The sequence below is a fragment of the Atractosteus spatula genome, chromosome 17 (genome assembly GCF_055471065.1).
Source record: "Atractosteus spatula isolate fAtrSpa1 chromosome 17, fAtrSpa1.hap1, whole genome shotgun sequence".
NCBI lineage: Eukaryota > Metazoa > Chordata > Actinopteri > Semionotiformes > Lepisosteidae > Atractosteus > Atractosteus spatula.
This window is the reverse complement of record NC_142722.1, coordinates 16,455,465-16,728,908: the sequence shown is the minus strand read 5'-3', so window position 1 is coordinate 16,728,908 and position 273,444 is coordinate 16,455,465. Positions and strand designations below refer to the sequence as shown.

The 273,444-nt window shown below is 41.8% G+C and overlaps 7 protein-coding genes across 44 annotated transcripts; 4 read left to right on the top strand and 3 right to left on the bottom strand.

Moving 5' to 3' along the window:
- Positions 1 to 2,038: 2,038 nt before the first annotated feature.
- On the top strand, positions 2,039 to 40,481 carry mapkapk5 (MAPK activated protein kinase 5). Of its 4 annotated transcripts, none has more exons than XM_088935748.1 (14): positions 2,039 to 2,856; positions 10,485 to 10,558; positions 19,652 to 19,727; positions 22,343 to 22,440; positions 23,731 to 23,839; positions 24,696 to 24,785; positions 28,233 to 28,328; positions 30,280 to 30,360; positions 31,488 to 31,675; positions 33,259 to 33,379; positions 33,554 to 33,684; positions 34,722 to 34,837; positions 35,830 to 35,934; positions 36,779 to 40,481. In XM_088935748.1, the coding sequence occupies exons 1-14, from the start codon at positions 2,821 to 2,823 to the stop codon at positions 36,871 to 36,873; spliced, it is 1,416 nt and encodes a 471-aa protein (XP_088791874.1). In that variant the 5' UTR covers positions 2,039 to 2,820; the 3' UTR covers positions 36,874 to 40,481. The 4 variants fall into 4 exon arrangements, with proteins under 4 accessions (XP_088791874.1, XP_088791877.1, XP_088791875.1 ...); XM_088935749.1 differs by lacking the exon at positions 2,039 to 2,856 and adding an exon at positions 10,310 to 10,356; XM_088935750.1 differs by lacking the exon at positions 2,039 to 2,856 and adding an exon at positions 22,211 to 22,254 and having other exon boundaries at positions 10,524 to 10,558.
- Positions 40,482 to 41,679: 1,198 nt separating this feature from the next.
- On the top strand, positions 41,680 to 61,896 carry brap (BRCA1 associated protein). The gene is made up of 12 exons (XM_088935791.1): positions 41,680 to 41,961; positions 46,052 to 46,213; positions 46,328 to 46,541; positions 48,150 to 48,339; positions 50,517 to 50,630; positions 51,164 to 51,312; positions 52,102 to 52,177; positions 53,194 to 53,332; positions 53,911 to 54,020; positions 54,326 to 54,415; positions 55,756 to 55,859; positions 57,743 to 61,896. Exons 1-12 carry the CDS (start codon positions 41,883 to 41,885, stop codon positions 58,095 to 58,097), a joined length of 1,782 nt encoding a protein of 593 aa, XP_088791917.1. The 5' UTR covers positions 41,680 to 41,882; the 3' UTR covers positions 58,098 to 61,896.
- A 1,897-nt stretch (positions 61,897 to 63,793) lies between these two features.
- On the top strand, positions 63,794 to 111,189 carry atxn2 (ataxin 2). 32 transcript variants are annotated; one of them, XM_088935685.1, is made up of 26 exons: positions 63,984 to 64,424; positions 74,094 to 74,130; positions 75,264 to 75,323; positions 76,834 to 76,905; positions 76,992 to 77,142; positions 77,823 to 77,837; positions 82,697 to 82,818; positions 83,685 to 83,776; positions 84,517 to 84,711; positions 86,527 to 86,699; positions 93,408 to 93,617; positions 95,986 to 96,156; positions 96,835 to 97,011; positions 97,677 to 97,784; positions 98,522 to 98,592; positions 98,802 to 99,127; positions 100,124 to 100,190; positions 101,666 to 101,809; positions 104,486 to 104,503; positions 105,144 to 105,213; positions 106,400 to 106,593; positions 106,806 to 106,938; positions 108,000 to 108,151; positions 108,897 to 109,112; positions 109,823 to 109,997; positions 110,583 to 111,189. In XM_088935685.1, exons 1-26 carry the CDS (start codon positions 64,318 to 64,320, stop codon positions 110,606 to 110,608), a joined length of 3,282 nt encoding a protein of 1,093 aa, XP_088791811.1. In that variant the 5' UTR covers positions 63,984 to 64,317; the 3' UTR covers positions 110,609 to 111,189. The 32 variants fall into 32 exon arrangements, with proteins under 32 accessions (XP_088791812.1, XP_088791811.1, XP_088791806.1 ...); XM_088935680.1 differs by having other exon boundaries at positions 108,876 to 109,112; XM_088935679.1 differs by having other exon boundaries at positions 96,808 to 97,011; positions 105,144 to 105,207.
- Positions 111,190 to 114,206: 3,017 nt separating this feature from the next.
- sh2b3 (SH2B adaptor protein 3) lies at positions 114,207 to 183,058 on the bottom strand. 2 transcript variants are annotated; one of them, XM_088936151.1, is made up of 8 exons: positions 182,925 to 183,058; positions 164,311 to 165,192; positions 128,288 to 128,389; positions 127,060 to 127,154; positions 122,027 to 122,118; positions 120,736 to 120,950; positions 119,540 to 119,711; positions 114,207 to 117,583 (listed from the first exon to the last, which is right to left on the bottom strand). In XM_088936151.1, the coding sequence occupies exons 2-8, from the start codon at positions 165,163 to 165,165 to the stop codon at positions 117,258 to 117,260; spliced, it is 1,857 nt and encodes a 618-aa protein (XP_088792277.1). In that variant the 5' UTR covers positions 165,166 to 165,192; positions 182,925 to 183,058; the 3' UTR covers positions 114,207 to 117,257. The 2 variants fall into 2 exon arrangements, with proteins under 2 accessions (XP_088792277.1, XP_088792276.1); XM_088936150.1 differs by lacking the exon at positions 182,925 to 183,058 and adding an exon at positions 173,308 to 173,318 and having other exon boundaries at positions 117,140 to 117,583.
- Positions 183,059 to 186,340: 3,282 nt separating this feature from the next.
- Positions 186,341 to 196,396, bottom strand: pheta1 (PH domain containing endocytic trafficking adaptor 1). Of its 3 annotated transcripts, none has more exons than XM_088936084.1 (3): positions 196,145 to 196,396; positions 193,412 to 193,527; positions 186,341 to 191,091 (listed from the first exon to the last, which is right to left on the bottom strand). In XM_088936084.1, the coding sequence occupies exon 3, from the start codon at positions 191,070 to 191,072 to the stop codon at positions 190,269 to 190,271; it is 804 nt and encodes a 267-aa protein (XP_088792210.1). In that variant the 5' UTR covers positions 191,073 to 191,091; positions 193,412 to 193,527; positions 196,145 to 196,396; the 3' UTR covers positions 186,341 to 190,268. The 3 variants fall into 3 exon arrangements, with proteins under 3 accessions (XP_088792210.1, XP_088792212.1, XP_088792211.1); XM_088936086.1 differs by lacking the exon at positions 196,145 to 196,396 and adding an exon at positions 196,053 to 196,138; XM_088936085.1 differs by lacking the exon at positions 196,145 to 196,396 and adding an exon at positions 195,747 to 196,041.
- A 1,356-nt stretch (positions 196,397 to 197,752) lies between these two features.
- inpp5jb (inositol polyphosphate-5-phosphatase Jb) lies at positions 197,753 to 234,895 on the bottom strand. Its single transcript, XM_088936091.1, has 14 exons — positions 234,570 to 234,895; positions 234,047 to 234,138; positions 223,798 to 224,324; positions 216,933 to 217,040; positions 216,438 to 216,546; positions 210,254 to 210,370; positions 208,568 to 208,740; positions 207,393 to 207,504; positions 206,496 to 206,605; positions 205,433 to 205,643; positions 204,146 to 204,283; positions 202,669 to 202,752; positions 202,097 to 202,201; positions 197,753 to 201,353 (listed from the first exon to the last, which is right to left on the bottom strand). Exons 3-14 carry the CDS (start codon positions 224,319 to 224,321, stop codon positions 200,898 to 200,900), a joined length of 2,247 nt encoding a protein of 748 aa, XP_088792217.1. The 5' UTR covers positions 224,322 to 224,324; positions 234,047 to 234,138; positions 234,570 to 234,895; the 3' UTR covers positions 197,753 to 200,897.
- Positions 234,896 to 238,426: 3,531 nt separating this feature from the next.
- On the top strand, positions 238,427 to 240,080 carry LOC148819215 (dual specificity protein phosphatase 18). Its single transcript, XM_088935707.1, has one exon. It carries the CDS (start codon positions 239,060 to 239,062, stop codon positions 239,636 to 239,638), a length of 579 nt encoding a protein of 192 aa, XP_088791833.1. The 5' UTR covers positions 238,427 to 239,059; the 3' UTR covers positions 239,639 to 240,080.
- The last annotated feature ends 33,364 nt before the right edge of the window (positions 240,081 to 273,444 follow it).

The following is a 273,444-nucleotide window of genomic DNA, read 5'->3' as shown; positions in this document are numbered from 1 at the left end:
TGCTCCATGGGGTTAAGGTCAGGAGAGAAGGCAGGCCAAGGCATCACCTGCACACCAGCATCCCTTAGGGCAGTTCTGACCACAGCCGCTGTGTGTGGCCTGGCATTGTCCTGCTGTAGGGTCAGGTCGTGTTGCCTCACATAGGGAATGATGACTTCCTGCACGATCTCATCCCTATAACGCACCCCGTTCAGCCTGCCCTCAATGAAGTGGAGCTGCGTCCGGCCTGTATGGTGAATACCAGCCCACACCATTACTCTGGTTCCACCCTGGGGGTCAGTTTCCTGGACACAGGCATCAGCATACCTCAGTCCTCTCCTCCTCCACATTCTGGCCCTACCGTCTGTGTGGAACAGGCTGAAGAGTGACTCATCCGTGAAGAGGACCTGATGCCACTGCTGACGAGTCCATTGCAGCCTCTGTCTGGCCCAAGCCAGGCGGGTGTGACGTATAGGAGGTGTGAGCAGAGGGCCTCTGACAGGTCGCCTTGCTCTAAGGCCAAAAGCATAAAGCCTGTTCCTCACTGTCCTGTCACTGATGCAGGCATTGTGTCTACTGATAGTTTCAGCAGCAGTACGGGTGGCAGATCTGAAACGATCTCTCAGGTGGACCAGTCTGATGTGTCGGTCCTGCTCTGGTGTGGTCACTCGAGGGCGACCGGATCTTGGAAGGTCATCTGTCCTGCCGGTCTGCTGAAACCTTCTCTGCAGTCGGGACACAGTGGAGCGGCTTACTCCATAGTGTCTGGCAACGCTGGCACATAACATGCCTGCCTGCAGCATGCCAATGGCCCTCTCCCTATCCTCTGGTGACATCCGAGGCATTATGGGATGCACAGAAAACTAAGTGTGGCCTTTTTCTTGCAGTGACCTAAGCGTTGAATTAAGGCCTTTTTAAAGGTGACCTGATCAGGCAGTGTTCCATCCGGACCTCATTGAGTAAAAGTGCACCGAACGAGCTTTCGTGTTATTGGCAAGTTGGAATGCCTCACTGCACAAACTGCACTGCTGGTCAGAGCTAGAACTATAGTATTCTCAGTCCAGAATGTTGCGTTTTTTTCCATCAGTATACAGTATATATTCGTGACTAATATTTTAATGGCTAGTCTTAAATAATATTATGAATAGGGGGAACAATTATTGTCTACAATTAAAGTTTTGTGTTACTTATAAACAAACACAATTCTCAATACTACTTACCTATTAACAAATGATTTGTTGACTATAATTGTGCTAGAAAACATCTGATGTCGCGATTTGAAGAGGCTCCAACGGCTCACGAATCTAGTTTCAGTTTGTGATTTGTAGCGGTTAAAATAAATTTTACCAGCTAAGTCACGCCTGAGTAGTGTTTGTTGAATCACACGCAAGTTTGCGTAAATGGTAAAGAATGGAAAAAAATATTTATCTGGGACCAGACCTAAAATTTTAAACCTCCTCAATGACTGAATGACTATCCAGCGGTATTGAAATTTGTAATTCGGCATTTAAATCGGAAACAGAAAAGACAGAAAACAGAAATAAAATCACAAAGTGAAAAATTACGTCTTTATGTTTGCAAATTTAAAATCGTGAATTTCAATACAAGCATTATTCCTATGCACCCAACACATTCTAGCTTTAAAGGTTCTTCGATTAAAAAACTGAGTCATATCGCTGCAATTACTAGCTATTTCTAGAGGCTCAAAACTTAATTTTAGCCATTTTCTCGCATTCTCTGAAACCACTGGACGTCTCGAACCAGCTTCCTTCTACAGCTATGACTTCATCATCATGTTCCTAGTGCAAGATGGACCCCAATGGCCCGGTTCATTACGCGTAAGTACGATAGGTGTCTGTGAGGTGCCTGATGAGTTTAAAAAAGAAAAAAACTTTGTTAGCCAAATTTAAACTGTGGATTAAAGAATTTAAAAGTCTTGTGTTTAAATGATAGGATTTTATAGATAGAGAAACGTATTTTTGAACATAAGGTGAGAGGTGTCTGTGGTGTATTGGAGCAGGCCGTAAGATGAGGCAGCCCCGCTCCGGTGCATTTCCATCCCCGGCATCTCCTGCGAATTGAAGCCTGTGGATGATCTGCGGCGGCTGGAGTTGGCGGACCCAAGAAAGTCTGGTTTTCGAGCTGTCACCCTTCTCAACGCCCCACCTTTAAGACCGGGAATGAGCCATCGGGTGCTTTAGCCAAGCCGCGGCCTGAAGTCCAGCTGCTGTCTTTCCCCCCCCCCCCTCTTTCGAAGCGAGGGCCGAGGTGTCTCTGCCTGCGCTCAATGGCGACATAATCCGGCCGATTTCTGCAAAAACTCTCTGCCTGCCCCTCCGTCGTCCTCCTCCTCCTCCCCCTCCCTTAGCCTGCCTGCTGTTCTCTATCCCGGGCGTCTCCTCCACCTGTCCCCGGCAGTCCACTCTCAACCACAATCTCCAGCCTCCACCCCAGCCCCCCCTCCGTTCCCTGACGCTGGTGATCTCATCTCCCGATCCCCGTCCCTCTCCGTGTCAGACTCCCACACGAGCCCCAGTCCTCTCCCTCTCCATGATCGTTACGGTGAAGCCAGGAGGAGGGCTCCCGTTCCTTTGTCTGACGATCCGTCTAGCCGGCTCCGCCAGCCCCCGGTCGCCTCCACAGACTCTGCGCTCCCTCGCCGGGAAGGGGTCGTTCGCCGAACAGCCGGAATTATGGACTGTCACCTTGAGTCTCGGGTAGAATATTAACAAAAACATTTGTTTTATTTTCGCTGCCCTTCCCCTCCCCCTCCCGCTTCTTTTCGTATCGTTTCGGTACAGTAACGAGCAGAAAGTACAAGGAGGGACCAGGCTGAGCACCATGTCGGAGGACAACAACGTGGACAAGTTTATTAAGGTAGGTCCCCCCCCCCAACTCCGGTGTAGGACCTTAAAGGAGAACCCCGAACCAAAACAGTCACACGGAGTGTCCGGTGCTCTGCGGCAAGATGCTTTGATATTGTCAGCTGTAGCGATAAGCAGGAACAGCTTTGTTGTCCACACTGTTGCTAACTCATTAAGAACGCCAGCCTGGAACTAGATATTAACGAAGCCCCATTGGGTGAGATCGCTCCCGTCTTTCACTTTTCGAGAAGCGCTTCTCCCGCAGCGTGTTGGGAGTAAACAGAGACGCACACTTTGCATCGCGTTTTGTCACGGCGCGCCGTGCACTTGTGGATACGGGCCCCTTCCCCCAGTTCTCATTACAGATGTGCATTCGCGAAACCGTCGCCAGGAGCGCCGAGCAACAAGTTTGAGATTTTCGGTCGGACTGTGGTTTCTGTTTCGCCCTTTTTCACTGCTGTACTTGGAAGGCTCAATCTATTGGAAGTGTGAGACAGTTTTGTCAAGAGTGCAGTATAGTTGCACCGCTTTAAGCAACGAATGCACGTGTATGTGGTTGAGTCGTCTTAGCAGTTCAGTATGAAACTTGAAATATTAATTGTACCCTCATGGTTTGTCAACAGGAAGACAGAAGCAATGCTTTCTGCACGTCTATACATTCACTGCCATGCCGAATCGCGATGTTGTTTAAGAAGTCATTTGGACGTTAGTAGTCTCTTAATGTCATTTATGTGTTATTTTGATACACAGATTGCCTTACACAGCTGTTATGTCAGTAAGACAACCAGGTTACTAACCTATCGCTTTCACAGTCAGTGTACATTAAGTTTTTGATATGTGTATACACACTGCTACTTCCCAACATATTTTGCATACTGTTGGAAAAACTCTGGTTTTGTATTTTTTTTATAGTTTTAGATCTCCCTTTCTGGAACTTTTTAAATGGTTTTGGCCATCAGCAAGTTGATCAATCTGATTCCGCAGAGTTAAATTAGTTCACTTGATGATCAGATTGCCCATTACGGTTTTTGTGTGTATCCTGTGGAAGCGAAAAAGGAAAAACTCCCCCCTTTTTGACACGTGATGGGACTGACTGTGTCTCCACTTGTTATATAGCTGTCCAAAGAAGTGCAGGCTATGATGCTCTTCATATTTATTGGGAGTGAAGTCAAAATTGCTATATTTGCTGTAAATGCAAGCAATTTCGTATGAATTAAAAGATGAATATGAGGCATATGTACAGAATGTCACCTTTTATTTCTGGGTATTTCTGTGCTTCTATCTTGTATTGTTTTGGATGAAGAGCACTTTTTGTGTGCAGTCCCCATCCAGGCGAGAGTAAGTTTTGGGACAGTGGGCTCCCAGGTGTTTCTGTTGCACTGATTGTGCCCAGTAAAGAGCTGTGAATGTGTTGTGCTGTCTGCCTCTGGAGTCATAAGGCCTAAACTAGCATGAAGACGAGAGAACTGGCTATGAAAGAAAAGCAAGCAATTTGAATGCTGAAAGAAAAGAAGAATTCAGTCAGAACTCACAGGAGCACGGAAACGGGGCAAAATCAGCAATTTAGCTGTCAGCAACAACCGGGTCGGCCGAGGAAAACAACTGCGGTTGATAGTTCGATAGATAGAAAACAACTGCGGTTTTCTTCACAGCTCTGAGAATTATTCTAAAACAGCTCTGGCAGAAATCGCCAACAACCTCCACGGTTCATGGCTGAATGTGTCCCCAGTCCGCAGAAGACTCCCACAGCTGAGTTACTGTGTAAAGGCCACACCGCGGGGTGCGAACGTCTTATCAGAACCTTAAGTTACGATCTGTTAGAAAGTGCTTAGAACAACGTGCTGTGGACAGCGGAGACAAAAACGAACCTCTACCCTAGTGATGGCAAGGTGACAGTGTGGAGAAAGAACCAAGCTGCAGGTGAACCACAGCACCAGCTCATCTGCGGAACATGGTGGAGGCAGTCAGGGCCTGGGACTGCATGGCCACCTCTGGAACTGACTCACTCTCCTTTATGGATGATGTGACTGATGATTGCAGCAGCACAATGACTTCAGAAGTGTACAGGAACGTCTTGTCTGCCCCCAGACTCATGGGCTGGCACTGCAGCATGCAGCAAGACAATGACCCAAAACACACTGCAGATGCAACCCAGGAGTTCATCAGGTGGAAACATGTGGGAAGTCTTATGACTGGCCCAGTCAGTCTCCTGATTTAACTCCAATTGAGCATGCCTTTCACTTGCTGAAAAGGAGACTGAAGTCAGAACCCCCCCAAAACCAACAACCACTGAAAATGGCCACAGCAAAGGCTTGTCAAAACATCTCGAAAGAACAAACCAGGAGTTTCAGTGGGTCACAGGCTTGACACAGTTATTGCGTAAAAGCGATTTGAAACCAAATACAAAGTTTTATACTGCTTTGATTTCCGTTGTTAATTTGTCCAAATACTTATGCTCACCTAAAATGGGGGGATAGAACACTAAAACTGGTATTAATCTAATAAATTAAAGTATATATGTAGAAATATCTAGAAATAAAAGGTGACATTCCGTACTCTTGCCTCTTATTGATCAGATATACTCAAATACAAAGTGCCTGAGTATTCAGATAGAATAACTTTGACTTCACCATCCCAATACTTATTGAGTGCATTGTTTTAATGATAGGATCTATTAATGTCCAGTGCGATGTAGAATTACATTACTGATTTTTATTAATAAGCAATGTGTTATTTTCTAAACATAACTGTCTTACAAAAAGTTAATTGTTTATGAATACAAGTATTAATTTGATCAGTTATTATTTGATCAGCTAGGACCTATGGATTTTTACCTTTGTCTTTCATGCACGGAGTTTTCGTATTTTGAAATTGACAAACTCCTGAGCAGTGAGCTTCCACCTCTTTCAGATCCGTACAGTTTCAGTCCTGTTTGGGTCAGGTGATGGCCTTGGTCTGTCAGGCACATAGACTCTTTTCCTCTTTAGTAACTCTGCCTTCAGAATGACTGTCAGTGGAGGTCCTCTCCGGAGCTTGGTGATCTAATGATTAAGGTTAAGATCTTTTTATCTGGAGGTTCCCGGTTCTGTCCCTGCTGCGCAACAAATGACTCGTAGCAAGTTACTGAAACTATGTGCTGTGTCCTTTGCATGTGTTGGTCAGTGGTTTTGCAGCTGCAGTTGTGATGCTTACAGTTTGGTATTTTCCCACTGTGGTCACCTCCCATCTCATGCGTGTCAGAAAGCTGTTCACTCCTGTAAAGTGTCAGAGCAGCCCCGTTCTGGAGACAGGGGGCGTAGGGCAGGAACTCACCCTGGATGGACGCGCACAAGCACATGGGGTCATCCAGAGATGCCAGTTATCCAAGGCATTGTGTCTTTGGAAGGGGGCGGGAAACGAGAGGACCCAAGGGACCCACATGAACATGCGTGATGACACACAGACTCCGTACAGAAGGCTGGAACAGGAACCCAGGACCAAAGAGCTGTGAGAAAGCAATTCTAGCACACAGCCATGACACCTGTTGGTCATCCTTAAAGACATGGGATGTTATCATCACGCACAAATGGGATGACTTCTTAATTTGCGGATACTGTAGAAGACATCTACATCTGCCTACATGGGTATTATTGCTATAAGGAAAAGTGTTCTTGAAATACCATCAAAGTAGTCTGACTGTAAAGTTCAGGCCCAACCACGAGCTCAACAGATTTATTTTTAACAGAACAGAATATTAAGGTCACAGTGAAGCCACAGTGCCGTTACATCCATATACAGGGCTTGTGATATCGCATACAGTCTACTGTAATTAAGAGTGTGCACTGGATGCGGAGGCAGTTTTACAGGGAAATCACTATTAAAAATCCTGATAAATACATAAGACATGCTAGCCTATATGTTCAAAACAGTGCAGTGGGTTGTTTCAGTGATATATTAATAATTCACTGTCTCTTAACCATTACTGGCTTACATTCACCTTTAGGGCAAACGTGTAACTGATTCATATTCTCTGAGCTCGCTCATGTGAAAGCATGGTAGTGTGGTATCCGCCAAGTCAGTACAAGGGTCTTGTTTATGTATGTTGTTGTCGGCACTCTGGCATTGTCAATTTAATGCTAAGTATCGCCATCACAAGGACTATTGTTTAGGTGCATTGTGGTTTGACTGTGGTACCATTAAATACAATTTTCTGCTGCTTGTGTTAGGGTAGCGACATGTGACAGCTTCAGCGCCGTTTTGATCGAGTTGTGGGAATTCCAATTTCCAGCCTTGCCTTCTGTAACATCAGCAGGACTGATGGGACAGGTCTGGAGTTAGGAGTGGGGGCACAGGCAGGGAAATGAGTCTGATATTAGGCAGAGCACACACACTTAAAATGCCAGCTGTATGTCTGGATTCCCTGAAGGTGGATTTCTGCCTGTTTGCCTGCATTTCAGTGGAAGATGATATATCATCTGACACCTGTCCTGTCACCAAAAAATGAAAAATTATCACAATTCTGGCGTGGTCTGGCTAGTCCGCTGTCAGCGTCCCCCGACAGAGGGTATGAGCCGATCCCTGTGGAGACATCCAGTACACCCAACTGAGGAATTCCAGCATGATCCGCAGGCCAGGATGGGGAGGTGATTTCCGCACCTTGAGAGAGACCCATCCTGCCTCTCGCAGCACGGGGGCCGACGCATCAACCTGTGAACCCCTCCTCGTGTTTCCATAGCTCCGCTTCTGCGTCCACAGCGCCCAGGTGTTCTGGCGATCCAGCGGGAGCTGTCGCCATCGCCACCGAGACGCCGAGCTTGGACGAGCGGGACGAGCCGCTTGACCGCCGCGCGAGGCGCCGGAACAGAAAAAAACAAATAGGCGGAGGGTCAAGTTGTGGGGTTTCACTCAGGTTTAGAAAATGAGCGAAAGTTAAAAAGACTAAAGAGAATAGTGTTTTAATCATCATCAACATCAGCATCTCTATTTAAAACACAACCCCTGTCACTCTCCAGTAGGAGATATAAATAGGCTGTGCCCTCATACCAGGATATCTAAGGGCACACTCTTGGATCCTTGTCATTCTGATTTAGGAGGGAGGACTCTGCACTTCCAGCAGCTCCTGATTCTTTTTTACAAGCTGCCACTTAAGATGATGACCCAGGGGCCAGTGGAGCCTCAGAGCAGCCAAAACCTCTCCCCCAGACTCTGCTGTGTTACCCTTTTCCCCGTTCTCACCTACTACATACCTGTTAAACAGTGCTGACAATCGCCCTGTAGACTGACTGTAGAGAGTCTGACCATGTGTCTTTCTGGCAGTTGTTTTCTGTATGTCGCGCGTCTTATCCACAGTAACTTGAAAAGCCTTGTGTTGTGCGATCAGGGGAGTACAGGAGAAACAGGATGTGTGACATGGTTGGTTTTAGCTGAATGAAAGCCTTCAACACACGAGTCGAACACCGCAAAGGACAAAAGGTTTCCTGGGTCGCCTCCAGCTGTTTGTCCAGCTGTTCATGTTCTGCATTTGACAATATGTTTTTGAAGACACAAGCCTATTTTTTTGTTAAAAACACATTTACTCATCCTTACCTCCCCATACTAAGTGCAGTTATGCTTAAGCTACAGCCTTCGGGGAATGATTTAACACAGTCGTAAACTGGAAGAAGCGAGCTGACAAGAAAACTAAACCAGAATGCCTCTCGTGTTCCTCAGCCAGGCTGAGAGTACAAAACGCAAAGTTGGCAATATTTTTGTGTCTCTCACTTTCTTGCCAAGTCATGTGTGTGTAAGTAAATCTCACTTAAGTCCTTAAATAGTTGTTTCTGCAGCAGTAAAAAACCTGACAGCTTTGTTGGCTTCAATTTTTTTTGTCAATTCTTCTTATTCTTTGGAAAAGTTGAGCTTTCTGTTATAATCGTTTGTTCATATATGACTTATTGCATTTCCTGAACTGTGCATCTTCCTCACAAGATCTTCAAGCACAGTGTTTGAAGAAGTTTAATAATTTAACCTGAGTAGTATAAAGTAAAGTACTTTGTAAAGTAGGCTGCCCTCTCACTTAACAACCTTTTATCTATTTAACAAGTCCTTGAGATCTTGTTATGGTCCAGAACTAGTTCAATCTTTGTCTTTCCAAGAAAAATATCTGATCACTTTATCCCTGGGCATGCTGACCTTTTTTTCACAAGAACACAGGATACACACCAGCACATATATCTGTGTATTTTATATTCTGTATGCTCGAGCATACAGAATATTTCTTTAGATGCTCGATATTATATGTATCGAGCATCTAAAGAAAGTTATCACGTATAACCACAACACATTCACAAAATCAACTTCTTGTGGCAGGAACACTGACATTCTCCTTTATCAGATGTGACACAGGTAAATTCATCTTTCTGATTAACATTTGTCATCAACTGGATGGTCAACTGTGGAAGTCACTGGGCTAGTTGCATGTGTATTCACATGCTTGTCTTGTGGGATTCTGTCCTATTCCTTTTGTAGAGCTTATGCTTGATCCACCCCTCTGAGCCCTTGTGCCACATGTGGTCCCAGCCTTTCCCTCACAGGCTGATGGGCTGTGGCTGTAATGTCTTGTCAGATGGGCAGCAACCGTGATTGGACTTAGTCTGGCTTCCGAAATATCAATGATGTAAATACAAATGAACTGTGCCTAATGAACTCTCTCACTAATGAGGTGAACTGGTGCTCACAGCGACAGTACAAGTTGGTCATGAATCAGTTAATCAAAATGACCAAGATATGTCTTTTGATTCTAACTAATTTCTTTGTACCGCTGTCAAAATAAAATGGCCTTCCATCTCTCCATCGTCAGAAGACCATTAACTCCTGGTGAGGGCTGTGGCGTGTGGGCTTAATTTACTGAAGTCTCTCTTTGCTGGGATTTTAAATACTAACTTTCTATAAGTGTGCATTTGATGTTGAGAGCCCTACATAGTAGGGCTTCTACTATTCTACTATTGTGCGGCTTCCAGTATGTATACAGGTTAGCTGGCCTATTCAGACCACTGTATTGGGAAAGCTGTACTGTGACGCAGTGAAATATGGGATCCTAGAATGAGTGTTATCCAAACAGACCAGAGACATTTAATAATGGTCGAGTGCTGCTGCTGTTTGTGCCTGTGATGGCTTGCATCCATCCTCTGGTGCGCACTGGTGACTTTAATGGACTTTCGTCAATCTTGTTCCCCCTTGGTCCACTGGTAGCCGTGCCAAATTCCATTGTGCAATTCAGCACAATCTGTGGTTATTTGAATAGGCCTAACTTTGCATGTTTACTCTGTGTATTATCCATCTTTCCTCGCGCCCCTGTGTCAGACTGCTACACTGCAGTATTTAACTGGTATTCAGGGTCAGCTGGATAGATCGGTGGCCAGTTTTAAAGGGCTTCATCCAGAGGACAGTGTCTGCCAGTGGGGAAAGAGGACTTTTATCCCAGCAGGGCGGACCTGTGAACTCCAGATACGAGGGAACAAAAGAGATGAAAGAACAAGCCTTAACTGTGGCAGAGGTGCGTCTCACCCACGTCTGAGAGAAAGAGGCTGTCATTAGAGCTTGCTTTGGGCTAATTAGTTAACTGACAGAACCATTCACATCATTTTGTCTTTTCTTATTTGAGTTATTGTATCTCTTTGACAGGATACTTCAATCTTAGAGGAATACAACATCAACTGGACCCAGAAACTGGGAGCTGGGATCAGCGGTCCTGTGAGGTAGGCTTTATTAACCCAGAGTTGGCAGCTGTTTGTCCGCCTGGCTTGTCCCCAGCGTGGTGGAAGGGCTTCCTCTCATGCAGGCCTCTGCCACGTGCTGAGTCCACACCGCGTGGACGTGTGGTGCATCTCGCTGGAATGACACTGTGAGCTCACTTGACCAGACCACGCCTTTCTGAGCAGGCTGGACAGCTGGATGCCTGTCCACCGAATCTGATTTAAGATATGTTGTTTGCATCATTTTCAAAGCCTTGAATGCAGTTTTGAGATTTTCAGAGCTTGGTGAAAAGCTTTTCGAGACTTCTTCGAACCAGACGAGGGCATGTGAAACCTGGCGCGACAGGCAGCTCGTGTTGGGACTGGTGGTGAGGAGGAGTGGTTAAAGCTCTGAACTTGTAGCCGGAGGACTGTGGGTTCAGATCCTGGCTGGAGCACTGCACTTAAGTAATACCCAATCACCATATTTAAGAGTCTTAAAGTTCTTGATTCCTCCTGTTTAATGCTCTGACTACAGACCTGACTGGCTGGACTAGTCTTCTGGGTCCTGTGAAAGTGGTGACCATTCAGCGTGTTAGCATAGACCTTTCTGAAAATGTCCTGTTCCCTGAACAGTTTGAACTGCACCCGATTAATTGATTTTGCACAACAGAAGTTTCAGACAGTCCTTTGACAATAAAAGGTTTTTTAGGCCAGAAAAACACAGCCGTCATAGTGTGGGGGAAATGCACAATATGAAGAAGTGTCTATTAATATGTGAATATCAGTGGAAATTGTGTAACATCATATTTTACACCTAATCTCCCATCATTCTATTTGTGTCCAAGATTTTAAGTTACTAGTATCAGTGAAAAGTCAGAAATCTTAGAAATGCAGTGAAAATCCTTCTTGTGCTAGTACAGATTGTTACCATTTGTAGTACCAGCAAAACAAAAGGCTTGGTAGTCTGAATAAATGCAATTCAGCATGGAAAACAAATGGGAAATTCTACTGTACCAGAGTCGTTTTCTAAGAGCACAATTCGGGCAGTGTTCATGAAACATTTAGCACTGCCATTCTACTTCATAAGCTTCGAAATGTCACATCTTTCAGAACCAAACGTTGAAATCTCTGAAGGGAGTTCACAAACCTTTTAGCTTATGGATTTTTGGTAAAATTAGTGACATAATTGCAAATTAAAATTTTAGCATAGCGAAAACTGTTCCATAAGACCTGAAACTCTAATTGATTGTACAGAATACAATATACGTTTTACTCACTACTTGCCTTTTAGTTTCCCTCCTGCTGTGAGGAGATGAATCTTAATTGAGAGGAGTGTTCTCTGCTGTCAGAACCCAGCCACAGCCTGCTCTCACCTGCCTGAGCAAATATCTGTTTCCAAGCTGTTAGAGCCTACCAGAATGATACAAATGCAAATAGTGTGCTCAGCACCATGTTTGATTCAACCGTTGTGTGAAGTTTTTATGACATTAAGAACACTACCATGTTTCAGTCTTTCTGTTAAGCAGATAGTAGATTTCAGCATGTCAGGCCTGTTGACAAGTGAGCTTGACAGTATTAGAAGAAATTGTCGTGAAGGGCACTCCTATGGCAATGAAGATTTCTTCCCTGTTTTTTCTGAAATTAACTTTCTGTAAACAGAACTTTGAAGGAGGTATAGCATGCATCTTTGAAAGCTTTTGAAGAATTTGCAACCCCTTTCCATCCCGTACTTCTACCTTCGTCTGAGGTTGTGGGGGGATGTTGTGATGTTGAGTTGCATGTTCCGGCACCTTTCAGTAAGATCTGGGGATTGTTCTGGTCGGGTCAGGGAAAGTGGTGGAAGTAGAGTTGTGCACCCTGGATCGTCAGAGAAACGGATTGAGAGAGGCTGGTCTCAGGTGCCTGAAACGATACCACCCAGCATCACATCGCCAAACAATTTTGCCACACTCTAGGTCCTGGAATCAGGCCAGAATATCTTCACTGTTGACCCAAAATCTGTAACGCCGGTCTGGACTACGGCTACAATTGGAGGTCAGAATCCCAGAAGAGACGTGGTGGTTACTGGGGACGCCATGTACTGTAACACTGGAACGGAGACATGCAGAAGGGACTGAGACGGCAGCTGTCTGCAGGCTGTGGAGCTAAGGTGACTGGCTAACTTGGGCATGCGATCACCCAGTTGTTGTCATCCATGTGTGCAGGTCTTACATTGGTGTAGACGGCACATGTAATATCCAGGTCAAGTTCAGACAACTTGGCAAGGACCTGAAGAACAGGACTAATTCAGTGGTTTTCTCAGGGATTCTTCCAGCTCCTGGCAAAGGTGAACAGTAACAAAGGTTCAGATGGAAAGTGGACAGTTGATGAGGATGTGGTGTGCAGAAGAAGGCTTTAGCTTTCTTGGCTGCTGGAAAGCTTTCCGTGATACAGGCCTGGGTGGATCACGTCTGAACAACATGGGCACACGACATAAAGAAACCCAGAAGCATTTAAACTAGAAGAGAAGGAGGTGGCGGGGGACTAAAGAACTTCCAAAGGGAAGTTACAGGAGGAGAAAAGACAAAGGGAATAAAAAATGAGGAACGGGTAATTAAAAGCTTATAAGTCAACGCTAGGAGTATTTGGAAAAGAATACTAGAATTAGAAACTCCCACGCTAGCAAGTAATTATGATATAATTGCAATTACAGAAACATGGTTAACTGAAAATGTCATGAGCAGATACACACTGTTCTGGAGAGACAGAAAGGCCGAAGAGGGGAAGCTGTGGTATTGTGTATTGTTGTGTTGTGTTGTACCCAGTTGAAGAGGATCGTTGTCTTCCTTCAAGGGAGCTTCAGTGAGCTGCTACCTACCGAAGGGGCCAGATGGGCCTCTTCTGACCTCTTCTCCGAATTAGCATCGTCCCCGTTCTTGTGTTCTTCCGGTTTCTTACACTCCTCACATCGGGGTACCCAACACTGGTGGGGGGGTGTTTATATGATTGAGGGACCGTGGTGTTTTGTCTAGCGAGCGTGCATGGTGCTCTGATGTCAATACTCCCACCACGTAGCTGTCTTACGGCAGGATAATTTTATGGCCTTGTAAAAAAAAACTGTGCATCAATAAAAATGACTATTTAGCTCAGGTGTGGGCTGTAAAGGGTCTACTAGTCGTGTTTTTCTACTGTGTCTCGTGTCCTCTTCCGCGCCCATTGCAAAGGTTCAGCAGCGTGGCTGAGTGCGAAGCCCACATCCTGATGCACTTTTACCATACTGTGAGGTGTCTGTAAGCGTTAAGCAGAACGTACCAATGCCTAAATCAGCTGTATGTAATGCATTTTCAATAATTATTTCATTCTTTATATCATCCCGATCGTGCCCCGATGGCTCACTGCAGCCCAAACAATTACGATCCCCCCTGCTGCACGTTGTCCCGAGCGGTCATCTGACCCCCTGTGGCCGCTGTGCTTGGGCGGCGGCTGAGGTAATGGAAGAGGGAAGAGGGAAACTGCAATAAGGTGCCAAAGCACATCTCGGATCCCCTTTGCAGCAGAACTCAAAAAGAAGGTCAAAGCTGGACAGCAGAACACATGCGTTTTGAAGTGAGAAGTACGAAGCATCCTACAACCTCCACAGTCCTTCATTCGGTTACATCACAAAACAGATAAGGTCTCGAATGCTGTGCGCCAATGGCATGAGTATTGTGTCTAATAGTGGAAATAATATTGTACATGTATTGAATATGTTGTCCAGTTATGCAGTTTTGTCGGTATCCACGCTATACTGTTGACAGAAACTGCAAAGCCGCGGAGGAGCTGGCGTTAATTCCGCAGCAGGCCTTGTGATGCAGAGCCAGTTCTGCACGGCTGCTCAGGGAATCAAAATCCCGATGTTAGGATCACGGAGTTCAGCACTCTTCTAAGGGAATGCCTCTACCTGATTGCACTGCTGGGGATTCCCTGCCTTCCACAGGGCTCTAGTGTGCAATGAGTCTGATGACCGGTGACATGAGAGGGACTGGGGAGTTTAAGATGGGTGTTTGAGTGATTTCCAGACCTTTGTTGCTGATAAACCTTGTTCAGAGATTAATCAAAGACATTAGTATTGACTTGAGAGTATCCCTTAAAAATAACTGACTGAATTCTCCAGGCAGAACTTCTAAATATCTCCTAAATCACCTCCTCGAAGTTCTGATTATGATCAGATGTTAAGAAGCTAATATGTGCATTTAAAGCCAGAAACCACAAGACGTGTGTGAGGTATTCTTATGCTATTCCCTTTAATTTGTTACAATTCTCCAGTTTTTTTTTTTAAGGAGTTGGCAAATTTAGAAGTGTCAAATAAGCCAACCACAGTCGTGTCCAAGAGTGTAATTCTTACCATGTCATTCGGCAGCCTGACATAGGAGAAACAGAAATGCAGAAGTGTCTTCTTTGGCATGTTGCAGCGCTGATCTCTCGTGTTCGTACTTGGAAGTTGGGCTAGGATTATTGGAGCACCAGAAGGCAGATCGGGTGTCTGCAGTGACACACAAATCCCACAGATATTTTGGCTTGGTCCAGTTTTTTTCACTGCTGTCATATACAGCAGTTCCCAGTGTACAGTACTCCCCAGATGGGCTTCTGATTTCGGTCTGGCATAAAACAGTTCTCCACAGGGTTGCACACGTATGTCTGGATCTCTGTATTCTAAATCGATTGATTAATAGACCAGAGCAGAAGGGGAATCTCCAGGAGCTAAGAAAACCTGTGATGAGGTTCCATCCTGAGGCCTGCTGCACATGTACTGTATATATATATGTAATAAAGAAACAGTGCACACGTTGGCAGATTTGTATAGTCTGTTGCAGCAGCTGGTCGGGAAAGGAAAACAGAAAACCCCCCAGAAAAGTGAGTGTGTGACCCGAGATGGACTGGCATTCCGCCTTGTACCCAATGCTTAGCAGGATAGGCAGAGAGGCTCTTACAAAACTGGGTCACAGTGCAAGGTGTAGTACTTTCTGAAGCCTGCTGTATCACAGAATCCCGGGCACATTCCAGGTTCAAACCTCTGACTTCAACATTCTGGAGCCCAACCTGTAAGGGATCCATGTCTGATTCTGCTGACAGTTCTATTCTTTTCTCCCTAGTCTTGTTCTTCTTCGAGTAGGGAGCTGTGTCAGCATGGGTAGGCTGCAGAGGAAGTAAAAGTTTATTCCCTGCTGAAAAGAGAAGAAAAGAAACACAACGTTTCGGATTGGAGCCTTCACAGCCTTGACACCTGAAGAAGGCTCCACAGCCGAAACGTTGTGTCTTCTCTTTTCGGCAGGGAAGAAGCCTTTACTTGTTCCTTTGTTCTTCTGCAGTTGTCATTCTATTTTCTTAATTTTTATGTCTTTTAATTTTTCCTTACTTTTCCCAGTCAGGAAATGTTCTTGTACACTTGGAGAGAGAGGGATTGAGACAGTAGTGCAAAAGAAAATCAAGTGTATGTGTCTGTAATGTCATCATAACCTTGTCCTCTGTGCACCTGTTCTGTCAGACAGGCTTTGCTTATTATAGAATAATGCGCGATCATCCACACATTGTCCTGAACGAAAAGTCTTAAGAATGAGAGCAGAGGCATCTAAATTCAGTTCCTGGAAAGAGGTTGTGTCCTCTGTCACCCCAGCTGAGATCTCAGTCGCTTTATCAGTCTAATAGTTACAATAATTGTATCTTAAATGTATTCTTAATGTCGGCCAGCAGTTTTTGGAACAGAAGTGACTCCTGTCCCCTTGTGGGGAGGAGCAGGGTTGGGCTACAAGATTGGAGGCTGAAGTCTACAGACCTGCGGCACCTCCTGTTAATTCATTTGCTTGGATGAAGCAAATATTTAGTTCCGTTAACTATTTTTCAAAGGCTAAAAAGGCTTGTGTTCTCCCGCTGTGACTAAATGTAAGTGATTTGAGGCTGCTTAAATTTTACTGTTAATCCCCACACAGCTATTCTTGAAATGGAGATGCTCCCCAGCTTCTGGTCAACAAAGGTATCAGACAGGTACAGGTACTTTGCTCTGTCAAAGTTGGTTTAGAAAGAGCAATTCACAAGAGATTGCTTTTTTATGTTAGATATGTAAAGTGATGAAAAGGTGTAATCTTATTTATATTGCACGATACAGGCTTTGCTAATGTTGCTTTATTAATCTGGAAGTGGAGGGTGTGTGTGCTTCTGGGGTCTTGCCACGCTCTGTAGTAACTCTGATACTCACCCTGAGTTTCATGTTCTCACTGTGTCCAATTTTTATTAGAATCCCATCGACTGGAGAATCCCGTGTTAGGCCAGTTCTTTGGCAAGCTTTAGGTCCTGGAAATTGTCAGCAGATACCCTGAATGACTGGGCATCATGTCCAGTCCTCCCCAGCTCTATCTCTCTTCATCCAGAGTTTAAGCCTCTGAAACTGAACTTTGATCACACCAGACTGTTCCTTCAGGAAGTACTTCATTAGGTCTAATCTGAGCTTTGGAACAGAGTGTATTTTGAATCCCAGGGGGTGGCTTATGTAAAGTAATAGCAATTGTATAACCAGTTAACATTTAATTTCAGGCTCTCTCTGTGGGCTTTTTGTTGTTCAAGGTTTGGCCTTTTTCTAACTACTTCACTACTAAACTGCTCTTTAGCCAGCAATGAAAGAGAAGACAAGGAACTTTCTCAGATATAGGTGTAACAAAAGCCTGTAATTCTGTCTTTTAAAAGATAAGGCAGAACACTGCTTGTCCAGAATTTATGGGCTGGCGGCAGGAATCTGGATCTTTGCACTCTCATGTTTACAAGTACATTATGTGGAAAGGGGGAATGATCCTAATGATACCTGAAGAAGGCTCCACAGTCGGAACGTTGTGTTTTCTTTCTTCTCTTTTCAGCAGGGAATAAACCTGTTACTTGTTCCATTATGTGGCAATACATGTGGCTGTCTATACATGAATGCAGCATGTTGACAGAATTATATAATCTTCTGTTTAATATAGTTTCACGTAAGTGGTGTTTGTTGAGTATCCTGGGAAATTTCAGACCATAAAAATTGGCGACAAAGATAAGGCAGCCATTTTGGCCATCTTTGTGTCTGGGATGCCAGTACGATGTTGTATGATGTTGTGTGATGGGAAACGCTCATCATTTCTTCAAAGTCTCCAATGGCTATGGCTATGGAGTTTTCTCCAGTGTGGACGCACAGTGCTCGACGTAGTGGTTTCCTGATTTTATTCCAGCCAGGCTGGGTCTCAGTTTCTTTGCAACATCAAAAACACAAAACCTGAATGATTAACAGAATGCTCGAGACAGGCAGATGTACTCTGCTTTTTAAACATTCGTAACAGTTAAGCCTTAATGAGTGGATGATGTCTTGTTACCCACGTTGTGATTTCACCTGGTGTTACATCAGCGTAGTTTTCAACCTGAGCCCTTTACAAATCCCCCTGCCTTTTAGCAATGTTACCAATAAACTTTCTGAGCTTTTTAATTCTTCTGTCACAGCGTCTTCTTCTGCTTTTCTCTGTTACTTATTTTTTAAGGAATAACTTTTTTCTGGTAATCCAAAAACTCCCAACTTCTATATTGTGCTACTACTCATGCTTGACCTTGATTCATCTCCCTGGGCCAATTAATCAAGATGATCAGTGATTAAAATTAAAATTCAATAATGGTGTCCTCCCCCGATTCACAAACATCCAGTACATTTGCTGTAATCCAGAAAAAAGTGCTGATTATGAGCAAGTGCAAGCAGAGAGAAAATGATGGATATGAACCTGATTCAAGTGTCATATTTTATTAGTGTGTCCAAGGTTTGTGTGTGTGGGGGTTTACTATGCCGTTAATCTCACTAGAGAAGTTCTAAAGTAAATGTGCTAAAAAGTTTCTAGGCTGCAGGTATTAGGGATGTGACAAGACCTACAAAACATATACGACTGTTCTTCACAAGCACCAGTGCTTCCTGCCTCTATGAAGGGTTTTTTAGAATGAGAAGCAGAACGGTCTTAATTGGCTCAGGTCAGGGCCTTGGCTGAGACGTATGTGCCTTATACTATTGTCAAAACCACTGTATGGATCCATTTGCAGGACATAAAGCTTAATTGAGGCCATTTGAGGTTTCTTTTCCTGCTAGGATTAAAGTGCTCGTTTTGAAGCAATAAAATTAGTCCTTTGTACCCCATTTTCTGTCGCTACTAAGCCATAAGATGCTCCACTTTCATGTCTAGCATGATATTGAACTTCAGCAAACTTACAGGTGTTACAGTGTGCAGCATTGGTACCTGTATGCCGGAGTGGATGGATAGCAAAACACAGGAGAGAAATGCCACAGCTGAACTGAGGTACTGTGTAAGGCATGTTGCAAATGCTTATGCAGATGAATTACAATCTTCTTGTAGGTTCTTGTGAAAAGTGAGCAATTCTGCTATGACTGGGTGTGGTTCAATTTACATGCTATAGGTGTCTGTGTGTGTATGTTATTAACATAAACAGCAATGTGGTCAAGTCCCAACATTTCAGTGGCTCATTTATTTCTGAGAATTCTCTGAATTTATCCCAAGTACATGAACTTTGTTCTATTGTATGCTGCTTCTTTCCTTTGAAGAAAGGACCTACCATGTTATTTTGCCCAGAATATTAAAAATGGCCTTAACTTAGTGTGTTTTTCCTGCAGAACGTAGTCTGATATGTGCAGTATGTGCAGGTGCTTCGAGACCTGATTGATTCTATAGTGACCTTTCAGATCTCTGACTGTCTCTGGCTGTCTGTGCTGTAAGCACCATCTTTAAAACAATACCAATCTCAAGGACTCAGGTCTGACATCTCACAAGAATGTCTCATGTCCTCTTAGCTGACGATGGACATGGGCGAAGCACCTCCTGTACCTGCGATGCCCATTTCACATTATTGGAGCAGCTCAGTGATTGTGAAGAAATGATTGTCCTTCTTGAAGACCTTTTCTGTTCTTTGGTTTAATTCAAGCCACAGACTCATGAGCGTTTTCCAGACATGAGCCCAGAGATGTCTGAAGGAGGCAGCTGAGCTCAGATCCTAGGGAGGGCCGGCACAGTCGGCGGTGGGGTTTGGTGCGAACGGACTGAAATGCTGGGGTGAGAGGTCACATGGAGCTGTCTTGTGTTTCCTCAGAGTCTGCGTGAAGAAGTCGACACAGGAGCGCTTCGCGCTGAAGATCCTCATTGACCGGCCGAAAGCGCGGAATGAGGTAACTTGGGCCCCGGAGCTCGGAATGCTGGCCTCCCATTACGGAGACTGTTCTGGGAGACGCGGATGACTGCTGAGGCAGCCCTGCGTGGTCATAGTGTCTGAGATGCTTTCTGCTCTTTTCGTACTGCTTTCAGATGATGGTGGACAGCACTGCCGAATTGTACCAAAGAACAGCAGGCCTTTAAGCGGTAGTTAAATGAAGACTGCTGCCGAGTCTATCAGTTCAAGTGCTAATTAAGGGTTTTATAGTGATTTGGGGGGCCAGCTCACATTCAGTGCAGTGGGGAAGGTAATGTTGAAGCTATTGTCCCTATAGGTGCTGGAGGAAAAGCACCTACAGATGCTTCCAGCACTAGGAGATTTGGAAAAATGTGTTTTCCCGCCAGCTTTACATGATTCCAGACATACTGGAGAATCGAGAAACAATGTCTTGAATGGTGGAACACTGAACCTACAAATGCTTCATGTAAAAGCTCATCTGAATTTTGCTCAGATGGCGGTAGAAACACTAGGTAATTTGTCAGTTAAAGACATTTGTCAGAACCTCACTGCTTGCTTTTTGGGGAACCAAACTGAACCCAAAATGTGCAAGTTCCCATGCAGTCCAAAATGGGTGTCTATCCATGTGTTGCGTTTACAATTTAAAGTTCTGTAGCTGAATGAAAGTCTTGGCAGCTGTGGCAAAACAAAAAAGTGATGATCCTCATGCTCACTGCACTGGCTTTCCTGTTCTTAACAAACATGTTTTAAGGGATCACAATGTCTCAGTGGTTTTTTTTTTGCTCCTTTTTTCCCTCTTTAATGAATTTGTTTTATCTGTGCCTGCTGTGCTTCTCCGCTGACATCGTTAAGTTTGTTAATTACACAGTAGGCTGCAGGAGCTATATAAGGGGATCGCTTTGTTTGTTTCATGCCAAATGAAGTTGTCGATTCAATCTCGGCTCCGCTTTGCCCTTCAGCACATCCAGTTGACATGCCCCAGTCTTGTATGGCAAGATTTTCTTTTTGAGTACCTGCGTGGCCCAGGTTGTTGATACAATATTCTTCTATGTTTCATGTGCTGGCTGTTGGCATTAGGAAATAGCCATTGTTCTGCGCAATATACATTCTGGGTTAATAGTACACAGAGGGTTCGTTTGCACAGCACTTTGAGGCTCTTTCACATTTTACAGAGAGGGTGCTCTTATATGTAAGCCGGCCACAGCTTTGGGATATTTCTGTTTGCTCATCATAACACAGTGTTTCAACATGTGTTGATTGCTCTTGATCACTGTAAATTGTGCAAGAGACATAGGCCCTGACATAGACATAGATGCGAGATTTGGTGGGTACATGTTTCTTGACAATTCTAAATTGCTAAACTATACAAATGCATTCAAATACAATATATTAATTCCAGAATTGTCTGTTTCTTACATTATTCCACAAACCCAGAAACTTAGTAGCCCATTTAGGTTATATGGTATTTCTGTCTCCTTCATAAAGCCACCGTTGTCACTGTCTGTTTCACACTCCCACAACCCGTAGAGTAAAGAAGTGCCTCTGTCCTCTGTTTGCAATGAGCTTCCACAGTGGGTTTTTACTTCTGACCTCTGGCTCATGTTTCACTGCTCTTTCAGTAGAGATCCACTGGGCAGACTTTGGCAGTGGTTTTGAGGATAAATGCTGAGGATCTTTGAGGATTGAGGACGTATTGAGGATGGAAACTGGCATTAACTTTGAGCTCAGTGTCAGTAAGGAAAGTTAGAAAATGTTTAAGAAAATGAATAAGGTTTTTATTCCATGTCTGTGATCAGAGATGTCCGTTATGTCACATATGGCACTTACCACACTTTATGGCAAAATCCATCAGTGGTTGCTCATATGATAAATGAATAAAAATATATTTAAATATATGAAACTTTGTATTTCACGATTGACTTCAAACATATTTTTGGTTATGTCCTTGTGTTCTGTTGACTGACCTTAATTTGAAAGAACCACTGATGTCAGTTTCTTCCCTTTAAATGTTTGGACACCTTAGTCAAATCTCCTCATAGTGATATTTTGCAGACATTAACAAGATTAAAGTCCTTGCTTCTATCCTCACAAACTCTCTTAGCCCTGAAATAACCTTATTTGTTCAAACGATCTGCCTTAAGGAGACCAAGGGTTTGAGTCCCAGAGTTTCTGCTTGGCCTGTGGTGCAGAACCTGCTGAGAGATGCACATTTTGGTGCTGAATTCAGAATAAGAAAAACATCAGATACATTAGAATATCAGATACACTAGAAACAGAGGTTAATATCTTGAAGGTATTGTAAAACCATCAGAAAGCACAGCAATCCATTGTGGGCGACATCAGATAGGGGACAAAAGCAGACAATAACACAGGCTTATTTAACAACAAACATTGTACATAGCAGCAGTCTGTATAAGTAGTAATTACCAATTTTGCTTTGTTTTTAACTTTCCGTTTGTGTATTGTTTGCCTTTCCACAAGATTTAGAAAATGAGATGGCCAGAAAATGGTTCCACTTGTGTGAAGTAGGTCTGCTGCAGCTCTCCTTGCGTTGTAACTCTCCACGATGCTGACGTCTGCAGGCCTGACGCTGCTCCTCCTCCTGCTTTGCAGGTTCGGCTTCACATGATGTGTGCCGGCCACCCCAACATTGTTCAGATCCTTGAGGTGTACGCCAACAGCGTCCAGTTCCCCCACGAGTCCAGTCCCAGGTAACGACTCCCTGCATGGGGAGAAAAGGCTCTGGCAGTAACGATTTGCACTCTGTCAGACCTGTTTGCTCTTGAAGTTTTATTGACCTTTTTTTTAAGTCCTGAGGATCAATTGCAATTATAACAGTAGAGGATCAAAATCAATAAATGTAAAGATTGCAGTGTACCCACATAATTGCAACTCTGCAGTGTGATTGACCTATTATGGTGCGTTTATGCCATAATGATGGAATATGAATCCTAAAGCTCTGAAAGCAGATTTCCTTGTATTGCCCTGAATGCTTTATTTCCCTGATACCTGCAGGCTGTGTAGCTCAAGCTCATGTCTTGAAAGAAGCAGGAAATGAATACTGACTGAATGCCTTTGGTAGTGTGCTCTGGCTGGGGCTGGACAGTGTCCCATTCTTTTCCCCCCAACTTATCCAACCCCAGGCACCCCAAAGCATCCCTTTTCTCTGTGCACGCAGCTTTATTTTCGTGTGGCAAGAATTCCCCGAAGGCAGAACGGTGGCACAGTGGTTAGTGTTTCTGCCTCACAGCGCTGGGGCCCTCCTGGGTTCAATCCCTGGGGTGCTATCTGTGTGGAGTTTGTATGTTCTCTGTGTGATCGCATGGGCTTCTTCCGGGTGCTCTCGTTTCCTCCCGCATTCCACAGACATGCTGGTGGGTTAATTGGCCCTGCTGTGAGAGTGTGTGAGAGTGTGTGAGAGTGTGTGAGAGTGTGTGAGAGTGTGTGAGAGTGTGTGAGAGAGAGTGTGTGTTTGAGTCTGTCTGCCCTGCGATGGGCTGGTGTGCCCTGTCTGGCGCCCCTTGCTTGCTGGGATAGACTCCGGCTCCCCTCTGACCCTGAATTGAATTGGATAAAGCGGGTGGTTGAATTCCCCAAATTGTAATTTAAATAAGTTTATCTGCTTATTATCATGTCCTTGCAGTGACCAGCCCCCAAGATAATGGATTTTCTGTTTCTCCAACATCATATATGCTTCCCTATGTCTTACATAATTTAATTCAATTAGCAATCATCCCCCTATATGTATAATTTAACAAACTATTTATAACACCTAAATAAATTTATAAACACCTTTGTTTGGGGTTTTGAGCCGTGAGCTTGTGTGTCTTCGCCCGTGCCAGCCCTCTGTGTGAGGGTAAGAGCTCAGGAGCTGGGGTCTGTAGGAGGAAGGGCTCTCTACCATGTGCCCAGCTGGCCAGCAGGGGCCGACCTTTACAAAAGACCTCTTCCGCACGTGCACGCCCCCCCGCAGCTGTCTCTCCCTGCTGGTGTCTGCTCAGGGCCCGGCTGCTGATCGTCATGGAGATGATGGAGGGAGGGGAGCTGTTCCACCGAATCAGCCAGCACAGGCACTTCACCGAGAAGATGGCCAGCCAAGTGACAGAACAGGTGGAGAGCACTGGCCCTCTATCAGTGTGGCTGCTCGTATGTGAGGGCTTGACACAGATACACACACATTTCTAAACTGTCTCCAATCGTTCTTTTTTCCAGCCGAATGGCACAGTTAAACATGTTTTATGTCATGATTGTTGTGCAAGCAGGAAGGGATATAGTCGGGAATTGAGATTTGACTGTGGCAGTCATGTGGCAGTACATTACAAGGAAATATCCTGCAGTCAAAAATACTACACAAGTGTTGTATATTGCATACCTGTTTACATTTAGATAGTGCATATAATTTCTAGTGTGCTTTTTGAAAATATTTCTAAGTTGATTGTATAATAGTTTACTATAGGACAGTTTTGACACTTGAAAAGCATTTTGTGTAATTAGAAGTTAGGAAAATAAATTAAGCTTTACAGTAGCATTATTTTTTTAAAAACAAGAATTAATAACTTTTCAGTTGTAGTAGTTTTGCTGACAGTAAAGGGATTGAACGGAGCTGTTTTGCTGCCTTAGCAGGGGAGTGTTTTAGTGTATCTTCACAGGGACACACTGTACAATCTTGCAGAGATGCACAAGCCTGTTACATGAGCTGGCATCGTTGATTCTTCGCAGATTTATTTTTATTCTGTTTGTCTTACACTTCGGCTGTACATTGCAGCTATTTGTGTAGCGATTTACAGGCTGCACAAAGTATAATAAGTGGGTTTGTGAGATGCTACTGTATTAAAGGAGCAATTTATTAAAGAACATCGAGTACATAACAAGTAGATTTTAAAAAATCTTGACCATAAATGTGATATGATATTAAGCAGGGTGAGATAAAAGTGATTTGCCTGTGCTTTTGTTTTGTGCCTATCAGATCAGCCAGGCTCTCCAGCACTGTCATTCAATGAACATCGCTCACAGAGATCTCAAGCCCGAAAACCTCCTATTTAAGGACAATTCGCTGGTGAGTGTAAACTCTGCACTAACATCCCAAACTTTACACCATGCAGACCTGCTTTTCTGAGGGCGCTGGAGGCTAATTGTTCTCTGAACACAGCCTGCAATTCCTGGCTCTAATGAGCATTTTTTGGTTTCTATACTTGTTGTAAAACACGCTGGTTGTCTTTTGTACATTTAATCCTCATGTTGCTTGGGGTCACTGATGGATAGAAGCTTTCGGGTCTTTCCACAGATTCTCAATAGGATTCAAGTCAAGTGACTGGGCCTCTCCTGGACATTCACTTTTTTATTCTCAAGCCACCTCAGCCTAGCTTTGTCCTTGTGCTTTGGATCACTGTCCCACTGAAACGCTGGTTTATCTCCGTTTTAGGTCGGAAGTAGGTTTTCCTCTTCGTTTTCCTCTTTTCTCAAGCTTTGCCAGTACTTTGCTCCATCTGTGTTCCCGTCTGTCTTGTCAGGCTTCCAGTCCCTGCTGATGAGAGGCAGCCCCATCCCGTAGTGCTGCCACCACCTTGCTGGACAGTAGGGATGGTGCTGACTGAGTAATGCGCTATAGTGGGTTGGTGTCAGACGTGATGTTTTGCATTTATGCCAGATAATTGGTATCCATGGTATAGGTCCCAATTTTGTATGGCCTAACCAGGAAACATTTGCCGTTTGCAGTATGACTTAAATGATTTCATGAATAGTCCGTGCGGGATTTGAGATGGTTTTGCCACTCTGCCACACAGTCCAGCTTTGTGGAGTGACTGTGAGAATAGACACGTTTTCCCATCTCAGCTATTGAAATCTATAACCCTTTGAAAGTCACTGCTGGCCTCACAGGTCATCTCTAACCAGTTTCCCCTTGATCTAGGCTTGGTGTCTTTCAGTTCTTAATGACCAACTTCCCCATGCTTAAAGAGGTACAGGCCAGTAATGTATCAGAAATGTTTTATACCCATCTCCTCATCTGTGCCTTTTAACAACTGTATGCTGGACTTTTTTTGAAGTCTTCATGGTTGAATCTTTGCTCGCAGCCTGCTGAGGGACCTTACAGAAAGGTGTGTTTTTTCCTGTGTCATGTAAACCACTATTATTGCACGTGGATAGCGGCCACTCAGATAATCATTAATGCAGATTAATTTAGGTTTGCTACAGTTTTTGTAATGTACTAAGCAGGTTGTGTATATAACAAATATTAATAGCTGTTTCAAAGTCTCATGTGTGCAAGCTTACCAGCAATACAATATGAAAACTGTGACAGGGTCAGAGTACTTTAGCAAGTCACTGTGTATCCCATCGGTAGGCTTGTGCAAGTTACTGCTGGATGAGGCAGCTATATCCTGACTTCCAAGAAAGTGTCCAGGCAGTTTTTTAGTATTCACCCCTTGTGACGGGTTGCCTGTCTTTGTGTACATGAGTCAGTGTCTGTTTATGAAGCCAAACTCTGTCACTTGCCAGGTAACACCCTGTTCATTAAGTCATGCTTATCACATCTTTACTACTTACCAGCCATTCATACAGCAGCAGGCCAGTGGCCTGAGGTGGAGGTGTAATTAGTTGGCCTCGAGTTGAAGAATAGGGGTGAATGACTCCTGACAGATTTATACATGCTTTTATTTTGACTCGGTTCCAAACAGGGACAGACTTTTTAATAGCCACAACTTAAAGAGTAGATTCGCTCCAGGCTGCTTTGGCTTATAAATTTCACATTATTGATCTGACTAGTTAATTTTCCTTTTATTTTGTATGTGCCAGTAATACTTACAAGTACCACCAATTATACTGCAGTGCATTGCTTCCACATATGCCTATATCCTGATGTTACTTAAAAGTCTCAATTTGTACTACAGTAATTTAAAAATCTGGTATCTACAGCTCTCCTTTAAGACAAACACAAGTACTATAGTTAGGGCAGTCATTTATGTTCATTCTGCATACATTACTTGGTGACATGAGAATGTCACTTGTATGAATAATGAAAGTGCATGCTTTCAAAAACAATTGAGATTTTGTGTTCGGAATGAAAATGTGTGATATCAGGACAAAGTCAAACACCAACTGAGGTCCAGTTTGGAGGCGAAATAGCAACAACTCAGACAGACCCTTTGTGAGATAGACTTAATACTGCTTTAACAGTATTTACATGTAGAGTTTTTGCTGTGTGGATCATCAAGTCAAGTAAATGCTGCTTGGGAAAGTCTGATATTGACACCCTGCGCTGTACAACTAGGTATCATCTGGGAAAGTGCCTGTTTCCAGCACAAGGACCTTTTCCTTTCATGTCTTGATATGCACATTGTGCCAGTTCCCAGCTTTCACTGTCTGTACTTGTGCTGACAATAACTCATGTCAGACGCTTTTGCTGCCTACAGGGCTTTTAAAATTTATAATTAACTGTATTTTTTCTTCCCATCCCACATCAGGAATGAAGAAAACATATTATTAGGAGACAAAAATAAACCTCAACTGTCAAAAGCTGTCTGCTGTATCAAAAGAGTGGATGCCTTAGGAAGATTTACTGCTGGATGGAAAAACAGATGAGAGACTAAAGACAAAACTGGCTGACTAGGGAGGGGGCAGTGTTATTAGGGCTTATGTTTGTGTGTTTCTAGATGCTTGTAAAAAATGAGATCGTTTGATGGAAAATATTAACTGTGGGCTAATGCCTAATTTCTCACTCCCCAATGTAAAGTAGTTGCATGGATTGGTCGGCGTTAGGAAATGGTAGAGCATGCCAATACTAAATATTGTAGACTAAATGTAAATATCTGCTAGGACATGACTGAAATAATGACATTGCATTCCAGCGGCCTCTCCGGAGAGCAGCGCAAGAGGCAGAAGGAATTTCAGTCATGTACCGAGTCATTCCTCCAGCTGAGGCTGTGAGGAGGGTAATGGGGTGTGGAATTGGACTGCATGGGCCGCTGGTTCCAGCAGGCTTCAGGGTGACGGAGATCTAGTGATGCTCTCGGCCAGGGGGAGGGATGGAAGCCAGTGTAATGCTCCCCAGAGCGCCCGTGGGGCGCCTGCAACCGAGAGGGTCTTTTCGTTTGACTGGCGGTCCCTAGTATTTTGGCCAGTGAGTGCACATACAGTGGCGTGTTGCTCTTTGCTTGAGTCAGAAACGTACTGTGGGGAAATATCGTCAAGATTTAAAAACAATGTGGGATCCCTGGAACGGCTCTGCCAGTCCAGGGTGATTACAGACTAACCTGACCTCTCTGAAATCCCTGTCTAACCATGTGCCTTAGAAAGTGTTTGTGTTGTCTGATCCTTTGTTTTAGAGCAATGAGCCAGTTCCTTATCCTTCACACAGAGGACGCTGGGTGTCTGAAACGAGCTGCTCTGCCGTGTTGTGGAAGCAGATGGACTGGTTTTCAAGCAGTGGCCGGACGGGATCCCCAGACCAGTAACCAGGAGAGGCTAGTGTGTCTGTTCTCATGTTCTGATTTTGTCCTGTTCACAGGATGCGCCTGTTAAGCTGTGCGATTTTGGATTTGCCAAAATAGACCAAGGTGACTTGATGACACCGCAGTTCACTCCATACTATGTAGCACCTCAGGTAAATCCAAAACTGCTAGAAGACCTTGTTAGAGCTCCACACCTGTTAGCAGCTGCAGTCTTGCATTAGTTAACACAGCTCCCCAATAAAGGTACTGAGGCTCCTTATTCAGCATGTCATTTAGCCCATTGAGGTATTCCCCAATTATTTCAAAATATCTTTGAATGAGTCTTTGTAATTAAGCAAGAAGAGTAGTTGTTCAAAAGTGATCGATAAGAAATAATCTTAATATGAGAAAGATATTTTGTGTGGAAGATTTGCTCTTAGGCTCCGTTGTGTTAATTCATCAAGAGTTTTTCATCCACAGGCAGTGTAGCCAAGACTTATCTTGCTGTTTAAGGGGCTTCGAGGGTCATTTGTCTTATGCTTCCATTTGAAAAATGTCTCATCCTTAAGTGTAAAAAACAACAAAGGGGCTCAGGCAGCTCAGCCAGTAACAGAGCTTGTTCAGAGCTATGGTTGGACCCCATGGAGCAAGTATCAGCTCTTGAAATGTGCTGTGAACGCAGGTGCACGCTGACCGAGCACAACTGGGAGTCACTGGTTGAGCTGTCCTGGGCCTGGCCTGGCCAGAGGTGCCACATGGGACACATGGGTCCTAGCCGTGACACACAGCAGATGGCTCATTTCGGAGAAGAGCACACACGTCACTTACCCCTCCCATGCTAGTGTGTGGCCAAGCTGATTCAAAAACCACCAATTATAACCCCCCCAAAAATGTGTTGTTTGCAAGGGGCTTGCAGATAAATCAGCGTGAAATTTACAGGCGTCCCACGTTTTCTGTGCTCCTGTTGAATTCTGTGTTCTCTGGTACCCTGGGGTTTCTGTTCAGTGAGCCTCGGCTTACCCGTTTCTCTTAGCTCCACGTTTACAGTGAATCGCATTCGCAACAAATCATTTCTGATGAAAAGTAGTTAACAGTTAAAAGAAAAATCGATTCCATTTTATAGTTCTGTATGTGGTGCAGCAGACCACATCATTAGGGACGGAAGGTAAACTGGTTTCAGGCATTTCCCTAAATCCAGGCAGAAACCATGTTAATACATATATTTTGCCTGCTAAAACCTTGTACAAGACCAGTTATTTGTTGCCATTGAATAGAGACAAATAATGTTGTCTCGGTTTCATGCAACAAAGGAATTGTTTGTAAATATTGGAATTCTAACGAAAGGATTGCCTAAAGGCCTGGAGGAGTTATGAGAGAATTGAACATAAGACACATTCAAGCATAACCGAAAAGCCCTGAACTTGTTAAAGTGCTGCATACTTTTCTGTGCGCTCCAGCACTCCCTGAGAAAGATAGCGACCTGATGCTGTCGAGTTTAAGCAGTTTATTTTCCCAGAAGGCAATTAACCTACCAGTAAGGCTTTGGACTTTGGGTGGAAAGCACAGCACCCGGAGGAAATCCATGAGAACACCAGAAGAACATGCAAACTCCACACAGACAATGCCCCAGGAATTGAGCCTCAGGCAGCTGTGCTCCAGCACTCCCTGAGAAACATAGCGACCTGATGCTGAACATTTATGGAATATTTCATAAGATCATTAAACCAGTTTAGTTTTCAAAACATGAATGCCATTACAGTTACCTCTAAAACAGCTGGGAACCTATGTCGATTGCAATTATGGAATTAATTACTTGAACCAGCTATGTAAATAAGAGCTCAGGTGAAACAAAAACCCAACGACAATGGGTCCTCAGGAACTGAGTTTGCAATTCCTGAAATAGAGTGCTAGAAATGCATTTAGAAAGCACAAAAAAGTGCAGTCTGACCAAAAAAGAACTCTTAGTCACTCCGCTTAGCTCAAAGGGGTTTTCACAAGGTTCAGTCATTTCTACACATTTTTAATGAGGTGAATTTGCCTGGGTAATGTTTCAGTCGATTCTTTCGCCTCTCTCCAGCAGATTGATATTGATTGTTACAAGAGTAACGCCACACGTTGTTTCAGGTACTGGAGGCCCAAAGGAGACATCAGAAAGAGAAGTCTGGAATAATACCTACCTCACCAACACCGTACACTTACAACAAGGTGAGCTCTCCCTGGCACTGCCCAGCCACACACTGGATCTGAAATTAGAGTATTCAGTTTGCTAATGTCGTTAAAGCACACCTTGCTGTTGCTGTTATAACGTAGTAGTCATAACAATAAATGTTATATTATATATAGCGCCTGTATAAGTAAAGAAAATGTTTGGTCAATACGTGCCTCTCCCAACATGTTCGATTGACCGAGCTCAGAAGAAAATAACTGCTTGTGACATTAATAGAAGACGTATTGAATGGGAATTAGATGTCGCACAAAAAGAACAGCTGTGAACATTCACAAAATGTTAAGACATGCTAATGGTCTGCTCCAGTGTATGTGGATGGGCTAAGATGCTCAGAATGGAAAAATTGGCCGTATTTATGCTTCATGGTCTGTGCTCTTATGTGCATCAGTGAAAGGTTCCTTCATGGCACAATTTGACTGGATGACTGGGCGCAGCCAGGTCCTCTCAGCAGTTAACTACAGTGCTGTCCCTCTTTCTCACACTGACTGCTCTAATAACGGTCTCGGTGTATTCGGCTTATTCTAGGAGGGCAATGAAACTAGCCGTGCATACGACACTCGAAAGCTGAAGAATATTTTGTATTTCTGTTTGTTTCTGCATCTGAACATTGTTATTAAAAAGTTTAGATTGTACCGAGTTGCAACCAGAAGTTAACAAAACTATCCAGTTTGCATTCAGTTATGCTACACTACATGACTTTTCCTAGGATTTTCAGTCATAGCCTTCATTTACGTGCTCGTAAAAAAATCACAGCGAGTTGTAGAGAGTCGCAGCCCGCGCCCGTTACCATCAGTTGTGTAGTGCGACACCCCCAGCGACTCAGTCATAGCGCTGTTAACAGCCCCTACGACTCCCTGCGAAAAAATCAAACAGGTTTGATAGCAAGACTGCGTGTTCTGTAGTATGACAAAGGCTTTAGATTCTGTATTCCTGTGCTTTTTTTTATTCTGCTTTGGTTCTTTTCTGTGCTGCTCTGTTTGACTTAACTTGATTTTTCCAGTTATCCCACCCAGAGGACAGTAGCGACATGTTGCGAGCACTTGTCTGCACTGTGTCAATATAAGTCTTCTTCCCTGTTTCCCATTCGTCTGGATTCCCTGGGAAGAGCTGTGACTTGTGGTCTCTGGGTGTGATCATCTACGTGATGCTGTGTGGGTACCCTCCCTTCTACTCCAAGCACCACAGCCGCACCATCCCCAAGGACATGCGCAAGAAGATCATGACTGGCAGCTTCGACTTCCCCGAGGAGGAGTGGAGCCAGATCTCCGAGATGGCCAAGGACATCGTCAGAAAGTGAGTTCGGCTGCCTTGCTGGAAATACATCCCAGGGCAGAATCCAGAGCAGGGGGCTGAGTCAGAGCAAAGCTGAGCTTAATCAGTCCAGATACTGGTGTTTTTTGGAGCCTGGCTTTCAATTTTTTAAAGACCTTTTCATTCTTCGCTTGCAGTTTGATGAAATTGAATGTCGTGTCGCATGTCCCTGTAGTGACATAACATGTTCATTCATGTTAAGCGGGCTCAACTCAAAACAAGAAATGTAAAAAAAAACTCTGCAATAATGTTTATTCTAAGCTTTGTACTATTAAATACATTTCACCTTGTCTGTCCCAGTACAACGACAGCATGAGGAACATAACATATTCATTCACATTAAACAGGATTGATTCAAAGTGGGCAAAGTAAACTAAATAAGGTAAACCTGGTAATACCTCAAAGCTTTATACTATTAAATATTTTGTCTTTCCGTGTACAAAATAAACTGTAGATAAACAAATCTTCATCAGTCGTAATGGGGTCACAAAATAATATCTTTATGTCCAAACCTCGTACCTAGAACACATATGAATCTAACGTAGCCTAATGAAATTAGGATTTTACATCAAATAAAACTGTAAAAAAAGTTCGATTTTACTAACGTGAATATTTTATTGTCCAGTGCAACTTCTTCCCACTTTGATAATTTTGTGGACAGCTGGAATGGGGCTAAATCTGACAGGAAATAGGCTCTCTCATCTCGCTGGGGGTTGGGGATCTATTTTAATGTTAAATTTGATTAAATAGCTGTATAGCCTTGAATGGTTTCAGTTCTGTGTGAATTGAATCACTGCCTCGTAGTTGCGCTCTTAGTTTTGAGTTACAAGCAGTGTAAAGAGTTCAGCACTCCAGGATAGTTGTCAGGCTTAAATAAGGACTTCAGTACAGACTTGCAAATTTAAAGACTGGTACTTTTGCGTGTCACATGCACATAAACCTCAAAAGTGTACAAGTCCAATTATAATACTTCTCGAACACGATTCTCTTCTGGCTTTGACTTCTCGTGTTACCCGTTTCAGCTAAATGAGCTGTGTTGTACACTGGGACGTGCCCAGACACACATTTTGAGAAGCAATTCAATCTGAGGGCTATGATGTAGGCAGTGTCTGGGCACTTCGTTTTTAGCACTGATATTGATTTTGCTAAGAGTTGGAGCCAGAGAGGACAGTGTGGCACCTTAACTGCAAAGCGATGTCTGAACTGGGGTCTGTGATCTACTGTTGTACTGTTAGGAGACATCTCATGAATCTGCTGCTGCTTCCTGACAGCAGTGCTTGTCTTTCAGTGGCAGGGTCGATCTAGGCTTCTGATGTGCTAGGTAAGTAGGTAAGAAAAGTGGGCATGATAGATTCAACTTGCTGGCAAGTAAGTGTCACTGAGTCGTGGCGTCAGGTTCGTGATATTGAAAGGGAGGTCCGCAGTGTGTGATGGATGCTCTGCTTCCGAGCTAGCATTCCCAGAAGCTGCCCCTTGTGTTTTGAGGCAAGGTCTCCAGTTCACAGTGTGATGGATGAACAGTGTGACGGTCCACAGTGTGATTGGTGTTGGCTGTGCCTCTCCAGGCTGCTGAAAGTGAAGCCAGAGGAGAGGCTGACAATCGAGGGGGTGCTGGCCCACCCCTGGCTCAACTGCACAGAGGCCCTGGACAACGTGTTGCCGTCTGCCCAGATGATGATGGACAAGGTGGGTCAAAATGTACATTAGAACTTGAACTAGCAGGCAGGCGTGTGGCAGGTAGTTCCATGAATACACTGCAGTAACCATGGCCTGCCACTAGAGGCCACTGACAACCTCAAAGACGTTCATATTACAGTTTGCTCTGTGTGGGGTGCTAACTGAGCTGTCCTCCCGTTGCAGGCAGTAGTTGCTGGTATACAGCAAGCTCACGCAGAACAGCTGGCTAACATGAGAATACAGGATCTCAATGTGAGTTTGAAGCCCCTCAACTCCGTCAATAACCCCATCCTGAGGAAACGAAAACTGCTGGGGTGAGTACTGCCCTCTCCTGGCCCGGTTCTGTAAAGACACTGCGCAGTTACTCCCCGGTTCTGAAACGACTCGTGTTCAAGTATCTGTATGAACGCATGGACATGTTTTTATACATGACAAAAAAAACTTGATAACGGATGAATGGAACACCTTCTCACAATTAATGAAAATGTCAGACGTATTTCGTGATTGTGTTGTATTTTCCGTTATTACAATATTCCGTTTGCATATACTGTATACAGTACAGTGATTAGAGGAACAAAGTGCCCTCCTTCTGTGTGCCAGTGCTCTAAATAACATGGCTTCCTTAAAGTAATGCTTGTTTGATATTCCTTCAGAAAATCATATTTGAAAATGAGAATACATAGTATTTTAGAAAATCAACAGCATTCTTCTACGATTTTTGCTTCATGGCTGAATTTCATGCTGTCCTAGCGGAAGTGGTTGTTATGTTAAAGATAGATAGATTTCCTGTGAGCGAAATTGCAGAATTAAGTCTTGTTTTAGAGGATGCGGGTTTTCAAATACAGTAAACCCTCGGTTTAATGGACTGACAATGGACAGGAGATGTCCCTTAAATCATAAATGACATTTATTCAGCCCAACAACACACTGTTATATAAGAATAATATATGTAGTTACTGGATCTTTGGACAGACATAATTAACCTTTAGTAGTTCAGGAGGGTAGCTGCGTCAGCATGCGTCTAATTAACCTCTAGCAGACTCTGTCCTTTTAATCCCAAGTCCACTGAAGGGGAGTCTGATACGGTGCGGGTTTACCGTACCCGTCTCGTGACATCAGCCCCCGTCCTCGGGCCGCAGAGCGGCAGCTTGCGGGGGGAGACGTGCAGGGGCGATGGGGAGCTCTGGTGCAGCGGGCAAGCCGGCGGGCCGGCTCTCTCGCGTCCAGGCGTGCGCGGAGCTGCTAGATGTCGTCCCTCTTTGACTTGAGCACCTTCTCCAGCGGGATGCGATTTTGAGAGACTGCGCTTTCTTCAGGGCCGTTTGGTCATGAGCCCACAATTGCCTTTCAGCACGAGGCCGAAAGACAGTTTCTTCATCCACGACCCGGAGAACGGAGGGGAGGACTCGAACGTGGCCCTGGAGAAGCTGCGGGACGTCATCGCCCAGTGCATTCTTCCACAGGCAGGTGAGGAGGGGCCCAGGGGCCCGGGGCCGGAGGCACGGCTCGCCCAATTCGCCCGCTACGCTTACCCCATCGCTGAGGCGGTCAGTCTGGTCCTCTGGGTTTCATTCACCCTCAGCTCTCAGTTACTTCAAACAGTAGAATCATTGCAAACAAGAGAAAGCCTTTCAGCCCATTTGGTCTGTTGAAGCCCACTGATTCAGAATCCTGCCATTTCTTTCAGGGTTCCTCAGAGCTAGGTTAAACAATATAGCTAAGGACGTTGTTCCAGACCTCTGAGACTCTGTATACAGACGCGTTTCCTGGATTCTGTCCCTAGTGCTCCATAAATATTTCACGTGGTCCATACTGTGTGTTGTTTTTGGCCTTGACTGTTTCCCCTTGGTAGACATGGTCTGTACTTTTATGGATTTTTGACTTCCTGAATCTAAGACCCACCTGGTCTTCTGGTCTGAGATGAGGTCTGCTCAAAAAATGAGTCTTGTTGTTTTCCCTGCTTCTGTCTGTAGAGCAATAATGAATAATGTTGTAGTATTCTGACCAAACACTCTATAGTGTCATAATTAATTTAGGAGTATGGATTATTATGAGAAGTTTTATGTTTTCACTTTGACATTATATAGTGTTATAGAGTGTTTTATGTCGATCAATGACAAGAAAATCCCAATTAAATACATTAAGATTCCATATTGTAACAATAAATTGCTAAAAGGTCCAACGGGAGTGAATACTTTTGATAGACTCTGTACCTCCTCTTTCTTTTAGGCTTAACACAGTGCTCTCCGAGTGAGCTGCAGTGAACAGTGAGTCTACAGTGTGAGCTGTAGTCTACAGTGCTAAACTATATCCAGCAGGAGCACTACTGACAAAGTCTGCCGATATTGTTCTGGATTGTTAGCAGGGCTGCCCTGAGCGGCACATCCAGTTTGGAACACGTTCCCTGTTACTTCTGAGAAGAGGTAGTTAGTGTCTTCGGTCTCTGGTGTTGCCTGCAGGAGAGAACGGGGATGAGAAGCTGAACGAGGTGATGCACGAAGCCTGGCGCTTCAACCGGGACTGTAAGCTCCTGAGAGACGGGCTGCAGGGCCTCAGCTGGAACGGTAATGTTCTGCTTCCGATGTTGTGCTCTTTCATTTCGAATCCTACCGCTTTGTGACAAATCAGACAAGATAAGATATGTATTATTGGCCATATACAACTTCTTGTAGTAGTACCAACTTGCTCTCCATGAGACACACAGACAGGGAGAGAAGCTGGGGGTCAGAGTGCAGGGTCAGCCATTTATACGGCGCCCCTGGAGTAGCTGGGGTTAAGGGGCTTGCTCAGGGGCCCAACGGAGTAGGATTCCTCTGCTGGCCGCGGGATACGAACCCGCAGCCTTCCAGCCACAGGCGCAGATCCTGAGCCACAGAGCCACCCCTCTGCCCTGCGTGCCACCGGGCGCACACGTCCCCTAGATCCTTGTCACCTACAGGGTACTTAAAGTGTTAGCTGGCCAATTCACACACCTGCATGATGGGCACTTATTCCCGTAGCTTTGGTGGGAAATAAAAAATTCTTCACTGATGTCTACTGTAAGGTCATCCCATCAGCACATGCAGTAATTTCCTGAAAGACAGTTGTAGTAAGTGCTCGCCCTGGGGATATATCCTAGTGAAATTCTGTCGGTCCACCAATACAGTAAGTAGGTGAAGTGCAAATGTGTAATTTGCTCATATGCATTTAAAATGTTCAATTTCAGCTCTGAATCTTTTCATGCTTTTGTCTGATGTTTTAAATTGGTTTAAGTGGTCGCAGAATAAAGGGTAAATGATTCTCCTACACTGTTGGGACTGACTCGGTGCTGGGGCTGTGTTTCACACAGCCTGGCCTCTGTGTGCACTGCGTGATCTGTATAGCAAGCCGGAGGGATGGGGCAAATCTGACTGTTCTTTTGTGTTTCAGGGAGGACTTTCTCAGACAAGGTGGATCGCTTGAAGCTGGCTGAAATAGTGAAACAGGTCATAGAGGAAAAAACAAATTTGCAGGACTCTCAATAGCAAGTGCTGTTATTTTTTATTTTCCCTTTATTTTGTTTTGTATAACTGTTCTTAAAATAACTTGTAAAGAGTAATTTTTATGTAAATGAAGTACAAGACTTGAGGAATTTTTTTCAGACTTGCTTGGAAATTACTGTACAGCTGCAGATAAAAACAAAGGACTTGTTGGTACTGTAATATTTTTTACAATTAACAAAAGAGTACGTAGCGTAACAAAGCCTATATTTTCATTTCGCAAAAAAAAAGAAAAAGACAAAAAATGAGTACCCAGTGGAAGGGAATTCATACATTTTAAAGCTGCTTGTCAGGACTGTCAGTAGTGGTGCTTATTATTTTATTTTTGGTTTTATGAATGCTCTTTATTTATTTAAAAAGTCCTTTACTTGCTACCATGAGCATCCACAGCCTGACACTTGGATCATAAAAAGTCCCACAGTTTGTAAACTGGCTTTCCTGCAGTTTCTTCCTTTTAGTCTGTGTGATTGTCTTTTTGATTTTTTAAATGTGTTTCATTTGCACCTCATCTTGCTTAAATTAAGCATTTTAAGTTAAGCATTTTCTACAGAGAACTGGATGACATTGAGGGCTTCTCCACTGACGTTTGCTACAGGAGTTTGAATCAGGCACAGGTTCTTGTGCCTCATTGCAACTTAAGTCATGAAAAAAAACTTGTGTGGTGCAGGGCACACAGACCCCAAGGGACTCCAAAATTATTGGTTGCACTAATGCTGCAGTTTTCAAAATGGTGTACCCATGCAAATTCTCTTTAATTCTGTTGTTGGGGTCATTCTGTGGCCTCTGAAGATGCTTGGGTAACAACCAGTTTGGCTCTCTGCATGCTTTAGGTTCCTCACTACTGTACCACTCTGGAAACATGCCATGTTTTGCCCTAGTCTTTTATAAGCGATACTTTAAACAGACAATTTAAACACTTTTTGTCTGTGGCAGAATTGCCATGAATCTTTGTTGTTTCTGTGATTTTTTTTCCTCTTTTCAATTGAGCCCATTCGATAAATGGACCTACTGTACAGTACGTATTTACTTTATAATGGCTATGTATGGACTTTGCCCTCGACCGCTCCCATTGCTGAGGCATTAGCAACACTGGGAGGAGTTGTTGCGTCTCCCATTGAAAAAACCGCATGTTCTCTGGCAAAGCTCCAGGAGCTGTGGTTGTGGCCAAAGCAGCCTTGGCCCAGCTGAAGCTCACCCACTTCTGCCAGTATGAGCTCATGACACAGCTCAACCAGGCTGTGTCTGCTTGAGAGGTCTCAGGCTCGCAAGGGGTATTTTAAAAAGATCTACTTAATGTTCCCAAAGCTTGCTCTACTCTGGGGATCACAGTTGGGAATCCTAGCTTTGGAGGCCTTCCCATGGTCTCATACAGTCAGACTATTCCCGCTGGAAGAGTCCCAGAGTCTGGGGATCAGAGCTGTTGGTGCCAGGCAGTGCCAATCGGCAAAACCATCAAGCTCAGCAGGACTGTCTGATTCCCACAGAGCCCAGGAACCATAACCAGGCAACCGTTTCACGCCACTGTTGGAAGACTGTTAAGAGAGTGCAAGAGCATGAACTAGGCAGCTCTGTTTGTTTTGTGATAGCGCCTCCTTCTGGGCATCTGTGTTGCATTGGATGGAGCTGCGACTGTCCTGCACCTGGGGCTGGGGCTGGGGCTCTGCAGCTTCCATGTGAGAACTGCGGTCATGAGAAGTACAGTATGTGTCCTAACAGGACACAGCTCTGTGGATGGAGCTCTTTGACTGTTGCTAGAGCACAGCAGGGTGTCAAACTGTAGGCAAGTTAGCATCTCTGAGCCAAGGCAGGAATTACAGGAATTTAATTTCATTCCAGTATCTTCTTGATTGATCTTGTATATTTAATTTTATTCTTATCTACAGTTTCTTAATCAATTCCAAGACATTGAAATTGGTGATGAAGACACCTTCTGATCCTGCATGGTTTTGTCCGATAGATATCACAATATATAGCACTTTGCTCCGCATATGGTGGAGGGGGATCAGTCTGAACAGGCATGCCAGGCCAGTGTGGTACTCAGTGGGTCTTTCGACATCATAATGTCCCCAGTCCTGTTTTCAGAATTGGAAACCCATAAGAAAGCTGCTAATTTATGTCCCATTTTGAGGTGGTTTAGTTTTCTGAACTAATTACTCCCCCTGTGGAGAAAAATACAGTAAGTGAAATATGGAGGGGAAGATTCCTGTCTGTATCTGTTCACAACATGTGTAAGAATAGGCGGGCTAATACTGTAGCATTTTCTTCTTCTAGTCCCTGATCTATTATGTTGACTGACATTGTGAAAAATACATTTTCTTTTAAGAGTATTTTAAAACCTGGATCTCTGCTTTGTTTTTACAGGGACAAATGCAATAGCCAGATTGCTTTTTTATTGTGTTCCTTCCAGGCATATATTAAATAAACAGGACCTTTCAGGTGTGTCTGAGGGGGGCAATGTGAAACTGCTCTTGGCCTTGCTAAGGAAAAAAATGTATTTTCCATTTCAGTATTAAAAAGATCAAATAAACAATGATTTTAGGAAACTTACACAGATATACCAGTCGATGAAAGGAGTTTTTAATACTATTAGTTGTGTTTCTTATTGCTGTACTACATTGATTTAGAACAAGCTTCCATTGAAGTCCATCCTGTTATTACTAATTTGCTCTGGTGTGGAATGAGTACATTACTGAGGCATTTTAACAGAATTAATAAGCAAAAACCGTGCTTTTTCAGTCTTTCCATGCCAGCATTGTTCTCAGATAAGTTAAAGTTTTTAGTGGCACAAAACACTTGAGATGATCTGCTTTCAGATGCATAAAACAAAGTAGGTGTGCAGGGGGGTCCAGCGCCGGTCCTGGAGGGTCAGTGTGTCTGCAGGGCTGCTTTCCAGCTCGACTCTTAGTGGCCTAAATCAGCCTGTTAAATGCTTATTTGGACCAATAAACCAACTGCTCCCAGCTCTTAGGTGCTGAGACCTGAAAAACCTGGAGACATGGGCCACTCCAGATTAGCCACCTCCAGCAAAACTGGGTCAACTAAAGCAGCCGTGGTGAAGTACCTCTCTCCAGAATGCAACAGCGTTGCCCTCTGTTCTGACCCCTCCTCCCCTGTCCCTTTGAAAACCCTCCCAGAAATGACCACAGCTTCCCACTGCCATGGGAACCCACTTGAAAATTCCCTGAAAATGTCCAGTGTTTTTCTTCTTACTCCTGGTTTTTCACAGGTCGTCTTTTAAGGGTGTAGCATTACAGCCGTGACTGGAATAAAGGAGTGTGAGCATCTCGCTTTCTCCTTTGGTGCCCGACATAAGGCTGTCCAGGGTCGCTGCAGTCCGTGCTGCCTCGGAGAAAAGAGGCATGTCACAGGGCCAGAGGCAAAACACAGAGGGAGCCCAGAGAGGCGTTCAGCACTTACAAAGTGGGAAAACTGTGGTTACAGTTCGGATGGAAGAAGCATGTTGGATGAATTCATTTCATGTTACTGTAATTGTTCTCTCGATTGCCACTTTTGTATTTAAGTTGCATTGCAACCATCTCCTCTGGTTGTCATGAATATGCTGATTATTTATATTAAAATGATTCTTTACAGCAGTCCTCTGTGTTGTGCAGACCTTTTGATTTCCTTTTGGATAATGTGGTTCGACAGGTGCAGCATGGAGAGAGACTTTGTGTTTGTGTTCAGTAGATCACAGTGAGATTTTACATGATTTTCTCTGCAGCCATTTGGAAGTTATCTGGATTCTTTGGATGTTGACGTCTGCGAACATTGGCCCTCTCGTATGAGTGTGTGTGCACTGTGATGGACTGGCGTCCTGTCCAGAGTGTATCCTGCCCTGCACCTCTTGCTCGCTGGGATAGGGCCCGGCTCTCCTGCGACCCTGAATTGGATAAAGCGGTTAGAAAAGGGATGGGATGGGATGGAAAGAAAAAAATGAAAATGCAACTTGAGAAGAAGATGCTTTCCTGGAAAGGTGCTGTTAAAAAAAATGGTGGTGTCTGATGGCTGCACTTTAAGTACATTTTATTTTTACATTTTCTATATGGTTGGCTAGTATTGAATCTGCATCTTCTGAGACTAGAATTTGCTTTGGTTCAAAGTATAACTCAGATGGTAGATAAAAGTGAATTCAGCGGTGGAGAAGCTCTGAAAATTCAAACAACTGTCTGTCAAATCAGAAGAAAGCTTAAGCATTCTGCAGAAACGTGTTTAAATAAATGTCTCATAAGGAGATCACAAATCCGTTCTAGGATTCATGTGGTAAAAGATCAAAGTCTTTTGTAGTGTATCCTTTACATTTTGGTTATAAAAACATTGTTCCAAGGATCTCTTGTAGCTGCATATTGAATCTGGGGAATCTGTTGGCCGGTTAGTTCCGATATGGTCTTTGACAAATTGACTTGGCGTGTGAATAAACCTGTCTAAAAAAAAAAGTTTTAATTTGTTATACCGCAATGACAATATAACTTTCATTTCTGAGAAACAGGGTTGTTGAAAGCATCTGATTAAAAAAAAAACTGCACAATCTCTTCAGAGGGTTTAGCAATAGTTGCTCTCACTAAAGAAAACCCACTGGGCTGACTGTCGTCGGTGCCTTTGTGGATTTTGTAATTAATTTAATACAAAAGCCTGAAATGCTGCGTTTGGGCCGATTGACCTGCAACTGCATTGAAACTGTTCTTTATCGGGGGATGTGTGCCATCTGTGAAACGCTTCAAGCGGCACAGGGGCACGTACCTCTCGGATTTTGAGCGCTGCGCCTTTAAGGGCGTGACGTACAGCAGCCGCGTTGACCCGGAAAGAGTTGGGACGAGGTGGGGGGTCGTGTGGGTTACGTCAGTGTTGTTTTGACGAGTGTTGGAAGAGTCTTGTGTCGCCGTACTTCGTCTGGGGAAGGGCTTTTCAGTCCTGTTTTGTGTCGGTTATTTATTATTTTTTATTTCCCTAATTGTTTTTTTTCCCGTCTGGGTTTGGAAGGTATTCACCTTTAACATATGAGTGTGTCGTTGGTGGTGATCCGTCTGGAGCTTGCGGACGACTCACGGCTGCCAGAAGGTTTCCAGTACTGCGCTGGTGAGCGTCTCGTCCGCGGAGCCTGCGCTCCCACCGACCCGTCGTGCGTGGCGTGGAAACGGGGCAGCGACACGCAGGGCAAGTCGCTGCCAGCCACTGGCACGTCTTCGTGAAACTCAGGGCAGTGCAAGTCACCGTGCCGTGCACTGTTCCTAAGCAACAGACGGCTCAGGATTTCAATTACAAATCGCCGGGACCAGATCATGTAATTTACTGCTGGCTGGTGTTTTCTAGACCGTGCACAGAGTCCTTCGGACACTGGAATATTGCAAATGAAAACTGCAGTTTGCAGTGACGAATGAGCTTTGGCTTGATGGATCCCGCACCAGCGAGCTGTAGGTGCCCGCACGGCAGGTTTAAGGTCGTCTAAAGCTTTTTAGTCATCTTGAAAGTGATGTTATGGTTTTATAGAGCCTCTCTGGGGAAGCTTCGCGGGTTTGGTGTCTATCTTTCTGCTTCTTGTTCATGAGCGGTGTGCTCATGAGTGACAATATACGTGGCTTTTAAGTTTCCCTGAGTTGCTTGTTCATCTGTCCTTCCGGATCTGAGAAAGAGAGAGTTAATGATTTGGTTCCAGGTTCCTGAATCTGGAATGTCAAGCGGTGGTTTGGCTGTCGACAGATCCCACTGATTCTGGAACACAAACAATACGTTTTACATGGCGAGCAGTAATTTATGTTGCCACTGTGCAGGTATTGAGCAGCTGTCATCGGGATATTCGTGTACTGTATGTCTGTAGCACAGATAGCAAACATTGAATTAGCTTTTCTTAGCTGGGTTTCTAACAGGAGGTCAGAAAAGCATCAGTTCTTGAAGACCTGGAACAATGTAGTCATGATCCATTAAGAAGGTGGCTTGTTAAATTAAGTAATTTAGAGGACATTAAGTTTTTGTTTGAGTTAAGTTAAACTAATTTGTTTAAATGAAGTTCCTTTAAACACGTTATTCATCAGCGTATTACACATATTCTTCAAAAGTAAAAGATTTCAGGACCTTTTATATGACTGAAATGATGGATGCAGTCCAGTTCTATGACCAAGTGGATGGTGGCTCTCCAGGACCATGGTTTGGGGTGACATAATGAAAGTTTTTTTAAACTACACAGTATTAAGTGTGTAGAGACATTTATGAGCTGTAACAGACTGCTGCGTGTAGAACTTGTCAGCTGAATGATCATGCTAAAACCACATACCACTGCGCATCTTAAAAGATTGGTTCTGCTGTTGCGTACCCCCATACAGTTAACACGTGGCAGCGTGTGATTGAGTGATTGGCATGTTTGGTGTTGTCCTGCCATTTTTGCTCCACCTGTGAATAATGATGCACTCCGAAAGTGCTCAGACCAGCGTTGTCTGAATTTCCATCCATCTGTTTTCTCACCACACCATCTAATTCGGTGCAGAGGGGAGCCGGAGTCTGTCCCAGCAAGCAACTGGCATAACGCAGGGCAGACAGATACACCCACACCAGGGCCAATTTTCCCAGAAGCCAAATAACCTACCAGTATGTCTTGGGACTGTGGGTGGAGACCTGCACAAAAACGGAAAGAACATACAAGCTCCACGCAAATAACGCTCCAGGTCCAGAAGTGAACCCATCTCACCAGCGCTGAGAGGCAGCAGTGCTAGTCACTGCATCACCTTGCCACCTTGTCTGAATGATTTTTCCTAGTGCTGTGTCTCGGGGTTGTGTTATCTTCTGATTTTCTTTCCATTTGAGCTTTCTCGTTCTTCATTGAAAAACCTGTTCAGAGCCTAGACGTTTTCTTGCTTCCAGCTTTTAAGTCATGGGGGACTTCATGGTGAAGTTGCACTTGTCAGCAAGAACATAAGGAAGAAAAGGAGGCCAACTGGTGCATCTCGTTCATTTGGGTGTCAGTAGCTTAATGATCCAAAAATGCCACTTAACTACTGCTTTAAGGATCCCACAGAAAACTGCAGAATAGTGTCGCTTGGGTGACACACAGGCAGCTGGGTGAACTTCTAGCTACCGACTGTCTCCATTGTCTCACTCTAAATACACCCATTAAATAACACATTTAGTGTCTTAGTCTGCACCTCATATTTTAAAAATAAAATAAAATCGGGAAAGCCCTGAAGCAAAGTAGGGCGCAGAGCTGTATTGAAGCTCCAGAGTTTGGAGCTGGGCTCTGGACTGCTCCATTAATGGTACGTGCTGAGAACACAGTAAGACAACTCCTTTGTCCCGTCAACATTGAACAGTGATCATGATAAACCACCTATCTCTGGCTAAAAACTGAAAGAAAAGCCTGAAAGAAAAAAAAACACAACAAGATGAGTGAATTTAACTCTATATGCAAAATTAAAAAAAAAAACTTTTCTTGAAGAATTTATTAAATAAAAAATATCTTTGCAATATTATATGTATCTTGACATTTAAACTTTTTCTTATCAGAGACTTGAAAGCATAGTACACAGGTTTTCACAGTGAGAATTCTAAATGTAAATTGTGTACTGAAAAATACAGAATCTTTTAACTGACAGTTTAAGTTTATAGTAGCCAAATAGTTAATCATTTTTTAAAGGCGTTTGTAATGGGGCCCAAACTGGAGTCAGAGCAGCTCTGGAGCTGGAGCTGGGGTTGCTGGTCAGCTCTGGGGTTCCTGACCTACAGAAGTCTTCATTAGTAAAAAGAAATACTTTAGTGTTTGTGTTATGGAGCGAGTTGGGCAGAGAAGTGATTTCTGCCTTACTATGCCTAAAATTCAATAAATAAAATGGTTAAATTACGCAGTCAACATATAATTGTCAAATCAATAGATGGCTAAAGCCCTGAACAAGTTAAATATTGGAATGTAATTTACGAGACTTTAAAATAAAGGGAATTTAACAGGCTTTCTGTGAGTTAAAGGACCCAGACAGCTGTGCAGTCTAGCTGTCTATGAGCACATGACTTCTGCATTTCCCACTTTCTGCTTTGGGCCACAACCCAGTGGCTGCTTGGTTCCTGTCTGTGACCCCTGTTCTGGTCCCTGTTCTCTTCTTTTCTGACCCCTGTCTTTTGTAGTGTAGCGACCAACACAAGATCAAGCTAATTGCTTGTCGGGTAAAGGTTCCAATCAAGAAACTGAGAGCAGAGCTGTATGGACGCCCTGGAGGTTTTAGTCTTAGGATTGGAATAGGGAGGTTCTGGTCCAGTTTGTTCGGCAGTACTCTTCCAGGACTCATGGAGGGTTATTATCAAGCTGCTATTTTATACATCTGACATGCTTTAAAAAGTCTACATTGTCCCTGTGGTCATGCTTTCTGGTGGAACCTTGGTCACGCTTTCTTGACATTTTCTCACTTTTTTTCTCAGAAGGACTGATGTCCAGTGGAAATGTGTACAATGTTGTACATCAGCAGCTCGTTGTGCACCTAATGTTATATTTAATAGTGAGGAAAGACATTTTTTGATTGTCGCCGGTGAGACAATGCTCTTTCGGATAACCGAGTAACTGTCTGACTGTAGAGCACAAAGATCAGCATGCTTGGAGTCTTTCAGTCCCAGGGTTAATATCGACAGCTGAGAGAGAAAATAACTATCATCTCTGTGCTAGAGAGCATCTGGAAGAATTGTAGTGATGTGCGAATGAATCACCTCTGGCACAAGAACGCCTAAATCTAATTCAAGTTGGCTCTGAGGGTTCAGATAATTCCCTGCACCACAAAGAGCTACTCGATCGTGATAGTTCACAATGCTTTCCTCATGCGGCAGCAAGTTCAGTTTGATAAGACTTCTCTTTTACTTTATTTGTTATTGAAAAAGCAATTCTGGCATCTTAAATGGAAGTAAGCTTTTGGTTGAATGTGGTCTGGAATCGTGTGAAATGTCTCAATCTCTCTTTTTGTATCTGGACCTTTTTTTAAGTCGCCATGTAACGGACCTCATCATTTCCAGAACGTGTGCACGCTTCTGTGAATTGTACCTATGACACAGCAGTGTTCATCCCTCACAAAGCACGTGGATCTGCTGCAAAAGAGCGTTATTGTGTGGTGCCCTGCTGAAAGGAAAGCTCCACCTGCTTGTTTGTCATCCCGTAGCTGCAGTATCATCATATTTAATTCATATTCCCCCTCTCTGCGCGCAGCTGGCGACATGTCGGATGATGAAATCAAAGAGGAGGCGCTGGGATCGGCCAAGGCCTGTCTGAGTGGGAAAAGCACCCTGGAGAAAACAGCAATTATACACCAGCATCTTGGGAGCAGGGTCATGTCGGACATGGTCATTGAAACCATCAGCCCCGGCCAAGGTAGGGATTTCCGGATCTCGGAATATCGGGTGAATGACTGGAAGGAGCACCTTTTTCCTCTCTCCGGGCAGGGACTTTTGTGATGCCCGTGTTTGTTTGTTTTTTAACCTTCAGATCAGAGTGATCCTGGGAGTGCACCGAGTTCCAGGGACGCGGAAGGCAACTCGCAGGAAAGTCCCGGCACTTCAGAAAAGAGTAAGACCGGGAAGGAGGCTGCGGGACAGGTCCCAGACTCCCCTTCCAAGCAGCTGCCCGACCAGATTTCCTTCTTCAGCGGGAATCCTTCTGTCGAGATTGTCCATGGTATCATGCATCTTTACAAAACCAAGTAAGTGGTTGGCTTTCAGTTCTGCTTTTGCAAAATCCCCTTTAACCAGTCTTGTCCTTACTATGCTAGTCGCATGTGCAAACATCACTAGTTCTGTCAGCAGTTTTAGCAGCGTCGTGATCTGGACGTGATAAGCAGCATTAGAAGATGAATGTTTTAAAGTCAGTTTTGAAGAGAAAGGAGCTGGCGTGTGAATTATATAACAATTAAGGAGAACTTTGTGCTCTAGGATATAGAACTGATTAAAGTCATTTTCAGGGGACCCTAAGCCTTTTGTCTTTGCACAACTCTTGATTTTTTCGCTTGATAAGTTTCTGTGAATCATCTGCTTCAGTGTAAAACCATCAAAGAACATATCCAGTGCACAAGCGAATAAGAGTGATTTCAGAAAGAGCCTTGGTTTAAGAGATATTTAAAGAGTCCCATTCAGTAGTTTTCTTTACCACATTTACCACTGTGGTGCTGACCTCAGATGTCCTCAGAATCAAATTATAATGAATAAAATACTGTCAGTATAATTTTAGAATCTGCTTTTTATATCTAAGTAACCTATTTTGTTTGTTTCATGGAGAAGCAGGCGTAGTTGATATGGGGGAGTTGAAAGAGCCCTTTGTCACTAATATCTAGAAAACCTCACTGAGCAAGAGTTTGGGCAGGATTTTTGGCAGATTTATCTATATTCATTACAACTTCTGGAAGAGATTTTGATATTCAGCTGTGCCATCTAGTGTGCAGAAACCTAATCTCCAAACTTCCCGGCCAGTATAGTCAGTGAAAGCCTTACTGGTATGCACTCTTCTGCTAAAAATAGAACATTCAAGCTGCACACTCTGAGTTTATTCATTATCATTTTGTGCCAGATTATAGTTATCTTTCATGCGTTCTAGTTAACACAAAAGACAAGTGAAAAAGTTCAAGTACCATTGACTACTAAAGAACCTTCCTTCAAGATTCTTCAACTTCAACTCTTCAAATATGATTTCCTACACTAACCCACAAATCCTATTGACTGTCAGTAAGTAAAATCTCAAGTCTTCTATGACTGTCACCCAGGAACCACAGCCTGCACCAGGATTATAAGTTTTATAAACATACAAGAACAAGGCTGAAGTTTGGATGAGCAGTCTTTTTATCTGTCACATTTATAGACAGGTCTATGATCATCTTCAGTCGCTGGCTGGTGTGTTAGTAACCAAATAATGGTTATGGCCGATGCAAACAGTGAGAACTTCCTATTATTTTGACCTTGAATAGACGTTTCTTATTATTTTGGTCAGCAAGTGTGTATTGCAAGATTAAATATCATTGATATCAGGTTAACAGGCAGGTTGAAAAACCTTTTGTTTTGTGATCTCCTGACATTTATTGGAGTTTATTAGCAGCGGAGACCAGGGTGGAGAAGCATCTGGGAACTGGGACCCCTAACTGGAAGAGTGTAGTTTCAGGTCCTGGGTGGAGCCGTGCTGTTTTTCCCCTGAAGAAGATGCTTCAGTATAATGTCCAGCTTTATCAAAGGGTATAGACTAAATCACTTTGGGTAAAAGTGTCAGCTCAGTAATTCAATTTCTCTGCATCCCTCGGGTTAATTTTGTGCTCTCTGGCTCGTAGTAAGATGACGTCCCTGACAGAACACGTTCGCCGCAGTGCCATGCTCTGTATTCTTGCTGTCCCTGCCGCCATGACGAGCCACGATCTCATGAAGTTCGTAGCTCCCTTCAACGAAGTCATGGAGCACATGAAGATCATCCGAGACTCCACGCCCAACCAGTACATGGTCCTGCTCAAGTTCAGTTCCCAGGTAGATGGTGGAGCACTGACATATCCTGCTATCCTGCTAAAAAATAAGAAAATCTGTTCTGAAAGGGTGGAATTGTATTTTTTTTGCCTGTGGATCAAACAGTTTTGATTATTTACATCTTGACTATTTTTTTATAATTTGGAATAGACAGTTATTTTATATGAGATACCCACCCAATTTGGATTCCTTGTGCTGAGATGTATAGATGTGATCGAAACAGTGCAGACAGGCTCCTCTGAGCTGAGCACATACAGGAGGGTCTATGCCCATTAGGAGAGGGGCACGTCCCTCGCTGGAGTCGCTGAAAGGCCGCAGGTCTCCCGAGGTGACACGGGGCGCTATTTCACTGGGAGACAAGAGATGACTAATCCCACCTCAAGCCCCAGCAGTCACATGTGCCTCCTGTGTTAAACATAGAGAACATAAGAAAAGCCTTTCTAAGTAAAAACGAAATGGGCGTGGGGCAATGTGCATTATTTTCCAGAATCCCTCTCCTTGCTCATTCGTTACAGCATTGCTGATTTTTTTTAACCATTGACACAATAGAAAGGCTTGATTGGTCTTGGTTTTCCTTGAACCATTTGAGGTGTAGGACTATTATACTATTAACACATTTCCATCGTAAGAGAAATAGTGTCTACGTCGTTCAGTTATGTACGGTATAAATATTGGAGATTTAAGAGAAAGTATTAACAATATAATGTTAGCTGTTAAAAGAAGTAGAGTACATAAAGGGTATGAGGGGCATCAGTGTGAAAGGTCTCCTTCCTGAGGAAGCCTGTTTATGCCCAGTCTTGGTCACAGATGGTGTATATATTGTACAAACACAGGCTGTGGGTCAGTTGTGCCTGTATGACTTTGAAAGCCTCACACAGTGCTGCTCCCTTTGTGGCAGTTACATAGTGTTTCTATAGGGTTTTCTGTCACATGATGTGCCTTTAAACACCTTTGGACAATTGTTTCCCAGTTAAGAGCAGTCCGTTTGTGCTAACTGAAGAGAAATGTGTGATTTTTCACAGAAATGCTCAGCTGCTGAGTGTTCTGCCTCATCAGTCCTTCAAGGGCACTACAAGATGTTGATCACTAATCACTCCATTTGTTTCACATTTGAATCCTGCAATTTTCCAGTTGATACACATTATCATTAGGCATTTATTTTCATCTTTTGCAACACCAGATATCTGTATAATATTCTTTTCAGCAGAATGAAATTTGACAGAGTATTGAATATAATATATAGTCTGAATATAGTATTAGAGTATTACAGGCTAACATATTTAGAATTATGGGTTATAAAGATAAAATCATCCTGTACCCAGAGGACAATGAATGAATGTGCCAAATTAGGGTCTAGTGAAGACATAATGATTGCTGATTGCATCTTGTATCAGTACTGGGGCACAAGGGCTTGGAAATCAAACATCAGTTTGATTAAAACCCCCCTTTTCTGTGTCACATCGCTGTGTTGCATTAAATTCTTCGTGCTGTATAAGAGAATATCCTTGTTTTAAAGCCATTACTGTCTCTTTACAGTCTTTACAGACAATTTCAATTTTTAATGTAGAAAACTAATGGACGACAAGGTGGCACAGTCGTTAGCATTGCTGCTTCTTAGCTCTGGGGCCTGGGTTCACTTCTGAACCTGGGGTGCGATCTGTGTGGAGTTTGCATGTTCTCTCTGTGTTCCCGTGGCTTTCCTCTGGGTGGTCCAGTTATCTCCCACAGTCCAGAGACATGCTGGGGGGTCAATAGGCTTCTGGGATAATTGGCCGTAGTGTGTGTGTCTGTGTCTGTGCGCCCGGCGATGAGCTGGCGTCCCGTCCAGGGTCTGTCTTCCCTTGTGCCCCATTGCTGAATAGGCTCTGGCTCCTATGTGACCCTGAATTGGTTAAAGCTGTTAGAAAATGGATGGATGGAAGAAACAAAACAAAAACTAAAGAGGATTGTCTTACATCTATTTGTATTTTTAAAATGAATTTAATGTTTAAGCCATGAAAATTATGCAGCACACGTTTCATGCAGACAGCTGAGACATTACCCAGCCTGTAAGTGAGCAGTCTGATACGCTGTCATAAATGATCTCTGCAGTGCTTCCTAATAATCTCTCTCTTCTTTGCCAGTGTGGCTATTTCCACTGCAGCACTAGTCAATTTTTAATTATGCTTTTCCTTTTACAGGCGGATGCAGACAGCTTTTACACGAACTGTAACGGGCGCCAGTTCAACTCCATTGAGGATGCGGTCTGCCAGCTGGTCTATGTGGAGAGGGCAGAAGTCATTAAATCTGAAGAGGTACCTACCTTGGCAGCACAGCAGCTGGCTTAACCCTGTTTGGGGCTGTGACATGACCCAGGTTTGATGCAGTGGCTGAGCCACGTCACAGCCCTGGGTGTTAAATTTTTATATGGGCCCTAATATGATCTCTTGTTTTTGGAATCGATATGCAGCACGTTTTGAAAGAAGAATGGAGAGTTCTATTGAAATGACTCCAAATGATAATGTCTTTGAAAATTTTATTATTGACAACAAATAATTATTCGTGGATAGAATTACAATAAGGAAATAGAGGTACAATATGTATACATGATATAGATCAGCACAGTAATTTTACATTTGTACAAATTCAAAATGTCCAGAATATAGTAATAATACAATTAAAAAATGCTATATACTGCTAACCCTGTAAAAGTAAATATGAATTCACATGAATTAGTCCCTCCTGCATGTTTGAATACAACCCAGTGAAGGGAGGACATCACCAGTGTCCAAGGCCCGTCCAAATATGACCGCAGGACCCCAGCAGAGCCTTTGTTCTCTTCCTCCAGGGAGCCAGCCTGCCCGTCATGGACCTGACGGAGCTCCCCAAGTGCACGGTGTGCCTGGAGCGCATGGACGAGTCCGTGAACGGTGTGCTGACCACCCTCTGCAACCACAGTTTCCACAGCCAGTGCCTGCAGCTCTGGGAGGACACTACGTGAGTGTGCCCCACCCCGCCCCGCCCAGAGCTCATCTCCTTGCCCACACTGCGTAGTCTGTTAAACACCTTGATCATCTGAGTGAGCTGTAGGTTTTGCTGGACCTTCATCTAAAATATTGTTAGTGGTGTCTTTGGGATCAATACTAAATCCTGAAAAAAGAAACATATTAGGGTTATCAGTTATGCATCTTGTTTTCATCCGAGTTTGCTGACTGTGAATATTTCTCCTCTGTTCAGTCCACCTATCATCAGATCACGGCTAGAGATTTAATAGATAAGTACCTTCCTTGAAACGCAAGTTCACCGTTCAGCATGATAACGACCCAAAGCACATGGCAAAAGCTACAGTGCAGTGGCCCGATCTAAATCCAATCGAAAATATATAGCATGACTTGAAGATTGCTGACCATCAGGGCTCCCCAAGGACCTTGACAGAACTTTAAACAGTTTTGTAAAGACAAATGATCTAATAATGACAAGTCTAGGTTTGTAAAGCTGGTAGAGACCTGTCCCAACAGACTCGTAGCTGTAATCACTGCCAAAGGTGCTTCCACCAAGTATTAACTCACAGGAGTGGAGACTCATCCAATTATGATATTTCAGTTTTGTGTTTTTAATATAGAATATTTTCACATTAGAAACATTTTTCCCTTTAAAAGTAAGACGTATGGTGTGTAGATAAGAGGAAACTTCCTCATTTAAATACATGAAATTGTGGAAGAAAGTTCAAGGGGGTGTGGACTTTCTATAATTTCTGTGTAATTAACATCACTGTTGTTTTCCCAGGTGCCCTGTGTGTAGGTACTGCCAGACTCCTGAGCCAGTGGAAGAGAACAAATGTTTCGAGTGTGGCGTTCAGGAGGTACAGTAAATAAAATTCACAAATTGCAAGATAAAAAGCATCAATAAAATAATATTTGACCAGTTGTTGCTGTTTTCTAGATGCACATTTAGGTTTTTAGGTAATTGCACTTGCTGTGTGGGATGAAAACATGTGATTCCCTACAGGAAGGCCCCTAAGTCTTTAGATCACACCCAGTGCAGTGAAGAGCTCACAGATTATTGAGAAAGATTATTGCAGTGATTTGTCTGAGTCTGTTTCTTTTTGACCTTCTTATAATCTCCTTATGTATTATTGATGTGCATGAGAGTTCCACTTAAAAATAATTTTAGAATCTTGGTGAACAAGGCCTCCATCATGAGTTCGGTTTGGACTGAAGGCCAGAGAACTCTGATTCGGATTTGGGCTCTGCTGTTCATGGATCATGAATCTTCAGGTGTTCAGTGAGGCGGAATTGTACTGAGCACTGCTGAGGTCGGCTGGCTCCTTTCTGTGCAGCAGCTGACTGACTGTTTCGGTCCTTCGCGCTGATGCCAAGCCCCGCTCTTTGTGCTGTGGGCTTGTGCACGTTTCCTTCATCTCTGCTGCGCTCCGGAGCACGGGCTGTTGGCGGTGCTCCAACATGATGGTCCGTCCTTTTTTTTTTTTTGTCATGGCGCCTTCCACAGCCCCTTGCCACAGAGCGCTTTGCAGATCTCCGCAGCACTTAACTGTAGAACGCCAGTTGACCCTGTGGACACGGCCGACAGGAATAACTCCTGTTGGTCCCAGGTCCAAAAGTAGCCCCCCGTTTCAGGCTGAAAGGTGATGGAAAAACAAATGAGGGAATTTTCATAAAGTTGTGGTTTTTGTTCGTTTGATATCTCGAATAAACATTGAAAGACTAACCGCAAAATAAAGATACAGTGAGTTCAGTGTGAAAGCACTTTCACACTCTTCCCAAGTGTGAGGGTTTACTTACCCGAATGGACTGAATACACCCCCTGTCATCTGGAGGGGACGCTAGTTGTGTTTGACTTTGTCGCGTCTCCCTCCAGAACCTGTGGATCTGTCTGATCTGCGGGCACATCGGCTGTGGGCGCTACGTCAGCAGACACGCCTACAAGCACTTTGAAGAGACGCAGCACACCTACGCCATGCAGCTGACCAATCACAGGGTGTGGGACTATGCTGGAGGTAAAAAGACCAGGAGCTTTCTACTACAGAACTCTTGCGTATTAAAATCACTCTAAGAGGCTCTTCGCGAGCAGCATTATATATTAAAACCTATCAAATTGAAATCAACAGCCTTGACATACAGTAGAAACATTCAAGGTTTGGCATGACTGTGGAAAAGGCAATTTTTTTGTATGAAAATAGAGTCTTATTACATATTTAAAAGGTAGCCCAGGTAGTGTTAATCCTTTTATGAAGCTTAGCAAATTATGCCGAGTGCTTATATAGGTAAATGGCTTATTCAGGTAACTAGTTAATTTACAGTTTATAATCGTGTTTTTTTCTTTGTTGAATGTGTTTTGTTACCTGTGACACATTTTAGAGATGCGCTTCATACCTCTCAGGGTTTTATGAAATGATCCTTTTCCTCTCTATTCAAGACCCAACAAAAATGTTCCTTTAACTTGTTTCTGACAATCCTTACAGTTCAGTCACTGTTCTGGACATTTTCTTTGCGCTTTTTACAGGGCAAAAAAAACAACAACAGGACCATCAGTAAAGTATTTTTTTCCCATTACTTCCATTATTTTGTTTTCTAGATAACTATGTTCACCGCCTTGTCGCCAGTAAGACAGATGGGAAGATTGTCCAGTATGAATGTGAGGGAGACATCTGCCAGGATGAAAAAATTGATGCTCTGCAGCTGGAGGTAATTTTTAAAAAGTTGTTTCAGTTGTTTCCTTGTTATGCCATATGTGGTGTGCCAAGATACTGATGCCTGGGGGGGGGCAGAGCCAAGCTGCTGGTACCGTTGACCATTAAGGGGGCTCAGACTTTCTCGATCTGCCTTATCTCACATGTGACTGCAGCAGAGATTCCCAAAACCTGTGGCCCTGGGGCTTTAAAAGTTATTTCAGATGACCTTTCCAGGAAAATAAGGGAATTCTCAGGTACCGTGAGGGAGCATGGGTGGATCGGATGAGTCAACCACAGCTGGTTTTGTTTTTTCTCTAGTATTCCTACTTGCTGACAAGTCAACTGGACTCTCAGAGAATTTATTGGGAAAATAAAATCGTTCACTTGGAGAAGGATACTGCAGAGGAGGTAAGAATCCCAGACATTTATTTTTTTTTAATTTCTGTTTCGTCGCGTTGCTGCTTATTGTGTAAATCTCTCATCTCCACTTCATCCCTTTCTTCTTGTTTCTTATGAATTAAGTACATTTATTTTTCAGACGGGGGTCTTGCTCATTTTTGTGCCCTTGTGTATTCGGTCTGTCAGTCTTCAAGCTTGTGCAGTTAAAGGCCAGTCTGACATTGAGTTTATATTTCGCAGCTGAACGTGAGATGCCGTGATACTGGACTGTCCTCTATCGACACTCCTCGGCTTCAAGAAGTGTTTCAGTGAATGTAGAATACTGAGAGTCCTGGAAATCATGCATGTGGCCAGCAGGTGGCATTTTTATCCCTGGAGGAAGTTGTTAATTATTGCTAGCCCTTATCTTTTCACCCTTTATGGCCCGAATTTTTGTTTTTGTGTAAACAAAGAAAGAAGTGCACATACATCGGAGGTCACTATTCAGTTCTGGCTCTTTGGAAGGTTAACTCTGGCCAGCGTCCGCCTTGATTCTGCAGTCGAATGTCACTGAAACTCTTCCCTTGCTCCTCTCCGAAACCCTAATTCCGAGTTCATAGACTTGTTTTCTACTGGCCATAAGGGTGACATTTCTCTGTTCTCTGTTCTCTGGTTTATACTTAATGACTTCTGACTGACTGCACACGTTTGTGGATACTTTGAGTCTGTATCAAAAAGAATCAGTGTTCTGACTATCCATGAAGAACCTACATGAAAGAGATTTTAGGATTGTTTCCATGATGTAATAATGGAATTAATATAAGATAACACATGCCTGATTCTGTTTCTAAGCATACATGTGCAGTTACATTTCAGGAAATTTCTCCGATGTAAACCTCAAGGATTTCTGAATAATACGTCACAAATAAAAGCAGTGATCAAAACTCTGCGTATATGAGATTTAGTGTAACAGCATAGGCAAGAGAAAAGTTTGTATTTGGCCATGTGTCTTTCACAGTCTGGGTTAATCAGGTTAGCTGATATAGCCGTAAAACAAGCTGGCTGGCAAATGTGTCAGATTGATGTATAAAACACCTCAACGATTATGAAGCCCTTGAGAGCAATGTCCAGTTCTTCCTGAATTAATGCTTTTCAGAATTATTCATACAGATGAAATAAGAATCCAGCACCAGAGTTTCATGAATAACACATTTCCATTAATGTTGTTTTCCTCCTGAGCCTGATTTTTTCATATGCTGCTTTTTATGACTGTGAATTTCCTGGTTGACATTCTTGTTTTTTTTTTACACAGTTTAGTTTGTGCAAGAGATGGGCAGTAATGTTGCATTTTCATCTGTTTGTATTTACAGATCAACAACATGAAGGCTAAATTTAAGGAAACTATTGAGAAGTGTGACAGTCTGGAACAGAAGCTGAGTGAGCTCACAAAAGAAAAACAGTCTTTGGAGAAGAAGTAAGATTCTGTAAAGCTTCAAAACCTCCTCTTTGTGATTAACATACATTGTGAACCATACGTACTATATATTGTAGGACATTATACGACAGTATAGGGGTGGACTTGTTTATATGCAAATGTGGCTATTTGTGAGGTTTCAGTGCAGAGACCATGTCGGTTGTATAGCCATTTCAATATTAAGCCTTGGTGCTGCCTGAATTTTCCAACCCTATCAGTAGTATATTCAGATCCATTTGATAATCGCCCATTTTAGTAGATGATGTAGGCTATATATATAACAGCACAAGATTTTTTGTTATCTCCGCCTCTTGTGATCCAGAACAGTTGACGAAGCTTACATTAATTAGCCTTTTTGGTGATCAACTTTTAGAAAGTCTTGAATCTTGAGTGTTCCCTGTAGCAAGGTAGCAAGAATAGTTATTTTATTTATATTATTCAATACTGCAGCTGTTGAGAGCCACATGGCCTGTGGTTTTCCACGTTCCCCGTTACGTAAAAAAAAAGGATAAGATGTGAACGCTCTGCTGTGGGGTAGATTGTAGGTAAAAAGGACTGTATTTTTTTTTGTGCAAAAATAAATGTTATTACAACTCTAAAGTATATATGAGGTGAATTACCAGCCATGGTTTCAATTGTCCATTAGTGGTGTAAAAACATTCTTCTCTGGCCTCCCAAGCCCTTCAGCATTTGCATTCACTATTTACTATAGTGACTCCTTCTACTATTTTTGATAGCCCATCGACTGGGGGGACCTGCTTGCCCCTTGCCTCCTGCCTGGGCCTGGAACTGAAAGTCCCATTGTTCACAGGAGCTGTTTCAGTCAGGATGGTTTGATTGTCCTTGGCCTTTGTGGAAGGCCCACAGTCCTTTCCATCTCTCCTTCTCACCTCCACCTGCAGATGTCTCTTCATCCCCCCCCCCCCAGGTCTGCAAGGACTCCCCCCCCCCCCAGCTCCCTGACTCCCTGCTCTGTGTTATGTAAAGTAAGGGAACTCCTCCTGTTCCAAAGTCCCTTTTTCATCACTTACTCCAGTAGCCAAAGCAGATACTGTGTCCTTTTGGCCCACTCCAGGCGGTGCCAACCCCATCACTGCTCTCTGATAGGTGTCAGCACTGTGTTCACTCCCAGAAAGGGGGGCTATGGGGTCCGGTCTCCCCCACACTGCCTTGGTGGAAGCTCGTCCCCAGAACACGTGCTCCTGTATCTCCTCCGCTGAGCACGAGTCCCAGGGGCAGTGTAGGCTTCTGCTTGGCGAATGTCTGTAGAGGACCTGTCTCATTGCAAATCTCTTAACCCGTTTATCTGAGGGTAAGATCATCTTGATGAGACTCTCGTGCACGCCCCCCCCCCCCCCCCCCCCATCCCCCACACACTAGATCTGACAGTGACAGAGAGGAGGGAGGGATGCGAAAGGATGAATCTTGGGAAGGGGGTGTTCCTAAGCCGTGTTTGTATCGATCAGGAATGGGCAGAGAGCTCTCCAGCTTAGGCGTGGAACTACTGCCGTCTCTTATGTCTCCTTTTTTACAGTGTTAAGGTTACCACTTTAACATCCCAGTCCTGCTGAGGTTTCATAATAGCGTCTCCTTTGCAGTGAGTGGGGGGGGATATGTCAAGCTCCACACAGGTGATGTGCTCAGGATCTTTTCCTGACTTACCGCTGGCTTCTCACCTCCTAGGCCCTCACCTGTCAGCCCAGAGACACCCTGTAACACCACGAATGAAGAATTTATGAGGTGTATAGCTTGTGAGTTTAGAAATATGCAGTGAATTTTTTCCATGTGTCCTTGTGGTTTGGGGGGAGGGGCTGCTTTAAAGATGGCGGCCTCGGACCTGGCGCCCTCTTCCTCACCGCGCGCTCCCGGCTGTGTGTTGGCAGGTGCGCGCAGCTCAGCGGCCGGCTGGCGAAGCTCGGGGGCGAGCTGCGGGAGGAGGCGGAGATGAACAAGTGCCTGCGGGCCAACCAGGTGCAGCTGCAGGCGCAGCTGCGAGAGGAGGAGCGGCGCGTGCGCGAGCTGGCCGAGCACAAGGACGGCCGCATCGCCGAGCTGCAGGAGCAGCTGCGCGACGTCATGTTCTACCTGGAGACCCAGCAGCAGATCAGCCAGATGCCGGCCGACGCGCGGCAGGAGATCCAGGAGGGGCAGATCAACATCGCGTCCGCGCCCGCCCCCAGCCCGGGCAGCACCGGCAGGCTGGCCGGCAGGAAAGGCCGGGGGAAGAGGGGCAAATAGAGGACAGAATGCGAGAGACTGCGAAACCAGAATCGTCGTGGGCAATCGGGGCTGTTTTGTCTCGTACAAGCGTGTTGAACTGGAAGCAGGACGCCAGCGGCAGAGTGATGCAGGGGCCACAGCCAGACCGTGGCTGGAAAGACCAGGAAGAGCTGTGGATAATCCGCTTTTTCCTAGAGCCTTTCTCCGAGGAGATGCTGACAAGCCGGATCAGATTGGTTTTCCACATTATTCTTTCCCTTCCCTGTGATCTCGGTGTAGCTTTATCTCTTTTTTTTTGTTCTTCCTGCAAAAGATGTTTCTGGAGCAGACACATCGTCCTTAACGTGTCCTTGTCGAAGTCTGTGTCAAAACAATAGCAATGTCCTAGTATCCATTTACATAATGACTTTGATGTCTGTTTTCTTTTTGATTGATTCAAAGCCAAGTCAAGCTTTACACTGATATTTATTTGCTATTAATGTGTAGAAAACATATTTCTAGATCTTTGGACATTAGAAAATCGTAACAAAGGAATCCATTTGACCCATCATACTTTCCTCTATTTGATCCAAATGCAATTTGATTGACTTGACAATTGCTGGAAAAGCCGTGATACTCTTCATGGATTGCTGTTTTGTCCCATATACCATTATAATGAAATCAATGTAGTTTTTATAATAACTGTCAACGTTATCCAGTGTTTTTTGACATTTTTTCTTTCAGCATCTGATACCAGGGCCCTGATCTGGCGACCTGATGGTTTTCTCTTTTAGGTGTAAATGTTTTTTCATCAGCACATGCAGGACACACACTGATTCTTCCTGGGCGCTAAACTAAAGCACACTCCACTGCTCCTGCACTGGAAAAGTTTTCTTCCTTTTCCAAACATCTCAGTTTAAGCTGCTTTCAGTTTTGAATAAAGTAGAATATCTGTGTTTAGTGATGGTATTTAAGTGCATTATTATTGCTAATGGTACCCAAACTCACCTGCAGGGGTTTCTAAACTACACTGCCCTCCCTCTTAGCAACACAGGTGTGTAGGCAGGAAACTGTAGACACATTGTTCAATATTGTCAACTGCTGTATATCTCTGTGGCTACTGGTGGTGAATGGTGCTGTAACAATTTTGAATTTTTTGACACAAAGACCTGGCTCAGGCCGAGGGGAGAATTTATTACTTTACATGAAAAAGAGCACCCACACTATATTCGCAGGACTGTCAGGACCACTCTGTATGAAGCACAGAACCTGGCTTAGCTGGTGCTTGCAGCACTGCAGTTCAAGGGTAATGAAGGGATACACTGCAAGCTATGCATTATAGATTAATAATCTTTTTGGTAATATAAAGTGAAAGCAGATACAGTATAATATGGACATGCCTCAGTGTCATTGATCGTCAGGCAAGTCATCAGAAAGTGCCACACCACACCAAGGGCAGGTTTCTGGGCAGCTACGTCTACTACACACGCCAGATGATTTGCGAGATCTCTGTTGGATTGTCACAGATCATGTAGAAAATGTATGCTTGGGAGTTAGTTTGGAACTTTTTGATGGCTCTTCTGCTGTCAGTGGCACCATTTTAATATACTCACCTCAGTGTTGTACATGTGCTATTGGTAATGTTAGATGACGTTTCATTTTTACCCCAAAATTATTCATCTGGAATGTGCAATTTGTATTATAGACCCACTCCTCCTGTTGTTTCTATCGTCCTTTCCAGTGCCATGTGTGTGTTTCGGCGCCACTGTAACATTGTGCTGCAGTTGTATCATACTTGTCGCAGCTGCAGATTGAAATATGGAATGGCTTGTTGGTGTTGTGTTTCTACCATCCCGAAGTGAGCACTTTGCAAAAGGGTTTTTACCCTTGGGCTAGCGAGACGGGATATTCCTCTTTTGGCCACAGATTGGGTTCCTCATCTCATACAAAGAGAAGCATGAGTAACGGAAGGCTCCTGCATTGTATTTACTTGACATCCTTGTCTAGGTACTGGGGTGGCCCGTGTTTGTTCAGAACCGCTCTCAAGTGGAGTGTAGGATCTGGTGCCAGACCCGTACGGCTGTCCGGCCGAACCCGGGTCACGCGTGGCAGCGCGAGGACGTTCGCCACAGGTCTTCATCAGAGCGCGAAGTCGTTGTCCCTTCTCCCCAGTCAAGGAATGACGGCCTACACCTGCAAAAAATAACACTCCCCGCCCAGCGTTGCGCTTCCTCTTGAAAATGTATTTTCCGAAATGACGGAATGTATAGCGTCAGGTGTTTTTTGGGCCGTACTCATTTCGGTTATATAGTTCAAACCTGTTGAAAGAGTACTGCTCTCTCTGCGCTGTCTTGTGAAAAGCACATTTGTCTTGATTTTCTTGACAGTGGGGATGGCCTCTCTGGGGCATTGCTGTGTTTTACATACTATATTCTGCAGGAGTCCACATTTATTTCCCAAATATGACTAGATCCTGTTTACCTACATCTCCTGCTTACCATGGCCACCTTCCTTGGGTCATCTGAGTCACTTTCTGGTCTAAAGAAATCGAAAGCCAAGAGTTATAAAGACCTTTTTTTTTCTTTCTAATATTCCCTTACATTTTCTCAGTTTTGTTTTTCAGGTTCCCTGCCATGGTGTTTATACAGGCTCCATTAGTTCAGACGGGGGTTTGCTCCCCCGGCACTGCAAAGCTGAGCCTCGGCTCAAAGCGGAGCAGAGCGACCAGCAGAGCACCCCTCCCCTGTCGCTGGGGTTGGGACGAGCCTGCTTCCCAGCGCCCCGTCAGGTCAGAGCTCCTCCACGCCTCTGCGCAGCACCAGCCCCCCTGCCGGGCGCTGGGGAGGAGGCAGGAGCGAGGAGCCCGTCTGGCCCTCCTCGCTCTCCCTGGGCTGGACTGGAGGTGGGGTTCGAGTGTAGAGGTAATTCGCCCTTTATAACAAGTACGTTTTAATTCTTATTCACGCCTGTACTCTCAGCATCCAGACAGGTAAAGAGAACAATACTGTTTTTATTTAAGCCAGTACTACAAAAAGAGAGTATCTTCCAGTATACAGTAAGATACAACATACAGTGTAGAAAACAATATACAATTTACAGTCTTGTATGCAGTGTAAAAAAATACAACATTCTACTGTAGGTGGTAATTGATAGCAGTCAATCTGCATTTAGCTGTTAGTTAGCCTGAGTACTGTGGGCCCAAGCCAGATTCTTGGAAATCTGCAACCCTAAGATACAAAGCAAACGTTCCCAATCCTGGTCCTGGAGGCCCACACACCTGGTTTCCATTCCAGCTGCATTTAATTACTTAATTGACAGCTTAATTGAATTAAAAAAGGTGCTTGATTGGAATGTTTGCGGTCCTCTCTAGACTCAAGAGTTTGGAATTTGATTTTAATTAGGAAATGCAGTAGTTAAAAGGCTACCTCCCGCAGGCTAACATCTGACAACAGTCACACAGTTCAGATTAATCCTGTGTGATGAAGTCCATTATAAATTCAATCTTGTAACTGACAACGAGGATGAAAGAACAACCCCCAGGACCAAGGTTGGGAACCGCTGGTGTTAAGAAGCTCCAAACTGTGTGGGTTTAAACTGAAAAATGACCGATATGTGTGTGTGTGTATATATACAAGGAGGAAGGGGGCAAAATCCGTTTGTACGTGTCACAGCGCACAGCGTTCCTAATTACTGAGGACGCTGACATGGTGCAGATTGTACTAAGGCATCAACCTGGTGCCCTTCACACGACGGGTGTAACAGAGCACACATTGTGAAGAGCTGTTCCCTGGTTTTTTTGGGAAGTGTGGAAATAAACTTTTCAAGAATGTGGTATGTAGTTTTAACCTGTCTGGCTATTTTTATTTTAAATGCAGTGTAGTGTGGCACATTACAGTCCCGGGACAAGTGGACAAAGGAATGTGTGGTTGTGTGATATGAAGACAGCTACAGTACACCCCCCTCTCTGATTTTACACCAATAAGAAAGGTATGGAAATGAGAGGAGGCTGTTCCACCCCCCCCGGCCTCAATACAAGCATCTCATCTGCAAGAAAAGGCTGAATGAGATCTTTGCAACGATTCATCCCATCAGCCCTTAAGCCCTTTGTATAAGTACCCTCTTCTACCCTCGCCTTTCCCGTTTGGTATATTTTAATTTCTTCTACTACCTGCTTGTGAGACCCCGCCCCCATCTGCATTAAATGTGTCTGCCAGGTGTCTGCCCAGTTACAAACTGTCTCTAAATTCTTTTGAAATGTTATTTGCTGCTTCTTCAAATGAGGGTTAAACTCTTCAACCGGCTGAACCAAACACTAGCCCACCTCCGGCTCTCACAGCTTCTGTATCCAGGCAACACTCGCCAAGAAAGCTGCGGGCCACTTGTCAGTCGACTCTTGTCAAAACGGCACGGTCAATAATCCACATGCTACGTGCTGATGTCTTGACGGGAGCCCGGACACTAGAATTTTGAATCCTTTGTACTCCTTGAGTGTCTCTAGCTGCCCTGTGCGGCTTCACTGAGGTCTTGACCTGGATAGAGGCTCCAGCCCGCCTGGAGGTCTGGGCAGAACGCGATCTTGTGACCCTCAGTCAGACTCGCTCTCCAGGATCCCGTCTACCAGCGGGAGACCTCTTCGGCCCCAACAGCCTGTGAAAGCTCCAGCCCTGCCCTCTCCCTCCTGTGGCCTGGCTGCGTTTCGCCTGGAGGTGAACACTAGGGTCTCAGCATGACCCAGAACCTCTAGGGGGCGCCCTACCCTCGGGTCCACTATTTCCAAACCAGACCTTCAGTGTGGCTTCAGGGAGCACTGGGGTGTGGGAGGTGCTGACCTTCGAACGAGACATTAAGCTCAGGTCCTGACCATCTGTATTCCCACTGCTTTATCCAATACAAGGTCATGGGGGAGCCGGAGTCTCTCCCAGAAAGCTGGGTACACCCTGGATGGGATGCCAGTCCATCGGTCCATCGCAGAGGTCCAGACCGCTTGGGCGTAACAAAATTCTCATTTTTGCCTCGAATTTTTCAAGAACTTTAAGGGTGTTGGTGCCAGTATCCTGAATTGAAGCACACTGGTCTCTCGTACACTCCGGTCTCCCTGCAGTCTCCCTTAATGGAACCGCTGATGCGGTTTCTCATTCCTCCCCCTGACCTGCTGCGATTCAGAGGAGAAGGAACTGGTTCCCGTTCTGTGTGGGAAGCGCTCCGGGATCCACAGGGATGAGAAGTACTATATGCAAGCAAGGAATTATAATTTAAAGTGACATGAATTAGAGATGACTACGCAAGTCAAGCTCTACCTTGCAATAAATATGCACATGCAGTCCCAGTCCTGGAGACGTTTTTCTAATTGGGGATGTTACTGACAGGTAACAAATGAAAACGGGTCATACGGTCAGTAAAGACCGAGAATATCCGGCTTTAGTCTGCACACGCAAAACAATAAAAATAAAATAAAACCGGGGGGAGAGGGATCAGCGGACGCTGCAAATTCGTGAAACGAAAAATGATATAAAGGGTTGCTAATTTCATGCAAAACGGTGAGAGAGCAGTGTCTTTAGTGAGCTGTCTGTGCAGCTACAGCAGGAACCTCCGCGCTGCAGCGCACACAGGCGCGCGGGGAGACCCTACCCGCGAGTCCCGCTGCCGAGCCTCGCGCCGGCTCACGTGGTGGTGGTGGGGGGGGGGGAGCGCACCACGGCCACAGGACCTCGGTAGTCCTCCGACTTCCTGTAAATAGTGCGCCGGGCTGCAACGCCGGCCCCGGCGTTTAAACCGACCCCCCGCTCAAAACCCCCTCTTCCCCCGATCGGGTTCACTGAAAACCCCAGGCAGGCTGCGCTAATCTGGCCCCCAGGAGAGCTGTTAGGCGGCTGGAAGGGGGATTTGGTGGATGTACGCAGCATTGCGCCCTGGATATATCCCTCCGCTGTTTTTTGTCTTCTCTCAGACTGTTTTGGTCCCTTCGCTGATAGCAACGGAGAGAGGCGCCGGAGAAGCCGAAAACCCTGTCTGTTGTCGCTAAAATACAACACAACGGGACAGGAATAACGCTTTCATTAGCCGAGGATCATCGACGTACTGTCTTTTAAAGAAGAAATAGTCTGTATTTTTTAATTGCGAAAATTAGTCGTCGTCGTCGGTAGTATCATCGTTATTTTAGTTGTTTTTTTGTTTTTGTTTTTTTAGGTTGTATCCTTTACCGGACATTAGCCGATACATCGTTAAGTACGTTGTTTTTTTTTTTTATGGGATCATCGTCATGTCCATGAAGCAGGCCGGAGGTAACCGAAAGCCCGGCGGCGGCCCCGCTGCGGCCTCTGGCGCCGGGGGAAGCGGGGGCACCGGCGGACGGCAGAGCCTGGGCAGGTCGGTGCTTTCAGGTCCCGGGGCGAAACCGCCTTCCCGGGCCTTGACACTTCGCTGGCCGTGTCCCGGGGAGCCGTACGAGCGTGGATTGCCTTGGGGGTTTTGAGGTCTGGGGGTGCGAAGACGTGAATGTCTGTTGAAATAAATATGAATGCTCGGGGCCTAGCGCACCTTCCCGGGCCTCCTGCACTAGCACGCAGTCTTCGGCTTTTTTTTTTTGTCGCCGGTCAGCGTTATTGAAATGCCTCCTCTGTGGCAGTCGTGCCCCCCACGCCGGCCGGCGATTTCGCTGCGCGCCTGTCGTGGTCGGGCCGGCCAGACCCTGCACGCCTTGCCTGCTCTTAACGGAGGCGTGTCTGCGGGCAGGACGTGAGCCCGTAGGCTGGACCGGCCCCTGCCCGCGGCGAGATAGCGGCCGGGCCGGCGTGTGCCCTGCTGTGTGGCGGGTTGCGAGAGGCTACGTGCCCGGGGCGGCTTCTGCAGAGCCACGGCGTCGATCGCAACGATGAGAACCGGCACGGCTGTGCGATCGGGGCGCTTCGCCTTGGCCGAGGCGTTAGGCGCTGTTGCGTTGCGCACACCGGCGTGGGAGCTTCACGTTTTAAGCGAGGGGCCCTCCTCCGCGCCCAGCCCTGTACCTCTGCGGCAGCCCGGTAGCTGTACAGGCCTCCCCCCCCCACCCCCCAGCAAAGAGCTGTTAACTCTGCCCCCAGTGTAGCCAGCGATTCCTTCGGGGGGGGGAGTCGCCGGACCCGGGCCGGGGCGCATACGTGCAGCCGGAGCGGCCTTGCAGAGCTGCCCACCCCCATTTTAAATCCACTCGTGGGCCACATCCCGGCTGCGATCCGGGCTTCCCCGCGGACGCCGCCGTGTGAACGGGGTGCAGTGCTTTCTAGCTGCTTTGCCCTGAATCTGCTGGAGGGGTGGGGGGGGAGACTGACCTGTGCTGCAGGTTTCGTGGAGGGGGGTAAGGGGTACCTTGAAGCGTCTTGCTGCATGGGCCTGCTCTGGCTCGTAACCTTTCATGCCGTTTTCCTCCTCGTTTTGTCTGTGCAGCGTTGCCTTCTCTACATGATGATACATTTTAACAAGTGTGTATCGCTGTGTGAGGGAGGTGGGGTGGATTTAACAAAATACACTCATGAATGGAGAGGCAGACCTTTTTTTCTAAAGGAAGATGGAGCGTTATTCCGGCCGATTTCAATGAAAGCTGTTTTTTTTTTAAAAAAAGGCTTTCAGCAGCGGCTTCTGTTGTGACCTTCTCTTGTGCGGAGGAATAATGTTGGGCTTGCGTTATTGCTCACAAGTGGCGTTTTGAATCGTGTCTGGAAAAATGACTAATGAAGCTCTCTGCAGTAAGGTCTGGTTTGAATTCCCTGTCAAGGAGTAGCCACGGTGATGTTTTTATACATTTTCATCAAGTAGTTTAGATCAGAAACTATTAACCCGTTCAGTCATCAAATACCTTTACTGAGCTTATAAAAGGGCCCAGTTGAAGCCCTGCGTTTGAGTGCTTTAAGATAAATGCTTTTAAAGGTGCAGTGTTAATATATTGTGTTAGTGGCCCGGTTTTGAGCTTTGCCTCCAGGAAAAAACCTAGGTCGCCGAGTTGGGGTATGTGGGTGTACTTGCTGGGGCTTATTGAGTGGACAAACTTGTGTTCATGGCTGAAATGGAGAGCCTTGGTTATCCTTACAGGTTCTTGGGAAGGCTGTAGAGAGTAGCTGACAGCTTTCACCTGGTTTGTGTGCTTAGGGAATCAGATTGATCAAGATAATGCCAGGTTTATGCACTATTTGTAGTGAACTTGATTTCGATTTTACTTTACTGGGTGGCATGCTTCTGGGCAAACGCCTAATGAAAAAAATCAAAGACGTCACAAATGACTGGTTTTCAGTGTGTCCTTGAGGCTAATGTAAATATACTGTGTTTAAAATAAGATTAAGCCCTGTACTTCTATGTTAACTTCTTTTACTGAACTTCAGAATAATGTTGGAGGGGTTATTTCAATGGTAATGTATCCACATACATCGCAGTTTTTATGTTTCTCACTTCTCACAATGATCACATTTCCAAAGGCACTTCAAGGTCATTTTTATTTATATTGGTGTTGGAATTTCTTCTCTAAGACGCTAAATTGGGATGTTTTAATTTAGCCAACCAGTCCGTTGGAGTGGGGAGAAGCTCAGTTTCTAAAGCTGGAGCTAACAGTAGGATTTTTAAAAATATGACTTTAAAGGAGCACTTTTAAGCATTTTCTTGGTGATGCATTGTTTTTGAAGCAGTTTAGTCACAAATGGAGTTCAATAGCCATGAAGTATAATGAATGGACCATAAATACGTTATCTATTCTCAGTGATGTAGTCTTGAAGATATTTTTGATTTATTAATATTTGTACAGTGGGGGTGACTGAGGACAAGTGGCTAGATTTTTATACTGGTTACTCCTTGTGGACAGATGTTTAAGGTAGTCTTACTCTGGTACACATTTTTATTGTCCAACTGGGTGCTTTTTGTTAGTTGTGACCTTTAAGTATGTGAAATTTGTTTTCTTTTTTTAAATCTGAAAGTTAATAGCCAGGTGAGATCTTGTCCATTGGTTTTCATGATGAACCCATTTATCTGTCCTGTAGTTTGAATATGAACCAGTCTTCCGAATTAATTTCTTTCATCTTGTGTTTAGTGCTGTGAGTTAATTGGGGGTACCTGATTCAAGTGTTCAGAACGTCAACCCAGCATGTTAGTGACACCAGGCTTTCTCCTAGCTGACAGGGAGAAAGGCAAAGGGTGGTTCTGTGTTAGAGGTATTCTGTTGTCAGTCTATGCCTTTATCCTTCAGTGAAAATCAAGATATGCACTGCGAAATTGAGTGGAATAAAAGCTAATTTCTACACTCGTCACGTTAGACCAATTTCATTGAAGTAGGTTTCTTCTTCACGTTCTTGTGGGCAGTGGCCTTAGTGACCCGAACCAGCCCTGTTTAAACTGGTAGTGCGAACATGCGTTTGGTCCAGGAGGAGTAATGCAGAAAAAAAGCATCATGCCTTCTGTCTGGCCTGTGCTTTTCTGAAAATTGCAACTCCTGTTTGACATGACTAATGTGCAGTATCTTAACAGCACTGATTTGCAGAATTGTTCTGTGGAGTAAGCAGACCATATGTGGAAGGAAGGATTATGCTTCTCAGTGGTGCAGTTTAAGCCACTGTCACAGACTACAAAAGACTAATCCACGTGGTTTGGAGATTTTGAGCTCCATGACAGGACCCAGGTATCTAGTATGCAGCTTATCTAAGAAAACATTTCGGGGATATAGGCCAGTATTTTTTTCATGTGGCCTGTTTGTTGAAAAACCTGTTAGTTCTAAATTGCAGAAGTGTGCAGGGGTTTGTAAATTTACTGGGACAATTTATTAACTGTAGCAGTAATCACGAGGTGGTTCGTTACGGCTATTAGAAAATCAATCGATCAGCGACGCGCGCGCGCGCACACACGGATTCGATAAACGAGATACATTTATTAATGCATAACTTGTGCATATAAAACATATAACAGTCTGCCTGGATACAGGTGGCAGATCTTACTGTGAGGGTTATCAAAGTGCAAGGTATATAATCACGAAGAGATGCTAAACACAAAGAGATGAACGCAGAATATGATTCAGTATACCGTTCAGCTATACTATCGTTTATCAGTCTACATTAGCTACTCAAAAGTAAATACATTACTCATATGAGTTGAATTGATATCAACTTCTGTTGAGGCAACGATTGAATTCTTGAGATTCAATGTAGAACATTGGGCTTACTTATCCAGATATGAATTCGTATTTCCCGGCACGGGCACCAAGACCAGCTGGCAGCTCCGTCCAAGAGCTGCGGCGTTCAGTAGGCATCATCCCGGTGTCCTCTGGCTCCTGGCCAACCAGTGGGGGTGCAGCTTGGAGTCAGACGAGTTGGAAGAGAAATGTCTGCTGTGGCGATACGTCTGACAGTATCTCTCTCTGTGACCTACTAGTAGAAAGTCTCCATGCACAGAGGGTGACCGCGGGTTCCAAGCAAGTCACTCTTTAGGGGAATGAAACTCGGTTTGCTTCCGGTGTAGTGCTGCTGCTGCTGAATAAAAAGTTAATCAGGCTGTCGACCAGAGTCCAAACATGAACGCTTCGCTTGAGTACATGTTGGCGTTGGCTAGCGATTTACGTAGGGCATTCCCCGGGCCATCACTTGGCTGAAACAAGGTTCCAGTCCCTATGCAGACAACACTGGCCGTCATGTGATTGTCTCTGAGGGTGTGCCGGTGGCTCTGTGACAGGTGCTCAAACAGATCCTCACTAATAGAGGACTTTTCAGAGCTAAGGGTGATGACTGCATCACCAACCTGTGATCTGCCATCTGGACCCCTCCCACCACTACGGGGTGGTGGTCCTGACCCCCCTGGGGTGCCAAGGTGCACAGCAGGGCTCCTTTTCATCACCGGGCAGGGAGATCTGCTCCTCTTCAGGGATGGAAAAGGGGTGTGCTTCACCTGGCGGGTCACCTGTGGCAGGGAGGTTGTGAGGGCGCTGGCCCGGGCAGGACTTTCCTGTATATTCGGGCAGCAAGAAAAGACATTTGTCTTGTCTGGAGGGACTAGAAGGAACCTCTGCATCAGCTACTGGGTTCTGTGGGCACTGTGTGAGCACTGTGTTTTCACCACTCGCGCGAGACAAATCTTTGCGTACTTTCTGGTTACGCTTGTGTAAGCTCTCAAGTTCATTTTCCTTTTCATGCAGGCTAGCCTCTGTTAGACTCCTCAGCAGCAGGTTCTTTGGCAGACAGGTCCTCCAATTTCGCTAAAAGCTCTTTGAGTCGGTATTCACTTTTTTCATTTTCCGCTTTCTTGTCCTTGATTATCTCTAATAAATCAACTCGCTCAGTCTTGAACCTTTCTGACCTTCCCTGAAGCTTTTAAAATTTTGATTCAAAATCTCGGACAAAGACAATTCAAGCTGTCTAGTGAGGTTTAAGGCGGAACTAGGTAGGACCTGAAATGCATTCACAGAAACTCCTGTATTAAGCTGATCTGCTACCAGGTCTACCTAAAGTTTCTCAACTTAATCAAAATTCAACTTCTCAGTACTGTCCCAGTAATCAGGATTGTAGTCGCTAGTGAGAGTACTTATAAGCGACTCCATTTCAGACTTTTTAGCAGCCATTGTCATTACTCGGGAAAAACTTTTGAGTATTACTTCCTACAACAATACAGTTTTCACCACAAAATACCACAGTATCGAATACAGCAAAACCAAACAGATGGATCACAAATCAGCACATGCTGCACTATTCGTTGAAGGAGAAGGTGATCTTTTTTCCTATCAGCTTCCAGCACACTCTGTGTTCTCGTGTACAGAAACCGGGTGCGAGCTGTGCGATTTCACTGAAACCACAGTGATTCCACTTGATTGATTCTCCTTTCACCTTCCTCACACGGGACACCAATAAATACACAAGGGTTTTGTGAATGTACTGTTAATTAATCAGTTGTCCCAGTAATACTTAATTCTGACTTATTAATAAGCATTGCTGCTACAAGTGCATTTATGTTCATTGGCTTTCGTGTTAAAATACCACCTTCCAGCAGAGATTTCAAAATGAACTTTTTCACAAATTTGCAGTGATCAGTTAAGTTGGGTATTTTTATTCTCATGTTAGTCTATAATATGCTAGAAATATCCAGCATGAGGCTCTCGTATATAAAGCCTGCAGTTCTGTCTGAGTCCTTGTGAATCAAAGAGCTGAGCAGTGGTATTATTAGTTGAATCTTTAAGTTATTCTGTAATCTATAAACTTATAGGAACAGGAGTCAATTCCCTTTCTCATGCATTCTTCTGAATGGGAATCTTAGTTCTCAAGGCACCTGGCAAAGTTGATTTACCTTTTTTATTTTAATTTCTTACTGTTATATAGTCCCATGGAATGTGTGGGCAAGTTTCTAGTTTATCGGTATTGTGTTACTGGTTGGCAGCTAAACATAGTGAAAATGTCTAGATTCACACTTCATCTGGTAATTTGAATTATTGTTGGAGAATCCCAGTAAAGCTTAAATAGAAGGAAAGTTGACCTTTCGGTTAATATTCTTTAAATTGGTCCGATTATGCCTAATTCGGGGTGAAAGGCTGTGGATATGAGGTAGTTTTTTGTACCAGGTTGGTAGTAAAAATGCTAGGAGTTTAGTGAATACCGGTATTAACAGTTTAATACCTGTAGAATGCTCCTTCATCTAAGTAGACCACACACTTTTTGTAAGCTTATTTTTTAATTTTTGTCATTTGTCATTTTTGATAGTGAATGACCTAAAGTTGTGCGCCTTGAACGGTAACTGCAGTTTCCTTTCATGTTGGTTTAGTAGTTTGTCTGCTTGACTGTTTTTAATTTTATGAGTTGTATTTAGTTTGAAATTGTTGAATTAGTAGCTTGCTAATATGCTAGTATTTGTGTTCACTCAGGTTTATCTTAAAATATTTAGAAAAGGGGCTGTGAACTGTATGCAGTATTCCATGAGAAAGCAATTGCCAAAATCCACAAACTCCTTTGATTCTTATTAGGTTTTAATTTAGGTTTAGATGTTGGCATGCTAGTCTAAATATTAGTAACACATTTGCTTGTGACAACTGGTAAAATGTACAGAGGTGGCCACTTAATACAAGGAAGTGAAATTAAGAATCGGTATTGGGTTCAAATTTGCTTTCAAGTAGTTTAGGCGTCATGATTGCAGATTCACCTACTACATGAGTGCTTACGTTCAGATAAATGTCTTGGTGGGCCTCCGGTGATTGAAGCCATTGAATTGCTACGCTATGGGGTTCACAAAATGATCAAAATTGTTTTTCTGTTGTTTCCAATGGATTTTCACTTTCTTGGGTTTACAGCAATTGACAGCACCTATGATTAAGATACCTTTTTCCTTTCCAGCTGCTCCTTCAAAGTTTTGGATTGTCTCCTTATAACTAAAAATCTAAAAATTCTGTACCCCTTTTTTTGAGTGTAGTACTTAAATCGAGTGACTGCTAAATTATACAGTATACTACTTGGACATTAATTATAACCCATTTGGGTTTTGGTTACAAAAAAGATCTACGTTTCTCTGCATTCAACAATGTACCAGCAATTATATTCCTAGTTTTAGTGGAGTGTAATCCTAAATATAATGATTCAGCTATTCAAAATCCTTAAAGGCATCGACAGTCGCTGCTGGTTTTGAAGTCCGTTGTGTTGAAACGTGCACAATTGGATGCTGGTGGAAATCAAAAGGAGGTAAACTCACAGCTGAGAGCAAGAGGCACTTGACCCAAAGGGCTGTGGGAGTCTGACACAAGCCACCCAATCATGTAGTTGAAATTGATAATCCTGGATGAGATCCTAGACAAGGTTAATAGGCCAAAATGTCTCCTTGTATTTTTAGCTTTTATGTATTGTGTAGTCTTCCCTGTTAAAATGATCAGCTCCAGTAAAGTCAGTACATCCCTAATGTTTTGAAGTCAGTCTTACACATCAAAATGGTTGGTGAGTGCCACAGTAGATAGATGCCCCTGGTGGTTTTTAAAGTACTACTGAGATATTGGTGGTTTGCTCAGAAAAAAGCTCTAAGCTCATATTAAATACTTTATTTAAAACTGTTTTTCTGATATGATGTCCTATCGTATGAGATCAATGTTAAAAATGCTGCAGATTCCTTTTATAGACCCGTTCCTTGCTGCCTTCTGTTGGGACTCGCAAAGCAGATGTAGTAGTATTGCAGTAGGCTTGTCAGAACTTCATGTGATTTAATTTTAAGATTGCTCATTGGCTGTGTCACTGTACCTGCTGACGGGGGACTAATTCTGTGGGCCTATTGGTATTAGTTTAATTACCACATTTCAGAGTTCACAAAATTCCACGCATGAAGTGTTGAAAATCGTGACAGTGGATCTTTGCTGACATTTTTATAATGGAATATGTGATCTACATTGAGGAACCTTTTGCTAAGGAAAGGGGAATATGGAATCAAAAAGAAAAATCCCGTTGCAGAAACAAGACTTACAGCCTGAGTGTAAGCGTCCGTGCCTTACTCTCTCCCACTGTGTGGTGCTCAGGCTCCCAGTGAAATTTCACGTGAAAGGGGAATTTACGGTTTATCCGCTGAACTTTAAGGCAGCAATGGTGTAACTTCAGCTTACTTTTAAGTACTTAAAATGAGATCTGCTGGTTTAGGCCTTCTTTCTCAGCTGAAGACTGAGCTCAACATCAGTGGAGGTGGAGCCTCACTGCTCAAATCCATTAGAAGCTCTAACTCAGCATTTCTGAAATCTACGTCCTGTCTTTTCACAGAAGCTTTTAAGATCATGAGTTCAGTGTACTTTGCTTTTTCACCCCACTCATTGCTTCCGTTGTGTGTTACCTTCAAGCATTTTGTTTAAAGTACAGTTTAATACTTCATTAAATATTTAATAGACAAATAGTGTAGGGTTGATACTTGTTTGAAATCCTAATTTCTACCCTAAACGATTTGGCTTCTGGAGAAGAGAATAAACATTCACCGTGGAAGAGTTTAATACATTGTCCTTCCACTTGTCTGTTCATAAAATATTCACCTCTTATGAGCTGCTTACATGGCAATGAGGGAATAAACTTTTAATACACCACCTGCATAAATTTCTGCATCTTGAAATTGGATGAATGCACTGCTGTTGGAACATTTCGAAACCAAGGACTGAGTGTGAAAATGGCTAAGCAAGCAGGCGCTCGGATCATGGAAAGGCAGCAGCTGGCACTGTTGATTACCAGCTCAGCTGTAAAAAAAACAAAACAAAACTTGCAGGAACGGGTCTGCCAGGCCTGGGAACCACTGCTCTATAAGTGAACAGAAATAGTCTGCTTTATATAGTCCTGTTAACATCTGTTAAGTATGCATAGAATGAAATAAAGTATTCCTATGTGGAGATAAACTAGGAGCATTTAGTTTATTTCAGTAGTTAAAGAATTCTAAGTGTCAAGGTAAAATTATGTTTTAATCGTCCTGCACATGTTAAAAATGTGTCTTTGATTATATAACTTCTAAAATCAAACCTTTTACATTTTCTTAATATGATATGAAGGGTTTGGAACAAATCGACAGTATTCTTAAAGATTTATGTACTGGGGTATTAGAGTAGCCTGCTGGGGTGTTAAAATTTGGTTTTGATTATCCCCAACATTACTGACTTTTAAAAAATTTGGTTTGATGAAGCAGTCCTTTTATATTGCATAGGTATTTTGATCTGCATAAACCCTTATGTATTTAGTATTTTACATGAATGAAAGTGTGCATTGGATATCTGCTTGATAGCAGGTATATCTGAGTGAGCAGTGTATTGTATTGTACTTCATGTATAGCTATGGGCATATGGAGCAAATTGCTGAGCCATGTTTCCTTGAGGTCCTTCAGGAAAAGGACTGCCTGAGTTCCTTGTGTTGATGAGGTTCTAGCAACCAAATGCACTAGAAGGGCTGCATGTCCTTCATTTGTTACCATTTTCTGTTCTAATGAAGAAAGTATTTTGGAAGGAGAAAAATAATGGGGAAAATATTTTCTACTGAGAAATTAACTGCCATGTCTTTCAGAAATGTCTTTTGTCCGTACTGAGTTCTAATGGTGCGGTATTTTTTATTTCAGGGGGCGTAACAGTGTAAAAGGTCCTTCTTCAGCTACAGTAAGTCTGAGGTTTTATTTGCTTTGCTTGCTATTAGTACAGGTCTTCTGTTTCTGTAGTTGTCTCAAAGCTCTTTTGATTATTTTTATAAAGTACGTGGAATTTCTGTTTTATAGGCCACCTAAATTTAATGCAAAGCTGTCATAAGTGTTAATTGTAATGTATAACGCGCGTTGTAACTGATTTTGTGATCTTGTGACAGTATCGGCTAGCTCCAGGGCAGTCGGGTCCACATTGTTTAATAGGACCTGTATGTCTGAAATAAGATGTAGAGGAGTGACACTATACAAATTAATTCTTACTCTTTTCCTCCACTTAATCAAAATGAGTTTTTAAGTGATGGACAATAGGAAGCAAAATGAGGATGTTGGGGCTAAAGGCTCTGCTGTTTCCATTTGTTGTCCAGGGTTAAACCTGTCTGGGTTAATCCCTGGTAGCTGGTGGTGGCATTCTAAGAAAAAATTAATTTCCACTTGTAAAAGTTACTGTTTTAAATTAAATCGATTAAGAAGGGATGCAAAAATAGTGAGATGTAGCACTTTTCCCTAAAAATGCTTCCAGAGAAATTCTGCTTTGAAAGATAATTGCCCAAAATGTAAAGCATATAGTTGAAATTCAGTCATTGTCACAATACATGATCTGAGAACAATGTTTAAACTTCCATGTTTCATTTGAAGTGATTTCAATGCTTTATTTTGAAATAGAGCACCATGTTGCAATACCATTTTGTGTTAGTCATGGTTATAGCTATAAGGTTAGTTATCCGTTCCTACAGTACCATACAGATTGTGTTCAGCAGTAAACACTGTGACCCACTTATAAGGCAGTCTGTGGCTCGGGTGTGAGCACCAATGTCAAAAAACAGATTCCAAAGGATTCCTAAAGCAAAGTATCCATTTTGCTAACACTAGAGATGTATTCACAACACTTGATCCATTAGCTATACATTTAAAGATTCTTTTGGGGGTTAATTCAGTTTTAGGAATATTCAGTTATGAGAGCAGTGTAATGATGTGAGTGTATAGTTTCAGGTTTATATAAGGAATATTGCATTGTGGCACTAAAAACTATACATTGGCCTTTTGCTTTCCACAGTACGGAGATGTTTGGTGTAAAGTGATTGTTTTTTGTAGGTTGCCTTTAATGGGGTTTATGCAAACATGAGGATGGTGCATGTCCTGACCTCCGTTGTAGTAAGTACATGCTGCATGTGTGGAGATGAAAATAAGTTTTTCAACTGTCTGTTTGGTCATGTGGATCTCATTCAGTCTTGTTTGGAACATGTTTAAGGTCTCCTTGTCCAGTGCATTATTGTTAGCCTTGCAAGTTTACAAAAATGATTTGGGAGGGATTAATATTTTTTTACTTTAAGAAGAAATGTAACTTAATTTCCAAATCAAATTCTGTTACTGTTAAATTCCTTTCCAAGCCTCTGTAGCAGCGAAAGACGATACAACAGCATACTGATAACTTTAAGTGTGCATCTTCAGTTTTTTTTCCTGACTTCACACTGACTCCTGAGTGCCGACAGTCGGCTGTCGTCGGGTACTCCACAAACCAAGCCAGGATTTGTTACTCTATTGACATTTTCAACTCGCTGCTAATGGTACAGTCCTAGGTTTTTAGAGATTAATACATAGAAGTATATCTGAAACCATTTTAGTCAGTGGAATAAAGAACTATTGTGAAAAGCACTTCCAGGTGAGATTCACAGGTAGCTCTGGCAGCAAAGGTGCTTACTCAAATGACAGGTTCAAGCATGGGTTATCTCAGCAGTAGATTGTGACTCTGATTCCCCATGTGGCGATATATGCTGGGCTTCAGTAGGACAGGATGTCTGTGACTTACTGCATATCTGTAAGTTTTAGGACTTGCAAAGTGCACAAGGTGTTGTGGAAATGTTAACTGCATCACCATTGCTCCTTAGCAATTTGTATTTCAAGTTGAGAGAGTATAGAAGCTGCCCATTCTAAACTAAGTATAAAAATATTAAATTATATACATTGCTCTAATGTTTGATGTTAATCAGACTTTATGAACTATAAAGGATCTTCCATTTATACTTTTCTCGTACACGACAGTTTTATCGTCTCTCTACAAGCAGACTCATGGCTTCTGGAGACCTTAATCAGTCATCTGCAGTTCAGCTCCCCAAATGTGCTTAATGTGTAAAAAACAATCTTCTCAATAGAAGCTACTCATTTTAACAAGCAATTGCTAGACTCTAGTGCTTTCTGAAGCAGACCTTGGTGCGCACCAAGTAATGGTGCAGAAGCATCTATTGCTGAAAGGAAGACTTAAGGGCTGAACTGCAACTTCAAAATATTTAATGGAATTAATTGAACAAACAATGGAAGTTCAGTATACTGTGTAACATTCAGGGTACTTAGCCGAGTTTAGAATTTAGGTATGATATTTGTGTAGAAATTTTTTTTCCTGATTCAAGCTATAGAAGAAACTGAAATCTTGCAGGTGTTATTTTTCCAAGTTCACCCTGTTATCTCCAAAAAGGTTTCATATGTTGTGGGAATAGCTTACTGTTGTGACAGAATGGAAGGATCTCTAAAATATTCACCCATCAAATGCCTTTAAATCTTGTGCATCAGAATTTAAACCTGGATGCTGTGTATGTATTTTGTAGTATTAAATTGCCGCTTGTGCATTGAACTTGATGAATATTCAGGTTATTTTTTTCTCTTTCAGGGAACCAAATGTGAATTAAAGGTCAAAAATGGAGTAGTGTTTGAAGGAGTTTTTAAGACGTATGGCCCTGAGGTAACCATGCCTATCGAGTTTCACTTTCTGCCTGTTTTTGCATGGGAGTGCCGGCTGCAGTAAGTAATCCTGGCCTTGTCTTTCAGTGTCACTTGGTGCTTGATGCTGCTCACCGAAAAAGCCCTGACAACAGTCTTGGTCCCAAGCGTGAAGACGTTGTTGACAGTATGATATTCAAGGCGTCGGATGTTGTTGTGGTGCAGTTTAAAGATGTAGACTTGAATTATGCAAGGAAAGGTAGGCATTACTGTGGTCTTTTAATTTGAATGTTCTGCCTTTTGATAAGTTATTCCTCTGGTAACTATCTCATTGCATAAATATTAGTATGGGTGTCCAGCTTTGTCTTGTATGAAGAGTGTATCCATGAAGATAACTCCACACAAAGGACATGGCAGAGGTTATTTGACCGGATTAGTCTTAATGGTGTATATACACTATATTCTTAAAAAAACCCTCTTGGTTTTACTGAGTTTTAGATTTTTGGTTCCAGATTTTATTAATTGAAGAATGCATTATCAGATGCCAATTGCTGATATTTCACTTATCTTCATGAATATAAAAAAGACAGACAAAAACTGCCTAGAAACTGTTTGTTTTTGTTTAAATTAGTCTCTTCCATCTATTGTGTTTTTAATCTGAAATTCATATTTCCAATTCTAGTAAATTAAGAGAGATTAAATTATCTATACGTATGAGTAAAGTGAAAATCATCGTTCCAGTCCTATGTGTAAGTGATTCTTCCACTAGTTGGACAAGCAGTGATGAGTGATTAACATCTTGATAGGAATAAAGCTGTAACCAGTGAATGGTTTAAAATGGGCAGATATTATTTTTAGAGTTATGAATATTTCATTTCAGATGTTCATTTACTTCGTACTGATGCTTTCTCAATTTCTTTTTCTCTGTAATCGATATAGTTTCTTCAGAAACAGGTAATACGTTTGTTTATGCTATTACACACTTTATTTTAAGCACTTATAGTCCCTTTTGTTTTAAGAAAGTTTTGATTTTTAACTTCAGTTTGCCTTCCTTGACTGCCTTGATCTCCATAAAACACTAAAATCATAACTAGTCTCACTAAAGTGAAAATTGTGCAGCTTGGGCATGTGATGAAATATGAGCTGTACTTGCACGGTTTCATTAATGTCAAGCAGAGATCTGCTTTTTCCCAATTGTCGTATTTTAGTATGTTTAAATTGAAATGGTATTTAATCATGAAATTAGTTGTCTGGAATCCTATAGCTTTAAACTTGTGATTTATTTAACCCATCATGGGAAGCGGGTTTCATTTTGAACTGGTATAACACATAAGAGATTCCTTTTTCCAGTGGGTTTGAATTGTTTTCACTTTAGTGATTTGAGGCCATGTTGTGAAAATGCTTAAGGTACACTCCCCATGCTTGGCATGTTAAGTAGGTATTCATGTTAGGAAGCTGTTCTCGTGACCTAAGTGTTTTTTGTTAATCTGCCTCTGTTCAATTTGTATTCCATTTCTGACGTTTTGTGAACAGATACAAACCTTCTGTACCTATTTGCCTGGGATATGCCAGCCATCCACCTTTCTTTTCTGGTTTTGTTTATGTATGTTAGTATAAGCATGCAGAGGAGGTGGACTAATGTGAGGTTTGATTCATTCATTAAGTGTGCGCAAGGTGAAATGAGGTGATTGAACAGAGAACCTGATCCATGTGTAAAAATGAAATCCCACCTTGGGTTTCACCCCCCACCCCCCACTTGGATTAATTCCAGCTGCAACCTGGGCGAATTCCCTGTTCTGTTTTCAAAGCTGTATTTGCATGCTTTTATGCAAAGGAACACAACTAAGCCTTTTTCTCTGAAGTACGTACGTTTGTCAAATTCTCTGCCTCTGACACTGAAGAGTGCCGGAAATCCAGACAAGAAGGTGTGAGACCCTAGTTAAGACAAATCTGAACTTCAGTCTAGACCAGAGTGATGTCTATTTCACTACAGTTATTACTTAGGGAACAGTTGAAAGGACATTTATAAATGTTTCTTCTCCATTTCCTCCTTGTTCCCAGTTTGCGGGAAATCAATCTTGCATCGATTTGAACTTCATGAAATTGTTGGTTTTCGTGGTGCCATGTACTTGTTTTACAGGTGGAACACAAGTCTGTAGCGGAAACAATCAAGAAATGTGAAATATGTTAGTTTTAATTTAAACAGGATTGCGTTTGCCAGGCAAGGTGGTAAATGTCACTTGTAAATTGCTTATTCAGGCATTACTACCTTTTATTCTGGTTTTAAATAATTCAAAAGGAAAACATACCAAAGTGACTCTTAATTGCTTTCCAGTGACGTTTTAAAATTTTTTATACCAAATGCTGACAGTTATTCATCACAAAAAGCCACCATTACATCTCATTGTACGTCTCTCCTTTCATTTTCACTGGGGGCGGTGCGGTGGCTCTGTGGCTCAGGATCTGCGCCTGTGGCTGGAAGGTTGCCGGTTCGTATCCTGCGGCCGGCAGAGGAATCCTACTCTGTTGGGCCCCTGAGCAAGGCCCTTAACCCCACCTGCTCCAGGGGCGCCGTATAAATGGCTGACCCTGCGCTCTGACCCCCAGCTTCTCTCCCTGTCTGTGTGTCTCATGGAGAGCAAGTTGGGGTTCCCTAATACAAGGAATTGTATTTGGCTAATAAAGTGATCTTGTATCTTATTTTGTACTGTTTTCCCAGAAATTATATATCCCCTAACTTTAAAATTGCCTTTACCATGTTTCATATTGGTCTGCTCTTTAAATGCTGTCAGTGGCATGCTCTTAAGCCTGACAAAATTCTTAGTGAAAGGATCTTAATTGTTGCAGTGATGAACCTGTTTCTGGTGGTTTTTGCATTGCCTTTAACACTGCATTCTTCAGCTGTACGTGAATAGTTTTGAGCACAGTTATAGAAGCAAACGTTTGTTCTTGTACACTTAATATATTTGAAATCTTTCATATTGGATGTGAATACAGTAAGGCAGTGCTTCCTGAGTTGATTGTGTATGCGCTACAGCTTTACGGACTAGCAGTGTGGAACATTGTAATGTACAATGCATCCCTTATTCTTGCTAGACATCCTGCTTTGTAGTTGTTAGTGAACATTTACAGGCACTTTTTATAGGACAGTTGCAGTTGATATATTTTTGTTAAAGACTGAAAATTAGTTTGTCAGTCCAAATGGCCAAGTTGCCTGTACCTTTTTTGTAAATTGTTTCTCCATTTAAAGTATTGTATATTGGGGGGGGGGGATTGTCCTTTAAAATAGTTCAGAAAATGCTGTTGCAAATTTCTCCTCTCATACAACAACTGTTAGCCAAAGGCCCTCTTTTTGATCAGCAGTAACCCTGGGTGTGGTTTGAGGGTGTGATTAAATCAGTTAGTCTTGATCAAGGTATTGCTTTGTTCTCTGGAGGTGTTGTCTAGCTAACAACATAGGGCTAGGGACAGTTCAGCATGAATGATTTTTTCAAAGCCTAATTTTCTGTTTTGTCTTAACTAAGTAACCCCATCACATGCAGCTTGCAAGTCACATGAGCTGATCATTATAATGTAATTATAAATCATTTGTACTGGTACAGTGCTGCTTTCTTGAACTGTAAGTAAATTGATTAGTGATACATAATGTAAGCAAGCATGACTCTTCACAAGCCAAATCAGAACAGCTCTGTCAGACCTAAATTTGCTGCCCTTCACATGACTAATTTCAAAAGGTTTATTCCTTGAGGGGAAGTTCTGTACAGAGCTTGAGTCCCTCTGATGCAAGGGCTGTACCTTTGTCATATTGGAACATAGCCAGTTTATTTTATGCTCATCACAACTGGAATGAAACCATGATCTGGTTAGTTTACAATTCTTGGAGTTTGTAAACGCTTGCAGTTACTTAAGGCTTACTGGTTAAAGATACTGAGCTGATTGCCTAGCAATGGTGATAACGATTTGATACTGCCTGAAGGTTCATTGTTCTCAGCTGAAAGCTTTGATTGCATAAATTGTATGAAGAGCATTGATCTAAATGCTTCTAATAAACTTCACTAGTCAGTTCATTTATGACAAAGGGACACATTTTAAGTGACTACAAAAACCTGACAAACTATCTACAGGTTCAATGTACAGTGGAAATGTACAGGCCTTTTGGAACAGAAGTATTTTGTGATAAAAGATAGTGGTTTTGTTTGCTTAATTAACACTTGATTTTTACTGATTCACAAGCAATTTGCAAGTGTTTATTCAAATTGTTAGAACTTTTATGCACCAGTAAGGTTATAACCAGTTTTTATTGATATAGGTCTGTCCACTGCTTCTTACTCTTCACATTTTCATTGTTAAGAGTATTGCCATTTGGAAGTCTTGTGCTGCATATCATACCCGTTTTAAAACTTAAATCAAGCCCCCCTGTTGATTTTAATTTTTCGCTCAAGAATGACTATACATTTTGCGGTACACTAACAACACTGTATTCTTTGACTTAAGAGCCAAAACTAATTTTTGTAGTTAGGATAGTTTTATTAACCTGAACTAGCAAGTATGGTGACAGTGCTAGTGCTATGTTTTTCTCTTCCTCTGAGGCAATATTGTTGCTGCTGCTTGCAGCAGATTTATTTGTCTGAAGCTCTTTTCAAAAACCGTGGGGATCATGGCAGTATTGTCCAAATGTTTTGCCACCTACCCCCCCTCCCCCATTCTACTTTTACTCTTAATGGTGAAAGGTGTTTTTCGGTTTCAGAGGTTTAATGTGTTGTCTAAAATATGAAATGCCTAAAGGCTGCAGTATGAGTGCTTATGAAACTCATACATTATAGTGTTTAATGTTTGAGTGCATGCTGTAGATTTGCTTGTGTTTTTTGGAATATACTACACATCAAAAGAAACTATCACATAAGTCCAAAAACTTATAAAGCTTTCAGGATTTGTTTTGTAGAAGGTTGTAAATTCATTATGCCCATTGACTGCAGTGTTAAAGTCACAGGTTAGTTGTGTGTGGCCACCATTTAAATCGGCAAAAGGTATAAAATTGTTTCTAGGTTCCAAATGCTTGCTTCTGGTAACCGGCTTGTCATGTCGCATTCCTGCAAGAAAGCTGTTACGTGAGCAGCATGGGTGCACTGTCCTGTCGGTCTGTAGGAAGGGCATCAAATGAGGTCTTGGGACTTGTTCAAGGTAGCATTGTTCATGTAGCCTGGTCTTGTTTGTAACTTTTCTTCAGTGGAGTCAGATTGACTCAAACACTAAATGCCTAGTTCTGTCAAGATTCAGGACTTTGGTCAGACCCTCACACTTGGCCTTCCCCATTGATCTTGGCAAGGTGTTGAACTTTGTGGTCTCCCAGTTTGTGACCTTTCATTTGAAGGATTATTTCATTGTCGTGTTTTGCCAATTTAGAAACTGGCTGTGATCACTCCAAACATCAAGCAGCTGTGCTGACTTCCCAGCCTACAAAATATCAGTGGAATCAAGGTGTTATTCTTTAGATAAGTGGGTTATTTTTATTAAACCAAGGTTAATATTCAACAGGATAAATCACCTCATCACCTTGGCTCAGTCAGCTTTCCCAAATAAAGTGATTTAGTGCCTATGCAGTAGTCAAGTCACTCAGGTGCATCACGTTCAGTCAAAAAATGATCAGTTTACAACAAACATTTGATATCCAAATCTGTATACTTTTTCAAAAACCATACCATGAAAAGTTTCTTTTGATGCTCAGTATATGTATTGGCATTTTCTCTTTGTGGAATTGAAATGTGATGCAAATTAACAGCTGACTTACGCTTTCTTGCTCTTTTTAATTACAGATAACTTCACAGACTCTGCTGTTAGTGCTAGAGTCAACGGGGAGCACAAAGAAAAGGACTTGGAGCCCTGGGACGGTGGAGAGAGTGGCAGTGAGAGCCTAGAAGCCCTGGAGACTGATGTGGTGGGTTTCTTCAAAATCCGGATGTTTGCGGTTTTGAGTTTCAAAATTAAATGCCTTAGAGGGTCATTGGTTGACCCTGGGTTATGACAATGCTGGCAGTGTTGTGGTGGGCGATGCCTGGCTAAGTGAGCTGTCTTGGAGGAAGGGGATTAGCCGAGTTCAGGGATGATGGCGATCTGTCTTTTGAAGTGCAGGATAAGTGTAGAGGAAGATACCAAGTCTTGTTTTGTACCAAGGTCACCACCATGCCCGAGGATCACTGAAACCCTCATCACCTGCTGTGCCTCACTCGAGCAGCAATGATTTCTATGTCCTGTTGAGCTTTTTTTGTGGCAGCACTTGGACCAAACGTGCGTCACTGCTCCGTGTACCTCGGTTGTTTCCACCTTAACACAGTGCAAACATTGAGGCCTCCAGTTTTTTCTACCTAGTCTTGCCTTTATCTTTAGATCACTGACCTTACTGTTACACACTTTGCACTAAATTCGTTTTTTCTACAAGTATATGAACAGAAACGTCCATACAAACGTAAGGTTTGAGAGTATTATCGGTTACGCAGTTAAGTCTCCTTGCAGTTTTTCATTAATTCCAGTATAGCCAGTCAGATTTTTTTATTGGTTGCTTAATAAACTGTAATATTATACAGATACATGTGTAATATTTTATACTGTATCTGTCAACACATTTGGCTGTCTACTGGTTCTGGTAAATTTGTCATAGTCTCAGAACCCGAAACAAGGAAATGCTTTTATAAATGCACTTTCTGAATGATCAAAAACCTTTTATTTAAAATCTACAATTGTTGTTTATTCATTGTCCCACGAGAATAAATCTATTCATTACTGCAATTATTTTTTGTTTTACAGTCCAATGGCTGGGATGCTAATGACATGTTCAGATTTAATGAAGAGAATTATGGTGTGAAATCCACTTATGATAGCAGTCTATCCTCTTACACGTAAGTACTCATTTTATCAGGATTTCATCTGTGGTTCACAAGTGGTCTTGGGTACACAGGTTGGTAATGCTGTTTCACACGCTCAGACTATTTGGACTTGTCAGCTGCTAAAGTCTCTTTAGCTCAATGATCCATAAATTGAAGGATTGCAGTCCCTCAGCAAAATAACGTTAGCATGGTTCCACTAGCATCAGGTCACGTCGTGCACGCACAGTGATAAGGGTTTGAAGTCTGAGGAAGCAGTAACTAATGCTTACTACTGGAGTAGCATGCCTTGGCTGTTATGACATTGCAGTCGCATTGGGCATTGTGCCCTTCGTTTTGTTTAGGATATTTTTCCTTCCAGCTTTCATGATTTTAACATCCTAAATTAAGTGTTAGCGTTTGCTAGTAGTATACCCATTATTAATGCAGTCAAGACTTGACTGCTGCATTGGCCTCTATACTTGAATCAAGTAGTAAACATCTAGCAGGTCAGGAAGCTGAAGTAGAAAGACTAATTAATTTCCGTTGCTTTAAAAACCAAATTTCATGATGCAGCATATGTTTGTGCATTTTATATAATTTACTGTTTTTATATCTTGGAGGAATTCGAAGCAAAAAACAGATCCTCAAAGAGTTGAAAATATTTAGCTTTGATTAAATTAAAATGCAATCAGGCCTTGATCTAATCACATTGCATCAATGGTAAGTGACTCCAGGTGTGAGTTTAAAGGAGGTCTGATTTCATTTGTTTCCAGAGTTCCTCTGGAAAGGGACAATTCGGAGGAGTTCCTGAAGCGAGAGGCCCGAGCTGCTCAGCTGGCCGAGGAGATCGAGTCCAGCTCCACCTATAAAGCCAGGGTTGCGCTGGAGAACGATGACCGCAGCGAGGAGGAGAAATTCACAGCTGTAGTGCGAACTGCGGAACGCGAAGGACACAGCATGAACTCCAGGTACGGGCCAAGGCCTCAGTATCCTCGCAAAACCTAATCGTTTGGAATGCGTGAGAAAAGGGTCCAATTTTTATTTTGCTGTCTTAAGTGCCTTGCCTTTTGGGCACATTTAAGAACAAATTTAATCCCAATTATTAACTATGTAGAGCTGACACTCCAAGAACATCCTTATTAAAGTGGTTTCAGCAGTACAGGATGTGAATAATTGTGGATAAGAAGCTTTATTACAGATCACTCATCTTGGTAAGATTGCCGTCAGTTTTCACGGTACAATTCTGCTGGCTGTTAATTGTAAAGAAGTTATCCTGGCCAAGTTTTGTTTGTTCCTGGTTATAAAGACAAACTTGGTTTTACCAGCTATACAAAGGTGTTAAAGCCTTTAAAGAAAATGATTAAAGCAATTAACACAGACTTCTCTTCCGGGCTTGGTAATCCAATTGCAGTTGCGCTGTCTCAACCCTAGTCTCCCTGTGAAGGGTAGCTCAACATCTCATTATTGCTGAAGGGTTTGTTGGATTATAGTACAAATCTTCCAACACTCCTCTTAAAAAAGATATTGAAGTCTGTAAGTGTGATCTGTTGTACAAAATGTAGAATCCTTTGAGAGGGTCAAAGGCATTTACAGTCTGAGTTCAGACTAAGTTTAAAATCTGAAGGATAAGTACAGTTAGACTTGCAAGCTTTATTGATTTGTTGGTTTTCTGCGTTTTCCTTCTTCCTCCTTGCCTCAGTTTTGGACTTGAACTTTTTAAGTTTTCTTACTGAGTGGTCATACTTTTAACTTTGTTTTTTACATAACTTAATGCAGGATTCTTATTGTAAACAAATGTAAATACTCCTGTTTGGGTTAGCTTTCACAGCTGTACTTTCATTTGTTTAACTCTGTTTTATGTTAAACCATTATTACTAAATTGGTTTAATACATAAAAATTGTATTGAAATAGTTGGAGCAGAGTTTCATTCTCTTCATTTCTTATTTTTAAAATAACTTAAGTCCCAGACTCGCCTGGAAATTACTCCTTGTTTTCCCAAACAGGTCACAGTTGTAGTACTGTAAGTCTGATCATGAAGTGAATTGTACTAACAAAGCGTCTGATTTAAAAAGCCTAGCCAAACTAACAAAGTTGTACTGGGGATTTATATAAAGCAGAATTGTTCTACACACCTCACTTAAGACCAGTTTTGAAGCAGGATTAAGGAATCCAACTTACCTAAGACTCACTCACTCACTCACTCACTCACTCACTCACTCACTCACTCACTCACTCACTCACTCACTCACTCACTCACTCACTCACTCACTCACTCACTCACTCACTCACTCACTCACTCACTCACTCACTCACTCACTCACTCACTCACTCACTCACTCACTCACTCCGTAAGTAAGATAGCTGAGAACGACCCAGACACTATCCTCCAGATTATTGGAATTAGGAGTATTATTGTAGCAATCAGTAGTAGCTACAAACTCAACTTGAAGTGATTGCTGTCAGCCTAAATAAACAGTGCTACATTGATCCAAGTCAGCTGAGAACAACCCAGACACTATCCTCCAGATTATTGTAATTGAAGGAAATGCTGATTGATTGCTGTTCTGGGTTAAACCATCTTTTTACTGTTGTTTTTTTTACTTGTAAACAATTCAGTCATATCACTGAGAACCTGAAGTATCAAGACACATACCTGCATCGACACTAACTGTCCAAACGTTGAGAGATAATTGCCAATCAAATGGCTTGCCAGCTCTGTGGAAAAATTAGGCACCAGAGTGAAATGAAATTTTCAAAACTGTTCTCGTCTCGTCTCCCCCAGAGAAAACAAATACATTCCACCAGGGCAGAGGAACAGGGACGGGATGTCGTGGGGGACAGGCAGGCAGAATTCTCCCAGATTGGTGCAGAGTGGCTCAGGCCCTCCTCCTCCCCGGCCTGGACCTCATGACTACAGTCCCAGCTCTGGAGCTGACCAAAGAGTGGTCAACGGAGGTAATGACCCAAGCTTCTGTGACTCCTAAGTCTTTTTTAGGAATGTCCTTGGTGTGGTTTATTTCACTGGCTGATAACTCTATCATGTCAAATGTACATTTCTATTTAATGCACTGTCCACAAAAATTAAGCCCTTGGGGTTTCAGTAAAAGGGTTAATAGAAGTAGGCAAGAAAATAGGAATGAGTACAGTTATAATGGTGTGTAGTCTTTTGAAGAGGTTCTTTAATTTCACATGCAATATTTTTCTTATTGCATTTTGTGCCTTCTGAGTGTCATTTGTCTGGTTAATGACGGTGTTAAGATCCCAGCCGAAGTGTAGAATTTTCTTCTGTTTTGGACCTGCTTTTTAAAACCAGGGTCTTTGGGGCCAGGTTTTCAGTGTGGAGGCTTTCGCTTTTCTGATGAGCTTTCAAAGAAATCCTAAAAGCTTTATAAAGTAAAAAATTTCAAGCTGTCAAGAGAGCATTTAGCAGAATCCGCTCAACAATAAACCTTGGTTTTAGGAGAGCAGGTCACATTTGCACCGAAGATAGTCAGCATTTTGGTATTACAGGCTGTGAAATGTTCTGCTTTTCCAGATGTACAGGATCTTGGCATTAAATAGCATTCAAAGTCTGAGCTCGGAAACCTACAATATGTCAAAATGCAGTGCAAGAAATGAGTGTATGGCTAGTTATTCAGAATATTAGTTCAATTGTTAATCAAATCTTAATCAAATCCAAGATTTGAAATTCATATCATTTGGCTCAGCTTTTCAGTAAGGTACAGCATGCCTACTCCTGTTACCAAGAAGTGCTTTTCTTGGCTTTGCTGTACAGGGGTTGTTCCCCCTCTCAGGATTTCACTCATTCCCAGCACAGTGCTTGTCTTCTCTAAGTCATTCATAGAACCCTTACTGCACTGTTTCCAGTATGTAGTGTTCAATTTGTTTTTTCCATCTTTATGTACCCATTCAGAGTCTTTGTGAATCCTTTTTAACATGCCGATTGTAGCCTACATCTTTTGTAGAAGCATGAAAGTATTTAATATCTAAAGGGTCCACAGCATTTTGCTTTCCAGTTTTCAGGGGAAAGAATCGTGTTACAATGTTTAGCATCTGAAGTTTAAACTTCTTAATTTCATAATCGAACCAAGTTGAGTGTGGCACTCATGTTCGGGGTGGTCTGTCTGCTGTTTTTGGAAGTGCAATGTAAATGCTTTTTAAACAATAAACTGTTCTTAAAGCTGAGAGAGGAGTGATGGCTTGCACATGGTACTACATCCTGTAACATGCAGACTTTTTTTTTTTAGTTTAGGTCTGATAAAACTTGTAAGAGGTGCACTTGTCTTAGTTACAAGAAACAAGTATACCTGGAGCACAGGAATGTTATGAACAAACCAGCAATGAAAAAAAATTTGGTGATAAGTTTGCAACACTCCCAGGGATCATAATCAATGTTCATCTTGCATTTCATTTAACATTTTTCCTGATTTAGTCTCTAAAACATTGATTCCTAGATTTACACTTAGACCTTTTACCATTTGTTCCAAGGTGCCTTTGAATGCATTGATTATTATAGCTGTCTTTACATGGTCTACGCGTATCCAAACCCTTAATGTTTACACTTTCTCTTCAGAATGTTCTTATCCAGTGTCTAAATAGTGGCAGTTTTTATACTGTGGGTTCACGGTTACAAGATGTTCTGAGAGAATGGAAATTCTAATTATTGGACAGCTGAGAGCATCTTGAGTTTGCAGTATTACATGGAGATGCATGTCCAAAACTATAAGAAATTGTGACATTTGTTTGAAGTAACATGATTTTCAGATACTGTGAAAGCTTGTTTGATATTAAATGTAATTTCCTAGTTGATCTGAGTGGTTCTCTCCATGTCCATGTGTAGTTTCTCTCCCTCCTTGGTTAAATGGGGTGCAGTTCAGGATTAATTCCTGTCGTGTGCCTTACAGAGCTTCTGGGATAGCTCTGGGTTGCTATGACACTTACTAGGAAGAGTGTTTTTGATGAACAGATGGGTGAATCTAATTTTTTAGTAGATTTTTATTTGCACTTGAACCTGTGGTGAAAGTCACTCAATGAGAGAATTGGTAAGGAGAATAAGTTTTTAAAACTTTTTGCACATTTCTTCATTAATATGGCTTACAGTGAGGGCAGTACAATGCATAAAAATGCATTTTAAGTCCTGGCTTACCACGGTAAATGTACAGGAACCTTATGCTGGATTTGATGATGGAAGAGTAAACCAGTGGAGAGGGAGAAACTGCGCAGTCCTGTGGATGAAGCAGTTTATAGTTTTGAATTAGCTGAAAAGGACTAAAGAAGAAGGTGCAGTAATACAGCCAGACAGGTCAAGGAACTGGATAGGAAACTAGTATGGAAATGTATGGACCATTCTCACTTTCTTAAAACTGTTTGAACGCATTTGTGACATTACCCATTAAACTAAGAGTTACTCTAAGGACTTGAGCAAAAAATATTTATCATAGTAGGTGGTTGAGAAATAGTCCTCTCCAAAATATATTGCACTGTTTTTACCATTTTGCCAGTTTTGCTGTTAAAGTACTGCACGTAGAAATTTCAATATTCACCAAAGCAAAATAAGCCATCTTAATTATTCAGTGTTTCACAAAAGCAAAATATTTCCCTTAATTTAAACAGAGAAAGCCTGTTGTACCAGGCTTGCATTGGTGTTCTGGAAATATCCTGAGCTTCAGGAGCATCCTATTAATACATAGAGCACCTCCTTGAAGCTAGACCTTTTCTGCACTGTGGCTTACCTGCTTGCTGTGAGCACTAAAGACATTTCTAACCTGGGAAGCTATTATAGTCATACACAGTCAAAGGTCTCCCACAATATCTGTCATGAAGTGACATTTTGCCAAGATCAGTGCAGAGGTCCTAGTGTGGTCTGGCTAGGAGTGAGCAGTAGCTACAAACTCAGCTTGAAGTGATTGCTGTCAGCCTGACTAAACAGTGCTACATTGATCCAAGTCCTGAGACTTTACTTGCTGTCCCTCCTCAAGGCACATCCTGATGAGGAACAGGCACATCCTACACGCACAGTGCACGAGTGTGACAGTTGTACCTTGAATGCCTGCTTCAGTCTCGGCACCACTGAACATCTCTGTGATGAGCTGGGGTGACGTGTGGTATCTAGGGCTCAGAGACGAGGTAAAAGGATATAAGAAGAATGAGGCAGAAGATAGATAGATACTTTATTGATCCCGTGAGGGAAATTGCAGAAGGCCCAAAGGCTACAGCTGCAACCTGGTGCAAAATATTTGTCACTGCTGAAGAACCGGTTTTACTTCCAGCAATGGCCACACGGTCGATTAGCCCATCTCTCATAATGCACTTCTGGACAGCCTTGTTGGTGACCATAGTAAATATATTTGTCTGTTCAATAAACTGTCAGTGCAACTGGTGCAAAAATGTCTCTGGAATTATTGGTGGTTAAGTGCAATTTTGATTATAGTACATATTATATATTTGTATTTTCATCACGGGCACTATTAGAATGGCCAGTCCATGTAGAATACCATTGTATTAAAACGTATTTCTTTACAATATAAAACTGAGAGCAGTTGGCAAGTTATTACATTTATGGAATGACCTTTCGTATTGTAATGTCTCTGTGGGTTCCTCAGTTTCAATCACATAACCTGTGAGAACAAAGAATGAGAGGAGTTTGTTGAGCCCACCTAGCTTGCTTGATAGCAGGGGTAACTAGTTGTAACAGGCATGGTAACTGTCATGGGACCTGCTCTTGGACTTCAGGAGAAATCTGGGTCTAATTGTTGTACTATTTCTAATATAAACATGCAAGAATTTACAGTAGTGTTTCTGCATGCCAAAAGGCAGCTCACATTACGGTATGCAGGCCTAGAGTACTTGAACATTGACTGAGAACAAATCTGGTGCATATTTCTAAGCCTTGTTGAGCTTTGCATTTTTTCTTTAAAAGCAAAAACCACCACATTTTTTCTCCTTTAGTTTTAAGTGCAGTTTTGTTCTCCGGTTTCTGAAACCTCTTCTGGTGCATAGTGCATCATTTTAATCTTAGAATACCTACTGGAACGTGGAAAAAATGACAGGGTTTGGAAAAATCCTTCAGTGCGGTATCGGCTATGTTTCACTATTGGAATATTTGTCCATTTGTGATGCATTCCTTCTGATGTTATTCTTGATGCTTCAAGATTAATTTTATTCCAGTATGTCTGAAGAGAAATTATCCAAGCTAGCTGCTAATTGTAGATTTCAATTAACCCTGCCTCAGTGGCAGCCTGCACTTTAAATATTGTGCATTATTATACTTGGAGTATTGTAGGAGTTTTGGGTGGTTGGTTTTAAAATCTTGAAACATTACCAAGACACAAACCATTAATCATTTTAAAAGGAGACTGTCATTTATTTTAAGTATTTGATTTTTTGGGGGGCTAGCATAAATTTAAGAGAAACCAGTACAAAATCCATGTGATTGCATTTGTCTTGGAGTTGCAAGACGTGGTTTAATAGAATGAGGCACACAAGACTGCATTATAATATGAAGAAACTGACAGACTTGACCACCCAAAACAATCAAAAACTAATACTAACTAAAGTTTGCATGTTTGTAGCACAGACAATATCTAGAACCATTTTTCAACTGAAATGGAAAAGGTCTGAATCTTGGTCTTTTCTTGCATTGTTGGACTAAAAATGTTGGGAACAATTCTTCATGGAAGGATTTATGCCAAGAAACTGTTCAAACTGTACAATTTAAATGAATGGAGTCTGCAAGAGATTAACTGGTGCCTGGTGGAATAAAGTTTTCTGGTATAAGGCAAGAGTATTTTGGATTTTAATAAAGCCTGTTCATTTGAAGAAGAATGTTGTAATGGACTATAGTCTTGGCTTTGGGGGCCATAAAATGTTTGTGGAAATCAAATTGAAAAGGGATGAATTTTTCAACATGACAAATTATAGAGCAAAAGAAGCTGGTAGACATTAGGCTGGTAGGAAATTTTGATATTTCCTCTATTTCGTTTGCTGAAGTTGCTCAATTCACCTGATTTGCAGTATAGTGTGGTTGTTGGTCTATATTGGCTGATGCCAACATGCATCTCCTAGGAGTTTGTCCTTTTCTCCCCCCAGCTACATCTTGCACTAAGACATCCAGCCGGCTGAACTAAATCTGTCTGAAATCAGATTGATTGTGCTAGTGTGCTTTTATTTGCTTTAAATCCCATCAAATATCATTGTGGCACCTCTCATCATTTCAAAGACACATCTCCCAAGACAACCCCACAGGCTATGGAAGGTCTGGGTCTACAGCATCTGGGCAGAGTTCACACCTGTCTGCAAAGTGCTGCTGTGACTTTGAAGCTGGCAGTTCCCATGAGCAGCCATGTTCAGGTCCCACTGGGGAACTCTTCACTGGTCACATCAAAACAGTGCAAGAGTGACGTGTTTCTAACAGCCTCAGGAAAATCAGTGAGGAAAGATGCAGCACCATGAACATTATAGATCTTCAAAATTTGTCATCTGGATGTCAAGAATCTTTTTTTTGGTGTATATAAGTATTTTGCAAAAAATTAATAACCTAGCGCTAAACAACACAAACATTTGCACTTCAATGGCATGAAAGACTTTTTTCTCAGAGGCTAGGTGGGTCAGTTTTTAAACTAAAGGGCTTGTTACCAGTACATCCCCAGTTGAAGCCTTGACTGGTCCCTGGCTTATTTGTATGACAGTTGCCAAACCTCTTTTTATCCTTAGGCTGAGAAGGGAAACGAAGGTCCTAAAGCAAGTGTGTCTGGTGCCTGTTAAGTCATTGTACTTCCTGTTAACCCAAGCAAGTGTACTTTACCCTGCGTGAAGAATGGAGTGTTTGCTTCCATTTTCTGACCACTAAAGTGGAATTCTCTGCACTTGACACTCTTTGAGAGATGGACTCCAGTTGTACTAATTTATCCAGTTTTATAAAAATAGCTGCAGTGGTGAGTTTTAAAACTTGAACACATTTGTGGTCATATGTTTGCATGGGATGCTGCCTGTGCAGCGTGCCTCCAGTAATGATTCATGGAAGCAAGGTATACATTAACAGCTTTACAGGAATATGCATTCTTTCTGTACAGTTAGCTTGAAATCAAATTGAAAACCAGCTATGAGAAAGGCACTGCTCATTAAAGTACAAAAAAGCTAAGCCTGGGCAGATGGCAATTTATTTTCTGTCCAATTTGACAGTTTTGTAAGTCCTTTCCATGAGAAGCAGTATAAATGAGATGTCTGTTTTGGGAAATACAGTTGACCTTTCCGGTCTTTTTATAGAAGTCAAAGAGAATGTAGTGTTTTCTTTTTTCATGTTACGAACATGCTTTTCTTTCCCGAAATAAGGATGTTGGCATAAGTCTGGTGCTGAATGCACTTACAGAGCAAGACCCCCTTTGAGCACGTGCAGCAATGATATCGGTGGACTTGTCTTGTGTAGGTTTTCAGAATGCATTCAGATAGGGGTCTGTTAGCATTCCAGGTGTAAAAAACTTCTGGAATTTCTTCTACTTTGCATTAGCTATGCTCCAGTTCTGTTTTTCTGTATTGTGTATACCTTGTGTTCAAAGTTTTTTTTTAAAATTGGTATGTATCTGTCATTTCTGTTTTTTTGTTACCTTCTTCCCATCCACATTATTTTAGTTTTTATACTTTCCTTCATTTCATTTGTCCTGTCAGGTGTCCCCTGGCCATCGCCTTGCCCATCTCCTTCCTCTCGCCCACCTTCTCGCTACCAGTCAGGCCCCACCTCTCTTCCGCCTCGGGCCTCCACTCCCACCAGGCCACCCTCCAGGCCCCCCTCCAGGCCCTTGCGCCCCCCGTCTCACCCCTCTGCTCATGGCTCTTCAGCTCCTGTCTCTACTATGCCTAAACGCATGTCTACAGAAGGTACAACACAGTCCATAGTCTTGTTTGTTTCCGTGCAGGCATGGTGTGGCTGCTCTTGTTTGGGGATGGTTCTTTCTTCAAAAAATAACTTTCGGTTATTCTCCACTTCTGTTCTGTGTCTTTTATGGAATGGTGACTCTTGAAAGTTTGTGTGGTACTTTACTAATCTTCCTCTTAGATTAACCCCTCAGCTCAAAGACTAAGCTCTGCTGTCTTGTGAAACTCACATGCCAAGTGAATGCCCAGGGTTTTTTTTAACAAGTTGCTGTCAATCACATTGCTACCAATTCTGGTGTTGTGCTGGTGGAAAAAGACTTCAGTGTGCGTAAACTTGTCCTGTGTGTACTGTGCATTTTTCTGTTTAATACTTTCAAGGCCTACTTCCCATAATGACATGTCCAGTGATTTCTTTAGTTACTTCTCTGCATTTTTGTGCAATTCGGTGCTTGTACTGATCCAATTTACTGTACTCTGAAAGAACAAGGGTGAGCCTTTGCATCCAATTTAAGTCCAGGAAAAGTTCTGCAACCCACACTGAGTGCATCATGAGTGAATTGTACATTTTGCATCTTAGATTTGTCCCTTTAGTTTTCATAACGTGAACATTTCTTACAATTTAAAAGTTTACAGCTTGTTTGTTTTTCAGAAGTGTTTCATTGCAAACAAGCTGATTTTCTTATTTTATATCTGTTGGAGGTCTAAAAGGTACTTTGTGGAAATGTGCTGTTTACAATGGTGATTTTTTTTGTATAATTGCAAAGGAAGCCCATAGTGAAGCTGTTTTGAACATGACATAGCTGCCTTGTGACGTGGACCTGAAAAGCTTTGTGACTTGTACAGCTGCTGATTAGATATAGGCATCATCTTCATGCTCCTGTGATTGAAAAGGGGCTGTATCAGCTAGCTGACTGCATTTCAAAGCCCTTGATCTGTGGGACTTCAAAAAAAGAAAATAGAATGTAATTGTATACTTAAACAAATTAACTTAAGGTAAATGCAGAGAATCTTTATAAAGAGAAAATATACAGCATGGGAAGAAGTTGATAGTACAGTTCTTTGTAGTCTTCATTACAGGAGTCTAGTTTTTTGGAAACTTTTAGCATTCTTTTTTTAAGGATCAGAATAGGTATAAACAGCAATAATTCTAATTATTTTTCTAATTCTAATTCTGGTGAATAAAAGACTTGTCTTGTATGCAGACATAAAAGGCAAATTGGGATTGCAGGTTCTGCACTGATTTTGAAATGACACCTGAACCCTTTGCTTTCAAAACGTTTTCTGTTTGTTGGAACTTCTATCTCCACCTCAGGATTAACTGATAAGGTATTACCTGCAAATACAAGGGATCATGACCGGAAGATTATTCAGATGGCCTTTTAAAAGCTAATCCAGACTGCATAGTTTGGAAGTGATTTTTTTCTACAGCAGCAACATTTTAGCACTAATTTTCTTGTGTAGGATGTTTAAAAAAACAACTTGGTTGCATGCTTTAGGCTTAAGATGCCAAGGTTCGGCTGTCCCACATCGGAAACCCAGATGCTTTTGCTATCCTCTTCCTTAGTGGCCTGCTGTGATGTCTTTGTAATTAAGTTGTTTTCGTTATTGAGGCTTCTCGTGCTCAGATTTTTAAATGGCTGAATGACAAATTTATGCGGCAGCCAAAACGACAAATCCCATTCAAAGTTGAATTGGCGTTTCAGGCAAATTCCAGTGAATCAGGAAGCAAAAGGTAATGGCTGAACTCTTAAGGGTGATCGCTGCGTTTAACAATGAATGGAGATTCTGCTTCAAAATTTAGAAGCAAGTATGAAAATAAAACAACCTATATATTGAGCTGCTGGATATGGGAAAAATCAATCTAATATGAAATAACAAATATTGAAGTGGCAGGTAAGTTGGTCTTAAGCCGTACTGATTGAGAAGTTGCAGCTAATGGAACATGATGACTGGAGTTTTGTATTAAAGATTGTTGTGATGTGAAGGTGTGAGTGTGCAGGTCCTGATATTTGGGAGTATTACTGTGAATAAGGAAGAAATGCATTGGCTAATTTTGTACACCTCCAAACATTCTACCTTCTCTTGTCATTACACTTTATTTCGTGTTTAACAGTACCGACTTGATTTCTTTTAGTACAGACATCAGATTTTTTTTATGTGCTTGCAGAACCTGAAGCTAACTAAGGGTCATTAAAGATATCAAAATGTCAGTGCAACACTTTTGATTCTCAGTTGGATTCGGAGACCGCTAACCTCTCCATATGTGAACAGCTGATTTTATGACATTCCTGAATCTGCGAGTTGTAAAGTTCTTTTTTTCCCCAAGCTTTGGAGGACTTACTAGCCCGAGTCCCTTATGTTTCTTGCTCAGGTCCTCCCAGGATGTCTCCGAAGACGCAGCGGACTCCACGGATACATCGAACTGCGACGGGACGCGCGAGTGGTCCCCCCAGCGTCGACTTCCTGCCCTCGGAAGCTTCTGCTCCCCCGCCAGCGCGCAGCAGCCACTCGAGTGGGAGCTGGTCTGAAGTGGTCAGTGGAGGTGAGCTGGCACCACGGGTCTATCTCGGTGTGTGACGCTGCGCGGGGGGGCAGCTCCCGGGCCAAATCGATAAATCCTCCTTACAGGTGCTGTGTGAAGGATAATGCAGAATATATGCAGTAATGCTATGTGCTCTAATGATTCATACCTCTTAGATTGAAATATTTCTTGTTTAGTTTATAAATCAATCTGAACAGAATTGCATAGAGCGAAGTGCTCCTTTTTCATTAAGATCAGAAACCACAGGGGTCACATTTATTTGCACCCCTGTATGTATTTCTGAAATTCACCTCTGACAGGGTTAATTCTGACTTTAGTGTGCTATGAGCTTTTGGTACATCAGAGGAAAAAGTCATGAACATTCCTCCAAGTAGAATTGCTTGATGTCCTTCAGACCTCAGGCACTTGGTCATGGACAATTTAATAGGTTAAAGGAGCAAACCATGGAGTCTGTGCATATCCTTTATTGTTAATTTTTTAACAAGTATGTAATCACTTGAAAAAAGTAGCATTGGCAACAACTCCTACATTGTGTTCCAGTCTTCTGTCTGAAAGAAAAATCTTGATAACGTTCCATCAGAGAAGTTCACTGACCCTTGTATGTTTTACCTGAAGCAAGATAAACAGCTTAAAGTCGTATGTAAATTCTAGGTCCAACTGCACGGTTGTCTCCCAAAGCACACAGACCCAGGTCTCCCAGACAGAACAGTATTGGAAGTGCTTCCAGTGGGTCATCTCTGCCATCTCCTCAAGCCGGTACTGTTCCCATGGAGCCTGTAGCCATGCCTGCTTCTGCAGTTTCCCCTGCAGCAGCCAGCCCTGCCTCCAACAGAGCTGTCACCCCATCTGCAGAGGGTAAGCTTCTTGTATACATGTTGTATTTGTCGCATCGAACACTGCTTTTTGATCAGAAAGATCCCATTTTGTCTTGTCTGAGCACCAAAACTTTTGCCACATTTGTATTGTCATCTAGGTGTTTTGTTGCAAAATCCATGTAGAATTGGAATGGAAAGTTTTATACAAGCACCCTTTGTGGGATGATTGGGGTATTGGTGACCAGTGGACATTTTCTCCCATTTTAGCCACTGAACTTTGAAAAGCTTTCAAGCTTGGCAAATAGTTTCCACCTTGTCTGGATAATCAGTCTGGAGGTACTGGGCATTGTCTTGGTGTGTTCCATTAATGTTCATAACGATTGACTTCACCAGGCTCAGAGAGATGTGTATAATAAAAATCCCCAAAACCCTTATACGTTTATCCCAGTTGGTTTGAAAGTTTTTGGTATTCTTGGTTGAATCTTTGTTCTTTAAAGACTTGAATGTCTACGCAGATACCCATTGCATCATTCATTTAGAATGACATGTTTCTTTAACATTAAAACGTTCTGGTGATCCCCAAAACGGCATTAACTTTTTTTCTGTGTCTTATAAGTTGAGATTTTCTTGCAATTTCTTGAATCATTGTACTGTTGTATATTTCTTGTTAAGTTATAAAAAAAATTATTAAATGTAACTCTTTAGCAAAAGAATCGAGAGTTCAAGAGACGAGACAGAATTCTCCTGCTGCGAACAAGGAAAATATCAAGCCAAGTGAAACTTCTCCAAGCATCGCTAGGCCAGTCAGTAAGGGTGAGTATTGTTCTACTCGGTGCATTTGAACTGCATGCTGACCTGATTTTGAAATTCTCACACAACACGCAAGATGTTGGGGGATTACAAACAAGGCATTTTAGTTATTTTAGGATTTAGTACACTTGGACAGAAAATTGAAATGATTACTGTAAACAAATAACACTATCAATATTGAAGTAGTAGGTTTTTCATAATGCTCTTTAACATTAAAGGCAAGAATTTAGAAAGAAAAAAGTACTTCATTTTAACAATGGAGAAGACGGAAGGAGGTCATTACTAAACTGTCATTTGTCACATTTGTCCTTGCAAATGTATCCCCTGTATTTATATTGTGTCCTGTATCCATAGATCTTGATGTGATCGTTAACACCATCTGAAGGTGCAGATCCCTTATTCACAGGAATTAGTGGAGATTTCTTTTAAACATGACAGATAAAGAAGACGAGAGGCATTTTTGTCTCATGCAGTTAATGCAAACAAAGGCTTGCTTGGCCCAAACTATGGCTGATTTCTGACCCCCCCCCACGAGGGTGGTCAGTGAAATTGTACTAAAATAGTGCATGCCACCTAGTTTATCTTCCATGCTTGGAACTAAGTTGCATCTAAAATTCATGACACTTTATATTTTAACGTTTAGCCAGTGTGATTCTTTACTTTCAAGGTACGTGCTACTTAATTTTGCGTGTTCCAGGTAAGGCTGTGTGTAACCTTGGCATTCGTCTCTTTACCCCTAGGTTCGCCTGCCATGGCTTCAGACCATCGAAAACAAATAGATAATTTAAAGAAATTCCACGTAGAGTTTAGGGTAAGTATCTGTGTGAAATGGCTTCTCCATCTTCTCCTCGGTACTATTCAATCGTTTACATAAAGGATTATAAACAGTTCTAGATTTTATTGTATGCTTTAGTTCTGCTTATGTATAGCTGAGCTTGTAACAGTGGGGGGCGAGGGGGGAATTGTATGTCGAGGGCATGAACTTTGCGCGGATGTTTGCATACTCTTCCCTTACTGCAGTTACAGGCAAGTTCCACCCCAGATCCGGTGTTTGATCAGATGATGAACAAGCCGCGGGACCCCAGTGACAAGCCGAAGGAGCTCCAGCTGGACAAGAGCACAGAGCTCGGCGGCAAGGAGTCGGCCAGCGAGGACGGCTCCGTGGCCAACGCCACGGGCGGCAGCAGCAAGCCCAGCAGCCCCAGCGCCTGCGCCTCCCCGTCCGCGGTGTGCAGCTCGGAGCAGAAGAGGGGCCCAGACGTGACCTCGCAGGGGGTCCAGACCTCGGGCCCGGGCAGCAAAGTCGACAAGGAGGACAAGGACGATAAGAAGGACACGACTCCAGAGTACGTCCTGTCTGACAGCCTGCTTTGCTGTGGGGAAAGAAGAGTTATGCTGTCCTGAGCCATACGTTATATTTAGTGAGAAGAATCAAAATTGGTTGCCCCACAATTTCAGAATCTCTTTAAGAATCTGAAAAATGGTAAAAATGCAAGGTTGTCATTTGGACCTTCTTGCTCATTCTGTTGTCATTCCATGAGTTCCATCCCAGTGAGGAGCTCGCTCAAATTCCATTAATGCTGCATCTAAGAAGTAAACTTAACAAGGGGGAAAGATGGTGTGCAATAACTATATTCAGGTAAAGGGCTAGTATTCCAGTCAACATCCCAGTTCTGTAGCACTACAAGGAAGTAGAAGTGGTCAGTACGGCAGCAGTTACTACCATGTAGTCTGATCTAATTAGATTTCAAAAGCTTAAAAAGCCTGGACCTGTTCTCTAGTGTGCTACTACTGCTCTGAAGGTAGGGTAAAAGTGTTCACCCAGTCCAAAGACATACTGGTAGCTTAATTGGTTCTGTATTTGTGTCTGCTTATCTGTGAGTGCCCTGTGATGTTTCCTGCCTTGTTTGCTGGGATAGGCTCTAGCTCCCCTGCAACCCTAAATTGTATGAGTTGGTTAAAAATGGTTGGCCGGAGGTGTTAATGATAGTCTTGGTTAAATTTTCATCGTGGCTTTCTGCGTTAATTCAGTTAGTGAAACAGTTTGTTGCTTCTCCCCCTGTGTAGTGGGGATGCTGTGACAGTAGCTGCATGTCAGCCAGGTGCTATGCTTCATGTGGAACACCATCCAGTATGTTAAGTGCTTGGAGACTCTTGGAGATGAACACCAGTATATCAGTAGTTACCCCTATATGACTTCTCTGATGCTTCTTGATTTATACACAACAGTTCCAAACAGGGTTTCTGTTATACAGCATTATAGGACTTCTTGTATAAAGCTTGTTTGGAGTTGTGATTCCCTTCTTAACCATATTAAATTATTCCTTTTTTTCCCTTTTCAGACAAGTCAGAAAATCAACTCTGAATCCCAACGCCAAGGAGTTTAATCCCAGATCGTTCTGTGCTCAAGTAAGTACTGTTAGTTTAAGTAGGTAGCTGCGTCAGCATGTGTAGGCTGCAAAGAAGGAACAAGTAAAGGTTTTTTTCTTGTTGAAAAAAGAAACCCATAAAACAAACACAAAAGAAGGCCTCACACCCAAAGAAAGCTCCACAGCTGAAACATTGTTTCTTTCTCTTTTCAGCATGGAATAAACCTTGTACTTGTTCCTTTGCATGGTATTTTTATTCCCATGACACCTGCTTGGAAAGGCAGAATAGATGCATGATATTGATTTAACATGTCTGTTCATCCATATAAATGTTTCCGTATGTTTCAGCAATATGCTGTCCACTTTGATGGGTATGTTGGAGAAGATGAGACCAATTTAAAATGTATGACTCAGAATGGTTGAGTTTTTTTTACGTGAACATTTGTTTTTAATCTTTTTGTGGAAAAACATGCATATGTCTCACACTAGTCTGGAGTTAGTATCTTTACTAATGGCCATGGTAACCAAAATGCTCTCCAGGGGGTAAAAAAGTGAGAAAGGTCGTCTCTACCTTTTTAAATCCACTGGAGGGTGTGTTTTACTCGCTGAAGATACAATTTGACGTTGGAACGCCCCAAGAATGGGCTGCAGCAAAGCCTGGAGTTAGAATATGGTGAGCTCAGTGAGTGGCAAATGTCATGCAGTTATTGTCTAAAGGGATATACAGACGAACAGGCTTCCACACTTTTAAAGTTTTTAAAAACGTGTTTAAAGTGAATGTTCAAATAGTCATTTGAAATCAATGATTTTTGTTCTAATCTGAGTAAATGTAACCATGTAATTACCAAAAATAATATTGCACCTACTCATATTAACCTTATGACTCTTAAGCACCCCCTGTTTTGTACAGCCAAATACTGTGTAGTGCACAGTGTTGACCCATTTTTAAAGCAAATGCTTTTACTGCCCTGTTTTCCATACTAAACAATTCCGTCACTATTGAACATTGTACACTCCAGTGTTGTCTTCCGAATATTTGTAGAACAAAATGCATTTTGCTTCAGTTTAATAACTCTCACACAACTGGGAACTGGTCAATGGGAATTAAATATACAGTACTTAAAAACTGTAAAACTGCTTCTGTATACACGTGTAGTCCGTGCTATAGGCCTTGAGTATTAGATTGAGGCCGCTGATAATTCTCTGACTTGGTTTCCAGTCTGATCTTTTTGGCGATGCCGAACAGATGTGCATAACGAACCATGTTTCCATTGGCCCGGTGTGGCACCTGGAGGTCCCACTATGCTTTGGATTTGCAGTCATCGAACGTATAGGACATATTTAGAAGGGATTACTAAACCCCATGCCATTGTTTCACTGCACACTAACTTAGACTATCTTTGCTTTTGAAAGCTTCTCCATCACTTTGCCTATGTTTTACAGACTTTCTAAATAAAAAGTACTGATTAAAATGAATATTTTTAATCCCAGATCTTGGATTTCAATTTGTTTCAGCCCAAACCAGCTACAACTCCGACTCCCCCGCGCCCTCAAGGCCAGCCTAGTCCTTCAATTGTGGTGCAGCAGCCCCCTACTGTGTACAGCCAAACTGTGTGCTTCCCTCAGATGTACCCCCTGCCAGTCAGCCCAGGAGTCCAGGTGAGTCTTTGAATGATGGAAGACTTCTTTGCACATGTGCACAATCCAGCTAGCATTGTCATTCAAGTGTTTGTGGTCCTCTCATTTTGCACCCCGCTGTTCCATCTTCTTGTCATGTTGATGTTTTAATGTGCACCCTGAGGCAGATCTGCATCTCATTCTTATCTGTTCTGTTTGCCTGCTGAACTGTGGCCCAGGCGTCATCATTTTACCATCTGAAATCCATAATTTGAAATTCTAACCCGTTTACTTTTATTCACTTTTTGCCTTTTACTGCACAGCCATTCTTTAACTGCATCGTCTCGGATGTCATTTTAATTTGGCTTTCCTTGTTCATTTATTAATAGAACTAAACACAGATATTATGGCCAGTTTAGAAGGGATCAGGAGTTGATTTCATTTTAGTAATGAAACTATGATGAACTTCAGAGTTCAAAGTGGAATACATTTTTTATTGAGCTAGGTACCATATGAATTTCAGACATTAAACTTCTACTGCAAAATCGTCCATTTGAACACGAAGACTGTATATTTATGGTGCTTTGTGGGATGTTAAATTCATTGTTCACTGTACCAATATGACTGTCTCAACTTTTTAGTCAGTTTGTAAGCAAGAATTTGTTACACAGCACATCTACAGTGTAGGGCTGTGGAGATTAAGTTAAATTAAGTATAATTAAGTAGAGTACTTGAGAGTGATTATGTAGACAGGGTCATTGTAGCCTGTTTATAAAATTTAAGACTTCTGCATTCATAGATGCAAGTATATTTCAGCACTCTGAATGCTGTCTGAGACCTCTTTAGTTCATTTATTATAGTATGTCAATTGCAGGTAAATAGAAATTAACCTTTTGCTTGTTTAAAACTGTACTAAATGTGCAGGTAGTGGACAAATAATGGACACCTTTAATGTAAAGTCCCTTAATACAGTGTTGCCCACACATGTGGACAGTATAGCTAGCGTGTGCTGTTATCTATAGCATCTGGAACCCCTGCAGGAAAGATGTGGTACCCTTCTTCCATGAGATTCCTTCAAGACTGTATGGGGCGTCCAGTACCATTAAGAGGTGGTTGTGGTTAACCTTGCCCATAAACCATGCCAGGAAGATGCACCCCACAACAATATTACGAAACTAACAGAACCTGACATTGCTGGAACCAAGCACTCGGAGCTTTAGAGTTCTTTACACATGCACTGTTTGTTGAGGATATGAGGGATTGATATGGCCATTATCTCTCCACGGCCCGGCTGTCCGCTCTGTGCTCTTTGCATCACCAGACATGCCAGTGTACGTTGCCAGGCGTGAGGAGCGGTTTGCTCCCGGCCTCCCAGTTGTGGTGTTCTTGCAGAATTCCCTGGTAGTCATGGTAGATCGTTGTTGATGAAACTGGCCTCTCGTGCCCCAGGTTGGAATCTGCAGTCAAGTGATCTGCGCTTGCTCTTTAAAGAAATGCACAGATATCCTGATCCTAGAGGTTACACTTCCACCTGCTATTGTCCGTTGCTGATGTCAGCATGAAATACGGAGGGAAAGACATCACCTTAGACACCATTGCTCTTGAAACATGAGCAAGTTGAGCTGAAGCGCCTTCTAAATGTCCAAATAATCATACCTGTTTCATAGTCACTGAGGTCTCCTCTTGTTATAATTTTAGGCATCCAGGCCTGTCCAGCATTTTTATACATCACTGTAAGCATGCAAATGTTATTTGCTTAATTAATGCATGGACCGCAACTGTGTGGAAGCCTTTGCTTTTAATATACTTGGTGTCTGATATACTTATTTTTCAGTTTTGTCCACTACTTGAACTAGGTGCTAAAACTAAATTTAGTTTAATCTCAAAATATCACTCCGTTATCACTGCCTGTTACTGTTAATATGAATATTAACATTTTGTAAGTTAAAGCATGGGTCAATGGCTGTTGGAACTTTGCAGCTCTGAAAGTATTCATAGTCTTAATACTAAATTGCATGTTAATTTTGCATCCCAGAAATACATAAGCCTATTAAGCTTTAGGCCAACTTTTTTAAATTTAAATCTAACATTGAACTGTGCAATGCTAGTACTTCAGCATGTCAGTTTATTTCTTTCATGACTAATACTGTTTTATGCACTCAAAACTTCGTATTAATCCATTGTATCATCCATGAATATTTTACAAAGATGAGAACACTTAGTACTTATTTTATTCTTTTTGGTGTTATCCATCTCTGTTTTGACCGCTGTGGAAAACTTTAAAAATGCACTGATATTTTTTAAGTATTAATGATGGCTAATTTGTTTGAAAGACAAGTGCCATATTAACATTTGAATTAAATATTAAGAATGATTGTTGAAAGCTTTTAAATATAACCTCTTCCTTTGTAGATCCATACTTGATGGCTTTAAATGTTTTTTCACAGCACCATAAATGTAATTTTAAAACCCACACAGAGCATTAGACCTTCACAGTGCACAATGCTAGTAGATGCCCAGGCTGTGCCTTTAAAATGAGAGGTTTCTAAATGGTCTAAATTCCATTAGTGCTCATATGTAAGTGCGGATTGATGGCATTTCTAGCAAGTTGCTGTAAGAAATGGTATGTGATCCAACATCAGTCACTGTTTCAACAACAGCACCAAAACTAAAATATGGTTCTCTTTCTTTTCTCCCTTTCCTCTCTCTTTCCATTAGAAAAGCATTATCTGGAAGGTATTGTGCAATTCTAAAATTTCTTTTTTATTGAAAGTCTAGTTAATTGCTTGCAGTATGTCCTATCAGATGTTGGTTTGCCTATTTCTTATTGCAATTTGTTAATGTGATTGTAATTTTCTATTTTGTACTATTTATGACTTCCATGTGAGGATTTACATGGCAAAATGCCTAAGATCACATCTAGCGGTGTATCACATCTTCACAGTGTGTGTGTACACCTGAGTTTAAGATTTTATATTTTACCTTAGACAAATGGTTCCAATATGCAGTTTCTTAGTTTCTCTCAAACTAGTTAAAATGCAGGAAGTCAGTAGTGTGTATAATTTTTTCCTGAGTTGACATGGGATTCTATATATTCTGCCTTGCATTCTTAGCTTTTACACTCTTCTGATTAAAAAATAAAATAAAAATGAGGCCTTTCTGAATCAGTTACTTCAGATCTCTATAGAAATAAGAACTTTTTGTATGCAAATTTTAATTTCCTTTGTTTTCAGCAGCACATGGTCAAGTAGAAAATCAAGACCTGTATAATGGAATGCTTAAATTTTGGGTTCTTTGTGATTGCTGCTCCTTGTATGTTAGGCAGTTTAGAACCTTTTTAAATTTTGATGCCTTTAATTTCTGCTTGTTCTTTTAGCCTCCGATGTATCACGTCCCAGTAGCACCCATGACAGTGAACCAGACAAAGTCCTACAGAGCAGGTAAAGGTGAGAATGCTGGACATTTGATTTGTGCTTGCATGTTGTGTATGTATTAGCTTATTTTTTTTCTGTATAATTATTCTTGGTGAATAAGACAACATCTGCAACCTGGCATAAAGCATGTCATGTACAGTTGTGAATCACTAGCATTGTGCTCACTATGCACAGAAGTTAATCAGCATAACGACTATTAAAACTAAGTGTACCTGCCTCAAAGTTATTAATATTATTACAGAAGAAAAAGCTCCAATACATCCATTGTAACCAGAACATTGAAGATTTTGATCTAACATTAATAGGACTATAGAAAAATATGACTTTTCTATTATTTGCAGACCTTTTTGAGTAATAAGTTCAATCACTTCTGCCCAAGAATGTAGAGTGGTCTAATTAAGTATGCTTGGTTGGAATGACTGGTTTTCCAGATGGTTTTAGTTTTCTATGCTGCATGATTAAGCAACATGTAACATTGAATCCTTATACTGTCTTACAACTGTGACAGTATACAGTTACTTAATGTAAGGATTCAATGTTGCAAGTATAAATCCATAAATAAAAATATGAACACATTTAGTTCCTACGTTTTTACCATTCCTGAGAGAACTGGCCAACAATATGAACTGGTGTACTAAAATGTCTGGATCAGAAAGCTGTGGGTTGATTGTCATGTCCTTACGCAGCTGAGCATGCATACATTTGTGGTGCATTAATAATCCCATTATGTACTCTTAAATTCCACAGGTATGACTTTTAGGTTCTGTGCCCTCTTAGCTTTGTGCACTTGTACTAGGTTAAAAAAAAAGCTAAAATATCTGACATTTTTTATCCCTAAGCTTGGCAACAGGCAATAATAAGGGAAGGTGTTACTGGAGCACTGTCACTTTTCTGCTTCTTCTCCCTGCTATGCTCTTGTGAGTTGTAATCCTCACTTGAAAGTACGTTTTATCACCACCTTCAACACAGCACTCAGCACGGTCTGGCACACTTGCAGCCTTGAGAAATGGCAGTATATTTGACTCAGAAAAGTGGTATATTGTCATGACTCAGCTGTCTTGATTATTTTTTGGCATTTTAGGTATTTTAGGCACTGTTTTACAGCTATAGAGTTGTTTTTTTGCTCTTTATCTTTAGAGAAGGTTCAGTCTTCTCCCACCATTGCTTCATGCTCTCTCTTTTTGTCCTCCTCCTCCAGTGCCCAACATGCCCCAACAGAGGCCAGATCAGCACCACCCTCAGGGCACTCCGACCATGATGCACCCTGCCACAGCAGCAGGCCCGCCTATCGTGGCCCCCAACCCTGCCTACTCCCCACAGTACTTCACCTGCAGTCCGCAGCAATTTGCCAATCAGCCCCTTGTGCAGCAAGTACCCCACTATCAGTCACAGGTATGGCCGCCGTTCAATAGGTATACCGAACCATCCATTTGAATGTGTTGATTGAACCTGAAAAACTGGGATCTTGTATTCTTTTGATAAAATGCCCCTTCCATAATGCTCATTTCTGAAAGAAGAATACCTGTCATTTTAACAGGAGTGATATTTTTTAAAATCTTAAGTAGGAAAACACGGATTAATTTCCTTTCCCCTGGTTCCTGCAGGCACAGCACGTCTTCAGCCCTGTGATGCAAAGCAGTGCCAGAATGATGGCACCTCCTACTCACGGCCAGCCCAGCCTGGTCTCCTCCTCCACAACACAGTACGGCACTGCTGAGCAGACGCACACTATGTATGGTAAGGACGTCTTAAAAAGTGAAAAAAAAATTGATGATGCAGTGGTTTGTTCCACTGAATCAGAAGAACCCTTTGGGGGTGACTTTGTACTGTTTTCCAACTAGAATCAGGTCTCATAATCTTCTGTTACGGGCTTAATAATTTGCATTTTTTTAACCTTTCGAGAGAGGAATATTTCTGAAACTTTTTTTTTGGGCAAAACATGTCAAGGAAAGTTTTTCTACCCAATCAGATACTTGATGCAGTGTTTTATTTATAAGTGGCAACAATGTGTAGATAAACTATTTTAATTCTAGGCTGTAAGGCAACCAAACGTAAACCTTTTCAGAGGGTCTAGAGGCTCTCTATGGTGCCTGTATAAGTTACATTTGTTGGTATATTGGTAATAGTATATACTTAAAAACCCATTTCATACAGATTGGTGTTTTTAAGTACTATGTAGTTACTGAGCAATTTAGCTACGCGCTGATATTTTGTTGGGAGTTTTTGTCACTTAATCACCATCATTTATTCAGCTTAGCAGTGGTGGGTGACTGGGATGCACTCCATCTGCTGGGGGGGCCAGGCTGTGTCTCGCAGAATTATTACAGTGACATAGGCGAGATTGCAGTAGAACGGGAGAGCGATTACAAATGACACTGGCTCACATGCCACACATCAGCTGAGAACTTGCGAACTGCTTTTCATTGCTTCTTGCCTTTAGCATAAATAGTAACAGGATCCACCGCTACAAGCTTCTCTGTATCTGCTGGAGTTGCTTGCATGTGCATCCTAGATATGTGCTTTTATCCAGGTGTGTTAGGAGTACTGGCTAAGACACTGGTCATAAAGGAGTGCTGAGGCATATCAGTGCTGATAGCAGCAGTGCTGAGTGTGGTATTGGTTTATTACAGTCACGTAGTTGATCATATCCTCACTGTGCAGTGGTGACAGATGAAATAGCATGCGATAGCGTATTTTGTGATGTCTTCATATGAAGGACCTCTGGCTTTGTGTTTAGGTGCCATACATCCTAAGTGATGAAGAGGATCCGTATTAATGTGTTTCCTGGTCTTTTCCAGTTTCCCCAGGTCCTATACCACAGCAGTACACCCACCCCAGTGCCACTTTACACCCGCACCCTCAGCACCCGCAGCCCTCTGCCACCCCCACTGGGCAACAGCAGCAGCAAGGCCAGCACACGGGTAGCCACCCTGCCCCCAGCCCTGTCCAGGTAAGGCTCTACTCTTACTCCACTCACACTCAAGTCAGGCTCTACACTCCACACCCTAAAGGAACTTGGCAGGTCGGGTAGTTTCCTGAGCCTTGTGCGAGAATGGGAGTCCATTTTCACATTGAAGACGTTTTTGCATGTGCACCATCTAAAGTATTTATCTCAGTAATGTTTCTGAAGTCCTGCACAGGTGCAGCCTTCAGTTGCCCCTATAATTGCTCATTTACAGCTTTATAATTTCACCTTTAAGCTCTCCTTATGTCTTTATGATGTTCATTTTGTGCTTTATTTATGGAACCTCACCACCGTCAACTTTATTAGGATTCAGATTTTGAAGAACATCATGGCCTAGGCCAGCCAAGAACACAGATTCACAAATTGATTACAGATCAATACTTAAAACTCCCAATTAGCAACTGGAAGGTCCAGGTTTAAGAAAGATAATTACTTTGTGCAATTACCAGTAACCCCGACCATTGTTAGAGTAGCTCTGTGAATGCAAACATTCTTAATCCTTAATTGAAAGCTAGGATAACGACATGTTGAACTTATGAATATACTTTTAAAAAAATGTAATTTATTTAAAAGTAAAAACATTACAACATGGATATTGTCTTTGCAAAAGAGGCTAAATAAGCCAAATAGTCTTGAGTACACTCTACCACTGCTGTTAAGATATTTGTTTTAACAACTTTATCTTTAAAATCTGGTAACACTGAAGAAGGTGATGCATGTTTTCAAACAGCATGCCCAGCACCAGGCAGCTCAGGCGCTGCACCTGGGGAACCCTCCTCAGCAGCCCATGTACTCCACTTTGACCCCCACGCCCCCCTCCATGACGCCTGGCCCCAACCCCCAGTCTCCGCAGACCAGCTTCCCCTCGGCCCAGCAGACGGTCTACATCCACCCTCAGCAGGTGCAGCATGGCTACAACCCCTCGCACATGGCACATGTACCTCAGGTAGGTCGGTGCTTGACACCTGGTGATGTGATCTTGCCTCCTCAGTCTCTGGATCTTCTAGGTGCTGATTTCAAAGCAGACCTTCTGTGATCATGCACGGTTACTTGAGGTCGCTGCTTCATTTAAGTCTTGATGGAATGTACGGATCATTCTTGAAAACCTGTATAATATTGAACTTGCTTCATACTTGGGCTTTTAGTAAAATGGCATAGGTCATGCTTAATTTTTTACTGTCCCATCATTTGACAGTCATTTCTAAGAGACGAGAAAAATGTCGCTCAAAATGCAAATTATTTGATTAATATATAGGTATAATGCACAATACAAACTTGGAGCTAATTGGCATGGTTCATTAAAATACATTAATCAGTTAAACCTCTACCTGTGTTGTTCTGGATGTCAAAGATATTTTGACATTAAACATACACTGATCATACTAGCAGCAACCCCCCAACAACATAAAAAGTTTGTTGTAATACTGCAGAAAATACAATCTTAAGTTCCTGAGCAAACAAGTATTCCTACAATCTTATTAAAGGTTCTTTTACAAAGAAATTCATGTCTATTCATGGTTAAAAATCATGAATAGATCTGAATGTCTTTCTAAAAGAATATACGTGTCATTATCTAGTTCCCGTGAATGTAGAAGCCATTGCCTGCACCAGTTCTGTGAAGATGCCTTGACGCTGTTCTGTCCTTGCTCCCTGCAGGCTCATGTGCAGTCTGGAATGGTGCCTCCCCACCATGCCACACCAACACACCCACCGATGATGCTGATGGCCACTCAGCCGCCTGGCGGCCCACAGCCTCCAATTCCTCAGAGCGCTCTGCCTCCCATTCCAGTCTCTTCAACCGCACACTTCTCTTACATGACACACCCTTCAGGTAAGGCTGGGCCTTTTCTCTGTTTTTTTTAATTTGTCGCCTAGACTAGTGCATGTACTTCTGTCTGCATCGACGTCTTTTTAGAAACCTTACTTCTACAAAACGTACGCCTTTAATGTAAGGTAGATGCTTCAGGTTGCAACTACTTGTGCATTGCAAAGCTCCCTGTAAACATCACTGGCGGTTCTTTTAGCAGTAATATTAAAAGATGGAAACAATGTCGTGTGACAAACAGACCCGATGATCCACGAGGCCTCCAGTCCTGCTCCTGCATAATTCTAATGCAGGACACTTTACAGGTTACCCAGTTTATCACCTGTTCATAAAGACAGTAGAGCTCACTGCTGTTCCTCCTAATGAGCTAATTTGTTGAATTAGTTCATTATTCAATGAGAAGTTTGGGATTTTAGGTGCTTATTTTTTAACTCGGTTAAGCAGAAGATACTCATTTATGAAGAATCTTTAGCAAATGATAACTCAAATTATCCCTAAATCATAAATCATGTTTCTCCAGGACCAAGACTGACCACCCCTATAAGTGAATTCAATGTTATGTATTAAATTGTTTTTTTCCTCCTCCTTTAGTTCAACCTCATCAACAGCAGTTGTAGGATAAAATGAAGACTGGATTCTTCCCTGCCCCTCCCCATCTTGACCAATCTGCTTTACCAACCTGAAGAAAGATGGCTGTTTTCTCTCATCATGCTAAACTTTTGCTTTCTTGTAAACTAATTAGGAATGCTAACAGGTCAACCTGAAGTGGACAGATTGTGAACTAAGAATTTTAACTTACTGGAAGCCCCCTACAGATATGTTATCATAATAAAACTCCTGCGGATGCCCCCCTGCCCAACTGAGATCAGCTTGCTGATAACTGGAACTTCATTTTCTGACCCTTGTAAGTTAGAAAACTTTCACGTGATGTATTAACATTACTGTTAATCACTGCTGCTACTGCTGCAATCAAGACTTGGGGAAACTTCTCATTCTAACCAAACTTGAAACAAGAAGACTTCCTTTAACACAATCTGGCATAAAGGTTGGATTATTTATGATCATAATTGCTTAGGTGACCCCTTCTCACCTGACAGTTCTATAACTTTTAAGTTAAAAACTTTTACTTTGTAGATAATATAAATAATTAAAAAAATAAATAAAAAAACAAAAAAATAAAAAAGTTTTAAAAACTGAATAGCTGTGTTGATCTTTTTTTTTAAAATTGGTACCTATGCATAGTATACTTTTGATTTATTATCCACAGAACATTACTGGTGACAGTACTGTAACACTTTCCACTTATGCCCGCCACTAGGCTGGCATCGACCTGACCCTCACCCTTCGTTTTGCAGGTGGTGAGTCCGCAAGACAGCCCCACAGTGTGGGCTGCCCGGCCACCAGGCGCTCACCGGCAAATGCCACCCCCAGGCCTGGCTCCAGGGGCAGGGTGCATTCCGTCTTAGTTATGATCTTACAGGTCACGGTTCTCTCCCGGAAACGAGTGGATTGCCCTCTCCAGGTGAGGGGGCGGTGGGGGAAGCAGTGAAGTTTAGGCATCACGAGTGATGGAAGAGGGGAGCGTGAGTTCAGCAAGCGGATCAGGGCAGCGTCGGCTGTTTTGCGGGCACTGTACAGGTCTGTGGTGGTGAAGCGGGAGCCGAGTTTGAAGACAAAGCTCTCGGTTTACCGGTTGATCTACGTCCCTGTCTTCACCTAGGGTCATGAGCTGTGGGTAATGGCCGAAAGAACGAGATCGAGGATTCAAGCGGCAGAAATGAGGTTTCTCCGCAGGGCTGCTGGGCTGTCCTCTCCGTGACAGGGCAAGGAGCTCGGCAATCCGGGAGAGCCTCGGAGCAGAGTCGCTGCTCCTCCGGACCGAGGGGAGCCGGTTGAGGTGGTTTGGGCATCTATTTGGGATGCGCTGGAGCTGTTCCGGGTTAGTCCCACTGGGTGGAGACCCTGTGGCAGACCCAGGACACGCTGGGGGGATTCTCTCTCTCGGCTGGCTTGGGAGAACCTGGGGACCCCCCCAGAGGAGCTGGAATCTGTTGCTGGGAATGGGGAAGTCTGGGCTGATCTACTCGGCTTGGTGCAACCGCGACCCTCACCAGGGAAAGCGGAGTGAAAATGGCTGGAGTATTTTAACAATCGCGCTTCCTCGGGAGCAGTGAATTACTAGGTAAGGCTGGGTCAACCTCACTGTACTGCTGTTGTGGACTGAAATTTATAGTGGAACAAAGAAAGGGATTTAATTATCTGCACATGAGACTTGGTTGTTGGAGGGTCTCGTGTCATCTGGTTTTTGTGATCCTTAATACACTCTTCTTGCACAAATACAGGATGATTCTTAAGGTTCATTATAGAAGATATTCACCTCAGGTACCTGTAAAACACTTCAGAGACAGATATAGGAGTCATAACGACAGCAGCTATGTGACCCGAGAGATCTGTCAGTCCAAAAACTGAAGACCATAATCTCTTGTAACAGCTACGCTGCACTATTTCTCTAGTAAATAAGCCTAAAGGTTCTATGGTAAGATTAGAGGGATTGAACTGTTTTGAATGATTACTTTGTTAATACATTTGAACAATAGTGGTGAGTGGATCACACCTCCCATGGTGATGCCTTGACACCTGCAAGAATCCCAGCTGTTCCAGGTGTGTGGGTTGAGAGAAGGGTTAATAAATAATGAACTGCTGAGATGGGAATGGAGGTATTGAGTACAGCCAGTCTTTGCTTTTAATATTTCACTAGCTTAGCCCATGTCAAGGAATTACTCTTTCAAAAGCCTTCCCTCCCTTTTAATTTAATGTCTGCTGCTTACCTCACTGCGTGTATCGCTACCTCCAGAGCCAGGTGTCTGTTGTACACCTGCAGCCAGGTTGCCATTGTAAGAGCTCAACAAGAAAGCCGTGTGTGAGCTGCCAGGCTTGCTGTTCGTGCACTAAGGAAGACGAGAGGAGCCTTAGCTGGCCCTCCAGGTGACGTGACCCTGCTATGCGTTTTATTGCGAAATCACACATTTGAATGGATACCCTGTACAGGCACTCAAATCACAGCACTGTACCAACATTGCTGGCCAAAGGCCAATACTGTACCTGTTACTGCTTACGGACAGGTTTTCAGAATTACTGACATCTACAAAAGCTTCCTTCTGTTTATTAATGTCTGTCTAGTCTACAGACTTGAACCATATGCTTGATGTTTATTTCTTATGAACCTGGTAAATTACATTCATAAGAAGATGTGGAAATGGTCTAAATATGTGGCTTTTTACAAGGATGAATTTTACAAGGAGTTCAAAAATTCTGAATTGTCCTTTATTAGGTAGTTGATCAGAATGGCCACTGGGTGGCGGTAGGGTGCAATTTATTAAGGAGCAAATCTGGATAGTGATGGTAATCCCATAAACAAACTACTCATTTTTGTTTAATTCCTGTTTACAAATAAAGCCTTTCCAAGTGGGGTGAAGCCTTCCTGTATGCTCTGCAGTATTAGTACAAAATAATTAAGATAATCTAATCATGTATCATAAATATTACACCTTTTGGTCCCATTTATAAATTCCAATTTTAAATGACAAAATGTGAAAAATCCAGATTGCAGTAGAAAATTAATGAATCCTCAGAATGCCTCTGGGAAATGTCACGTTGTGTATCTTAAATTTTCATACTTTTCTGCTGCATTGGACTCCACCATCCAAAGGACAATATGCAACTATTTCTACTGCTCTAAAAGGAGCTATTTGTGCCATTGAGGTTTAAAATAGCCTAAAATGGTTAGTTCATATACTTTATATACTAATAGATAATCTTGTCAGTTTTCCGCTAATGTTACACATTTTAATAATATGCCACTTGAGAACTCAAGAAAACTAATAAGGATGACAGACCATTCAGTCCATCAGAGTTCAGTCTTCCAACAAGCATTATCACTCCGTCAGACCTTGACTTGTCCTTGCACAGGCCAAATAACATTTTAACAGTATCGGGTGTTAATCAAGATGAGTTTAACAATTGTTTCTACGTATGGTTGTTAGTCCAATGAATAACATTTGGTGGGGATAGAGGGTATCAATACAGTGACTTCAGTGATTGTACGAATCTCAAAAAATTGAGAAGTAAATAAGTGTTAATGGAGGATTTATTTATCCTCACCAGTTATGGTTCACACACAAGTGTTCAAAGACAACTCAGCAGCCAGTTAAATCTGTTTTCATCTTGTAATACTTCTGATTTTATTGTTAGCTTCATAAAAAAGTTCAAATATACAGTTAATATAATTTAATTTACTGGGGTATTATATGCAGCAGGGTTTCTCTGAAAAACAGAAGGGCTACTTGGGAAACTAAGGCAAATATAACAATATAAACCCAAGTCAAGAAATTTTTACAGTGCTAGTTCTTAAGAAATATATATATAAATACATTTTGAACAGTATAAAGAGGATGTACATTCTTTGTATAGTTTTGTATGGAACGTAGTCTACAAAAGCATATAATAAAATATTTTTTCCTCATGAGAATTTATACATTTTATTTTGCTGCTCTTCCTCAAAATGTCAGCTCTTTCAATTCCAAAACTACTGTCCATTCCAAGCCAAAAAAAATAGAACCCACTTTATTAAAAAGCAAATTCTGCCGTCGAGCGTATCAGAGTGAGGTTTCTGATGTTTTGGAGCATTTTCACTGAACAAACACCTTGGCATACATATGTAAAAAAAATCAATTGTATAAAAGACATTCACTTCATTTAAGATGAACATTTTTCGTCTACATAATATGTATATATTAACGTTTAAAAATTTGGAACAGGCCCTTCTAAAAATTTTTAGAAAACTGAAATAATTCAATACAAAAGAACGAAACGGCGTTATTTTGAAGTTATTGACAACTGCAATTCAGTTTTCATTGTCACTGAAATTCTTCAACTGCGCTTTCATGGCCTCTATTCGAACATAAGCCTTAAAACTCAAGTGGAACATTGTACACGAGGTAGTATCAAGATTTAAATACAATTCCCAAACATTTGTTCTTAAAACTGATTCAGAATTTAAATGACTGCATCAGTCTTAAGTTAATTGAATATACTTCCAAACACGGTTGAATATTTTTAACGTATACCTAAAGCATAAACTCTAATGCTCTGCTTTCAAGTGACGATGCCATGAAACATGCTAATTAAGTTTAATCTTACCTTCGGAGTCATTTTAATCTTTCTAATAGAAGTAGGCCATGACATGCAGGCTTTTGGGAATGCTTAGGTATTGCACAAAAGTTCCACGATGCACAACTCTGAGGCTTGAGGACTGATTTTAGGCCAGAATTCTGCAGTACTGTCTATGCTCGATTTTCTTCTATTAACTGCAACGTAGAAATGGTGCAAGGATTTATACCGTTCTTTCCTTCATTCAATTCAGAGATGCATAGGGGTCATTAGCAGCTAAAGGATGAACAAAGTTTTTGTTTTTTTAAATGTGGGGGGGAAAAAATAGTTTTCACACAGCCACTGAACGCGAGACAGGCCAGCCCTAGAATCCTGAAAGTTGTGCTGGTTTGAATTAGGGCTTATGCTACTGGCCACTTTGGGGGGGGGTGGTTCTCAGGCAGAGAAAGCTACACTCACCGGCCAAAACATGCAGCCTTGTCTTTACGGCTGGCTGCAGGAGCATGAGTTTATTATTGTTGTTGTTATTATAAGAGCAGAGCAATCTCCAGCTTCCAGTCCTATGGAACACTGTATTCAGCAGAGGAAGGTGTAGCCGCACACGGCCATGTCACGACCTTGGGAAAGGTTCTTGCTTGTCTCGCCTCCTGCTCACGCTGTGCCCACTGCGCGCATGTGCCACACACAGACGGGTTGGGCTCCTTATATTTTTGCTGGCCTGGTGAGCAGCTAAGGCTCCAGGCCACGGCCGATGCAAAGACTCGGCTGTGATCAAACCGAGCGCCCCCCCCCCAGCTGTAATACCTGTCACCTGGCAAGAGCACCAACCTGCACTGTGCCACTTGCCCACTGGCTCGAAAGCCTGGGCCTACCTTCCTCCGCGTCAAAGGACACATCGGCTGCACGAGCCACGCAGGAGGTTTTAAGAAAAATATTTTGGTTAAAAAAAAATAGTAGAAGGCAGCTTTGGCACAAATGCCAAATATTCATATTCACAAAGGACTGACGAGCATCTGTGAATGTCTGTGATAAAAAGAGATGCGTAAAAATAGTGCAGAAATACTTACAAAAAGTTTTTAAAGTATCAAACGCTCTTGCTGTGAATGAAACTGTTCCTGGGCCCTGTCGGAGAGAGAAACAAAAGATCTCGTGGTTTTCCGCGACGTGTGAAGTTGTGTGCTCGCAAAAAAAAAAACAATCGTCTTTTTCGGGTAAAAGACGAGAAGCTTCACGCGCCACTTCTCACCTAGATGGTCTCAGGGTGGCGGAGGAGCTCGGCCTGCTCGTGCCTGGTGGGGAAACCCTGCTACACTACTGATGGTTTGTTGGAAAGACAGTTTTGCTGTCCACTATGAACACTATGAATTCTTTTTTTTAAACATAACTGAACTGTTAGTGTTAGTTTGAGTGAAATGTGGTATTAACAAGGATAGAAGAATAGATAAAGATCTATTGGAAAATAAAAGCAAATCTAAAAAAAACAGCTTTAATTATCTATGGTGTTAAAATGCTAATCATACTTAATGCTTTTCTGCTACAGTATGGGAGTGAGGTTTCCTTTCAGTCATGTGTAGCAAATGAGCAGAAAAGGCATGGCTGCCAGCTGCATGATCCTCCTGTAGAAGCGCTGGAGCAATGGAAAACGAATCTGGCAGTGACTGAGAGTACAGCTGTAGTAGGCCCTGGTACTTGCTCCTGTAAAGGCTTGGCTCACACCTGCAGGGAGCCCAAAACAAGCTTGGGTTTTGAGAAGTTTCATCGCGGGGAAACCGGCAATGAAAATCCACCTTTTGATTTTTTTAGAGAAATTCAGCTCTGACATGCCAAAAAAAAAAAACATTTTTCAGGGCCTTTCAACAGGCCTAACAAGAGCAAGACTTTCCCTGCAACAGTGAATGGTGCCAAACCTGAGAAAGTTCAGATACTCCCTGTGAGAACTTATACCATATTGGCATATTTCACTCCCAAAATATGTAGCAATGTCCCTTGGAAAAGAGCAATAAAAAAAATTAAATACATTCATTGAGACTCTGAAAGTCCGATACAGAGTCCTAGTCAGTGAAAAACACTGTCCACAGCCCAGGGGTTCGTGGAGCATCAGAGCAACATGTACTGGTTGTCAATGGCTCGCTTGTGCCCCCTGTTGGTGGGCTCTAGTTCATAGTCCGGGTCTCTCTGCAGGCTATGTCGCTGGGGCTGCGTTCCCACAGACTCGCTGCGCTGCAGGCTCTGGGACGCGACCTCCTCCGGGGGCGCCATGCGTTGGAACAGCTGGGGCGCGGGCGCGGGCACGGGCTGGTGCAGGCTGTCCAGCGTGTGCACCCGCGGGCACCTGGCCACGGTGACGTGGGCCAGGCTGGGCTCCGAGCTCCAGCGGTGGAGAGTGAAGGGCACCAAGACCATGGTGCTGGGGACACTGAGCCCTGTGAGGGAAGGGAAACACAACGGCGAGGTGAACGAGCAAGTGAAAACAAAGTCCTCTTTGTCTTGAGGTCCACCTTTGCTTTTTACTTTTCAGCTTCGCTCCATCATACACGTGTAGCAGACGAAAAAGGGGAACGCTAATCTGAAGTCACTTCGCAGGCTGCAGGCCACTGTGTGCGGTGACAGTCTACATCAGTGTCTGGATCCTGCAGGAGGGAAGCGTTACCCTTCTTCCACAAGGAAGTCAACTGACTCATGCCTGGCTGATGGAGCTGGAAAACTGTCTTCTTTACAGAACATCCCACAGGTCCTCCAGTGGGTTAAGATCTGGTGCCTGACGAGGCTCGTCAGACTACTGCGCGATTGTATGTGCTCTGTGGATAGAGGCCATGTCAGCTTAAAAGACATCCCTCCCAGCAGCAAAGAAATGCTTCAAAAGCTGATCACATGCTAACACTAAGTCATGATCAGCAATAATCTTGCCTACTAAAGGTATGAATGGAAGTCTTCAGGAAAATGTGCCTTAAACCATGACATAACAGCCAGAACTATTCACCTTAGGGTTCCAGCATTTAGCACAAGCTCAGCAAACACAGTACAGCAGACAGCTTTAAAGAGATGCAGACATGAAGAACATCTGGGAAATCAGGCTCGTAAGAAACTTCCTGTGCACGGTGCACCGTGGACAACTTTTATTCTGTTAATGCTACACGTTTGTTTACTGAAGTGGAACCAAACTCTGTGCTTCGGGAAGAGGAATAATCCTGTTCAGTTTTGAAAGCCCTTAATTACTGCAGGGGGTACAATGCTAACCAACCAGCAGGACTGGCTGATAAAGGATGTTATACATGTTAATAGGATCTTTTAGTACTGTGGTTCTCAAACAGTGGTACGCACCCCCAGATGGTACGCCAGATCACCCTGGAAATGTGTTATGTGCACTGATAAATCGGGATGGGTTTTCATATTTCCTATTTTAATAAAATTAGTTTGTGTCAAATTGGCAGCCTATGTACTACGAAACAGCGCACGCCAATACTTGAGTGGACACAAGCGATAGTATGTAAGTCTAGACCATTGTATAGGAATGTGCTTTACAAACCAAGTGACGAATTGTATTAAAAAGTTATCTTCAGCAAACAGGGAGGTAGGAGAATGTGCGTGATTTTTGGAACAATGCCAATCTTGAAACCACAGGAAAGCGTGATAGATAACGGAACAATATTTATGGACTGTTCTAGGTTAATTTAAGAAAATTACACTGAGCATCTCTGTTTCACTCCCATGCGCATTAAATAAAAACTTTTTAACTTGCGAGATGGACTCCTGCCTGTCTTTTAAGGGGAAAGAGGGAAAAATGCAAGCTTGTGGATTGCTAAAGCAGGTAAGCCCAACACTATCAGTGAAGAACTGTTTACTGTTGGCAAAAGAGCTGACACGTATTGTGTGGAGAAAAAGCTGCTAAACAGTTCGACCTTCCTCCCCTTTCGAATGATAGTCACTTGCAGAATTATTGATACGGCAGATGATGTCAAAAGTACGCTGATGGAGCATGTTAAGATGAGCAGATGTACACAAGACTAATTTGTAGGTACCAAGGGTATTGTATGTATATGGATTGAAAACTGATTATTAGAAAAGATGTGTAGCAATAAGAGGAAAAACTCTAACTGGGCTGATGGCGGAGATCATTAGTGGAGTTCCACAGGGCCTGTTTTAGGTCCATTTCTTCTCTGCGCTTCACACTTGTGATCTAGATTCTAGTCTAGTTAAAATGACTGAAACCAAAAATAGGAAACACCGAAGAAACAGAAAAGTATCACAAAGACTTACTCTGGACAAACACTGTACAATCGTCCTGGCTTCTTGAAGAACAGTGGGCCCTCCAGCTACTTTGCCCGAACCCGAGCCCTCTCTGCCTATACAAATCTGCTGCCCAGACAGAGAAGCCTTACCTTGTGAGGAGGAGCTGGCCACGACATAGCTGGACAGCTTGACGTCACAGGCGGCGCCGCACTCCAGGGGGATGGGATAGCGCTTGAAGTGATTGAGCATCTCCACCACTGAGGGGAAGCGCAGGTGCTGCACTCGACACTGCCCCCTGTCCGTCACGGACAGCCGGAGGTGCTGCCACAACACAAGGGCGCAGTTCTCAATAAAACACCCTTTCAAAACACCTACATGAATATACTTTTCTCATTGGCACATATCTTTTCCAAATGGGATGGCGTTCTTTGGCTAGCACATCATATACAGTACATTTTTGCATTTTCAGTTAAGCATATTAAGATTTTCCCCACCATCCCCATAATCATGCAACCCTTACATGATGTTTTTCCCTTCCAACCTGCCTGCTGCTCCTGATTTATCATATCCTTCACTTTTTCTTCGCTGTTACGTCATGTGTGGCTCCCTTACAAATTGCAGGCGCTGCTGCAGGGTTGCATAGGCTGAAGCTGCTGGTAATGCTAATCACTACAATAACTTCAATAAGCCCGACTGCAGGTGGGCTTTATCCTCATTTCTGAAGCAAAGCCCTCAGCGGTAGTTCTGCTGAATGATTTGGCAGTTTTCTCCAGGAGCCTTGTTGAGAACAGGACTTTCACATAAATTATGGTAAACTTTTGCACTTCTGGGACAAGTGCATTGGAAATACTTATAACAAACTTTACTACACACATTCTTAATAGTAATTAATTTGGTTAATACTTCTTTATACAAAGCAATTTACATCTTTACCCATGTGTCCTGCAGAGAATTCTACTGGAGCGATCTGAGTACCTTGTTCAAGGGTTCTGCTAATATTACCACCTGGGATGTAAACCTGCAACGTTTTAATTACACATCAAAAGCCCTGCTGCCTAAAAACTGTTCCACACAGCTGGTGACAACACTGGGATATTCCAAAATGCTGCCCGACACTCTGATAGAATCACTTGGTATGTTAGAAGATGGTGGATCCTGCCAGGCTGACTATGTCCAGCAATACATTTTCTTATCATGCAGCAAAGCACTGGCACGTTCCCTCTTGAATCAATCTTTGCAGCGTCTTTATTGTGTGTGCTCTTGGATGTGGCTCAGTATTAAGTGGGTCTCAGGTGGGCCCTGTAGCTAACCCCATCCGCGGCGGGCAGCTCTCGGTCAGGAATACCTTGGCCTTGCCCTGGAAGTTAAAGGTGAGGACGTAGTCTCCACGGCGTGTCTCGCTCTGCCTCACCAGGAACACCCCGTGGCCCCGCGTGCCCGCCATCTGCACCAGGTGAGCTGCCTTCACCCTGGAGATGGGCCCGTGGAACCAGGGGTACGAAGACAGGAAGTGATCCGTCTTCTGGTAGATCTGTTCTCCAACAGCAAAGTGCGTCGCCCCTGCAACACAGCCCGGAGGCCCGTCAGCTGTAATATCGATCAATCCATACTGTACCTCATATCACAGGTTGTGTATTCCGGTGAAGGGTGAAACAATTCATATTCTAAAGGAGCCTTTCTGAAATGCTGGGCCATCCATTATAATAAAAATTGTTAACTCCACCCATTCATCCATTCTCTGACCATCCAGTACAGGGTCATGGAGGGCCGGAGCCTACCCCAGCCTGGACCAGACACCAGCCCATCGCAGGGCAGACACACAGACACCAACACCTGGGCCAATTTTCCAGAAGCCAATTAACCTACCAGTACGTTTCTAGACTGCAGGACAATACTGAAGCTGGAGGAAACCCACACACTCCATGCCGACAGCACCACAAGCCCAGAATTGAGCCCATGGCAGCAGTTCTCATCACTGCGCCACCATGCTGCCCTGTTGTTAACTCTCCTCATTCAAATATTTTTTATAAGGTGCCTGTGTAAAGCACCACGTTTGCAGGTCACAGCTTAAAGAAAGTGCTTTTCCTCCTTTCTCTTGTGCTTTCCACTGTGATAATGCCTAGGGATTGTTCCAATCCAGTTAAGATAATGTGAGTCAGGATAAAGTTCAGTAAACACCGGCATCAGACAGGGCACTTTACGAAGAAAGTCAGTCAGAGTGCACAGGTCCCCCGGACAGAAGACACCATTTCTGAAGAATATACACCTTTTGCCATCGAAGTCATGTTTGGTGATCTGCCTAAGCTTTAGATTCCCGACTCTAAGAACAGGTGTGGTTTACTGAAATCCACCCTTGAATTAGAAACAGGGAATTCTAGGCGGGTGATGCTGTGAATGTGAAAGACTAACAAAAACCACACCGAGGGAAGCTGGGCTCAAAGTGAAACTCAGCAGTATGGTATGAACTCCACCAGGAAAACACAAACACCAGTTTTCTGCTACTGTTTCAGATCCATCTCCTTCTAATCCCTGTTTTCGTTACCAATGAGTAGCACGTACTGTTATTGCTACAGTGCCTAAAGCACGCTAAAACCTGATGTCTGATTCCCCCCCCCCCCCCAAGCAAGGAGACTCACCTTGGCCCATAGATTCTGAGCTCCCTCTCCTGGCACTAGGGAACAAGTCACTCAGAGGAGAAGTTAGCAGCTCCATGTCAGCACTGTCTGACCTGCCAGATTGATACAACATCACAGTTAAGGGCAAAACAGCAGCAAACCATGCTTAGATTCAAAGCCAATTGATGAGCAGATGTCCTTGTTGAGAGCAACTTGCTGCACAGGACTCTGCATTAGGTGTACACACAAGGAATAATACAAAGAAAATCCAGTAAAATGATTACAGCAAGGCTGAAATAAAACTAAAAGGGCAGCAGTGGGGAGTATTAATTCATTAAACTTAACTACTTTTAACAAGTTCTATTGGGTCTCAGTATGTGCTGACCAGCAGCACATACTGAGTGGCTAGAGGAGTTTAAGGCTGGACTTTTTCACAACGTTCAAGACAATGCATTTAACACATCACTGCCAAGCATCCAGTAAACGTATCGGATATTAGACTGAAAGATTTCATCCGAATTTCTCCATTTGCATGAAATATGCTCGTGACCTCTGTCAACCTCTAAGGCAGCACTGGAAGACTCAGCACATAATTAGAAAGACAATGCAGTGGAACGGGGCTTTGAGGCTGCTGTCTCAGCTGAGCCTTCACGTCCACTTTACCATGGGAGAAAAAAAACAAATAAGGGCCAAGGTTTGGAAAGGAGTCTAATTTTAAAGTTCAGAAATCTGAAGAACTTGAACTCTGACCAAACGGAAAAGCATGCCTATTGTTGGTCATATTACTTTCAGTAGTTGTGGAATTCTTCACCCCGGTCTAATCCATTAGAGAGACGCTCTGTGAGCAATGAGACATAGATAAGAACAGCTAGATGCTCTAGTCAGCTTAATTAGTTTGAGCCTTTTTGGTCTTTGAGCTACTTCTTTCATAGCTACAGAATTTCATTTTTTCCCTCTCATAATCTGTAAATTTGTGTTATTTTCGGTGCTCTTGGTGGCCGCGATGAGAAACACGTCTGGGCTCGCACAAGCCCCAGAAGAGCGAGGGTGCAGTGGTGAAGGAAGCCGAGCGAGACATAAAAAGCAGCTGGCCCGGCCAGGAAGCACGTCTGTAATTCTTGGAAATGTGAAATGTTATTGTTCCCGCCCCAAAGAAAACCGGAGAGTGGATGTAGAAACAAGGCCAAATCAGATCCTGATGAATTGCTGACAGTGTTCTCAGCATTTCAATAACAGGAAGAGCCTTCCTCTGAGGCTTTTAAAAAAAAAAGATTTGCGTGAAATAAACCCTTCTCTAGAAAGTCTTTGACACAGCCACAGGTCAGCGGGGCATTTGGCCAGCCTGTGATCTGTAGAAGTCTCATGAACTTTGTTAGAATTGCCAGGATCATTCACAGAATTCTTCTCCCACCAATTTAAAAAGAAGCCACTAGGAAAGATAAGTAATGTATGCAATTGCAGCAATTGTTTTATCTGCAGTTAGCACATCAATACCAAGCTTTCTCAAGAATTTTCTATAACTTCTAATAATCGTGTGTTGCAAATTGCTGAATTACATAGCCCAATGTCTAGCTTTGATAAAGCTGAAGTAATGCAGAGATACAAAATGTTCCATCAAAGCATGTTAGGCTACTTTCACGTCTTTCCAAACCCATTTGCAAAAGTTCATATCTGTAAATTAGCAGAAAGGCTAAATCACAAATTCGACTCTAAAGCGGGAGGTATTGGTGGGTCTCTTTGTATGCATCTGCTGAATAAACTGCAGCAGCCACTTCTGCGACACTGCAGGGCTGCAGTTTCCTGCTGGCCTGCGAGAAAGACTCCCCCGGCCTGGAATTCTGCAGGCTGAGGCAGCCCTGGGCATTGGCAGGGCCTGGCCGCGCTGTGTGGAAGGGCAGCCGGAAACAGGAAACAGGAAACAGGTGCGCAACAAGAGCTGTGCTGACTCTGCTCAGTCACCGATGCCATTATCAGAGAAATGCGCGAAACCAGCAAGTTCTCTGAGGTAGTACTTGCATCACTGAGATAAAGCATGGTTACAGCAATGAGTCATCCTAGAAAATTCAGACAATTCCAGATACAAGAAGTTTCGCTCATGATTATACACTTTAACTCTTTCATAAGCGTATGCCACAAGAAAGCATTCCTTATTTCAGAATGACCTAAGGACATCAGTGGACATCAATGATGTTGGACACTGTATAATCCCTGGACAAGCCATCTGTACTAAATGCTACCCTTCATTCGAAAGGACCAGTTTGAAATTCTTCCCCAGCAAGTGAAAAGGGCAGCCTGCCCTGTCGCAATGCAGTTCCGGTTCCGTGGGATTTGTCAGTCCATAATGGGATGCAGACATAAAGCTACCAACAACTAAACAAGCCAGAGGCGTCACAACACTTCCTGCTGTTTAGAATACTCCCAGCTTATTTCTAGCTCTGAAGGGATATCATTAACATCAGCCAGATAAAAGAACTCCCCCCATCAATAAGCTGGTCACAAAACGCATCGCTTCTTAGTTTTTTAATGCTTAGACATCAGTTAAATGTTTTTATTACCATTTCAATACGGTTTTGGTACTTTTCACTATAAAAGAGTTTATAATTTAGCTGAATGAATGGAATCTACTTAATCACAGGGAAGCTGTAATCACTCCTGCTATTGAAGTAGGCTGAAAGTACTGTACAGCTGCGAAAACTGTCAAACCTACACAGACATCCTCGAACCTAAGGACTGACGTCAAGTGCATTAACAACAGCTGATGGGCCCATTTAGCTGGTCTGGTTGTTAATAACTAACTCATCTGAGGATCTCATCCAGCGAGGTCTTATAAAAGACATTTTTCAACTCCATATGGATCTTCAATTAAAACAATGTTTTTATATTTTGTGTTAAACTATAGCAGGGGTTGAAGCATTCCAGATGTGGTTAGAGTGACTCTGCAGAGCCCCTTGGTCAAACAGCTGGACAGGTGTAACATCAGAATGGGGCAAGTTGAGAAGCTAGGGCCATCCAATTTAATTTATTTTGAAATCCTGAAAAATTCTTATTGCACTATAATTTTTTCTCTTAAGCAGTACTGGGGTGTAACTATTCAAGACATAAAGCAGTTCCAGCCTTTGCAATGAAAGCAGCACAGACTGAGGTCTCTGGTCAGCTCCCAGTGGACCGGAGACTGGCCAGCTGTGACAGCTCTGCGGCGCTGCACAGACTGAGAACAGGCAGAGAGATGCCTCTCACCCCGGACAGTGCGCACCAAACTCCCGACAGCTACCTGCCTGTGTGCGTGCCGACGTCTTCCGATCGCTGGTCATTTCCTTCAGCGGCTACGTCAATACAGTAGAATAACAGCAGACTGGAAGTGCGAACAGGAGTGAGCCAGAGGTGGCTTGAATTACTGACATCGTGGGCCGACGCATACTTTTTGGATGCTACGTTGCTGAGGGGTGTTTGAAATCGGCACCGTACTGGTCTCACGATAGTGCAGAGCGCTCAGCAAGCAGGGCTTGTCAACTGCAGTCTCTGTGCAGAGAAGTCACCACCTTTTAATTTCCGGCATTTAATCTTAATACCACCAATGCTTCTTGTGAAACCCAAGCCTTTCTCAGAGAAGAAGAGAGCGAGGTTCTCTTCCCATCAGACATCTGGTGCAGCTGAAACTCCCAGGGACCCCAGAGAGCCCTCCTCCACACTTCCTTCTGCCAACGTCAGCTTCCTAGCCTCACTACAGCAAGAGACCTTTCCCACTGCTCAGCATTCTGTACCCCCACCTTAACACTGACTCCCTTGGAAACGATTTGTAAAGAAGAAAGGATATATTGAAATACGCGTTCTGAAAGAGAAAAGTCCTATTAAGTGCCATCCTGAGGTACTGAGTTCATTACATTTCAAAACCTTCATTCTGGATATCTTTCGAGACACTAATACCCTCAGATATTTTGCTTTTCCAGGAAGCATGTGCAAATAAATCGGCCCCAGTTTCAATTCTGTGCTACAGCAGCCATATCGACCAGTGTTTTTAAATAGCAAACCCAGAACAGCGTCTTTGAAATCATTCCCACTGCTACAGAGGGTAAAAACTAAGGCGAAGAAGTACAAGTGAATTTCAGAAGAAAAAAGTACTTTTGATATTTGGCAAATCAGTCAAATACTTTCAGTCAAACAGCGATTTAAAACCCCAGATTATTTTTTACCAGCCTCCTGTCAGTTGAGGTGGAGCAGTGCCAACACAAGCAAACACCAGTACAGAACGCTGTTCATTGTTTTGACTACATTCAACTGGAGATAAGTAACAACAGGATAAGAGGTTTAAATGTAACGTCATAGATACAACATCACTCTATGCATCTTCAAACAACCTGTGACTGCCTGCAACAGTGCAAAATCTGCTGTTGTTTCTTGCTACAAGGGCAGGGGTGTTTGCCCTTGACTTGAGCCTCATGACCCACTTGCTGTTTTTGGTTGCAACCCAAGCACAACAGTGAAAAGCAGTGTCAACAGCAATATTTCGCCATGATACCTGGAATGTGAAATGGCCTTTGTATTCCATAATTAGCCTCAGAATATTCTGTAGGATTCTGTAACTACTAATGGAAGTGTGAAAAATAGGAAAAGAAACTCTGGAGCAAATGGCTTGAGATCTTCCTAAAGACAAGCGTGAGGCCCACAGGGCTGTTTGGTGGGGCCAGTCAGAATGTCCTCTGTGTATTGGAAAGTCTTACTGCAGCTCCAGGAATTGTGTTTTTTCAAAACAAAATGCTCATGGTGCTCCAGGTCAAAGGATAACAGCAGTGGTGGCGAAAAGTTGCATTTGTAGTTTGTATACAATGGCTGTGAAAACCACAGCAGGAAACAGTTTCTGAAGATTCAATAATAATAATAATAATAATAATAAATATAAAGTACCTTTCCAAACCAAATATTAAGGAGAGGACTGAAATGTGTCAACAAAAAGTACAAGTTTATGGGAGATAACTCCTAGTGGTCTAGTGGCTGATAACCCCTCTCACTTGGAGAACATAACGAATAAAAAACAGAAACAAGCATTCAAAGCTTACCCCGTGTTAATACATTCCTTTATTTCAGTAGTCCAGGAGCTCACTTGCTGATCATTATCAGTCTCAAATATTAAACTGCCTGGGAAGTGATTAACCTAAAAGAAGGAAGACCAGGAGATCAGAGGGTGAACAGCAGCTGCAGCTCTTGCAAAACTCTGCACAGCGCACAGCATGGACTGGCCACAGGCACGCAAGCTCTATAAGCCTCCTGTAAATCATCACTCGCTTTTGGGTTTTTGTTTTTGCGGATTTCTGTAAATTAATAAATTAAATAGGCAGAGGGAAAGGAAAACCTGAACAGCTATCTGCCCTCTGGATAGGAGCTGCCCAGCTGCTGCCTTGCCTGCAGGCCACACAGTGGGCTGAGGAGGACTGCTAGGAGCAGGCAGGGGACAGCAGCGTGGCTGATCGTGACGCAAACCGCACAGCCAGAGGAGACAGGGCAGAGACGAAGCTGGAAGGCAAGCACACACAACTAGGCTCATGACCAGGCAGTGGTGCAAAATAAAGCTCCTGCACAATGTACATTTGCAGATAGAAGTACAGTAAGTGGTACTGTCTATGTCCAGCAATGTTATTTTCTAATATATTAAGTCTAACACTTCTTCATTAGATTATGCTTATTTGCCAGAAACACCTCTTCTAAGTTTCTGATTCTAGTGATTTTGCATAGTTAAGACAGGATATGGATACAAAGGAACAAGTAATAGGTTTATTCCATGCTGAAAAAAAAGAAGAAAGAAAACAACGTTTTGTTTTTTCAAAGGTGACACCTGAAGAAGGCTCCACGGACGAAACATTGTGTGTTTTCTTTCCTCTTTTTTCAGCAGGGAATAAACCTATCACTTGTTCCTTTGCAGCCTACGCATGCTGACGCAGCTCCCCACCTGAACTACTAAAGGATATGGATACTTCTTTCTTAACACCGGTAGTTAAGGAAGGAAAATGAAGTGGAAGTCTATTTTCGGAATGGGAAGAGAAGGTGCTTCCTCACACACAATGGTTGTGGTTGTCTGGAGTGAGATACGTAGCCACTGTGCTGCTGCAGACACTCAGTGATCAAGCAATGTGGCTGCATGACACCATTGGATGAACAAGCCACCAGCAAGCAGACAAGAAACCAATGGCCTGCAGCCCATCCACATGTGAGGTGACACAAATGTGAATTAAATTCTCAGCATGCAAGCACAGGAGAGTCATAGGTCCGGAGGTGACGTTTTCTACTCACCTTTAAAACAAATGTGTTCATGTTGTCTGGCATCTCGAGGCGGTTGCAGCGGCGTATCTCAGTAATAGCAGAGCAGGGGGCCCTCAGCTTGGGACTGGAGCCCTGAAACACATACACAGACTTCCCCTGAGCAAGGAGGGCACTGCCAACTTTCTCTCGCAACATACAGTTTCTGTACCTCATTCCAAAGTATGGGTCTCCCATCTATAACAAACTCAAGTGTTCAAGGGTGTTCCAGACACAGGCAGAACACATGGAAAAAATAACAGAACGTCCCGGAAGAAAACAAGAATTAAAGTCGCACTGAAGGCTGGCGTTACTGCTAGTGGTTCTTTTGTGTTTGCTAGAGTGCCTGGAAGTATCATGCCCTTTCCTGATTGGCAATTACTTTTTGAAAAGCAAACGCATTGCAGGTGCAGCAAGATCACGTCTGAGAGCCCGTCATCTCGCACCCTGGAATTTCTCTGCACAAGAAAATCCAGAAAATGTCAGGACCAGGTGAGCATCTGTGGAATTTCCCTTTGCAAATACTGCCGATGCGAAGTAGCTGCATCCTTCTTCAGCGCACAGGAAGACATCCCAGTGGGTGATATTCCAACATCTCCTTGGTTCAATAAGAAAGGTGCTCTCCTCGTTTCCCTCACTGTCCTTTATTAACAAATCAGCCAGGGCTCCGTTATTTCAACCCCCTCCTCATCTAGTGCGTGTCAAAAAGAAATCCACATGCATCGCAGCATGCAGGAAATACAATTAATCATCAAGTAATATGTGCTGCCCAACCGAGTATTCTGGGAATACAAAACTGAAAAATGACAACGTGGAGAACTAGGGGAGAGCCAGGATCAGCATGTGAGCACTGCGCAGCGCTCTGAGCAAGATCAGCCATGCTGTGTGATGGGTTTCTCTCTCACAGACACTGGGGAGGCAGGGAATGGGAATGAATGGGTGACAACATGAGCTGAAGACCCTGAGACACAGTGAAGGGTCACTGAGATGGAGAATGACCCAAGAGAGGAGATATAAGCTTAAAAGGCCCATTTCTAGCTGTTCTGCAATAGAATAGGACTACAAAAATATTCCAGCGGTCAAACTGTATTTCCAATTTTATCACAAGAGCAATAAATAAATATTGCACATTTCCATACAGTATGTATTCTTCAAAACAAATCCCTTTCATTTTAATTCTTGTCCTCAATTATCAGCAAAAACCTTTATATAAAGATGCCACAGCTCTCCCCTAAAACTTGAGCCAAACAGTTTGGCACAGTTGGGATAGAGTTAAACTAAACAAAGCAAAAAAAATCTCTGCGTCACCAGTCATATCGAAATAATTTGAAAGAACGTGGTTGCAAGTTCCTGTTGATTATCAGACACCATTTTTTCTTGTCTGCCTGAAAAAATGATTTGCTTCTATGCGTTCAGAAACAAATAAATACTTGTATGCTTTAAGTTGACTGAAAGACCAATCTGTTTAAAACTGGAGTAGACAAGATGACCCTAACTGACAACTTCAATACTACCTGATAATTTGTAAATTAATAGCATACTAACTACAAATGTAATTCTTACACACATCCATCAGCTGCTCATCCTGTTGAGTAAATGATTTTCCAGTTGAACAATGAGTTTACACCAGCATGGAGTCAACATCTCAGAAGCACAGGGGAGGACCCAGAGCCGGGTGAGACACAGAGCTTAAACTGTTTTGGTTTTGTTTTACCTCAGTGAGATCAATATCATCTTGACAGATACAGTAGATCACTGATACTCTTTACAGGTTTAAGTAAATACTTCTGTGGTGTGACTTGCTTTTAGGTGTAAATCAACCTATTTCCTGACCGTGATAAGCCTGTGCTGACATCACAGCACCAGCATTCTGGGACAGCAGAATCGGAACACACAGCCAGACGCTTAGGTCTGTGACAAAGAAAACACTGAGCTCCTGCAGTCATGGTGTTCAACACAGATGGTGTGATGTCATCTGCAACTACCCTCCCGAAAACACGGGAGAGATCAGCACAGAAACCTGATCTTTGGAAAAGAAAGGCATTTCAAAATCTCATAATAACAAATCCTATTTTGACAAGTTTTCAACAGGGAAGTGGTTGGCTGTGCAAGAGATAAGCCAACACACCAACTAGTTCTATTTCTAGGAGAAACACTGATGATGACAGAAGCACTCTCGCTAGCCTATTGCTAAAATAAAAGAGAAATTAAGAGTATGTGTGTATGAACTGGCTAGTGGGTTACCAATGCTATCAAGGAACTTCACTCCTGTGAAGAACTCCTATAGAATTTAGCAACCAACACATCTAACAGCAATAGTACACCATTTCAGAGTGACAAACACAGCAATTCTCTGATTCATTTTCTTTTTTAAAAGAATCTTTTCAAAGATTGTTTCACAATAACATAATTAAGAAAATATACTAGACGGTGGAGAAAACGGACAGTAAGATACTACGCTCCTAGTCCAATCAGACAATGGTTACATGAATTCATGCTTCAAATGACCACAAGCTGGCATCTACAAAACCATAAAACCTCACTGAGGCAAAGGGCTCATGTCCGCTGCTTTGGGAACTGCAGGCCCAGTGCGTGACAGAGCTTTCACTGTGTTCCATTTCTGCTTTTCGTTATTTTGTGGACAAACGTACCACAGGCTTGGAGGGCAAACAGGAGATCAGGTTCCAAGACATGTAGGGCCTTATAGGTGTGAATGAGGATTTTGAAGCAATCTCGAAATCTGACAGGAAGCCAGTACAAAGTCTCTAGGACAGGAGTAATGTGATCACTTGCACACAATGTGGTCAGGATTGTGGCTGCAGAATTCTGGACATGCTGAAGTTTGCTCAGTACTGATTTAGATACCCCAGTAAGCGGGTGTTACGGTAGTCAATTCTAGAGAAGACAAATGTGTTGACCAGCTTTTCAAGTCAAAGACAACACAGGACGCAATTGTGAAGTATGTGACCCAGACCTCTCTGTATTTGGCTGTTTTTTTGCATTTTGGTGGGCTGGCCAGCACTATTGAAAAACAAGCTCTGAAAACACTAGCAGTAACAGATGTTATTTCACCATCAAATGCCTTAATCTCAATTCAGGCTTCATTGTCATGCGCAGACTGGCTGTTTGGTGCGATATAATAAAAATAATCTCTTGAATAGTTCAGGTAATCTTTAAGAAGCAGTGGCAATAGTAGTAATAATAAAAATAAAAATACTGAATTACTTACTGTCTTGATTTAAGCAATTTTTATTTCCTGTTTAGTAATAGGCAGAGGGATTTTCTCACTTCCTTAGTATTTGAATAACGCTGGTGATTTCACAACAGGACTCTGTCTTCACCGCAGGGTCAACCAACACAACGTGAAAGAACGCTCCATAATCACAATCACTGTAGTCAGCATTCTTTCCAGTGGATTAGACACAACTACTGTATCGTACCGGCGTATTCACAATTTAAAATTGAAACAACCTTAGCAAGCGATATCACAGAAATAGGAAACTAGGTGAAACCCATAGGCTGTCTGAAGAAAGACCTCCCACAATGAAGTAGCTTAAATGAAATGCTCTCTGTGCTTTTAAAGATAACTTTGTGTAGGGCAGACTGAGCTGAGGACCACGTATTGACAGCACTGCTGAATAACTGCTCTCACACGCCTGCTTGAGACAAAGAGCACTCAAAGAGCATCAGTTTCTCATCAAACGGTTTCACAAATCTTATTTTCTCTACTGTTAACCAGCTTTGTGTTCATCAATAGCACACAGTTCAATATTATTAGTATTCAAAATAGAAGATTTCTCTCCGTGGCTTTAAGACATTTCTGTGTAATCCTATTCTCCTCCAAAACACTGAAAAATGACACGAGTGGAAGAGAATGACAGGAGAGAGCAGAATAAACGGGGTAATAAAAAACAGGAACAGGACGGCGCTCCAAAGAGGGAAAAAAAAAATCCGATGCAGAAGCGCAGTCCGTTACAAAATCCGAGCCCTCTGTCCTGACACGCAATCTCACGCTTCGCCACCATGTTTCCCTTCCCCGCCGCGGCGCACGGAGATCACACTTCCCGGCCCGGGTTTCAGTCTGACGCTCCTCTCTTCAGCAGCTCTTGCGTGGAAGAGAGAGAGTCGACTCCACGCCGGCTGTAAATCACCCCTTTCCACCCGCGAGAGACACAGGCCTCTGAAGGGTCTTCAGTGTGTCTCTAGAGCTAAGGCAGGCTGTAAGCGCTGCCCAGCAATGCTGACGCACGGGCTCACCGTTATTTTCAGGACCGAAATTGTAGGAAACTGACCATCTTAACACAATCCTTTCGTTCAAACACGTTATAATTGGCTCCCCTTGTTTTGACTCGTATACAGACTGCAGTAAAAGCACCACTGACAGGCCGTGGGGAAAACAAAAGCAGGGTGAGAGCTGCTGTGAATATAGCTATTCGAAATGAAATTCTCTGAAGGCTAAGAACCAGCCCCCCTCTTCCTCATTTCCACACGTTGGTTCTTAGCCATCTGCACACACCACACTGACAAGGTAAAACACTGCTGGCGGACTGTTTTCACCCCTGGCCTTGAGCGATAGTGTTTCAACGGCATTTGACAAGAAGATTGGTTCGTGAGGACGTGTTGTTCTATAGCTTTAGCTCAAGTTAGAAGACTGGAGCGTGTGTTCTTCTAGACGAAAAAGAGCACTACAACTCCAACGTCAGGAACTGTCCGAGACTGACATCCTATTAGAACGGAGCGATGAACAGCAATCATCCTCCCGTACAGGAGCTGCACGTGTTTTTGTTGGGAAACCTTGAGTCGAGTCAGTAACTAAGAAAACTCATCAATCAAGTCCTGACTGAAGCTCTAGAAAATGTCGTGGGGGTCTGCCGATTCCCTCAGAGTCGCACACAGACTTGGAACAATTTCAAGCTCTCTCTTCCTATCCATTGTGTTTATAATAAACTAGATTCTTAAAACCTGATCACTTCCATTTTCTGGGGTTTCCGAATCAAGTGGTTGCAAACAGCAGTACTATCCAATCAGTCTGCCTATTAAAGTCATCCTTTCCGGACAAGACGATCCACTCACAGCTGGTTTTCTAAGATGGAAGACAGCAGAAATAAAACAGCTCTTTTATTAAACCCTCCTTTCCTGGGAGCCCAGGGGTCATGGGAAAGCCAGTCTGCAAGTTTCTCTTTTCCGGCATGACATGTTAAAATTGTTTAGGCAACTGTAAATACCCCACAATGTTCAGAATACAGGGGTGAAATGGAAACGTTATGTGAAGGAAGTATCCGTTGTGCCTGGATGCTCTTGGATCTCCTTTGCCACAGCTGGCAATTTCTAACCAAAGGGGAAATTCAGACTGACAGTAACAGAAAACACTACAAGAGAGGAGGGAGAACTATTGCTTCAAAGCTCATGAACTTTAAAAGGTTCCTCAGATGTTTAAAGGATACCTTGCAAAAACTGTTCTGTAGTGAGGTTTTCCTCAAAGTTCACACCCACCAGTGTCCCCCACAGTGAGTGGGATGGAAAGGTTATAGACGTGTTTGACAATTTATGATTCTGGATGAAGCGCTTAGGACATTCACAGGGGAATCTGCAATGACTGACCGACCTGAATTTCAATCTGAAACCCTCTATATGAACCAACCTCCTTGGTTAAAAGAGATTGGTCTAAATGGCAACCTAATCTTCAGCACAAATACTTGCTTACTTGAAAACATCCTGTAAGAATAATGTTAAATTCTGCACACAGCCCACAGCTGATGTTAATGTTTCAAAAGGTACAGTTTAACAAATCATTCTTTCGCATGACAAAAGCCAACCTAAGTGGAGCTATACTGCCTCATAAAAATGTCTGCAGTATTTCACTTTGCATTTTTGTCACGTTAGATACTGACCTATTTTTGTTTAAATGGAAAACCTCTTTACTATCATGTTAGTTAACTCAAACTGACAAAAAAACATCCCTTTGCCTCTATAAAATGTGGGTGTTGGGGTCTTTATTAAGGTATGAAATGCTGTTTATTCTTTAAGTGGTAGGAAATGTGATATGTGGTCTTGACAAATTGATTAGGAGGTATTTCTGCTTGGCAAAAGCAAGAGGAGACTGGGACCACTCAAGAAACCAGTAAAAAGGTGGGTGAGTGAGTTGAATGCTTTGCCATACAAACGGCAGTGGGAACTTAGTCATGGAGTGAACAAGGTCTTCAGCTCTGGGTCCACGTTAACTTAACATTTAACTTGGAAATATTTTAAACCAGGGCAGCACAGTTACGCAGTGTGTGTGTGTGTAAAGGATGGATGTTTAAGCACACCTTAAATAAAATTTCACTTTGCACTTCATAATATTGAAAATGTGCACAGGGTCGGCTGCCAATTTTGGGACTAGAAAATTCAAGCAGGGCTCTCAAAGGCTTTCAGACAAGCTGGCACAAACCTCATTCACTCAGCAGGGAGTTTTTCCAGCAGGTGACAAAAGGTTAAGGTGCTTGAATGCTTTCCATATTTCCATTGTGAAGTTACTGAACCTTTGCACTATACCAGATACACCATGACCGAAAAACCATCATGTTGTCATCATCATTTGCAGCGGTTAAAGATCGAGGTGATTTTGGTCTTGGCAAACAAAGCAACACTTAGTTAGTGAACCTTTTATTACGAATTATCTGCCTGAGGAGATTTGCTTCCTCTAGCCTATATCTTTTAATTTGATGTCAATTAAATTAGCAGTAGTCTACAACAGCCTATTTAATTACATCAAATCTCTCTCTCAGTCTAGAAAAGCCCTTGCTGAGAGAACAGCAAAACGAATGAACATCAAACTGCATAGGGGTGTGCTGGCAAGAACAAATGATCATTTACTAAACTAGCTTAAAGGGGAACTGTAATGCTATTTTATATTTTGGGGTTATAACGAATTGTCCACGAAGAGTGCATTTCAGACCATAATGAAACTACCAGCTACACGGTGCAAAGCACAGCCTCCAAATTACATCACCAAAGAAACAACATTTTAATGTGTTCATAGTGACATATTACCGTCATTATCAGTGATCCAGAATGAGGCAAAAAAACCTCACAGACGCAAAAGCCTGCCAACCAACTAAAATACACTCATAATATTTCACATAATATTTCATGTTGTTACGACACAATTTTCTCATTTGCTGACAGCGACTAGTGAGCAGGAAGGGCCTCTTTGCCGTCACGGTTTGCCCTTGACGACACCCGCGGTTTCTCACCTAAACTGTACTGCTCGGAGACCACACGGTACTTCTACAAACTTCACCGTTTTACACTTAATTAGACATTTGCAGGATTACGCGATAGCGCCAATTGATTTTTTTTGTTACTGAGATTTCACAACTGGTCTGAGAAATTGGGCCTGCAGTTTCCTTTTAAGCACCTCCACTAAGAACACAATACGGCCTGACCACCACGCAACTGTCACTTTTCTGACCGACACGGAGATGTTAATCCTACCCTGTGTGCCAGGTGACCCAGTACCAGGGACCTGCCACTAGAGACCGCCAAAGCGGCCCTAAGGCTGTGTCACATGCAGTTTCACCGGATGGTTGTTATGGAAGGAGGAATTCTCCCATGGAAGGCTGTGTACAAAGGGGGCTTGTTTGCTCACTGGGAGCAGGACAGAAATTGTTTTTAGAAGGTTGTGTCTGTTGTATGGTTAGACAGGGTACGAATTCCATTGAAGCCTAGCAGGTTTACAGTATTTTTAAACATACTGTTTTTAAAATGAAGCTTCCCTGGCATTTTAGAACATTTTTAGTATTTAACATTTGAACGTCCTTGCCGCCACACTACTTTAAGCGGAGATCTCCCACACACGCTGGGGTCTGGAGCTTTCATTTTTTAAACCAAGTCCGATAACTGACACTGCTAGAAGAGTTCTCAACAAACTCCTTCGCCACGAGGACTGCCTTTCCCAGGAAAGACTCCCCGGGGGGGCTGGGGGGGGGGGAGTCTGGTTTTCCTGCTCAGCTTACGCATGTTAACAAGTTCCTTGCTCCGTCACCATCCTCCTCTGAAAACAAGCTGGGCAGTGAAGCTGGGAAACATTCCCCAAGGATGTCCTTCCACATTCGGAATCCCTCCGAGGAAAACAAGATGCTTTTCCCGTTACCTGCACACCGTCGGAGACTGCGCATCCAGGGACCTGTCTGGTGGAAGCAGGAAGGCTGTGAAACCGATTCGGCAAGATCCCCAGTGCAAGCTCCGCTCCTGTCAGGCTCGGCACACAACCGTAGACTGTGTTACGATTTACAGCTCGTCTAGGGCGGCAGCATCTGCACTTTCTTTCCCTCACAACATGAGGATTTGCCTCTGCTCAGGGAAAAGCAGTTGCATGTCTTTCCGCATTTGCAGAATGAATGGCAGAGATTTTGTCAACTTTTGAGAAAGTACATTTGGAGCAAAATGTTTTTTTTAGAAGCTGACTCAATTTGTTTAAAATACAGCCGATGTCGAAGGTGAAGAATTTGGATTGTATATTTCCTACAAGTATTTCTTCTACATTTTGTATTGTAGGGGTTGCCTGGAATCTGATTTACCATGCTAATTAACTGTTGCAGCAACAAATAGCTCCTGGCAAAAACTGGCAGGAGGAACATGGAAACCTACTGAGGGTTATACCGAGCTGTACAGTCCCACTGGTAAGGCAACAGCAAAATGAGATTCTCAAATACTCCTTTAAAGACCGTAGGGACGCAGATTAGGTCCAACATTTAAAAGTCTCTTACTTCTACAGCTGGATAAAAAGGAAATACATTCCTGGAGGCAGAACAAACTGAACTCCAGCCAGTTTAACACGACACAAGAAGGAGAATATACAACCCCGTCCAGGTTTTTACACATCAGAGCTGAACACATTCCAAAAAATCTAAAAATAAAACTGACATACACATCCCCAAGCGAGAAAGCGCTTTCTGCCTCTCTTTAAAAAGAAAATCTTGCATGACAGTTTCTTTCCTGCTGTTTTTCTTTGCACTTCACGCTTTGCCAGTAAATGGAAATCACAGAACCGTGAACCGAAGTGGGTGAATAAAGAAAACACAACTCTCTGTTATAGAAAAAAAATTCCAATAAACATAAAAGTAAGAAAAATGTGGTTTTCACACTTCACACATTACCTCCACAAATGTTTGTATTCTCATACCATTTGTTTCCCTACAATGACACATCACAGTCCACACCAGATAAGATGAGAAAAAGGAAAAGCCTAACTATCAAAACTTTTTTATATGAAGACAGAAGTCTCTGCTTCCCATTATATCCAATGGGCAAAATGCCTCTTTATATAAACCTCTTTCCACACACAGTCTCTGTCAATGAAATCACTCAGACTTGCTTTTTGTTCAGATCTGAAGAGCAGAACCAGGGGTCTTTTAACCCAGATAAGCATGCTAGCATTTCAGATGACTCATGCCAGCTCTTTTTACAGAGAGTTGTTACCCCCTCTCATGAGCATTTTTCTGGCCGTCTTCAAAATAACCTGCTGCTGTGTGGTCTAACAAAAGCACAATATTCAACCAAGAAAACACAAATTCTCCTCATCTTTTCTCGTTGCCTTCGCTGCAGTCGAGAGAGTCAGACTGTAACTGGTGAATTAGCTCGCTAGAAGTGAAGGGAGGAAATGGCCTGATGAAGAGATAAGCTGACCAAAATAGGCTCTCGCACTGTGAATAAACACTGCCGAGCCACACTGCATTGCACACTGCGCCTAGACTCACCTAATCCACTGAACAGCTACCTGATAATCTCCGATTCCAGATAAAGCTCGCAAGGCTTACCAAGAAGAGCTGAGATTCTTAGTATTACCAAAAAAAGCTTAAAAAACTGCAGAGTCAGCAGTTGCAGCACAGCGCAATCAGTGAGATACTGCACCTCCTTCATTTTCTACCCTTTTCATGGCGTGACATGAGGCGAACAAAATTTCTTTTTAAGCAGCAATGAAAAACTGTGGAAGTCCAAATGACATATTTAAAAAGAGGCAAACAGATGGAAAGTTTGACTTCTACATGAGATGCATGCAGTATGCATGGGGTGGGTAATGGTGTGTAAATACTTCAGGATCCAAAGTAAATTAGGCTACAGTTCTTTAGGATATTTGAAAACGTTGTATCAGATGCACAGAAAAAATCCCAGTGCCCTTAAAAGTAAATCAAAGAAACTATTGTATTGCAGAAAACCAACATAGTTCTTTAACCTATGCTTCCCTTTGGAGGTGAGAAAGTGGCAGTGCTGTTTTAATTACATTAACATAAAAAAAGTTCTTAGTTACTGTATATACATGATCGGGATAAAACGTGCCTCTTTCACCAGTGGTGTCCTCTATCTATATGACCAGTTGTGAAAGAAAGATCCATTTGAAATCCGAAACCTGGGCTTATCAATTTACATTCTACTGGGTTTCATTCTTGCTGAGGTCTAGTAGTCAACCAAACCCTTATATGAGCTAATAAGTTGCACAGCTAGGGCCTTTTCAACAATTTCCTCAGAAGTTAGAGATTTTATATTACTTACAAAATGAAACAGATAAAATGGAACCTCCAACAGGTTCCAGAAATGAAAAGAACGAGAAGCACAAATTAGTCATAATGTTAGTTCATTTTAGGGTTAAATTATGCAACCAAGAACAAAGACTGGCAGGATGTGAAGTATGAATTCCTCTCCTAAAGGGTATTTTCTTTCACATGCGGAACGCTTCTCGATTAAGTCTCCTGCTCTGCCTGACTGATGCTGCCACCGTTTCATCAAGATTAGACTGCAGCAGCAATGCTTTACTTAATACAGTATCTTCAAAGGTCACAAAGGGCTTCCAGTGATTCCAAAATGCTAGAGCTGGTATGCTAACTGTAAGTACACAACGCCCCTTGCTCTAGAATTACACTGGTCCCCTTTAAAACTTATAGCGGGCATTAAGGTTCGCCTGCTCATGGTCCAGGCCTGATCTCCAGCTTATCTAAGGAATTCTTTCTCTGCCAAAGACCAGCACCACGTCTCTGGAGCTCACTGCCCACATCCATTAGAGACTTTGTTACTGCAGACATTGTTAAATCTTATTAAAGACTTATCGAACCTGCTAGATTATCATTTAAAAGCTTTAGCTGAAAAGATCTTATTTTCTTTTTTTTTCCCTCCTTCCGTGCAGCACTTATGAGTTTCTTAAAAAATACAATAAAATGACTCTTGTTAAAGGACAGTGCAGAGAACGACTGTGCCATTTTCACGGCACACATCTCACGTCTTCCCCAGTTATTGTTCACCACTATAAAACCAAATGGGGTAAATACAAACTCGACTTTCACTCCCTTTATGTCAAACAGGCATGTCACTCCCAGGTAAGAATTCAAAAATCTACCTGGACAAAGGATTTATTTAATTTCAAATAATCATCATGGTAACTCTGTAGCTTTCCTGACTACAACTGCAATCAAAGAAGGCCGACTGGCTTGACTGCTATTTAATCCCTTCAGCCCACACACATTTCTTAGTGTGCCTGAAAAGTGATTGCAGCAAAATTCTTTGCCCATGTCCTCTCTTGTGGTCAGCTTTCACAAAGGAGCCCCTTCACAGACATTTGATGACAACATACTGGTCCTGTGTTTAACACAATACTAGACATTATCTTCATGCTCTATGGACCGTCATCCAGATAAAAGTGAGACAGTCTCAGTATGTAAAAACTAACACTGTGTTGTCCTTTTCTGCAACATTTCTTTCAGCTGCACGCAGAATGCTTTCACAGAGAGCTAAGCTAATAGTTTAGCCGGTGTCCAGTTTTCTGGATTATCTCCCAGGAAGGCGCCTTGTGAAAAGACTCATGAGGACACTCTCATGAATAGACGAGGGTGATGAAGACTATGAGTGGTAATTCAGATAAAACACAGACAAGGCTGGAATTCAGAAACTTTGCGTTTTTCCAAGTGCTTATGAAGGCCTTATACAGTACAAAACATGTTACAATGCAGTGGGAGCGTTCTTTCATTCATTAAAACAACGCCCGACTCGCCCCTCCAGTCCAAGATGAATGGATCTATTGAGTTTGTAATTGCTATGGCCCGCATGTTTGCAAAGGAAATAGTGTGTTATGACACGCTTTACTAAATGGTTGCGTATTAGCGACATTATCTGACTCATTTTGAAAGCTAGGTTTGATGATTATTGGTTTTTAACAAATGACTCATGCCAGAGAAAGGCGTGAAACCGCTTGACGTGCAGCAGGGGAGAGGATGGCAATGGAGCACATTTCTGGGGGACATGAAATAGGAAATTACCTGGACAGATGGCACCTTAGTGATACCTTTCAATCCCGCCAGACAATAAGACATTGACATGTCCGCATCAAAAACCCAAGCCATGAGAACCACAGGCTCTGTTCCAGTTAGTCCCTGGACACTTAAATAGATCAAGGTACTGCAGGTAAAAAAAAAGAGGAATTCGAAACAAAACACAAATCTGGGAAATTCAAATTTAAAAACATTTCTCGGAACCAAAAGAAATGGGTGAAAAAAGCTGAAATAGTTAACCCATCACTCTCTACACAAAGGTATTGGATTTGATAGTTTTGCAATAAAAAGTGTACAATGAGCATCAGAATAGTAACATCTGAATTTGAAACTTAAACTATTAAGACCTGTGAACACTTAAGTTGATACAAGAAAACTGAAAAACTCTGGTGAGTCTGTTTGTATGCTTTAATGCTAAAACTACAACAGAATGTTAAAGCATAGGAGTTTGCTCTAGATTTTCTTAGGTTGGTACAACTATCATGATCGATAAACTACAATGGAGTGGAGAATTTAAAAAAAGCTACTATCTAAAGGAAAAATCTTATAATCTAGTCCAGAAATTTTGTAGGACTTTGGCTACTGAGATACAGAGAGCTTTTTATAAGTCGTGCTCTTTAACCACAGCACAAAACTGCTTTATGTTATTTTTATATTTTTGAACCACCTGCAGTGCTGAAAACAGAGAACTATTGAATCCTGTGCCTTTGGGAGACGCATATTGACCCCTCAGAACATTTTGAGGGTTGAAATTGAAATGATGCGAGTCAGGATAGAAATCGTATGAGTGGTACCTTTTTGGGGTTAAAATTTTCATTTTGAATGATTATATTATTTATAAGGCACACTGAAGGTTACTAAAGGACTGAATTACAGTCTGTGACCTACGCAAACACAGTCAGCAAATCCACCAAACATATAATTGGTGAGCTTTTGTAAAAAGTCAGCTCAAATTTATTTAAAAGATTTTCAATAAAAAATACATAATAGATAACTCTTTCCGTATTAGCCAAATGCTAAGCTGCTAAGGATCATATGTTAGCAGGAAAGGACTTATCCAATATTTATAAATTAAAAAAAACACTATTGCTTTTTCACACTGCAATGCAAGTCCATCTGAGTCAGCAGCCTACTGTATATAAAATACTATAAAAAATGATCAAGTTTACTTTCACAAGTAATTGATGCTTATGTTCCTATCGGTAACTGCTACATCAATAAACCCATCAGCTACTTTCTTCTTTCAGTCTACCACTCTTCAAAATTACTTCTTAAAGTCTGTGAAACAAAGGTCTACTGTAAAAGCTGAGTGGCCATGGGATACTGACTGCATGTGTAGAGTAAGAAAGCAAGGGTTATTATTTAACATTTCAACTGTAGAGTAGAATATACATTTTTTTTTCAAAATGCATTTTGGGAATTTTTATCCAAAAAATAAAAACGTACAATGAAACAGAAGAACAATAACAGTATGTGAAGCCCTACTACAACAGGAAACCCCAGGTTGGAGTGGCAGTACTGTAGCACTGGGCTGATCTGGGAACTAGCAGTGTAATTAGAGTAACCAAACCTATTCAGAATCCAGAGATTAAAAATCTATAAAGGTTTTTTTTAAAAACCTCTTGTGCAAAACAAAGATTAGGCCTAGACTGCAAATCTTTACAAGGTTTCCCACATAGACATGCAATAAGAAAAGGATTCAATTCCCTTTTTGAAGCAAATCAAAAGAAATGAGGATATGAAAATAGTCAAATTTAAATAAGAATAAGGAAGAATTTGTGCTGAACACATGTAAAAACACATGTAAAACTGAAACATTTGAGCTGTAAAGTGCTTTGAGCTACGGTTAACCTGAAGGCTGCCACTTTACATGAACTTTTCATGCTCAGGTTGTTCTGAAAGAACTGGCTTTAGTGCGACGTCGTCAAGCAAAAAAAAAGTTATTTTGTGTGTGTTACTCTTTTCTTTTCACACGAACACTTTAGGTGAAACCTAGATGAACATATATAGACACTACAGGGATTTCACTTTGTTAGGCAGCTCCTTAAAATGCAGGGACTGCCTACAAGATCTCATGACAGGGCAGCAGCATGGTACAGCCATGAATCGGGGTCAAAAAAGCCTGCCCTCATTGGGTTAACAGTTGGGAGAAGAGTCCATTCAGGAGGTGCTGATTGGCTAACTGGCATCAGCAATTTAGAAATGTGCATTCCTACTGGCCAGTCAATCAGCCAGGCCCGCAGACACACTCCCCCCTCCTAACCCGGCCCCTGTTCACAAGCGAGGAAGTCTTATTGTTTGAAAGTGAAGGCAAGGTTGGGAGGAATGGTTTTGTTTTTTTCCTAAAAAAAAACAGGACAGTGCCTTCTTTTTTTTTTAGGTGGTGGCAGGTGCCCTGTTAAAAGGCTAGCCCTCATGTTGTGTTTATACATACTGAGCTTGTATTGAGGAAATAATAATGACACAGGAAACCTCCCCACAAAGGGGTCTCGAAGAATCGTTCTTGTAACTCGTCAGTGGTGCCCACAGCAGTGCTTGCCAACTCCAGTCATCCCAGTACTGCCAGCGTCTGAGGACAGGAGTGCGGTTTCCTCAGCTGTGCGCCTGACACACGGACGGTTGACTGAACATGTTTTTATAGTTTTTCCTTAAACAAGCCATAAGCTCCACTCCTGAGTATCAAATGTTTTTTTTTTTAAATTCTAACTGCATTCTATAAAAATTCACCTAAAAAAAATTAAAAAATAAACTAAATGTCCTAATTTGACATTTTGAATGGTGTTTTTTCAAGTCTCGAACATTCAGAGATCTAAATGGAGTATTTCCAAAGCTGCGACTCTTTGGCGGGGGGTGAGAGGGGGTGGGGGTGGGGCAGATTAAAAGGGTCTAATTAAACATTTTATTCAATTATGCTGCATTAACCGCAGTACTGTACATAAGGCAACTGAACTTCTTTCATGTACTGACAAAAAATTCAGACTTGCTCTGAAATGCAATTCATCAACCTACCAGGTAGGGTAAGAGATGTTATCAAAATGTCTGAAATGATTATCTGACATTTCTACAGATATGTCCTGTGTCATGAAAACTAATACATTAGTTAATTTGTTTACTTTAAACAGTGTAACTACCGATTAGGTAAAGAACATTAATTCCTGGTGGAGTGGCAGATGACTGTGGATCTTGCAGAAGAACACTGCTGTCTTGCCTATCTGGCATTCTGGGTCCATCTCCTGCCGGTGGTGGTCCCAGACTGAGGTTACTCTATGCGGGGTTCTGGCAAGCGGTGTCTGGGCTATTGGACAGCACACAGCCAGGTCTGGGCAGATCCACTGCATGGCGTCAGCCACGTGGCCTCACTGAGCATGTGCTGTTTCCTCATTAGAGTTGCTTTCAATTTCACGCAGCCACACTGCTCTTTCATTTCTGCAATTTCTTTTTTAAAGTCATGTCACAGCTTCTTATTTTTACGGCCTGTTCCATTCATTTGTTCCATCTCCAAGACCTCGAAACCGTGGCTGTGGACTACGATCATATGAAAGGCGTTTATAGTACTACAGGCTCTGACCTCCTGGCTGCCTGTTTAGAGCAAAGCCAACAGCATACTGCAGTCAAGACAACTGCTCATGCTTTCTCCCCTTCAACTAATACAGCAGTCAGATCGTCAGACCATCCGACCAACAGTACTGATCACCCACAACATAAATGACATCTGGAACTGTGGGTTCCTGCTCTTCCGCTGTAAAACAAGCAACAAAACTTGAAAATATTTCAGCAGACACCTGAGTCCTTTCACTTTCCATTGACAGGGCACCTTTAGTACAAATCTCATCAACAGCTGCAGCTGAATAATGTAGAGAATAAAAGAAAAACAAAGAGCAAATCTGGACTTATTCTCTTAAACCAGATTTTTCAATTTTAATTGGAAAGATCCGAATTTCTTTTAGCATTTAATTTTAGATTTGTATATGAACTGATTTGTTCTCTAATGCTGTGATAATTGCCAGACAGAATAGATTCTTTGAGGAGACTAGCTGTAAGTGAGTGCCACTTTACAGTTGGCAATACAAGTCTGGAAAGGCAGGTTTAAGTGTGCTTTTTAAGGATAGGAGGCTCTGATGTTATGCTTCAGCTTGCATCTTTTCTTCTCAGCAGAAACAAGTAGATGAAACCTCATGCTTTTAATAATATATTTACAATTATGCCAAGCTTCTGTTCCATGTACCAATGAGTCCACCTAAAGCACTGTTTAAATTTCTTTGCATGGTCCCATCAAGAGGAGAAATTAAAATGGAACTCAGTGACTGATTTAGTAACAACATAAATCTACACTTTAACAATTCAGGCTTTTAGAGAGTTAGAGATTATCACTTGGAAATCCTGGTGTCATGTGGTCTCATTTCCCCATTGAGAATGAAAAGCTGTCAGAATTCAGTTCAGAAAGCTGGTCAGAGTAATGCGGAGTCTGTCCAGGAAGCACAGAGCACCAGGTGGGACCACACCTTGGGCAGGAGGCCAGTGTTTTGCAGACACAGACATAAGATCCTTTAAATGGCAGTGTATTTATGTACACTGAACTGTTTCCCACTTCTTTCACATAAAATGTGAAAACCTTAAAAGGATCTCATCAGCTTTTCTAAACAGTTTAGCCTGCACTATAAGTAGTTATTAAAGTGACCTTTGCCTCAGTGTTATTAAGTATGAATATTCACAAATTGTAAATAACAAACTACAGTTTCAGCTGAACAAGGCAAGTGTTATACAGAGATGTAAACAGATCTGCAATAACAGAAACTGCTATTGCAAACTTTCTGTGGATCTCACCTGGATACAAGAAATGTAGTACAGTACAAAAATAACTCTAAGCTTGTCAGAGAAAGTTATCATGCCATTAACTATTGTTCAGTTTAAAACGATTCCTCCTGGAACAGAATTCCACAACATATCAGATACATGTACGCAAGTCACACCCCTCCATCAACAGAATTATTGTAAAAGAAATCACTGCTTCATGCAACTACAGTATACCAAAAATACACCAGTTTTATAATAATGAAAAACACTTAAGATTAAATCACAAAGCTTTCAAGGATGCTGGGTGAGAGAGTACATACCTATTTGCTGTAATGTAAGAATCAATCATGAAATACATGTTGGTGCGTGGAACTCATCAACATAATATCCAGATTACTCTGCTGACTGGGCGCATAGCAAAAAAACATCACGGAGTAGGAATGAGTTTTTTTTTCTCACAGTCTCTTTATTCCCAAAAAGTCTAGGAATGCTTTAGTTCTTTCTTTGCAATTAAAAGAGCTGAGCCCGGGTGGTCCAACCCCTTCCCGGGTGGGCCAGTGTGTCCTTTAGGTTTTCTTTCCAATTCAGCTCATAATTACCTCAAGCAGTGCGGTATTACCTTGACCGCTCCCAGCTCTTCAGGTGCTGCAGCTTTAAAGGGCCCTGGGAAACCCTCAGGCACACTGGCCCCCCATGACTGCAGCCCAACCCCCCGGGAATAAGAAACTGGAGCCCAGATGCCTTGCTTGGCACAGCATTGCAGTAGTAACACAGGGGTACAGGAGTCAATTCCCACAGACCTCTGACTAAAACCAGTCCACAGCCTGCCTGGTCTGCCTGGTGTGGTTCCCCATCCCTACTTGATGTGCCTTGGTCCATCGTTAACTGTAATGAATGCAATGTCCTCTTTTGGAGAAAAATGAAGTTGAGGCACACTGAGTGTTGCACACCTTGGAATAACTGGACAACTGCAGTTGACTCTATTACTCAATTATCTTCTGCAAGAGGTTCGGAAAGGTTCACTCCTACTGCCTTTTCCAGATGTTACTAAGGAATTCTGATATGATATATGTTTGAAAAATTCCCCACTCATACACAAGCTGTATTCATTAATAAATCTTTACTCCCATCATCAAAATTATTTAACCATTCCACCTGAAAAAAAGAGAAAAATCTCTTATATATGGAGTTTTCATATGGTTTTAAACAAGTGACTGAAAGTGTTTAAAACAGGATGAAAAAACAACAATCAGCCTGCATGTCTAACCAATTCCAAAGTACAGAGATTTATCCTATTTAAAAAGCACAGGAACCTATCTGTTCAGACCAGAAACAGTTTCTCCTCCACATTACACTTAAATGCACACTTTGGATGTGCTTTTTAGGGGCTTATTATCTGTGTTTCTTTACAGTGCTTAAGGGAATCAAAAAATAAAAACACAAGCCAGATTGAAGGCTATAAAATCTTGTATTGGTGTTGTATGTAAAAAGACTTTTCACTCCTTCAGCTTTTACACCTTAAATTGAAATTAGCAAGCACCATAACCCAAAAACAAAAATCAGATTTGCATTCACTGAATCACAATCAAAGCAACAAAGAAAACTTCAGATGAGAATAAACTCACTAGGTCTTGCTGTGAAGGGTTTAAAGGCATGGTCTAAATCTGGAGACATTACAAGATGTGTTTTACACAGTACAAAAACCGAGATTACTCTTTTAATACAAAGCATATGTAGCCTGAAAAATTACCCAAACGTCTTCTGTAACATTTTCAGCCTTTTTCTTCCATTAAAACCCATCTGAAATCCATATGGGACTGATACATCTGGCCGTGTTTTTAAACACAATTGCTTCAGTGTGTTGCATTACTGCCTGCCCTTGGGTTGCTTCAAATGGTCTGACCTGTGGCAGTGCTTAACACCTAAATCAGCAGAACCTTCTTCCACAATCTCCACATTTATGAGGATCCTTAAGTAATTCTTGAACAGCTTGTAGATGCTTCAAACAGATTTAGTTAAATGGTATCAACACGCACTGCTTCATCCCACTTGTCAAATTGCTCAATAGGTCGGTCTTAGTCAACTGTCAGTGAGCAGATATTGCACAGCACTATGATCTGACGCTAGTTTTAACAGGTTTTAACCCCCAATATGAAGCAGTAAAACAGTAAGTTTAAAGTTTTACACTAATTACTGCAAACTAATATAAAAAAGATAGCAACTTTGAAACATGCAGTCACTGGACTTGGCTTTCAGAAGAGTCCACTTGCTTGTAAAAGGCTGAAGTTGGTTGCACTGCTCTTTAATCCCAGTTTGCTGTCATGGACTGCAGTCATCTCTGCGATCAGACACTGTTTTGGACTGAATCCGCCAGGGTGTCTGACCGCTGGGCCCAGCCAGTGAGCTGCCCTGTCCTGGGGGCACCTGAGACGAGATCCTTCTCTCACAGGCTCTGTAAACTACATGGGACACGTTGCTCACAGATTGCACCGACAGTGATAAAATGATTAAATTACCATTCAGGGAGGGGTGAAACGGTTTTCTTCACCGATGACTGAAGACTGTACGTGGAGACGGCATGGTGAGTGTTCAGCAGACTGTTACACCGATGCAGTCAACTGTTGGGGAGGTGGAAGAGTGGGATATTCCTTAACACGATAACATCTAGGGGTCAGATTTGAGAGTGACCTTACTGCTCAGAGATACAATGATGAAGTCCACAGATATCCATTCTTTGACACAGTCTATCACATTACAGAATGGAGGGATTGCAATGGTGCAACATTACTAAAATAATGCAGGGCTCTTGCTGTGGTCAGATTTTTCCCTTGACACAAGTCAAACAGAACACCTGTGGGACCCACCCTGCCATTGCCATCAACCGCAAGCCACCAATTTCGGAAGCTGGCTGCAGCTGCACAGGAAAAGAGGCAGAACATCCGAATATCTGACAGCAGCCTATCCATAGGCTGCACAGGTCTGAGCATCAATGCAGCCGGGACTGTGTTAGTGATCAGAGAGGTCATACCCAACACTGGCTTATAAAGTTGTCATTTTAACTGCGTGTTACTTGTCACGATTCATATATGTGCATATTTGTATATCTGTAATCAATACTTGATTAAACCTATTAGACTTAGGAGTTGCATTTTTCTTTTGTGTCTCTGTGCAAGTGCCATACCTGATTATCTCTCGGCAAAAATACATACTAACTCCATTTACCAGTCAAACCTGTGGGTTTTTTTGAACCGTCACAAACAAACCAATCACATGTCAGTTCTCTCCTTCCCAGCAACAGCTACCAAAATAAGAAAGATTGCTGTCTAAAGCCACACTAGATTTGTGGTAATGCTGTCTTTTTTCTTATTGGACCTGAGTTGTGGTTTGCGAATGCCAAATCAAGCTTTTTGCCCGACAGCCCCTACCTACAAAACACCTCTAGAACGGAGCCCTGTGCTTTTCTGTCATGTCAGACAACAGCCAAACTCCCTTCAAAGGGCCCGTAAGTGAAAATCTCGAGTTGAAAGACGCAACAGGTAATTCACCCTATCCCTAGTGAAAGTACTGAACACGAAATTACCATGTCAGTCGACCTGACCTTCAGTAAGCTCTTGAAAGCATCAGTGGTTTCAAAGAACATTCAAAAGCAAAATGTGCTGGTAAAAAAAGTGTTACTTCCTGTGCCTATTTAATCTAATACCTGGTTTAGTTTCATGCGCAGATACAGCCTTTATTTATTTGTGCTTCTGCAAGGGCTTATGGACCACATTGAAACGCACGCACCACGTTTTTTTTTCCAGACCCAAGGTTACAAATGGAGTGACAGAATGACCTTCTGTGAAAACAGCACTGAAGTGAGCCAGAGTGGTCACGGGCAACATCAAAATTCATTTCTGGTTAAATCAATACCAAAGGTGAATAGGAAAGCTGACCTGCTTGAGTTTTTACGAAACATCCTGTGATCTAATTTTAAGTGAATCAAAATTAACATCCAAAGAAATTCATTCTGAATTAACTTTTTTAAGGCAGCCAGATGGACATGCTGACTGAAGTGCTGGCCAGGTTAAAAAAAAACATGGGTGATGCTCCAACTGTGCTCTCCACTTACACAACCTCCACAAAGTTTGCATTTCTTTTCAATGGGGGGGAGTAACTCATAGCCGAGAACAAACTCGGCAATGTATAGGACTGACACCAACACATTAGGGATGTCCACTGACTTCAATGTTTGCCATTTGGGATGCAGCAAGAACAGTGAAACCAGGGTGCTGGCTTGTTCACCACAAGGTTGTGAAATGCTTGCAGCCCGAACCCTTGACCACGTACCAGGATCATCCTCAGCTGAGACTGCTGTGTGGGGCAACGGGGGTGCAGGACTGGACCGCACACCGCTACCTGCTCTTAACAGAGGATAGAGATCAGGGGGTTGCTCTGGCCAGTGACAGCTGTCTTACCAGAAAGTCTAAAGGACCTTTCAAGCCAACCGCGTAATCCTGAAAGTGTGAGAGTTGTATTTCATTCGGCTGCGTCTTTCCAATTTTTATAACTAATCGGATAATGCTCAGATGCAGTCAAAAGCTCAAACTTTTTAAAATCGGCAACACACAAAAAAAAAGTGTTGTTATGCGAGATATGGCTCAGGAAACAGGATATGTTTGGACTGGCAATGTTAGTGCTGTGATATACTATTGAAACAAGTCAAGTATGCATCCTGTTTACAGATCCTTGTAAATTGGGAAGTATTCTTGTATTATTCCAATATGTTACAAAGAACATACTGCAGCCTGCTCCTGCAAAAGCTTATTATATTTTTTGCAGCAGATGCCTCCTCTCTTTGCTCTATTTAATTTACACCTCACAGCTGATCTCAGGTAATTAAGGATCCTTTTTTTATGACTGAAATTTTAAAAACAAGAAGAAACTCTTGAAACAATTTTAGAAAAACTTCACACCACTAGTTATTACAAATGTGTCATACTATACTTATAAAATTTAAATACTGAAAGAAAAACAATTACAGTCAAACCTATAGGGTCAGCCTAACCTCAGGGAAATGTAAGAAGAGCTCAGAAAACATAAGTTGCAAACACTGTAGTAAAATGTAATTCTATCTTCACATGTAACTTCCTCAAAGTAGATTTAAACAAGAGCCAAAAGAAGTTGTTTTGGTCTAAATATTTAAGCAGAGATTAATCAAAATATGAAGACCAGACCAAATAACAAATACTATCAAACAACAACAGGAAAAAGCATCGCTATTTAAGGTCCGTATTCAGTTTTAGGGACTACTCAGATGAACGGTGCATATGTTCTCATTCTCAATGTCTTGTGTGACAGGACTATCAGGAAGCAGTTCGTAGCTCGTTATTCAGTTTATAAATACAGCAGAGTGTCAAGTTCATTTAGCTGTAAAAAAGGTGATCTATCTGACTTTACTATCGAATTAAGCAAGACAGCTGTGATTCAGAATGTTGTGAATATCTATTCTGCATGTGTTTTGGGAGATCTGGTCATTATAGTCCAGTCAGTCTTCATTTGCTGCCTCAGGAAAAAAAAAAGGTAGCACTACAGCAGCATTCACAAAGCAGGGGCTTTCCAAACTGCTAAACAAGGTCAGGTACATGAGCTCTGTGGTTAAGGCTTTTTGATGCAGATTATATACAGCAGCAGCTACAGCACATCAAATTGCCACTGCCCTCATAGTACCTAAAAAAGAGCAGCCTGGCAGCTCTGCGTTTACTGACCTCATAGTCCAGCTAGCACTGAAAAGGTCTTGCGATGTGTTACAGTGAACACCCAGTACTCTCTAACCAGAAGAAGGCATTACTTCAGCTGTTGGCTTTGAAACCACAAAGCCAGCCAAGTTCTGCCAAGTGCATGCATGACACTGCTATGAAGATCTTTGATACACACATTAAGCTCATACAATACACACAAAAAAGCATAACTTCATCTATTTTGCGGTGGTAAACTGCAACTTTGCACCAGACACTGTTGGTGCAAAATATTCACATTTAATTCACAGCAGCACTATACAAATTAATATTGAAATATGGTACATTTTTTGTGAGTCCAGGAAATCAATATACTGTACACTAAAGTTTTCAGATCCCTACAATAACTTAAAAAGTTTAATAAAAATAAAAATCGGCTTTAGAAGAAATAGCTAGAAAACATACTTCCTGCTTTTCTACTCAGTTTCAAATATAAAAAGTGAAGGAGAATTCTTCATGTGTTATTTTTACTTCATAATAACACAGATATTCTTTTCAATAAACAAAGCAGCGCAGGCACTGACAACAGGTTTTATAGTGTACACTAACTAACTGGTGGCAATGCAAGAATTTAAAGAACAGAGTTACAACGTGATTGTGCGACTGTACGTTACATTTGTGCATTTCTAACTGTTCTCTGGTGAATCCCGTCAGAAAACTGCAATAACATCGTGTGGGCGGCTCTTCAAGTCCTCGGTGCTCTTCGCTCGCTTTGAAGAAGCATGCTGACTCTTGCAAAATTTTCCATTACCTCTCACAGAGGGGGTATTTTAGATTTTTGTCTCATCATTTGAAAAAAAATGTTCATAAATGACCAGATCACAGTTTCATCCCCTTTTAAAAAAAACAACAACCTTTCACTCTCTCCATTATGGTTTTGTAATAGAATGGTTAAGTTTTTACCAGCACTATAAAATCTGTCTGGTCAAGAACTCTGCATTTAAATGATGGATGAAAAGTGAATTAAAAGCCACAGCCACCTAAGGTAAGAGGCAAGGCTGCTAACAAAAGTGAAAAGATGAGCTGATAGGCTGACAAGTCCACCTGGTATAGCTACACACACTACAGACCGGACTGCACTGGGGCAGCTCATGGCTACAGCACAAAGAAAAGATTCATTCACACAATATTCATAAAGCAAACTGTAACCACCCTCGGCCAAATGAGTTTAATTTCAGATCAATTTAACTGTTTGAATTTAATAAACCGATCTTTTAATTTCTGTTTTCATAATGCCTGAAGAGTTTTTGTTACTATGGGTAACAGCCATGTGTCACACTAATCATACAGTAAATATTACTTTGAGGTTTACCTCAAAAAATGGTGTACAAAACACTTTGCAAAAACTTATTCTATTTTCAACTCTACAGGTACACACACATGTTGGCCTTTTGAAAAGCTCTTTTGAAAAATAATCCATTACAATAACAAGGTTCTTCTGTAAGGGTTTACTTTTTGAAAGACTAGATGTTGAGGGAAAGTAATTTAAAAGATATCAGATACAATGATCACAGTAGTGTTTTATACAGTTACTAAAAGTATGTAAAGTAATACATTACCTCTTAACAGCAGTTTCCCCTTAATAATTAATTTATTATTCAATCCTTAACACAAATACTAAGCAAACACAATGGACTACTTTTATAAAAGTAACTTTGGTGACACTGGCAATAATTTAATAATACTTAAGTCTTATAAGACCGCTTTCTAAATTAGAAATTGAAAAGATGCAGCGATTCAAATTTGCACACTGTCTCCAGAAAGTGAAACAGCAGAGTCAATTCAATATTTCACTTCTAACTTTCACTCAGCCAATAATACTTTGGTTCAAAGAAAAAGGATGCAGCACCAAGCAGCAGATGACATTTTCCCAATTGTGTAAATTACTTTTTTTTTCCGGGTTGTAAAACCTTTGCAATAATAACAGAAAATATTTTATTTTTGAGCCGCACCAGAGTCATTCACTACTCGGTTGTGCTAATACACCTCTATGCATACTTGAAGAGCATGCAGAAAAATTGTTCATCTGGTGACAAATGTGCCTCCAAAGCCCTTAGAAGAAATCTTCCACCCCTTTCTTCTGTAACATGGCCTAGCTGAAGAGCCCATTTTTAAGAGCAGGATTTTGTGGTTTATTGAATTGTTTCAAGACGAGCAAGAATTCAAAGCAGCAGAATTATAATTATTTCCTCTGTCTGCCAAAGATGCTCTGTTGGACTTAATACCCAGGAAACAATTCAACTGGAGCTATACTGGCCTATTCTCTGCCACATCCGTGGACTCTATGGAATAAAGAGCAAACACTTCTAAACGCCAAAACAAGAAAAATAACCACTTCCATGCAGTCTCCATTACCTTATAGTCAATTCAAACTCTGCCGCCTTGGCACCAAGATCAAACCCCAATCCCTACTGTGAAGTGAAGTATTACATTATTATTCAGTGAGATGTTAAGTTTCCTCTGTAAACAACGTTCTCGTACTGCGTAAAAAACAGGTCGCAGGTTGGGGAAATGAAATGATCATCTTAAAAACTACCGACTGAAATTACAACCTCCTTGGGAAGCTTATAAATAGGTCTTGCTTCAATATGTCTGGAAATGGATTTCTTTTGGAGCCACTGTATGTAAATATTACAGATCTGTATGAATATTATAAAAAATTCTATTGAAATTTGTGCTCTGGGGTTTCTGCACTCACATTGCAAACATGGCCTGTTATTTTGTATTGTTGTAAACACGATCACAATGCACAAATCAGGTATTCCTATTCATTTCATGGTTTTAGTACATTCAAGAAGTACAGTACACTAGATATAAAGTAGTTTAAAATGTTTACAATTCACTACTAGTTACTGCTTCATTCAGTACTTTACTGTAAGTCATGACATGCAGTGAGTCCATGGTGGAGGAGAGGCACTGATCTCATGTAAAAAGATGCAAGAAAGCACAAAAGGCGTTTGTTTACAGGTACTGTTTACTGGTATGCTATTGTTTGAGAAAAAAAAAATCTACAAAAAAGAAAGACCAAACATTCAACAAAAAAGGAAACACTAGCGTTTCACCCAGGAATTTATTTTACTACTAGCAGTTTTTAAAAACACAGGCCTACAATTATCAGTCTGTGTAACAACCTAAAATAACACCTCAACATCAAGACAACACTTGCGTGCTACACTATAAGTGCCAGCGTAAATGCCCTGGCATAAGGGAGACCACTGTGTACTGAATATGATGTAGTACCCTAAATAGGATGGAAAAAGTTACTACAGGTTCAGTTTTTAATAATTATTGTATATGAGACAGTAGTGGTCATTTGACTACAATCAATCAATAAAATCAATAAAAATGAAATAATGTCAGAGGCTGCAGCGTACAAGAAAGAATGATAAGGGTACAAGTATCTCCCTCACAGAGATGAAAGGTGACCTACCCAAAACATCCGATTCAGGCCTAAAAGCTGAGTTGGCGAAGGAACATACGTCTATATAGAGATATTCATGTTATGATTAAAATCTAGAAAAAAAAACACTAGGTATCTAAAGGGAAAACCTCCAACAAAAGCTCAGCCATTCAGGGGTATACAATTACAGATCTGTGTTTTGATTATTAATGGCTGAAAGCACCGACGGAGAATTCTGGCACCTGTACATGGGTGACGTTCAAATTCAAAGTAATGTGCGAGGCAACAATTTCTAATGCTGTTTTTGAATTTTAAGGAGACAAAGACAAATTAAGTGCATGCCAAGCACTTAACAGAGACACTGAAATAAATCTCTTAACTAGTCAATAATAATTTACAGCAAACTCATAATTTAATAGTTTAACTTATTGAACATTAATTAACAATAACCATTTATTATCAATAATAATTTAATTTATGATGATTATTTTATTTACATTACATTTAATCAATTACCGTTATTGCTGGGTCCAAACCTAATGCCAAATCCAGAAATATCAGGGAACAAAGGATGTACTTTTGTAAATGCATCTTGCTACATTGAAACAAAGCATAAAATAAACCTCTCCTGCGTTGTTCTTTCGCACACAAAGTATGTACATTGTTCTGGTTTTATTTCACTATGTCTAGCACAGAACTAGCTGTCAAGGGGAAACCTCCCACTTGCCACACCTTGTTGCCTAGTAACAAGTCAAAGTCAATGAATTATTTCAAACTCTTAACAATCCATTCTCTAAATTCCTGTTCTACTTGAGCGGAGATATTATATACAATACATGCAACATCTGTGAACACTCAACAGTAGGTGGTTCTTTAATGCACAAATTATTCAATAAAAGTAGCACAGCTTCCACACAGAGTTCTCTGTGTGCAGATGCTGTTAAGCCTGTGAATGGTGGCATCACTTTCTTGCACCATGAACTAAATTTAGAAGATACTCTGACCCCACAGCCAGACAGCTACCAAGCCTACTAGTTTTTGTTCAAGGCCGATTAATTCAGTAAATTGAAAACAAAATGACCTGAAGTCCCATTTACAGTATATAGCAAATAATTGTTGTTAATGTATTTTTAGTAGAATCATGTTCATTTAAAGTGTAAATCTTCTTACCTTCCCTCACACTGCTTCTCAACGTTTTCTGTGCTTGGGGTAAACACAAAAACTTGAACACTTTTTAAAATATTTTATCAAATGTATTAAACCTTCTATATATAGAATGCAGGCTTTAAAAAAATCTTAAATTGCCCAGTTTCCCCTAGTAGCACAGTCATGAGCTTTTTTTCCCCAAGCTGTTATGTAAAGAGACTATAACCTTTTTTGGTTTTTAGGTACACACAGCTTTAAACGTGGGAGAAAAAAATGTTCAAATGTCTGTCATACAAATCCATCCATCCAGATAAAGCAAGGGGAGGAGTTAGTGTTATCTGAATATATAGATACCTCTGCCTCTTATTTACACCTTAGACATAGTAGCATTACACAGCTGTTTATCATCAGAATCTGGAACATCCAACTCTCCTACTAGTACAGTTTTCACACCACAGAAAAATGCAGTGCTTCCATATAATCCAGAAATTCACTGAGCAGAGGGAACCTGAGAAAAGCTTCTGGATCATCATGATTTTGGTTTATGCAGATATACCCTTAGCATTGCACATCAACGAAGTCTTGAGTCACAAGACCTCGCCAGTTTTCCAAAATGGGATAGGGTCTAAAGTTATTCTCCACTGAGATGAATGTGTTTCTTCTACACGTTTAAAGGAAAAGGCCAGAGAAGCCTGTGATGGCAGCCCCAAAAAGCTGGCCAAAAAATGGCAGCATAGGGACGTGCCCTGCCAAAGTGCCATTTTTGTCACTGAGAAAATGAGCTCCATCCTTCCATTTTCTAGTTTCATCCAATTTAAGGTCACAAGGGAGCCAGAGCTCATCCGAGCAGGCAACAGGTGAAAAACGGGGTACGTCCTGGACTTGACACCAGCCCATCACCGGGCACACACACTCACACCAGGGCCCGTTTTCCCAGAAGCCAATTAACTCGCCAGTAGGTCTCTGGACTGCGGGAGGAAACCCATGCAAACATAGGAAGAGCATATAACTCCACACAGACAGCACCCTGCGTCTGGAATTGAACCCAGGACCCCAGAGCTGCACAGCAGCCATGCTAACCACTGAACCACTGTGCCACCTCTGAGAAAACGAAATCACAAGACAGAATCAGATAAACTTCTTACCACACTCAAAAGGTGGCTGGCCATGTGCTTCTGTGCCACACGACTATTCCAGCTCCATTCTCAGAATGACTTGCGATACCGCACACGGCGGCACATCACTGGCAGTGAGTTACTTGCGTCAAAAACATGTCCAAGTTACGAAGGTCTTGATTGCTAAATATTTTCATGAACAGCTTAGTGCTGCAATGTTGGGAGCCTCTTGCATGGCACAAAACACACAACATACCTACACAACAATAGCAAAGCTAAGGCTTTGAAAGTGGTTTACACACTGCATAGTGTACAACAGCTGCTACCAACAAAAGACGCACACCACACCAGAGATTCTTATTTCGCAGCTAAACATGTGCAGCAGGGCTGTGAGACATCTGGCCCCGAAGAGCTGCGCTGTTCTCTGGCTTTAGGTTCAGCCCAACTCTCGGCTAGGAATAATTTAGCTGAACACATTCTTCTGCTGGCTGTCCGTTTTGAGCATGGGACATAATCCAATAGAGAAGACGGCTGTAAAATCACTTTACTACGTGTCCAGTCAAAACACACACAGTAAAAGACCACGAAAAGGCACCTGAAATGGAAACCAGTCTGAGCAGTCTGATGAGTCACAGAGCCAACAGGAGGAGATCTCATTTACGACGCAGTCGGTGAGGGGAGGAATTTACACTTTAAAATCTGAGGAGTAAGAGATAACTGAGGCAGCTCTCTTCAGCGCTGCTCCTGGATGTGCTAAATATGGCACAGCTCTTGAATTAAAGTAGCTTTAAAAAAATTTTACTTGTCTTTGAAATCTGACAGCAAAGCCGAAAAAAGCCTCACATTTATCTGGTTCCCACACGCTGTCTTTAAGGTTAGGACTTCCCTAAGATGAAGTTTCTCACGCACAAGTTATCAGTGAACCTCCAAGCTTCCTCTTTCTGCAAACTCACCCTGCTGCTGGTCCTATTACAGTTTCAAGGCATCGTTTAGCAACAGATTTCTTCTGAACATCTGACACAAAAGGACAAAAAATAGATACACAGCAAATAAATAGGCCTGCTTGTACATAGTGAATATCTTCACAGCTGCTGAGCCTCTAGAAAGAGGACTGACTGTGCATAAATAAGCTTGTGAAGACTGCCAGACAGGGGGAGGCATACAGACCACATTAAAACCTAATTCTCTCATTTCAAACCATACGTGGAAGTAAAATAACACAATAATCACTTCATACGAAGGTTACAAGCAACAAAAACACCAACTAGGAAAGAACAGCAGATGGCTAGGCACGCAAATTGTGAATGGCAGTGTAAGAAAAAAGTGTGTGTGAGTATTAAATTCAAGTTACACAACTCAGTAGCTTAACGATAAGAGCAAAATTGTGCAAGTCACCTCATTTAAAAGGTTGTACAAACTTTGAGCTGAACTGCACAGGTTGAATGATAAAACAAATTAAGTCAAAAACTGCCAATTTCAACAGGAGGCTCATGGATACAGCATGTTGAAGCAAAGCCTAAACTGCACAATCTAGAAAAAAAAAATCTATTTCATTTTCATATAAACAAATTACTGAAATTCAAGGTCATCCATTCGTGAAACTTTAAAAGAAAATCAATCCTTCCATCCAAACTGCTTTCCATTTACCTACAGCTGCAAAACCAACACAACAATAAGACCAAAATGTCTACAGATGCCCTACAGAAGTATACAACTATATATACTGTACATATAAACTGCTGAGGTCTGTGAAACACACAATAAACTTCTCATACCTTTTCACCAATTTACAAACAAATATAGATAAGACATGGGCTTAACTCAGATTTAGTAAATTGTCTTTGGTAACTTGAATTCACTAAATACTTGATGTTGGATTAAAAGTCAGTTTGCATGGTTTTCCATAATATACACAATATATAAATAAAATGTTAGGAAACATATGACAATGAACATGAGTTTACTCAATTAACAGTGAGTTTATCTACTTTGCTGACCTCAAAAACAAACAGCAGTCAAAGTATTTAATAACAACAGACTGGGTTCACCCTGACTGGGATGCTGAAGTGTAGCAAAGCCATGTTGTAGACTTCAATGGGGAACACAGGACAACTGTGGCTTTAGCTTCACTGACTGAAACACGGCCTCTTTACATCAACAATTACAATTACTCATCCTCTTGCAAAATCAGTGCAATGTAACCTCCCCCCCTCCATTGTTTTCTTCCAAGGCCAAAGCCAATGAATCACTGCTTGATGTAGCCCTGCAGGCACCACTCATCGCACTGGTTCTTCTACTGAACAATGGCCAGCACGTGAGCTTACATTACATACTGTAAGATGTTATTGCACTTCTAGACATGGTTCCAATCTGTTTTCATAAAAGAACAATCTGACTGCTGTTGTCCGAGCCACAGCGCACAGCAGACGGAGCTCCACAGCGCTATGTGGGCCCGGGGCGAGTCGGCCAGGGCACGCTCTCTCTAGGCCGTCCAGCAGACAGCGACTTCCTCTGACCTGCAAGGGCACCTTGCGGCCTATCGGTCTGTCCCGCCGCGGGCTGCAGCTCTGAAGGGCAAGAGTGCTGGAGAAGCCCGACGTAAAAATAAAACCATTCCGAATCCCCACACGTACTCTGTTACGATGGTGCTGTAAGTCAATGCACCTCTGTTGTACCTGGGGAGAGTAAGTATGCTCCTGCCACACTGGACAGGTCACGAGCATGTAACACCAGTTGCCGTCGGCCTGGGTTATAACCCTAGATGACCTAGTTGTTTGCTTCCCTGTTCAGGCGACAACAGTTAGCAAACCCTGCTCTCCAGCTTTAAGATCGTCGACTAATAATCAGTCAAGATACAGCGACACTGCACTGGACGGAGGTGAGCGATTCCCAGCTCTGGACGTTAAGGGTCAAGGCCCCACAGATCAACACCTGAAGGTGGACAAGGGACCAACTGCTCCCAGCCAACCTCTCGGTGGATCAATTTCACTTTTTCCCCCTCCAAAGTTTCAAACTAAATGGCCGTCGCATCATCCAGGTGGGGGGTACACATTGGTGGTGATGGAGGGGATCCCCACGACCTGTACAGCGCTTTGAGTGGAGTGTCCAGAAAAGCGCTATACAAGCGTAAGCAATTATTATTTCCCGGGTGGAGAGCTGTCTATAACTCATTGAGAGATGGATGACACAAAGCCTCCATCACATCACAGAAGCTGTGGTTTCACCAAAAGCATAGATGGCACAAATAATGTCTGCTTGTAAAAGCCTTTCAATAGGTCTTGAAACAGTAAACCTCCTTTTAAATAGACAAACTGGGGAGATGGGGTGTCTGTTACTGACGAGGACATTTTTCAGCACAAGAAACACTATTAAAGGAGAAAAATATACTATACACATGTTTACTTGATCTTTGACCTGTGCTTTTAACAACTGCAATCAACACAGTCAATGACAATAATTCCTGTGTCTTAGTTATCATAAATATACAAGCTCTTTATTTCATGCATCATAAATATAGTATATTGTATCACTAAAGCATATGAAACACAAAAACCCATCATGAGCAACTGATCAACCCCCTAACCCTAATTCTAGCCCCTGACCCTAACCACTGACATTCCCGGATTTTAAAACTACAGTATGTAGTATTAATTTTTCCCTGTTATAGTGGGGAAGTCCAATATTTAAGATTTAAGAGATGAGATCTCCCTTTAGCAGATTTTGTCTGTTAAATCTAAAATACCTTAAGAAAAATACTTTTGGAATAAAAGTTACAACAGGCAGTGTTTTTCAATACAATCTCCACATTGTAATGTGATAAATACTCAAATTTGCAAAAAAAAAACATTTCTGGGCACACTCAGAAGATTTAATAATCTCCCCGTGTTGCCAGAGCTACAAAAAAAACTGTTTGAAAAGCTTTGCAAGTCCGAAATCTATCTAAAAAGTATGTTTAGTCTACTTTATATATACAATGTAGATTTGACTGTTAGTATATTAATTGGGATACTAACTGACAAACTAACTGACAATTATTTAGCAATGGTATTATCCACATTTGAAGAGAGGCTTTCAGAGAACGTAATTATTAATTCTACATGGGACTATTATATAGCATCATATCCTTTGCTGTATCCCCGACAAGGTGAAAAGTGAAACAAAGATCTTAAAACACTAACTACACCTGTCTTTAATCCATAGGCAACTGCTCATAAAAAACAAGATCAACATGCTGCACTGTAAAAGCCTGAACACAACCAAGGTAGACTGCACCACCCTTTTCTCTGAAATACCTTAAATCGTCTTTAAAAAAATAATACTTCAAGACAATGTTCGAACTCTATATCAACAGTGCGTGGATAGGCCAGGTTGGTCAGATCCAAAACTTGCCTATAACAGGCAGTGTGGCATTTTAAAGAGGTCGGTTTAAAAAAAGACAGTTGCTCATTAATTCAGAACAGCTCCAGAGGAAAACTGGTGATATTCAATCATGGTTTTAGGAGGGTTTTAAAACAAATTTTATTCCTTTACATTTTGCCAGTTCAGCCCAGAGAGAAACACAGTGAAACCCCAGGCAGGCACTTACAGTAAGTACACAGCACACCTGAGGAATGTCTTTCAAAATGTGATGTTTAACTCTTAGAGACCACAGATGGTTAACTGGGAGTGGACAAAAAAAGGTTCAAATCAAATGAGAGTAGTGTATGATTTCCTAGGATCTTTAAACTGAAACAAGGTGTCAAAACAAAAGAAGTTCCTTAGAGTATAAGAACGTCACATAAAATGGCCTTTATTACCTTGTTTAAATGAGGAAAATTTAACAAAATTTTCAATTTAGGTATTTCACAGTTGACCCAGCACTAGAAGTGCATATAGTCTTTCATATATTTACAAATTGATAAACATCCCTCTTTTACAGGGATGTCCAGACTGACCTAACAGAAACACAAACAGGTAATCTCTAAACATGAAAAGAGTGTTTAACAAACACAGATCACCCCCCAACAGCACAGGCAGCACACAGTGTGCTGTGTGCTCTAACACTCTTCCTTTTAAGGACATTTTCTGCTTCAGTTCCAGAGAGAATATCCTTGTGTTGCCAAGATTCCTGTGTTGCAGAGCCCGGATGAGCACTGGAGTTGCACTGCCTCGCCACTCCACATGAGCTGAGAAAGTGCACTGCCACATACAGTATTTGAATTAAAATTGGGCCCATTCAAGTGCTTAAATCTCAGTGGTGAGAAAATACTTGTGCAATGCTATAAACAATCACCGTTTGACAATAAAATGAGGACTTATTCTTCCTATAATTAATGAAGCCAAAATTAAATCCAGTTCTAATGCTCCATGCTTTAGCTCCCGCAGAGCTCATGCCTCCTACAACAAACTGATCTGATGCAGTTAATTAAGGGCATCTAGCTTCCCCGCCTCTGATGAGAACAGCTGTACTCATAACCCACAAATCTGTATTCGTGTTGATCTCAGCAGTGGAATAATCTGTTCACAGAGAAAGCAGAATACCATCCTCTGATGGAAACCATATGACCTCTGTTTTACAAAGAAATGGCTAACTTGCACAGGGTCATTAGAACAGACAAAAGCTCCTCATTGCAATCTTTCATGAATCAGGACTGTTAAGGGTCATTGATGTTAAAAGTCAGGCCACCCATACACTTCTGTAAAAACACTCTTGATCCTACATGGCAGTTGGCTGCTCACTAAGCCTCCATCAAACCCAAAGAATTGAAATTAAAGCCAATATGTTCCATAGCCACAAATCCTTCTCATAATAACCTAAGATGACTTTCCCTTTTTATACACAAGAATTGGCAATTATTTTTTTTTCCAGTCATGTCCTCATTTAGGTTCTTGATTTCTCAAACCATCCGAGTTTCACTCCCACCCTAACAAGGGGAGCCCAAAGAGACTGAAACGGTATTTGTCAGTGTGATTCAGGCTGTGACCACGACATTAGCTGGTGACTAACACTTAAAACAGAAAGAAAGCTGTTAGACTTTGGCCCGACTTGCAGTATTCAGTCATGGACTGGGTTTGGAATGTCACTGCATCCGCAAGCCTGAATTTACAGATGACGACTGAGAAGAAATGGAGGAAAACGATTCACCCTAGTTCTTCACACGTACCCACTGTTCCTGGGTACTTCATCATCAAACTGTTTACTTAAGAGCGATTTCCATGTGGCTACATGACATGAAAGTGCCTTGCATGGTAATCCATTGCCTGGTCACTCCTCCCGACAATCTGAATAAAGTGGCAGAACAGAGGCAGCAGCTGTGATGCCACTGCCCCCCCCCTCCGCCGACCCAGCACCGCCCTGGCAGCAGTGCCAGACATAGGCGGCAGACAGCACCCTGCTACAGCAGGCACGCGGAACAGCCTGGACCCCATCCAGGGAAATCCTGGTGCTGTTGGCAAACACAGCGCACATGACATGTTGACATTCCTCTTAAGAAATTCCTCCATAACCTGACGCATCAGTTGAAAGTTGATTACAGTGTCGGAAGATACTGCCTCGTACAACAGCCAGCTGTGCTCATGAAAGCAGTGAGCGCAGAAGCCAAATGTACCGCAATACACCACTACACTTCTGCAGTAAAGTCTCACACTACCGGTTTCTAGGTACTGTAGTGGCTGAACCAATAAAAGTGTGAAAACCTGTGAGAATGGAGTCTCTTAATATAAGATCTTAATGCGATTTGGTCTCAATTATAGTTCCTTAACTGATACATTAGTTAACCATTAATTACAAAATATAAAAATATAACTTATGGCCTTCATAAGAATGAGCTTTTAAAAAGGGTCCAATACAAAGTGAACATGCCAAAGAAGAGCAAAGACGCTAAACCCTTATTTGGGCGACTGACAGTGCTATTCATGCAAGGTCCTGTGAGTCACAGCCCAGTGGGCTTTAGAGGCTATCTGAAACTCCTTAGGAACTACAGTCATGGAAGCAAACTTAGAAATAAGGGCACCGAAGTCAGTACCAATTCATTAAGTGATCGAGTGGAATGAAAATTCTTAAGACCCTTTGGATCTACAGGATCAGAAGCAGAAACCCACACCTCATCCTCTTTACCCTCTTCAGAGCCTTCAAGCTCTCTTTGACACAACTGAGACCCCAGATCAGTCAATAACTGTGCATATTAGTAGTTTTCTGCTCTATTAGGAGATTTCAAGTCACTCTCATTCATAATCCAAAAGCTATTTGGGACCTGCAAGAGTTCTTAACTTAGGGTATTAAGTCAAAACTTAAACACCTGGGAGGTCCAATGAAAAAAAAACAGATGTGACTGAGACCCCAAGCCCTAGTCTGTGTAAAACAGGTCAGGTTATCAACTAATTGAGAAATAATAACAAATAGTAAGTAATTCAGGCATAATAAATCAATAATAACCCCAGAAAATCTTTTGTCCCCAGCTGAAATTCATAGTGTAGACATAGAAAATAAATAAATAAGAGCTTTTTTTACCTTTGGTGGATCAAAAAGCTCGAGCAGGTATTCCTCGTCAGTCCCTTCAGTTTTCCGTACCATCAACTTGCAGCGTTGCCAGTTGGGCAGAGTGTCCAAGCTAGTGTCGTCCACCATAAGGTATTTGAGATGGCCCTCCTTGCAGCTCTCCCGCGGTCTGCCCCTCCTCGAGGCGCGCTGCTGCCGAAACCTGCTGGCCAGCCGGCCGAACCAGTGCTGGCCGGAAGGCACGGAGGTGGCCGTGTTCTCGGGGGGTCCCGCGGCGCCCCCGTCTCTCGCGTCCCCCGAGCCGCTCTTCTTGAACAGCCCCCGGACGCTGTGCCGGATCTGGCTCATGGAGAAGTGCGTGACGCCGGGGCCGGCCGGGGCGGGCGCGGGCGGGGCGCTGGCGGAGAGCTCCTCGGAGCTGCGGCTCCGGGGCAGCGCGCGCGCGGGGCAGTTAGTGTCAGCGGGGGCCCTTTGCACGCCCCTCTCCTGCTCCCGGGGCGCCACCAGGGGCTCCACTTTGGGGGCCAAGACCGCCAGGAAGGCCTGCGGGCCCTCGGCCGGGTGCCTCCGCGCCTCGCGGTAGTCCTGCGCCCCCGAGAAGGAGGCGATCCGGTAGCGCCCCGTCATGGCCGGGGCCTCCCCGCCGACCTCGTGGCGGAAATACTGCTGAAAGAGTTCCGCGAACTGCTTGGAGAAGCTGTCGGCCGCCACGACATCGTGCTGCCCGCGCTCGCTGGCGAACCGCCGGTACTGCTGGGCGAGCTCCTTGGCCGTGGCGATGGCGTGCAGCTCACAGAACTCCTTCCAGCCCCTGGGCTGCGCGACGGAAGGAGAAGTCGTCCCTTGTTGGATAGTGTTGCCATTCATTGCAGTAACCAGCACCGCTGAGAAACACTGGAGCAGGGCGATAAGAAGAGATAAATAAGAAGCAATCAGGACTTGACCGGCACTTGCCCAGAGCTGGAAATACACTGCAAGAACAGGCTGTCAGCTGGAAGCGGCACATTCATGCTCCTCATTTCAACAGCTCACAAGCACTTCAGCTCTACACAGTTCACAAAGCCAAGACTGAAGAGTCTCGTGCATGGAGACTATGCCCTCTTCCCTCTGTGGACACTGTACAATAGCTGTAGGTATAGGTCATGTTTTTTTTTGTGGGCGGGGGAGGGGGGTAAGGAAGCTGTCATAGAAGACAGCAAGGACAAAAAACCCCAAGTGTTCTGATGCGCCTCGCCGTCGTGAACCACACCGCAACCCTCCGAAGATCAGGTGCCAATATTTACTCTGCGGCAAGTAAAACAAACTGGGCTCAGCATCGCTCAGCAAAGAAATAAGTGCTGTTTGGATACTTTCTTTCAGTGTTTGACAAACCTGGGAAAACAAAAAACACCCACTCTTCAAACAAAATGTTCTACTAAATCTAAAGAATTAGATTTACTCAGGGCATTGGTCAATAAGGTGCATCATAATATGAAACTGTATTACAGATATTTGGGGTTTTAATACTTCACACTTTTCTTGGCTCCCAGATTAAGTTTACTGCACGTCGCGGTAACAGTGCGGGCTGCTGCCGAGCCAGGAGACGGACCTCGGTCCAGGGAAGGCCCGCTCCACCCTGAAGCAGCCCGTCAGAGTCTGAGCAGCCTGACGGTACGATTATTTACATTCTTTACTATGAATATCTGGAAAGACAGGGGAGGAGTTGGTGTGATTCTGTGTCGGTGCCAAGTTGAACTTTTCACTCCATTTACAGTGCATTGCAGTTGATGAGACTGCAAAAAACATCTGGCTTCAAAAAGGCTGTTACGCACAAGGTGGATGAAAAGTACTTTGAAATTCATTAGCTGGAATAAAGCTAAAAAAATATATCATTATATTTATTATACATCAAGTGCTGTTGAACATTAAAATATCTGGATCTTGCTGAATTTGCTTCTAATGCAGGTTACCAATTCTAGGTTTATTACAGTTTCTTTACTCAACAAGTCTTTAAAATGTGCAATTTGGAAAGCAAAACCAGCCCATGATACTTATTTTTCATAAATTTCAATGAGAGGTAGGACTGCATATTGTACATTTCAGTTCTAAATTAATATGAATTGTTTTAGGACTTGATTTGTTGATTTTTGCATGGATGAGTGCCAACAGCTACTATAGATGCTAATAATTTTGCCATGAATGCAGTGTATAAATAGCTATGACAGACATACCTATTTATATAGGCACATTTCTCTTTAAGTGGTCATGGTCTGCTGTGTTCAACAATTGAAAACTGGTAGTGAATCCTCAGATGATCCTGCACTCTTAACAAAAACAAGGCTGAAAGTGATGAGTGGAGTGACTCAGACACTATCAGACTACAGCAGGCTATATAAACAGAAAGATTTCTCGGTTCATGACGTGAATGAGCAAAAGCAAGACAAGGCCACCGTGGTTATTAATAATGAGAAACTGAGCAAAACCAACCTTGAACTTTTCTCAATGGATAAACAGATAAATTGCGCAAGTCCTATTACGGAATCTTTCAAGTTAAAAAAAATAAAACACTGACCCAACATCCGTTGCATCAATCCAGTACATCACAGTCAGCCACCAAATGTAGCCCACACAGCAAAGAAGCTGGTAGCAGAAGCCTAGAAAATGACACTACTCAGCAAGAGTGAGCATGAGACACTGGTGATCATGCCCATGTCAAACCTGAGAAGAAGAATTAAAAACTAAAGACACTGAATACAATAAAGACACTACCTCGTTAATGCAAACCCAATAAGGCAATGCATTAGGGAATGTTTACCGAGGAGCCATGTGTAAGAAACGTAGCTGCAGAGCAAGGACGTCACTCAGAGAGAGCAGTTACAGTAAGCAAGGGGGAGCTGCTCAGGGACACAGCAAGATGAACAGCAGCAAGGGCAAGACGATGTCTGTGCTATTTATAGTCATTTCCACTTCCTGAAAGAACTATCGTGGAGAATTACGAGTTGGAGTCGCAGAGGTGAAGGAGACCTGTGAAGGTTTTCCTGAACTTTCATTAAAACCTCCACTCATTCAGAACAAACACATCACACAAACACCCACAACTAATCAGGAGTTAAACACAAGGTACTTCATACAAACTGTTGAAGAGTTCTGGAATACGCCAGGTACACCAGTGTTTGTGGGTGAATTATTTCTCAAAATCTGGTACCCAGACTAGGTACAGCAACAGATGCCAAAAGCTGCTCTTTGGTACCTGCTCAGACTTTAGTCGGTTGACCCAAACAAGATTCAAAATGAACAGTTGAACACAGAACACAGTGGCCTGTGTTCAACACAATTTCCTTTTGGATACCATAAGAACATCTAAAAAAAGAGACTACCTGTACATGTTTCTAGAGTCTATTAAAGAAATTTTACTACTAAGAATGGATAACCATATTTGCAAAAAGTTTTTTAACCCACCTCCACCCCCTCAACTTTGGAGAACTTCTTTTTTTCCCCCACTCTCTCATTTTTGTTCTTATTAGACAATAACAAAAAAAATCATACATGCACAAAAAAATAGTAATTCAAAAACTTCCTACTAATATTCTTAATATCCAGTGCCATTTGCAAAAAGTTTGATCTAGACTCACATTGCAATCAAAAAATAATCATTGTGTTATGAAATTTTTACTTGTAATCCTCAAATTAGTGAAGACGAGATTTGCTGAAGCACTTTAGACAAGCTGAATTAATGAGACCTTTCAGCCATCTTGCTTATTAATGCTCCAAGAATTGCAGGATTACACACTGTCAGGTTTCACAGTCTGTGTTTAGGGTGTTTGTTCCATCACAAGTACCAAATGTAAAAATGTCACAGTTTATATTCTTGTACTGCTACTAAGGCACAGAACCCACTGTTACTGACCAATGCACAAGGTTTTCAAAGTCAGGACTGCGATCCTGCTGACAATTGAGTTTCCAGGGTTCATTACACAACATACCACTGGTAGACGACTTATGAATCAAGCACCCCACATTTATCAGATCTTATTCATTAGACAGCTTTATCTTGAAGGATTACATCAAACAGCATAGACAAATGCCACTTTCAAAGGCTGAGACACATGAGCATGCAAGTCTGTGTTGGAAACTTTGGCAGTAAGTGGGCATTTACTTTCATTTCCTGTGGGTGATTCATAATATAGAAGAAAAAGGTATGTGATGCTGGCGCCTAATTTCCTCAGATGGCAGAATCCCACAGCAAACAGAACTGCACAGCTTTTCCCTGTATCTAGCCCAATGTAGCCCAATTGTATCAAGCTAATAACCTCAGTTCATCAAGTGCAAGGTGAACAGAGCAGTGATGAAAGTGTATGTAAATCCTAGAGAACATGGTTTCACATTTCTGACCTGTTAATGAGCAGTGTGTTAGAATAGCTGCTTCAATAAAGCCAGTTCTGTAGTGAAAAAGTACAGTTTACCCCTTCGGAGAAGCAAACACACAGTTTACTTTCATCATTTCTTCTGCAACTTTTTTTCTAAGACTTACAGATTTATAAAGAACAAAAGAAAGCTCTCTGAAAGAGAGGGGGACATTTGGCCCATCTCGGTCATTCTGTTCTTGAGTACACCAGTCAGTCTAAAATTTCACTCAGTTGTTTCTTAAAGAGGTGTCCAGAGTTTGGACCTAAACCACTTGGATAGGAAGGCTGTTCCAGATTTTAAACACTAAGTAAAGAAGTGTTTCCTATCCTCCGCCCTAACTGAATTACACCAGCTGGTATCCAGTGTCCTCTTTTCTATCACAGATTGTTAAACTGTCCTCGAGGTTGAACCTATCCAAATGCCCATGTATCTTCTGTACCTGGATCAAATCTTTTCTGTTCTAGACTGAAAACAATTAATTCATTCAATCTGTCCATACAGAACAATCCCTTGAGATCAGGGCTCATTTTTGTTAGTCTTCTCTTGTCTCTTAAGGATATAACATATTTTCTGTGATACCGTAGTCTAGACGAGATCTTACCAGTACATTGTAGATCTGAATCACAGCGTCCCAGGACTTATGCTATATACCCAATTCCGCTACAATCATTATTGCTTCCCCACATGGTCTTGATGAAGACATAGAAAAATCTATAGAAACACCCAGATCCCTTTGGTCTGTAAAACTCTGCATTTTTCAAAGCACCCATGCGATATGCACCGTGTATGTTCATATTACAGGTGTTAATCGCTTATCAGTGTTGAATTTCATTTGCCACGTATTGGCCTGATGGTCTAAGTTTGTTTTTTAACTCTCCTGCCACCGCCTCTGTGTTTGTCACTCTTATTTCTGCATCATCAGCAAAGTTCACTAGTTTCCTATTGTAAACGGAACCTAGATTGACGATATAGATCAGGAAGGGCAACCGGCCCGAAACGGATCCCTGCGGCACACCTCAGCTCACATCCGCCCATTTACAAGTTATACCCCCCAAGATAACAGTTTCCTGTCCGAGTGCCCGTGCTCGATCCATCCTCATACATTACTGTGGATTCCCATGGCTTTTAAATCTGAGAGTCAATCTTCTGTGAGAGACCTTATCAAATGCTTCCTGGAAATCTAAATATATCATGTCATATGCTTTCATGTTATCTAATGTCCTTAATGCTTGTTCAAAGTATGCTAGAAAGTTAGACAAGACCTTTCCTTTCTGTCCATCCATGCTCTGATCACTTCTTCCAGTTCAGGGTCACGGGGGAGCAGGAGCAACAAGCAACACACACACACACTCTCTCACACACTCCAGAGCCTATTTATCTACCACTATGTCTTAGGCAACCGAAACAGCAGGAAGAAACCCATGCAAACACAGGGAGAACATACAAACTCCACACAGATAGCACCTGCGTGGAATTGAACCCAGGGCCCCAGTGCTGCGATGCAGCTATGCTGACCACTGCACCATCCTGCAGCCCCTTCTAATCCAAGTTAAACAATACTTAAAATGACCGCTTTCTAAGTTTTCTTCTTTAGCTCTATCATTTCCATGACTTTATCAGTAACATAAGTAAGACTGATTAGTGTGCAGTTTCCCGATTCTGTTCTCTCCCTCTTTTTTTGTGGACTGGCATTACATGAAAGTAAAGTTTAAGTCTAAGAGCATAAAGATTACAAATGAGAGGAAGCCAGTTGGCTCATCTAGCCTGTTCTGGCAGTGAGTAGTTAATTCATCCAAGGATCTTAGCTTGGCCTCTTTCAAGAAACGGCAGGATATCAGCCTCAACAACATAGCTGTGCAGCTCGTTCCATAATCCCACCGCCCTGTGGGCAAACGACGTGCCTTCTGTTCTCAATTTTAAAAGCCCTTTCACATAGTTTCCACTTGTGCCCTGTGGCTCCTGTTTCACTGCCGATTCTGAAGTCCTCTGGGTCCACTGACACAGGGATTGGCAGTGTCTTTGTGGATTTTGGATAGTTGTATCATGTCCCTATCAGGTCTCCAGACAGACTTTTAAGCCTCGTCTAACAATATTCAGTTCCTCCAGCCTGTAAGAGTAGAATGCAAGTCCAAGAGTGAATCTGGGTGATCTTCTCTGGGCAGATTCCAGAGTGGCCAGACTATGTATTTTCTATAACATGGTGACCAAACTTGTACCCCATATTCTAAATGAGGCTTTACTAGTGAGTAACATAATTTTACCAAAAGATTAAATTTTATGTTTTCAACTATATGTCTTTGGACTGTGGGAGGAAACCGGAGCACCTAGAGACAACCCACACAAACATCCACAATTTCCACACCAGCCACATCAGCTAGGAATCCTACAGGGATCTGGAGAAGAATCTTAACAGCCCAGTATGTGATCTCTTGTCACAGCCCGAGCAACAGAGACAGCCTCTCAAAGAATCTTATGTTATTTTTATAAATTACTAATTGTTATTACTCTGTATAACACTTACTCATCTATCACGCCACAAAAAGTTAATTGTTAAGTTAAAGTCGACAGTAGAAGAACTACAGCAGTATAGCATAAGAAAAGGCAGACAGAAAATCAGGCTGAAAAACATACACCTGAATTAAACTCATCCAAAACAAAACAGGGAATTAGTAATAAGGAAGCTGCCTGTCCCATCAGTCAGTATTGCTTTTGTATTGTGATAATAATATTAAAAACAAACTAATTGGGCTGTCAGCCACACTCTGTCCATGTCTATTATCCATCTACACCCTAGTCAAACATTACCAGTATTCCAGATGACCATAATGTTAAACAGAAAAGGTCTCCAGTATAGTGAAGCACGTCACAGGCGGCACAGGCGTGGGAGTACCATCTCAACCAACAGGAGGAAAAGTTTGACATCATAACAGAACATGAAGCCACAAGAAGAGGAAGATGAAAAGGGATCCCACCTGGGGGAAGAGTCTGATCATTTTACACAGAGAAACACTTGAGAATTCTAGTTGAAATGTGTGCAAATAAGAGGTCTATCGTCTCGTTTGCCACGGCAAAAAAGTTTTTTTCGAGTTAAGCCATCAAATATAACATGCCAAGAATTAGAGAGCTGAAGCAGATCAGCACAAAACTCACCTGCACCTCAATCTCAAGTTCAGGCAGCTCTCAGAGAGAAGAACCAGCCCTGTGCAAAACTGCAATGGCCCAGTCATCGACTGAGGCGAAGCAGCAATGTTTAGAGTGTAAGCACTAATCACCACACACATGGAAGGATCTGGAAAAAAAAGGTCCTTAAAATTGCTTGCATTCACAACACCTTTCCAGAAAACTACAGCTAAAAGTCACAGGCCACCAGACAAGATGACTCATGAGCCCTTGACAAAGACAGGCGTTCTGATAAAGAAGATACAAAACCAGAGAGAAGGTGTCAGAAGAGCAGGGCAGAGGAAGAAGTGACTGGCTGATGAAGGCGAGCTTACTGAAGGCACCGCTGACTTACACATGCTACTGACAGTGCAAGCCCCAGGCCCAACACCAGCCCTGTGCAGTCAGGTCTGGTCACATGCACTTGCAACTGGGATGTCAGACAGGACCGTAACATTACAACGACAGATCTTCACCCGAGGTTCCAACCACTGGAGAAGTGTCCTGGCTATTTCAACACACATATCAGACCCACATACAGTATAAAATCTGAAAGCGGGTGTCTGAAAAACAGTGAAATCTGAAACACAGGTGTAGCAGTTAACTACGCATTAGCAACTCGCCGTTTCTGTTTTTTTAAACAGTCTTATATCATTTTGACAGAATCAAGCATCCATATGGCATGTGATCATTTACACAATTACCAGGCATAATGATGTTCCGAGTACCAGGGGACTCACAGACTTGTTAGGTCCAAGCTGCCTACTGTGATTAAGCCAACAGTTCACCAGACAAGAGTTCACCATACCAAGCACAATACATTTCTATGTCTTAATGTTAAGACATTAATCTCCAAAGAGTACTTACAGTAAGCCTCACCCAATAACAGCATCTCACACCACGAACTCAGTTTTGACAAAAAGGCATTAACTGATGAACAGCCGAAAACCTGGAAAAGCTTGGGATCCAACTACGGAGAACACAGAACGTGGAGAATACAGAGTTACAGCAATCCACAGAGAGTTAAATGGTTCTGTCTGTGAGAAGCAATTTGAGAGTGAAAGCAGTAAGGTTCCCGAGCACGAAGGGAAGACTGAGGAAGCTGGTGGATTTCTTAATGAATGGCTGCAAAATCGCTTGTGCAACCTGTTGTCCTCCTACACTAATCTTACCACGTTACTGGGTCTCCAAAACCCCCAAAAGAAAGAGTGGCGTGACCCATGTGTCGTATATTGCAGCCAATATACGTATATTGGACAAAAAAAGCTTTAATGTACTTCCAGCAGCCGAGAGCCAGCGGTGTCCCCACAGTTGCACTGTATTATTGGCTCACTTTTGTTTGCTCTTTAAAAAAATACCTGCATACTATTTAACGACTCCCTGTTATTACTGCCTCATACAGAGCACAGCACTGACAAACTAAGTACAAAACACACGATTTTTAAACCAATGAATTGCCATTACCTGCATAGCTGGATGTGGTAATCTCCATCAAGAGATTAGCAGGTTGTTTTAAGCATAGACTGTACACACACACAGACAGACACATGCTGAATAAAAAAACAAGAGCGTGCAGTGTGGACGTGCTCTTCCTGCAGCGCGTATGACACTTGCTCCCCTTGCTGGCCCCCCAGTTTCAGCTTCTATCAGTGTTTCCAGCCTCTGAATGACTCAGCATCCTCTGGCACAGGACTCATTTCCTACCCCAGATGGCACTCTGCCCCCGGGCTCAGAAAACTCCATTCCTGCTGCGTGGCGCCAGCCCAGCCCAGCCCAGCAGGTGCTGGATAGCAGCAGATCACAGGTCACCACCTCCCTGTCTGTCTGTCCACTTGGGCTTTCGCGGGCTGAACAGGTGCCATGCCCTGCATGGCTTGCCCTGGCTAAACAAACTGAACTCACGGGCTCCAGGTGAACACCGCTCCTAGCTGAAGAGAGGAGCCTGCCACCTCTTTCACAGCTCAGAAAAGAAGGACAAAGGGTGTGTAGCGAGCATGGCTCCGATTTCCACCTGCCCGCAGGAAACACCAGCAGCGCTGGAGCAGGCAGGGAAGAAGACGCTCATTTCCTAGCAGGTTAAATGCAGAAGACATCCAGGGCTGCTTCACACAAGAAAGGGGGCGGGACCACGAAAAAAGCGTACATGTTGTGGCTGCCGATTCTTCTTCAAGTAAGAGCTCCAGTTTCTGGGATCACTAGACAACTGGCTGTCAGCTGGGCAAAGTGGCCTCTTCTCCTCTGGTACTTCTGCATATTTGCCTCGAAGTTAGAAAATAATCAGAGACACATTGGGACCCATCTTATTCACATCTTCTAAAAGAACCTTACAGATTAGTGGCATGTATAAGCTTAATACAAATATTTTTTCAGTTTTAATGGGTTCAGTGCTGCCATCATTATGTTTTCACACTGGTACAGTACATTCCCGGACCTGTTGTTTTGGGACAGACTCCTGCTCCCCTGTGACCCTGAATTGAAGTGGTAAGAAAACTGATGGATGGAATCATATGGACGAACCATTCTCGTTTCACACTGCAAGACCGCCCTTGGTCGGGGTTCAACTCAGAGCCCACTTTCGAGATGCCACAACACCAAAACAGCAACACAATCAAAAGGCATGAGAAGTTCCCTAGTGCCTTACTAATATTTACAACTGATCAATATTACTGGAATTTTAAACAATCCATATCGTCAAGAGATCAGCTCCATTTCATGCTGGGTCTCGATCACTCTGTGTCATATCTGATGCGCAAATTTAACACATCTTCCAAAACACTTGTCTGAACAGTTCTGCTTTTAGTGAAGCAGTTAGACCGACTTGGATTTTTAAAATCATTCCTGCCATTTAATCCCCAAACGGTAGAAAACAAATCCAGAGAATTCTCTTCTGAGAATCACCAGCTCCAGCTTGTGAGACAGACTGGCAGATAATTCTACAAGTAAGCAATGCTTATCACATATACGAAATATATTATAAGTTGATTTTCCGTCATTAGCAAGACCTGGTAGCTAAAAGCAAGAAGAACAAAAAGAAAAGAAGAACCTTTCATCAGGAAGTTCAGAAGGAGTAAAAATGTGAAGTCTATCCCTGCCTTTCCCTCATAAGGTTTCGGATATAATTCCTTAGCGGTGGATTAAAATAGAATTTATTAAAGTATTTAAAGAAGAAAATGAGAATTCAGCTTCTAGCACTCCTTGTTGCCAGTAAAACCTCCGATCTTCATCCTAGAGAGACCCTGCACAGCGCCAAGGAGAAATGCCACTCCACAGAGAAGACAACAAGAAGCAAAGGCAATGCAGAGCTGGGAAGGAAGAAGGTCTGTCAATAGTTTAGTTGAGCTCAATCACGGCTAAGACCTGCAATTCCGTTTCTGGAACAGGATGCGATAAGAATTTGTCCAGACATGGGGAATGACAACAGGCTGCAGAATGTTCTAAATCTTCAGTGCACAGATCTGATATTGTTCAGCAGTGCTGGCCCACGGGCATGTACAGTATACCTGTGTAAAGAAGAACGTGCATCTGCAATACTGTAACTGTACAGTTGTGTGCATAAAGGCCCATGCAAAAATCAAGAACCTGGGCACTGCGCACACAGTTCAGACAAGTGCTAATTAAAATAGTCCACACATTACTGGAGCTGAACATCAGTCCCTCCTGCTTTTATAGCCTGAAATGCGTGGCACAACTGTGCGACCCATCAGCATCAAAGCCTAAAGTGGATTACTAGCGGACAGGCATTTCAACAGGACACAGCTTCAATTTCAGATGCAACTCTCAGTTCTCTCCTGTATTACACTATATTTTAAGGCACCCTAAAGGCTTCTCTTATCTATCTCTAAACTAACAGGAATGAAAAACAAACTACAGCATAATCTTACACAAAACATGCAAATCCAGTCCTAGAAAAAGACTCCCCCAGGCAAATATTAAAGCTACACTTATGCGGGTGCAATCTTATCTTTCTAAGGTCAACAAAAGAACATACTGCTATCCAAGTCAAAACCACATTTTCCCCCTCTGTGGTTACTGCGCATATCTGAACTTATGAGCTTGTGAACTCAGCACAAGAACAAAGAGGAATAAAGGTGTGTAAACAAACTCTCTGCAGTTCAAATCCTATATGCCTGCACATGTCTGGGACCGCCAGTGCCTGCAGAGTATTCAGAGGCCTTCTTTCATAGTCACATTTTGTGAAATCTGTCAAATTGAAGACCTGTAAGTGTAAGATAAGGTGCAGTAAATGTCAGCAAGAACAAAAAGAAAAATGAAATAGGCTAATTGCATAAGTATTTGTATAAAAAAATATTGCGTTGAAGCTCCTTTGCCAGGAATTACAGCCGCAGGTCTTTTTGGGTAAGTCTCTACCAGCTTTGATCACTAGTCTGGTGCAATTTCCCCCCCCATATTTCTTGGCAGGTTTGCTCGAGCTCTCGCTAGTTCTTTGGGGATCACATATGGACAGCAGTTTTCAAATCTCCCCCCAGATAGAAGTCAGGACTTTTACTGGGCTAGAGAAGGACATTCATGTTCTTATTCTTGAGCCATTCCAGTGCAGCTTTGGATCAGTGTCCTGCTGAAAGATGAATTTCCAGCCCAGTTTAAAGTTTTTTGCAGATAGAAAAATGTTTTCCTCTAGTGTTTACCTATAGTTTGCTCCATCCATTTTATTTCAGTCCTAAAAAGCTTTCCAGTATCTGCTGAAACTGGCCAGATGAAGTCACCATTTGGGATAGTTCTGGCAGTGTTGGGTCTTCACCTGATACAATGCACGCCATTGAAACCAGAAGGATTCAATTTGGTCTCATCTGACAACACCTGTTGCCACATTTTTGCTGGTTCACCCGGGTGTCTTGTTTCAAATTCCACATGGGATAGCCGACAAGTTTTCAGCCCTGCAATACAGGTCAGCTTTGTGGAATGACTGGCATATTGTTGACGGATGCACATTTTCTCCCATCTCAGCCAGCCATTGAGCTTTCAAAGCTGTCACTGGCCTCAGAGTCACATCCCTCACCAGCTGCCTCCTTGCCCAGTAGCTCATCCTGGAGGGACGGCCTGATCTAGACAGTGTCTGGGTGGTACCTTCCATTTCCTGATGATTGAGTAGACTTTGCTCACTGAGATACTGAGAAACTTAAACATTTTTTCTACCGTTCTCCTGATCTGTGCTTTTCAATGGCCACCACTGACTTGCAGTGCAAGCTCCTTGATCTTCATGGCCAAGTCTTGGCTTGAATTTCACTACCTGACCAAAGAACATCAGACAGACAGGTTCTCATGATTTCAGAATAAAAACACCTCTGTAACTGCACACAGGCAGAGCCCACCGATCATGTGACATTTCCACTTTTCTTTCAGATTATTTACCTCTGTGGAGTAAATATGCAGAATATATTCCATGTAAAACAAATATATATTGCTGCTTCAAAGTGTCACAGCTGCAAGCTTTAAAGCAACAAGACAAGAAGGTGTTAGGGGACCAAATACTTTTGCAAGGCACTGCATCTTTTAATCTGTTCCTTAAGAATTTGATTTTTACAGAACTCCTCATGTTGAAAAAGCGACTTCGAAGAGCTAGAACACAGCCCACAGAAACACAGGAAAACAGCAAGCACTACCGAACATTCTCCCTGTTTATTTTCACTGACACTGTTGGTAAAGAAACCAAATACGAGAGTTTGATTTTTCTTATAAATGGGTTTTAGGAAACAGATTCACCTCCAGTACAGTTTACAACTTCATTCATTCGCACGAAAGACACAGTATCTGCAATGTGACAACTAGTGGAGTAATAGTATTTAAAAAAAACATTACATGGCCCTGTCTTTTGAAGTATTAAGTCGAACTTCTCAAATGCTTCATTTTAAGATACAAAAGACAGTTCTAAACATTAGCACACTGGTTTTGATAACTGTGCAGACTAAGATCTTAATTTGATACGCTCAAATTGACATATGAATGCTGTAGCACAAAAACAGGCTCCTGACTCTTGAATCTGGGTCATGTCAGCAAATTCATAAGCCTAAGGTATCATGACATGTCCTCATGATAAGGAACATCTCATACAACTGAGTAGTTTATTTTAACTGTAAAATAACTAATGGTGCCAACATAAACTTAGAAATTAAAAAAAAGTGCTGCTACAGAGAAGCAGGAGGTAAATAAACTTTTCAGTGGAGGAAAAATACTGTTACAAAAAAAAAATCAGACACTAAAATTAAAACAAACTTCAATAACATGTAACATATGAGGAGCGATAAGCTCAAGTCTTTCCTGATACTCAGAGGAATAAACAAAGACTGTACAAAACAGGAAATATCTGACCCGATCTTTAAACACCAGCTTCTTTGAGGATATATCTCGAGATTACACATTATTTTATTTCTGGAAAATCTGTAAGAGCAAATGTCATGACACAGAAATATTACATTTGGAAAACTAACAAAGATGTTAACTAAAATTTCTTTAAAGTTTTCTTTTTTTGGAGCTTAGCAGCAAGACTAAGCCACATCACTCAGACTGCTTCAATAAAATTCCCAGCTGTATAAAAAGATATGAATACAAGTCAGTTTTAATATATAATGCCCAAACAAACCAAAAGAATTAACTGTAACTTACTACCTTGAAAAACACTAGAAGGCCTGGTCTGGGGCAAGTCAGGTGCTTCAGATGTGTAAAAATGTTACTGTGTCATTACAATGAAAATCATATTATTGAAGCACAACACCAAGCCGTGATGCAATTTCTATGAGTGTTACATATTACATATTTCATTACACTGTTTAATGAAATTGCCTATTTCCTTTCATTTTAGATCCTGCATTACTAAAACAGACATTAAACATCATCTAGCTAAGCTCCTGCACCAATATTTTTGCAGAAACACAAGCCTTTCCGACTCCACATTAATTTTTTGAATTGGGTTTCATGAAAAAGACGACACGTTAAGCACATCCAACAGCTGAGAAAGAAAAGGGAAAAAATCTCAGAAATGATATAAAGAGATATAAACCCGGCACTTCAAGACAAGCTGCCTTCCCAAATAGGAAATCGGCAAAGACCACAGAGTTAGGAGTCTCAAAGAGGCGGGCTCTTCCACAAGGTCACTCAGGCTAGCGTCTGTGTGCAACTCGCTGCACAAGACTGTACAGCAGGATTTGAAAGGTAGAAGACGAGGAAGTCACGCCGACTTGTTTTCCACTCACAACCCCCCCCCCCCCCCCCCCTTCTCCTCCCTCAGACATAAATGAAATAAGCAACACTGAGGCATGAACAGAAAACGGCACAACATAAACCACACAGCTGCACCTCTACACAAAGGTGCTCAACCACGCTCGTATTTCACCTCCTACCACATGAGAGTAACAGGGAGCACATGGAATGAAACTCCTCCCTGAAACACGGGGGTATTATCCCACCTCAAGAGCCTAAAGCACTTCTGTGGCCTCTGATGGAAGATTAGGCACCTCCACACCACACAGAGGCTCGTCTAACACATGGCTTGCCAGCTGTGCTGTTGGTCCATAAGCACACACAAAACAAATATTTCAATGGCCGCCTAATTCATACAGTGTAAACCATCTAACCCTAAACTGAGTAAGGTTTCAGGATGATATTTCACTACTTTCTTTCCAGTCTGGAAATGGAATATCTTTCTGTCCACTGGCTGCCACCCAGCGGCATTCAGCATTTTAAGAATGAAATAAACCAAATGATACTGGAGAATTATACACTCCTCATATTTCTAAAGCCACTTTGCATTGGCCTGTGCCCATGAACAATATGCAAGCTAGACCTAGTTGGATCTTTTTTAAAAATAAAAAAAATAATTCATCCATTTTCAAGAACTGCCTATCCCAATACAGAGTCATGGAGTGCCAAAGGCATGACACACCCCTCAGAAGGACACCAGTCCAGCTCATAAATCTCTATCATTATATAGCACCTTTGTTCTGAAAGTGTGTTACAATCTGTGTCAACTGGTGTCATAGGAGCATCAGCTTCAGTGTGCAAACTGTATATTTCACAAGCTTGACAAAAAGGAAAATCATTTTATCTGCAAATCAGCAATATATGGAGGAAGAAAAAAAATCTTCTGGTCTCAGAATGAATGCTTCGCCCTTCAGGCTGAAAGGGTGATATTCGAAATGGCAGGATTCCAGGAAATTCACACGTCTGGTTTGCTTCCAAACTGTGACAAAGACGTACTGTCGCCTCAATCCAGTTTCAGTCTTACAGCAACTGTTTCACCCACATCCTCAACTGCCCGGGCAGTGCTCTCCGAGCTCAGTACTGAGCGCTCGTGTTACTGCACGCCAGCAGCACCACAACATAAAAGACGCAGAGGAGACTGCCTAGGAAACATTTCACGAGGCCCGTACTGTCCACCGCTTTGCAGATGACTTACAGGTCATCTGGGTGACATCAGGTTATTTTGTTAGCATAACAAAGGGCCTTCTATCAATGTTTGGGATTCCTACTACAAGACTTTTTCTTGTGCTTCACTTTCTTTGTGAAGAAACAGATTTCGAACATTTAAAGCTTCTGCCAGTCGTGAAGCTGCCCCAGCACACGTCAGCTTTAAAGAGGCTGCTCAGAAAGCTGCCGTTGGGCTCTGTCTCAAGGCTTTCCACAGACAGATCCAGAGTGTATCAGCAGAAAAGAAGTGGGAACAGGCAATATATTCAGGAATGACGATCAGGCTCCTCTTTACACAACGAGTGGCAGGTGTATGAAGAAAACCTTCAAACGATGTGGTTAAATCCTGATGTGGTCGACGCCACCGTGCAGACAGCGAGATCTGTTCGAACCCAACCCGAGAGTGGGGCAGCGATAAAACATCACGAGTCCCAAACCTGAGAACCTGCAGTCTGCAGCCTCACCCCCGAAAACCTCACAGAAGGCTGGGGACGCGCCTCTCAGACATGAAAAACACGTCGGGATCTCTGAACACGGCAGCATCAATGACTGCTCTCAGGAGCATGAGACCCACACATTCTCAGTTAACAGCTCAGCAATTTTCCCTCGTATAAAATAAAACAACACAGATCATGGACAGGTTTCTCACAACCTTGAGTCATTTACATGACTAAATACCAGTAGTAGCTTTCTTTACCATTCTGCAGTCATTTTAAGGTTGTACATACAGTAACTATAAATACCCAGTTTCATCTGCAACGTGGAGTTATTAATGAATCAGCATTACTGAACAAGAAACTGAATAATTAAATAACTGAAGAAACATTGAGCATGATTCTTGTTTATCCACAGTGACGTCTAAAAAAATAGCGTCTAAAAATGATAGAAAACTGCAGTTCCTTTTTTGGGTTTACTGTTTTGCAGTTTACATTAGAATCTGATGCAAGCCCCTCTAACCCAGAGGACGTTAGATAACTCCACAAATCGAACGATATGGCTATGAAAGCTGTTTTGGTAACAAGCCACACTTTGTCTGGCGTGAAAGGTCAACTTTACATTAGGCTAATCAAGAATGTATCGGGGGGGGACCACGTTTTACAAAAGCAGCACAGTGAATGACGTCTGGCTGTCAACTTGTCCGCAGGTTTCGGGCTTATATAACCCCAGCGCTGCTGGATAACTGGGTTTTCGGGAACACGTTTTTCCCCCCGATGTAAACAGCGCCGTGGAGCTTGCTTTGGAGCCGAATAAAAAGGGGGAAAGCGTGCAAGGTGGTATTTTATTTGGTATCTAACAGCAAAGCTCGCTGTCTCAAGTTTTCTGTCCTGCGACACTTCCTCACGACGATGCAGGGAGTATCGGTTCATTCCCGGGAAGTAAGCAGATAAAAAAAAACACTTTGTGCACTAAAATATACTGTATAGTGTATCGGTCGAAAACTCGGACTGTCAAATGATCATTAAGGGAGTTTTTTTTTTCAGAGTCTAATTTTGAAAAGACGCACTACTGCTGAACTCCTAACTATTAATGGATGTGCCGGAGGCGAGCAAAACGCAAGCTTCAATAAGTCCACCAACATTTAACATTTGATGTCTACGCGCAATAAAGAAAAGAAGAAACCTTCAAAAAAGCGATGAAATAGCTCGAGAACACGGCAAAACACGACCGCTGCTCAAAGTTATAACATTTAAGACTTTGCCCCTGTGGCAGTAAGAAGCGACTATTTCTGTAGACACAAAATGTAGCACTGTAGCCAACTTTCATTTTCTAGTAATAAAAAAAGACAAGCTAGCTAAATGAACCCTCTGTATGAAGGTATCCAAGAGGTGTCGCCAATTGTGAGCCGTTTTAATCTATTTCTATAAACTGAACCAAGAGACGTGAAGCAGAATAGTGTTACGTAATGGCTCTTCTATTTCAAATAAACAGACAATTTACACCGCTGACACCGAAATAATAACATAATTCACTAATTATCCTCAAACCACTTGGTCCCGGGGAACACTAACATCATTAATACCGAGATCAAAACTTCGGGTCCGGCGCGCCGCTAATCGTTTTAAAACCTAATTACCCAATTAATATAATTACAAACATCGTGCGTGGAGAAGAGCTAGCGGGGCAGACAAAACCTGCGCACACATCCAGACCTCACGAAATTATTTGTATTAAATATTAATACTATTTAAGAATAATAATGTTTATTTCACCCAACAGCTCGTTATCATATATTTAGCTAGACCGCACACGCTGCGTTTGCGTATGCAAGACAAGATATTGGTGCTAAATTATGTCAGTAATTAAGGTACTATTTAAACGTACCTTAGAGGGGCTCAGAGGGATTTCGGGTGAATTCTGCACCTCCTTTTTCTCCCCAATCTGCTGTTTGCAGTGAGTTTTGCGAGGAGAGAATGTGACGATAAATTACAACAGGTCCATATTGTGCCCATCGCTGACACACGAGTCTCCACCGGAGCCGCAAACATATTGCCTCAACTTTTTAAATACCCCCCACCTACCAAAAAAAAACCCCGACCCACGCGTGTTTCTACCCGAAGGGGAAATTCGGGGTCGCCAGTCGGGCAGACGCGAAAGGAAGGAAGCGCCCTGCTTTTGGAAATAAATAAAGCGAGGGGTTTAAAAAAAAAAGTGAACTTTACCTGCAAGAGGAGATGCCTGTTAGTTTCTCTCTCATGTTGATTTGAAGTCGTACAAACCTTTGCAAAGTTTCAGGAAGGAAATCAAGGCGCGGAAAAATACTCAACTCTCATCATTTCCGCTGTCAGAAAATGTGCCGCGGCTGAAACCAATCGAACACGTTTCTTAGAAAACAACGAAACAGAAGTGCCCTGCGTTATCATTTTTTTCTCTCTATCTGTTATCACTTTGGTTTTTCCTTTAATTAGTCATATTGCAACGGAGACATACTTGTATTGAAACTTCGGAGATAATGTAACCTTTCGCCTCCTGTTCTCTGAAGACGATAGTTTCCGATTCAGTAACCGAAACACGCAGAGCAGCAGATCTGTACTTCGACGGTTTATTATGTAAATGAGAAATACCTTAAATTACTAGAAAGAGTAAGCCTTAAGACCTATTTTTTTTTGTCGTACTAGAAAAGGGTGCATTACAAATGCCCGAAAGTGACCCCTATCTGCAAGGTTCTGAAACTGAAAACTGGCCGTTTTTAATTAATATTAAAGTTAAGCTCCCTTTTAGGTGTAATAAAGTCAGATATTGATCGTGGGACAAAATGTATCATGCAACACAATTCATCCAGGGCGTCTGGCAGTGCAAGCGATTGCCCCCAGCTGGAAATTAGTCGTTAAAGTTGAAGTCACGAGTTACGCCCTTGCAGAATTTAAAAAGCCAAGGGTAGTTTGTGGACGGTTTTAAGAATAGTTTCAAACATGTTTATTGTCACATCCCGATTTCCGCGGTGAAGGACACCTGCTCTTTCCGAGCCAGGACTTCGGTGTTGTCGAGCCCCTGGGGGTGTCGGTGAGGCCGGTATTTCTTCATGCAATGCAATACCCGAGTCTCTCTCCAGGCATGCAGGCCATGTGAGTGTGCACCGGGGTGTCGGAGCGCTGAGCCGCACACCGGGAGAGGACGCGGCTGGGAGCAGCGTGTCCACACCGTAGGAAAAGGATAAACTGGGACAAGGCTGTGTGTGACGTGGTGTTTACCTGCGGCTTCGAGTTCAGCACCGAAGTTATTTCTTTGCAGCAAATTTAAGCTAAATTATAACGCATCGTGCAAACTAACGAACATGCGCTACACTTGCAGCCCAGCTCATGAGCTCAAAATAAGCTGCATTTGAGGAACAGCAATATATTCTTGTAAAAACTGCGTCGAATGAGGAAGAGCATTCGCACATTTAAATTCACACTTTTAAGGTTATTTATAGGGGTACTGAACTATGACCGCCGTCACGTCTTAAGTAGATTAGTTTTTTTTTAAATATGAAAGCCTTTGTTTCTGCTGACATTAAATCCACAGGACATATGGACAGCTCTCCGATTATGTCATTTCCTGTGCTACAGTGCCCTCTGTCACCGCACTGTCGACTTGACCACTTTTTTTTTTGTCCACATATAAAACTGCCACCTGTAGGTCTATCTGTGCTACTGCATATCCCGGCTCCCAGCCTCTGTGATCCTTCAGTGTCAGCTGTTCAGCCCCTCAACATTGTCCATAGTTTGCCCGCTACTATTATGTCGTAGAGGATGCACAACCACGACAGTTCCTTAGTATATATAATAAGTTTTTATTAATATTGTTTTAATGCTGTTATTATTAGTTATTCCCCCCAGTTATATCTGTTCTAGATATCCAGTGCAACTTCAGGCTATTCTAATTCAGAGCTCAAAATGCACTCATAGTGCACTGCAGAGGAATACGTTTGTTTTGGGGATCACAGCAGTTCATTACATTTTCAGGGCAAGACAGCCCAAGGAAAAACACTGGAAAGCAGAAGGACACTACTAGGCAGGCACCTTGTTTTAAAATAATGGGAAAGATAAGGAAAAGTGCATTTAGGTAATGAAATAGAATAGCTGTCTTAGAAAATCCACTGTTATAAAAACTAGAACTCCTACACAGGCTGTAACATAGCATGTGTGATACCAAGAGGCTCCTAGTTTGAAGTGTGGCCTCTGTACAAAGTACAAAACCTCCTTGTGCCCTGTCCTTGGGATAACACACAAATTCAACGCCCTAATGTACTGTGATTCTGATAATAATATATTGAAGCAATCTTGCATGAAAGCCTTTACAAATTCTTGGCCATTATTAAGCTACAAAATGAAAATATGCCAGAGCTTTCTCTAAATTTACGGAAATTCCATAAAACGTGCAGAAATTCAAGAGGAATGTCTAAACAAATAAGCACCAGCAAGAGTTCTTGCCGTGTCTCCAATTGCAAATTAGTGTTACTTTACTAATGTTATTTAACCCTTGCTTGTACTTGGAAGACCTAATATGAATTACAAATGAAGAAGTGTCCAACCAGTTGGATCTACCCAGACCCCTGGGCTAAAATGACCAAGATTGCACTGAATCATTAAAATGTCCCATCATACACCCACCAACATGAAATTCTAGATTTTCTGCTATCAGTATTGCACACTGCTGCAGTGTGACACTCAAGGGAACAGATCTCATCATAGTACATCCTAACAAACAAGGAATTATATAGAGGGGTCACCTAAAACAAAAATAGATCTTAAAATCAGAACTATATAAATTTAAAAAAAGTTATCTTCAAATATGTCTTGAAGCTATCCAGCACATAAATTGATCTAAAATCTGACATTAGATACTTGTTTAGTGATGTGTTACCAATGTGTCAGAGTCAACTCCAAACACATGTGTCAAGTCCTTCTGGCATCCCCAGGTGTATGTATTAGTGCACAGGAGAAAGGGCAATAAAGTTCACAGTATTATGATCCCAAAAAGAAGTACCTTTCTAACAAAGGACAGAACTTGACAGGTAATAACTTAGTATTTTCTTTAGAAGAATGGATGATAGTTAATCTTTTGAGTTAAAATAACTGGATCACAGCTGTTGATCTCTACAGCAAAAAAAAAAGTAGACTGGTAACAGCTAATATAAAGATAACAGCTGCTGCAACTAGTGAACAATTTGATGAAGCCGGTTACTAAACACCAGGAGAACCACAAAGCCACCAACATGCATCATTCATAAAATAAAATAAACCGAAGCTGCTCTTGATAAGGTGCGAAAAAAAGTGCAATCAACAACTATCCAAAAAAAAAATCAGGAAAATGGAAGATGAGTCATGAAGAGCTGAAATCAAAATAGACAATATAAGATTAAAACCTCCGATACCACGTCGAATTGGTAAATAAACAGTTGGCTTCGAGTGGAGGCTAAAGTTACCATCATAAAACAACTGTGAAAAAGAAAAATAATAATAGATGTCGTTATCCTAAAATGAGAAGGACACCAGCTAGTTAATTATGTGAAATAATAGTTCTTGACTCACCTTACACAGACACAGAGGTATAAGGTGTGAAGTAGATGAAAAAAGCTTCACAACCAATCCAGACACTACATCAGCCATTTATTTAGGACCCAGGGAGGGGAGCAGAGAGATGATCCACCTAAATACAGAGACTGAGCAAACCCAGCTTAAAGGAGGGATGTTTATTTATCTCCAATTGTTTGCTTACAGTGGTTTACAATCAAAGGGTTTTCAAAGAAAACGGTTCTGAGAGCAGCTCCACTGTTGTTCCCAAGGTCTTCAGCATTGAAATCTGCCACAGTGCCTTCTTTAATCTCGCCACGATCCCTGCGAAAAGTAATCCTGCGGCAGTCCTGCACTACAGAACATTTTAATACTATATATATACACCTCTATATAAACTTGTGTAGTTTATACTGCTGACCGATCCAGTCCCAGGAAAGTATTGGGGCTGTTGGATTGGAGAAAACTGCAAAGAACGTGAATCGCATAGATTGTAATTGTTTCTATTAAAAGAGGGAAATTAGACATACCGTTTTATGACAGATTACATGCAGAACCAGCGCAGAACTGTGGCAGAGGAGCCAGCCAAGATGAATCTCCTCGGAGCAGTGGCACAACAAGCTGCCAAGGCTAAGAAACACTCACTGTAGACTTATGTCCCACTTGGGATAAAGAGGACTAAGTACTTTACATAAAATTAAAAATTATTTCACACTAGTGTGTCCTGTATTATTCTTAGCCTATGGATTGTTGGCTATTGCCCTGATTTGATTACCCTGTAGTTACAGAGAGGATCCTTTCTTCAGACTGCTGAAATTGCACATACACCCAACACGCACCATAACATGCCAGATTTCTATAATCACTTTGTGCAGTTTAATCTGCTGGTGAAACTAGACCCTTACATCGTTCCTGATGCTCCATGCAACTTATTCTAGCGTGTAAAGTTCACAATGCATGTTTTGTTTCTGAAAACACAGACATTTCCCAGATGGATTCGATTTTATTTCAGCATGAGTACCCAATGTATACACTAAGTAACATGATGCTTCTAACCAAAGAACATAAAAATGAAGTTGCATGAGTAAAAAATCTTCACCTATCCTACCGCTAAATGATGGTACCAAGAATACTTTGTTTTCAATTAACTCCACTGGAAAGGGCCTTTTAAGTTAATTGGTCCATATTATTCTTTAGGTTGCACTTAAAAAAGACAATTACCATTACAAAGCTTGTACAAGCAAGAGTGAGGTCTAGTGTACAAGAACACTTACACAGAAACTTGCACTGTTTGTTTATGCTATGAACTTCACAGCACCAACAGTAGAGCCAAGCACTGGACTAAGGACCAACGCAGCTCTCGATCAGAGCTCTGCAATTCACCAGCTCCCTGAATCCCCCCTGGTCACATTTTCAATATATGCGGCCTATACTCTTTCCACCCGCACTCTGTAGCCAAGCACTGCAGCTGCTGGAATGCAGGTCATTCGGCATTTGGCTGAATGACAGACAAACCAGCTCTTGTAACAGCGCCTTCGTGGCTGATCAGGAAACCAAATACACAGTGGCATTTAAATAAACAGATGATAAGCCCTGAAATACTTAAACCAGGGATACCAACCTTCAATCTGTGGGGGCAACAAGGTCGTCTACTTTTTACCAAAACGAAAGCAATGTTGATTTGAGTATTTTCCGTACACTAATATGCTCTTATCAATGTTGCTGCCAATTTAAATTTTGTACCTCAAGCAAATTTAGAGTCGTTATAAAATATCATTTTACCCAATTAATCAAATCCTCAGATCAATTAGGTAATTGAAAGTTCACCTGTAAAAGTAGGTGAACACACCTCAGCCTCCCTCAGATTGACTTTGGAAAGACAAATATGGCTAATATGTTTGTGCGCTGCACATTTCAATAACTATTCTCACGTACCGAGAGCTTGTATCCGCTATTCTAAGCGCACTCTTTAAAACAGCTTTTTTAAAGGCATTTCAATGCATCCCCACTTGTGTATAATGAAGCAGGAAAAGAGAAACATTAAAATAATACAGCATTTAAAACAAAGAAAAAAAACTTGGATTTGAATAAGCACCTTTTAACCACACCTTATGGGCACAGAAACTTTAACGCCATTGAGGAGTGAACAAGAGGATTTAACCATTATTGTGGAACTACATTTAATAAAGGCAGTTCTTCACCAATTACTGATCTTACTGATACTCTGAGCTCAGGTTCACCAGTATCAAATTCTGTTTTAAAATGGTTAAAAACAGACATGCTTAGGAAAATTCCCCTCATTGTAAACCACACATATAGACGTATTGTAGACCTTTTAAGCACAGAGGTTATTACTGCTGAGTTACGGTTCAGCATTACAAGTGAACTGTCATTCAGCCAGTCTTTCTGCTGGCTCAAATGTTTCACTACTTCAGCCAGTGTCATACAACAAATAGGTAAACAATACATGGCTCTGTTAGAATGAAAAGGCACATTTTGAACTTGAGTGCTTTAAAGGCCAATGGTATCAACACGTTCAGCAAAAAATGCATATTGATTGTTTGACAGTCCTGAAACCAACAAGATTTTTACAAAGGGTGTTAATAAATGTGTAACAGTGACACACCTGCAGAAGCGCTCACAGATGAAATGTTTCTCCTTCCTTCTTTTCAGCATGTGATTAATAATACGTCAGTTTAACTTTGCTCCAGAGTAAATGCTTCTGTTTCTGTAATGTCCCTCAGTTAGGAGAGATAGTTTAATATTGAATTTTAGGCAACAGAACACAAAGTGATTGTACAAATGGACCATGAAGACCAAGAAGTTTTTTGAAACAAGTTAGGGATAAAGTATTAGAGATGCATAGAACAGGAGAAGGTTACAAGAAAATGATTAGCAAAATGTGAAATGCGAGTTCTGACCCAGATCAGGCAGCTTTTCCAATATGAGCAACTGAGCAAGGAGGAATTTGTTAGGAAGGAGCCAACAGCGACTTTGAAAGACATACCCTAGATGGAAGTCACTGCTGATGCATCGACAAGACTTAGCTTAAAGCCAACACCGTACATCACCCAGTAACACCATGCCAGCTGTCAGGTATGATGGGCGCTGTGTCACGGGGGAGCCCATCAGACTGGGGGGAAAGCACAGAGACCTAGAAACACCTGCTGCAATCAGCCAGGGCCAAAACCTGAGTGGTTTTCACCTTCACATCTTGCAGGCCAATCAGCCAAAGGCTCATCGCAGCAGTTTGACAAGTGCAAAAATGCCTTGTTGAAAAAGTTCAGATGTGAACATTATTTAGGCTATGGTTATCTGGATGGCATTTACTCAACCCATTTGAGTGGCATTTACTCAACCCACCAGCAGACAAATTAATTGTGAAAAGTGTTGCATGATATTTGAAACAACAGTCTACAGTCACACATAAACACACAGCATGATAAGATGTCATACTCTGCACAAAGCAGAGGGCTCCCATACCAAATATCATTTCACAATAATGGTGCATTGTTTGTAATAACCAGCTGTGTGGTTCCTGCTGGTATGTCTTAAGTGTTTCCATAATTATTTCCAGTACCGCAGATGTAGAATACTGTATATGATCTTTTTCTCGGATGCTTCTTTATTGCTGAAGTTTAAAACCAGAGAATCTTTAAAACAGTGTTAAGTAAAAAAAAACGCAATGGAAAATTCACTACTGTATTAGCTTACTAATAGTGTCCACAGTAATGACAGGTTTCATTCTAAAAAAAAAAAAATACAAGGCTTCTAAAAATACTTCTGTGCAAAACGGACTGAGACATTTCCATGTGATATTACACCTTCTTTCCATCTCTATAAATACAGCACACAGATCTTAACTTTTCTCTGTAAACGTAAAAAAAAAACACGCGAAGGAGAAAAAAAATTGCTCACCCTTCCACGTGTCGGTCTCACTTACTTTATTTCTTCCTTTAAAAGACACTGGTCTAAAACAGAACAAGCTGGGGGTGGGAGCGTAGCCAGACCTCACTGGCTCTGCTGCCATTCGGTCCTGAGGTCCGCGATCTCCTTGCCGTACCAGTCGTGCAGCTTCGAGAAGCACACCGTGCCCGGGGAGACGGGGCTCTCCAGCGAGGCGGCCTTCCTGCGGGGAGGGACTGGAGGGGGCCGGGCGCCGTCCTCGCTCACATTCTCGTACGTCGGGATCCGAGATCCCTGGACGGTGCACGCCGCGTACCCGTTCAGCGCCTCAGCTGGCTTGTTCCAGGAGACGCCGTTCTCTTTGGCGTGGGCACTGGGCAGGAGAAGCACCTCTTCCTGCTGGGAGCAGCTGTAGGTGGCCTGCAGCCCGCCCGCGGGGCCCAGCGTGGCGCCGCTGGCCGCCGCCTGCGCAGGCTTGCCGCGCGACGCCGGTCTCTTCTGGGGCCGGTGCAGAGACCGCATCTCCTCCAGCTGCTTCTCCAGCTCCCGGACCACCAGCCTCATGTAGTCGAAGCTGGCTCGTGACAGCGCCTTCACCCAGGACTCCATGGCCGCCTGGCTCTCGGCTGCCATCTTGTAGACGCGAGACTTGGCACAGTCGAACTTGACGGCAAAGGCGTACTCCTCCGAGGACTCGCACAGCTCCACCGTGCAGCCCTCCAAGATGATCACCCCGATAGGCTCCTTGCTGTCCCTGTCCTCGAAGTAGAAGAGCATGTTGCCCTTCAGAACAAACCAGCGCCGGATGTAAGCTGTGTTGCGCTCCCCTTTCTTGAACAGGAACCCCGTCTTGTCCGGAGGGGAGTCGCAGGTGGCGTAGTGCACCACGCTGCGCTCGTTCAGCTTCATGGCTGCTCTGCCTACAGCTCTGCAGACAATAAGAAAATACGTGAAAGGAGATTTTCTCTCAGAATATTTATCGCAGTATTTTCAGAAGGTGCAGCCACGAAGGGTAAAACAGTTCATTTATGTCAGAGCTATTTCTCTAATACATACAAGTTCCAAGTGTAGGTACCATATACCAATTTGGACTCCTCCAGGGGAAAACAAGCAGAACAACAGAAATAAAGCGACTTCAGAACAAAAAAATTGCCAATGCAAAAATAAAGCACATGCATGCCACTCCTGGGGCTGTGGTCCGGCTTTAAGAAATAGACTGGATTACTTTCCACATTCAGGACAAGTCTTGGTCCTGTTCCAACTCTTCTGCTGCGCTCTGCCTTTTCAGCTCATTGCCCATCTGTCCAACACTTATTGACGCTTTGAACACTCAGTGAAAGTCAGGTCAGTTTCAGACAATGTCAAAGGACTGACACAGCTAAAGAGATGAACTCAGAAAAAACACCGCTTCCAAGTTTTCAAACATATCTGGGGGTAAAATAAACTTACTGTATCTTCAAAGGAAACTTACCACTATGCATGTTCTTTTCCAGTAAAATAAAATAAGCAGAATAATGAATTGGATACCGATTATACATTTAGTGTCACTCTGATTAAGTGATCCTTCAAAACTGTCCTTGATGCACTTGAGTGACTGTTCAATAAAATGTCAGTCTAACTGCTACAAAAAGTCTTGTTTTGCTTATGATCATTTGTTGCAATGATTTCTGAAGCTTTGTTAAATGATTGTGTTTTTTGTACACAATGGCTGATATAATAATTAATAATAATTATTATAATATAATAATTAACTACTAGTTAAGGTTTGATTTGTCAATAGGTCTCCAGATCTATTAAGTACAGATCTAACAGGAAGGGTCTTTCACTCATTTCTTATTATTCATGTCACAGTAATGACAATCTGAGCAAAGAACTATACAACTTTATTGCCTGTGCACAAAGAAAACTGAAAAGGGGGACACTGTTAATGGCTGTTACATATTCAAAACCAGACTTACCTGATCTGGGCCAACTAGACTGTGGAAATAAGGGGATACATAGATGGAAAACTGAATACTTCTACATTTCCAAAACAAAGGAACATAAATGTTCCTAATTCTGAAAGGAACTTCCTACACTGGGGAGAGTATTGTATAAAAATGTAAAATTTGCATTGTTAATTTTATTAATTGTAAAAGAGAAAGAAACATTTCTACAAATCTCTGACCATTGAACCTCACTTAAAGTGAAGAAACTTTTTTTTTCAATTTAACAATTTTCAAGTTTAACAATAATTTAGATATCAGACAAACAGTGAAACTAATTTGTAAGTTCCTTTTTTGGGGTAAATTTAAGTGCACTGTAGTCGTGAAGTGTCATAGTACAAGCAGTCCCCATTATAAATCACAGTGCTATACCTTGTTTCACATTGGCATTTATAAATTAAGGAACTTGACTGAAAAAATCTCTGCACTTAAATAGTTTTTCAACACATCAAAAGCCAGCGGTTTAGGTGGTTTGTGGATTATTTTGCTCTGGAAATGAAAAATGATAGTGAAAACTAAAATCTAACATTTCACATTCTTCTTCATGTAGACAAAGCTGTTCCACAAGACTTAGATTTGAATCGTTATGCCCCAATACTGAGTTCTTATCTCGCAACACATCTCTGATCCAATCAGTCGCTCAAGGTGTGACCACTAACTTTAAATGCATGAACAATGCATTAAAAAAAAATCTATCCTGAAGCAGTGATTAACATTGTTGATTTCGACGAGACTATGACTATTTATCTTGTTGATGCTATTTATCTATTTCTATTTGATTTGTTTAGGAGTTATAGATACATTAAAAGCACACACAGGCATCCGAACTGTATGATGGGGATGTATCTCTAACTGATTACATTATTCCTTATGGATATTAATTCCCCTAAATCATTTCACTGCATTATTTAGAAACATAACCTGGACTTATAACAGGATCCTCTGTATTAAATTTGTTTAGCCACAAGTGAACACACACTCAGTCTAAATTAAGGTCCCTAACCTGACTCTATTCCAATAATTCTTATGGGAAAAGCCTCTTACCTGCTTTGAGCCGCAGTATATGCTCTTACAGTCTTTAAACCCTCCTTTTTCACATTGTTATGATTCATTTTGTGTCACTCCTGCTCTCCAGAGGGTATAACCACACCACAAACTTAAAAGTAAGATCATTAAGATCATTTTCACAGGTGTAGTGGACAGACCTCATTATTATACCCATGAAGCAGCATGGCCATATTAAATAAAAGCAGGTCTACTCACGTTTCTTTTCCATTTCCTGAAGCACACGGACACTACGGAGCAGCCAAGAGGCCTAAGGACATTCACAGCGCCCCACACCAGAGGAGGCGGGACTGCTCATTCTCCTCTGCTCCGTGCTGAAAGAGGGAGCAAACAGCGGGATGTGACACACCGGAGGAACAAAATGGTGGGGGAAGAACAGCTCCTTTTTCCACTGAACCAAACAGGCAAAGGGCAGCAACATGACTCCACACTGAGACACACAGCTCCTGTAATCACTTTGTTCTCACACTCCAGAGCTTACAGCACAAAAACGCTTCCATGTTTATCGAAACATACAGACCCTGACTAGAAGTTCATCACCTTGACAGATGCCACTCTCACTTCCTTCATGGAACCGGTTCCACAGTTCCTCCCTTCTGTCTGGCTGCATGAGATCACCCTGTACACACACACTCCCAGAAGGAGATTCACAGAGGGTCTTGATCTGATGAGTGCTACAGCACATAAGGAAACCCAAACCTCCTCTCTCCTCACAGCAATAAAACATCGATTTTGCAGGTCAAAGCAGGTCTCTAGGAACCAGGGCAAAACCCATGGCAACACAGGAGTTACATGCAAACTCCACATGGAAGGAGCAGAAATAAACGTTCCGGTAAGCTACTGTTTATTTTCTGCAGAACCGAGTAAGAGTGGTTCATTTTTTATCCAAACAGAACAGTAAAATTAAATTTAATACAGATTTAGAATGCTGACAAGTAAAATTCAAATTTAATAAGAATGAATGGAGCACATTCCTCTAACTACAATTAAGACACAAGAAATATTTTAACTGTTTAAAGAGAAAAGGGAACTGGAATGCAGTACCCAGTGTTTCAACTGTCTGCATCTGTATTTTACTAATACAGCACTACTGTATATGATATACAAAAACGACTTAAGAGATTAAGATTGCTTATTAATGGACATGACATTAGCTCAAGGCCTGGAGCCACGGGTTTGACTCTCCGGTGGGGCACTGCTGTTGAACCCTTGACCCAGAAGTTCACTCAGACTGCCCCACGGCAATGCCTTGTACTGACCATGCTTTTAGACACGGAGGACAAATTTAAGCTGCTTGCGACAGATACATCAGTTTAAGTCAATAGTCAGATGAATCGTGGGCGATATGGCCTGAGGTCACATGGAGTAAAGGTGCATTAATGAAACTATGGTCCATCTCATCGTTTAAATCCAGCTGTTCATATTGGAACTGCTCTTCTCCCAGCTCATCTCAAGACCTCTGGCGTTATAGTTAAAGTTGGTTTGGGAGCGTTCATTATTTAGACGCAACTGAAAACAGTTACCAGGTCATAAAAACATAAGAAATGTTAATAATGAGAGGATGTTGTTCTGGTCATCTGGACAATCGGTAGTTAGTGGGTTACTGATGCAAGGGATCACATCCAGACCTTTCTCGAAGGAAGCCAGGACATTGGCTTCAGCCACATGGTACGGTGGTTTGTTCGAAACTCCCTCAGTCCCACAACCCTTTGGGGAGAGATGTGACTAAAAAAAGATTCAGGCGTCACATCCGAGGCCACTGGAACATTTGTGGGATATTCAGGAACACCTGAGACAGCATTTTCCACCTCCACAAACCAAGCATGAGTTGAGTTGATGGGCTTTCTTGTGGAAGAACTGTGCTGCTTCCCTCTTGCAGAATCCAGACATTGCCGGACGGTGGACCACATGCAGCGCCTTATTATAAAGTGATACAGCTTTTTGTGCACTACGTGTACTTGGTAGCGACAGTAGTACAGTGGGATGACTTCTGTCTGATCTTTCAGGTAACTGAGAAGATTCTGCTCGTTTGGAAATCTGGGGTTTTGCAGTGTTCCGCGGACTATCTTAATTATTTCATTCTCTCTGATCACTCGTGTATTTACTATTTCAGTTTAATCATAGCCTTCAGGGCGTTACAACATTAAGCCGTGTCTGATACCACACATCAATTCGTGGCTCGGCTGCTAGTTTGAGCTTAATGAAGCCACTTCTCGCCCCGTGAACCCAAGACACACACAACGTGAGTCTCTCGACACATTTGCGTTTATCTCGGTTACAGATCAAGTTTCGCTTTCCACGGATTCAACACACGTCCTTCAAGATATGAAAGAATGACACACTTGGTTACTTTTTCAGATCTTGCTTTCTGAGGTGTGAGATGTGTGATACACACACTTCTCCTAGCGTGAGAACATTACTTAAAACTTAATAACTCAGTACAATAAAGAAATTCGCACGTTGCTCTGCATTTCTCGTATTAACATGATTCCAGTGTTACACGTATAGTGTGTGTAGCTCCAAGAATACTTACACGATTTTTCCATTGTGACCACAAAAAACAGCTCCACTAAGTAACAAGAAAATAAAACGTCTTCCTTAACGTTGCTCCGATGTAACACATCAGACGTTTTAAGCCGGATCACAGCAACAAAAAACAAGTGGTATTTGTTTTTCTCGATTCCTACGAAAACAAAAGATCTCGTGTGTCCAGCGCTGGCTACATTTGATAAATACCCCGATGATCACGCACGCGCAGTTTTGTTTCTGTTTTCATTTTCAGGAACAAAACAAAAAGTCAAACGCAGTGATTCCTAAAAAAACACAGACAGCGGATTACCTGGTAGAATGCAACAGACTCTTTTTTTTCAATAGATTACCATGCATTTAAAAAAAAAAAGCCTGTTGTTTACAACGGGGCAGTAAACTTACTCGGTCCGCCGAAGCAGGCGGCTCCTCCGGCTCGCTGTCGGCGCTGTCGGCGCTGCGGGCGGGGGGGGCTGTCAAGGACGGAGGGAGACATGTGTCGGGGTTTGGGATTTCATCACAGCGCCTCACTCTGTGCCATGCAAGCCAACGGGTTGTTTTTCGTCTCGTTAACCCACCCCACCCGGGCACAGACGATCTCACGGAGCAGTTTTACTCGGGCACTGAACTGAACTGATGACACGTCCCCTTTTTTCCTGTCTCTGGCTCCGATGCGCGTCACATGACTGGAGTTTCGACCAGGATGAAGTCGGGGAGATGCCAGAGGCAGACTTTGCAATGGCAGTCGTTCAGACCCTGTTTGAAACGCAGCGCGACGCGGCTGTGCCGACCGCATTTCTGTTTCTTCCTGCCTGCCAGAATAAGCAACAAGGAAGAGTGCAGTTCTCCTGCAGCCTTAGTGTTTGCGAAGCACTCGTAGACTCTGCTCTTTGTAGTTATTTCAATGGCAGAAGCACTGCTGACATAAGTCTGAACAAAATACAGTGTTCACAATTCAAATTGATAGTATGTTTATATATATATATGTATTCATCTTTCATTTCAAGGTTGCAAGGTGATACAGGAAGTCTCCGTTTCTGGTCTTGAAGAGCCCCAGTCCAGGAGGTTTTATAGAATACCATCAAACCTGGTCTACTTCTAAAGACCTGGAACAATTTAGACTGTAATTTAAAAAATTAATTGAAGAGATCACTTAGGCTAAAAGAATCTGAATTCCTTCCGTCAAGGACCACAGTTCTATTTTCTAACTGTTTCTTCCAGTACAGGGTCACATGAACATGGAACATGGGGAGAACATACTGTACAAACTGCACACACAGCACCCCAGGTCCAGAATTGAACCCAGGACACCAGCTCTGCAAGACAGCAATGCTGACCACTGCACCACCATGTCACCCACCTATTACTTGGAAAAAAGAAAAAACCTTGCTTACTTGTTTTCAATGTTTAGAAACTTGAGATTTACTAGATTGAAGCTTTCCAAAATCAGGGTTGTACAGTAGGTCTAACATGCTGCCTTGTCATCCTCTGCTTCTTCTTATTAAAATGACCAGAAAGTATCCACATGCTCCAGAAGGTGCTTTATAAACATGGTCTCTGATGGGACAAGAATGTGAAACTTTAGCCCCCGTTTACACTGATATGAGGTATAATTAGATTAACTCGATGATACAGGAGAACAGTCACTGCATTTCATGAAAGCATTTAGCAGTCCTGGGCCTACAGAAGAAAGCATTTGAGATGCCATTGCAGAAACACGTCTGACAACCTTTTCAATCAAACAAATATTTTTCCTGTTTAGCGAATTCCCTCCTAGCCACTGTTTTGCACCTCACAGACTTCTCCGTCGCAACACAAACAAACAACAAAAACATTGGGCTGTCGTCGCATCATCCAGGTGGGGCTGGACACTGGTGGTGCTGGAAGGGAGTCCCCATGACCTGTAAAGCGCTTTGAGTGGAGTGTCCAGAAAAGTGCTACTGTATATAAGTGTAAGCAATTAATAAGCAATTATTAATTAAGGTAAAAAAAACATTATGAGAAACAGTCACATTTTGAAAAGGATTTTTTTAGCTTTATTTGGAGTGACAGAGGCGACTGGACCGCTCCCCTGTTTCTACAGCAAGGGCATCACAGCACTGCATTATGGGTGTAGGGAGTGGGTACATCGAGCATACTGCCTCTCGTTGCTCTGGCAACGATCACATGATACACATTCGCTAGTATAAGAGAATAGCCTGGACTTCACAGAGAAAGACAACATCAAACTCATACTCGTGCTGCACTGCTACTGCATAAGTCCCACTGCCCTGTGAAAATCAAAACTACCACACAAATTTCACAACTCTGTCACCACTGAGGTATGCAATTCCACAGGTATCTCACGGAGTACTTCCTCTGTCTTGCACAGAATTGAAATGATTTCAAAATGATATATTAAATATAATTTTTAACAATTCACTGGTACAGATTTTGATTCAGGATTGTACACAGACGAACACAGTTTCAGCCCATTATCTAGATATTTGAATAAATAAATGAGCACAACAAGAAAGAAGAAAGATCATGGTCATTTAAAAATCCATTATGTGTAATAAGAGCTGTGAAAATTGTAATAGCTGTGAAAATATGACCACCCAGAAGAACATATAGTACAAACATATATACAACAATGTACAGGCATCAGTTTTATTCTTACACCAAAGAAGGAGTCTGAGGACAGAACAAAAACTTGTGTCCCCCAAGATATGTTTCCATGCTTTAAAGCTGAAACACAAGCAATGAAGGACAAATGGATACCACACTTTCACAGCAAAACCCTGGGAGCTACAGTAAAGGTGTCCCAGACAACTCTGCCCAGCCACGATTTACTGATACTCTGCTAGCTGCAGCAACCTGCACTGCAAAGGAACACCTTCATGGCTTCAGCTACTCAAAACTCCCTCAGACATTTTTATCCTTCACAGTGATGGGGCAAGAGATATATGTGAATAAACATCCATGTGTTTCAAGTTTAAAGTTAATTAAGGTTAAGGGGCTTCAGAGTGCAAAAACCTTCCAGGTTTTTTGCATGGCATATACTGTAGGTTTGGCTACAGTTTGGAGATTGCAAGCTGGACTCCAGAACATACTATGAGACATCATGGACCCGATTCATGCCAGAGGTCTGCTTCAGTAAGGGCAGCCCTCTCAGTCTGGCTGTGGCTGGTAACTAGGGTAGCTAGTTTAAAGGAATGATCTGGCTCATTACTGAGTCTTCAGGAACAGATTGCTAGTCTCCTCATGCTGTTTAATAAGTTTAATAAGGAAGTCCATCCACCCATCAATCTTCTACCCACTTTCCCAGCAAGAAAGAGACACAAGGCATTATACACTCTGGACAGGACTCCAGTCCATTGCAGGGCAGACAGACACCAACACCACAGGGCCTGTCTTCCCAGAAGCCAATTAACCTACAGCATGATTTTGGATTGCGGGAGCAAACCAGAGCACAGGGCAAGTGACCCATGATGACGCAAGGAGAACACCTAAACTCCACACAGTACCCCAGCAAGTGAGACCAGGGCCACAGTGCTGCGAGGCAGCAATGCTAATCACTGTGCCACCAAGCTGCCCTTAATAAGGAAATGTGTTATTTAAACTGGCTGGAAAATAATAGGCCTATTCTTAGTCAAGAATGATCAGGCAAAGGGAACTTCACTTTAAAAATGTTCATGCTCTGAATGTGACACAAATGTCAGTTTGTGACAGTGCATGCAAAGTAAATTTAAAGTCTTTTAAAATGGGAAGCTTTTCTTCTCCTTTAAACCATTTTTTAGGATTCTGCTGTGCCCCCATTAAAAACAGAGCACTACAGTAATGATGGGACTGAAATCTTCACCTTCATCACTGTCAAATTCCAGAAACATTATGACCATTACCTATAAACGTCATCCAGATTACCAGAAAAATGTATGCATAAGTTGTGAAGTGCAGGTAATAATGATCTCAGGGACAAAGTTGTGTTTTTTCACAGCTCCATAGTAAAGAATTAGAGTTCAATTCACCATTCAATGAGCTGTGCCAGTGCTGCACCCTCTCTGCCAAAATCATTATATTGACACTGAACTGCCCACCCAACAGAAGGAGCATTGATTTGCAGAGACTAATTAGGTTCCAGTTATTGATAAGTTCACTGCTCCGCTGGATCATTTTTTATATGGCTTGATTGTTATTTTTAATGAAAGGTTCAGTAGCACAACAAGAGAGACGACTGAATAAGGTACAGTACCTGAATCAATTACCTACTGACTATCAAACAGGCTAGACGGGCCAAGTGGCCTTCTCTTGTTTTTATGTTCTTATAGCACAGCTTTACACAACATCTACTACATGTGAACACCTGCCGCGGTACACCATGCTGGAAGGTTCACTAGGAGTTACACTTGTTACTCAACCTACAGCTATTGAAACTGATGCCTTTCTATTTAAGTGCGAGTGAGAGAAGAGGGTAGGGCTCCATTTTCATAGAGACACCGATGTCAGCTTTATTTGCCTCTGAGATGCACTTACTGTGGGAATAACCACTATATAAAAGAGTCACATACAACTTGGATTTGATTACTTGATTGTCATGAAATTCTAAATGCCAATAAACATAGTGGCAAAAGAAAACATAATTCTCAGAAAAAACTGCATTAAGGTAGCATTATTACTAGCCTTATTTCAAGATCTCATGCAGTCAGACATTTCTGATTGACGTCTTGTGCAAATGTTCAATGACAGAAAAAAATGTCATCATATCACCAGTGCTTGAGACTAGTAAAACTAAAACCAAACTTTCTGGAAATGTTCACGTATTTTGCAATATTGACGGAAACTCACCAAATTTGTATTAACAGACAAGCGTAAAAAACCTGGCATTTTTCTGGCATTCCAGGAACAGGGAGCCAGGAGGTGAAAAAAAAGGATGGTCGAGACAGTGAGGTAAGAGGAGGGATAGAGACACAGACTGGAGGAAGCAGAAGGAATGTGTTCAGATGGTAGAGAAGTGTTGAGGACAGTCACAGAAGCAGGAGGCCTACTTTCCTCCTGACTCATGTGGTGTCAGGAATTCGTCACTGGAGGAAACGGAGCAGACCGCTCGGAGCATGTCAAAGTGCCAAGCCAGACTCCACCGGGCCTGGACCCCGCTCCTTGTCCCAGGACGAGGGGCCTGTCACAACGGCGGATCCTGGCGCTCGCCTGAAGCCTTCCACCCGGAGGCAGGACCCTCAGAGGGCCCGCGTTCCCTGGCGGAGCCGGGGCTGGGCAGGGGCTCTGGGGCGTTGACTTCGATGCTGGGAGTGCGGGGGCTGCCGTCGGGGTCCTGCGGGAGGGGGCAGCAGCTGTCGGGGGAATCGTCGGACTCGCAGACGAGGCGCTCCCTCTTAGCGCCGGTGCGGGGCGAGGGGCTGCGGGCGCCCGTCTCCCGGGAGTGAGGGCGCAGGTTGAGGCCCTGCAGCCGGGGCAGCGCCGGGCTGCGGCTGCGGCTCCGGCGGCCCCTCTGCTTGGCCTTGCCGGGGCTGGGGCTGCGGGACTTGGGCCGCAGCAGCACCACGGTGCTGTCGTCCTCCGAGCTGAAGTCCGAGCTGTCGGAGGGGCTGGAGCTGGGGCTGGAGCTGGGGAAGGAGATCTGCGGGAGGAAGGAGACACTGCTGCACGCTCACGCTGCTTCGACACCGTCAGAGAAGCACAAGCGCCACAGAGACAGGCAGTGCTGGACAGGCCTGAATTCATGCGGGGAATCGCGAACATGCGAAACACGTTTACGTAAAGAGCCAAGGTTCCAGCGTAAGAAAAAACACTGCTCTTGCAGTCTTTTCTGAATTGTAAAGGAACAAGGCTGCAGTGTAATCCGTTTGTTTATATCGATGAGGTTCTTTATATCGATATTGATATTGCTCGGTAATAATTTAACATGTGGACTTCAAAGACAACAAATGGAAGTTGTTGTTCCAAAGGCTTTTTTTTTCAGAACATATTCTTGTAGCTTGTGAAATGTTTTTTTTTTTTCTAAATACAGTCCAGGAAAAAGACTGCAACCCTTTTGTGACTTTAAAGGATGAAGAAATAATCCATCTGCTTCCCTGCTGGTACACAACATTCGGAAAATCTGTACACGCATATTTATGCTAATTCTAGATTTATGTACAATACTGTTATGGATGAAATACTGTATTATCTATTCTAGATCTATAAAAAAAGATTGAAGGATGTAAGATCTAAATATAAATGCTGCGTACGTTTTATCTTTCATTTTATTTAAGTGGGATTTCTTCAGGAATAAAGAAGGAATTTTTATCTGGTGTAGTAGAGGACCTGTGGCCTCTACAAGGTTGCTACAGGAAAATGAAACCACACAAAAAAGGTCATGACCTGGAAGGGCTCTGTTACTCCCACAATGGAGCTCATGTTGTTGCTATAGTAACCCAAGATGTACTCTCCTGTGCCCTTAGGCAAAGACTCTTCCCCAAATGTCACCTGTGGAGTGAAAGAAAATACCTTATTACTATGTCATTATTTAACTTGGACGGGACCAGGATGATGGTGGTTTGTGCTAATGATAGCCACACCAGCTGATGTGCAGTATAACATGCAGAATGTGAACTGATCCTTTTTTGGTGTGGTTCATTAATCTACTAATCTGCTCTTTCTCATGAGGGTATTCGGAATATGACTGCTATTAATAAAACAAATTTTGTGGTACTAAGGACTTAATGATACAGAGAGAGTTGTGAATGTGACGTTACTCTGGAAAAACATTATTTCTTGAAATGGGTAAACCTGAGAATTGTCTGTCTCTAGGCTTTGGCCATTTGTAACTTGTGTTCATATGGTGTTGGCGCCTGGTCTGTGTGTGTGATGTAACGCTGTCTATTTGATGTGAATGTGTCCCTTCTTACATGGCGCTGGTGTGTGCTGTAGGTTCAGCTGTGTAATTCTGCTACCTGGTACTCCTGTTTCACGTAGTCTGACTCCTCTTGCTTTGCCCAGACGTAACCCACATAGTCCTTATGGTGCTTGAACCCCACCTAGGGACATACAGGAATATATACATGACATGTAAATAGTTTACATATTTCCAAAACATGCTGCTTGTAGCTCAGGACAGATTCATACCAAGAGTGAGCGAATCAAAGGCTGGAAAGCAGGGGCTCACATGGTATATTAAATCCATTGATGAAAACTGTAAGAAGAAAGAAAGCTTCTGATAAAATTACTAAATTTTAAGAACAGCATCCAGTCAAAGTAAAAGAGTACAATAAACAGAAAACAGTTAAAATATATATAAAAAGGGCAATTAAAAGAAAAAAGTATGGCAATGGAAACTAAAATAAATTACATTTATGTGACATTTATGAAACTTTTCAGTTTTCAGATTTCTGTCCTGGTCATATCACTGACAGCTCTTGTTAAAGCTGTAAATAACATTTTGTTGTCCTCTGTACCATACTTGCACTACAGATCATAAGATTTTGGTAGAAAAGCTGTAATGATTAAAGAGGTTTGAATGCCACCTGTTTAAGCGTACATGAGACACAGCTGGTGAAGTTGGAAAACTGGGCATAAAGGTTAAACCGAGTTAACTGCCCCACGGTGTCTCTGTATGATGTATAAAAGGGCCCATCTGATTTTGTAAGTATGGTCCGTTTGTGTGTTGTTGTAATAGAGAGATGTGGAGTAGCTGAGAGGAATCCTGCTGTTCTGGCCTTGCTGAGATTGGCTCAATGTCTCCCTGACAGTTGATCTGAAGAGCAAGAGGAATGAAAATCTCTATGGGGAACTGCACAGTCTTCTCCGAAATGGGACCGCAAGGGTACATCTTGAAGCCCGGAGGGGTTTCCATCTGCAAGCCTCAAGGACAAGCCACTCAAACGCGCAGGTGTTATTGTGACACGCTGACAATGAGCTACATTCGGTGGTGTAGGGGTTGGCGTCCACCACAAACAACTTGTAACCAAATATAGGTCTGGCATACTGGCTTGGTTTAAATTGTATTTCACAAATAGATTTTAATTGACCTTTCCTTTACGTTAGAAGTTAAGAAGTGGAGTGCCTCTGGGTTCTGGTCTTGGGCTTGTACTTTTCACTCTTTACCTGCTCCGTCTTGGTGACATCATCCACGGACACAATATTAACATTCCTCTGCTTCACTGATGACACACAGCTATACAGCACATATCCATGAAACCTGATAAATTTGCTCCCTCTCGGGGATTATCTAGATGTCAAAGAGATGTTTTAAACCCGATGACATGTGTTATTCAGATTAAACAAAGGTTCTTATCATAGAGCCAAAATAAGTCTGTGACAAAATTATGTCATTGTCTCTTAAGCAAAAGAAGTCTGCTTAATTCATGTTAAAGTGGATTATTCAGAAAATACAAGTAGCTCAGCCCTACCGGAGTGTCTGCCAGTAATTACCTTGTACAGGCCAATCCAGTCCCAGGAACTCCGAGGGTAGTTGGCTGCCATCTTGAATTTGGCAGTGGCGTCTGACAGATTGTTCCACTCATCGTCTACAATGAGAGTGATCATGGGCAGGTCCACTTTATAGGGGAACTGCAAAGACAGAGCCACACAGAGATAAGAAGTGTTGGAGGGGGTAATATTGTATTAATCTTACATATGGCTATAACAAATTTAATAAGAACAATATATTAAATGTATTACAAAGAACCTCAAACACAGTTAAATTCCTAAATTTTTACAACAATGTTTAATGTATTGTTGCGAGTCCCCAGATAGAAGGTGAACCCTAACCTCACCAGAGCAGATGTGTTGAGGTGTTTCACTAAGTGTGTGTGTGCATCACAGGTGGTGGCCACACTGGAACAACTGACAGAATTCACAAAAAGAGGTTTTTAAAGACCGAGGAGAAGAACACACGTTACACTGAGTCTCCACAGACTGAGTCTGTTTAAATCTGGTATGAAGCCCATGTCTTACCCGGTACGATTCTGTAACACTGTGTGTGTAGCTGTGTGTAGCTGTGTGTTGACTGAGAATGTACAGCTGTGCACATCTGGAAAGCATCTGCACAGAGAATTTACACTTTTCCATTCAGTTTCACACAATTGCAACAGTACTGAAGTTGTTAAAGTATGGGTTATCTTTAAATGCATCTATGTGCTTTCCATTCTCCTAGAGCAGTCCTGAATGAATCTCAAGTTCCAAATGTTTTTACCAAGTTTAACTGATTGATTGAACTAATTGATTGATTGATTAATGGATTGAAATTGTCTAAATATAGTATGGCTCTGCAGGAATTTGCTGTCAAAGGAGTTTTGCAGTCAGGTTGAACCTCTATCCAGAGGACAGGCTGGGCCCATTGGCTTACTGACTTGAGCTGGGGGCTACCTGTGAGCTACAAGCATTTGACTTGGGGGTCCCCATATCAGAGCTCCTAACTGACAGCTGGGAGTTCAAGCACTATTGGCAGAATCTTTGCCTATACTGTGCTTAAACCTGAAAGTTGTTCTGGACTAACAGTACAAAGGGCAGATGGCCCAAAGATGACATTCACAAGATGTGCCCTTTGCCTTAATTCCATCCTGGCTGTTCGGGTGTGGGTTTCATGTGTCTGTTAAGGGCTTTTGGCTGAAGCACGACTTTGGTTAGCGGCTCTAATTGACACATTTTAAAAAATGATCAGCATGCAATAAGAGTTGCAAGCTTGGGACTGGCAGCTGCGGACACTGCGATACGGACCTGCAGGGTGAAGATGGCCGAGACAGGCTTGTGATCGCTGACCAGGTACTCCATGTGACTGTGGTAGCAGTGCTGGGTGACCCTCAACCCGCTGTGCAGGCCGGTGGCGGAGCTGCGCTTCCTGGCCTTGCTCAGGGAAGGGCTGGAGGAGCTGGGCAGCTTGGTCTTCCAAAGGATGCGATCAGTCCAGGCCGGCTTCCGCTTCTTCATGCTACAGCAACAGCAACAGCAACAGCCTTAGTTGTTTTACTAGTTTTATCCATGACTGGCCTTACAAGTCCCGTTTCTGCTGAAAAAAATTAATATGATAAGAGACTAGAAATGTCTAATGTGGGCCTGAGGGACTGGCAGATTGCAATGGGGGTTCTCCAAAAACTGTGCTGCAAAACTAGCCCCGGTGCTGGGGTGGGTGAACAGTAGGTGTCTCAGCAAGGTTATCCAGTTTGCCATGCAACAACAGTGCCTCCTAGTGGCTGAATGGGGGAGTGTGTATTTGCAGCATTAAAAGTGATATCTGCATCAGCCCTTTATCCAATGCATACACAGGCACTGTGAGGCTCACGAAGAGGAAGGTGGTGCCTAGCTCAACGGTGTTTCAGGAGACACACATGCATGATCTTCACCCCTCCTGTGCTGGTACAATGGACAGTTCCAAACTGGAAGGTACCATAAAATGTACAATAATAGGTGAATTAAAAACTAAAAGGAATGGTGAATATTTTAAAGGATTTTAAGAACAGTCACTGTTTCACACCTATGCATGTGACCGCTTGCTCACTAGCCTTCTAAATGGCTTACATGGTCCCTTTGGGGTAACACTCCATCCCAGCCCAGCTGGAAGTCTTAATCGACGATGTACACGTGACCTTCAGCGAAGGGTTTAGACACTCTCTGGTGGCTGTTTGTTAACAGTAAGAAAGTTCAGCATGGAAACAAGGCGTGACGCATGACAAACAGTAAGTACTGCACCAGTAGCAAGACAGTGAGGAGGGAGGCAGAGCACCAGACAGTGCAACAGCCCCACGGAGACTTTACTAGACTTCACTAGCATGCTGGGCAGTACCTGGTGTCATAGGTGTTGCTTCCCACATCAAACTTGTACGTTGGGGGGAATTTGAGTGGCCCCTCGTGGAACTCTTCCAGCACAGACTCTGAGCCCTTGGCCATGTTCAGCTGGAGACAAAGAGGGCAGTGAGCACAGCACCTGAGCAGTCAGACGCACTCCAGCGTTCAAGGCAGCGCGGTGTCTGTGGAGGCAGTGGCCCGGCGACAGAGACACTGAGAGAGAAACGCACAGTCCCGCGCAGGAGAGAGAAAAGGGCCCGCTTGACACGACCACAGCCCAGGCCGGACCTGGAGCTGCTGAGGCAGCCTGCCACTCGCCCGCTCCCCACCCAAATCGATCACCGTGTAAAAAACACCAAACGACTGTAAGTGCAAAAACAAAGCATGTTGCCCCCCTTATTGTGTAGGCAAGTTGCCCCCCTTACCCTTTTACGGTTTTTAATTTCACACACAACAGGCACCGTGCCCCTGGAGCCAGGGACATGCAGAAAGATGACTTTATTCCAGACGGAGGCAAGGAAGGCGACCATTGTGTATTTAAAAAACAAAACAAACAATTGTTCTGCAGGACAATGAAAAATATGTTGGACAATATGTTAAGAGCGTTCTAGCATATTTATAGAACATTTTCAAAAAACGTCTAACCTGTAGGACTGTAACAGGGAATTGTGGGGAGACTGTAAACTTCTGGGTCCACAGCACTGTTCAAATCAGATTATCTTCCTGAATCAGGATATCTAGGTTTTTAGTTCAGGGTGATGTCAAATGCACAGGTTCAAATACTGTAGTCAGGACAGCTTGTACTGTACCTGACTTGATCCTGGGTATAGCTGATCCTTATTGGAACAGAAGGAATTAAACTGAAAACCATAGTCTACCATTTAAGATTTCTCACCTGGTCTTTATCCCAAAGCAGAGAGAGCTTGTTGCCATCAATGGCATTCTTTACAAACTGAATTTCGTAATCCTCAATTCTGAAGTTCAGGTCACCGAACCAAAACACCACACTGAAAAGAAACAAATACTGAAATTAGATCTCAACTCTTCACCATAACCACTATGAGATAAAGCAAGGGACAAAAAACAGCTTAATAGAGGATTTTTTATTAAATTGTCTTTTTATACATTTCAGAATTGAAAAGAAAAACAATCTCAAAAGCATGTACACAATGCGGCAGACTGAATGGGTTTTGGTAAGGTCCACTGGACATAGAAAGAAGGAGCCTGATGTCTTGTCATAATAACACTTTAGGGATGAGTGACAGGCTAGGTCATAACATCAAAAGAAGATGTATCAGCCAGCTCTTTTCACCACCTTTTTGCATACTGGGGTAGCCTGCCAGCCAATTAGTTTGGATTACACAGACTGAGCATCTGTTCCACTGAGGCTATGATGCATTATTAATATCGGCACAATCATCAATATTCTATAGGGTCCATAAAGTCTCCCCACTGAGTTAACATGTAAACAGAACCTTTAAACAGAAAACTCTCAGAACTGCATCCCCAACACCGTTTTTTTAATTAATCTAAAGCACAACTTCAACCCTCTTTAAAATATCCCATTCATCCCACTCATTTACACCCTTCTCTGGCTGTATCCACTCATGTTCTGCTGGCTGTTTCTCTGCTCCTTGTCTTCATTGTCCTTCCTCCGGGCCCTCAGTCCCAGACACTATGGGGCTGCATCATCAGTGCCAACAAAGTGATAAAATAAACAAGTAAAAGTTCATTCCATGCTGAGAAGAGACACACAAAAGGGTGACACCTGAAGAAGGCTCCACAGCCGAAACCCTGTGTCTCTTTTCTTTTCCTTTCAGCAGGGAATAAGCCTACGCACGCTGACGCAGCTCCCTACTTGAACATGATAAATGAATGCCTCCTTTAATATCGAAATAATCCTAGTTTTTACAGGTACACAATTGTAACCACAGAAAACAGAAAGAAAAATGACCCCAGACTCGTTGGCAGTAATATACACCCAGGACCTCTTAGACAAATACGGCGGCGGCAGTACGACCCGAGCAGATCCCCCACTAGATGGAGCCCAGGGCCCGGCGAGGCACTCACTCGTGATCCAGCACGGCGGCCGCCTGCCCGTCGAACTGCTGCTGCTGCAGGATGCTTTCGAAGTCCTCCATGCGCTGCTCCGAATTCTCCATGTGTGCCGGCAGGTGGCAGTTCAGGAAACAAACCGTGTGGCCAAAAACCGCCATCCGGGCACTAACGCCACCTTTGTTACCCTTCGCAGAGAAAAGGGTCACTCTTTCGCCTCCGTCAGGACAGAAGATACAGCGTGATTCACGCCGTTAGCTATGATGCAGCTTGCAACAGGATTCATTAAGGCTGTGGTTACTATGACAAAATATCTTTAATATTGCTAAGCCTTTATTTAGGCCTTGAATAAAAATGACACAAGCTGAAGCCCTGTTTACACAAGGCCAGTCAGTGCTTGTGGCACTCTGACTCTTGTAGTGGACTGCTCGGACAGGGTAAGTGTCTGTCACAAAGTTAAACTATATTACGTGCAACAGCCTCATTCTAATCCGGGTGTCCTTCTTAACAGCTGTGTAGATCAACGGGAGGGAAACCTACCTCAAAGACCATATTCTAAAGCAAAACTTACTTTCATTACGATTAACCAGACACCCTGTGTGCTAATCACTGTTTGAGGACTACACCATTTACTTGTGGTTGACTTCAGAATAAACCTCCATACAGAACAAGCCAGCTGCCAATATGCCCATATGAAACACCCGAATATGGGAATGTGACAAGCAGACAATCGATTTATTAAGAGGAGGCAGGGTGGTCCTGATACCTGACAGCTGCTCTCCTCTCTGTTTAAAAGTCGTCTGCCTTTCTCGCAGGTGTGTGAGGTAGCTGGCACAAGGGACGCTGACAACACACACAGGGACTCTGCAGTAGAACTCCAGAATCTGGACCCGATGGACAGGGTCTGACCCGCTGACAGCGGAGCACTGAGCTACAGAGGCCAGACAACGAACTACAGAGTCGCTAAGAGACAGCATGGGAAGCTGCTTAGTGACAGAATTTTTTTTTGAGCTCATACTGTGAACATTCTTGAAAACAAATTTCTTGTTGTGAAGAGAATAAAGGGTGCCATGGTCCTGTAACTATACCAACCTCTCTCTTCCTACCCATGCATTGTCCAGCCTGTAAGAGCAATTTCAGGTGTTGTTTATTAGATTTATTAGATTTTTATGGGCAGTTGCAATCAATGGCACAGTTGCCGTCACAGTTAAAATATATAATTAACCTAAAGTTGATACAACTTGTTATGGAAATTCTTTTCTTGTCAGAATACTCTGAACTCCTGATAAATTACCTTTGAAAGGGACAAAAAAGGCTTTATTTATTACCTCCCAAACGTCAGGGGGATTAATCAAGACCCAAGTTATTTCTTCATTTTCTGTGTTTGTAAAACTAACACACTAGTGCAATTAAAGCACTGCGCTAAAGGCACTCTGACTCTGATTACATATCTGCGTCTACAGAGACATGTACCACCTCCAGCAGTTAACACCAGTTTCTCAAAACATTGGTGTTGTGAGACAGAAATCTTTATGCCTAGAAGGTTTTTTATTTGTTTATTTTGGGTCTGAAAGACCCGGTGCTGCCTTTTTCTGTGACGGAAAAAACGCGCAGTACACCAGGCGTGGCAGAAGCTGCTGTTTGACTACGGCCCTGGCTATGCTGAGGGTGTCAGCTCCAGCGACAGGGGGGCACACTCACCCAGTATCCTCCCAGGCCTGTCCGCGTGCTCTCTGTCTGCACATTCCTCAGGAAGGGCAGGTGGTAGTACTTGGCGAAAACCAGCAGCAGAACACCTTGCATCCGCTGGGATGTCACCTGGAAGAGAGAGAGGGAACTGGCAGACCGGGAGGTGTCAGGGGAAACAGGAAGAGCGGAGGAGCTATAGCCATTGTAGCTCCTTAAGGTCACTGTGCGCAGGAGCCTTTACACACACAAAATATTAAAAATGCACAGAAACTATTTCTTGCTCGTGACAGGCTGTATTATAAGACTACACAGGGTGTAATGCAAGTTGTGTTTTAATGGCATTCACCTCTCCCCCTGGCTGACCCCAGCTACTGTATATTCTTGTTACTCCAGCACTCCCTTGTTAATAATGTTCTCCTTGGATTTTCTGTATGAAAATGACCCATTGGCCATTGATCACAACTGTTTAGATGGTGTAATAATAAAGCACAATAAAACCTTATAATGTCTGTTTTATTAACATACAGCCTGTCCATTGTGTATAAAACCACAAATGCTGTCTGAAGAAGTTCAGGTCACTAAATGTCTTTTCTTTGTGCACATGCATCTGCTTAGTATTGATTTCTTTAAAGGGAAACATCGTCCTAACAAGCCCAATATGTGGAAATGCAATGGCTTCTACAAGAATGTTAACTCTAGGATGTACAGGAGGAATGATCTTTAGGCATAATCTCTAGAGGGAATTGGTTTTGACTCTTCCTGAGGCTTGTTGTGATAAGGAAGAGCCTGAATCTCTTCCATTCCCTTCAGTTATTGTTTCGTTAACGCCCTGTGTGGTCAGAAGGAATTCTTGCAGCGTGAATTCTAAAAGAATCGACAAGATGAAGCAAAACAAAACAACCAAAAAAGCAGGTGCAGTAGTTTGCAGTATTAACGCAGACATGTCTCCATTTGGGCTTCTGTGTAACACAGTTGGCTGTTTCATTTACTGTATATTGTTTCGGCCTCTCGACAATCAGTTTCTGTAGCAAACACTGGAAGATGAACTGCAAGTTTCATAAATGTGAATACAGTTCAGCCTGCATCTGCTGATCCTGTGAACTAAGCTCTTACGTAATTGACTTGATGTGTTCTGGTAGGGGCTAATTACAGTTTTGCATTAACATTGGCATTGTCACAGAAGTGCCCTAAAGAAGAGTCTTTAAACTGAGTCTTTAAAAATATTGAATCTGTTTGAGTTTTACCCTCTTCTTATTTCTTGCAATTAGAATGTCTAAAGAAGGAAAACTGCTGGAAATTAACCAGAATCAGATATGTAAATAATATGTTTTGTTTAGAAACAACAGACCAATACAACTCCCTCTGCATGTATTTTTAATACTATTTCCATTATTAATTCACATTTTCTACTAGAAATAACCTCATATTCTTACAGCGAATTACAATGTAACCTTTTGCTGGAAGCCCGTTTCTATTTATTATTTTTACAGTTGACATTTATCTCAGCACGTAATCAGCACTTTTGAGAAACACTACGTGGCAGTGTGTAGGAAGAGAGATATATTGAGAGCTGCTGATCTATGCAGCATCCAGTTGTGGTGAGAACCTACTCAGTAACCTCCCCTCTCTCTTTAAGAGACAGATGATGAGTGAGGCTCCTTGGCAGATCACATACCTGTAGGAAAATCAATTCCTGCTCCCAGTGGCCGGCTCTGTCATACACACTAATGCACAGCTGCCTGGAACACAGGCTCAACATTTTGTTTAATGACTGTTCTCTGCTCCTCGCATCTCTCAAACTGAGCTGCTGCCTAAAGGTTTAGGTGCATGTCACCAGTGGTACTGAGTCCGAAGTTTGCAATTCCAGTTTAATTTTGCTTCCACCCTGGGAATGCAGAGTTTACCAGGGAAGCATATTTTCCAAGCTCAAAACAAGGTGGTATTTTATAAATTCGGGTGCTGTCATTAAAACGCTTCCGCGTTGCTTAAGTGTTGCAACTGAAAAATATGTGTGCTGGCTGAAAACCCAGCCAGGCCACATATTCTCCGAGTTCTCTTAGAAATAATTCCAACACGGTCTTCCCTGCATGCTGGTCTCTAATGAATTCATGAAATATTGTTTTGTTTAACTATTCAGAGACAGACTGTTCCTGCAAAGCACTGCCTAATCGTTTTCTCTTCAAGAAACAGAATATACGTATCCATTAAATAAATAATACAATGAACGTCTGCAGTTTTCCATCTCCCCATACCTTGTACAGTACGTAGGTTTAAGTGAGAAGCCAATAAAGTCTCTCAGCATTTAGTGGGATAACAAGGTGCAAAGACCTTACATATTTGCCTTAAAAATAACATTGATAGAAGTACCAGGCCTGCATTAGACTCACAGCATTCAAAAGCTATAGATCCTCCCAGAACACATTGCATCCCCAATACAAACAGGACTGAATGGCTTCCTTTCATGTCCGGCCACTCAAATAAAAAAAACACAATTCATTCCAGTAAAATACAGTACTACTGCAGCCTCTGCTTCATTACATTTATGAAGGCTGTATTAAGTTTTGCCATTGAGCTTTCTATCTCTTGTGTTCTACAGAATCAGTGGACTGCAGCAGTGCACGTGTGTCGTTGAGAGGACCCTTGCGCTGTTCACACAAGAAGTCAGCACCCTGGTGTCAGTTACAGCTCTAAAGACCCTCTTCCTGCAAACTCACGAGTAATGACCTCCTAATGATCTCTCTCGAAGAGAATGAAAAATTGATGCATAAGACTGATTATGCTCTCAGCTTTGTTCCAGTTGCACTTGCAGAATGAGCCACTGTCCTGGAGAAGTGTTTCTAATTGCCAATAACCTAATATTTTCTCCAAACAAATAAAGTAACTAACAAACTAGCTAACAATCATCAGGTAAAGACCCAAGATTTGCAAATGATAACATTAGTATCCCGACAAAGTCCAATACTTGTCATAATGGAGATGTCCTTTAATCTAGGAATGTTAAGTAATCTGTAAATGTTAAGTTTTCATACACAGGAAACATTTTATTTTATACAGACTCCATAATGTAATTAGAACTTAGTAAACATCTATTCTACTAGACACCACTTTCAGGTAAACTCAGCTAGAAAATTCATTTTATCTTTAATATTTATTAATCATTTTCCTTATTATTCTGGTGGAGCTCTAACCAGGTTATTATACGATATGACCAAGATGGACTTGATGATTAGGGGTTCCATATTTAGAGATAAAGGGCATTTTGATCTGTGTAAGACTCTTAAATAAGTGAGTGACTACATTGTGTGGGTGCATCTGCAGCACAGCAGTAGGAACCCTGGTATTGTGGAGTGGGGGCTGTGGGCTGGCACACAGGTGAGACCGAAATAACCTGCTGCTACTGCAACCGCATTTCAGAAAAGTTTAAACATAGATAGATAGATACTTTATTGATCCCGTGAGGGAAATTGCAGAATCATCAATTGCAGAAACATCACAAGGCTTTTGATCAAAGTAATAATTAACAGCACATTTCTGCCCTTCTAGTGGTGGATAAGACCCCTCAAGAATGGACTTGCTGCAGTTACAAATGAGAGAAGCTGCTGTAGATGAACAATTAGAGAATTTCACCAGCCATTTTGTTGCATTAAAGCTCTGTGTTCTGCTTTGAAGCCTTTCATTTCTGAGGCATTAGGGATGAAAAAAATACCCAGGCTGAAAAAATGACATAATTGTCTACTGACTTCAAAGAGTGATGACAGATAAAATTGAGATAAGAGCTCTCCTGCTGAATAACATATCAGGAAGAAATTGATACATGTTAGGAATCCCACAGCATGTTTAATAAGTTGCATGGAAATGTAACACACAACAACCACAGAAAAAGTAAGAACCATGTTGCAGGTTTGCGTTGTGTGTGTTTGCAGGTGTGAACAAGAGAAGAAAGCTGTTCAGAGCTGTGTGCGGTGCATATAAGCACAATACACAGCAGGCACATTTGGCATGTCATTCTTCATTGTTATGGTTTTTGCTGCTATTATTAAGGCAGAAATGGGAACAATAATAAAGACAATCTTCAACATTTCCAAAATGTATAAAGATATCTGGGATGTAGTACAGTACACCTACATGTAACTGGGTATCCAATGACAGCATTGAATAAAAAATCTATTTGGAATTTGGGAAGACTTGTGTCTAAAAAAAAACCTTTCTGCATAAGCAGAGGCATTCATTTTAAGCCTCTGTCTAAAACAAGTTTAATTTGACTAAACCACACAAACTAGAAATAACCCATTACATTTTTTATCAGGGTTGGACAGGGATACCGTTATGTTAATGAGTATTCCTTTGCAAAATATTGGTATCTACAGTAGGTAGTCTGTACTAAGAATAATAGTTTCTTCAAACCTTCAAAAGATTACATGTCTTTGTCTATTTTTTACCATATAGAAATAGAGCAGGAAAAAGGACAAGCTCTCTTTCTCTCAGGTGCAAACCTGCAAAAGTTGCTGTTCTGCAAAGCTTTAACGTAAAAACACATTTGAAGAAGCAATGTGTTTGGGGCCCCTGAAACATGATCCTCACTGCCCAGTTTTCATTTGCAAATGAAATGATTATACAGTACAATGCCTCCTGTGTTCCTGTGTTGACTGAGGTGATCCTGTAAGATGAGGTGTGTGCAACAGGTGTGAAAAGGTCTGAAAGGAGTACTACAGTATACTCAGTTTATTCACAACCACAGTCCCTATGGAGGAAAACCTATTGCTCTCATTTCAATTCACCGTTGTTTAAAAGAATCGGTTGTGACTAGTTAATTTTTACCAGAGTTCAGGCCCTTTCCTGTGTTCAGAACAGAACAAAAATAAAAGAGGACCAACCAGGAAAACACATTTCAATTCTGAGCACAGGCTGATCCCTATAGTCTAAATTCTGCTGGCTGAAGCCTGAGTTATGGTACTAGGTGACCAACACAGAACTGGTCACGTGAGCTGGACAGGGACATATCTTCTGACACTTCGAAATACAGAAATTATCTGTATGTAAACTGATAGCCAATCCGATCAGCAGCATACTTTCTACTGTATACTGGCATCAGGAATGCTTAAATCCTTTTGATTTATCATTGCCAACTTTTGATACACCAGACTAGTAATTAACCTCTTTTATTTAGAAATAAATTCAATATATTATTTGTTTATTTTGGTGCAATTCTATAAAATTAATGTTCTTTATTATGCAACACATGTACTGTATATAGTTTACTTTGTGTCAATAAAAAACACTGGGTAAACTAGAATATGTAATAATAAACAAATACAGTAGTCCATAAATGTGCTGTAAAACTCTACTGTTTAGATTTCCTGAAAGCTTTTTTTTCTACATCAGTGATCAGAATTGTACTAAAATGAATAGATTTAAAATGAAATCAAGAGACAGGAAATTTCATTTTGAAATGTGCAGGTTATCACCAGATCCTCTCTCTCTGAAGTAGTAGTGGTTTAAAATGTATTTAATGAGGAATTGTGAAGCAATATCAATTCAACATATATTCAATGAGGTATTACATACAATTCCTTATTTTACCCACTATTCTGAGGCATCTAAGTAAAAGACAATTTCATGGTCATTTTATAGATCAATGACCAGATCTCAGACACTTTCAGTTTTAGGTTTAAAGGGATAACTACAGTAACACATCTATAAAAAGTACATGCAGAGAGCTTTTGTGCTTCTCTCTGATCCAAATCTCAGTATTTATAAGTCTATTCATCTGACTCCTGCTCTTCATAGACAACCCCGAACCCTATATCCAGGGATGGATAAACCAACCTTATCTAAGCTGCTCAAACAGCACAGGTGAAAATTCCTTTTAAATGGAACATGAATTAAAATGTTTGTAAATGGTCATGGTTTAGGAACATGATGGAGTACTTCTGAAATATAAAACTTTACATGAGGCCATACGATATATATGATATTTTTTATCAGAGAATATTATTTTAAATAAATAAATGACCAGACACTTTATGTGACTGGAATTGGTAACCATGCTGTTTTCATCTGTGGCTCAAGAACTTTATGCTGCTAGTTTCTCTTTCTTGACAGTTTGAACAGGACATATTCAACTTTACCTACAGTAAGTGGGCACTATAGCCTCAAGTTATGGCCACTGTGTTAAAACATTGTTTTTTTCACCAACCAGCACATATCCGAAGGGACCCAGTGTGTCCATACACAGCTCACTCCACTGGTCAGTGAAGATGGCGTCCTTCAGCCGTTTATTAATCATGGAGTTGACTTCCTGAAGACTGAAGAACAAGAGAGGCAGAAAGAGAAGATAGTGCTCAGGCACTCTTAAAGTCTTGCCTTAGGTTTTTAGTCTTAGACATTCCCATGTGTTGCTAGAGAGCATACATTCACATTTACAGTATGGTTAATGTTGTTAAAAGAGTTTTGGAATTCCTAGTTATTTAATTATTTATTAAATAACTAGGCAGGCAGGAAGGGCTCTGGCTTGAATTGAGGTATGGTTGATAAGTTAAGGGGTGACACTAGTCACCATTCCTTAGAGCAGTAAACTACAGTAAACAGCAATCAAGTGCCCGTTTAGTGGTGAGACCCACAGAAGGGTGACAGGTGCTGTATGTGGACAGACATATTTAACAAGGAATCTCGAAAAGGATGAAGCTCTTACCCAATGATGTACATGTCTGTGATCCCATCTCCTATGTTCAGCCCTAGAAGCGAAATGATGTCATCAGGTGGAACAGCTGACCCCACATTCCATGTGATGATGTGCACCCTGCCAGAGATGAGGAATTAAGGGCAATTATCTGCTTTATTAGTGATCTGTCATTTTAAAAACAATTATGTCATCACAGATGAAAATGGAACATCAACCACACATAAGATCAATAGAAAATAAAGTCAAATGAAAGCTTTGACCAGACTTTCTTGTAGTTCACTACTTTATCTGACAAGAAAATTCTATATTTTACGAACAATAATTATCAGTCTTACCCGGTTATGTAACCTTGTAAGATTAAAATAATGCTGGTAACCCTAAAAAGGGGAGGAGGATGTGAGGATGCTCCGGTTTTCCAAGGTTAAAACTGTTCATAGAAAAACTGATTTTTTTGTCCATCTATTAAAAGAAAATTGCTGCTCAGCTGAATGAAGATTCAAAATAAGAATTGTCATTTTGATGTCAAAATGTTTATTATTATTATTTTCCTTAATTCTTTATCTGGTCTGTATAAAGAACAACTGTCAGATAGACCCATTTTGCCTAGTTTTGACAGATAGTCCATTGTCAGGGGACATCTTCAAAACCAACAACAAAACAAGAGCACAGAGGACACAAGGGGGGGTTACATCTGGTAGTTTCAGGATAGAAAAGAGGTGATTGGATCCTTAACCCATTAGCAATCTAATCAACCAGCTGGGTCTCTATTGTTCTTACACAGTCACGCAGCAGCACTGTGACAAAACTGTGTTACAATGCATTGATAAGCCCTGTAGTGGGAAGAAACCCAGGCAAAGCATACATTGGGTCAGTTTCTCTTCCTGGTTTTCAGTGGGACAATGTCTGAGCGAGCTTTGCAGCTGAGCTCTGAGGGGAAAAGAGAGAGCCCAGCAGGAATAAAACCTAAAGGCCCTAGAGGACCGGAGTTTATCACCACTTACTGGTTGTTAAGCTCAGGGTAATCAGTTATCAAGTACAGTATAGCTGTTGTGTAAGTACTGAACTTGTGTATGGACTTGGCTGGCTTCTAAGTGTAGCAATTTTGTTCTGTACATATAGAGTAAATGGTGTTTGTGTTCTTGACGGGTGTACAGTATGTCCTTTCAGTGGATATGATAACATCATTGCAGGCTGATGTCAGTATATGCTTGCACGCTGTGTGCACATGGCTAACATGAGTGTGCACAAGATGTCCACATAGGTTGTGCGAGTATGTCTGATGTGTGTGCAAACACTCTGTGTTTGTGATGCGTGATGGGTGTGTGTGACGTGTGCATACACACTGTCTTTGTGATGCATGATGGGTGTGTGTGACACGTGTGCATACACACTTTTTGTGATGCATGATGGGTGTGTGTGACACGTGTGCAAACACACTGTGTTTGTGATGCATGTGTGTGCATAGCTATATGGCTGAGGTGTGTGTATACTGGCTGGCAGTCCTGCTATGTGAGCTAATAAGCCTCTCCAGCTGAGCTTGTCCTTCCCAAGCATGATGTTATCAGCTGCCTGCAGTTCTTGACCCATTTCCAGCTGCCAGCTGCAGTGACTAATCTGTCACTTCCACACACCACTGTCTTCTTAAGCGCCTGCATTCACACTCACATTCTCTCAATAAGCATTAGAGACAATGGAGCCCAAATCCAAACACTGGACAAGAAGCTCACAGCAAAGTGCCTTTATTCAGAAGCAAAGCCATAACACTGGCACGCTTGCTCTGTTCTCACATCCGGTGCTATTTAAGACATATTTTACATCTTCTAGGTAATGTAGGGAAGCAACAAAAAAGACACACAAAACGTTAGGATATACAGTTAAAAGCATAGAATTTAAATAAAGGAGTGTTATGTTAAAATTGTTAAACACACAAGTAAATCCTCTCTCAGAATATGATGTGCAATTTTGTTTGCCGTGTTCTAGATATTTACTACTGCTCTGTAATCATTCCAGAGAGGAATAACCAGATGCACTCTGGGACTGAAGGCAATCTCTCTGACTGACATGCTGATGGAACTGATGGAACCGGACACACAGCCATGTGACTGAAGCTGATACCCTTCTTTCAGCTGGATGGGATCCTTAGATCAATTAACGACCAAATGGGAAAAATGGGCTCAATGGCCTCCTCTTTTGTAACCTTTCTTAATCTTTTATATTCTCATTTAGCTGCTAGTAGCTTAATGATCCAAGGATTCCATCAAGTTGTTTTCGTAACGAATCTGTGCACTCAGCTTCATTAATTTGGTATAAGGACTTGATTCCCAATTTGATCTTCAATAAATCCCCTGACTTAACCCAGTCAGTAACATTAAGGATTTTAAATAGTTTGCATTTTAAACAAGTCTGCATGCTGTCTTGTCTGGTCTACAGTAAAAAGATTCAACTCTCTTAATCTGTCAGAATATGAAATTGCTGTCACACTAGAAATTAGTCTGGTTGCCCTTTTGTACCGTGTCTAGAGCAGCACATTAAACCACTCTGCAAACATACTGTACTCCCAAAGTGGACACTGGTAGATTGTACGACACTTGATATGTAGACTTTAGAAACAGTATTGCACAGTCAATTTATTCTTACATTAAAAGGACCAGGCACCCAAGGTTATTTCATGTGTATGTGAATCAAGAACTAGTTTAAATACAGAAAAAAGAGCACTCATTAAGGGAGAAACCTGGAGTGAGGTAATTAAAGAAAGCACTGCAGAAATCCTACCGATTTACAACAGTGACTGAGACCATGGACTAATTAGCAAGCTCATCCAGCTCATCGAATATACGGATGATACACTACTAAAGGGCATAACTAGCCAGCACTCTGATAACAGCAGAGCAAACACGAGATGAAGAGAGATCAGAAACGATGAAATATGATACAACCAAATGCAAAGCCGGCAAGCAAGAAGCACCAGGGTCCATAATCGATAGCAAATGAGAACAAAATCACTTGGAGAGCAAACCAGGGAGAAACACAATAACCAGTGAGAAACCAATAAGATTCTCAAAGAACATTCAAAATCTGGGCACCAGAGGAGGACAAGAAATGTGCAATCAATCCTTTGGATAGAGAGTGAAATAATTTTAGATTCCGCATTAAGGGTGGTAATGGCAAGACAGTTTCAGGTTGTATTCCAGGGTTTTCCAACCTGACGAAGACCAGGTTTTGCTGATTTCCATTTCGGCTAAGTTCTAAGTTACTTGACTGAAACTGTAAACTGTAATTCATAATGTGTCGCATTATGAACATTGAACAGATGTCTTGAGTTGATGATATGAAGTGAAAGTGGTTCGCACATCTTGTCTACATTCCCCAGAAAGCACAGAGGACCGCTGGTCCTGCTGACCACGGGCATTACAACCATCACCACACACTGGTACAATTGTGGATGTTCCAATTAGACTACTGTGTTGATATTTCAGAGGACGTATTTATGAGCTTGATAGCTTCTTGTAAGGAGTTTGATGGATCTGCTAATTATAATAGTACCTCAACTATGCAAAGGTTGCTTTTGTGCTGTGTCTGGAGGGTTCCCTTGATGTTTAAGTTTTGTTGTATCCTTGCCTGGTCCCCCTGCGCAGTGTGAAACTGCATTCGGTTAGCAGTGACTATGGCCAAAGGTATGGTGTATAATACCTTTATCATTGAACAAACAGTACTACAAGACCAGTTCGTTTTGGAAATTCTAATTATTTTAAAAGAAGTGAAGATTTGTTTGACTTGGTTCGTGGTCTGAAGTGAATAGCTTGCTATAGAATGTACGGAAAGTGTTATTTACGTCTTGCGATCTCCAGCTTGTAAAGCAATATAGACTGTTCGGGCTAAAAGACCCAGCAGCTGGGAATTTCCCACGTATTTTAAAATATTTCACTACTGCGATGGTATTAATCCTTATCGCAGCAACAATTTATTTTTCTTAATTCTATTTTAACTGGTTTGCTACATATTCTCCTGATTTATTATTGTGTTCAACATGATCATATCGGAGTCTCCGGATGAGGAATTCTGTATTTTTATTAATAATATAATTTAATTGAAGTTTAGATTTTCTCAGTTCACTCCGAACTTGCTCAGTGGGATTTTTAGCATAAGCATCATGCAATTCTTTGGTATTTTCATTTCAAATAATATGTATTTCTTAATTAAACAAATAGTTTACTTCAGTGCTCAGAACAAAACCGTTCCAAGGGTTTAGAAATCAAGGAAGAGGGGACCTGTCAAGCTTTTAGGTCTATAGTTTTTCAGACCTAGTCCTGGTATATTAAATATCAAAAAAGGACAACTCACTGCCTGAGCTGTGTGACCAGCGTGTCTGCTGCTGCACCTGAACTGAAACTCAGGTCTGCTTCAGCACACAGATAACTGTAAATCAAGTGGGTTATCAAAGAGGTTTCATTAATACCCCTTCCACGTACTTCTTGATTGTTTATCGCCTTTACTGCCACGGCTGCTGCAGCCCCTGCAGCCACACGAGGCCCTGAGGATCAGACCCGCCGGCTGAGGAAACGTGCTGCTAAGGTCATCCACCGCTTCTCATCTACCACATCAACACAGCACCCACGGGAGAAGCAGTGCTGGTGGGAAAGTCAGCGCAAGGAGCTGAGGAGCCTGCAGCAGGGCAGGACTGAACTGGTCATACGGTATCACACTCCTTTACTGCCAAATCAATCACTCAGCAGACCTGCAGTGCACACTGTTTTGTCTTGATTAAATATTTTACTAGTCATACTATAGCTTGTAAATATTTCATAAGATCTATAATCTGTTTTATTTAGTCCCAGTGCTAATTTAATCAAAACAGGAATAACATTATAGAAGTTTATGTTGTTTTGACTTAACAGGCCTACTGTGTATAGAATTCAGGTTCCAATATTTAGACATAAACCTTTATAGTGCACAGGTGTTTATTACTTAGCTACAAACATTGAATTAATACTAATTTTCTGTTGGCCTTTTAATGCATTTCTCTAAATACAGGTAAATGAGATTTGACACAGAAGAAATCAAAGATCTTTTAAATGGACCTGAAAAAAAATGAGATGTTATCATTTTCAAACGGTAGACACAAAACAAAATATTACAATTTTGCAGTGTTTATCTTTAAATATATGTTTGGTGCTGTTATTGTTTTTCATAAAACATATAAAGAAAAGGCATACAAAGAAATACTTACACTTACTCATTTTGATTAATTGTAGTCATAAAAGACCACATATTATTCAAATTAAAATGCCTATGAAACAGAATCCTGGTCTCTTCAAATCTCAGTGGTTTATCTTAGATTCCGAGATTCTAATTCCATATTTATATCTTGCTAATATCAACAGCCGAAAATGTAAAAAGAATTGAACCGTGATTTATTTTTTTTCCAGTGTAATGTACAGTAGAATGAAACCTAATGATTAATAAAAAGTACCATTTTTCAACAAGGACCATCCATCAAGCATACAAGAAACATGCCAGCGTATCAGTACAGCGTGTGGCAGGTAGGACTAATGGTGGTTCATTTTGATGAAGTTTACGGGTACTGTATCCAACAGCATGATCACATTTGCTTAACAAAAAGCTTGAGAGGATTTTTCCAAATCAAATACATCAGATAAAAGAACTGGCCAACTTTATTGTACTGGTAGAGTTACAGTAAGTATTTTACTAACATATCAGTATGCAGTTGATTTTTTCAAGGCTGTGAGAAAGTTATTCTCCTTGGCTGGTCCAGTTGGTACAGTATGTGCTTCATGGAGCCATATTCACTTGTAATACTTGCTGCATTGAAATGAGCTTTTGAAAATTGTACTCCTTTATGACAAAGCTTTTAATCATTGGGACAGATTCTAATACCTAGTGGGCTACTATATCATACGGCAGCATTGGCTTTATAAAAAATGCCATATGAATTATTAAAATGTAAGATGAAATGGCTTTAGCAAATGAGTAGTTGAACAACAAGGGTATCCACAGGCCCAGTGCTGAAAGAGACGTGTGTCCATTGCAGCTCAGTTAAGCCTTTTGTCTGGCTGTTGTGTTAAAACTGTAAGCAGCAGTCATTCATCCACCTCCAGTTTTCTTTTTAGACAAAAAATAAACAAGACCTTTACTTGTAACCCTTACGAATAGAACATTCCAGGTACAGCAGTGTTTAAAAACAAAGAAGAATAAGTGAAGGTAGATATGAGAAGGCCTAATTCTGGATAGCAGTTTTCTTAAGTTTAAATAAAAAAACAGCTTCAGCTGCTTTGAAACTTTTAAAGCAGGTACTGTCAATGAACAAGAAAGGGGAACAGGCATAAGGTGCAGTAACATATTTTAAAAGACATGGGAAATCCTCAGCTGTCGAGACTTTTAGCCAGAATAGTCTATATTGCTTTACAAGCTGGAGATCTTCCAAGGCTCTGGGACAAGTAGACTTGAAAAATAAATGCAGGTTAAGAGTTAAATCTGTGGTTTATAGCTGAAGAATCTACTACCTTTTTAAAAAAAATTAAAACTGTAATTTCAACAATAAAACAGTTTTAGTTCCAAAAGGTTTAAGTAGGTCAGACAGCCCTTTGCGTTTCCTCTCTGATGATGGAATGGGGTAAACCTGAACCTTCTCTTTGTACAAAAAGGAATAATAGACATTTCTTTGTGCCCCGTATATGAATTTGATGTTGTGTGGTATTGAACATCAGCTGAAAAGCACATCAATCTTTTACTGCTGTTTTTGCAAGCGAAATTGTTCTCGTCACCATCAAGATGGTGAAAATGAACAGACTTCAGGTGGACACCATGACGTCACGGCCCCTGCCAGAGGAGGCCGAGTAAGAACACCTGAGCTCACCTGAAGTCCTCCTCCTCGGCCCCGGCTTCGGCGCTGGCGTCGGTCTGGGACTGAGCTCCCGGGGGGACGGGGTCCACAGAGCTCCCTGCGAAAGCCGCCCAGGGGGGCTGGGCTGTGGGCATGGGCGCGGCAGGTGGGGGGGCCGTGTGCCTCACTGGGTTGGGGCTGCAGGACCCCGGGGGCTGAGGGACAGCCCCCCCAGCTCCTGTGGGCCGGGGTCGGCCGGAGCTGCCCGTTGTCTGGGGCCTGGGCCTGCTCATGCACACGGGCGCCGCGGGCCCCGAGCCGCTACCCGCTGTGCAGTCGGGCCCAGCTGGCCCCTTGGCCTGCGTCACCTCCGGGCTCAGGGCATCAGCTGGAGTGAATCCGTGGGCTTCCAGCTTCCCAGCTCCCCCCCGTAGCCTTTGGGCATCCGAGGGGGCAGGGCAGGCTGCCCTCCCAGCAGGCCCCGGGGTGGGATCTGACCTGGCTGTGGCCGATCCCGCTGGGTCCTGCTTTCTGTGGGTTTGCTCTGCTGGATCCATCCCCTGCCGGGAATAAAACAACATAGGATTTGTTACTGTACATATTCTAGACAAGCAGACATAATGATTAACTCTGGGGGATCACATTGTACAAAATGGACCGTTGTGAGTCTGGCTTTGGTTTATCTAATACCAGGTTTTGCCCACATTTGCTTAAAGTTGAATAGCAAAATTTAAAAAGGGTGTATGCACTTCAGGGTCATCCATTCATGGAGGACTTATTTCTACTGCAGGACAATATGCCTCTTAAAGCAGAAGTGGAACAGAACTTACTGTATGCTGCAAGATGAGACAGGACTTTTCTTTAAAATGACAGAACTCTTTAAACAGATTAACACCTATCATAACATGCAATGTTGACAGACTCCTGACTGTTTTACTGGACTCTGCACCATGTACTGTCAATCTGATCACGCCGCACTGCACAAGATGAATTGGACGAGGGGATTAGACTTTTAATGGCAGAAATGGCCTGTAGTTATTAAGCTCAGAGAGGATGGATCAGACCTTGAAGGAGGAAGATAAAAGGTCATCCTTATTTTAAAGTCTTGTTCTGCTGTACTGGTTCTGTATCCGCTGTTCAAACACATCTGTGGCTGGATTCTTTTAAAAATAACAAAAGAACGAGAAAACATCTGTGATCGGAGTGTAGTGCAATCGGTAGTGTCCCATAATGAGGCTCAGAGTGCATCCCAGGAAATGAGACTCATGAGTGTCAGTGAAACTGGGTTTTGGATATCACAGGTTACAGCTGTAGAAATCAACATTAAGTAACCTTCTAATAAAGTTTATTTCCAATGTGCACATTTTGTAAAAATATTAAAAATGTGTGAATTAGGATTTAAATGTCAAATTTTCATTGTACCCTGCTGTTATCTTTTTATAAAGCCTACTCCTGCACCTTTCATATTACAATCACTGCATGTTCACCTAGTCATTTAAATGCACTGCTTGACTTTGCCGAACGGTAAGAAAGTTTCTTCTGTTGTGGCACCGAAGAGGCTTATATGAGTTTCTTAGAGGTTAATAAGGACACCTGATTAGGGACAAGAAGACTGAGCAGCTGAGGAAAGTAGAAAATACCTGCCAAACACCAAAAAGACAAAAATACGGGGCAGGAGAGATGGAAACTAATGTGAAAGATGGACAGATAAGGAACGTGCTGAGTTAGGCAAACAATGAGCGCAAGAGAGATAATCATCACTGAAGCTAGCAGCTTGTAGCTCACAGCCAAAAGACAACGGCTTTCTTCTCTGTGCTGCTGCGACGTGACATTTCAGTGCAGGGGCTTTCCTGTTGTGCCTGCTGAACTGTCCACCCCCTCTGTGGTGGAGAATGCCATACTCCTAATGGCTGTGATCCGGCACTGTAACACAGTGACAGCCTTCCTCTAAGTCAACACTGACTGTGTTAATGGGTACCTGGAGAGACTGTGTGAGAGGACCAATAGGTTTATAAATGAACATGGAACAGCTTTATAAGCCTCCATTATTCAATGTTCCAATGTTCTTTAAAATGCTTATATCACATTAGTGTTTCTACAATTGGGATAATGAATGACACACATATACTGTATTGGCACATATTCAAGGTCATAGTGTTTAATTGTGTTGTGGAAAGTATAGAATAATTATTGGAATATGTTAAATTAGCTAGGCAGCTCTGTGTCAGTCACCATACTGCCTCAAGGCAGAACTATATTACTGAGGCAGCCCGCGGCAGAAATTAAATAGACGTTTCATAATGGTAGCTCCTGGGTGATAAATATGCTGTATAGCTTCCATGTACAGTACATATTCGCATGTGAACTAAGCATTATTCTACTGTTTCATTTGCTACTTTCTCTACATGTACACTATATAAACCATTTTTCTTTTTTTTATTTGTGAGAATTACGCTGAGTAGTACTCTATTAAAAGGTTAAGTGAGAGAAAAGTGAGAAAACAAATATGGCTTTCAAAACAGAGCTAGATTAATGAATCGTGAAAATGTGCAACCTGGGTTCACAGGTTTTGCTGTTGCTAGAACTAAAGGCAAGAGGCATTTCTTCTCACCAGACACATGGTGTCTGCAATAACCAGGCCTAACCACATCATTAGAGCCTAGGACTGTAAGAAATGTTAGAAAGAAGAAAAGGGCATTCAGCTGCTCTGTAGAAACCACTAAGCTGTTCCACTGCTAGTAAGTAACTGATTTGACAATCTCATCCAGATGTTTGTTGAAAGTCACCAGCCTGCCTGGGTAGCTTGCTCCCTATGCCTGTCGCTCACTGTACTATATAAAGACATTCCACCTTGACCTTTGCTTTCCCTCATATTGTCCAGCAGTTTCCTTCGGTTTCAGGTTGTATTGTTGATTCTGAAGCAGTCCATTGGGTTGACTTTGTCTATGGCTGGCTTTACGGGTTTGGAATAAGCGAATCAGGTCTCCTCTTAATATTTTTTGTTCCAGACTATAAAGATTCAGCTCTTTAGGTCTGTAAGTACTGGAAACTTCTTTAAGGAATGTACTTGGTTAGTCTTTTATGGCCTGATTCCAGAACAGATGATGCTTTTTAACACTGTGACCACAATTGTACAGAGTATACTAAAAGTGGGCTAACAAGCACATTGTATAATTTTTGCATAACACCTCTTGATTTAAATTCCACATCGAAGATAATGACCCAACAGGAAGAGGCCGGATTGTATTGTGGAATCAATTACTTTCTAGGAACCAAATGAGCATGAAGGGCTAACTACGCTTCTCTTATCTATAAGATTTCTTAAAAAAAAGTCCTTATTCTATCTTTAGCAGCCTGGCCAGTAGCTGTGTGGGGGACCTCCTGGGAAAAACAAAGGCTGCTGCTGGAAGAGGTGTTAGTGTGACCAATAGGGAGCTCTTGCTCTTTGGTGTGTGTGGGTCCTAGTGCCCCAGTATAGTATAGTATGTACTGCAAAAAGACACCATCCTTCAGATGACATGTAAAACCAAGGTCCTCACTCTCCATGGGCATTAAAAATCCCGGGTGTTTCTCGAAAAGAGTAGGAGTGTTACCCTGGTGTTAAAAAACACTCAGAGCAAAAGCTGGCAGACACTTTGTTAAACTTTAACTTCCCAACAAAAAAAAACAATTAAGCTGCTGAATATTTTGCTGAAAGAATTCTTTCTTGATTTTATCTCTTTAATGAGAAAATTGTAATTCAACTAATGGCAGCTCAGAACATCCCATACTCTGTGCTGTCCTTGAAAAGCACCCTGATAAGGAGTCCTATTCTTAGGTGACTTGTATCACTGCGCCTGGTCGTCCATGTGTGGAGGATAAAGCACAGGCTGGCTGAGAGCCAGACAAAGAAGAGCATAATCTGTACCTGTCTCAGAATATTCTATGTTATGGGCCATTAAAACACTAAACGACAAGGAAAAGAGCTGCCCGATCACAGCATTTTCTATTTAAAAGACTTTCCACTTCAGTAATGTCTACAAACAGCACTCATTAACATCAACTGCCCTTCAGCAGGCAGCAAAGCAGAAATAAATTATTCAACTTTCCAAAAGAATCAAATTCCTCTGGGGGACAAAGGTAAATTTGTGCTCTGTCTTGTCACCCAGGTACTTTCCTTCCTGGTGCCACTGAATTTGAATGTCACAGACAAGCAGGCTTCTGTCAAAAACTTGAGATGGAAAGGAAAATGTAACACCCACGGGAACCATAAATTGACTTTCTCACGCATCACACAAAGTAAAAATGTAAGCGATATGAAATTTAAAGGACAGACAAATTCAACAGGATGTTTCTGTGTTGGAGTTTACATCACACATCACGTCACTTTCAATAACCGATTATCCAATTCACGGCGGCCCGGAGACTATCCAGACAAGCATCTGACGCAAGGCATGCTGCACCCTGGATGGGTGCCGGTCCATCGCAGAGCAAACACACACACTCAGGCCAGGCCAATTTTACAGAATCCAAATAACCAGCATGTCTTTGGACTGTGGGAGTGACATGGCCTAGGCTCGCACCCGTGATCACAGAGCTCAGTCTGAGCTGGTGTGGCTGCCTTTACTGTGCCATTCAGAAAAGCCTCATGTTTCAGTGGACATTTTGTTTATTTTTGTATCCTCTGTTAGAGCTAAAAACCTGCATTCAGGAAGACTGCATTCAGCTTATTTGCACTAACCAGATAATATATTAGTCCTTTTTATTGGTCATTTGTACCAGTGCTGTTTTAATGGTATAAAGTTATTAGAGAGACAATATTAGAGGTTTCTTTACAGTAAAGAAATCTCAATGTATTCAATGTTGAATGTATTTACAAAGGAGTCTTTAAACGAGTGTCGGTCAAACATCAATCTGTGCGTTTGTGGTGTCCACAGTGAAAACACAGAGGTTGCAAGAGAACACGGAGGGGAACACTAAGCTGCCACCTGCCAAGAGTGAGCGTGCTTCCTGCCGTGTAACTGTGCCAGTCCGTAGACGTGCACAATTCACACTGACAATAACAAGCCCCGCGGGTATCTGAGCAGCGCCACAGCTGAATTCCGCACTGGTGCTCGATGCTCCTGTCCTCACCAACTGTTCAGCTAATGCTCTAACCAGGACCAATTTTCCCAGAAGCCAATTAACTTACCAGCATGTGTTTGGACTGTGACAGGAGACCAGAGCACCTGGAGGAAACCCACATGAATGCAGGGAGAATATACACGTTCCACACATACAGTATAACTCCCCTGGTCTGGAATTAAACCCAGGGCCTCAGGCCTGTGAGACAGCAATGCTAACCGCTGCGTCACTGTGCTTCCCCTTGACTGTACATGTTCACTTGATTTCATTCTACTGATCGAGTAGCACTATTTGGATTAGACCCCAGAACCTCCAGGCTGTAGGGCTGGCAGGGGGTTCAGGCAAGTTATTAATAAATTCTTCTTATTAATTTGGCTGACACAGTACCTTGCTCAAGGGCAAATAGCCTTAGTTAGCCATAGTTTCCTACCTGTGTTTAAGCTCTCTGGAATCTTCCCATTCAGACTCCAGAGCCCTAACACATCCATACGTCATCCTGAGATTATGGGCATTTTTGTATAACATATTCTAGTACAGGCAGCACATTGGCGCAGTGGTTAGCATTGCCGTCTCACAGCACTGAGACCCTGGGTGTAATTCCAGACCTGGGGAGTTATCTGTGCGGAGCTTCTATATTCTCCCTGTGTTCATGTGGGTTTCCTCTGGGTGCTCTGGATTCCTCCCAAGACACACTAGTAGGTTAATTTGCTTCTGGAAAAACTGGCTCTGGTGTGAGTGTGTCAGTGTGTGAGTGTCTGGTCTGGTGTGAGTGTGTGAATGTTTGGTCTGGTGTGAGTGTGTGAGTGTGTGAGTGTCTGGTCTGGTGTGCGTGTGTGAGTGTCTGGTCTGGTGTGAGTGTGTGAGTGTCTGGTCTGGTGTGAGTGTGTGAGTGTGTGAGTGTCTGGTCTGGTGTGCGTGTGTGAGTGTCTGGTCTGGTGTGCGTGTGTGAGTGTCTGGTGTGTGTGCCCTGCAATGGCCTGGTGTCCTGGTTATGCAGGGTGTATCCTGCTTTGTGCCTGCTGCTTGCTGGGATAGGCTCCAGCTCTCCCACAGCCCAGAGTTGGATGAATCAGTTGGAAAATGGATGGATATTCTAGTACTTTCTTTGATAAGCATAAGTCCGGTTTCCAAACCCAGCTGTCTAAGGCATGACAGCCCAGTCATCAGTAAAAATCTGTACAAATAGTGTACAACCATGATAAGAAAACCAAAGAGCAGCTGTGAAGTCAATGACCAGAAACAAATAAGAGCAGGTTTTGGAAAGAAGAGCTGATTACTAATGTTTACAGCACAGCTGGGCAGGGAGTAAAATGTCTGGCATTAGCAAACACAGGGTGCTGTCACCCAGAAGCTAGTTTGTAACTCCTAAAATGTTTTGAGCCAACATCGGCATGAAGTGACAAGAGAAATATCAAGGTGATGCTCCACCTCCTCAACTATGTCAAGCTACAAAAAGTACACTACTGTAGAAGTCCCAGGTGTAAAGGCCATGCATATCATACACACAAAGGGAAAATGAAAGGCATAAGGGTTTGATCTTAGTGTTCAAAATCATAAAAGGAACAGACAAAGACAACCTTTTCAGCCAGAAGAAAACCAGAGGTTTGGCTTCACATTAAGTAATTCCGGTGCTCGGAATATAAACAACTAATCAAGCAGTGGAAGTTGTATCTTTGTGATCCTTCAAGAAGCACGTTGATGAAAATCTTGGATCAATCATCTACTAGGGAAGAACCGAACGAGAAATATAGACCAAGAAGCAGAAAGAAGAACTGCTCCCCTAGGTGCCCACTCACTCAGGATCATAACAGCTGAGAGCAATGAGGAAAGAAAGGATATTTAAAATCACAGGCCTGTGTAGATATTGAGGAGACACTCCTGTCCTGTCAACGGGGATAAGAAGAAGACAAAAACCTGACAAAATGGCAAAAGTGATTTGTTTCTACAGCCTCAGCTAACTAGACAGTCTGATTTGAGTCAGCATCAAGCCGGCTCCCCATCAAGGCTCAGCGGAGAACTTACATGACACGTCAGACTCATTCACATACCCAGCGTGCCACTAGACTGTGACTGGAGCCTTGAGTTAACCAAAGAGCAAGTTCTGCCTCAGGGGAAAAAGACTGGGAAGGAGAGGCAGGAGCATGAAATCCCAACGAGTCTTAGGTGATCAACTGAACCAGCCAGTGTTTCAAGCATACAGACCTGCCGGGGAAAGCTAGCACATCCGACAACAGGCTTGTTTCTGTTGCCTGTTTTAATATCTCTTCTTCATATACTGTACAGTGTATTCAGGACAATGCGGAAATAGAGGTTGAAATAAGTCTCCCAGGATGTACAGTATTTGAACTACAACTCAGGAGTTCACCTGAAATGAAAGTTACTGTCATGGATGTCAGAGAGGCATACCGTGGAATGGCAGGAGAGCGAAAAATGATCCTATGCGTAGCGGCGAAACGGGGGTTAGCCCGAGCTCAGGAGGTCAGACGATGTTGGGTAGAAACCTGTGCCCTCAGGCCGCGGGGAGATGACCTGGTGCTGGGCGGGTCTCAAGACATACGACATCCGAACCCTCAATACTGAGTGAGGAGGAAAGGGTGACCACGAAATATATAGCCCCACACAAAGACACACCAGAAGGAACAGCATTCTACGCTGTTATTGAGATTAGAAATCTAGCTTGTCTTCGGCTGTTAACTGCATCTTTATAGCCTGTTACATTGCGATCAGTTATTGCAGCCTCACCGCCTTGGGAAAAAACATCAAATAGCAAATACTTAGAACCTGATCAGTATGGAGATGGGAGACCTCAATGGAAATCACAGTCACTGCTGTTAGTGGAGTTGGTGGACCAGCAGGTGGTGGTCAGTAGGCTCTGGGCCAGAATGTACTGTATAAACCAGTGTCCAAGTATCTTGTCCAGTGACTTTTGGTTGAGATGTTAAACCAAGGTCCTAACTACTTGGTCACTCAAGTTCCTAGACACCTTTTGAAAAGTGTAGGTATCCTGGCTAAACTGCACACTAATTTTGTTCAAACTGATCTCCCTAATGTTACTCATTAAATCAACTGGTAATGTCATTTCTCTCTTCTCTATCTGATCTGCTGTGCAAAAGGGCTCTTGGTACATAATGGCTTCCATGAATCTCCCAAGTGGGTGTTGCAGATAAAAAGCACTATAAAATTCAAAGAATTATTATTATTAATTAATACCTCTGTAATCTTCACTGACTGTCTCGGCCATATGCACCAGCCATATCTCAGTAGTGGTACAGAAGATAAATAATTAAAAATATGGGGAACCCTATGAAACTAATCATGGAACTACATGCATAAAATATTGTTTTTAAATAAATGTCAAACTATTCCTTGCTTAGTGTGTAATTAAAATTTAATATCCCCAATAAAACATTGACACCTTAAAATATTGATTTACTTGTGTTTTCTAGACAAAAAAAAAACCTCTGTAACAGAGAGCTAAAGAAAGCTGGGATATAACTTTCTATGTTTTTGTGTAAATTGTAGTAATTAGGGACTGAGATAAAAAAATAAAAAAGCCAACGTCTTCTTAAGGACAGCAATATACATTGATGTGATGATGAAGAGAAGTCACAATACAAATATTCTACAGACTTTAAAATGTCAGTGTTTGACCGATAAACTGGATTTATGGGTCATACTGTAGATATAAGTTCCGTGCCATTGTAGTTTAATACTATTGACTATGCAACACAATTAAGTACTTATCAGTTATTATCATATCACCTAACTGTGCTGGTTATATCAGTTTCCTACATTAATTCCATTGGTCTAAGTACTACTCACAATAATTAAAACAAATACATTAAATTGTACAACACTGTGCAAATAAGATGTACTTCCCTGCCCTGACATTTGTTTTATCAGTATTCTACCAATAACCCCCAACCCCCACCCCACTACTGTATGTCAAAGTATTATGGGCTAATTCAACCATTCTGGCAAATAATCCATTTTATAAGGACGTTTCCACTGCCCCCAAAAGAAACGAAGAGCCAGAATGAATGAAATTGACAATGTTAAAATGTTTACTGCATAATTCTAAAGAATTGTTAACCAAGCAATTATTTAGAAAATGTAGAAAATATGTAACATTTAAACAATAATATGAGATGGTCTACCAAAAAAGTATTAGTGTTTCATACACATTTTCTTTGTATAGTAGCTTCAAATTAAGATATTTTACACCGAATTCCTCAATGTAAATGAACACTACTAAGGTCTTTTAAAGTATCTATAGTATAGCTTACAGCAAAGTTCATAAAGTGAGTATTAATATATAATAGAATTTCATGGCATTCCTCACTACGTCTTGACCTTCCTATTTATTCAGTACTTAATGCATGATTTCCAAAGCCTCAGTTCAAATATTAACTCACATTATTTGCACATACTAACTACCCATTATGATGATAATCCCCTTCCAAGAAGCGTGAACGACTGGAGAAAGAGAAACGTGGAAGAGATTGTAAGTGGAGATATGATGCAAACGAATGTACAGTAGCTCAGTCTTTAGCGCCAACTTCCTGTTTCAACTTTACAGGGTCAGCACGATACAACGCTTTCAAAACAACGCAAAGTAACGCAACCACCAACGACAAGCACATGAGCAACTATGAAGTCGGATGATATTATTTTAAGTGCACCAATAAAAATAAGCATTACTTTTATATATTATATAGAACTACAAATTATTCGGGCTGTAGGCTGCACACTAGACACTTCGGATGTTTTTATTTCTGATAATAATTCATTTAAAACAAATAAACAAGACTGCGACCTATTTAATTAAAGTACAAGAAACTATTCTGCAAGGACAAAGAAGGGGTTGTATTTGCTCCTCGTGAGGCAAAAACACAATTCACATCCGAGCCTTCTTTTTTGTTGTTTATGACATTAAGTACTGATTTTTGACTGCAGACTGGACGATCAATGGTTGCCTGGGGCATAAACTGCACTAAATGACCGTACCGCACGCAAAAAAGAGCGGAGAGGTGTACCGTGCAAAGCAATTTCCGTTTCAGTTTTCGATACAGTGAGCAAAACACAAGCGCAAAACTGCCGGACAGATGCAGATAAATGTCACCGCGACGATCTTGGACGCTGCCGAGCTGTTTCGCGGCGCAGAGATGGGAGCGCTTACCTTAGCCAGGGCAGGCTGTGCTGTTAGATTAGCCTGCAGGGTGACCCGCAGGAAAGGCAGATGCGGACTTGACCGATTGGTGCGCTTTTAGTCTTGGGGGAGAAAAAAAATAAAATTAAATTGCACACCGTTAAATGAAAAGTGGTCTGCAATTGACTCGTCTTCTAATGTCCAGATGGAAATAAAGCTCTCGGAAAAACAGGTGCATTCCTTCAAAGTCTGGATAAATGTATCCCTTCTGCCTCAGTGTTCAAGTAACAGGAAATTTCCATAGGCTTGCCGTGTTATTTCAGAAGGATCGGGATCCGGGTCTGATTCGGACCTGCAGCTGGCGTCTCGCAGTATATAGGCGACGTATACACTGTATTAGCAAAATCAAGCAATCGTCTGTATTCGCCAGTTAATCTCGCAGCCAAAATGACAGATTTCGCCGACTACAACCGGGGATGTAAGCACTCATCGTGTGCCGGCGGCTCTTGTTCGAAGGAAACAGCCGTTTTGCTGGAATTAAAGGGATACATACATCACCACAGCTCTTGCGGTGCCGTGTGTTTCGGCTGCTGAAATGATGCTTCTCGGTAGGGCATGCAAACCAGTGCCTCGCCCGCCCTCTTTCCTGAATTGCTCCTCTTTTGCCGACTGAAAGACTGAAACCCCGGAGATGACTTTCACGGAGAATCTGTGAAGGTTGCTCAATGACGGCCTGATGCAAGCGATCTTACCAGGAAATAGGCATATATAGGCAGCGCGCTTAATGTGTCTATTTCTGCGGAATGTAACAAGCAAAACACTATGCAGTATCTGAAGACGATACAGCTTTTAGTTTCTTTTTCTACACTGTTCTGCACTTTCTTGCGAACAAGGATACTGTAAACGCACCAATTGGGTTGTTCGGTTTTATTCTGTTGATTATATAAATAAACTCCATGGAGCCTACGGCCAGCACACATTTCCATATCTCGTTAATGTGTGCCGTCCGGTTCGGTGGTGGCGTTCACATGAGGCAGCTGAAGTGACTCCGGAGCGCTTTCTCTCCGCCAACGCCTTTAATCATGAAGACAATAATTAAGCTAAGAGAGCACAGTGACATCAGGGAGCAGGTTCACATGGTTTTCACTGGTCAGCTGAACAAGAGCATGAGATTACCGTGCCTTTACATCTAAATGCAGTATCGGAGCCCTTTTAAGCGCGGAAGACCGCCACAGGTGCTATTTTTAGGATCCCTGTTGGATCTCCTTGGAAGGCAAACTGTGGGCTAAGATCTGGAGTGTTGTAACAACGGAGCACACTGAGCAGAGCCTGTGTTAAGAAGGGGAAGTGCAATTTTAAAATTGCTTGATAATGAGATATCGTGTTCTTGACATGACGTAAACGACTCGCGTTTCGCAGACAGGAGAGACGGCACCTCCAACTTCAGCGCCGGCACGCAGAGCTGACGTCTCACCCACTCGGTTATATAGGCCAGAGCACAGCCTAGTGAAAGTTTTAAAGGGACAGCTTTTATTATGCTGGTGATTGAGGTTTTGCATTGTATCAGCCAGGTCCTACTGACATCCGACACCAGTACACGACATCGGGTTCAAAATACCACACTAAGCGGAAAACATACTGTACATCTTTACATCCTGTAAGTGAAAGAAATATACAGTATGTAGCAATTTTAAAATGAGATAATGTAGATATGGAACCGGTAGAGAATGGATGTCAGCAATTTAAAGTGCAGAACAGATTAATCCCAAGCAAATCAGAGACTAGACCGCAGTGGTCGAAATGGGTTAATAAATCAATTAAATTATAAAATGAGAAAAAAAACACAGGGACAAAGATAACACTTTAAATGTGTTACGAAAGAGTAGAATTGAGTTAAAGAAAAGGAGGTTGCATGGACAGGTAATGAACAAGATCTGAGGCAAATATAAATTGGGATTCTTTATTCTGTATTACAAGAGAGAAAGAACAGTAAGACACAGAGCAAAAGGTTACAGAGAAACCTTAATGGGCAACTTGAATGATAAAAGGGAAATGGCTTAAATGGTAAATAATTCACTCAGGAAAAAATAACAACACGTTTCTCAAGAAGCACTTAAGATCAAGCTCCATGCCCAATAGTAATGAAAACACATTTCCAAATGTACTTAAGGAAACAAGAGACGTGATTCATTCTGTTAACAGATCTTTTGCAATAGTCACCTAAGACAGGAGAAAACTCACTGCTTAAAAAAACTGATAATTCCGTGAGAAACAAAAAGTATTTCTCAAAAAAGTCATTTCACAAAGTGGGATCCCAAGAGAAGGTCTGAATGCTTTTGCAAGGCACTGTATTACAGTCTTACAGGTACCTCATTTATGGTAGTGTTTCTTTATTTGTGCAGTTACCTGTACCAGCAGCATTTTTTTCTATTCCACTGAGCTGCCAGACATATTGTTATGTCAAGGGGGGGGCTATCAAAGTGATGGATTTGCAAGCACCCAATTCTTCACTACACACCTGTCTTTAGCAGATTGTCCCAAAAGCAATCAACATTGTGAGAAAATGATACTATTTTTGTAGAGGTTTAAACCAACTAAAGTGATATCGTTATGACCAATTGCTGTTATATCATTATTATCCACCTTCTATGTGGATGGGCTAGAGGCCAAGTAGGCTCCAAGGCTGGACTTGAAGAGAGACATGGTGATGACAGGAGACAGAGGACAGAAGCAATTGCACCATGAGAGTTTCCTTCACAGATGGGGACTAAAGAATTTATTGGTATTCTGAGCACCTGAATGACTGACTCCTGGCTTTACAAAAGGGACTGGTTTTATATTAGTGGAAATACTCTTTTCTTATTGGTGGTAACAACCAGGCTTAATTATCTCTCCTGTATTTACAACGATGTATTATTTTGACTGGGGGAAAAAAAGTTCTCATTTGTTTAGCATCTGTTTTAGAGAAGAGATTTAGTCCCAATTAGTATCTTTTATTTGATAAGACATGGACTCCCTCGGCTGTGTATTTTTAAACATGAGCTTTTTTTATATACAATTTGCTGCCTGTATATAACTTTGTTACCACACTGTACCAGAATAATAAAGAAAACACGTGACACTCAATATTCCCTTGTGACAAGAGGAGTGTAAATGCTGCTTTTTACAAATTTGCTTGCATAGCAAGCTGGTGTCGGAACATGATAATGAATGACTTCATATTTTGTTATTTTAACCCCTCTTAATTGTAAATTAAGGAGTCTTGTTGTTCTGCAATCTATTGTTAAAATGCAGTGTGTGCTGATGGGGGATGGACAGCAGTGGCCTTGATTTAGATTAGAGCTGTTAGAGGTAAAGGGATAGAAACTAGTTGTAGCGCTTGTTTGTCACCATTTGTACTTGTCAGTTTATTTAGGATTTGATTCCTTGTTGGAGAGAGAAGGAGAAGCCACGTCTTTAATCAGATTAGCAGCAAAAAAAAAAAGCCAATTCACTGACCCCAGGACTGGAGAGTAAAACAGGACAGTTTGATTCAGTTCAATGAATCAATTTGAAATAATTTCATTCAGCTGAATGGAATAGACCCATTGATTCACAGGACTGAGTCTGATTCAATTCAACTGCATAGTGCTGCTCTATCACAGACTCGGGGAAATTACTAAAATGCAGACAGACTTATTCAGTTATGCAAAGTGACACACCAGGGGACTGGGTTGCTGTAATGGGATATTTAAAACAGGCAGGGAAATAGTTCCCATTTGTCCTAGGACAGGTCCCAGGAAATCAGAGCACTGTGGGAGCGTAGGTGTGTTTTGCAGATAAATAAAGCACAATTAAGCCACCTAGTGTTTGTTCTGAGCATTGTCCGATAACTGAAAAGAATGGAAGACAGTGATGTGGACGGCACGGTGGCTCAGTGGTTAGAATTGTTCTTCCCCATGTTTGTGTGGGTCTCCTCCAACAGTCCAAAGTCTAAGCTAAAATGTAAGTAAGAAACATTGCAATTTCTACATGGCTCATGAGTATGCTATATTAAATACTGTATATATCAATCTATTGACTTCGTTATTTGTGATTATATCACATAATTCCTGGAATAAACCTATATTTATTTTATCTTAAGTGTGGAATACGTCTATCTTTAATGGCAACAACGACCATTACCGTGTGTCAGGTAGGTGCTATTAAAGCTGTGAACTATAGTATAATGGCACTGGAACGTGTTGGAAAAATGCTACGGAATAGATATCTTGATGGCACAAGAAGGAACCGGTCTATTAGGAAAAACAAACAGCTGTTGTAACGACACCTTGAGGAATCAGCGCCATCTGTCGACAAGCGCCGACAGCGACCGCAGGAAAGAGATTCGCCGTCAGATCGTTGCGGAAACGCGCGTATGAAGTTTGGACGTTTGCGGCCCTTGTAGTGAAGTAGTGAACCAGGAAGAGTTGGTGGTTTTGTCACAAAAAGATTTGAATTATTTTCAAAGTTGCATACGTTGCTGCTGTTTTAACGGAGAAGCGGAAAAAAATGTAACAACTAAAATTAATCACCATGTCTATGACGGCAGGTACTTTGAGTGTTTGGGATGTTCGGAGACAGTGCAGGCTTTAAAACAGTGCCACTGAAGACACGCAGCTGCACACATACATACATTGAGGAATACTCATTTCACTACATTAAAATAAATTAATTTTTATATAAGGCTGCTGTTTGCATGGCATTTGAGCTTCAGAAACGACACACGATTTTAGTGGAATACTCTCCGTGTCTTGTGTCTATAACGTACTGTTGTTATGTTACATTTTTAATTTTCAACGTGTTGGGGGGAAAAACATACCATAGCAGCAGACACTTGTGCTATACTATCGATTTTGCCGCAGGGGATAGTGTGTAGCAGAAAAGCCTCATTACAACGCTACGTTTCACTATATACGGTTGACAACGACCCGAAAGCTGAAGATAATGATCAAATAAACAACCCACAAGCCTCTTCCCAGCCGGGAAGCTGTATGCACGCATGTTTCCTGGCGTGCCCTATGCATGGCACTCCACACTCCCATGAATGGTGATAGTGTCGGTTCTACAGCCGCGTCCAGGCGGCTGTCAGGCCTGGTGCAGATCACAGACTGCCTTTACCTCAGCAACGGCTCTGCCGCCAACGACATCGCTCTGGTCTCCGCCTGCAAGATCACCTGCATCATCAGTGCGACCACAGACGCCCCGAACACCGCCTGCCCCTCGGTGAAGCACGTCCGGGTCCCGGTAACCGACTCGCCGCTCTCGCCCCTTGGCGATTTTTTCGACACCGTGGCGGACACGATCCAGCAGGTGGGAGAGCAGCACGGCCGGACTCTGGTGCACTGCAACGCGGGGGTCAGCCGATCGGCCGCGCTGTGTCTGGCCTACCTCATGAAGCACCGCAGCATGACCCTCCTGGACGCTCACACCTGGTTGAGGACTCGGAGGCCCATCGTGAGGCCCAACAGGGGCTTCTGGAAGCAGCTGATCAGCTATGAACACAAGCTTTATGGGAGTACCACAGTGAAGATGGTAGCATCATCCATCGGAGAGATACCAGATATATACGAAGAAGAAGCTAGGGATATGATCCCATATTGAGCATTACAATCAGCCATTAATGGCAAAACTGCAACTCTTTTAAGCTTCTGTACATGTTGATCTGATGTGATGGTAATATATACTGCATAGTGCAAGAATCAATAATGGAATCAATAATCCCATGGCAGAAACATCTTATGTGAAATCTCTGTTGTAAGGTCATAGCCTTACTCTGCCAAATAACTGCTTCTTACGGTTTTCTTTTTATCCTGTTAAATAAATAGTATACTGTACATTCATTAAGGATCTTAAGAATACATATCCCAAGGGGGGTTTCAAAAATAATTGTCAGAAAACTATAAAGTTATAAATCTATAAGGATTTCTCTACATCTAGAATTTGTCATTTTCTAATAGGGTTTTAAAATGCATATCCTTTATTGCTGCAAGTTTCTTTTATATTTGATTAATGTGCAATAAAATTAAATATTTCTGATTTATAATTTGATATGGTTTATTGAAACTGAAGGACCCAGAGGTGAGAATGTTTGTGTCTGAATGAACAAAAATCTCATAATGGCTTAGTCCCAAAAACCTTCCAGTATCAATGTGGAATTTGATAAGACAGTGTCATTTGCTGAATTATACTGATGTGACGAGTGCTTCATAAGCATAAAACTTTATATCCTACAGCAGGCATGAAAAAAGGAGAACAAAATGCAACTATCTGCTACATATTAACATTAGCTTAGCTTTAAGTGACATCTAGTGGTTATTATGAGAAGTTTCTATCAGTCTGAATTTCAAGAGAGAATTTTTTCTGAATAGCATATGGTGCACTTCTGCATTGAGCAAGCATGGTAACTGACACATTCAGAAACTTGCGGTGCTTTGCCACAGATCTTATTAGGCTAAGTTAGTTAAAGTTAGGCTAAGAAGGTAAAATACATTTTATTTTTATAGACATTTTTTAAGTAACCCAAAATATAAAGTACAATTGATTTGTAAAACACCGTTTGACTTCATCAGATAAAAATAAATACATCTCCTCTGTAAACATCCATCTCTCCATTATCGGTGAAATGTCCCTCCTGGCTTGCCATGGGGCAGGAGGTAGGACTGGCAGCACACAGTCACTCTGTTCCTGGTTGAGATGCCAGTCCACCACAAGGCCACTGAGCAGAATGCTTTACTGTAGAACCACCTGCTAGATCCAGGCTTTCACAGCTGGAAAGAAAGCAGAATAACAGGACGTGTGCGACAGCAGTGGTACATCACTGTGAATCCCCCCCCCCGCCGTTTAGTTCCGGTTTTACTAGCAGTGTCTGGGATCTCACAATAAGATAAACATCTAATAGATCTACTGGTTAAACAAGTATCCCTGAAACCAGTTACTTATTCGTGTAACCAGGCTGGTTCAGCACCACCAGGCACTTCAGACTAAGCTGTGGAAATTGAGCAAACACTGTGCTCCTCCATCCAACCTGTCTGTGTTTGATGACTTTGGATTATGGGAAGAAATAAACACACTGATACTGACACAGTCACCGGCAGCTACATGTAGACTCGATCAATTACAGCCCATAAGCCTTTTAACTTTTTCACTGAAGGCTCTCTGACATGATTTCTGCAGTCTGGTGCTTTAAATGTGCTGCTGGCCAGCTAGGTAGCTACTGTTACAGCTAGATAACCAGCGAGGGCACATTTTAAGAATTTTCTGTAGATGGCAATAGCGCACTGGCAAAGAGTTTCTGGGCTGGAATTTAAAAAAAAAGGACAGTTTGTGTGCTTTTCCCATCAAACCATTGTTTCCCATAAAAAAGATTACATTAAATGTTTTCAGATATTAAAATGCATAAATCTTCAGCCTTCAACAATGTTTCATCACCAGCACATCCAGTTAGATTTAGCCCCAGCTGCAGTGTGAGAGAATGAAGTCAAAGGAGTAGTCTTGCATTAACGTAGTTTATTTCCAGAATGAAAACACAGCCCAATTACAGTCCCTCCTACTGTAATAAGTAAAAAAAAAATCTTTTTACTGGTAAAAGACTGATACTTTTTGAAGTAGTATTATACATTAGCCTTGTATTTGTGAAACACATTAGAAACACATTAGTGCGGTTGCAAATAAAATACTAATTAGTTGTGTTCTCCATCTTTCTTTCCAAGCCACACAGTGTTTGGGCAAGTGAAGAAGTCTCCTGAGCCAGATGACCAGTCAAGAGAGCCTGTGTCACGCCCTCTACAGCTAGAGGGCGCTCCTACTCTGTCCTGTTCCTCGTTTCCCTGTGCTTTGTTTGTGCTTCCGGTGTGTCTTTGTGTGGGGCTATATATTTCTGGGTCACCTTTCCTCCTCGCTCAGCATTGAGGGTTCGGATGTCTTGAGACCCGCCCAGCACCAGGTCATCTCCTCTGAGGGCCTGAGGGCACAGGTTTCTACCCGACATCGTCTGACCTCCTGAGCTCAGACTAACCCCCGTTTTGCCGCTACGCACAGGGTCTTTTTTGCTCTCCTGGCCATTCCACGGCTTGCCTCTCCGACATCCGTGACAGCCTGGACGTTACTTCACTGTCAGTGTAACACACTCCTAAGATACGAAGATACATTTAAATATACTGTCTCATTTATGAGAGAGCATATTATGTCATTTTGGTGATTATCTTAGAAAAAAGTCATTGTCGCTTACAAATCTGTGCAGAGAAGAGGAGGTTAACGGAGTCTTAGACTGACAGTCTAAAACAGAAAATAATAGTAGTAGTATTAAACATTTTTAAAGATGCTGACAAAGTCAACCCAACATTTTGATTTAATCAAAATTAAAGGTGAAACTAACTAGAGATTCACATAGACACTATGTGGAACTGCACTTAAAACCAGGAACAGACGACACATCTTTATCCGAAGGGTTGTGGGAGAATAGAACAAGCCACCCGGCCATGTTTAGGCTTCATTTAAGAAACAGTTGGATGAGATCCTTGGATCTCTCAATAGCTTGGATTAACCATTAACAACAAACGGACCTAGATGGGCCAAATGCTCTTAGGTTTTTCTCCTCTTGTTTCTACCCATTCTTATGTTCTTTAGGGATACAACAGGATACAAGTGGAATCTACAGGGATGTGTACTGTACTTAAAGCTGAGAAGAGCGGGCACATTCTTGCACAAATGCTTGTAGAAAAAGCTGTTCAGCCTTGTTGTAGAAACACATACCATACCATCCATTTTCTAACTGCTTTATCCAGCACGGGGTTGCAGGGGAGAGCGGAAGCTTAACCCGGCAGGCAACAGGCACAAGGATACACAGTGGACGAGACACCAGTCCCCTGCAAGGCGCACACAGACAAGCACACACGCTCGCCCCTGGGCCAGTTCTGCACCGAAGTCAATTAACCCACGGGTATGGCTTTGGACTGCAGGAGGAAATCCAAGCAAACACAGGGAGAACATACAAATGCCACTCGGGAAGCCCCCCAGGAACTGTGCCTAGGACCCCAGAGCCGTGAGGCTGCAATGCTAGCCACTGTGCTAACACGCTGCCCGTTCTGAGAGCAGTCAGGTAATAAAAAAATAAACAGACAAAATGGTCTCCTAACCCTTGTAACCGTTTTCAAGGTATTAAGAATGAAGAATTATTGTGTTTCTGTCTTGCATCTTTAGGTTCCAGGCTAGGAAAGCTTCTATGTTCGGTTTGCAACAAACCTTTTCATTCTCACACACTATATATTGAAGTATTAACACTACTTTTGCATATATCATATGTCATCTCTGCTCATTATGGCAAATATATTATTCAAGTATGGTTACACTTGTGCACACAGTGTGCATCTTATAAATTGTTTAAATGTTGCCCCCCTGTTAAGGTTATCATTAAAGCACTTTGCGATTTTAGTTAAAATTACAATCCTCAAGTACTCCATTCCTTGTAATTTCTGGCTGAAATTTTTCCACTCGTTCATGCCCTCCTCTTCACCATAAATGTATTCTCCCCTGCCAGAAGATGTTGACTCTATGCATTGTTTAGGAAAATGAAACTGGGAGAGGTCATTCCACTGAAATTGAAAGTCACCTTATTGTTATTATCGATCAATAAGCTATTTATTTCCCAGCATTCCTATTAACCTCTGTGAGCCAATCACATTTTCAATTTGATCAAATTTTACAGCCAGAATTGCTGACTGGACAAGTCTGACTTAAAATGTAACCGTTCTGTGACCCTGCTGCAGAATCCAATTAAATGAGTTCTTCAGCTGCAGATTAATATTTGTCAATATTCCACACTTCATAACTGCCCCAGTAACTGTTGTCTTAATTAACAGTGTAATCACATTCATTTACCTTATAGGGGGAAGAATGTTTAAAATATGATTTTTTTAAGCTCTGCATCCCACAATGATGTTCTGCCATTGTGTGATGACTGACAGTTTATATAAACAGCTAAACCCCTTTCCTAGGAGAAAGAGAACATTTTTTATTTTGTATCCAAAATATGGCGACAGTATCGATCATCTTGCATTATTCTGGCTGCTTAATTTCTCACCATATGGTTTTCATTATCTTGAGAGAGTGTGGAGATACAGTATGTGCTGTAGTATGGGAAATATAGTTGATTTAATTTTTTGAGAGTTATCCTCAGAAAATCAACTCATTTGTTTTATTCCTAGAATATCCTTATCCTGCTACAGTTGCTATATAATACATCTCTTTTTGGATTGTGTGCAGTTGTAAGTGAAAAAAACAGAGCTGGGATTTGAGCCTCTTAATTGCAAAACATCGCTTGCTGAGCAAAATATAAGATACTCCATGCAGAACAACATTAAGCTCCTGCAAGCAGCTTGACCATGATGTGATATGTATTTCACAACGATCCAGCATATTAGCAGCCCATTCCCATCCCTTTCTACTCACAAGACCCTCTGCTGAGGATGCTATGAGGGTAAAGCATTTGGTTATTATGGGGTAATGGTGTGTGGAATTGTGTCTCATGTTCCACGTGTTTTCAGTAGGATGGAGATCTGGGGGTTCTCGCCAGGAAGGATGATCGAAGTCTGGCACTGAGGCTCTTTGGTTCTACAGAGTAAGTTTTACAGTTTATCCTAAAATAATCAGTTTGTAAAGACGTGGAAGGAGAGTTTTAATTAATTAAGGAAACTAAAGACAGGAAGGGCCAGCTGTGTTTTGATTTCAAATGTTGTGTAAACCAATTGAACAACCTGCTTCATTAATTCAAGTTTTTGAAGTGTTTACAATGTTAAGAGGATGACCGAAAATGGACAGTGAATCTCCAGAACAGGGCTGGCCTCTCCGGGTGTCTTCATCTGAGAAGTGGTCAGCATTCAGGGAAGTGATAGGAAACCCAATCTTCAGATAAGGGAAGAATGCTCACACTGGGGTAATGCTGTTACCAGACTGTCAGTAGCAAAATTCAAGAGTGGGCAAAAACATGGCTGATGACATTCAATGTAGGCAAAATGCAGAATGTACATGGTAGTAGCAAAAACAAACTGTAAACACAAAAAGGGAAAAGCTCAGCTTGAGGAAGCTACTTATGAAAAAGACTTCTTTATGATGACACATCATTTACATGTTCTTTAGGATATACGACAACAATAAAAAAGGCTAACAAAACAACAGATTTTAAATCGAGGGATGTTATGTTGAAATTGTACAATGAATGGCTAAGACCTCAATGAAAATACTGTGTACAATTTTCGATCATCGCATTGCAATAAAGGCATTGCTGCTCTGTAATCAGTGGAGATAAGAACAACCAGATACATTTCAGTCTTAAAGTGAAGCCCTATACTGACATGCTGAAAGAGCTGAACCTTCGCAGTTTCAGCAAAGACTACGAGGGGACCTTATTCAAGTTTCAAAGGTTCAAGACTCAAATTCAGATTTCTCAAAGTCAGCCTAGTGAACTCTGTTGTATAAACCGTGTAACATGAACCAGAGGTCGCAATTGGAGACTACCTGGGAGTCTATTTAAATCTAAGAACAAGAGGTACTGAAGCCCTGACTGCTATCAAAAATCTCTGGATAAGATAGTCAAATCAATTAGCTGCTAATTACCGAATGGGTTGGGTAAATTCCCATTTGTCATCTTTCCTGCACCTGGGATTCTTGGCATTGTAAATTGTCTTTTGTTTTAAATTGTATTTAAAAGCACATTTAAATTTGTAATACTGATGTATAATGTAAAATGTAACATTAAGAAATTGATGATGCATAATGTATCATACTGAATAATGATTTAATATTTGAATCAGGCCCCCTTGTTGCTGAGAGGACAAAGGCAAGCTCTTACAGCCTGAGTGTAGGACATTGGCTTAAGCCTGAAATGTACCTGGCCTTGAAGTAACAATGAGAGTTTAGCAAATGTATACATTTTTTTTATTTCATTTTCTGGTCAACTTTAAGACTCTTTCCTTTCCCTAAAAGTCAAGTTAATCTGAGACCATATGGTAAGTCTATCAGAGAAGCAAAGTTAGACCTTTGCTTCTCATATTCAGTTGGAAGGGATTTGTTAGTTGGGCATTCTCTCAGAGAACATTTTTTTCTTTTTAGTCCCTTATCAGTTAGCATATGCCAGATATGGTCAAAGTTTAAAAAAACACCAAATGCGTGAAACATTCTGAAAGGATTAAAGACCACTCATCCTACTTATATCTGAACACACAGCTCATAATCAGTGCTGCATTTTTCCTGCTCTGTCTAAGAAATAATCTCTGTTCTGCTGTTGCTATGACTATGAGTCAGGTCAGAGGTCAGCAGCTTGCATTTTGCATACCAAATGCCAGCAGACACAATTGTAAAAAACAGTTACTCGCTTCTAAGGCTTATCAAGTAGGTGGGCAACATTAAAGAGACCTGGGGGAAATTGGATGTTCTGAGATTTTGTCAAGTCCCTTTGCAGTCCTAGACAAATTTATTCCAGGTGACCGTAATAAAATTTCTCTGGGGTTTGTTACTCAACAAAGCACGAGCCATCTTCAGCTCTTCAATTAAAACTGTGCCTCCAGTTTGTGCAACAACCTCAGTTTATTTGCAAAAATAAACAAACATTATAGTAGATATTAAATTAAATAGTAAAAAATATGACTAATATAAACCGCTGTATGAACGTCTTTGAGATCTGTCATTATTTCTGCTCTTTTTAGTCTACAGTATATCCTATTCTTTACGCAGAAACAAATAGCGAACTTCTACTGAATTTCCTTTTATTTTGTGTTCTACTGTAAGGACTCCTTTAGTATTATGGATGCATTATTAGAATAATCATCTGTCCATTCTGCCTAAAGTAGAGTAAGTAAAAGTGTTTACCCATTAGAACAGGTTTTCTTAAAACTTTTGATCTGACTCACTTTTGGGATGTAACAGTGCAATGGACAATACAAGCAGGCAAAACTCTCGAAAAATAAAAGTGAAAATAAGAGTAAATTATCACTTGTCCTAAAGTTGACTTGGCCCCAAAACCCAGCACTGAGTGTAAAAAGTCTCTCAGTAGTGTGGGAAAGCTAACCAGAACCCTAGCTGGGTGTAACAGGTGTTCTTTCTGGACCCTATGCAGACGACACAATCCGGGGTTGAGTGAGGAAAACATGGGGGGGAAAAAGCATGCAGGAGTCGGGAATGAAAACAGGGGGCGTGTCCATGGTGCGCAGGTGTTCTGGGGGGTGAATCCAAGGCAAACTGTCCAAAAGGGAGACCAAAGGGAAATACAAGATGAGGCAAATGTCCAGAGCGAGGCGGTCCATCAGAGACGAAGACAAACGGGATTAAAAACCGGAGCAGGATCCGGGGGAGGGAGGGAACGGGATCAGACGCTACAGGTCCCGGACTCGCCTGATACAGGAACCAATGCAGAGCCCGGAACAGAGTGAGCATCTGGCTTTTAAGGTGGGCTGTATAGGAGGCTAGAACAGGAAGCAGGTGCACAAAATCAACTCAGAAGTGAAAGAGCCGTTAAGGGGGAGGGATTACAATCATGACACCAGGGTTTCAACAGAGCAGTTCCGCAATCTGTCTCTGAGGCTCTCCGGATGTCAGATTTGAGAATCTTCCACAAACCAGGAAATATGAGCATAAAACAATGAAAACCATTGAGAAACATTGTTGGAAATACAGCTCCTTCAAAAATCCTTCTTTTTTAGGCAACTTTTCAAACAGGTGAAAAATGCTGTGAAAATGTTTTTTACATGAGTATCCATTTTAGGCCAGAGCAGGTTTGGGGTTACAAGATCCAATAAATGTTAACTGCGGTTATATTTACAGTTGCACTGTAAGTGATTCATTTAGGAGTGTTTATCTATTGGAATAGGTTTTCTTAAAACTTTTGATCTGACTCAGTTTTGGGATATATTTACTGAACAATAATATATACAATACAAGCAGCAAAAACTGAAAGGAAAGGCTACTCTTCCCACCAGTATATCTTTGAACTATATGAGGAAACCAAAGCACCCAGAGCAAACACAGGGAAAACTTACAAACTCCATGTGGATACTCTAGCACCCCATCTCTGGAATTGAACTGGGAATTCCACACTGCAAGACAGCAATGCTAACCACTATGCCACCCACTGTCCCACCCAGCTAGAAGAATAATGTTGAATTTCATTTAAAATAAAAAAAATTACACTTCATATTTCAGTCCAAAAGGGTTTGTAGTGTTTGGCAGAAGTAACAGGTGTACTTCATTGTTTTTAATCCTTTTTCTGCTACATTCACCTGGTGATGTAATAATTTTCTAATGTATTTAATCTACTCTTACAATTACAGTTCATCTTGGGCAATGCTAAACCATAGAAATTGAAATATGTACATTCGATAGAATTGTAAGAAGCAGCCTCGCAGTCAGTACTGTGTTTTCGAGAGGTGAGTAGTATCTTTAGAAAGACATTTTTACAGCAGGTGCTCTTATTAGCCCATTTTCCCTAGATAACTGCCAAGCCTGAAACCCAGGAGCCAATTAGAGCTCCCCTAGCAGTCAGTGCGCTTTCATTCTGTCTTCCTCTCTCCATCTCTCTCTGTCTCATTCTCCCCGTTCCCTCTGTCCCTGCCTGCCTTTTACTCTCTATGTTTTGGACTAGATTTGGCTGAATGGCTTCCTCTCATTTTTAGCCTTACTTGTCTCCACCCTTACTCCTTCTGTCTCACTATAATTCTCCATATCCATTAGTTCTGACGTCATGACCACATTGAAAGCTTCAATTGGAAAAATTCTCAATGCTTAGTATATCATCATCTCCGTTACCCTCCATAGTAACTCAGATTACATTTACCAGAATGAAACATCCTTGATGGTCAGGATGAGGTTCTTTTGTTGGAAGCCAGTAGCTTTGACTTCAGTTACACAGAACATTTTTCTTGGTGGCCAATAAGTTAAATTTTTAAATTGTCTGTCTTGCAAATATTCATCAAGTAGTCTTGCGGGTTATCCAGGTGCTCTTTTGAAACCTTGAGATGGATGGACACGTTCATTTGAGAGAGTGATGGTTTCTTCCTGAACATCCTTCTGTGAAAACCATTCTCTGCTCAGTCTTTTTCTGACGGCTAAGACATGAAAAATGACATTCGTCACAACAAGAGAGGCCTGCAGATACTTAGCTGTTACTCTGGGTTTTATTTTCTGTTATTTTGGGGGGGAGATCTTGGCAGGATGCCGTGGTAAGAATCACTGTGGTTTCCAATATTTTCCATTTATAGACTTTTTAAAAGTAGATGGATGGGATCCAACAAGTTTAGAAATGGTTTTGTAACTCTTTCCAGATCTAATGATCATCAACTATTCTTTTTCAAAGTCCTTAGAAATCTCTTTTGATCACGGCTTTGTTCCCATTAATCTGTATGGTGAACACCAACTCCAGAGTTTCTGCCCATTATTAGGACTGGCCTGCCCAAACTCAGTTCCATTTTACTCTTTAGCCAATTTTTTAACCACATGATTATAATTACCTCCTTAATTCTGCTAATTGAACTAGGGGTCCAGTTTTATTTTACATATACTGATGAATTATTTATTTCTCTACTGTACTAAGAAAATAGCACTATTAAATAATACAGTCGGTAATGGCTGTCCAAAACCCCATATTCATTATACTGTACAATACTAATTAATTATATTTACAGTATAAAGGAAACTACAACTACTGTATCTGTCTGGTTATGTCTATTGCTCAGCTTTTGAGTGTGCTATGTCGCAGACTAATAGAAGCACTCTCCAGATGTCAAGTAAGTAGTAGCTCAGTGACACAGTAAATGTCAGCCTGGAATCTTATATTATAATTTCCCTCTTGAGGTCAGATTTATTTACACATTTGCATGTTTTTGGAGGAGCGAGAGGCATTGGGACTTAAAATGAAAACAAAAGTGTGAATTTTTTTCAAAGGATATTCATGAACCATTCCGGAAAGTGACAAAATATTCCTGTGTAAAGATGAAATAAATATAGTCCAGCTCCATACAGCACACAGATTAAATTCTAGTTCTGTACTTAAATGTGGTTCAAAATTGCAATAATTAAAATATGTTTGTGAACATTTTTTTCTCTTCTGTAAATCATACAAACTGCACATATCAGGTGTAAAATACAGTGCCAAAACTCTTTCAGAGGCAATGCTAGAAAAAAATATGAGGAGGACATGATAGACATGTTTCACTTTCTTTTCTAAAGGTCTTGTTTTTGTGCTTTCTGACAGGTGTTGCATTTGGTGTACTTTGACATATTACTGCCTACCGTTGTTGAGGCAAGACTGGCAATATTTTCAGGCTACCAGTTTGATACCCAGTCTGATGACTTGAGGGGCTCTTCGCTGAATGAGATTAATTAGAGCTAGCACCGGGAGTCGTTCTAGTGTTACTGTAGGGGCCTTCTTCTCTTAAAGGAGAAGTGTGCTAAAAGCCAGTGCATCTCACCCTTCAGGGTAGGCATGTCTTTGATACTACTGTACATTTTATAACCTTGATCCTGGTCAGTCTGAATCCTCTGATCTGAGGTCCAGTTTGCCATGTACTAGACTGTGGATTTTGAAAATGGATGAATGATGTCTTTGAAGTACTGTACTGTATGTCACGATCATAATCTCTCCTCTTAATGGCGCTCCAGCCCTTTCGTATTTTAGTTGATTTCATGCATTGGAAGACAGACGCCCAGAGGCCCGCCTACCATCAAGTCGCCCTACGTCCTCAGCTTGAAGGCTTAGGCTTCCGATCGACATCCTGACCCAGCTGAGTCTGGGGCTCAGGGCTCAGTTTTTAATCTCTTTGTTCCTGGTTCCATGTCCCTCTTCCTTGATTTTATTCTTGTCTTTGTCTTTGTCTCGGATTGGACTTGTTCGCCTGCGCCACACCCCCTGAGCACCAGATCACAGCCGTCACGCCCCCCTGTCTGCCTTCCCATCCTGCTCCTGCTGTGTTTCTCTTGACGTCTTATTCCAGTCACTTCTGGATTATACCGTCTGCATAGAGTCCTAAACTACGCATTGTGACACTGTACAGTTTGTTTTTGTCGTTTCCTGCCTTCCCCCTTATGTGTCTTTATATTAATCCATCACAAATGACAGCTAAAGGATATATCTTGGTGATCAGATGCCTGGAATAGTAAATACAGTGTTTAAATTGAAACCTGTGATATCATGCAGTAATATTCCACATTACAAGATATTAAAGCCTCAGTGTTCATCTTTCTAATACTGTATTGATTTGCTAGCAACATATTAAATTAGAATTATTTTAAAGCTAAATTGTCTTTGTTGACTACAACTGTGAAGTTTATTTTATTTATAAAAAAAACTTTAGTATGGATATTAGGATAGGAATATTTAAAAATATTTTAATTATTATCCAATTCCACTCCATTAATTTGGTGTTGGATATCTTTTTTTAGGAAGGCTATATGTAAAAAGCACAACTGTATTATTTAATACAAACTATAAAAAGCAAGAAAATACTTCCATTGTTGTGTAATAAACATTGTGATAGTCCTCTCCATAAAGAAGAAGTAAATCAGCTCTGCAGCAAAGAAAGTTTAAACTCTGGAAAACGATATCTGTACTTAATAACATTAACCTGTTGCAAGGTTGCAAATGAGAGGAAACCAATTGGCCTATCCAGCTCATTAGGTTGTTAGAAGCTATTTGATTCTACATTTTCATCCAGCTGTTTATACAGCTTAGGTTGTGAACTTAGGTTTATCGGCTTTGATAAAAGCTGTGTCTGTTTGTCAGGATGAAGAAGTATTTCCTATGCCAGTGGATTACAAAGCTAAACAGGAGAACATCTTCAAATTGTAAACAGTTTGAGTCCCTTTAAAGACCTTATAAAGAGATCCGTAGAGCATGTCGTTCCCAGTTCTGAAGGAGACCAACTATCTCAGAAATGAGACAGTGGTGAGATTACTCTGTGAAGAAACCTGAAGAACTGTCATATGTTTGACAATTTGTTTATCATTGTTTGACAATGTTTGTTCCTTAAGATTACAGCACATGAAGTTCACTACAGGAACTGATGCAGGTGTTACAATGTGTCTGTATTAATCCTCAAATGGGATATGTCGCGGACGTCGGGAGGGCAAGCCATGGAATAGCCAGGAGAGCAAGAGAGACCCTATGCGTAGCGGCAAAAGGGGCAACACGGAGGTTAGCCCAGGCTCAGGGGGTCAGACGATGTCTGTAGAGAAACCTATGCCCTCAGGCCACGGATGTGGGGTGACCTGGTGCTAGGCGGGTCTCAGGACATCCGTATGCTCAATGTTGAGCCAGGAGCAGAGCAGACACAGGAAGTAAATAGGCCACAAAACAAGACACACCAGAAAGACATGAATAATCACGGGGAACTAGGAACAGGACAGAAGCAGAGAGCCCTCTAGCTGTAGAGGGCATGACAGAAATAGTAGATTTCTAGAGTACAGTTAGTTTTTGATATGGACTTAGAAGTATTGAAGCACACTATCACTTCAATATAAAGTTACTTAAATTTTTGTTAGGCATTCACAATATTATGTTAGACAGTGACTTAAAGGTAAAGTGTTTGCAGGAATAGAAAAGATTGAGGTCTCCCTTGTTCTTTACATAATATTGAGTATGTTCATTTTTGAATATGATTCAGATGAGAAGGGGTATATTCTGTGGCCTATGAATTAAAAAACAAATACAAAAACAAAAATGCCTAATACAATTATTCTTTTAAGCGTTTCTTCATTAGATATTGTACTGGGATGTTTTAGCTATGTGATGCAATTTCAGCTGTCTAAACTGCTTTGTGTTCACAAGACTCCTGAAGATTTGAGAATAGTGGTATTGATTAATTCTGACTGGATTTCACTCAGGATTAATAAACCCTACTGCACTAATTGACTATTGTTTTGGATCTGGAATATGGGGGTCATGCTGATGAAGTGAAAATGCTTATGCGTGATTGATCTTTCCAACTCTATTAAGACATTTTGCAACTGAAATTCTTCATATACAGTACAGTTTAGTACTATGATATGTTCCTTTATAGATCTCCATTTAAGCATGTTCTGATCCCCTTTAAACATGGGAAACCAATGTAATGATATGGCTTGGCTTCTTCTAGACATCCTCGGTGTAGGTATGGTCTTCTTTTTCTGAGCATGAGCACACTTCCTCAGCTCCAATCAATACTGTTTGTCAATATTTTCCAGGAACATTATTTTGAATAATGAAGTCCCCTCATCATTTGTTTTGCTCACGTCTGAAGAAATTTATGACAGTTATGTACAGTATATGTATTCTTATTTGGACCCCAAATTGTTCGGTTTACTTTTATTTCACCTCTCTCCAGGGCAACAATGTCCATAGTGCCATCCACAAAGCAGGATTTTGGTCTTGAAACAGACATTCCAGGATGTTCTATTGAATGTTCATTACTTTTCTGCTGACATTCCTGCTGTTTTCTAAGGAATCCTGGTAACATGCTAATAAGACCCAAGACAACAGCATGATTTTCAAAGCCCTTTGTTCTTTTTTCTTCTTGGATATATATCCCAGTAAAGATTCTGGAGCTGTACTCATGATGTCACTCTTTCTCATGTTAGTATTGTAGTTCACACTAGACTTTCAGAAAATGGGGAGTGTGTTTTGTTCTGGAGCAAAAATTACCTTGTTACTTTAAAGGTCAGCGGTATGGCACGTTTTGTAAATCAATAATTTGTTTTTTCCACAGTGGCAAGACTGCATGCACCACAATGAAAGAAGAAGATGGACATAGGTAGGTTGCTCATAGTGCACACAGTGTCAAAATGCAGGTCCTAGGAGTTATTCTAATTTTACTCTAAATGTATTCTAATCTCCCTTAAAAAAACTGCTACAGGGCTGATATTTATATACAATTGTTATGTATTTTTATGTGTTTGAGTAATTGAATTAAAGAAAAAAGTAATTGAAATATTACAACACCTTTATGTTAGTTTGCTATACAAGAAAATTAATAAAAGTTAACAATTATACACCCCCCCATTTGTCAGAAAAAAAATGATCCTTTTGTCTTAGGGATCTCCTATATTTTCCAGATCCTTGTTTTAAAACTCCTCCAGATACATTGAGGTGAATGAAGATTCTGACCTCATGGCCCCCTTCACAAGAGCAGACAGAGGGACGACTTGATCTCTGATCTTAGAACCATTCAATGACTTTTTATTACTGAAGAAGAGTCGGCCAACCAGGGTTTTTTTGAACACCCATTTCCTCCTTGGCACTTCCTTGCATGAGTCTAAACTTCCTCTTAGTGTGCAATACTAGCTTTTGAATCGTGGCTCCTACTAACAGGGGAAGAGGGCCATTCTGAGTCATGAACTCATTAGGTGTTATTACTGAAGAGTTTAAACTTGGGTTTGTCCAAGAGAAATATATGCCAGTAGAACATTTTTAGCAGGCATGGGGCCCTGAAACATTATATGGAAATATTTTTATCAGTTGCCTTGTTTTTCTAGTGTGACAATGGTGAGCAATGCTTTGTACTGATTGAGGCCAGAATTTCAATTTCAAGACATAACCTTATTATAACTGCACTGCTTTTCTGAATTTCCTGGTGTCTGATGAGTGCAGATAAAAGAGCAAGACAAAGTGGATTTTCTCTCAGGCATACCGTAGTAATACCAAGGATGTCTTTATCGAAGCCAGAGGAAATCAGTTGAGATTATTTAGGACTTTAGGCCACAAGACTGTATCTTTGCACAAAGTGCTGTCACCCAGGGTTAATAAATGGGATTTGGTTGAGTGACCCAGAATCAACATGTGCCTTCAGTTTCCCTTGCTCACGCGTGGGACAGGAATTCTGAATTTAGAATATCATACAGAGAATGAAACATTTGTTTTGGGAACTCCAAAGTAAAAGCTGAAAAACAAATCCTCTACAAAGAGCCAGCGAATGAAGGACGTGCAGCGGAACTGACAATGCTGAATGTATAGACTCCAATACCTTAAAGCTGTGGCAGTCAGTGAGGAAAAGTAAAAATATAGAAGAGAAAAATCTGATGTAGCTTTCCTATGATCTGTTATGCACATACCTTCCCTTTAGAAAAGAAAGCAACATCTATCAGCGTCAGGTGTGAGGTGAAAGCTGCCACAGGGCAGCTCTGACAGCAGACTGATTATCTAGTGGCTGTGCATTAGGCTTGGTCAAAGGCCTTGACCTGCTGTAGGGACTGTGTCCCGTGCAGCGCATAGAGTGACGAGGGAGACTTTCCCTCCTTAATGAACGGCTGTCCTTCAGCTGCCTCCTGCTTGGCGCACCAAAGCAAAGTCTTTTCCAATCACGTGGTGAAACAAAGAAGTAATTTTAGAACCCAGAGAGCAATGAAGTGTTAGTTTTGTTGGGCACGGAGAGTCGACCATTCCCAAGCAAGCAGGTTTCTAATGGCAGCCCTGCTGCTCCACATTGCTGGTATCTCTCTCTCCATTTTTTATTTCACACATGGTAAGAATCCATGAATTAGTTTTTGTTTTTTTTACATTATTTTATTGAGGTCCTAATAAACTCTAACTCAATGATTCTCTTTTCAATTCAGGTTAGCCTCAAAACTAAACACTCCCAAGGAACTTGCTTTGTAGATTATGTATGAGTGATTGTTAAACATTTTTTTAAATCCGAGTGAGAGAATTGTATTTCTCATTATGCGGAGGCTTGGGAAATGTCCATTAAACCATCAATTTCTTTGTGAACATCTAAAAATATTGCTCACTGTAAACTTACTGCAGCTATGCCTTATATGCATTTGTATTTTACCAAAGAGAACACAAGAAATCAATGGATGAAAGATGAAAGTGGCAATTAGCTTTGTTCTGTATTGCCAGATTGCTAGTAAGAAGAGTTTGAAATGAAAATGGTAGGTTATAACCCTGGTTCATTGAAAAGAAATGCAACCATTCATTGATCCACTGAATACATTTAAGAAGTTCATCCATTGGGACTTTGCTACATGACCCAACCCTTCTTGTGATGAGTTGGAGTGGCAGCTCATCAATATAATCTCTGAGGCTAATAGTGGAACCACTCCAAAGGGTAATGATTGCATTTTTTAAGAGAATTGAAGTGTGACGATACCCTAACTTTCCCTTACAGATCAAATGCAGTCATTACCTCTTGGAGAAACTAAACCCGAACTATTTCCAAACAGGAAAGCAAACAGCCAGGCACTACAGCAACCTGTGGTCTAACCACAGGGTTCAGTCCTGTGGATGCACATCTGCTACAAAACAGGAGACACCACAGATCTGGATGGATAGAGGCTGAGGTGAATGAGGAGTCCAGAATCCTAAAGAAGCATCAGGACTTTGAAAGCAGGAGTCCACATCACTATCATCCATCTTGAGACCTAAGAATCTTTAAGGCCTTCAGGATTTAATCTCCCATCAAGATGCAAGATAATGTCAAGATCTTTGAGAGCACAGTCTGTTCGAGGTCTACTCCCTGGGCACAGCAGGTATTTGTCTTGAGGTGTGTTTAATCCTTGTGGAAGAGAATCCTACATTGAGACCTGACAAGATATCATGCCAAAGACCCTCTTGAGGCTGCAAGAACCTCACCTGCTACCATACTGCTGACAATGTTATAGATATAGAGAATGTCACTACCCAGCTGTGGCTGAGTTGACCCCAAATAGTCAGGCTAATATTATTTAAGTTGTATGGGCTGTGCTTGACCTAGATATCAATGGGTTATGACGAAACAACGGCCCTTGATTCTTGCCAGGCACCTGTGAGATTACAGTGTACCAATGAGCACTGCATCTAAATGGGATCTGCTCCCAGGTCAGCTGGTTTTGACACCATACCAGAAACATGAGAAAGAAATTAACACATTTTACTGTGTTAATTAAAATAAAGCAAAACTAGCTGTGACCCAAGGGAGGGTTTGACAACCTGAACTACAGCATGCTTCCAGAATTTATGAGGTCATATTGGCAAACAGATCACAGAAGCTATTATGGCCACTTGTCAAGGCAAGACTCAGTGGTTCTAATCACTGAGAGCTGCAGGCAAAACTAAGACATTACGTATTGTAGGGCTTTAGAACATTGAAATTCCTTTTTACTCAGCAATTTCAGCATCACTTTTTGAGCATTTATTCCCCTCAGAGATGTATGGTGGAGCAGTGCTAGCAATTTTGCAAACAGTATGAAGTGTTCGCAAACAGGCTCTTGCAAGTACTAAGTACAAAATATCTAAACTCTTCTCAGTGCAGGTTAATTTCGTTAAACAAATGTGTACACAGCACAAAGTGAGGGAAGCATTTTAAAACAATTCTGATCTGCACAACCACTGGATTCCCATTTGTAGGAAAACATTTATCTGAAACAGAGTTACCTGAATTTTTCATGTACTGTAGCAAAACCGTCATACAAGTATATTTCTAATGATTGGAAATGCTTATGTACAATACTCCTTCACTTTAACAACTTCCATTCCTGTGGGATTTCATAACTTAGTTCATCTTCTGAACCAAGTACACCTGTTCCGCTTCTGCATGCTTCCTGTACTTTAGGATTTTGAATTACTTAGTAATTAAACTTATTAATTGAAATTCAATTAACTGTTGTTAGTTTTTTGAAACCTTGGAAGGGTTTACGAGCGTTTCGGTTTTTCTAAAAGCTGGGTTTAAGGACTCATCTCATAAGTGCTGTTTCAATGCCCATGTGTTTTGGATTTAAATTACAGGATCCATACAAAGCCAAACACGTGTGCCTTAGGAATATTATTCCCATCTGTATTTTATTAATTGGTAATGTGATTTATGTTCCTTTTTGTGCATTCACGTATTTAGACAGCTATAGTGGAGCAAAAAGTACAGGTATTAAACAAGTTAAGGACATAGCAGCGTGTTGCTGTAACCAAACACTGACCTTACATAGAACATGGGTTTTATCCCTCTAGGTCTGACACTTTAGGTTCAGGGAAGACTATGACTGTGACAAATACTGTGAGGCTTAACTCCCGAGTGCCTGACTTTTCTCATACGTCTTGTCAAACAGTACTGCAAGCCTCTTACTGTCGTATTATCTTATACTGTAATAGACCTTATAATGGTGTTAGCACTGTTACGGTTCCATCATCTCGCCACCAGAGGGCACCCCAACCTCTAGTGCCTACTCCAGCTGCGCAGCAGACGCCTGTAGCCAATCCCTGGTTTCCCAGTGTCCCTAGCTTGCCACGCCTCCTCTCCTCTGGCCTATTTAATTAAACCCTGCTCTCTGACCATGCTGTGCTCACTATTGTTTATACTACACTGAGCTCTAGATCTTGCACCTTTTTTGGAGTTTTCCCCCTAGTTGTTGTATTTTCTTCCTTGTCTTGATTACTTCTCCTGTTAGCCTTTGTCTTGTTTTTGTTCTTGGGATTTGTTCAGGTGTTGCATCTTGGGTTTTTCCCCAGTTTGTTGTTCAGTGCTCCCGGTTAGTAGAATAAAAGGAGTAATTGTTGGGTGCTGGTACGTACAATATCATACTTGTGACTGTGGGGGATCTGATAGCCTGTGCAGACAGAGGGGTTCATCTGCCTTTGTATTGGCGGGGTTGCAGGATACAGGTTGCAAACTGTGACACATAACAATTTTATCATTAATGCATCTAGTCTGCACTTGAATGCTGCAAAAAAAGGTGTCTTAAAAAGCCACAAAATGAATATGTACATACTGTAGGGGTAAATAAGAGGTGGGGGTGATAGCTATTTTGTGTAATTTATAATATGAAAACTCATATCATAGTGTCAATATCACTTTTCCCTGCAACTATCAAAGTGGGAGAGGTCACAGAGCACAGAAAATTTTCTGTTAGAGTGACATTGTTCTCAGCATGTGATCCCAATGGGCATGTCAGCACTGCTGAATTCCGGCCATAGCATTTTGGGCTGACATAATCTTTTCAGCAGCAAACCCCTGTGACATGGGTCATGTGTTTGAGCATGAGTACAGCTTTCTTGTGCAAGCACTGTATAGCAGAGAGACTTGTGCATGTCTGGTCACTTGCCTAAAGCTGAAAAAGAGCCAGTCTAACTGCTCAGTACCTGTACAAAATGGTACTTAAAATTCCACTCCAGTGACATAAAACATAAAGATAAATTTGGCAGTGGATATTTTAGATGCTTGTTATGTAGAAATTACACATTTTGATGATGTCCTTCGGAGTAAGAAGATTTTTTTTCAGTTGATATTGTTAAGAATTTCCTGTACAGTCACAATTATGGAAAAAATGTAATAGTGCAATGAGAGGCATTTATGACTTTTCAAATCACAATGACAGACATTTCATTTTAAATTTAGAAGTGAATGTGTTGCTTATTAACTTCATAATGTTGCATTAAAGGACGGACATCTTTTGATTTTCAGCTACTTTTACTTATTACTTGACACTCTTAAAAAAATATTTAAAAAACACATTGCATCTATTTCGAAATTAAGAGAGTGTTAATGATTGTGAGTGGCTTTTATATTACAGAGACAACTAAATTAATTAAAAACGAATTAAAGTATTTTTTAATATTTTAAATAAATTCTTTCTTATAATTTCCCAATTACCATTGGAGCTTTTTTCTTTTTTCTTTTTTTTCCCTTACTTTTTTAAAATTATATAATGTTACCATGCCCAAAGGGGTTGGGCAACCAGTTGACCTTGGACCCCTAGAGGTTTTTTTTCTCCCTACTAAAGAGATTTTGGTTCCTCTCCTCTGTTGTCTTCTGGTCTTCTGTTCTGTATTGACACAATGTATCGTCACTTGCATTGTTAAGCGCTTTGCGGCAACCTTGTTGTGAATGCAGTATAATATTCGTAGGCTAATTGTCTTTCATCAATTGGTCAAATGATGGCAGGTTATTTCTCGATTGCTTTTTCAGCCATTTTGTCTTAAAAACCCACCCTCTCAATTCAGAGGAAACAGTTCTTTATTCAAACACTCAGGAGTGAGTGACTGTCCAGTATTTTACAGACGTCTGATAGAAGCTCAGAATACAAAGACACATCATCTGACAAGATCAGACTGTAAGCGCTGTCCAGCAATGCTTTGGAGTATGGAGTATGAGTATGGAGTGGGAAATTTATAACAGTTTCACAATTTGTTTTTCACAGCAGCCTTAAGACAGCTGAGAAGACGTACCTGTCTCTTGCAAACCCTGCTTACCAGCAGCGTCTCAAGAGATATGTAAGTTTAAATAAGAGGGTGGAAAATCATAGTTTATATACAGAGAACAGCATGTTTTACACTTTCCAGTTAACAACCTGGCAATAGCTCAGGTAGGCAACCTTACATCCTTCACATACACATCAACAGAGCTTGTTGACTCCTGTGATCTCACATTTTGGGTAATTTACACTTCTTTTATGGCCTCCGACTTTCTCTATTAGAAGTCTCTGAGCTTAGGAGTTGCAAACTAGCACAGGGCTGGTGACACTTGTACAGCCCTTAAAGAGCCAGTGATTGACTCCAAAAAGCTGCTATGGTAAAGATAATATTATACATATTGTATACAGTATACTCTATATTATACATCCAGTATACAACATACTTATGGAGCTTATAATTTAGTGAGCTGATTCAGTACAATGTTCATAATGGTGATCTGTACTATTTCCCCTGCATTATCTAAACTTCAGGGTCCATTACTATATATTTTCTTCTACAACCTTCCCTAATTACATAAATCTCCAGCTTCATGAAGAATATTATAGGGAAACATCTGAGGGTTTCACCAGCAAAAGCTTTATCACTGCCTTCACATCCCCCCACCTTGGAATGAATCAACAGCAATTCACTACTAATGCTCTGCTAAGCATAGATCCCAAACATATGTTAAGTATATCATGTATGACTTGGTCCAGCAACTATCATATAAACTCTTGATAGGCTCAATATGACTGAATGTTTGACAAAACCTCTGAGTGAAACATCCCCCGGCAGCTTGCATAAATTGAACTTTTTTGTGCGACAGATATATCCAGTCAAAGGCAATCGACATTTAAAACAATTATAGTGTTGTGGCAATAATACTGTATATACAAAAAAATGTTTTTTTCCAGTATTACAACACTAAAGAAAAACATCACTAAATGTATTCAGTGTAATCCTGAGAAGTGTCTAGGTGATGAATTGGATGTCATATATTAGATTTCATTCAGGTGTTAACCAATGAAGGAAGCAACAACTTTCCACAGTCTGACCAAGGATGAAGCTCTTTATGAAAGAGGAAACTGAAGTGCTATGGGTGCTAAAAGGGCTTAAGATGAATCTTTAGAGCATGATGCTGTTCTTCCAATTGCACTTAAAGAAACAAAAAGTGTGACTATGTTGTTAACCAGACTATTCCAACTCTCAAGACAGGGGCAATATGCATTAAATGAATAATAGGTAATGTAGTGACCATCTGTAAAAAGGGTGATAAAACTGAAATAAGCGATTCTAGAGAAATACGTGGGGAACCAGCGGAATCAAAACAGGAGCATAAGGGATAATCATCAAGGTTTTAATGTACGCTTTCTATCTGCAAAACACGAGTCATAAAGCGAGGTTTACAATTGTATAAAGGTAGACTATGAAGGAATGAGGCAGAGCTTATAGGCATTGAATTGGAAACCGATAGAGTCAATTGAAGAAGTACTGGTGAGCTTTAGAAATATAACTTCACAGGCAAATGACAAAATGAGTGCATCTCCAAGTCAATCGAGTTCAAATCTATGGCCTACATGGTTTAATGAGAGTATTAAGAAAAAAATCAGTGGAAGAGAATACTTTACAGGGCCCAAATTTAAAAAATAAAGTGCATACCAAGCTTTAGAAGCAGCTAAAATATATTAAAATTGACAGAAGAGTATATTGCATTAGAAGCAAAAATAATGCAAAGCATTTTCCAGTATCACAACGGCAAAAGAGCTATGGTAATAGTTTAGAAGATAATAGAATGACCTTGAACAGTTCGGTGAAAAAGTTATTAGTAAGGTATTGGCAAACATTCACACCAGTGCCCAGAAGATTTTTGTAGACACCATACTGTAGTTCAGATACAGTTGCTGGGACAGGCCAGCTAAGCAAGCAAGGTAATTGTAGCTATTATTATTAATACTATTACTATTAATTTAACTGTACAGTACATGGCCTAATTGGGGTTTCTTAAAAATAATTTTAATAGTTTTGGAAGAATTCTCTCCGTTGTATGTTTTATTATTTTATTATTTCCAAAACACCAGTGACTCACAGTTAACAGGTTGTGAAACGAATCTTTGTCAAAGGCAGTTAAAAGCTTTTCTCTTGATTAGACTTGACATAACGACATTTCGAAGCCAGAATGATTTTCTGTCTGCCGTCTAGAGAGGTGAAAGGTCATTTCATTGAGAATGATCTGTAATGCTCGGCATTCACTTTGTCTGTTTTAAAAGACAGGCAATATCTGTTCCATTCCTCACTGTATTTTTTCCTAAGTGCCACTAATAGTAGAAGTTAAAGTAATTCACCAAGGCTGCATTTTTCCAGTCCATTCCTTTACTTAAACTAGCAGTCTTACTTTCAATAAATGTTATGCAAAGCTGCTTAATTTATCAGGCACTGCAGCTGGCAAAAGAGTGATGGACAGAAATTAAAAATGAGCTAATAACCTCCTCACACCTGACATTTCGATAGGGTTTTCTGGTCACCATTATCTACATATAGATTAAAAACTGTAATTGGATGAGAGATAGGGCTAGAAAAAAAATCAACCACCTCTAAATCATTAGCTTGTATTTGAGTGACACTTTGATTTTTTTCTCTCTAATACGACAAAATTGAGTTTAACTAAAATACCAAATGAATCTAGGTTATCTTAAAATACTTATTAACAGGGCAAATATTGGCTGAGAAAATAGCTTGATTGTATAATAATGAGTTCTTGTCAAGATAAGCCTTCAGCAAAAAAAAAAGAAAGGCAAAGCACACTGTAGCCAAACGATACAAGATGTAGATTTGAAAGAGGAGACTGAATACCATTTTTCAAACTCAAACTGGATTCTCGCCATCATAAATAATTTATTTTCACAGACCACCTTAAAATATTTTAAATCAAAAATATTTTTTATTTAACGAATTAAAGATGATATAGGGAATAACAGAGTAAACTACAATAACACAATGGCCTCTCGTATGTAAACACCCGATCCAGGCTTGTTGTGGTTTAAGCACAGCTGTGGGCTGCAAGAGTAAGGACAACACAACAAGTCGAGAGTGGCTTCCTCGGGGGCAGGAGTGCAGAGAGGAGCAGAGCTTTCCTTTTACCCCTTCAAATGTAGTCACATGAAACACACAAGATCAAAGTAGGTTCACAGAAAATGTTATCAACAGTAGTGACACTCTTTATCCCCATAGCTCCACGACTGCACAAAGCCATCAAAAGCACTTCTCACATGCCATCTTTTTTCTGGCAGGACTTTAGTGAAATGGCATGCGGGTTTCATTCCTGTAGCTGGTTTTCATTGTAGCTAAGCTGGTCATTACTGAGTCTCTGAGCTACCTCTTTGCATTTATTTTAAACTGTTTTCTAGCCCAGTCCTTGGTTTGATAAATGCCTTGCTGTGCATGATGTATGACCAGGTATTTTAACTAACGGTTCTATGTTTATTTTCTCCTCTGCTTTCTTAATAAATTACTTTTTCTAAAGCTGTAAAAAACAACTTCCACTATGTGAACAATTATTGATGTTCAGATACAGGTGCATTAGACCCGCATTAGACATTCCTAGAATATATACTGTATCTTGTGTTCTTCATGGGCCCCAGTTCCTTGAGTTCCAAACTTCTAAGAGTGTTTTGTAACTCACTAAAATTTGTATAGGGTTTATGCTAGTTCATAATGGCTTCAGAAGTTCCTGAAAAAAAATTCAATCAAACAAGTAGTTCAATTACAATTTTTAATTAGCCTCAGTAATTAAAAGCTCAGCTAGAATGAAAACCAGAGGCAATTTCCAATATAAAAGAAACCGTATCTTAGCAATAACGTACATGGAACTCTGTTATGAGACTTAGGACATTGTAAAGCGCAAAGTGACCCAGTTAAGTTTTCATATTTCTATGAATTAAATTTTAAAGTTTTATTTTAAATTTGCATTTAAGTGGGTTAACAGCTTGCGTGCTTTGAGAAAGCTGCAGTTGACCTAAGTGACCGGACTGGAGGAATGTCAGGTAAAAGGGATTCTTGGCTCTGAAGACACAACACTACTTACTGAAGGCCTGTAACATGTCTAGTCATGGGAGGAAGAACCAAGCATGGACCATCAAGAAAAACCTACACACACTGATGTCTACTGAGCTGGGAACATGTCAGAGATGTTTTGAGTATTGTGGTAAAGAATTGCTTGACAAGAGGATCACAGATGCTCTTCCTAAAACATCTAATGTTTTGGATGTTAAATACCTGATTTGACATCTAATACCTGATTTGACCTAGAAACAACTCAAACAATTCCCAAACTAGGAATGAGGCTAACGGGAAAGAATCTCCATAAATGCAACTCCTGTCAATGGATGTACAGTAGCAGGAGCAGAGACCAATGTGTGTGGTGCAATGCTACTACCACTACACCCTCAACATCAAATCCTTCTGCTATAAGTAGCTCATCTAATGGACTTAGAAGTTAAAACAATTCACAATCCTGAGAATTTAAGATGAAATCTGAATCTTAAGGGAAATACAATTTCTACAATACATACGGTTTAAAAAAAACACAGGGTCAAATTGGTGGTTACCACATGACATACAGTAAGCTACTGTACAACAACCTGTGAAAACAAATCCTTTAACAAGGGGTGTTAAAGGAAATTTCAGTGAGAGAGAACCTTAGCAGTGACTTTTGCACATTTAAACCAGGAAACTTTAAGGACACGCCAATAAGCAAAGTTGGCCTGATGCTTACTGACCTTCTTTCTGTCATGTTTTAGTGAAAAGAAAAGCATTGAAAGAAATCAGGATCTAATGTGATCTTAGCAACTTGACCATGAAATTCCCTAACAGTTCCTTCACAGAATAATGAGCCTTAAACAAGAGATTGTAAAGTTCACTTATGGGCTAGCTGAGACAGACATCAAGCATAATGCAGAATGCAGCGATTGTCCGACTGTGTTTCTACATAGTATCAGGAACTAGACTTACAGCATTGTGACATACAAAGAGATCTCAAACCACTTTGTCTGATGTTATGGTAGCCAATGAAGGACTCGAGACAAACTGCTGAGGTGCTTTCTCAGCAGAAAGAGAGAATGAAAAAATTCTCTACATGTAAATTTTCCACATTTTGCGGGAGGCGGTTGGCGGTATACAGTGCTCTTAAGTTCTCATCAAGATGCAGTGTTTAAGATTTTGAAGAAGGACCTGCAGAAGAAGCAAGCATTTGTATTGATGGAGAGCACAAGAGCTGGCACGACGAAACTGACAGCCTGGAGTCGCTGAAGGTCATCTAGCAGAAAATGTGCTTGCCTGCTTCCTCGGTGTGCCTCAGATAGAGGAACAAGCAGATGGAACAGGATTGCCATGACAACTGCGGTCTGCCAGGGTGGGCATGTTTGAGGCTTAAAACATCTTTGCAGGGATGAGTGGAACGAAGTTCTGAAACATTTGCCCCTGCATTATATAAGCCAGCTACATGTGCCTGAAGAACAGCAGTAGTTGGTTATAATGCAATGCATACTACAGGACTAATTTCTCAATCACCTTTGATGGGTGGCTTCTATTTTGTATGTTGCTAACTGTCATTGGCCACATCTCTGCTCCACAGAGTAATGTAGTCAGACAACAGTTTCATATAATCTGGTTTTGATTTTTATATTGCATACTTTACATATTTTCATATGTCATCCAATTAAATAAGCTGTTTCTTCGCCCAGCCTTGTTCAGATTTGTTTATCGCAGCTGCTGCTGTTCATAATTATGCTACCACAATTATGGCAAAATGTCAATGTTTTTACCATCCACTGTCATGCTACACTAGGTGTAGCCCTCCACCCACCAACATCCATTTTTTTTCCAGCATGATTGAATACACATACATTTGCAACAGCATCTTTAATGTGACTTTTTAATTCTTCCATCCATTCCCATTTTGTATCCAGATGCACAATATCATTAGCAAAGTCAAGATCAGACAGTCACTCACTGTTAATCCACTTCAGTTGTAGATTAATTTCATTTGTAGCCTTTCTGTCCACACAGTTATTTATTAGCATACATATTATTGAAGATACACATCTGATGCACATCTTTGTCATAATTTAGTATCAATTTTGAGCCAATCCGTTATTTGTCCTCCATTTCTGACCACATGCTTAATACCCTAGAAACTTGCAATGCTGTTTACTTTGTATTAGAATGTCATCGTTTATCAATATTTTCCATACTAAATCTCAGTCGACACTATTAAAAGCTTTCTTGAAACCAGTAAAGTTAACTACCATTGGCTTTTTTCCCACATAAAAACATAACAACAATTACAAACGAAAGGTGGCCATTTGACCCATATAGCTCATTTAATAGTCAGTAGTTTCTTGATCCAAGGAGGTCATCCAGTTGTTTTTTGAAAACAAAATCATTGTGTCGGCTTCAACAATATATAGCTGGGTAGCTTGTTCCATACTCCTGTAGCCCTTTGGGTAGAGACGTGCCTCTTGTCCTCAGCTTTAATTGCACCTCAAGGCAGTTTTCAGTTGTGACCTTTGGTTCCTGTTTTCACTGTTCACTCTCTTTGTGCATTCCTTTGAGGATTTTGAATACTTGTATCAGGTCCCCTCATAGTCTAAAAAACTTTGGTTCCTTCAGTCTTTAGGATATTCCCTGAAGTCCCAGAATGCACTGTAACATCCTGACATTCCATGTGGTAAGATGTGTGTGCGTAGCTGAGAGAATCTGATTGCTCAGAGCCTTGACTTCAATATCTTTCATCCCAATCCTTCAGATGTGAACTCCTGGCTTTTTGTAAGCCATGGGTTCCATAGGCATCTGACAGCTGTTCTTTGCTGGAAGTGTTTTGTCTTTGGTTTTCATGTGTTAAGTCTGTTGCTATTACCCAGGTGGGTTGCAACTGTGCAGCCCCTACAAGTGGAGTTCTGTAGTGACTCCTTTATCCAGGTTTTGCATTGAACAGATTAAATTACCTCATCACCGGAATTCAATCAACTCTCTTATTAATGAGTTGATTCTATGCTTAGACAGTCAAAGTCACTCAAGTGCATCACGGCCAATCATGAATGATCATTCAAATAAAATAATGCCAAAACATTCAATCATTATACTGTAAAGTTATTTGAATCAGCCATGAGATCAGCATGGCTTTTTAAATTTCAAGGTGACCCTTGTCCTAAAATCATAAGAGAAGACCCAACTATTTATACCAATACTTTTGTATTTAGTCATCAATGCTATGTTAAGCTGTGATAATCAAGATTTGTAAAAGGAAAACAAATCTAACTAATATGTATAGGTTTGAAGGGAGGAACCTTTCCCTCTGTCTACTAGATTGAATACATATTTTAGACAAATTGGACAAATATAAAAAAAATCTATAAAAAAATTACAAATACATATTTTTAAGGCAGTACCTGGAATTATATTACTTGCATATGCAGAAAATGTATAAAAATAATTTACAAATATTAAAAAACGAATGCAATTACTATAGAAAGCATGGTTTCAATTAGAACATATTAGAGATCACTTGTAAGTTGTGAAACTTTGCAGCTAGTTTTAAAAATAAGATAAACAAATTAAGTAGACAATGACTTCAGGGCATTCAGGTTGGAAAGTCCAGTGTCTCAGCTGGGTGTTATTCTTTTCTGTCTGTGGTTATCTATTCACTTTGGTGTTGGCAACTGGGGTTCAAGATTCAGGGTCTCTGGTCATTGCTGGGAAGTTCCAACTTACTGAATGCAAATAATGGATAACACCAGTGTAGTATCTGTAGAACAGAAATGATGATATTGTATTGCACTTAAATTGGCCGATAAAACGAACACCTTTTTAAGTGGTGATAAATTACTGTGCCTTAAATTGAAACTTTAATGTGAACATGCTTCTTGCTGTTCCGAAAAGACTTCCAGTCAGCTTTTTAAGATTATATGGTTTAACAAATTGGTGAAGGGGTTTACATGTTGCTTCTTCCAAGTAGCATTTTATATTTATATATTTTGTCTTGATTTGGAAGTAGGAATTCTGCTCTGTGTTTTTTTCATTTATACCTGAAAATTGATTTTGTTTGAGTTTCTGTCTTCATCCGACCAATTATCCATGACAAGTAACTCACACTCTGACTCCCTGATATTAATATCATGGAGTGAGGCTTAGGCTGTGACTGTGAAGCACAACTGCAGTAGGCAACTGCACAGCTGATACAAAAAAGTCCTGGAATGTATGACTCTGGGAAGAGGTAAGAGAACACATCTTTCTGTACAGCGCCAGATAAAGATGAATGAAATAGCATGTAGGCTTTGCAGTCATAGACTGTGTGTTTGAAAGCTGTCCCATGCTTAGTGACCTTGATACAAACAGTCAGAGGTCGAGTGGTCTGGGGATTAGGGATGACAGGCTGTTAAAAGTGATTTTTTTTTGTAGGAGTGGGATAATACAAATGACAGACCAAGCAGGAAAAAGAAACATCTGTCAAAAATATTAGTTTGCTTGACCTAGTCATAGATTTGGTAAGTGTTAAAGCTCCAGTAAATCCATAGCACAGCAAGAAAATCCTGTAAAAATGCAGTGGTCATCAGGCTGATGGGGCCTATGAGACGCCTAGTTTTTGGGTCTCCCGTCCTCTAAGGATATTTTCAGGAGGAAAGTATTGAAAAAGCAAAATTATTTTCAAGTTTATAATTTACCTAAATGTGAAAAACAATGTGAGCTGTTATTTTACAGCTGGAAATAAAAATGAACTTATTTTGGTTCCCCCCAAAACTTTTGATTTTACTTGATGTTCCAAAAAATTACTATAGCAAGGTGATGACATTCACCCTTACTTCATCTTCACGACGTCTTATCCAGCAGAATTTGTGAATAGCACTGAGCTACTGCCAGATGCTACATCAATGCTAGAAAAGTGGATTTCAGAAATTAGACTTTTATGGCTGGGCGAGCCAGAGCTCACAGCCCTTGGTCTCCTTGGAAACTAGATGCGGTTTTACGAGGAGTTGAGCTCCTCCCGGGCCTGTGTGGACTTGCTGGGGTCGATTGTCCCATTTCTCTGCCTCCAATTAACAGATGCTAATTCCATCAAGCCCAGGACATAGAAACACTGATCTGCCACTGATCTGGTGCTCTGTCATTGAGCTGCTTCTGACCTGTGTGGTGCAGGTCATAACAAGCCCGTGTCTCAGAAGAACACGAATCCTGTTTGTCTCGAAACCTCCCTGTCTGTCTGCACCCTGTCTGTTCAGCCATACACCAGATCAGTGGCATCCAAAACCTCCTGCCTGCAACCCTGTGTGGTAGCTCAGCCTCCCTGCCTGGATCAGCCCTGATAGCTGCACTTCCCTACTATCCAGTATTAGTCCCCTCTGCTACTGCTCCTCGTCCTGCTTCGTCCAGCATCTGCTCTCCAACCTCCAACCAACCTTGCTTCTGCAATTTCCGTCAGTTCTCGTCTTGTCTCCAAACCCTCACTGGGCTCCAGCTCTTGGATTCTTTAGTCTGTCGGCAAGACACGTCTCTCGCCATCAGCTCACCATGCCCATTACATTAACTTAATAAAAATGCCTGCAGTGTTCCAGTTTCAAAAGTGGTAATGCAGATTGATGTGAACTGCTTTTTAAATTATGTCCAATTTGTAATTTATGACAGTGAATACAGTGTTACAAAAATATGTCTGAGAATGAACTCAATTGGATGAAGTGGATAGGATGGATGTCTTAATTGAGATTCTTCTTAATTATAAATATATAAACATTTATCAATTAATTATCAATCAATTTGATTAGCACTTTAAGTCAAGGATACGTACAATTCTACCATCTGGAAATTTTACTAAAGCAACCTTAGCGAAGTACCACTTTATTTTAAACACTTCAAATTAAGCATTTTGAATGCATATGCTTGTAATAAGCATATAGTCACGCATAACCACCAATCAATGCTTTATTAGGTAACTAACAAACCAAGTGTCCAAAGCAGCCAATACAAGATTTAAACTATTACCCCTCCGGTTACATGTCCAGATTCCTAACCACCTAAACCTCAGGGATCAATAATGTCCAAGCAACCACAAAAGAAAGATGGTTTAAAAGGGTCTCTTTTACTTGTGACCTTTCTTTTATTCCAATGCTGGCTGAAAATATTCCTGAAACCAATGTCAGCAGTTTTCAAATCATGACACAATCACAACATTGGGCTCATAATGAAGATGATAAAATTAAATTGATAACTTACGAATGCTAAAGTACAATAATCGATTATTTAAAAATTATTATTTTTGAGCCCTTTTTTTACTATAATACTGGCTTTTAACACTTCAGGTGTATTGATTCAATATTATTAAATATACATAAGTCATACAGAAAATGTGCCCTGTAGAAATGAAGCGACAACATTGTGACAACATACATTACCTTTTGAATCTGATTACATCTCTTTCATGCTAGCCATAAGATAGGAAATGAACATGGGGAGTAATTATCTGAAATTTACAGGGTTTCGTAATTATAAGTGTTGACATATTGGCACTGTTAAGGAGACTGCCAGGGCCAAAGTTCAGAAAAAAGGAATGAAATAAGCCATGATTAAAGAACCTTTAAGCATGCATAATCATCCATCTATTTTCCAAGCACTTCATCAAATACAGGTCACTGGGAAGCCAGGACCTATCCCAGAAAGCAACGGGCACAAGGCACACCCTGGATGGTGCATCAGTCCATCACAGGCCAGACATGAACACAGACCCACGCACACTCACACCTAGGACCAATATTTCCAGAAGTCATTCAACCTAAAGTACCAGTATGCCTTTGGACTGCAGGAGGAAACTGGAGCATGCAGAGGAAACCCACATGAGCACAGGAAGAACATACAAGCTGCACTCAGGTAGCACCCCAAGTCCGGAATTGAACCCATGCATAATCAATTTAATATATTGTCATGCCCTGTACACCTAGAGGGCATTCTACTTCTGTCCTGTTCCTAGTTCCTTGTGATTATTCATGTCTTTTCGGTGTGTCTTGTTGTGTAGCCTATTTACTTCCTGTGTCTGCTCCGCTTTTTGCTCAGCATTGAGGGTACGGATGTCCTGAGACCCGCCTAGCAACAGGTCGCCCCACGTCTGTGGCCTGAGGGCATAGGTTTCTATACCGACATCATCCGACCCCCTGAGCCTGGGCTAACCTCCGTCTTGCCCCCTTTTACCGCTACGCATAGGGTCTTTATTGCTCTCCTGGCAATTCCACGGCTTGCCCTTTTGACATCCGTTACAGAATGCTAGACCACTAGAGCCTGTGAGCGACTTTTTAAAAAAAAAATTGTTTCCTTGTTTTTGGATTTTTTTTTTAACTCCTGGTTCCGGGCTCCCATGCCCCCTGCTCTCCCTGTCTGTTAGGAGTTATTTTTTACGTGTTGTTTGTTCCCTGTTCCATCAGGGTTTATTTTTGTTGTGTGTGATTTTTTACGTGTAGTTTGTTCCCCTGTTCCATCAGGTTTTATTTTTGTTGTGTGTGATTTTGTTGTTCCTCCAGAGCCCAGTCCGGCCCCCACTTCCTCTACTCAATAAAGGTTTTTTACCCCGGAGGAGGGGGTAGCTCTCAGCCGTGGACTCCCGGAGGTTTCCTTTGAGTTAAATGAGGTTTTTCCTCCCCCCAGTGCTGTGTAGCTCATTTGTTTTGGGGGCTTCAGGAGCCACCCTTGAATTTTAATTGAATTTCAAAAAGAGAAATCAATATTGTATAAATCATTGTGCAAACCTGTTAATAAATTATGTTATGACCACCACCATTTTTAGGAGACATGGAATTAGGAAAGTTCTGTTTAACTTGTTAGAATTCTTGCTGGAACAACTAATAACAGACAACACATGATATGATACATCTTATCTAGTGATAAAGCATGAACTATTTCCTCAACCGTGAAGTAATGTATCATAAGGCACAAGGTGCACACAAATGTACCACAGACTCATTGCTTGGAGTGGGATCACCACTGGGCCTGGTATCCACAGAGGTTTTTTTTCTCCCACTGGGAGCTCTTGTTTTCTTCTTCTACATGCCCACGTGATCTACTGTCACTGCACACTATTGTCAGCTGCTGTATAATTCTGCAAAGGGCTCTGTGACAAACTGTTGAGAAGAGCAATACAGCAAATAAAAGACAGATTGATTGGTTGGTTGGTTGTTAAACACATGGCCTAAAATGAGACAGTGGGTTCATTAGTGCCTGTTGAATATGTTATGTATTAGAATGCAAAATGCTTTAGAATATATTAAAATTATGTAGGAGGATAACACTAATGAAAGTAATGATATGAAGGTGGTACTGTACCCACTTCTTGATAGCAGGTGCTATGAGTTCAAATCATTCTTATAGAAAGCTGATTTTCTAACTCAGCACAAGTGTTACCACTTCATGGAAACACTCTTTGATAGAGAAAGACTGAAGTCACAGATTCCCACTGATACAGTGAATGGTGAATTCTGAAATTACAGGGACATTTTCAGAATTTTTGTTAATATTCCCCTTCAATTTGTTTTATTTCCATACTGCAGCATTTTCAAACCTACATGAAGAAAAAACCTCAGGTGTGAGGTTTCATTTTGCATTATCTCCAGCAGGAGCTCATGTTATTAACCCTGCTGTGCAACCTGTTCAACTTTTGTTGGTCAACCCGGTTTTCCACCTGTACAATAATGAAATATTTACTTTGTTTTTTCAAAGCTGACAAACTTCCACAGTATAATGATCTCTGTGAAAACGTGTTTGGCACAATGGAATTACTGTGTGCAAATATTGTTTTACCATGCTATACTACTAACTACATTTTTGTAGGATTGTTTATACACACTAGTTGTACTTGTATCACTTTAACTCTTCCAAGCCACTTCAAATAAACTTTACTATACAATCTTAAAGACAACATGGAACACAAACAGCAACTATTCACTGTCAATATCTCGGTGTCACTCTGTCACTAAGTACAAATGAAACAGAATGACTTTTGCCAGTCCATAATTCACAGTTGTACTGTCAGTCTTGATATAAAGAGGCTTGTATCATTCTGCAGGGTTCACAGAAAAGAATGGGTCTTCAAATTGCTTCCAACATGCACCATGCAGTTGGTAGAGGCAAAGAAAAGTGTAGATGAATTGAGTGCAGGCTTACTAAGGTCTTGTTAAGCACTCCATTGAAGGAATTGAAAGACACAAAGAAATTATAAGGTGAGACA

Excerpts from the sequence above, each read along its gene's own strand:
- pheta1 (XM_088936084.1), bottom strand. The coding sequence starts at position 191,072 with ATGAAGCTGAACGAGCGCAGCGTGGTGCACTACGCCACCTGCGACTCC.
- mapkapk5 (XM_088935748.1), top strand. The coding sequence starts at position 2,821 with ATGTCGGAGGACAACAACGTGGACAAGTTTATTAAG. Across the intron at positions 2,857-10,484 it reads ACGTGGACAAGTTTATTAAG|GATACTTCAATCTTAGAGGA; the intron begins GTAGGTCCCCCC and ends TCTCTTTGACAG. Across the intron at positions 23,840-24,695 it reads CCAGCCAAGTGACAGAACAG|ATCAGCCAGGCTCTCCAGCA; the intron begins GTGGAGAGCACT and ends TGTGCCTATCAG.
- atxn2 (XM_088935673.1), top strand. The coding sequence starts at position 64,318 with ATGTCCATGAAGCAGGCCGGAGGTAACCGAAAGCCCGGCGGCGGCCCC. Across the intron at positions 76,906-76,991 it reads TTAAGACGTATGGCCCTGAG|TGTCACTTGGTGCTTGATGC; the intron begins GTAACCATGCCT and ends CTTGTCTTTCAG. Across the intron at positions 84,712-86,526 it reads GGACACAGCATGAACTCCAG|AGAAAACAAATACATTCCAC; the intron begins GTACGGGCCAAG and ends CGTCTCCCCCAG.
- brap (XM_088935791.1), top strand. The coding sequence starts at position 41,883 with ATGAGTGTGTCGTTGGTGGTGATCCGTCTGGAGCTTGCGGACGACTCA. Across the intron at positions 41,962-46,051 it reads AGGTTTCCAGTACTGCGCTG|CTGGCGACATGTCGGATGAT; the intron begins GTGAGCGTCTCG and ends CTCTGCGCGCAG. Across the intron at positions 53,333-53,910 it reads GGTGTGGGACTATGCTGGAG|ATAACTATGTTCACCGCCTT; the intron begins GTAAAAAGACCA and ends TTTGTTTTCTAG.
- sh2b3 (XM_088936150.1), bottom strand. Across the intron at positions 127,155-128,287 it reads TGAACACATTTGTTTTAAAG|GTTAATCACTTCCCAGGCAG; the intron begins GTGAGTAGAAAA and ends TCCTTCTTTTAG. Across the intron at positions 120,951-122,026 it reads CTCAGAATCTATGGGCCAAG|GGGCGACGCACTTTGCTGTT; the intron begins GTGAGTCTCCTT and ends GCTGTGTTGCAG.
- inpp5jb (XM_088936091.1), bottom strand. The coding sequence starts at position 224,321 with ATGGATCCAGCAGAGCAAACCCACAGAAAGCAGGACCCAGCGGGATCG. Across the intron at positions 217,041-223,797 it reads GCCGAGGAGGAGGACTTCAG|GGTGCACATCATCACATGGA; the intron begins GTGAGCTCAGGT and ends CATCTCTGGCAG. Across the intron at positions 204,284-205,432 it reads CGGCCATCTTCACCCTGCAG|TTCCCCTATAAAGTGGACCT; the intron begins GTCCGTATCGCA and ends CTGTCTTTGCAG.
- LOC148819215 (XM_088935707.1), top strand. The coding sequence starts at position 239,060 with ATGGCACTCCACACTCCCATGAATGGTGATAGTGTCGGTTCTACAGCC.